Source organism: Bos taurus, chromosome 5 (genome assembly GCF_002263795.3).
Source record: "Bos taurus isolate L1 Dominette 01449 registration number 42190680 breed Hereford chromosome 5, ARS-UCD2.0, whole genome shotgun sequence".
Classification (NCBI taxonomy): Eukaryota; Metazoa; Chordata; class Mammalia; order Artiodactyla; family Bovidae; genus Bos; species Bos taurus.
In genome coordinates, this window is record NC_037332.1 from 102,961,330 (window position 1) to 103,214,428 (window position 253,099).

Consider the following 253,099-nt stretch of genomic DNA (forward strand, 5'->3'; position numbering starts at 1 on the left):
GCAGAACACGTCATGCGAAATGCCGGGATGGATGAAGCACAAGCTGGAGTCAAGATTGCTGGGAGACATATCAATAACCTCAGATATGCAGATGACACCACCCTTATGGCAGAAAGTGAAGAGGAACTAAAGAGCCTCTTGATGAAGGTGAAAGAGGTGAGTGAAAATGTTGGCTTGAAACTCAACGTTCAGAAAAGGAAGATCATGGCATCTGGTCCCATCACTTCATGGCAAATAGATGGGGAAACAATGAAAACAGTGACAGACTTTATTTTCTTGGACTCCAAAATCACTGCAAATTGTGACTGCAGCCATGCAATTAAAAGATACTTGCTCCTTGGAAGAAAAGCTATGACAAACCTAGACAGCATATTAAAAAGCAGAGACGTTACTTTGCCGACAAAGGCCCAACAAAGCTATAGTTTTTCCAGTAGTCATGTATGGATGTGAGAGCTGGACCATCAAGAAAGCTGAGCACTGAAGAATTGATGTTTGTGAACTGTGGTGTTGGAGAAGACTTTTGAGAGTCCCTTGGACTTCAAGGATATTAAACCAGTCAATCCTAAAGGAAATCAGTGCTGAATATTCATTGGAAGGACTGATGCTGAAGATGAAGCTCTAATACTTTGGCCACATGATGGGAAGAACTGACTCAATGGAAAAGACCCTGATGCGGAAAAATTCTGAAGGCAGGAGGAGAAGTAGATGACAGAGGATGACATGATTGGGTGGTATCACCAATTCAATGGATATGAGCTTGAGCAAGCTGTGGGAGATGATGAAGGACAGGGAAGGTTGATGTGCTGCAGTCCATGGGATTGCAAAGAGTCAGACATGACTGAGTGACTGAACTGAACTGACTGACTGAAGGAGCACTAATGTACAGTAAAAAAGGTGAATGAATTAACTTAAGATGAGTAACTTGGCTCATTGAAGTACACCATACCATTAAGAAAATAAAAATATAAAACAGAATTACACACAAAAAAAACATAATAAATATTTATGCCAAAAGTCATTGTCATGGTAATTTGCACCACTGTATTTGTAATAGTCAAAACCTGGCAACAAACTGAAATCTCTGCCACTGGTTGAATGGATCAACGCATGCTCATGTGATCATTCAAAGGAATACTCTATAGTAATAAAATTGAATACAATGTTGCCATAAACAACATCATGAGTGGGAAATTAGACATGAAATAAAATATTCTATATGGTTATACATAAAGTTCAAAAACTGAAAAAATATCCTATGGCAGTACAAGTCGTAGGTAAGCAGTCTTCCCTGGAGAGGAGGACACAGCTCTTGGGAGGCAATAGTGATTCTGTGGTGCTGCGAATGTTCTCTTTGTGGATCTGGGTTGGGAACATGACCTAGGCATACACTTACTGTTTGTACTTTGTTCTCTATTATTATCCTTAAATAATAATGTTTCATAAAAATATTATTCATCTAAGCATTTCTTTCCCTGACATAGCACTTCTTAGCATTTCTTAGCACTTCTTTCCCCTGAAAAAATGAGTGAACAATGAGAAGGTTATGGAGCAGGACCTTACGGAGCCTTCTCAGGACAGACCCCCCTCATGTCCTGCACCTGCTTCTGTCTGTAGAAAAGCCTTAGCCAAAGAATAAATTTAATCACAGAAATGAAAATTTTTCAGAAACAAAGGAAAACAGTCAAATCGGATAAAATAATAATAGTTTAACCCTAAACAAAGTCAAGTATTTTTAGTGCCTCCTCATGGGCTATAGCTAACATTCTGAGCCATATCCTTTGAGCTGTTTTGCAGATGCTGAAATCCCAACCAGGTGGTAGAAGTAAATTACATGATGACCAGACTAGTGGGGTGCCATTTCCTTCTCCAGGGGATCTTCCCAACCCAGGGATCAAACCTGAGTCTCTTGCATTGCAAGCAGATTCTTTACCATCTGAGTCAACAGGGAAGCCCATAATCTTCTTCATCTTGCACAATTCTAAGAATTGGCCTCAAGGAAATGGGAACAGACCAACACTAGAACTGATGATTAACTGTATTTCAAAACAATAAAGGTGACACTGATCAGACCTATTTCAAGATGATTGTCGGGGCTAGCTGTACTCTTCTGCAGGTAACCTGTCCCCTACCTCCACCTGTGCACTCCTGAAATTCCCATTTAAAAAGTCTTGTCCCTGATCAGCAAGGGGGAGCTAGTTCTTTGGTACATTAGTCCTCTGTCTCCCCAGAACTGCTGGTTTCCTCAACAAAGCTATCTTTAATTTTATCCCACGCTTGTGTCTCAGTATTGGATTCTTGAGTAATGAGCAGTTGAAACCTGAGTTCAATAATTTCACTACAGAATATCTTCCTTTTTAAGCCTGTTTTCCCTTACTCTCTGCTTTGGGGAAATTTCACTCCATGAGAATCCTAAGTATAGTAGCCCTTCCCTCTCTTACCTGAGCAGATCACAGAGGCTGTGTTGCCATGGGAACAGTCAGGCCCACCCAAGGCAGTCACAGGACAACTCCACAGGTAGGACTCAGCCCCTGAGCAGTGAAATTGGGCTGTTGAGATCTGATCACCTCCTTCCACCAAGTGTGGTCCTCTGGGGGTGGAGATGGCGACTCCACAGCCGAGCTGACGACAGACAACATTGGCATTGGCCAGACTCCAGTGGGAGGCACAGAGCGCTCTCCATCGTCCAGAAATCTTCATCTCCACCTGCCCCTCACATTGAGAGGTGCCGTTTTTCATAAGCTGGACTTCTGTGTACACTGATAGAAAAAGACAGGATTTCAGTAAAATCTGATTTCTTTTTTAGCTTGAACTGAGTATACACGGAGGTTAAGTCCTGATGTGCATCTCACCTGAACAGACAACCTGAGCAGCTCCACTGTGGAGACACGTGCCTCCTGGACAGGGCACTCTGGGGCAGGACCAGAGCTCAGGCTCCCCCCCATCACACCTGAACTCTTCAGCCCAGACCTGGCCATCGGACTCTCTGAATGGCATGTGTCCCAGGACAGACACAGCCTTGCCACATCCCAGCTCTGCACAGATGACCTGGGCAGTAGGGGGTGTGAAGTTTCCATCAGACACTGGGGTCCAGGCTTCTCCAGAATGCACTTCTACTCGCCCTGAGCAGGGTCCATCTCCTCCAGCCAGACGCACAAATCCTAAGAGAAACAAAGAACAACAAACCCGGTGAGTGTTCATGAACCTGGCTTGACAATTGGAAACAACATTCACAGGCGTGAGATGGTGTGAAAGCTTTTCTTTCCAACAGTGGAATAAGAGGGGATAAGAAAAGATAATTTGACTGTCCTTGTCAAACTGCATTTTCATGAGCAAGTTTCTGAAGAGATATCCAGAAGGATTGAAGGATCAGTTTGGAATGGCTGAATCCCGAGAATATATATTGGTTAGGAATGTTAATTCCTATCTGGGGCATGGAAACTACAGTGCCCAAAGAAACCACACAGTGGTAGACATTCAAACATGTGTGCAGAGCTGAAGTGAGAGTGAAAAAGGTCCATGGGGTTCAAGAGCTTAGAGGCCTAAGAGCCAGAGAAGTTTAGCAGTTTAGAGGACCATCCTGAGATTTCTGGGGCTAAAATTCTGGCCAGTTTTCTCTCAGAGCCAATATTCAAGTCACTGAGGACAGGGAATTTCACACACGCTGGATCTGAGTGCAGGTATTATAATCTAATTTTGAAAGAAGTTGTCCACAGGTAAGTTTAGAAATGACAAAAGCTCAGAGAGTCATAGGAGAGGGAGGGAATTGTCCTAGCCATATTTCTTAAAAACCTAGGATTTATCAAGACACCTGGGAGAAAGTGAGGTCTCAGTGGGATTATGCAAGACAATTGAGTTAGTTGATTACTTCATACTAGACATGAGATTCTCAGCAAATGTGAAAGAGTAATGATAATTTAATGTATTCTAACCTTATCTATATGCTAACTGCATATGCCTTTCCTGTTTGGATTTCTGAGATAAGAAGCCAGCAAGCTATAAAAAAGGAGAATTAGAGGAAGAGAGCAGACAGCAACAAAGCCATATATACTTTCAGTTCAGTTTAGCTCAGTTCAGTCCCTCAGTCATGTCCGACTCTTTGTGACCCCATGAATTGCGCACGCCAGGCCTCCCTGTCCATCACCAACTCCAGGACTTCACCCAAACTCGTGTGCATCGAGTCAGTGATGCCATCCAGCTATCTCATTCTCTGTCGTCCCCTTCTCCTCCTGTCCCCATTCCCTCCCAGAATTAGGGTCTTTTCCAATGAGTCAGCTCTTCGCATGAGGTGGCCAAAGTATTGGAGTTTCAGCCTCAGCATCAGTCCTTCCAATGAACACCCAGGACTGGTCTCCTTTAGAATGGACTGGTTGGATCTCCTTGCAGTCCAAGGGACTCACAAGAGTCTTCTCCAGCACCACAGTTCAAAAGCATCAATTTTTCAGCGCTCAGCTTTCTTCACAATCCAACTCTTACATCCATACATGACCACTGGAAAAACCATAGCCTTGACTAGATGGACTTTTGTTGGCAAAGTAATATCTCTGCTTTTTAATATGCTGTCTAGGTTGGTTACTAGGTTGCTGTCTAGGAAGGTTACTTTCCTTCCAAGGAGTAAGTGTCTTTTAATATATACTTTAGAGATTTCTAAATTGCAAACGCCTCAATAAGAATGAAACATAAAAACATTTTGGGGAAAAAAGACTTGTTCAACAAGATTTTAACACTTTCTATCCCCTGTGCTCCTCCCATTTGCCACATAACCCTGCTACCCTTTCTGATTTCTCCCAATGCAGAAAAGAAAAAACAAGCTTAAGAGCTGCAAATAGATGGAAAGGAGACTCCAAAAGGAAAGAACTTCTGTAGGGAGTGAGGTGGAGTGAGTGGCAGGTTAAATGGGGAGTGGATGGAGTATGAGAGAGAGAGACCAAAAAAAGACTGATGATAATGATTTCATCCTTCAGAGACCATATTTTGGATAGAGAAAAGGTAATCCAATAGGAAAAAAACCTGCACATCATAAAGAACAACTTTTTAAATAATTTTCCTGGTTTCTGAGTGTGCTCATAATTATTTATGTACATGGTGGAATTTGTTCTGGTGAAGGACTCTGATTGCATACATTTGTGAACTTTGAAGTCCCAAAAAGAATGATGTAATAGAATAAAAATCGACTATAGAGAGCAGGTGGAGAAGGCAATGGCAACCCACTCCAGTGTGCTTGCCTGGACAATCCCAGGGACAGCAGAGCCTGGTGGGCTGCTATCTATGGGGTCGCACAGAGTCAGAGATGACTGAAGCGTCTTAGCAGCAGCAGCAGCAGCATAGAGAGCAGGAGAGAACAGAAAATGCACTGCAGAAATTAAAGAATTGTAGGATTAGCTTGGCCACTCATACAAGAATGAATGATGAGACAGAGGATGATCTGCTTGCCCCTTATTGTTAATCCATTTCCATCTCCCCAGAGAGGCCTAAGTTAGGACCCCTAATCTATTCTGGCTGGGAGTTTGGTCACAGGATACACATCCTAGATAAACCATTTTTAATTAACTGTTTGTTGTTGTTGTTGTTGTTGCTCAGCCACTCAGTCGTGTCTGACTCTTTGCTACCCCATGGACTGAAGAATGACAGGCTTCCCTGTCCTTCACTATCTCCCTGACTTTGCTCACACTCATGACCATCGAGTCGGTGATGCCATCTAACTATCTCATCTTCTGTCGTCCCCTTCTCCACCAGCCTCCAATCTTTCCCAGCATCAGGGTCTTTTCCAGTGAATCAGCTCTTCATATCAGGCGGCCAAAGTATTGGAGCTTCAGCTTCAGCATCAGTCCTTTCAGTGAATATTCAGGGTTGATTTCATTTAGGATTGAGTGGTTTGATCTCCTTACAGTGCAAGGGACTCTCAAGAGTCTTGTCCAACACCACAGTTCAAAAGCATTAGTTTTTCAGTGTTCAGCCTTCTTTATGGTCCAACTCTCACATCCATCCGTGACTATTGAAAAAACCATAGCTTTGACTAGTTGGACCTTTGTCTCAAAGTAATGTCTCTGTTTTTTAATATACTGTCTAGGTTTGTCAGCTTTTCTTCTAAGAAGCAAGCATCTTTTAATTTCATGATTGCAGTCATTGTCCACAGTGATTTTGGAGCCCAAGAAAATGAAGTCTGACACAGTTTCCATTTTTTCCCCGTCTGTTTGCCATGAAGTGATGGGACAGGATGCCATGATCTTAGTTTTCTGAATGCTGAGTTTCAAGTCAGCTTTTTCACTCTCCTCTTTCACTTTCATCAAGAGGCTCTTTAGTTCCTTTTCATTTTCTACCATTTGAGGTGATGTCATTTGCATATCTGAGGTTGTTGATATTATATAAATTCCATGAGATTACAAATTTAGAAAGACAAAGAGAGAAGTATTTCTTGTGTTCTGTATTATATACCCTGATAAAAGTTACATTTTCAAATAGGTGCTGGATAATCAGTAAAGTCTTAGAACATATTAAGATAGAGACTTCTGAGATATCTTACTTCTGTTTTATTTTCTACTTGATTTTAAAATTTACATAGAAGAGTAAGTGTGTGAAAATTCCAAGAAAATTATTAAATAGAAGGCTGAATAAGAAAAGGAGTACATCAAGGCTGTATATTGTCACCCTGCTTATTTAACTTATATGCAGAGTACATCACGAGAAATGCTGGGCTGGAAGAAGCACAAGCTGGACTCAAGATTACTGGGAGAAATATCAGTAACCTCAGATATGCAGATGACACCACCCTTATGGCAGAAAGTGAAAAGGAACTAAAAAGCATCTTGATGAAAGTGAAAGAGGAGAGTGAAAAAGTTGGCTTAAAGCTCAACACTCAGAAAACGAAGATCATGGCATCTGGTCCCATCACTTCATGGGAAATAGATGGGGAAACAGTGGAAACAGTGTCAGACTTTATTTTGGGGGGCTCCAAAATCGCTGTAGATGGTGACTGCAGCCATGAAATTAAAAGATGCTTACTCCTTGGAAGGAAAGTTAGAACCAACCTAGATAGCATATTCAAAAGCAGAGACATTACTTTGCCAACAAAGGTCCATCTAGTCAAGGCTATGGTTTTTCCTACGGTCATGTATGGATGTGAGAGAAGGACTATGAAGAAAGCTGAGAGCTGAAGAATTGATGCTTTTGAACTGTGGTGTTGGAGAAGACTCTTGAGAGTCCCTTGGACTGCAAGGAGATCCAACCAGTCCATTCTGAAGGAGATCAGCCCTGGGATTTCTTTGGAAGGAATGAGGCTAAAGCTGAAGCTCCAGTACTTTGGCCACCTCATGCGAAGAGTTGACTCACTGGAAAAGACTCTGATGCTGGGAGGGATTGGGGGCAGGAGGAGAAGGGGACGACAGAGGATGAGATGGCTGGATGGCATCACCGACTCGATGGACGTGAGTCTGAGTGAACTCCGGGAGTTGGTGATGGACAGGGAGGCCTGGCATGCTGCAATTCATGGGGTCACAAAGAGTCTGACACTTCTGAAAGACTGAACTGAACTGAACTGATGTGAATGAGTAAAGATATTAAATATAATAAAGATATATCCTTGTCTGGTCTCTTGCTGTGTAGACATCTTGGGTCCTTAAGCACACATAGCATCTTCCACACCACACCTGGACCTTCAGTGCTGCTCAGAGAAACTCACAGTTGCCTTCATCAGCTCCCATTGCCATTCCCCTTCCTCCCAGCTACTATAAAACCTGTCTCACTGTCTTCAAAAATTACATTTGTCCTCTTGCTCAAATAAGCCCCCAAACACAAGTCTCTTATATCACTGAAATCATCAAATATAAACTATATAATCTCTTATCATAAAACACAGAAATTCATGTTTTATTATCTCCACCTTTGACTTGCCAGTGCATGGCTAAGTGTTCCTCCAAAGTTTGCATTTATACAGATATCTTAAAGGAAAAATTGGGGAGAGAGATTTTTCTAGTAACAATGAAAGAATATATGACTCGGAGCATTTCATTCACAGTTCTCTAGCTCTACCATCAAAGAACTATGAACATTTACATCTAAATTTGCAAAGGAAACTTGAAATCTGCCACAAATCCATAAGAATCTCTGATTTGTTAAATAATATCCCTTTAGGGGTCACCTCTATATATGTAAATGATATCCTCCTATAGTAAGAGTAACCTCCAGTCCTACTAGCCTAGTGCAAAATAATGTCTCACATTGTTTGTACAGAAACAACTCCACCCAGGAAAGTACATCCTCATTCTTGTCCCTCCTTCTCATAGCCTCCCTGTGCAAAGAGAACGTGTATGTGGCAGTTAGCAAATGTTTCACTCTTACAAAAAGTGAATTATGAAAAAAAATTATAAGGATTTATTTTAATTAGGAGAATGAATAAAGCTATTTTAGCGTCAGGTAAGTCCACTGGAGACAAAAAGAATAGCAGAGACTTATAAGAGCAAAGTATATAACGCTCATCACTCATAGCCACAGCACACTCAGGGAGGATGGGTAGGCATCTGAGTCCTCTCTAGCCCACCTATCTCCCATTGCCTTGCTGATCAGGCACCAGCTTTCTTGGAACTTTTCATTTTCTCAGCCTGTGGACAAAGAACTGACCATACCTGAGCAGATGACTCCTGCATCTTCTTGATGATTGCAGTTGTGTTGCCGCCATCCCCAGGAAGGGCACCTCCATACTTGGGACTCCTCTCCTCTGCAGTTCACTTCATCCAGCCAGATGGGCCCTGATCCCGTCCCGAAGAAGGAAGAGACAGTGGCGTCCAGGGCTTCTCCACAGCCCAGCTGCTTGCACACCACGCGGGCATCGTCCAGGTCCCAGCGGTCATCACAGATGGTGCCCCAGGAGCCCTGGTCAAGGATCTCCACTCTCCCAGAGCAGCGACCACCTCCATCCACCAGGCGGATCTGTCTGCTGTCTGAGCAGAGAGAAATGGGATACCAGGGGTTGGGAAGGGTTTTCTGTCCTCTGGGACCCCCACCTGAGCAGTAGGGGGCGCTCTCCTCTGAGGCTGCCAACCCTGCTGGTTCAGACACAGAGTTGTTGCAATGGGGCAGCAGCTGGGTCTGGTTTTTTATACCAGTGGCAAGAGAATAATGAGGTTGAAAAATAGGAAGAAAATAAAACAGGAAGTAAGTAAGTTGAAAACACTCTAGTGAGTAGTCTGAGACAGAAGGTGGTACAAGGTCCTATCAGAGTTAACATTCTGATCTGTAGAGTTCTGCACAGCATCAGAGAAAGATTCACAGGAAATGTTAGTCTCTCTACCCAGAGAAGTTAAATGAGTTCAGAGTCACAGGAATGAGCTGGCAGCTGGATGGATTCCTTTTAAAGCACACACATTTTGATGCCGTTGACCTAAGAGTTAAAGGGGTTGAGTAAAGGGAGTGGAGTCAGGCCTTATCAGATGCCTCAGATAGCAATCATGAATCCTCTACCATTAGAATCCTTCTCCTTGGTACAGTCATTCAGAGCTGAAAAACAAATGGATTCTGTGATATCTTGGTTTACCCCAGAATATTTCATTTGTGGTTCTAAGCTTCAGACTTCAGATCTGGATACTTACTTTCAAAGAATGTGATCTCTTTGAGTTGACTGAACAACTTTGCATGAGAAATGATGTCAGGGAACACTGACACTGGCAAGATGCCATTGGAAATCATAGAGTGTTGCTTCTTCTCCCAAAAAATATAATCCCTCCTTGGACTTTGTGTCAAGAATCTCTGTTATTCAAATTTTGGAGTTATGTGGTCTTTAGGGGGAAACAGTGTGTATGTTTGCTTAGTCACTTCAGTCATGTTCAACTCTTTAAGACCCTATGAACTGTAGCCCACCAGGCTCTTCTGCCCATGGGATTCTCCAGGCAAGAATACTGGAGTGGGTTGCCATGCAGTCCTCCAGGGGATCTTCCTGACCCAGTGATCTAACCAGTGTCTCCTGCATTGCAGGTGGATTCTTTACAGCTGAGCCACTGGCAAAGTTCTTCTAGTTCTATCACTGAGCAGAAATAGGTCACATTCATGCAAGCCCTTGAACAAATAATATTAACAAGCTTACTGTATTATTCTCTCCATTTATACATAAAAGTGATGTAAAGAAGGGTTAAAGAATGTCTATCAATGTTGCACTTTAAGTAAATGATGAAGTAGAGAATTAAACCTAAAATTTTCCACTTCGATGGAGAATGGAGGAATTCACAGCAGGCCAATGTGTTTTGCTGGGTCTTGCTGGATACAACTTAAAAAGCTGAAAAATGTTTTTTAAGAAACAGTAAATGTTACTTTCCCAACAAAGGTCCATCTAGTCAAGGCTATGGTTTTTCCAGTAGTCATGTATGGATGTGAGAGAAGGACTATGAAGAAAGCTGAGCACCAAAGAATTGATGCTTTTGAACTGTGGTGTTGGAGAAGACTCTTGAGAGTCCCTTGGACTGCAAGGAGATCCAAACAGTCCATTCTAAAGGATATCAGCCCTGGGATTTCTTTGGAAGGAATGACGCTAAAGCTGAAACTCCAGTACTTTGGCCACTTCATGCGAAGAGTTGACTCATTGGAAAAGACTCTGATGCTGGGAGGGATTGGGGGCAGGAGGAGAAGGGGACAACAGGGGATGAGATGGCTGGATGGCATCACCGACTCGATGGACGTGAGTTTGAGTGAACTCCGGGAGTTGGTGATGGACAGGAAGGCCTGGCGTGCTGCAATTCATGGGGCCACAAAGAGTCAGACACTACTGAGCGACTGAACTGAACTGAACTGAAATGTATTCAACATTTGTTGATACAACATGGACTAAATATGCTAAAATTCTAAAGAGTGGAGGTTATTTCAATGTTAGCCAAGGATCTATAGCTTCTTTTTCTCTGGGAATTTGCTGATTCATTGCATAATTTAATGATTCTGAATCTGGTCTTGGGCAAGCAGAGGACTATTGTTGTGACAGGAAACCAGCATAATTTGGGAGTTACCTGGTGCTGGAGTGACAAAATTAGAGTCTTGAGAGCCTCTCTCACACAACACATTTTCTCCTCAAATATCTGCCCAGTATATAAGCTGTGAAGGACAGTAGGCTAAAGAACTATATAAAAAGACTTGGAAAGCAGAGTCTTTCTCATTCTCTTGGGTACTGAGCTGCCAAAGAATCCAGGCTCTGAACTGAAATGTCTGAAATCCCCTGTCACAGGGACAGAAAAATCACAGGTGGACCGGGTACTACCAAAACTGCAACCCACACTTATTACAGCTCAGTTTTAGGTTATATTTAGATGTTTGAGTGATGTACACCCCTTCCCCCATCTGCCTAGCAAAACAAAGGGTAGATCCTTTCAGGTATTAGAAAATGTATCAGGAGTATCTTACTTTTTCATATATAATTTATAGCATTCAATAAAAAATGACATGACATTTGACAAGTTAGGATAACACGACAAATGACCAAAGTGAAAAAAAGAGATAAGAGAATTCAGAGACACACATGATAGAAATGCATAAGGATTTTAACTACGATCAGTGTATTTAGGGGAAAGGAGAGAAGGGGAGAATATACAGGTACAAAGATGAAAAAATTAGCAAATAATCATAAACAAATAAAAATAGCAATGGAACCATTGTTGACCTAAAATAAAATATCTAGGGTTAAAAGTGAATGGATAAGTCAAACAAATTTTAGATAGAACTTAGAATACAGTGATTTAGAGGAGTCATAAAGATGAGAGATGAGAAGGAAAAGAAAGAGTAGGAGAGGGAGAAGAGATACAGAGACAGAGAGACAGAACTACAGAAGTCATATTTGAAGGTATAATGATAGAGAATTTTTTAAAAATATAAATGGAAGAGTTTTCATAAACTTCCTAGTAAAGCTGCTGAAAATTAAAAGGAAAAAGGAAAATCTGAAATAATAACAGATTTATTTAATACTAAAGGAAGGGGAAAAAAAGGGAGAGAAAAAGGGACATAAAGCATGTGGATCAATTAAAAGCAAATGGCAGATACCAATACATCAATATCAGTAATTGCATTTACAGTGAATGGATTAAGATAAAACAAAACTGATGCAAATGTTACTTGCAAAATGATAACCTTATATTATGAAAACAAAGAAAGGCTGAAAGTACAATGATGGAAAAAATGTACTAACTATAAGAAAACTGGAGTAGCTTTATCAATGTCCCAGAAAGTAGACTTTAGGAAAAGATACACTAATTGACAGTAGTGCTGAGAGGGCATCAGAGGGCAGACAGACTGAAACCACAATCACAGAAAACTAGCCAACCTGATCATATGGACCACAGCCTTGTCTAACTCAATGAAACTAAACCAGGCTGTATAGGGCCAACCAAGATGGACAGGTCATGGTGGAGAGTTCTGACAAAATGTGGTCCACTGGAGAAGGGAATGGCAAACCACTGAAGTATTCTTGCCTTGAAAAACCCCATGAACAGTATGAAAAGGCAAAAAGATAGGACACTGAAAGATGAACTCCCCAGGGCAGTAGGTGCCCAATATGTTACTGGAGATCAGTGGAGAAATAACTCCAAAAAGAATGAAGGTAGGGAGCCAAGGCAAAAACAATACCCAGTTGTGAATGTGACTGGTGATAGAAGCAAGGTCCAATGGTGTAAAGAGCAATATTGCATAGGAACCTGGAATGTTAGGTCCATGAATGAAGGAAAATTGGAAGTGGTCAAACAGGAGATGGCAACAGTGAATGTCAACATTCTAGGAATCGGTGAACTAAAATGGACTGGAATAGGTGAATTTAACTCATATGACCATTATATCTACTACTGTGGGCAGGAATCACTTAGAAGAAATGGAGTAACCATCATAGTCAACAAAAGAGTCTGAAATGCAGTACTTAGATGCAATCACAAAAACAACAGAATGATCTCTCTGTTCATTTCCAAGGCAAACCATTCAATATCACAGTAATCCAAGTCTATGCCCCAACCAGTAATGCTGAAGAAGCAGAAGTTGAATGGTTCTATGAAGACCTACGCGACTTTTTAGAACTAACACCCAAAAAAGATGTCCTTTTCATTATAGGGGACTGGAATGCAAAAGTATGAAGTCAAGAAACACCTGGAGTAACAGGCAAATTTGACCTCGGAGTACAGAATGAAGCAGGGCAAAGGCTAAGAGAGTTTTGCCAAGAAAACACACTGATCATAGCAAACACCCTCTTCCAACAACACAAGAGAAGACTCTACACAGGGACATCGCCAGATGGCCGACACTGAAATCAGATAGATTACATTCTTCGCAGCCAAAGATGGAGAAGCTCTGTACAGGCAGCAAAAACAAGACCAGGAGTTGACTGTGGCTCAGAGCATGAACTCCTTATTGCCAAATTCAGACTTAAATTGAAGAAAGTGGGGAAAAACACTAGACCATTCAGGTATGACCTAAATCAAATCCCTTATGACTATACAGTGGAAGTGAGAAGTAGATTTAAGGGACTAGATCTGATAGACAGAGTGCCTGATAAACTATGGACAGAGGTTCGTGACACTGTACAGGAGACAGAAATCAAGACCATCCCCAAGAAAAAGAAATACAAAAAAGCAAAATGGCTGTCTGAGGAGGCCTTACAAATAGCTGTGAAAAGAAGGAAAGCAAAAAGCAAAGGAGAAAAGGAAAGATATACCCATGTGAATGCAGAGTTCCAAAAAATAGCAAGGAGAGATAAGAAATCCTTCCTTGGTGATCAGTGCAAAGAAATAGAGGAAAACAAAAGAATGGGAAAGACTAGAAATCTCTTCAAGAAAATTAGAGATACCAAGGGAACATTTCATGCAAAGATGAATAAAAGACAGAAAGGGTATGGACCTAACAGAAGCAGAAGATATTAAGAAGAGGTGGCAAGAATACACAGAAGAACTGTACAAAAAAGATCTTCACAACCCAGATAATCACAATGGTGTGATCACTGACCTAGAGCCAGACATCCTGGAATGTGAAGTCAAGTGGGCCTTAGGAAGCATCACTACTAACAAAGCTAGTGGAGGTGATGGAATTCCAGTTGACCTATTTCAAATCCTGATGATGCTGTGAAGGTGCTGCACTCAATATGCCAGCAAATTTGGAAAACTCAGCAGTGGCCACAGGACTGGAAAAGGGCAGTTTTCATTCCAATCCCAAAGAAAGGCAATGCCAAAGAATGTTCAAACTACCATACAATTGCACTCATCTCACACGCTAGTAAAGTAATGCTCAAAATTCTCCAAGCCAGGCTTAAGCAATACGTGAACTGTGAACTTCCTGATGTTCAAGCTGGTTTTAGAAAAGGCAGAGGGGGAGTTGCTGCAGGTCCTGAAGCGCGGGCTGCAGCAGGTCAGCGGCCACGGTGGCCTCCGCGGCTATCTACAAGTCTTGTTCAGGGCTAATGATGTGAGGGTTGGCACATTAGTGGGAGAAGACAAATATGGAAATAAATACTATGAAGACAACAAGCAGTTTTTTGGCCGACACAGATGGGTTATATATACTACTGAAATGAATGGCAAAAACACATTCTGGGATGTGGATGGAAGCATGGTGCCCCCTGAATGGCATCGTTGACTTCACTGTATGACTGATGATCCTCCAACAGTAAAACCACCTAATGCTCGTAAATTCATTTGGACAAACCATAAATTCAATCTGAGTGGCACTCCACAACAGTACGTACCTTATTCCACCACTAGAAAGAAGATTCAGGAGTGGGTCCCACCTTTGACACCTTACAAGTAAAGACAATGAAAAGCAATTTACGTATAAAATATGGGGCTTTTCCTATAATTGTACTGCTTACTGTTAACTTGATTAAAGTTATTTGATTAAAAAAAAAAAAAGAAAGAAAAGGCAGAGGAACCAGAGATCAAATTGCCAACATCTGTTGGATCATTGAAAAAGCAAGAGAGTTCCAGGAAAACATCTATTTCTGCTTTATTGACTATGCCAAAGCCTTTGACTGTGGATCACAATAAACTGTGGAAAATTCTGAAAGAGATGGGAATACTAGACCACCTTGCCTGCCTCTTAAGAAACCTGTATGCATGTCATAAAGCAACAGTTAGAACTGGACATGGAACAACAGACTAGTTCCAAATAGGAAAAAGAGTACCTCAAGGCTGTATATTGTCATCCTGCTTATTTAACTTAAATACAGAATACCACATGAGAAATGCTGGGCTGGATGAAGCACAAGGTGGAATCAAGATTGCTGGGAGACATATCAATAACCTCAGATATGCAGATGACACCACCCTTATGGCAGAAAGTGAAGAACTAAAGAGCCTCTTGACGAAAGTGAAAGAGGAGAGTGAAAAAGTTGGCTTAAAGCTCAACATTCAGGAAACAAGATCATGGCATCTGGTCCCATCACTTCATGGCAAATAGATATGGAAACAGTGGAAACAGTAGCTGACTTTATTTTGGGGGCTCCAAAATCACTGCAGATGGTGATTGCAGCCATGAAATTAAAAGATGCTTGCTCCTTGGAAGGAAAGTTATAACCAACCTAGACAGCATACTAAAAAGCAGAGACATTACTTTGCCAACAAATGTCCATCTAGTCAGAAGCTATGGTTTTTCTAGTAGTCATGTGTGGATGTGAGAGTTGGACTGTAAAGAAAGCTGAGCAATGGAGAATTGATGCTTTTGAACTGTGGTGTTGGAGAAGACTCTTGAGAGTCCCTTGGACTGCAAGGACATCCAACCAGTCCATCCTAAAGGAGATCAGTCCTGAGTGCTCACTGGAAGGACTGATGTTGAAGCTGAAACTCCAATATTTTGGCCACCTGATGTGAAGAGCTGACTCATTTCAAAAGACCCCGATGCTGAGAAAGATTGGGGGCAGAAGGAGAAGGGGATGACAGAGGATGAGATTGCTGGATGACATCACTGACTCAATGGACATGAGTTTGGGTAAACTCTGGGAGTTGGTGGTGGACAGGGCAGCCTGGGGTGCTGCAGTCCATGGGATCGCAAAGAGTCGGACACAACTTAGCGGCCGAACTGAACTGAACCAAACACTAATTGAATGAAAGAGAGAATTTTCATGATTATAATGAGATGCACCCTTAATAAAGATATAAACATCAAAATTCAAGAAAGGTAACAGAACATAGCTTTGAAATATACTTGACAGAGTGAAAAGAAGAAATAGGCAAAATCACAATCAAAATGGGGGATTTTTACTGTATCTTTTTCAATAGCATACAGACCAGACATACAAAAAACAAAGAATACAGTAGATGTACAACAAAATAATCAGCACATTTAACAAAGTAACACATAGAGCAATGACCCAACAATGCAAGAGTTCACATTATTGTAAATGCACTAGGAACAATTATCAAAATGACCACATAATAGGACAAAATATTTCACTCTTTGAATTCATACAGAGTATTTACTCTGACCACAGTGGAATAAAATTAAGAATTAAAAAGAAAATATTGTTAGCCATCCCTATTTTGTGAAATTCAGCGGCGCCCTTCCAAAAAACACCTGAGTCTGGGAATAAATTTAAAATTTACCAAATATTGTGAAATAATGATAATAAAAATATAATAATAATGATAACAAACACAAAATAATTATATTATCATAAATTCTTCTAATGAAACTCAAGTAGTGCCTAAGGAATATTTATAGCCTAGATTTAGAGAAGAGGAAAGACTGAAAGTGAAAAAAATGTAAGCTTCAATTAAGAAACTAGGAGATGAGAAAGCCTAAAGAATAGAGAATGTTGGAGTTAATTAAAAAAGGAACAATAATGAACAGAAAAGAAGGTAAGCATAAGATGGAAAACATAGGAAAAAACCCTTTAAACATGGCTCATTGAAAATTGATGAACACTGATCAATACCAATGAAGAGCAGAGAGTAAATGAAGTTAACAAAACCAAGAATGAAAAGGGACATCACTACAAATCATACAGATTTTTTGGTCATAGTTTTTGTGTTGTTGTTTGTTTGTTTTTGGCTGTGCTGTGGCTCATGGGATCTTAGTTCCCAGGTCAGGGATTGAACCTGGACCCGTGACAGTGAAAGTCCAGAGATTTAACCCTCGGATTGCATAGCTTTATTAATAAAATTTATACATTTCATGTGGATAAATACACAGAAAGTGTCAATTTCTCCACAGCCTTGCAAACACTTAGGTGTCTTTAAAAAAAAAAAAACAAACAGTCATTCTGACATGTGTGAGATGATATCTTTCTGGTTTTGATTTACATTTCCCTGATGATTGACAATGTCAAGCATTTTTCATACACCCACTAGCCATTTGTATGTCTTCTTTAGAGAAATGTCTGTTCAAGCCCTTGGCCTACTTTTTAATTCAGTTGTTAAGTTTTGGATTTTTTTCCTTGAGTTGCAGGAGTTCCTTATTTGTTTGCAAATTAATACCTTATATAATTTGTGCTAGCTTGCTTTTTCACTCTGTTGATGTTTCCTTTGGCTTGAAGATTTTTAGTTTGACATATTCCCACTTGTCTATTTTTGCTTTGTTGCCTGCACTTTTGACATCATATCCATGAAATCATGAAGCAATGTGTTTTTATTTTGTGATGAAGCTATCATATATCTAAAATATAATTCTTTTTTTTAATTTTATTTTATTTTTAAACTTTACATAATTGTATTAGTTTTGCCAAATATCAAAATGAATCTGCCACAGGTATACATGTGTTCTTATCTGGTGATGATATTACACAATCACACATAGTAAAATAAATTCAGATAAATAAATGAATTCAAAACCTAATTTTGCAGTATATTTCTGCAAATAATTTTACAGTTTTACAGTTTTTACAGTTTTACAGAAATTTCTGCAAATAATTTTACAGTTCCACTAAAGAATATTCAAAACCTAATTTTGAATTCATTTATTTATCTGAATTTATTTTACTATGTGTGATTGTATAATATCATCACCAGATAAGAACACATGAAACATTTCATTAAAGGCAGAAGTCAAAAAAGTAAACCATTATAGATTTGATAACATAACCCCCCCATTCATATATATAACCTTAAACATATATGCAAAAAATGGGGGAAATATTTACAAAAATATTTAAGAAAGAGTAAGTGATGTTTGTTTATAAGACTATAAAGAAAGCTGAGCACCTAAGAATTGATGCTTTTGAACTGTGGTGTTGGACAAGACTCTTGAGAGTCCCTTGAACTGCAAGGAAATCCAACCAGTCCATCTTAAAGGAGATCAGTCCTGAGTGTTCATTGGAAGGACTGATGTTGAAGCTGACACAACTGAGCGACTGAACTGAAGTGATGTTTGTTTATAGAGAGTTCCTATAAATAAATAAAAATTTTAAAACATTCTAGAGAAAAAAATATTGTCATGAAAGATATCTTAACTGTAATAATGAGGTGGATGAAACTGGAGCCTATTATACAGAGTGAACTAAGCCAGAAAGAAAAACACCAATACAGTATATTAACGCATATATATGGAATTTAGAAAGATGGTAACGATAACCGTGTGTGCGAGACAGCAAAAGAGACAGATGTATAGAACAGTCTTTTGGACTCTGTGGGAGAGGGCAAGGGTGGGATGATTTGGGAGAATGGCATTGAAACATGTATAATATCATATATGAAACAAGTCGCCAGTCCAGGTTCGATGCATGATACTGGTTTCTTGGAGCTGGTGCACTGAGATGACCCAGAGGGATGGTATGGGGAGGGAGGAGAGAGGGGGGTTCAGGATGGGGAACACGTGTATACATGTGGTGGATTCATGTTGATGTATGGCAAAACCAATACAATATTGTAAAGCAATTAACCTCCAATTAAAATAAATAAATTTATATTAAAAAAGAAAAAAGAAAAAAAACTGTAATATAGGAAAGAAGATAATATTTTTGTATATAGGGTTTGTGAAAGTTGCTCAGTCATGTCCAACTCTTTACGACCCCATGGAGTATACAATCCATGGAATTCTCTAGGACAAAATACTGGAGTGGGTAGCCTTTCCCTTCTCCAGGGGTCTTCCCAAGCCAGGGATTGCACCTAGGTTTCCCACATTGCAGGCAGATTCTTTACCTGCAGAGTCATCAGGGAAGCCCAAGAATACTGGAGTGAGTAGCCTATCCCTTCTCCAGTGGATCTTCCCGACCCAGGAATCAAACCGGGGTCTCCTGCATTGTAGGCGGATTCTTTACCAGCTTAGCTATCAGGGAAGCCCTAATGTGGATTAAAAAAAAAAAACATGATGCATGTTCTTATGTCGACTATGAAGAGAATAATGCTGTCTTTGAAAATTAATTATTTATTTGGTTGTCCTGGGTCTTAGTTGCAGCATGCAAATTCTTACTTGTGGGATCATAAGAAAAAAAATTGTAACTACATGTGGTGATGGATATTACTGTACATGTGGTGATGATTTACCAATATGTACAAAAACATAAACACTATGTTTTGCACTTAGAACTAATATAATGTTACAAGAATTACATCTCAATTAAAAATTTTAACAAACAAGAGTGGAATATGTGGATAAAATTAATTTCATCCTTACCTCATTTAGGCTTCTCTGGTGACTCAGACGGTAAAGAATCTGACTGCAGTGTGGGAGACTCAATTGTGATACCTAGGTTGGGATGATCCCTTGAAGAAAGGAATGGAAACCCATTCCAGTATTCTTGCCTGGAGAATTCCATGGACAGAGGAGCCTGGCAGGCTATAGTCCACGCAGACACAAAGAGTCAGACACAACTGAGTTGGACACTAACATTTTCACTTAATGTCATTTTGTGGACCCAAATTAAACTCATCACTTAGATTTTAAAATATCAAATCTCACTGCATCCTACAGGGTTGGGACAGACACACAGAAACAGACAGTAAATCACCTGCACACCAGATATAGGCTTCCTCCTTTGGAGAGCATGAGTTGTAATTCCAAGGGTCAGAAGGACACTGCCAGAGAGAGGTGTCAGTTTTCCGACACTGGATTCTATCCACCCACTGTGGCCTAAAACCTTCTCTAAGAGCAACAGAAGAGTTGAGGGTTCCACTGTCCCCACAGCCAAGCTGTCTGCAGATCGTGGACACAGTGATGTCTTCCATGGGGTTACGGCAGACACTGCCCCAGGTCCCATTGTAGAAAACTTCCAGCCACCCAGCACACTGCTGGTCCTCACTCACCATCCTGAGGGCCAGGAACTCTAAGGTTGAAAGAGGAGGAGACAGGACACAGTGAAAATTTTGCTGCATGTTCTAGGTTTTCCTTTCTTCTAGAAATAATAAACATTCATCTCTGACCTTGTTCAAGAGATACCCACTAGATGACAAGACTGACATCACCGCCCTTTTAACTGACTTTGTCCATTTGTATCTGTCTTTCTATTTCTACCACAATGGTGTAGTGGATATGAATTGAGAGGAAGACCAAACTGTGTGGGCGCTAGTCAGGGAGGGGCAGCTGAATTCTGCTTCCTAACAAAATCTTTGAAGAGTATGTTAAGGGATGTGATGTGGATATTAGGGAGATAGGCAGAATAATTAACCCCAAAATGTCTACATCCCAGGCTCTGCAACCTGTGAATATGTTACCATACCTGACAAAAAGGATTTACAGATGTGATTAAGATAAGGACCTTGGGATGGTGAGATTAAGATAGAATATTGTATGAACAATGTGAGCCCAGTCTGAGCACATCCTTGGACCCACTATCCTTAAACATGGAATACATTTCTTAGCTCTGCCTAAAGAGAGAAATGTGACTCTGGCTAATATCTGGAGGCCGGCAGCATTTCTGGCCTGATAATGGATGAAGGAGGCTGTGAATCAAGGGATGTAGACAGTGTCTAGAAGCTTGAGAATTCCATGGACAGAGGGGCAGGGCAGGATGCAGTCCATGGGATCGCAAAGAGTCAGACACGATTGTGCGACTTTCTTTTTTTTTTTTTTTTTTTTAATCTAGAACATTGAAAAGACAAGAAATAGATTCTCCCCCAAAGGAAATAAATATATGTTGTTTTAACCCACTAATTTAAAATTGTTACTGAAGCAAACGGAAACTAGTACCGTGGGTTTAAATTTTTTGTATGTAACTGGAGAGAGAGCCCTGCTTTCAAGAAAAACTGTAAAAATCGGCTCTGCCAGGAAACACTGCTGAGAAGAGACGACCAGATCCGCAGCTGCTGCGGGAGGAAGTGAAAGCACATCGTCTTCACGTCTGCTGGAAAGACAGGCTCCATGGGAGGAAGCCTCCTTCGCTGGTCCTTTCAGCATCTCTCCCTCAGGGCTCAGACCCCGTCCTCCAAGGCCCCACCCCTCCCCTAGCCTGTGGACAGTGTGCAGCTCAGACCTGAGCAGATGACCCCCGCGTCCTGCTTGTGTCTGCAGTTGTGCTGCCCCCAGCCCCGGGAAGGGCACCTCCACACGTGGGACTCCTTTCCTGTGCAGTTCAAGTTGTCCAACCAGATGGGCCCTGATCCTGCCCCGAAGTGAGCAGACCCCGTGGCATTGAGGGCTTCTCCACAGCCCAGCTGCCTGCACACCACGCGGGCATCGTCCAGGTCCCAGCCGTCATCACAGATGGTGCCCCAGGAGCCCTGGTCAAGGATCTCCACTCTCCCGGCGCAGGGACCGCCCCCGTCCACCAGGCGGAGCTGCCTGCTGTCTGAGGAGAGAGAAATGGGACAATGGGGCGTCGACCTGGGGAATGAGAAGGGTCTTCTGTCCTGTGGGACCCTCACCTGAGCAGTAGGGGGCGCTGTCCTCTGAGGCCGCAGAGCCTGTAGGTTGAGACACGGAGTCGTTGCACTGGGGAAGCACCTGGATCTGGTTTCCTGAAGAAACAACAATGATCAGAAGTCTGGAAGGGTTGAAGAACAGGAAACTGAATTAAGGGAAATAATGACTTGGTTAGTTAGTTAGTTAGTTCAGTCACTCAGTCGTGTCCGACTCTTTGAGACCCCATGAATTGCAGCAGGCCAGGCCTCTCTGTCCATCACCATCTCCTGGAGTTCACTCAGACTCACCTCCATTGAGTCGGTGATGCCATCCAGCCATCTCATCCTCTGTCATCCCCTTCTCCTGCCCCCAATCCCTCCTGATGGAGCTTATATGAAAGCTGTATTCAGTTCACTTCAGTTCATTCACTCAGTCATGTCTGACTCTTTGCAACCCCATGAACCACAGCACGCAAGGCCTCCTTGTCCATCACCAACTCCCGGAGTCCACCCAAACCCATGTCCATCCAGTCGATGATACCATCCAACCATCTCATCCTCTATCCTCCCCTTCTCCTCCTGCCATCACTCTTTCCCAGCATCAGGGCCTTTTCACATGATAGAGTTCTTCACATCAGGTAGCCAAAGTACCGGGAGTTTCAGCTTCATCAGTCCTTCCAATGAACACCCAGGACTGATCTCTTCTAAGATGGACTAGTTGGATCTCCTTGCAGTCCAAGGGACTCTCGAGAGTCTTCTCCAACACCACAGTTCAAAGCATCAATTCTTTGGTGCTCAGCTTTCTTTATAGTCCAACTGTCATATCCATACATGACTACTGGAAAAACCATAGCTTCTGACTAGATGGACCTTTGTTGACAAAGTATTGTCTCTGCTTTTTAATATGCTGTCTAGGTTGGTCATAACTTTCCTTCCAAGGAGTAAGCGTCTTTTAAGTTCTTGGCTACAGTCACCATCTGCAGTGATTTTGGAGCCCAAAAAAATAAAGTCAGCCACTTCTTCCACTGTTTCCCCATGTATTTCCCACAAAGTGATGGCGCCAGATGCCATGATCGTCATTTTCTGAATGTTGAGCTTTAAGCCAACTTCTTCACTCTCCTCTTTCACCTTCATCAAGAGGCTTTTCAGTTCTTCTTCACTTTCCTCCATAAGGGTGGTGTCATCTGCATATCTGAGGTTATTGATATTTCTCCCAGCAATCTTGATTCCAGCTTGTGCTTCATCCAACCCAGTGTTTCTCATGATGTACTCTGCATATAAGTTAAATAAACAGGGTGACAATATATGGCCTTGATGTACTCCTTTTCCTATTTGGAAACAGTCTGTTGTTCCATGTCCAGTTCTAACTGTTGCTTTATGACATGCATACAGGTTTCTCAAGAGGCAGATCAGGTGGTCTGGTATTCCCATCTCTTTCAGAATTTTCCACAGTTTATTGTGATCCACACAGTCAAAGGCTTTGGCATAGTCAATAAAGCAAAAATAAATGTTTTTCTGGAACTCTCTTGCTTTTTTGATGATCCAACAGATGTTGGCAATTTGATCTCTGGTTCCTCTGCCTTTTCTAAAGCCAGCTTGAACCTCTGGAAGTTCATGGATCACATATTGCTGAAGCCTGGCTTGGACAATTTTGAGCATTACTTTCCTAGCATGTGAGATGAGTACAATTGTGCGGTAGTTTGAGCATTCTTTGGGATTGGAATGAAAAGTGAGCTTTTCCAGTCCTGTGGCCACTGCTGAGTTTTCCAAATTTGCTGACATATTGCATGCAGCACTTTCACAGCATCATCTTTCAGATTTGAAAGAGCTCAACTGGAATTCCATCACCTCCACCAGCTTTGTTAGTAGTGATGCTTCCTAATGCCCATTTGACTTCACATTCCAGGGTGTCTGGCTCTAGGTGAGTGTGAGTGATCACACCATCATCATTATCCAGGTTGTGAAGATCTTTTTTGTACAGTTCTATGTATTCTTGCCACCTCTTCTTAATATCTTCTGCTTCTGTTAGGTCCATACCATTTCTATCCTTTATTGACCCCATCTTTGCATAAAATGTTCCCTTGGTATCTCTAATTTTCTTGAAGAGATCTCTAGTCTTTCCAATTCTGTTGTTTTCCTCTATTTATTTGCATTGATCACTGAGGAAGGCTTTCTTATCTCCTTGCTATTCTTTGGAACCCTGCATTCAAATGGGTATATATTTCCTTTTCTCCTTTGTTTTCTGCTTCCCTTCTTTTCACACCTATTTGGAAGGCCTCCTCAGACAGCCATTTTCTTTTTTTGCATTTCTTCTTGGGGATGGTCTTGATTCCTGTCCCCTGTGCAATGTCATGAACCTTTGTCCATAGTTCATCAGGCATTCTGTCTATCAGATCTAGTCCCTTAAATCTACTTCTCACTTCCACCGTATAGTCATAAGGGACTTGATTTAGATCATATATGAATGGTCTAGTGCTTTTCCGCACTTTCTTCAATTTAAGTCTGAATTTGGCAATAAGGAGTTCATGATCTGAGCTACAGTCAGCTCCCAGTCTTGTTTTTGCTGCCTGTATAGAGCTTTTCCATCTTTGGCTGCAAAGAATATAATCAATCTGATTTCAGTGTTGACCATCTGGTGATGTTCATGTGTAGAGTCTTCTCTTGTGTTCTTGGAAGAGGATGTTTGCTATGAAAGCCGTGACCCAGCAGTAAAGTTATCATACTCTTATTGTTCACCTTCTCTGTGGAGAGTTCTGCTTCTGACAGTATCACAATTTTTGTTTTAACCCAAGTGTTGCTATAAGAATGAGTTAAATAAGTTGTTGTATCCCTATATCTATCCCTGTGCTGTGCTTAGTTGCTCAGTCATGTCAGATTGTTTGTGACCCCCATGGACTATAGCCCACCAGGCTCCTCTGCCCATAGGATTTTTCAAGCAAGAATACTGGAGTGGTTTGCCATGCCCTCCTCCAGGGGATCTTCCCAATCCAGGGATCAAACCCAGGTCTCCCGCATTGCAGCCAGATTTTTTACCATCTGAGTCACCAAGGAAGGCCAAATCTATCCCGAAGTAAAAGCAAAACAAAATTCTTTCTGAAGGATTTCTATAATTTCTTCAATGTCTAACTTTAAAACAAACACTTAAATAAAATAGATCTCGTGAAAAACAGAAAGGAAAAAGGAGACATTGGAAAGAATTTCCCAGATTTTTCACCTGCTAGATTTACCTGACAGAGAATTTAAATAGCCACGATTAAAGTGTTTATGGAAATAATAGACAAAATGTGTATCTTTGCAGAGAAATGATAACAAAAGTGAAGTACTTCTAGAGCTGAAAAATGTGTTAGCTGAAATTAAGAATTAAAGAATAATAGTAGTCATGCACTAGCTCAGCATAAGGTGGAAACATCACAGTGCAAGATCAGAGGATAGTCTTCAATGCAGAAATTCAGGTCACATAACAAGAGTTCTGGTGACATTGTTGTATAGAAGATTTTCCCCCAAAATTTAGCCCAGTTCAGTTCAGTCACTCAGTCATGTCCAACTCTTTGTGACCCCATTGGCTGCACCTCGCCAGACTTCCCTGTCCATCACCAACTCCTGGAGCTTGCTCAAACTCATGTCCATCAAGTCGGTGATGCCATCCAACCATCTCATCCTCTGTCATCCCTTTCTTCTCCCACCCTCAATCTTACAGCATCAGGGTCTTTTCCAATGAGTCAATTCTTCTCATCAGGTAGCCAAAGTATTGCAGCTTCAGCTTCAGAATCAGTCCTTCCAATAAATATTCAGGACTGATTTCCATTAGGACCCACTGGTTTGATCTCCTTGCAGTCCAGGGGACTCAGAGCAGTCTTCTCCAACACCACAGTTCAAAAGCATCAATTAGTTGGCGCTCAGCCTTCTTTATGGTCCAACTCTTACATCCATAAATGCCTACTGGAAAAGCCACAGATTTGACCAAATGGACAATTGTCAGCAAAGTAATGTCTCTGCTTTTTAATATGCTGTCTAGGTTTGTCGGAGAAGGCAATGGCACCCCACTCCAGTACTCTTGCCTGGAGAATCCCATGGGTGGAGGAACCTGGTAGGCTGCAGTCTATGGGGTCGCTAAAGAGTCGGACACGACTGAGCGACTTCACTTTCACTTTTCACTTTCATGCATTGGAGAAGGAAATGGCAACCCACTACAGTGTTCTTGCCTGGAGAATCCCAGGGAAGGGGGAGCCTGGTGGGCTGCCATCTATGCGGTCGCACAGGGTTGGACACAACTGAAGTGACTTAGCAGCAGCAGGTTTGTCATAGCTTTTCTTCCAAGGAGAAGATGTCTTTTAAAACATGGCTGCAGTCACCATCTACAGTGATTTTGGAGCCCAAGAAAATAAAATCTGTCACTGTTTCCATTGTTTCCCCATCTATTTGCCATGAAGTGATGGGACTGGATGCCTTGATCTTAGTTTTTTGAATGTTGAGTTTTAAGCCAGCTTTTTCACTCTACTCTTTCACTTTCATCAAGAGGCTCTTCAGCTCCTCTTTGCTTTCTGCCATAAAGGTGGTGTCATCAGCATATCTGAGGTTATTGATATTTCTCCTGGCAATCTTGATTCCAGCTTGTGCTTCATCCAGCCCAGCAGTTCACATGATGCACTCTGCATATAAGTTAAATAAACAGGGTGACAACATACAGCCTTGACATACACCTTTCCCAGTTTGGAACCAGTCTCTTTTTCCATGTCCAGTTCTAACTATTGCTTCTTGATCTGCATACAGGAGGCAGGTCAGGGGGTCTGGTATTCCCATCTCTTTCAGAATTTTCCACAATTTGTCATGATCCACACAGTCAAAGGTTTGGCATGGTCAATAAAGCAGAAGTAGATGTTTTTCTGGAACTCTCTTGCTTTTTCTGTGATTCAACAGATGTTAGCAATTTGATGAACATGAAAAGGAAAAACTTTTAGCTGAAGAAAAAGAATATATACTTCATTTTGCTTATGACTTTGGGTCATTAATCAGAAGAAGACTCAGTTTGGCAGTCTTCCAGTGGGGTCTTTCAGTGCTGCAATTAGATGTCACCTGGGGCTGAAGTCATTTAAAGACTTGACTGAACTCTGGTTCTGTAAGGAAATTCCCAGAAGTGTCCTAAGGGTAAAGGAACATCATGGCTTCAACTTAATTCAGAAGGATTTTACATATTCAGGAAGAAATGGGGCAGAAGGGGAATCGAGAAGGAAAGACACTCACACACACACAGAGATTAAAGGGAAATATTGATACTAACATTTAGAAACCCAGGTAAAGGTCATAAAGGAATTTTTATATAACTTTCCCAACATTTTAATGTCTCAAATGACATCAAAATTTTAAAAATTAAAAGATGAAAACAACTCAAAGAGAATTCATTGCCAGGACACTTCCACAAAAATACTCATGACATCAAAAATAAAATACCTAGGAGAAATCCTAGTAGAAGATGGGCAAAATCTCTGAGAAAAATTCAAGATCTAACTGAATGGAAGGATGTATTATGTCAATGATTTGGAAAACTCAACATTGTCAATGTCAATCATCCTCAAATTTCTTTGTCTCCTCTCAAATTTTTAAATGTAATCCCAGTGAAAGTACCCTTAAGCTTTTCTTTTGGCAAAAATGACAAGCTGATTTCTAAACTGATACAAAATACAAGCAACCAAGAATGACCATCACAGTTGGTAAGAAAAGCAACAAATTTAGAGGAGTTAATATAAAGTAACTCTTGTAAATTAAAGTTATTAAGACTAACTACAAAGTTTGAAACTCTGCTCCCGCTGCTGCTAAGTCGCTTCAGTCGTGTCCAACTCTGTGCAACCCCATATATGGCAGCCCACCAGGCTCCCCCGTCCCTGGGATTCCCCAGGCAAGAACACTGGAGTGGGTTGCCATTTCCTTCTCCAATGCATGAAAGTGAAAAGTGAAAGTGAGGTCACTCAGTCGTATCCGACTCTTCGCGATCCCATGGACTGCAGCCTACCAGGCTCCTCCGTCCATAGGATTTTCCAGGCAAGAGTACTGGAGTGGGTTGCCATTGCCTTCTCCGTTGAAACTCTGGGAGATAGTAAAGGACACGGAAGCCTGGTGAGCTGTAGTTCATGGGTCACAAAGAGTCACACATGACTTAGCGATTGAACAACAACAATGACAAAGTTATGATAATTAAGAAAATGCAGTAATGGTGCAAGGATAGACAAATGATAACATGGAACAGAATAGAGAGTCTTAAAAAGGACAGACATACTTGCCCTTCTGCTTATGACAAAGGCGGCACTGAAGTGGGGAAAAGAATCTTTTCAGAAAAAGATTGAGTAATTGGATGTCCATATGAAACCTGACCCTCTTCTTACACCGATATCAATCCCAGAAGGAATGCACAATTATATGCAAGAGAAAGATAATAAAATTTCCATAAGACGCTCATGGAGAATGTTTTTATGATCTTGGAGTAGGCAAAAATTCTCTTTTAAAGGCTATAAGAAGCATTAAATGTACAGGAAAAAGTTGGCAAGTTATGTTTCCATAAGATTAAGAAATGAGTTCGTCAAAGGACACCATTTGATTAAGAAAAAGAAAATAAAAGACCAAGGGTTAAACATGGAAAGTAAGTAACACATATTTGCATCCAAAGACATTGTCATGGTAAGTTGTAATATCATATTTATAATAGTCAAGAACTGGAAACAACTCAGATTTAAACTGTCAGTAGAATTGATCAGTACATGGCCATGTGATCATACAAAGTCATACTCTACAGTAATAAAAAAAAAAAATAAAGTGCTACAATATACAACATCATGAGTGAATCCCAAACATAATTTTGAGTCTAAAGAAATTAGATACAAAAGATGCATCATACTGCATCATTTTATATAAAGTTCAAAAATTGATAAAACTTTCTATGTTAGTAGAAGTTCAGTAAGTGCTTTTCCCTGTAGAGAGGGGACGACAGTGACTGTGGTGCTGGGGACATTCTCTCTGTTGCTCTGGGTTGGGGTTCATACTGAGGTCTATACTTACTGCTCCTACACTGTTTTCTATGATTATAAGTAAGCAACAATGTTGCTTAAAAGTATATTATTCCCCTTCACACTTCTTGCCCTGACCTGAAAAATGAAGGAACAATGAGAAGATCCATATTTCACCAAGAAATATCTGACTTTGAAGTCCATTTTCCCTCACTCTCTGCTCTTGGAAACATTTCACTCCAGGAGCATCCTGAGTACCAGTAGCCCTTTCCTCTCTCTTACCTGAGCAGATCACAGAGGCTGTGTTGCCATGGGAACAGTCAGGACCACCCAGGACAGTCACAGGACAACTCCACAGGAAGGACTCAGCCCCTGAGCAGTGAAATCGGGCTGTTAGGATCTGATCACCTTCTTCCACCAAGTGTGGTCCTCCGGGGGTGGAGATGGCAACTCCACAGCCGAGCTGACGACAGATAACATTGGCATTGGCCAGACTCCAGTGGGAGGCACAGAGCGCTCTCCATTGTCCAGAAATGTTCATCTCCACTTGCCCCTCACACTGAGAGGAGCCGTTTGTCATGAGCCGGACTTCTGAGTATGCTGGTAGAAGAAGACAGAGTTTCAGCAAAATCACATGACTTTCTCACCTGAATAGGGTGTTCACAGAGGTGAAAGGCCTGACCTGCATCTCACCTGAACAAACAACCTGAGCAGATCCACTGTGGTGACACGTGCCCCCTGGACAGGGCACTCTGGGGCAGACCCAGAGCTCAGGCTCCTCCCCCTCACACCTGAACTCTTCAGCCCAGACCTGGGCACTGGACTCTCTGAAGAGCTCATGTCCCAGGACAGACACAGCCTTGCCACAACCCAACTCTGCACAGATGATCTGGGCAGTGGCAAGTGTGAAGTTCCCATCAGACACTGGGATCCAAGCTTCTCCAGAATGCACTTCTACTCGCCCTGAGCAGGGTCCATCCCCTCCAGCCAGACGCACAAATCCTAAGAGGAAACAACAAAACCAGTGTTCATGGTACTGACTTGAAACTGCACATTACAGGCCGTGGTGTGAAAGTTTTTCTTTTTAGAAGTGGAGCATGTAGAGAGTCTTTGATAGTTAGTGTCATAATTGAATTTTCTTGAGCAGGTTTCTAAACAGAAATTCAGGAGGATTTCAAGGTCAGTTTGGAGTGGCTGAATCCTAAGAACATACACTTTGAGACTGGTTAGAAATCTGAATTCCTCGGTCTAGGAGCCTAGAAACTACAGAGCCCAATTCAGATCATTGGAATGGCTGAATACTGGAAACACATCTTTTAGCATTGGTTGGAGAAGTGAATTTCTCATTTAGCAGCCTAATACCTACAGATCCAAGGATAATGTGTAATATGCCAGCACTTGAAAGTAGAGATATGCAGAACGGAACCCACCCAGAGAAACATGGGCTATGATATGAGAGACCTAGCATCCAGACAAGCTTAGAAAGCTTTCCTGGAACTTGTGGGGCTAATATTCTGATCAGTTTTCTCTCCCAGGAGCTAGTTCTCAAGTGACTTAGGTGAGGGAAAGTCTTGAGGCTGGATCCATGAGGGGATGCCAACCTGTAGATGGGTGACGCCTCCAGAGAAGAAATATGGACATTATTACTAATTCGTGTTTATGTCATCACATCTTGTCTTTTCAATGGCAAAAATTCCATTAATTTCTTCAGTGACCTTAGTGGGAAAGAAGATGAGTTAAGAAAACTCAGAGAGTCACAGAGAGAGAGTCCCGGCCATCTCTCTTGAAACCCTAGGATTTGTCAAAGGACCTGGTAGAGTGTGTGTTCTCAGTGGGACCTTACCAGACAGCTGAGTTTCCAGATCATCTCCTATTAAAGGTTTTTCTTCTGAAACAGGACTCATAGAAAATGCTAATTGATTTTAATACTATCATTGTACTAATTCTAACAATAGAACAATATGCATTCTTCTCAAGCACAAATGAAATATTCTCCAGGCTAGGTTACAAATAAGTCTTAACAAATTCAAAAATATTAAAATAATATCTTTCATGACCATAAAGGAATGGAAATAAAACTCAATAGTAATAAGGAAACAGGAAATTCATGAATATATAAAAATTAAACCACACTCTTCTATTTTAAGACTGTTTTCTCTATTTCTATTAAGAATGCCATTGGGATTTAGATAGGAATTGCATTAAATCTGTAGATCACTTTGACAAGTACAGGCATTTTAACAATATTACTTCTTCCAGCCCAGAAGCACAGAATGACTTTCCATTGATTATATTGTCTTTAATTTCTTTCATGCATGTTTTACAATTCTAAAAGAAGATGGCATGTTGAATGGTTTACAATTCTAAAAGGAGGAAGAAGAAGGAGAAGGAGGAGGAAGTGAGCAAACAAGCCATCATTTGGAGAGTTCCAAGTTGAAAAAGCCTCAATACAGACAAAATATGTAAATATTTGTGGGAAACACTTGTTGAATAGGTTGTTAGCATATTACATCACCCTCTGCTCCTCCCATCTACCACTTAAGCTGCTATCCTTTTTCATTTCTCCCACTTCAGACAAGCAAACACAATTTTAAAAGACACAGATGAATGGAAAAGAAAATCAGAAAGGATAGCTACTGCTGTAGAAGTAGGGTGTAGGTGGGGCATACGGCAGGCAAGGTGGGATCAAGGAAGTTTTAAAACTAAAGGAGAGAAAAATAAAAGTTTTTTTTTTTTATTAAAAATAAAAGTTCATCATTTGGTCATTAGAGGAACACATTTTGAACAGAATGAAAATAACCCAATGAAAAAACTTTATTTGATTCATCAAGTACAATTCCCTGATTTTTAGATGTGTTCTGATTATTTATTTCTAAAGTTCTTACTGGTAAAGGACTGCTTAGTGATGCCCAACATCCAACCAGAAAATTATTAGAATTTCCAAAGGGGAAAAATGTAACCCATAACACATTTTAAAAAATAATCATTTAAATCAACTTCAGAAATTACAGAAATGATTGAATTGGCTGAAGATATCTTTAAACCACTAATATCAATATGCTTAATGAACAATCAAAATAAACAGGGAGGAAAACTAGGAAAAATAAACAAATGAGACTTCTAAAACTGAAAAAATATAGTATTGGAATGAACAATTATTTGGATTAATTACACAAGAGACTAGACATTGCAGAATAGAAGAACTGGGAAGTAAAACACAGAAGTAGAGACTATCTAAACTGAACCAAAGAGAGTAAAAAGGCAGAAAAATATGAATGGAAACTCCATGGCATGTAGGATAATATAAAAATATATAAAATATGCGTATCTGGAGATTCAGAATAAGGGCTGTGCTGAAAAATATTAAGAAAAGATAAATGAAATCTTTTCCAAATTTATTGAAAACTATAAATCCACTGATTCAAAAAGCTAAACAAACCCCGAACAAGGTAACGAAATCATTCTCAGAAAACATGACAATGTAAATACTGAAATTCAGTGGTAAACAAACAAACAAACAAAAATATCTTAAGAGCAGCCAGGGAAATTTGACACACTATATACAGCAGAACAAAAGGATAAGTATTATTTACTGACTTTTTGTTGGAGGCAGTGAAAGTCAGATGACAATGTAAAAACATATTTAAAGTATTGGGGTTGGGCATTTGTTACTCTAGAATTGAATCACCTATAAAAATACTTTTCAAAACTGAATGAAAATTAAGATGACTTCAGATAAATGAAAAATGATAGAATTGGAGGCCACCAGACACACACTACACAAAACTGCCTCAGAAAGTTCTTCAAGCTAAAGGGACATGACAGCAGATGAAAACATGGATCCACTCAAAGGTATAGAGTCTGTGCTAGATGTTGATTCTCTATTAGAAGATTTAAAGCAAAAATATTAGCAACAAACTACAAGATTCATAATAAATTTGTAAGTAGAACGTATGACAATGACAGCACCAATGACCAAAGTGGAAGAAAACTATAGTGACTGACATTGCATGTTGCGACATAACATCATTTCAAGGTAGAATGTAATTAAAGATTAGTAATTCAACATGGTCTTCCCCAGTGGTTCAGTGGCGAACAATCCATGTGCCAATGCAAGAGATGCGGTTTTGATCCCAGGTCTAGGAAAATCCCAGATACCACGGAGCAAATAAGCCCATGCACCACAATTAGTGAGCCTGTGCTCTAGAGCCCGGGAGCCACGACTACTGAAGCTTGAGCACCATAGAGCCTTGCTCCACAGCAAGAGAGGCCACCGCAGTGAAGACCTTGTGCACTGCAACTAGAGAGTAGCTTCTGATCTCCACAGCTAGAGAAAAATCTATGCAGCAATGAAGACCCAGCACAGCCAAAAATAAATAAAAATTATTTTAAAATTTAAAAAAAAATCAACATTATCACCTAAAAATCTGATATGATTAATAAGCCAATAGAGTTTTAAGATAAAATAATATACTCAATGATTAAAATAGGAACAAAGATATAACAAATAGCAGGCAAGTACACTTAAACACAATTATATGTATATAATTACATTATATACATAATGTATATAATTACATTAAAGGTAAATAATTTAAGTACTCCAAATAAAAAACAAGATGATCAGACCAGATAAAATAAGACAAAACAATATACTGCCTATAAATACATATGTGTTTGAATATAAACACAGAAACATATTAAAAAGGTAAAAAATTATATACTATGCAAACACAAATCAGAGAAGGCTGTATACAGTATCTATATTAATATCATACAAAGTCAGACTATAAGACAAAGAATACATTCAGAAAAAAAGAAACATTTTATGGTAATAAAATACAAAAGAAATTATATACTAGCAAATCTGGTGGCTTAAAAATAAAATGATGCTTGGAAGAAAATTTAGAACCTTGATGCTTCCTTGATACCTACATTAGAATAAACATAGAAACAGAAGAAAATGATCCAAGACTCAAGAATCTACAAAAGCAACAACAATCATAACTGGAAAGTGAAAGTCACTCAGTCGTGTCTGACTCTATGACCTTGTGGTCTATACAGTCCATGGAACTCTCCAAGCCAGAATACTGGAGTGGGTAGCCTTTCCCTTCTCCAGGGGATCTTCCCAACCCAGGGATTGAACCCAGGTGCCGCGCATTGCAGGCAGATTCTTTACCAGCTGAGCCACAAGCGAAGCCCAAGAAAACTGGAGTGGGTAGCCTATCCCTTCTCCGGGGGATCTTCCTGACCTAGGAATCAAACAGGGGTCTCCTGCATTGCAGGCAGACTGTTTGCCAGCTGAGCTATCACAGAAAATCATAACTGAAAAAGAGGAGTGAAAACTGAGTACAGAAATCAACTAAGTAGAAAGCAAATACAAATCAAAAAAATCAATAGGGTCCATTAGTGATTCTCTTAAAAAGAACATTAACACGGATAATCTTCTAGCAAAATCAATTAAGAAAAAAGAGGGAACACAAATTAACAACACCAGTAACAAAAGGAGGAATATCATTATAGATCTTCCCAACATTTAAAGATAAGAGATATGAACCAGTGTTATTCTAAATTGAAATTTTTTTGTAAAGTGGGCCTAGTCCTTGAAAATGCATTACTTGTGAAACGCAACTCACCAAAATCTGATACAAAAAAAAGAGAAAAATATGAGTAAACTTATATTTGTTAAATAAACAGAATCCGTATTATAAAAACTTTCCTCTAAGAAAACTGCAACCTCCAAATGCTAGCACTTCCACAGAGCTCAGAAATGACTCCCACAACAGGATAAAGGAAGAGAGGGAGGGAAAGAATGAGGGCAGGAAGGAAGTGTAACACAGAGGCTGTGGTGAATGTACGAGTTGACCTGCATCTTTCCAACCCTCCCCTCCTGCAATCCTCGCATCTTCATCCCCTCACCATTTTGCACTTCAGTACTGTAGTACCTGGTGGCTCAGAAGATAATCAAGACTCTGCCTGCAACGCAGGAGACCCAGGTTTGATCCCTGGGTGAAGATGATCCCCTGGAGAAGGAAATGGCAACCCACTCCAGTATTCTTACCTGGAGAATCCCATGGACAGAGGAGCCTGGTGGACTAGGGTCCATGGTATCACAAAGAGTAGGACAGGACTGAAGCAACTTGGAACACTTGCACCACAGTCCTTCTCAATTTGTTTAGCCCCTCATTGAAAGCTCCTCCTTATTTCAAACAAGCTTCCCTACAGCCTTCTCTAGTCATTGTTTCTACTCTAGATTTCTCCTAAACACAGTACTCCACTTCCAACAATCCACTACTGAGGCTGAAATTTCTCTTCCATACCTGACTCCTAAGATTAAGCAGAAGAAACTCCAAGAGTTCGATTTTGATTAAGATAATGAAAAGACAAGCTATTCTAATCTTATCTCTACTAAATCACCACCACTTAACTTCATCATTAAAACATGTCTGAAAATACAGAAAAGACAGACCAAGGGGAGGGAACTAGTGACAAAAAGAGAAACAGAAGGAACCTGGAACCATTCATAAAAATGTGAGAGCCTAAGTTAGAGCAATGGTAGTCAGGGAGTACAAACCACAAGCAGTGTTTAAATATCAGAGCATTCTCCAATTCTTTACTTTTAAGTGTATCTTAACTGGAATTAATATCAAGACATCAATCTTCTTAGGATGATAACATTCGGAGTTCTAATTTCACAGAAAGTTCAAACATCACACACTCCATTTTCGTTCAGATGCTGATTTATCAAAATATGGTAGAGACACCTGTAGTGTTTCCACAAATTTATCTGCAGTTGGAACCATGATTAGGACATTGTCACAATGACAAAGGTTACTTGAGATGCCAGAAAACAGGTTTGCTTAAAGCAAAAGTTTCTAACTAAAATTTAAAAGCACCTTGAAAATAATTATTTTTAATAAGAATAATAAAGAGAATGGAAGAAAACTTTTGAAGAGATGAATAGATTTATGACATAGTGCTGTAATGGTTTCACAAATGCATGCTTATCAAGCAGTTTTGTATGTCAGTCATACCTCAATAAAGTACCTTTTAAAAAGGAAAAGAATTGTTTTCTTAAGGGCTTCAACTAGAATCATCAAAGATCTGCTGAAGGTGAGATTAGAAAAGATCACTTTTCCAATGACCTTCCTCAACATAAACACCCAAGAGCTGATTGGCTGTGGCTGCTAAGGACCTACTGCAGATGTCCTCAGGGCTCCCTTGTCCCACGATCACATCAGATGGGGTGATTGTTGCCTAAGACCAGCTCCCTACTTCAGGAAACTCACTGTGATAACCAACAATATCTTCCTCCAGTCCAGCTGCTCTGATGGGATTAATATCCTGGACATCTAATCCACAATTATGATAACAACTAGAAGCCTCTCTGTCAAATACTGTGAACACCCACCCACACCCTAGTTTCACTGCTGTCTTTACTGCATCCACCTTGGCACAGATCAAACACATAGACAGCACTGAGCACTTCTTAGGAGTCACTTCAGGTCCTCTTAGCTTCACTGCCTCTTATACGTGATGCACTCCAGCTGCTGTGTTGTAAACTTCAAGACTGCATTTTCCTGCTCCCTCAACATCCCTGCAAATGTGATGTGAGCTCCCCACTCGGTTGATCAGGTGCACCAGTGTGATGAGATTGTTTTCTGCCACAATCCCACTTTGGCTTCCTCTGACTGTGACCTAGAGACATTTAGATGCACCAGTGAAATCCCTTCACACCTTTTCCTTGTGTAACTGCACCCTGACCCCTGGTATGGTCACTTGTCCGCAGGTCTTCACATGCCATTTGGGGTCACGATTGCTTGGTTGAGCGTTTTCTATTGTCACATCCTCCACATACCAACATGGAGGAGTGTGACTCTTTTAGACCCTATGAGTATGATAAACCTTGTTGCCCACAACTCTTTTACGACCCCTCCCCTCACCATGTAGCCACACCCTAGTGACCATTACGTCAAAGAAAACAGAACAATTACCATGATGAGACTACATCACAGAAGCCGAACCCAGAAGCTGTATCTGTATGAAACTTTTGACCTCACCTCTCTGTCTCCTGTGACACATCACAAAGATCCTTCACCCAAGTATGCTCTAAAGGCTGTATCCATAATCTCAGTCATTCTGGTAATAAGACAGAGGCTTTTCCTGCTAGAGATCCCCACACAGACCAGACAGGACTTACCTGAGCAGACTACTCCAGCATCCCGACCATGATTATAGCCATCATTACGATAGTCTTTAATATTAGAATGCTCACAGTCACTGACAGTTGACTCTGTCCCTTCACATGAAGTATACAAAAGCCAAATGGGGCCAAGTCCTGGCCCAAAATAAGCCCCTCCAGGAAAACCAATGGCAGCTCCACACCCCAGCTGTCTGCACACTACAGATGCATCCTTCAATGTCCACCTGTAACCATCCACTGTGCCCCATTCTCCTTGGTGCTTCACTTCCACTCTCCCCTCACAGCGATGGACTCCATCCTTCAACCTCAGCTCCAGAGCTGCAAGAGAGACACAGACACAGGACACAGGAGAGATTTTAGGAGACCATATAGTGGTGTATGTTTAAAATGTAAGCTCTCTGAGGAGTAAAAGAGTGCATGGGATATAGTATTTCCTGACCTCTGTGATATAAACATTCCCACCGTGGCTAACTCTAAGCTCCCAATGTGCCATCACTGAACCTGGAGCAGGAAGTGATGCACCAGGTGTTTCTCACGAGCCTGTAGAACCAGCTCCAGGGACACCACCGAGGACAGGCCTTCAGAGACTCTGGATGCTGCCCTCCCTGTAGATGTGCCCATGGCTACTAGGGCCCAGCTTCCCCATCAGTTACAGCTCATGGCCCCGGATCCGGGAAGGAATCGTCCCTCTCCTTCCCTGTCCGTAAGGAGCATCTCATCCAGCTCAGGAACAGAGGCTGGGGTAACAGGCTCTGAAATGTCCTGGCTATTCCTGCCACCTGGTGTTCATGTCCTTGTGTAATCCACACTCCAATGTACCTAGTAACACGCATCTAACAAATGGAATTTGAAAAAAGTGATCAGATGTCACTTTAGCGATTAAGTTTTAAGATGACTCTGGTTTCTGCATTAAAAAGGAGTTCATTTGTAGGAACATTATAGATGGAGACATTACTAGTGTTCAACAACATTTAAAATTCTCTTTTATGAGCATGTGGAAATAGTAATACTTCCTTGCCTATTTGAAGTTAAGCATAACCATGTGATCTGGCTCATTCAACAAAGTGGCAGAACAAATGATGTCACTTCCACATAGAAACATTTAAGAGCCAGTATATTTTTCTACCACAGTGAATATTGCAGCCTTGTATCACAGTGGGATATAATACAATGGTGGAGAATCCAACAACCTGAGTGCTTGAAGAATTACCATAGCAGAAGTCCTGCCAAAGTGAACAGAACATGTTATATAAGGATACATTTTGTATTTTTACTACACCATACCTAGCTTACTTTTACTAAAATGGAAAATAACAGCAGAAAATTGACAGAAAGAAAAATACTAAGATAAAGACTAGGTATATAAAATTGAGAAACATCTATACTAACATCTAAAACCCCAAGAACAAAAAGAGATGTCAGGGTAGAGTAGACTGAAGCCTTAGATTTACTGAAAGAAAAAAATAAAATTGCCAATCTAAAATTCTACACTCAAAACCATTCTCTCAAAGAATAAAGACCTCAAATGTGCCATTACCAAAATGCTGATGTAGGAGACAGCAGCCTCCATCCTATGAAAAAAGACCAAACTTAGACAGCCATCAGTAACAAAAACAGCTCCAGAAGATCTGAGTACCCTAAGAAGTTTGACCATGCCAAGATACTATCATTTTGGAGGCATCATTACATCCTCCAAACCAGAATCACTCAGTGTCAAGGGTGCCAGGAGAGTTCCTCTCACCAGGAGGGTAAGAGCAGGCTGAGTAACCAGTGTCCCTAGCCTTTGGGGGCACCATATGAAAGTCCTGCTTCAGGTTCACTTCACGCAGACCTGCAAAGCTGAGCCAGTCTTATAGAGATGGCTAGGCATAAGAAAGAAGAGCAAAGGACCAATAGCAACCACATGACAGGAGAAATCACAGTTCACAGTGACGTGCTCTGCAGACAGATGCAGCAGATTTTACCCCTGAAAGAATTAATAACAGCACAGATGATGGTTTCCAGTAGTCATGAATGGATGTGAGAGTTGGACAGTAAATAAGGCTGAGCCCTGAAGAATCGATGCTTTCAAACTGTGGTGCTTGAGAAGACTCTTGAGAGTTCTTTGGAGAGCAAGGAGATAGAACCAGTCAATCCTAAAGGAAATCCACCCTGAATATTTATTGAAAAGACTGATGCTGGAGCTGAAGCTCTAATATTTTGGCCACCTGATGCAAAGAGCTGACTCATTGGAAAAGACCCTGATGCTGGGAAAGACTGAAGGACAAGGAGAAGAGCAGCACAGGATCAGATGTTAGATAGCATCACCAACTCAATGGACATGAGTTTGAGCAATGAGCCATTGTTGGTCTTGGCCTTTGCTGTCTTCCTAGGCCTTTCCACAACCTGAGCACCTGCAACCATTAACTCCCCGACAGAGGCACCTGCAACAAGCCCCCAAAGCCAAATGTGCACACACCATTGGCTCTGGCCACTACCACTGCTGGTCATGACCCTAGGCTCTGGAACCAGAGGCACTGCTGAGAACACTAACTACCATTCCAGTGACAGCAGACCCCCTGCAACACTTGCCAAACACCACACAGTTGTCAGTGCTGTGGACATCAGCAGCCTGAGCCAAACAGCCTCATGCCCTCCCGGACCCAGTGCCACCTTATGCCTCTGCACTTGGCACCCTCAGTACATTCCAGTGTGCCACTACCCAGAAGTGAAAGGCTTTCTCTACTGAATCAGGACATAGAGTCTGGCAGAGGTGACAGCTTTTTTAAATGTGCAGACATCTACAAGCGAATGACACCAAAGGAATACAGTAAACCTCTTGTAACCAGCTCAAATTAATGGAGATCCAAGAACTGCCTGACAAAGAATTCAAAATAATACTTCAAAAGATGCTCAGAGAGTTACAAGAAAATTCAAATATTTATGGATAACAGGAAAATAATACAAATAAAATAAGAGCAATAAAGACATATACTTAAAAAAAAAAAAGAACTAGCCAGATATTTTGAAGCTGAATAATAAATGAATGGGTTTTCCAGGTGACGTTAGTGGTAAAGAACCCATCTGCCAGTGCAGGAGATGTAAGAGACTCGAGTTCAATCCCTGGGTCTGGAAGATCCCCTGGAGGAGTACATAGCAACCCACTCCAGTATTCCTGCCTGGTGAATCCCAAGGACAGAGGACCCTGGAGGGCTACAGTCCATGGGGTCACAAAGAATCACACATGACGGAGGTGATTTAGCATGAACACAATACAATGAGTAAACTGAAGAATTCAGTACAGAGATTCAACAACAAACATGACCAAGGAAAAGAAAAAAAAAAAAAAGAACCAAAAAGTTAGAAGAAAGATCAGTTGAATAGAGGAACAAAAAGAGAATGAAAAGAATATAGAAAGCAGTGGGAACTATGCACACCATAAAAAGAAACAATGTATTGAATGGAGTCACAGGAGAAAAGAAATAATGGCTGAGGAATTCCCTGGTGATGAAGTGGATAAGAATACGCCTGCCAGTGCAGGGGACGTGAGTTCAATCCCTGGTCCAGGAAGACTCCACATGCCACAGAGCAACTAAGCTGGTGTGCCACAGCTGCTGAAACCTGTGCACCTAGAGCCTGTGCTCTGCACCAAGAGAAGCCACCACAATGAGAAGTCTGTGCACTGCAGCGAGGAGCAGCCCCTGCTTACCACAGCTAGAGAAAGCCCGCATGCAGCCAGGAGACCTAGCAAAGAAAGAAAGACTGAGAATTTCCAAAACCTGGGGGAAATCTGGACATGTAAGTTCAAGAAGCTAATAAGTAACCCCAAAATTTCAATTCAAAACAACCTTCTCCAAGACGCACAGAGTAAACCATCCAAAAGCAAAGACAAAGAGAGAACTCTAAATGTCTAAAGAGAAGAAAAATATCCTGTCACCCAAGAGGACTCCCGTAAGGAGATTGGCATATTTGTCCAAAGAAACCTTGCAGACCATGAAGAAGGATTGATAACATACTCCACTTTCACTCAGGGGAAAGCAGCTCCCAGGGAGGGACAGGAGAGGGCACGAGAGAAAGTGCTCCCTACAGAGTCACAGCAGATCCTGGGAGGGAAAAGGACCATCCCAGGCTCCCAGCACATCAGAAAATGAGTCACCGGGACTGGGGCAGGGACTTGGGAACTTAGACACCTGAGGCTATGCATCAACTGATCTCTACAGACAAGCGGTCCCCTCTCCTGGATGCGGGCTTCTCTGCTCCCTAATGACACCTGGGGGGAACAGGCGAGGCCAGCAGACAGAACCTCTCACAGAGCCCAGTGCTGGGCAGACACGTCAACAAGCAGAGGGGAGCCTGGGGGATGGGAGCCGGAGAGAGGCAGGCAGGTGCACGATTATCTCTGATCCAGTTACAAGGAGTGGCCGTGACACCCAGCCCTGTGGACACCCTGTGTGCTTCACAGGCCAATGGACTCAGTCCATGCTCAGCAGCCCCGTTCCTGTCATGCAGACAGGCTCCATCCCCCTTACACACACAGCCTCACACACTCCCACATACACACACATATTCTCACACAAATTCACACAATCTCCCACGCTACTCAAACACTCCTCACACACCCTCACTCACCCTCACATACTCCTCACACACCCTCATACACCACTCAGACACTCCTCACATACTCCAAACACACACATACACACTCTTCACACCCTCACACACACAAATACATAAACTTCTCACACACACATACACCCTCACACACTCCTCACACACACACACACATACTTCTCATACCCTCACACACGCACACCCTCACACACTCCTCACCTGCACACATACACACACACACAAAAAAAAAAAAAAAAAACACAAGCACAGAGCCTACAGGAGCACAGACACAGGAAACATGGGGACCCAGGGGCAGTGCTCACATACCAGGCACGTGGAGCAGGTGGGAACAGCCCAGAGTCCCAGCTGGGGTTAGTCGCTGGAACTTGCACACACTGGGAGCCATTGGGACCCTCGAAGCTCCCTGAGGACAAGGGAGACAGCGGAGGAGACTCAGGCTGACCCAGCTCGGTCCAGACCAAACCTCACTGCTCTGTAAAATCTGCCGCTATGACCAGTGGACCCCCCACAGGAGACGGACCAGTATTCTCAGCCACAGTGCTTCCTTTTTGGTGAAAAACACTAAGACTGCAGCTCCACAACTCCACACACCTTTCCCTTCATCAAGGCATCCACTCCCTGCTGTGGACCCAGGACAGGGGCAGCTCTTACCTTGACCACCCACCACGGTGCCGAGGAGGAGGACACAGAGTCCCCGCAGGGAGAGGTGTCTGCCCAGAGCCATCCTGACCCCACGTCCTCAAGGTCACAGTCCCAGCTGCAGGATCAGCCTGTGAGGAGGCGTCAGGGTGCCGACTGGGGTCTATATAGACCACCCCTTACACCCTCCCTCCCGAGAGCCAATAGCGACACCTCTCACCATTTCAGGCACTATCGGAGGCTGCATCTGCCACTTTCTGCAGCTCAGACACCAATGAGCTTCTGAATCTTCAACATCTCCTTATATGAGCAACACGGTCCTTTGACCTCCTTCTTCCGTGGTCCTGAGAGCCAGGCCCCATAATCAGGGCTGGCGTAGAAAACTATGAGTACCTTTCTTTCCTCTGATCACCCTGGCCAATCCCCAAGGACTGAGATTTCACAGAGTCAGGTTGTGGAAACGATTGGCCCTCGGGGAATAACTCTAGTGGAATCAAACACTGATCTTCCCAGTACTGACCTCAGGCTGGAAGCAGAGTACTACAAGAAGGCTTGAAATACAAGAATATTTATTGGGCCAGCAGAAAATGAGGACAAGGATTTCAGGAATTCACAGGTGATCATGGAGAGGGTGAGGTGGAAACCATTAAGTTGAGGGGATGAGTCTGCTGGTCTTTCTTCTCTTCTCAGAATGATCTGGAGACTGGGTCCTGGAGAAGGTGTATTTATGCTCAGTTGTGTCCTACTCTTTGTGACCCCTGGGATGTAACCCGCCAGGCTCCTCCGTCCATAGGCTTTCCCAAACAAGAATACTAGAGTGGGTTGCCATTTCCTTCTCGAGGGGTTCCTCTAGACCCAAGGATCAAATCCATGTCTCCTGTGTCTCCTGCATTGACAGGGGGGTTCTTTATTGCTGAACCACCTGGGAAGCCCTATAAGGGATTTTCACACATGCTAAATCCCTTTCCCTTTATTGCATTTCATTTTATATGAAATACCCCTTTCACCTAGTCAACAAATGATGCTTCAGGAGAGAAAGAGATTGCTGTTACAGGAAACAAAGAGAAAGTAGTAGTCATCATTCAACCCTAACCCTCCAAAATAGGAGTGGGGCTCTATAGAAGAAAATATATAGCTTAGAAAGATTAACATTTTCTAAACTTCACGATTTCTGCCTTTGGAAAGGGAAAGTTTGGTTTGATAGGATTCAGAACCCACCTGTATTATTAGCCATAACTAAAGAAGATGCAAAATATTATTTAAGGGAACTGCCCCCAGAGAGAATGATAAATAGAAAGTATTCTGCTGCACTCTGGCTGCAGGCAAGGGGCAAAGAAGATGCTAACAAAGCAGAAAAGAGAAGTCCATTCATTCTGAGTTCAAGAGGAAAGTTGGCGGCAAGAACGGAATTCCAGGTGGACTGAGGGCACAGAGCCAAGCAGGAGGGACTGATGTCCAGTGTGGCCATTGCTGCCTTGTTGTGTCCCACTGATCAGAGAAGCCCCCAGATGCTCTCCAGAAAGTAGCCCAGGGATGCATATAGAGACAGAGAAGAGCAGTAAGGATGCAAGACAGAGCTCCCCCATCGAAAGTCAAGGTCACTAACAAACTGCCCTCATTCCTCATACTCCCTCAGGCTCAAGATTCCCATGATACACCTTCTGGTCCACACAAACCCACCGTGAGGCCCCCTCACGCTGACTCTCATCATTTCAGCACAAACTTGGGAAGGACCCACCTGTGACACACACGCCCCAGAGTCCCCACCAGAGCTCAGAGATGGCGTCACACCCTTCCCCACCCACACCTGAAGGTCTTAATGAAGCCAACACGGAGGGAAGCTGTGGACCAGTCCACAGACTTGTCACATCCCCCACTGGAAGGACCCCTCATCCCGGTCAGCAGACACAGTTTCTCTGTCCTAACATACCCATCCTTCCTACTTGAGACTCAGGTAAATGAAAAGGGAGAAAAGTCAATTGAACACATGCTTTTCTCCCTCTAAATATGTTAATATTAACCTGTTATTTTATAACACTTGTCCTGTGTTCCTCTGACTTCCAAGCCCCCATCTGTACATGAACCCCATCTCCTTCTGGATGCTTAACACAGTAGTGATAATAACCGATTATAAATGTCAGAACCAGAATATAAACTCAGGTGCTAGGGTAGGAACAGGATCTGCTCAGTCACTAGAGTCGATGCTCTTCTCCCCCTGGGACCCAGAGTCACCATTCCTTACCCAGTTATGGACTCTGCAGCATCACCGGAAACCACCAGACAAACACCTAGAACACAGGACGTGCTTCCTAGAGTCCAGTCATTCCTCCCACAGGATGACACAGGGATGCATTTAGTGAACCAGGTACACGTAGTCTCACCTCAGGATTGAGATCTCGTAGGTAACATACTGTTAGGGACTCCATACCCCATTATAAGGATGGAGTGGGCTGGAAGGAGGGGTTAACCCAGGCCTGGCAGGCTGGGCCCAGGCAGCACCCTCTACCCAGAGCTGGGGATGCAGGGTCAGCATGGACCAACTCACCCTCTGATGAAGATTCGTCTTCTCTGACACATAAGGAAATCTCAGTGTCCCATCTTATCCAAGATTTGAAGGAGGGAAGCTTTAGGGAGGACACTAACCCAGCTGTGTCCATATGAACTTCAGGGGTCAGGAGAACAGGCTCAGGAACCAGTCTGCCTGGCCTGACTCAGAGCTCAGCCACATACCATGTGTGTGACCTTGAACAGGGTCCTTACATTCTCTGTATAGTGGCTTTGTCTGTAAAAGAAGAGTTATACTTGTGTATAGATGACAGAGTTTTGGTTAGAATTAAATGAGTTGGCATTAGTAAGAGATATAACTAGTCAACAGTAGTACATCATCTTGGTGGAGAAACAATATTAGGGCCCCTCTCTCCATCCCATCCCAGGAATCCCAGGACTCTAGAACAGGAATTCAATTCTGTTACCTGGAGCCTTGACTGGAGCTGTCAGAACTCTCCCAGGAACCACATGCTGTGACAGTGATTGGGGCCAGAGTTGTGAGTCTTCCACACATTGCCCTTTCTCTCTGTGCCCCAGACAGAGGTTCTACTGCTCATGAACCTCGACCTTACCAACTGTGAACCTCATGAATTAAGTTGTTTACTTGCTAATTTTACTTTATAAATGGACTTGGTAAATGTTCTGTGTCTAATTCACCTCCTTATCCCCAATGCCTGCTAAGAGACACCTAAATGGTGTCTCTTGTATACCTGAATGAATGGATGTCAGCCAGATATTTTGCACAAATCATTTCAATCAAAATAAATCTTTTGAGATATAATTTAACTTGATGTGAGGACTTAACAGCACAATGCAAGTTGTGTCAATTGTTGTAATGATATTTCAATATGATTAAATGATATAAGCTATGTATGGTTCACTTCTACACTTTTCTGCAATGAATGCAGTCAATTGCAATACCAGAAACAAGGCTGGCCCCATTCCAAGAGCAGTGCTGAGAGAGCCAGTTCTAAACAAAAATGCTGCATCTTTGTATATCCGAAGATAAAGAAGACAGACCTCAGCACACTGACAGGTGAACACCATGAAGCCTCCTGGTCTGGTCTTAATCAGATATGGCCATGTGGTCCAGATGTTTATATACTTATCTTTTGGCATATTTTCAATTCAAACCACACATAACTGTAACAGGAAGAAATTCTGTTATAAAAAAAGTTAGTTTAACAGCTTCTATATTGAATTACAAGTGCAGAAGTAAAGAGCAGGAAGAATCCTGTTCTTTAACTTAGACTGCTTATTTCATCTTATGGATTGTAAAGCAATACAATATGTACCATTATTATACCCAAATCACTATGAAAATATGGAGGTTTCAGAGGTTAAGTAATCTCTTTGCTGGGAAAATTAATAATTAAATATCCTTGGTAGAGGGACATTTTCAGGACCAATCAGAGTGACTAATATACAAAATATTTTTGGATTAAAAAATAATTATACAACTTTAAAAGGGAACAATTAATTGATTTGTTACACCAAAGTTTTGGAGACCCACCTCACCATCTGTGTTCCTTGTATGGATGAGACCAAGGTTGGTAAAGGCTTCTTTACTAAAGACCACTTCATCACAAGGGCATGTGATGAGCTTGGGCATGAGCTGGCTGAGGTCCAGATCATCATCTCTCTTCAGCCCTTTACAGTCTATAACCAGCAACATCTAAGAGAGAGTGTGGCACTGAATTGGCCTCATTCATTCCGCCATAGTGCAGCTTCAGATACCCAGAGCCCAGAGCAATCAAAGCTACTAAATCAAAGACAAGCAGATTCTAAATGGAGAGCATGCAGACCAAGGACCCTTCCCCTCTGCTGTTGGGAAGTAAGAAACCCTCCCATCCCAGACATCATCTAGGGGAAGAGAGAAAAGAAGATGTGAAATGTCATGTATGAAACGAGATGCCAGTCCAGGTTCAATGCACGATGCTGGATGCTTGGGGCTGGTGCACTGGGACGACCCAGAGGGATGGTGTGGTGAGGAGGAGGGAGGAGGGTTCAGGATGGGGAACACATGTATACTAATTAAGAAAAAAAATAAATAAATAAATAAATAAATTTGTTATTTTTAACTTTAAAAAAAAAAAAAGAAGAAGATGTCTCCTTAAATACAGGAAAACCAGTCTCAGCAGGGAGCTTCAATTAGAGTTGACAAGACAGTTATTACCATAAACCCGAGCTAACTAGGGGGACAAATTTTAAATGGGAGAGTCTGTGTTAACTTTGTGGAACATTCAATCCATGCAAACACCACTTGCTACTGCACAAGATGAAATCAGTTATAAAAATAGTGAATATTACATTTATGCATATTTGAATCCTAGAGGACACATTTTCAAGCCCACTACAGAAAGAAAATACGTATATCTTTCCCTGTTTTTAGATGCACAGAGTTGTCACCTCCATGAACTCTTTCTAATTCTTGCAGCTCAAAATTACTGCTGTGTCTCTTCAATCTGTAAAAACTTTCTTATTGTCTCTAAAGCGGGGGCTTCTTGAGAGCAAGTATTGTGTCTTGTTCTTCAATGTGTCTATAAGGTCAAGTAAAGGCACATAGAAGGAGTATAACAAACATTGGATAAGAAATGAACGCATGAAGAAATGTGGAAAATCACTATGCAGTTAGTGATACTGAGTGGGGAAGGGAGGTGGGGGCAAAATCTGACTAATCCCACTCGGCACAGACTGAGGTGGAGTAAGGAGTCAGAGACACACCAGCCAAAGGATCCAAATAGAAAATGCCTTCAAGCCCACTCCAGAGGGTCAGATCATGTTCAATCTCTGCACAAAGCTGTACCTCAGAAGCTTCTCCAAGGTGAGAAAAAACTGACAGGACTGCTGTCAAGAGTTCTACTGAAGGATGTGGATAGACAGTAATACTTGTCAAATAGCTGTATTTCTACTCCCCGGTGACTCATTCTGGCCAATGAAACATGGGTGGTGTCACCTGTGTCACTTCTGAGTGGAGGCATGAAAAGCCCAAATGTGACTCTCTAGTCTGTCTCTTTTTCCTGCCCCAGAAGCTGCATGTTCCAGATGGTGCATGTGCAAGAGCCTCACTGACCACAAACATCTGTAGGTTGTGATGAGTGTGCATGTGTGTGTATATGAGTGTGTGTGTATGTGTGCATTTGTATCTGTGTGTGTGTGTGTGTGTGTGTGAGATTTGGGGGTCACTTTATCCAGCAGCAGAGCAGAGTCTCTTCTGATGGATACAAAGGAGAAAGAAGACTTGAAAAGAAGACAGAATCTGTCACATGAAGCAGGTACTTTCCTGGATCTCCCCATCCTTCTGTGTCTTCATCCCAAGCTGCTCCCTCAGGTCTCACCTTGTTTCCTCTGTTGGGCTTGGTTGTTTCTCAGTCACCATTTCTGATTGACCAACAACTAGATCTAAGTCCAGTTTAAGAGCACCCACCCCTGGTACATCTCCTGTTCCCTTTACATCACTCTGTGCTGACAGTCAGGCTCAGTTTCCCGAATTTGTCTCTTAGCATCTTGACCTTCATCCTTAAACAGCTCCCCTTTCCTCTGAGTTAGTCAGTTCATCATCTTTGATCCTGTTTTTACCTTCCACCAATCCTGTACTAATGAAAAGGCAACATGTACTTTCTAAGCCCCCTAAGTCTTTTCTTGATTTCCTGAACAAATTTGATTCCTGGATTTAGTGCTCCATGCACTTAATAATGGAGAAGGCAATGGCACCCCACTCCAGTACTCTTGCCTGGAAAATCTCATGGACGGAGGAGCCTGGTAGGCTTCAGTCCATGGGGTCACTAAGAGTGGGACACAACTGAGTGACTTCACTTTCACTTCTCACTTTCATGCATTGGAGAAGGAAATGGCAACCAACTCCAGTGCTCTTGCCTGGAGAGTCCCATGGACGGAGGAGCCTGGTAGGCTGCAGTCCATGGGGTCGCTAAGAGTGGGACACGACTGAGTGACTTCACTTTCACTTTTCACTTTCATGCGTTGGAAAAGGAAATGGCAACCCACTTCAGTGTTCTTGCCTGGAGAATCCCAGGGACGGGGGAGCCTGGTGAGCTGCCGTCTATGGGGTCGCACAGAGTCGGACACGACTGAAGCGACTTAGCAGCAGCAGCACTTAATAAACTACTTCACCTTTGGTTAAGAAGTGATCTTGCTGAATATTTTTTTCCTCATCTCAAGAAAATGGCTGTTTCAAAACCTATATCCTTGTGAGCACAGCCCTAGGGCTTCCCTCATGGGACTTGGAAGGGGCTGGTGTAAGGAGAGGCTATGAAAGTGAAGCTTCAATAGCTTCATAATTAATCCACCTCTGCTCAAAGTTGATGTAATGACCAACTCCAGAGCTATTGAGCTCCTGTGGGTGGTCATTCTTAAGCCTCTTAAACCCAAGATTAGTGCCACTGGGATGGCCCTCATAGTTTAAAGCCTGTGTGGTTGCTCAGACTTGAACTCTATGAAACTGATGCTCTATTGCACATGGAGCTTTGGTGCAGCTGAGTCCAAGCTGCAGACCAGGATAAGAATACCGGAAACACAGCAAAACGTGCTTCTCCTTTAACATCTGCAAGTCTGGAACAGATCCTCTTTTCCTTATCATCGAATCTTTCCACATCTGGGCATGCTTTCCAAGGCTCCTACAGGCTGCAGGCATCTGCTGAGGCCCTGCCAAGGCCCAGGATTGGAGTGAAGCCTGTTCCTGTGTATAAGCTCTGTATTTCTACTCTCTATAAGTTAATAGATGCTCAGTTCAGTACAGTTCAGTTCAGTCTCTCAGTAGTGTCCAACTCTTTGCGACCCCATGAATCACAGCACACCAGGCCTCCCTGTCCATCACCCACTCCCAGACTTCACTCAAACTCATGTCCATCGAGTCAGTGATGCCATCCAGCCATCTCATCCTCTGTTGTTCCCTTCTCCTCCTGCCCACCCAATTCGTCCCAGCATTAGGGTCTTTTCCAATGAGTTAGCTCTTTGCATCAGGCGGCCAAATTATTGGAGTTTCAGCTTCAACATCAGTCCTTCCAATGAACACCAAGGACTGATCTCCTTTAGAATGGACTGGTTGGATCTCCTTGCAGGCCAAGGGACTCTCAAGAGTCTTCTCCAACACCACAGTTCAAAAGCATCAATTCTTCGGCACTCAGCTTTCTTCACAGTCCAACTCTCACATCCATACATGACCACTGGAAAAACCATAGCCTTGACTAATAGATGCTCAGCTAATGTTTATTGAATGACTGAATGGTACTATTCTAGACTTTTAAAAGAAAGTGTCTTAAACATAAAGAACTAGTTTTGAGGACATTATTTAGCTAATTGATACTTTTTTTTTTTTAAGTCAAATGCTTTCAGCAATTAACAGGGCAAAATTTGATTTTTTTTTAATTTAATTTAATTTTTTAACTTTACAATATTGTACTGGTTTTGCCATATATCAAAATGAATCCGCCACAGGTATACATGTGTTCCCCATCCTGAACCCTCCTCCCTCCTCCCTCCCTATACCATCCCTCTGGGTCGTCCCAGTGCACCAGCCCCAAGCATCCAGTATCGCGCATCGAACCTGGACTGGCGACTCGTTTCATATATGATATTATACATGTTTCAATACCATTCTCCCAAATCATCCCACCCTTTCCCTCTCCCACAGAGTCCAAAAGACTGTTCTATACATCAGTGTCTCTTTTGCTGTCTCGTATACAGGGTTACTGTTACCATCTTTCTAAATTCCATATATGTTCGTTAGTATACTGTATTGGTGTTTTTCTTTCTGGCTTACTTCACTCTGTATAATAGGCTCCAGTTTCATCCACCTCATTAGAACTGATTCAAATGTATTCTTTTTAATGGCTGAGTAATACTCCATTGTGTATATGTACCACAGCTTTCTTATATATTCATCTGCTGATGGACATCTAGGTTGCTTCCATGTCCTGGCTATTATAAACAGTGCTGCGATGAACATTGAGGTACATGTGTCTCTTTCAATTCTGGTTTCCTCAGTGTGTATGCCCAGCAGTGGGATTGCTGGATCATAAGGCAGTTCTAGTTCCAGTTTTTTAAGGAATCTCCACACTGTTCTCCATAGTGGCTGTACTAGTTTGCATTCCCACCAACAGTGTAAGAGGGTTCCCTTTTCTCCACACCCTCTCCAGCAGTTATTACTTGTAGACTTTTGGACCACAGCCATTCTGACTGGTGAGAAATGATACTGCATTGTGGTTTTGATTTACATTTCTCTGATAATGAGTGATGTTGAGCATCTTTTCATGTGTTTGTTAGCCATCTGTATGTCTTCTTTGGAGAAATGTCTGTTTAGTTCTTTGGCCCATTTTTTGATTGGGTCATTCATTTTTCTGGAATTGAGCTGTAGGAGTTGCTTGTATATTTTTGAGATTAGTTGTTTGTCAGTTGCTTCATTTGCTATTATTTTCTCCCATTCTGAAAGTTGTCTTTTCACCTTGCTTATAATTTCCTTTGTTGTGCAGAAGCTTTTAAGTTTAATTAGGTCCCATTTGTTTATTTTTGCCTTTATTTCCAATATTCTAGGAGGTGGATCATAGAGGATCCTGCTGTGATATATGTCGGAGAATGTTTTGCCTATGTTCTCCTCTAGGAGTTTTATAGTTTCTGGTCTAACGTTTAGATCTTTAATCCATTTTGAGTTTATTTTTGTGTATGGTGTTAGAAAGTGTTCTAGTTTCATTCTTTTACAGGCGGTTGACCAATTTTCCCAGCACCACTTGTTAAAGAGATTGTCTTTAATCCATTGTATATTCTTGCCTCCTTTGTCAAAGATAAGGTGTCCATATGTGCGTAGATTTATCTCTGGGCTTTCTATTTTGTTCCATTGATCTATATTTCTGTCTTTGTGCCAGTACCATACTGTCTTGATAACTGTGGCTTTCTAGTAGAGCTTGAAGTCAGGAACGTTGATTCCTCCAGTTCTATTCTTTCTCAAGATAGTTTTGGCTATTTGAGGTTTTTTGTATTTCCATACAAATTGTGAAATTATTTGCTCTAGCTCTGTGAAGAATGCCATTGGTAGCTTGATAGGGATTGCATTGAATCTATAGATTGCTTTGGGTAGTATACTCATTTTCACTATATTGATTCTTCCAATCTATGAACGTGGTATATTTCTCCATCTATTAGTGTCCTCTTTGATTTCTTTCACCAGTGTTTTATAGTTTTCTACATATAGGTCTTTAGTTTCTTTAGGTAAACATATTCCTAAGTATTTTATTCTTTTCCTTGCAATGGTGAATGGAATTGTTTCCTTAATTTCTCTTTCTGTTTTCTCATTATTAGTGTATAGGAATGCAAGGGATTTCTGTGTGTTGATTTTACATCCTGCAACTTTACTATATTCATTGATTAGCTCTAGTAATTTTCCGGTGGAGTCTATAGAGTTTTCTATGTAGAGGATCATGTCATCTGCAAATAGTGAGAGTTTTACTTCTTCTTTTCCGATTTGGATTCCTTTTATTTCTTTTTCTGCCCTGATTGCTGTGGCCAAAACTTCCAAAACTATGTTGAATAGTAATGGTGAAAGTGGGCACCCTTGTCTTGTTCCTGACTTTAGAGGAAATGCTTTCAATTTTTCACCATTGAGGATAATGTTTGCTGTGGGTTTATCATATATAGCTTTTACTATGTTGAGGTATGTTCCTTCTATTCCTGCTTTCTGGAGAGTTTTTATCACAAATGGATGTTGAATTTTGTCAAAGGCTTTCTCGGCATCTATTGAGATAATCATATGGTTTTTATTTGTCAATTTGTTAATGTGGTGTATTACATTGATTGATTTGTGGATATTGAAGAATCCTTGCATCCCTGGGATAAAGCCCACTTGGTCATGGTGTATGATCTTTTTAATGTGTTGTTTTTCTGATTGCTAGAATTTTGTTAACGATTTTTGCATCTATGTTCATCAGTGATATTGGTCTGTAGTTTTCTTTTTTTGTGGGATCTTTGTCAGGTTTTGGTATTAGGGTGATGGTGGCATCATAGAATGAGTTTGGAAGGTTACCTTCCTCTGCAATTTTCTGGAAGAGCTTGAGCAGGATAGGTGTTCACTCTTCTCTAAATTTTTGGTAGAATTCAGCTGTGAAGCTGCCTGGACCTGGGCTTTTGTTTGCTGGAAGATTTTTGATCACAGTTTCAATTTCCGTGCTTGTGATGGGTCTGTTAAGATTTTCTATTTCTTCCTGGTCGAGTTTTGGAAAGTTGTACTTTTCTAAGAATTTGTCCATTTCTTCCACGTTGTCCATTTTATTGGCATATAATTGTTGATAGTAGTCTCTTATGATCCTTTGTATTTCTGTGTTTTCTGTTGTGATCTCTCCATTTTCATTTTTAATTTTATTGATTTGATTTTTCTCCCTTTGTTTCTTGATGAGTTTGGCTAATGGTTTGTCAATTTTATTTATCCTTTCAAAGAACCAGCTTTTGGCTTTGTTGAGTTTTGCTATGGTCTCTTTTGTTTCTTTTGCATTTATTTCTGCCCTAATTTTTAAGATTTATTTCCTTATACTGACCCTGTGGTTCTCCATTTCTTCCTTTTCTAGTTGCTTTAGGTGTAGGGTTAGGTTATTTATTTGAGTTTTTTCTTGTTTCTTGACGTATGCCTATATTGCTATGAACTTTCCCCTTAGGACTGCTTTTAAAGTGTCCCATAGGTTTTGGGTTGTCGTGTTTTCATTTTCATTCATTTCTACGCAAATTTTGATTTCTTTTTTGATTTCTTCTGTGATTTGTTGGTTATTCAGCAGCGTGTTGTTCAGCCTCCATATGTTGGAATTTTTAATAGTTTTTCTCCTGTAATTGAGATCTAATCTTACTGCATTGTGGTCAGAAAAGATGCTTGGAATGATTTCAATTTTTTTGAATTTACCAAGGCTAGATTTATGGCCCAGGATGTGATCTATCCTGGAGAAAGTTCCATGTGTGCTTGAGAAAAAGGTGAAATTCATTGTTTTGGGATGACATATCCTATAGATATCAATTAGGTCTAACTGGTCTATTGTATCATTTAAAGTTTGTGTTTCCTTGTTAATTTTCTGTTTAGTTGATCTATCCATAGGTGTGAGTGGGGTATTAAAGTCTGCCACTATTATTGTGTTATTGTTAATTTCTCCTTTCATACTTGTTAGCATTTGTCTTACATATTGCGGCGCTCCCGTGTTGGGTGCATATATATTTATAATTGTTATATCTTCTTCTTGGATTGATCCTTTGATCATTATGTAGTGACCATCTTTGTCTCTTTTCACAGCCTTTGTTTTAAAGTCTATTTTATCTGATATAAGTATTGCTACTCCTGCTTTCTTTTGGTCCCTATGTGCATGGAAAATCTTTTTCCAGCCCTTCACTTTCAGTCTGTATGTGTCCCCTGTTTTGAGGTGGGTCTCTTGTAGACAACATATGTAGGGGTCTTGTTTTTTATCAATTCAGCCAGTCTTTGTCTTTTGGTTGGGGCATTCAACCCATTTATGTTTAAGGTAATTACTGATAAGTATGATCCCGTTGCCATTTATTTTATTGTTTTGGGTTCGATTTTATACACCATTTTTGTGTTTCCTGTCTAGAGAATATCCTCTAATATTTGTTGGAGAGCTGGCTTGGTGGTGCTGAATTCTCTCAGCTTTTGCTTGTCTGAAAAGCTTTTGATTTCTCCTTCATATTTGAATGAGATCCTTGCTGGGTACAATAATCTAGGCTGTAGGTTATTTTCTTTCATCACTTTAAGTATGTCTTGCCATTCCCTCCTGGCTTGAAGAGTTTCTATTGAAAGATCAGCTGTTATCCTTATGGGAATTCCCTTGTGTGTTATTTGTTGTTTTTCCCTTGCTGCTTTTAATACTTGTTCTTTGTGTTTGATCTTTGTTAAATTGATTAATATGTGTCTTGGGGTGTTTCGCCTTGGGTTTATCCTGTTTGGGACTCTCTGGGTTTCTTGGACTTGGCTGATTATTTCCTTCCCCATTTTAGGGAAATTTTCAACTATTATCTCTTCAAGTATTTTCTCATGGTCTTTCTTTTTGTCTTCTTCTGGGACCCCTTTAATTCGAATGTTGTAGTGTTTAATATTGTCCTGGAGGTCTCTGAGATTGTCCTCATTTCTTTTAATTCGTTTTTCTTTTATCCTCTCTGATTCATTTATTTCTACCATTCTATCTTTTACCTCACTTAACCTATCTTCTGCCTCTGTTATTCTACTATTTGTTGCCTCCAGAGTGTTTTTAATTTCATTTATTGCATTATTCATTATATATTGACTCTCTTTTATTTCTTCTAGGCCCTTGTTAAACCTTTCTTGCATCTTCTCAATCTTTGTCTCCAGGCTACTTATCTGTGATTCCATTTTGATTTCAAGATTTTGGATCAATTTCACTATCATTATTTGGAATTCTTTATCAGGTAGATTCCCTATCTCTTCCTCTTTTGTTTGGTTTGGTGGGCATTTATCCTGTTCCTTTATCTGCTGGGTATTCCTCTGTCTCTTCATCTTATTTAAATTGCTGAGTTTGGGGTGTCCTTTCTGTATTCTGGCAGTTTGTGGAGTTCTCTTTATTGTGACATTTCCTCACTCTGTGTGGGTTTGTACAGGTGGCTTATCAAGGTTTCTTGGTTAGGGAAGCTTGTGTCGGTGTTCTGGTGGGCGGAGCTGTATTTCTTCTCTCTGGAGTGCAATGAAATGTCCAGTAATGAGTTATGGGATGTCTATGGTTTGGGGGTGACTTTGGGCTGCCTGTATCTTGGAGCTCAGGGCTGTGTTCCTTGTTGCTGGAGAACTTGTTTGGTATGTCTTGCCCTGGAACTTGTTGGCCCTTGTGTGGTGCTTGGTTTCAGTGTAGGTATGGAGGCATTTGATGAGCTCCTGTCAATTAATGTTCCTTGGAGTCAGGAGCTCCCTGGAGTCAGGGTTTGGACTTAAGCCTCCTGCTTCCAGTTATCGGTCTTATTTTTACAGTAGTTTCAGAGCTTCTCCTTCTATACAGCACCATTGATAAAACATCTACGTTAAAGATGAAAAGTTTCTCTACCGTTAGCGTCACCCAGAGAGGTTTGCAGCATTATATGGAGAAGAGAAGAGGGAGGGGGGAGTTAGAGGTGACCTGAATGAGATGAGGTGGAATCAATAGAGGAGAGAGTGGGCTATCCAGTAATCTCTTCCTTATGTGCACTCCACAACTGGACCACTCAGAGTTGTTCATGGAGTTATACAGAGAAGAGAAGAAGGAGGAAGGTGACAGAGGTGGCCAGGCGGATATAAGGGGGGAATGAAAAGGAGGGAGACAGATCCAGCCAGTAATCAGTTTCCTTCGTGTTCTCCACCGTCTGGAACACACAGAAATTCACAGAGTTGGGTAGAGTAGAGAGGGGTTAGGGAGGAGACACAGGCGACCTGGTGGAGAAAAAGGAGAGTCCAAAGGGAGAGAGAGCAGTTAAGCCAGTAATCTCGCTCCCTAGTGAAAAATGGGTACTGAAGATTGGGTTCTTAAAGGTACCAAATTGGTAACAAATACATAAAAGCAAAAATTAAAAATCTAGAGTAGAGTTTGTAATTTCAAAAATACAATGTTAAAGAAAAGAAGAAGGAAAGAAAGAGAGAAAAAACGAACAAACAAAAACAAACAAGGTCGTGAAAATTATAAAGAAAATATAGGTACAAAATTGACAGCTAATACCTAAAAAGCAAAGTTAAAAATCTAGAGTAGAGTTTGGAATTTCAAAAATACAATGTTAAAAAAAGAAGAAGAAAAAGAAAGAGAGAGAGAAAAAAAAATACAAGAACAAAGTCGCATAAATTATAAGGAAAATACAGGTACAAAATTGATAACAAATACCAAAAAGCATAAATTAAAAATCTAGAGTAGAGTTTGGAATTTCAGATATACAATGTTATTTAAAAGAAGAAGAGAAAGAAACAGAGAAAAAGAAAAAGAAAAAAGAAAAAAGGGTCACAGAAATTATAAAAAAAAAAAAACTATAGGTACAAAATTTATAACAAATACCAAACAGCTAAAATTAAAAATCCAGAGTAGAGTTTGGAATTTCAAAAGTACAATGTGAAAGAAAAGAAGGAAAAAAAAAAACAAGGTCAAAAAATTATAAAAATATATATATATGAAGTTTGCTTTAAAAAAAAAATAGGGACTTTTTTTTTGCAAAGTAATCGGTTATAAAAGTGAAAATTAAAGGAATAATAGAGGACTTAAAATTTTTTTAATTAAAAAAATAAAATAAAATAAAAAGAAAGAAAGAATGATCGTAAAAATAGTAAAAATATATCTAGGACTTTCTCCCGTTTTGTTGTGAGTATTGCAGGTTCAGTTCATTTTTGGCTAGTTCCTTGGTCTGACATATTTCTCAAGATCTATAGGCCCCTTCCTATGTAGCTGGCACTAACCACAGGGTTTTAATCTATTGCCTGTAGCTTCCAAGTTGGTTCCCTCTCTTATAGCTTCTTCTGTTTGCTGTTCTCTTCAGTGTCTGGTTTCCGCCCTGACACAAAGGGGACGGTGGAGGACACTTTTTTTTTTAATTTTAGGCTCACTTGTTCAGTCGCGCTGAGGGGAGGTAGGGAGGGATGCTGCAAACAAATAACACTGGCATGTGCTCGCAGTGCCTCAGCCACACTGGGTCTGCCCCCCGTTCACGGTGCGTGTAGCCTCCCTGCCCACGCTGCTCAGGCTCTAGGTTGCTCCACCAGGAACCATACGTGGCCGGCCCTGGGCTGCCTGTACTTCCCAGGTTCAAGCCACTCAGGTTCAGGCACTCGGGTAGTCCTCAGAGGTGCAGACTCTCGGTTGGGCCTGCGTTTTGTGCCCTTCCCAGATCCGAGCAGCTCAGGTGATGAGGTGTTTGGTGCGCGCAATTGTTGCGACTTATCGCCTCCCCGCCACTCGGTTATCTAGGTGTGCACTGGCGCACCTTCTCAGACAGATGTTGACCGTCCAGACCCCCAAGAAGTTTTAGTTAGCAAAGAAGCCTGCTTACAGTTTTATAGATAATGTCTCTCTGGGGCTGCGATTGTCCCCTTCTGGCTCTGGCTGCCTATCACCGGAGGGGGGTGGTCTGCCGCCGGCGGCCTGGTGGTGTCTTAGGTTAGGGCTGGCTTTTCGCGTGGTAGATATCCCGCAGTCTGGTTTGCTAGCCCAAATTATTTCGCTCAGATAGCGCTCGGGGTATTCAGGCCAGATCCTTGCGATGCAGCCCGCGCCACGCCTCCCTGTCCAGCCCCCGCTTGCTAATGGCGGATGCAGGCATCTGCGCTGCTTCTTCGCTGGGGGAGTTACTGTAGGGCTCACAATGTGCGGGTTTTAATTGTTTATTTATTTTTCCTCCCTGTTATGTTGCACTCTGTGCTTCCAAGGCTCGGCACAGATTCAGCAGTGAGAAGGTTTCCTGGTGTTTGGAAACTTCTCTCTTTTTAAGACTCCCTTCCCAGGACGGAACTCTGTCCCTCCCTCTTTTGTCTCTTTTTTTGTCTTTTATATTTTTTCCTACCTCCTTTCGAAGACTTGGGTTGCTTTTCTAGGTGCCTGATGTCCTCTGCCGGCATTCAGAAGTTGTTTTCTGGAATTAACTCGGCGTTTAAATGTTCTTTTGATGAATTTGTGGGGAAGAAAGTGTTCTCCCCGTCCTACTCCTCCGCCATCTTAGCTCCTCCTCTCATTGTAGTCTTAAGCAACTGATCCAACCAGTCCATCCTAAAGGAAATCAGTCCTGAGTATTCATTGGAATGACTGATGCTGAAGCTGAAACTCCAATATTTTGACAACCTGATGTGAAGAACTGATGTGAAGAACTCATTAGTAAAGACCCTAAGGTTGCGAAAGATTCGGGGCAGGAGGAAAGGGGAATGACAGGAGATGAAACTGTTTGATGATGGCATCACTGACTCAATGGACATGAGTTTGGGCAAGCTCTAGGAGTTGGTGATGGACAGGGAAGCCTGGCGTGCTGCGGTCCCTGGGGTCGCAAAGAGTCAGACACGACTGAACCACTGAACTGAACTGAATCGTAAGCAACTGAATCTCTGTTTGGTTCATTTTTCTGTTTTGTTCCTTGTGTTATTCTCTTTGCCTCACTGCAAAGCTTGAGGGACCTCAGTTCCCCTACTGGGATTGAATCCAGACAACAGCAGCAAATGCATCAAATCCTAACCACTAAACCATCAGCAAAACTCCCTGTTTACTTCCTTTTTTATGATTTCTATCTCTGTTAAAAAAAAATCTGAATTTATTATGTGAAGTAACACCCTAGCTCAACAATTACTGAGCCTTAGCTCAATAATTACTGGGCCTGAGCTCTAGGACCCACAAATCACAAATAGGAGGTGATGCTGCAACCCCGGAAGCCTGGGTGCCTAGAACCTGTTCACAATAAGAGAAGCCCATGCATAGAGAAACCTGCTGCCCACAAAGAAGAGTAGTGCCTGCTTGCTGCATTTGGAGAAAGCCCATGTGCAGCAACAAAGACTCATGCAACCAAAAATTAAAAACAATAATAATGATGATGAGAAATTTTTTTAAATCTTATTTTCTTCTTATATTGTCTTCCTGAATTTAATTGTTTATCTGTGTTTTTTGGAGTTCATTGAGCTTCTTTGTGTGTCTGCCTTATTTCATCATATGTCTTCTATTTCATCACTTCCCAAGTGAATAGCCATGTGAGCTGCCCTGGAAGAAGCCCTGGGCATCTTCCCATCCCCAAGCACAGCCTCGAACTATGAAGGCTGCAAGCATGAGTGTAGGTTGGAGTCCTAGAAACCATCCCGAGTCATCAACCAAGTAACTGGGTGGGTCCAGCTCACAACCAGGCCAGCACTCTCAGGTTTTTTATTAGTTCAGCAGCTTCTCCACATGTCCACAATGGAATTGGCTGGGGATGGGGGTGGGGGGGCAGGGAGAGTTGCAGGGGTAGTGCTGTGTAAACGTAATCTTTACTTTGTCACTTCTTCATGCCAGCTCTGTCTACACTGAGGAGTCACAGCAGGATCACAATTACATTTTCAGTTCAGTTCAGTCGCTCAGTTGTGTGCCACTCTTTGTGACCCCATGAATCACAGCATGCCAGGCCTCCCTGTCCATCACCAATTCCCAGAGTTCACCCAAACTCATGTCCATCAAGTCGGTGATTTCATCCAGCCATCTCATCCTCTGTCATCCCCTTCTCCTCCTGCCTCCAATCATTCCCAGCATCAGGGTCTTTTCCAATGAGTCAACTCTTCCCATGAGGTGGCCAAAATATTGGAGATTCAGCTTCAGCATCAGTCCTTCCAATGAACACCCAGGACTGATCTCCTTTAGGAGGGACTGGTTGGATCTCCTTGCAGTCCAAGGGACTCTCAAGAGTCTTCTCCAACACCACAGTTCAAAACCATAGCCTTGACTAGATTGACCTTTGTTGGCAAAGTAATGTCTCTGCTTTTGAATATGCTGTCTAGGTTGGTCATAACTTTCCTTCCAAAGAGTAAGCGTCTTTTAATTTCATGGCTGGAGTCACCATCTTCAGTGATTTTGGAGCCCAAAAAAATAAAGTCTGACACTGTTTAAGCAATCTTGAAACATCTGAAAAATAGATGTTTTCAAAGAAGCCCCTGGTCTGAAATTCTTCCTCTAAGAGATCAGTCATGTCAGATGCTTCCATCCATATCTCTGAAACATAAATAGCCAAATGTTCTTATCTTTCTATCTACATCTATTCTTCTGGATCCCCTCTGCCTAGGTCTCCACTTTCTTGCCTTCTTGTCCCATCTGAATACAGGGTGCGGGTGAGCACCAATTTGCCTTCCATCAACTTGAAGATATATATGAACTGATATAATTCACTTAGAAGGAGAGATCCTTGGAGAGACAAGAAATAGCAGCATCCTAAAGAAATGGTAGGAAGAGATGGAAAAGAAAGAATGGATTTATAAGGATTGGATAATCAAATAGACATGGGAGATGAGCAAAGAGGTGTCTGTATCCACTAAAGGAATAAATGAGAGATGAAAAAGGAAGAGGTAGTTATGTAAAGTTAGAGTTTTAATTGGCCTGTGAATATTGAGGCAGGATAAGGAAAGCTGTATCCATTCTCTCCCACCAGCCAACCTTCCACTTTGAAACTCATACCCAGTCTGGTGTCCAAGGACAAGTTACAAACTGGTGATGTGACATCTCAGAGGTGTTTAGAACTATTTTGTTTTGTTTTGTTTTTCCATGAGTTCATCTTGTTAGGAAGGAGTATGTGAATATAGACCAAGTTTACATCCTTAAGAGTGACCTGGAGCACTTGTGTGCATGCCCTCATTAGCCTCTAGGACAAGTGAGAAAGCAGGTCAGCTCACTCATCTTTCATTTCCTTTGAGAAAGATGGCATTTGAGGACCAATCCTCTAAAAGCGTTTGACATGGAGCTTGCTAAATTAACAGCACAGCAAAAAGTTAATTTATTAAGAATATTTCATTTTCAGCAATTTTCATATGACACAATTATAGGTCAGCACTACTCTACTGAAATACAGGCAATTCGAATATCTGAGGCTTCATCTCATATTTAATACAGCATCACGAGAAAGTCATTGGGGATGTTCCCAGGGCACTGAGTTCAACATCATCATACCCAGCATCCCCTTTCTTCCCCTGGAGCAGCCAGAAGCTCTCTTCTTCTTCCCCAGGATCAGCTGCCTCTCTGGAGAAGTTCAGGCAAGAGCCTGAAGTAGAAAAGAGAAGTTTGATTAGAACTGAGATGAAGATGGGACAGAACCCTCTGGTGGAAGGGAGACAAGCACGTGGTTATAACAAAGCATCCCTGGGACCCAGGTTGGGGGGGTGCGGGGGGAAGCTCAGGCTATTTCACATGAGTTCCAGTGAGGATGGATCCCAGCTGTCCTCTCAGATCCAGTGCATGTGGTCTCCTGGGCCTCAGTGTTGGGGGAATCCTGCATCACAGGAGACCTCTGCTCAGGAGTTCTGGGAGACCTGCTTCCAGGCAACACAATACCAAGGAGATGCACAGCAATGGTAAGAATCATAAAAAGGAATTTAAATGTTCTCCTTTCACAGGTGATAGATGCAAATTCACAATAAGAGGGAGACTGGAGACAGGAAAAATCTGAATTCCTCACTCACAACCCAAGTCTGCTCTTAGTTGACTTGACTCCTGTCCCCAAATGTCCACAAATAGTATCACAGGTACACCCACAGATATCTCCTCTCCAGAAACTACACAGGCCCTCAGATGGAGAAATACTCTTTTCTAGAGAATGAGGGTCTTCTTGCAGCTACTGAAATATTAGTTTATTGTGATACACACAGTCAAAGGCTTTGGCATAGTTAATAAAGCAGAAATAGATGCTTCTCTGGAACTCTCTTGTTTTTTCCATGATCCAGCGAATTTTGGCAATTTGATCTCTGGTTCCTTTGCCTTTTCTAAGTCCAGCTTGAACATTGAGAATTTTATGGTTCATGCCTTGTTGAAGCCTGGCTTAGAGAATTTTGACATTACTTTGCTAGAGTGTGAGAAGAGTGCAACTGTGCAGTAGTTTGAACATTCTTTGGCATCGCCTTTCTTTGGGATTGGAATGAAAACTGACCTTTTCCAGTCCTATGGCCTGGAAAGATATTATTAAAACTGCTAAGTTTTCCAAATTTGCTGGCATATTGAGTGCAGCACTTTCACAGCATCATCTTTTAGGATTTGAAAGAACTCAACTGGTATTCCATCACCTCCACTAGCTTTGTTCAGAGTGATGCTTCCTAATGCCCACTTGACTTCACATTCCAAGATATCTGGCTCTAGGTGAGTGATCACACCATCTGATTATCTGGGTCATGAAGACTTTTTTTGTATAGTTGTTCTGTGTGTTCTTGCCACCTCTTCTTAATATCTTCTGCTTCTGTTAGGTCCATAACATTTCTGTCCTTTATTGTACCCATCTTTGCATGAAATATTCCCTTGGTATCTATAATATTCTTGACCAGATCTCTAGTCTTTCCCATTCCATTGTTTTCCTCTGCTTCTTTGCATTGATCAGTGAGGAAGGCTTTCTTATATCTCCTTGCTATTCTTTGGAACTCTGTATTCAAATGGAGATATCTTTCCTTTTCTCCTTTGGTTTCACTTCTCGTCTTTTCTCAGCTATTTGTAAGGCCTCCTCAGACAACCATTTTGTCTTTTTGCATTTCTTTTTCTTGGGGATGGTCTTGATCCCTGCCTCCTGTACAATGTCACGAACCTCCGACCATAATTCATCAGGCACTCTGCCTATCAGACGTAATCCCCTGAATCTATTTCTCACTTCCACTGTATAATCATAAGGAATTTGATTTAGGTCATACCTGAATGGTCTAGTGGGTTTCTCTACCTTCTTCAATTTAAGTCTGAATTTGACATAAGGAGTTCATGATCTGAGCCATAGTCAGCTCCCAGTCTTGTTTTTGCTGACAGTATAGAGCATCTCCATCTTTGGCTGCAAAGAATATAATTAACCTGATTTCGGTACTGACCATCTGATGATGTCCACGTGTAGAGTGCTCTCTTGTGTTGTTGGAAGAGGGTGTTTTTTATGACCAGTGCGTTCTCTTGGCAAAACTCTATTAGCCTTTGCCTTGCCTCATTTTGTACTCCATGGCCAAATTTGGCTGTTACTCCAGGTATCTCTTGACTTCCTACTTTTGCATTCCAGTCCCTTATAATCAAAAGGACCTCTTTTTTAGGTGATAGTTCTAAAAGGTCATGTAGGTCTTCATAGAATGGCAACTTCAGCTTCTTCAGCATTACTGATTCGGCATAGACCTGGATTACTGTGATACTGAATGGTTTGCCTTCATGTATGTGACCGTGCAAAGATATTATTAAAACACTTGTTCCACCTTTGAATTTGGTTTAGTTCAGTTCAGTCACTCAGTCATGCCTGACTCTCTGTGATCCCATGGACTGCGGCACACCAGGCTTCCCTGTCCATCACCAACACCCAGAGCTTGCTCAAACTCATATCCATCAAGTTGGTGATACCATCCAACCACCTCATCCTCTGTCATCTTCTCCTCCTGCCTTCAATCTTTCCCAGCATCAGGGTCTTTTCTAAGGAGTCAGTTCTTCACATCAGGTGGCCAAGGTATTGGAGCTTCTACTTCAGCTCAGTCCTACCAATGAATATTCAAGATTGATTTCCTTTAATATGACTGGGTTGATCTCCTTGCCATCCAAGGCTCTCTAAAGAGTCTTCTCCAACACTACAGTTCAAAAACATCAATTCTTCAGCGCTTAGCTTTCTTTTAAATATGCTCAATTAATCGATAAGTTTCTCTTTTGGCCATGACATAATGCTTGTCGGATCTTAGTTCCTTGACCAGGGTTGAACCTAGGCCCTAGCAGTGAAAGTGCAGAATCCGAACCCGTGGACCACCAGGAAATTCCATAATCTATAAACCTTTATGCAAGTATATCACATACAAAGTGATAAGTTTATGTCACATTATGGAGACATAAATGCCAAAAGCAGAGTGATTCCTCACTCCGTGCAAGGAGTCTGACAGCATTAAATATGGCATATGGTCAAGATAATGCTACCAAATGTATGAGATTACCTATATTTTGAATCTCTAGTGAGGCTGGGCATTGAGGAGCACAAATTCACTCTTATCAGATAGAAAGATTGCAGGAGATCAACTGACCTCACTCACCTGTCTGAGAGGACCTCACCCCGTCCTCCTTCTCTGGGGGCACTTCCTCCTCATTCCCCTGAGAGGGAGAAGGAGTTCCAGGCACTGGTACTTCTTCAGCATCATCGTAATTTTCATCAGGGACCTCAGTCGTCTGATCTGGGGATTCCAAGAGCAGACAAGGGAGTGGATGAAACCACAGTAAGTGGGTTGGTCTGGGGAATATCTAAGATACCTTCTGACCCAGAGTTTCCGAGTTTCTGAATAGAGGCACCAGTCACTCCTTGTTTCAAAAGACTTTTTTTCTCTAAGACCACGTTTCATTTTGATGTGTCCATAGCCAAAACATGATATTACATATCTCAATATTTTCTGGTGGAAACTACATATCTCAAAGCAACGCTTCCACCATTGAGCATTGCTAAAGTACTTTGACAAACTGTGCTTTACAGATGTTATTTTTTTAAAAACATTGTGTGCCTGTTGTGATTCTGTACACAGAGAGACCAGTCCCAATGTGACACATCACAGAACAGCCAGAGAAGGAGAAGGACGAACCCCATCTGGACACAAGGGATGCCTCTGGTCCATCAAAGGAAAACCATTCCCCTTAAATCTCCTCTCTATGAGGGAAACTCTCCTCCCCAGAGCCCAGCCAAGGCAGGTCCACCTCTATTTCCTGGACTGGATCTGTAGTCACTGTTGTCCTCACCATCTCTGGTGTAATACAGCAGTTTAGTCAGTGAGAAATCTAACGGGAAGCCTCATGTGGAGCCAAACATCACACAGCACACAGCATGACCCTCCCCACACCCACGGGACCTGTGTTAAGGCTGAGAAGGGACAGGCCTGGATTCTGAAGTGTAGACAGAGGCTGGGAGGTCACGGGGCTCTGAGAGGCCATCCTGCCTCTTTGGAGGAGCTGTCTCTGTGAGCCTGGGGCACACATGGGGTCTGCAGATGCTGAGAAGATGTGCACAGCCAGTGGGTGGTGACAACCAGAGATCCCAGGAGGGCAGAGACACTCACCTGGGCTGCCCAGACCTTCCTTCTGTGTCAGAAGGTAATCGAGCTCCTCATACACAGCTTCAGCAAGAGCATCTTCATAGCTGGATAAGGCTGAGAGATCCCCCAGCAGGTCAGAGAAGCTTTCCCAGATACCCCGATCCAGCCAGCCCACCTTCATCTCCCTAGCGCTCACATGGGGCTGCCAGGACCTCAGCATCATCTCCTACCCCATGCACCATGTCAGCACCTTCTCCCTCATCTGACCCTGATTACAGCTCAGTGCCAACTCTTTCTGGTCTCACAGAAGAGGCCATGACTTATGAGAGTTCACACCCCAGTCCTAAGAACCTCTGTCTACTCAGCCCTTAGAGCTCAGCACGGAGCACATGGAGTCTACAACTCTGAACAGTACCTGGCCCAGGTTCCCCTCCTCATACCTGCCCCATCTCCTGCCTCCACACACTCTCCCTGGTCCCCAGTTCCCCCTGCAGCCCACCTCTGCGCTCTGCTCTCCATCTGAGTAGCTGAGTCACCAGGATGACGAGGACCAGGAAGAGAAGCGACCCCAGGATAAGGCAGAGAACCCCAGGCAGGGAGAAGATGCCAGGGAGAGAATTTGAGGTTGTTCTGGTCCCTAAGGAGAACAGGAAAAAGGGCTGAAGATAGTCTTGGGCACAGAGAAATCTCCTGTGTCAGCATTTTCAGGAGCTCCGGACAATGGCGTCTCAGCCTCATACTGTCAGGGCTCCTCCGGGTCTCGTCCTGAGACAAGTCAACTCCACTCTGGCCAGTGTGGCCCCGAGGCAGAGATGGGGATTGTCAGGGAGCTGCCCTGCCGAGACAGCCTCTCAGGACCCAGCTGATCCCTTCTCCTTGGGCTTCAGGAGACAGAGCATCAAACAGTCCAGGGACTTGCACCTCTCTGATGAGGAGAAACACTCAAGGGCAGGTGGGAGATCCTGAGATTCTACAACAAGGAAACCAGACTTCCTTGGACACCGGGCATGAAAACATTTGACCCTGGACATCAAGGCAGGGGATTTCCCCAGTGTAATGCCCTGACTCCTCCCCAACAGCCATGGCTCCTCAGACTCTTTCCTCTTCTGAGTTGTCAGAGGGCCCACAGAATAGGTGCCCAGTATTTGAGTATTCTCTCCTGCCCGTGGATGGATCACAGTACCTGCTGTGGTCGTGGGCAATGTTGTCCTTACACCTAAAGAGAAAAACAGTAGTGTGGGGAAGAAGAATTGGCCAGAATATAGGGCAACCCATTTTTCCCTCCTGAGCCTGAAATCACCCCTCTCAGTCTCCACAGCATCAATGTCCAGGCCTCCCAGCTCCCTCATCCTAGATCAGAGCCCCAGCACCCGGGATGTCTGAAAACACACTCCCCACCACGCCCGGCCCAGCCCGCTGCCCCTGCGCTGCCCCAGGTCACCCAGGGCGGACCCCGAGCCCCTCACTCACCAGAGCACCTCACACCAGCATCCTCCTCGTGCTTGCAGTCGCTCTGCCCCCAGGGCTCCGCAGCACAGTCCCACAGGGAGGACTCCCGGCCCCCGCACTGCACCTCGTCCAGCCAGATGCTCCCATTTCCAGGGCCAAATGCTGCAGACCGCACGGCTTCCAGGGCCTGGCCACAGCCCAGCTGCTGACACACCACCTCAGCCTCTGCCAGGCTCCAGGAGTCATCGCACACGGTGCCCCAGGAGCCGTTGTGCCACACCTCCACCCGCCCTGAGCACTCGCTGTCTCCTCCCCTGAGCCGGAGCTTCTCTCTGTCTGAAAAGGCAGCAGCCCCTCCTGTGACTGCCCTGATGGGAGGAAGGAGCCCCTGGGAGCCACACGGGATGGGGCAGGGCCGACGTACCTGTGCAGGCGGCAGCAGTTGGACAGCTCTTGGGTCTTCTTCCTGCACACAACAGGGAAACAATGGATCAAGAATAGCTAAGGGTGTTCCTGTCCCCACATAAGATTATCTAAGGTCCATGGCTCAGTGCAAATGACATGTGAAAACACAGGCTCATTATCTCCTGGGCTGAAACATTCACTGCATCTGATCACAGCTGAAATTACTTTAAATATTTACTTGTTTATCAGTCTTCACACCCCACAGCAAATATAAACACAGACATCTACGAGTGTACACACACCCCTCTGAATGAAAGTTCCATTAGAACAAGGACCTTGTACATCTTATATGTGCCATGTTTCTGCTATTAGGACAGTGCCTGCTCATTGTATGCACTCATTCAACAAATATCTATGGAAAGCCATTTCGAAATACCTAGAGAGGGGCTTGATAAATATTTATTATATGAATGAATAGACAAATAAAATTCAGTGAAATAAAATTTCTTTTTTTTAAAATCATACTAATCTGTGAAATAGTAAACCAAATATAAATTAATAGTAACAGCCTATGATAATAGTTCATATTAAAAATAATCAGTCCAGAAGCACAGAGTCAATTTATATTCAAAATCTCATATACATAATTTTAATGGAAAATTATTAGATAGATTATAAACTACTCTTACCTATTATTCAATGTGACAAGTGGGCAAGTGAAGACTACTGTTGTAAAAGGAAACTCTCTTTTCTAAATTTATTTTTAATTGGAAGAAATTGCTCCACAATGTAGTGTTGGTTATGTGTGTGTGTGTGTTAGTCACTCAGTCATGTCCAACTCTTTGTGACCCTGTGGACTGCAGCCCACCAGGCTCCTCTGTCCGTAGGATTTTCCAGACAAACACGCTGGAGTGGATTGCTATTCACTTCTCCACTGGATCTTCCCTACCCAGGGATCAAACCCAGGTCTCCTGCACTGCAGGCAGTTTCTTTGCTGTCTGAGCCACCAGAAAAGCCCATAGTGTTGGTTAGGAATCTCTTAAAAAGGAAGTATACAGGAAAGACTTAGTAGAATTCTGAGAAGATATATGGACACATATATGTACACACTGAGTAAGCCAGAAATGCTTGCAATAGTTAAAAAAAGCCTATTGATATATCTGTGGCGGATTCATGTTGATGTATGGCAAAACCAATACAATATTGTAAAGTAATTAACCTCCAATTAAAATAAATAAATTTATATTTAAAAAAAATAAAAATAAAAATCTATTATAATCTTGAAAAAAAAAAACTACAGGGGAAAAGTGATGGTACAGGGGAAAAGTGATGGGGGAATGGAAAAAAAAAAAGCCTACTGAGAAAAATTTGTATTGAGAAGATGCTGAAATAATAAACAAAAGACTGAAAATATATACAAAAGAATTGAAGCTGAGAGAAATAAATATAAATTCAATAAAACAGAAGGGTAAATAATACCTGTCATAAAGTATCAATATTTATATATTCTTTCCAGATCATCCTTTCAAAACTCCTACCCACTCTATGCAGAGAACCTCTGAGAAAACGATGGCAGGACCTCTGTGAGTGGGTTGCTCATTTTCATGGTCAAAGACTTTACCACCTCTCAATTCACAGGGTTTAATTGTAAGAAAAACATCATCAATAAAAGGTCTCACAGTTTAATGCCTCTTTGGCCTTCAAATGAAAAAGACAAAGAGATGAGCAAAGAGAGGCAAGGAAGGGAGTGAGCCTCTGCTTTTAAAGTATCTGATCCCACATTCTCTTAGCTATGGGTTTCAGGCAACATCCAGCATACCCTTCAAGGTGCACCTGAATGGGGTGTGTGTGTTTGTGTATGTGGAGGGGGAGGGAAGGAGAGAGAGAAACAGAGAGAGAAATGTTGAAGGAATAAGGTGCTATGGTTTGACTATTTGTTGCCCTCGCAAACATTTATGTATTTCATTCAAAATGTACTGCTGAAATCTCATCCCCAATGTAACAGTATTTAGTGGTGGAGCCTCCTCAAACTCTTCCAAAAACAGAAGAAAAGAACACTTCCGAATTCATTTTATGAAGCCAACATCAGTCTGATACCAAAAGCCAGATAAGGACACCATGAGAAAAGAAAATTACGGGCTAATACTCTGATAAATACAGGTGAAAAAATCGTCAACAAAACATTAGAAAACTGAATTTGAGAATACACTACAAGAATCATACACCATGATCAAATGATATTTGTTGCAAGGATACAAGGATAGTTCAACATTCACAAATTAATCAATGTGATATACCAAATAAACAAAATGAAGGTAAAAATCATATCCTCAAAGGATACAGAAAAAGTGTTTGACAAATTCAACATCCACTTACAGTAAAAACTCTTTTACTAAGTAGGTATAGAAGGATTGCATCTCAACATAATTAAGGCCATATGAAAAGTACACAGCTAACATCATACTTGACTGTAAAAAACCAAAAGCTTTTCCTCTGAAATTAGACACAAAACAAAAATGTCTACTCTCACCACTTTTATTCAACTTAGTTTTGGTAGTCCTATCCAGATCCATCAGGCAATAAAAAGAAACTCAAGACATCCAAATCTGAAAGGAAGAGGCAAAACTGACACTATTTTCAGATTGAAAAGTGAAAGTGTTAGTCACTCAGTCGTGTCTGACTCTTCACAACCCCAAGGACTGCAGCCTGCCAGGCTCCTCTGTCCATTGGGATTCTCCAGGCAAGAATACTGGAGTGGGTTGCCATTCCCTCCTCCAGGGGATCTTCCTGACCCAGGGACTGAACCCAGGTCTCTTGCATTGCAGACAGATTCTTTACCATCAGAGTCATGAGGAAAGAAATCCCCTTACATGATATTATATGTAGAAAACACTAAAGACTTCAGCAAAAATATGAGAACTAATACACTCAGTAAAGTTGCAGAAGAAAAATCTATATACAAAAATCATATGCATTTCTTTACACTAACAACAAACTGCTATAAGAGAAACTGAGAAAACAATTCTATTTACATTTGCATGAAAATGAATAAAATGTCTAGGAATAAATTTAACCAAAGAGGTGAAAGACCTGTACACTGAAAACTATAAACACATCGATGAAAGATACTGAAGATGACTCAAATAAATGGAAAGATATTCTGTGCTCATGGATTGGAAGATCTAATATTATTAATATGCCCATACTACCCAAAGCAATCTACAGATTCACTGCAATCCTTATCAAAATTCAATGGAAATTTTCACAGATACTGAAGAAACAATCCTAAAATTTGCATGGAACCACAAAAGACGCTCAATACCAAAGCAATCTTGAGAAAGAATAACAAAGCTAGAGGTGTCGTGCTTCCTGATTTTAAACTATATTACAAGGCTATATTAATAAAAACAGTATGTCGATGGTATAAAAATGAACACAGAGATCAATGGAATAGAATAGAGAGTCCATAAATAAACTCACATTTCTATGGTCAATTAATTTTTGACAAAGAAGCCAAGAATACACACTGGGAAAAGGACAGTTTTTTCAGTAAATGGCATTGGGAACACTGGACAGTCACATGCAAAAAATGAAACTGGACCACTATCTTACACCATTCACAAAAATTAACTCAAAATAGATTAAAGACTTGATCACAAGTCCTGAAGCCATAAAATTTCTACAAGAAAAAAACAGAAAATAAAATCCTTGACACCAGTCTTTGTGATGATTTTTTGGATCTGACACCAAAAGCAAAAGGAACAAGAGTAAAAACAAGCAGTTGTGATGACATAAGGCTAAAAAGCTTCTGCCCAATTAAGGAAACCATCAACAAAGTGAAAAAACAACCTGTGGAATTGGAGAAAATATTTGCATATTATATTTCTGGTAAGGATTATTATCCAAAATACACAAGCAGCTCATACAACTCAGTAGCAAAAACAAACAGTCTGATTTTTTTAAATGGGCAGAGAACCTGAATAGACATTTTTTTAAAGAATACATACAACTTGCCAATAGATACATGAAAATGTGCTCAACATTATTAATCATCAGAAAATACAAATCAATTCCACAATGAGATATGACCTCATATCCTCTAGAAAGGCTTTTATCCAAAAGAAGAACTAACAGGAGTTGAGGAGAATGTGAAGAGACAGGAAAGCTTTTGCACAGTTAGAGGGAATGTAAGTTGATGCAGCCCCTATGGAAACAGTACTGAGGTGCATCAAAAATTAAAAATAGAACTGCCATATGATCTAGGAATTTCACTTTGGGGTATTTATCTGAAGGAAACAAAAACACTAACTTGAAAACCCAGTGTTCACTGCAGCAACATATGTTGAGTTGCTAGGTTGTGTCTGACTCTTTGCAACCCCATGGACTGCAGCATGCCAGGCTCCTCTGTCCTTCACTAACTCCCAAAGTTTGCTCAAATTCATGTCCCCTGAACTGGTGATGCTATCTAACTATCTCATCCTCTGTGGCCCCCTTCTTCTTTTGCCTTCAATCTTTTCCAGCATCAGGGTCTATTCCAATGAGTCAGCTCTTCTCATCAGGTGGCCAAAGTATTGGAGCTTCAGCTTCAGCATCAGTCCTTCCAATGAATATTCAGGGTTGATTTCCTTTAGGATTGATTGGTTTGATCTCCTTGCTGCCCAAAGGACTCTCAATTCAATTGTGACATCCAAGCACCACAATTCAAAAGAATCAACTCTTTTTAGCTTCTTCTATAACCCGGATCTCACGTCCAGATTTGACTACTGGAAAAAATATAGCTTTGACCATATGGACCTTTGTCAGCAAAGTGATGTCTCTGCTTTTTAATACTCTGTCTAGGTTTGTCACAGAGCAGCAAGCCTCTTTTAATCCATGGCTGTAGTCACTGTCAGCAGTGATTTGGGAGTCCAAGAAAGAAAATCTGTCACTGTTTCCACTTTCTCCCCTTTTATTTGCCATGAAGTGCTGATGATCTTAGGTTTTAGAATGTTGAGCTGTAAGCCAGCTTTTTCACTCTCCTCTTTCACCCTCAATGAGAGGCTCTTTAGTTCCTCTTCACTTTCTGCCATTAGAGTGGTATCATCTGTGTATCTGAGGTTGTTGATATTTCTCACAGCAATCTTGATTCCAGCTTCTGATTCATCCAGACTGGCATTTCCTTTGATGCCTATGATGTTCTCTGCATATAAGTTAAATAAACAGGGTGACAATATACAGCCTTGACGAACTCTTTTCCCAATTTGGAACCAGTCGGTTGTTTCATGTCCGGTTCCAACTGCTGCTTATTGATCTGCATACAGGTTTCTCAGGAGGCAGGTAAGGTGCCCTGGTATTCTCATCTCTTTAAGAATTTTCCATAGTTCATTGTGATCCACATGGTCAAAGGCTTTATGTAGTCAATGAAGCAGATGTTTTTCTGGAATTCTCTGGCTTACTCTATGATCCAACAAATGTTGGCAGTTTGATCTCTGGTTTCTCTGCCTTTTCTAAACCCAGATTGTACATCTCAGAAGTTCTCAGTTCACTTACTGCTGAAGCCTAGCTTGAAAGATTTTGAGCATAACCTTGCTAGTCTGTGAAATGAGCACAATTGTGAGGTAGTTTGACCATTCATTGGCATTGCCCTTCTTTGAGATTGAAATGAAAACTGACCTTCTCCAGTCCTGTGGCCACTGATGAATCTTCCAAATTTGCTGAAGTATTGACTGCAGCACTTTAACAGTATTACCTTTTAGTATTTTATAGCAATATATATGAGACAAACAATGTAAGTCTTCACTGATGAATGGATAAATAAAATGTAATATAGATTTATATCCACCCATAAAAAAGAAGAAAATCTTTCCAGTTTCAACAACATGGATGGACCTCAAGGGCATTATGCTAAGTGAAACAAATCAGACAGAGAAAGAAAATTACCATATAATCTCATTTATATGTGTCATATTAAAACAAAAACAAGTTCAGAGATGCTGACTAGTTGGTGGCTGCCAGAGGTGGGGGATTTGGTGTGGGCAAAGGTAATAAAAGGTATAAATTTGAATTATAAAATTAATAGGTGAAGAGATATAACATACAGCATGGTGACTATAGGGAATACTGTATTGTCTATTTGAAAGATGGCAAGAAAATACATCTTAAACATTCTCATTATGTAAGAAAAATTTTTAACTGTATATATGGATCTATATATATGGATTCATATATATAGATATAACTAGACTTACTGTAGTGATCATTTATCAATACACACAAACATACAAGCATTATGTTGCACACAGCAAAAAATTTAATGCTGTATCAATTACATCAATTAAAAAATTTTAATAAATCAAGTTTGGAACATGTAGATTAAATAAGCTCCACCCAAACTTCATTTTATAAACTCAACTTAAACCCATCACTTCGATTTTAAAATATCAAATCTCACTAACAACATCCTACAGGGTTGGGAAAGACACAGAAATAGACATAAGTCACCTTCACATGAGATGTAGGCTTCCTCCTTTGGAGAGCATGAACTGTATTTCCATGGGCCAGAAGGACACTGCCAGAGAGAGGTATCCATTTTCCGACACTGAATTAAATCTACCCACCGGGGTCTAGAACCTTCCCTGAGACCAACAGAGGTGTTGAGACTTCCACTGTCCCCACATCCAAGCTGTCTGCAGATCACGGACACAGTGATGTCTTCCATGGGGCTGCGGCAGACACTGCCCCAGGTCCCATTGTAGAAAACTTCCAGCCACCCAGCACACTGCTGGTCCTCGCTCACCATCCTGAGGGCCAGGAACTCTGAGATTGAAAGGGAGGAGACAGGACACAGTGAGAAACCCACTCAGAGCTCTGGGTTTTCCTCTCTCCCCAAACTTGTGAACACTCATCTCTGACCCAGCTGAGGAAGCAAATCCACTAGATAACCAGAGTCAAACCTGTCTCCTTTTTATCTGACTTTGTCCATCTGTGTCTGTCTTTCTAAATATTTCTACCACCATGATGTAGTGAATATAAACTGAGGAAGACCAACCGGGACACCTGCAGGGAGAGGGAGCTGACTCCTGCTTCCTGACAAAACATCTAAAAGAGTGTATGAAAGGGGTGTGATGTGGACAGTGTGGAGGCAGATAGACTAATGGACCTGTGACTGTTTCCTTATCTGGCAAAGGGGACTTTACAGATGTGATTAAGGTAAGGACCTTGAGATTACCCTGAAATATGATGGATTAACCACCTGAGCACAGTCTAATCCCAATCTTAGACTCACTATCCTTTAGAGTGGAATACTTTTCCTCGTTCTGGTTAGAGGGAGATGTGATTATGTATAACAGTTAGAGAGGTGGAGCATTGCTGGTCTGATGATGAACAGAAGGGGGTTATGAACGAAGGCAGGCAGGCAGTTTTTAGAAGCTTGAAAAGACAAGAAACAGATTCTTTCCCAGAGGCTGAGAGGTGATGTGACTCTACTGAAACCTTGATCCCCATCCTGTGAGATTCCTGCTGGACATCTAAGCTACAGAAGTGTAAGGAAGTAAATGTGTTGTTTTAAACCATTAACTATGTGGTAAATTTTTACAAAGCAAAAAAACTAGCACCTTGGCTTTAAGACTTCTCTACCATATGTACCAGAAGAGTGAGCCCTGATTTCAAGGAAAACTGAGAAAAGGCTATGCCAGCAAACACTACTGAGGAGAAAGGACCAGAATCTCAAATGCTGCACGAGGCAGTGAAGGCACCTCGTCTTCACGTCTGCTGGAAAGACAGGCTCCATGGGAGGAAGCCTCCTTCTCTGGTCCTTTCAGCATCTCTCCCTCATGGTACAGACCCCCGTCCTCCTGGGCCCTCCCCTCCCCCTGCCTGTGGACAGTGTGGAGTGCTGACCTGAGCAGATGACCCCGGCGTCCTCCTTGTGTCTGCAGTCGTGCCGCCCCCAGCCCCGGGAAGGGCACCTCCACACGTGGGACTCCTTTCCTGTGCAGTTCAGGTCGTCCAGCCAGATGGGCCCTGATCCTGCCCCGAAGTGAGCAGACCCCGTGGCATTGAGGGCTTCTCCACAGCCCAGCTGCCTGCACACCACGCGGGCATCGTCCAGGTCCCAGCCGTCATCACAGATGGTGCCCCAGGAGCCCTGGTCAAGGATCTCCACTCTCCCGGCGCAGGGACCGCCCCCGTCCACCAGGCGGAGCTGCCTGCTGTCTGAGGAGAGAGAAATGGGACAATGGGACGTCGACCTGGGGAATGAAAAGGGTCTTCTGTCCTGTGGGACCCTCACCTGAGCAGTAGGGGGCGCTCTCTCTGAGGCCGCAGAGCCTGCAGGTTGAGACAGGAAGTCGTTGCACTGGGGCAGCACCTGGGTGTGGTTTCCTGAAAAAAGAGCAATGATTAGAAGGTTGGGAAGGTTGAAGAACAGGAAACTTAGTTAAGCAAAATAATTTTTAGGAGGGGAGGGGACTTTGGGGGGAAATGGATACATTTATGTGTATGGCTGAGTCCCTGCCTGTTCACCTGAAACTGTATCGGCTAAACCCAATACAAAGTAAAAAGTTCAAAATAAAATAATAATAATGACCTAGTGATGGAGCTGAGATGAAAGCTGTAACATACCAGTAAAGTTACCATAATCTTAGTGTTCCCTTTCTTTATGAACAGCCCTGGTCGTGACAATGCCACGATTCCTGTTTTAAGCCAAGCTTTGCCCTAAGAATGAGTTAAATAAGTTGCTCTGTCCTTAATCTACCCCTAAATAGAAGAAGCAAAACAAAATCCTTTCTGAAGGCTTTGTACAATTTTTTATCTACAATGTTTGTGATTTTAAAAACACATATAAAAGAGATCTCATGGAAAACAAGAGGAAAAAGAAACATTTAAAAAATTTCCCAGGGTATTTGGCTCTTAGAGTTACCTGACAGAGAGTTTATTTATTTTTATTAATTTTTATTTGAGCATAATTGCCTTACAACGTTGTGGTAGCTTCTGCTGTACAGCAAATTTAATACATTATATATACATGTAAGGGTTTCCTAGGTGATTCAGTGGTAAAGAAAATCTGCCTGCCAAATAGGAGACTGGGGTTCCATCCCTGGTTGGGAAGATCCTCTGGAGAAAGAAATGGCAACCCACTCCAGTATTCTTGCCTGGGAAATCCTATGGACAAAGAAGTGTCGCAGGCTACAGTCCATGAGGTCACAAAAGAGTCAGACACAACTCAGCGACCAAACAACAATGAAATATATATATATATATACACACACACATATATATATATATATGTATATATATCCCCTCTTTCTTGGATTTACTTCCTATTTACATCACCACAGAGCACTGAGTAGAGTTCGCTGTGCTATAAAATAGGTTATTATTTATCTATTTATGTGTTCAGTTCAGTCGCTCAGTAGTGTCCGACTGTTTGTGACCCCATAAACCGCAGCACGCCAGGCCTCCCTGTCCATCACCAACTCCCAGAGTTCACCCAAACCCATGTCCATCAAGTCGATGATGCCATCCAACCATCTCATCCTCTGTCATCCCCTTCTCCTCCTGCCCTCAATCCTTTCCCAGCATCAGTGTCTTTTCCAATGAGTCAGCTCTTCACACCAGGTGGTCAAAGTATTGGAGCTTCAGCTTCAACATCAGTCCTTCCAATGAACATTCAGGACTGATTTCCTTTAGGATGGACTGGTTGGATCTCTTTGCAGTCCAAGGGACTCTCAAGAGTCTTCTCCAACACCACAGTTCAAAAGCATCAATTCTTTGGTGCTCAGCTTTCTCTATAGTCCAACTCTCACATCCATACATGACCACTGGAAAAACCATAGCCTTGACTAGATAGACCTTTGTTGGCAAAGTTTATGTGTGCGTGCATGCTAAGTCACTTCAGTCATTTCTGACTCTGTGATACTATGGACTAGCCCATCAGGCTCCATGTCTATGGGATTCTCCAGGCAATATCTATTTTATACTTAGTATCAATAGTGTAGGGCTTCTGAGTCTGGTGGCTGAGGCAGTAAAGAATCCGCCTGCAATGCAAGAGACCTGTGTTTGATCCTTGGGTTGGGAAGATCCCCTGAAGGAGGGCATGGCAACCCACTCCACAATTCATTCCTGGAGAATCCCCATGAACAGAGGAGCCTGGCGGGCTACAGTCCATGGGGTTGAAAAGAGTCGGATACGACTAAGCACACAGCACAGCACATCAATAGTGTCTATATGTCATATATGTCAATCTCAATATCCCAATTCACCCCACTCTTCATTTCCCCTCTTAGTATCCATATGATGTTCTCTATGTTGGTGTGTCTCTATTTCTGCTTTGCAGTAAGTTCATCTTTACCATTTTTCTAGATTCCACATATAAGTGATGTTATACAGTATTTGTTTTTCTCTTTATGATTTACTTCATTCTACATAACAATCCTATTTCAAATCCTAAAATATGATGCTGTGCAAGTGCTGCATGCAATATGCCAGAAAATTTGGAAAACTCAGCAGTGGCCACAGGACTGGCAAAAGGTCAGTTTTCATTCCAATCCCAAAGAAAGACAATGCCAAAGAATGCTGAAACTACCACACAATTGCACTCATCTCACTAGCAAAGTAATGCTCAAAATTATCCAAGCCAGGCTTCAACAACACATGAACCGTGAACTTCCAGATGTTCAAGCTGGTTTTAGAAAAGGCAGAGGAACCAGAGATCAAATTGCCAACATCCGCTGGATCATTGAAAAAGCAAGAGAGTTCCAGAAAAACATCTATTTCTGCTTTATTGACTATGCCAAAGCCTTTGACTGTGTGCATTACAATAAACTGTGAAAATTCTAAGAGAGATGGGAATACCAGACCACCTGACCTGCCTCTTGAGAAACCTGTATACAGGTCAGGAAGCAACAGTTAGAACTGGACATGGAACAACAGACTGGTTCCAAACAGGAAAAGGAGTAAGTCAAGGCTGTATATTGTCACCCTGCTTATTTAACTTATATGCAGAGTACATTATGAGAAATGCTGGGCTAGATGAAGCACAACCTGGAATCAAGATTTCTGGGAGAAATATCAATAACCTCAGATATGGAGATGACACCACCCTTATGGCAGAAAGTGAAGAGGAACTAAAGAGCCTCTTGGTGAAAGTGAAAGAGGAGAGTGAAAAAGTTGGCTTAAAGCTCAACATTCAGAAAACAAAGATCATGGCATCCAGTCCCATCACTTCATGGCAAATAGATGGGGAAACAGTGGAAACAGTGGCTGACTTTATTTTTTTGAGCTCCAAAATCGCTGTAGATGGTGACTGCAGCCATGAAATTAAAAGACGCTTATTCCTTGGAAGAAAAGTTATGACCAACCTAGACAACATTTTAAAAAGCAGAGACATAACTTTGCCAACAAAGGTCCTACTAGTCAAGGCTATGGTTTTTCCAGTAATCATGTATGGATATGAGAGTTGGACTATAAAGAAAGCTGAGCACCAAAGAATTGATGCTTTTGAACTGTGGTGTTGGAGAAGACTCTTGAGAATCCCTTGGACTGCAAGGAGATCCAACCAGTCCATCCTAAAGGAAATCAGTCCTGAATGTTCATTGGAAGGACTGATGCTGAAGCTGAAGCTCCAGTACTTTGGCCACCTGATGTGAAGAACTGACTCATTTAAAAAGACCCTGATGCTGGGAAAGATTGAAGGTGAGAGTAGAAAGGGACGACAGAGGATGAGATGGTTGGCATCACCAACATGGCATCAAACAACATGAGTTTGAGTAATCTCCGGGAGTTGGTGATGGACAGGGAGCCCTCTTGTGCTACAGTCAATGGGGTCGCAAACAATCAGACATGACAAGCAACTGAACTGAACTAAACCGAACATAACAATCTCTAGATCTATCCATGTCTCTGCAAATTTCACAACTTTATTCTTTTATGGCTGAGTAATATTCCATTTTATATATGCACAACATCTTCTCTATCCATTCCTCCTGTGAGGGACATTTAGGTTGCTTCTGTGTCCTGGCTGTTGTAAATAGTGCTGCAGTGAACATTAGGATGAATGTGTCTTTTTGAATGATGATTCTCTCCAGGTATGTGCCCAGGAGTGGGATTGCTGAGTCATATGATAATTCTATTTTCAGTTTTTTGAGGAACCTCCATACTGTTCTCCATAGTAGTTGTGCCAATTTACATAGCCATGTGTAGGAGGATTCCCTTTTCTGCACATTCTCTCCAGCATTTATTGTTTGTAGATTTAACGATAGACATTCTGACTGGTGTGAAGTAATACCTGACTGCAGTTTTGCATCTCTCTAGTAATTAGTGATATTGAACATCTTTTCATGTATTTGTTAGCCATCTGTATGTCTGGAGAAACGTCTGTTTAGGTCTTTTTCCCATTTTTCAATTGGGTTGTTTGGTTTGTTGATATTGAGTTGTTTGTGCATTTTGAAGATCGGTCGCTTGTTAGTTGTTTCATTTTAGTTGCAAATATTTTCTCCCATTCTGACAGTTGTCTTTTTGTTCTGTTTATGGTTTCCTTTGCTATGCAAAACCTTTTAAGTTTAATCGGGTCCTATTTGTTTATTTTTGTTTTTATTTTCTTCACTCTAGAAGGTTGGTCAAAAAAGATCTTGTTGCAATTTACGTCAAAGAATCTTCTGCCTATGTTTTCCTCTAAGAGTTTTCTAGTCTGGCAGAGAATTTAAATAGCCATGATTAAAGTGCACAAAAAATTAACAAGATGTGTGTCTTGGCAGAGAAATGATAACAAAAACAAATGAAAATTCGACAGCTGAAAAAGTTAACAGCTGAAATTAAGAACTAGAGAATGAATCTATCAGCACATTAGATCAATATAAAGTAGAAATAGTAAAATGGAAGATGAGAGGATAAATATTCCCCTATATAGAAAAGCTGGTTACATGGTAAGTGCCTGGTTAACAATACTGTATAACAAAGTTTCCCCCCAAACTTAGCAGTTGAGGGAATTTTTTTTTTAATTTTGATCATAATTTCCTGGTCAGTAATTTGGGAAAGACTCAACTTGGCAGTTCTATCTTTGGGGTCTCTCATGTGGTTGCACTTAGATGTTATCTGGGGCTGATATCTCTAAAGATCTGATTGAACTGTGGTTATGTAAGGAAATTCCCTGAAGTTTTTTTTGTTGTTGTTTTTGGGGAGGGGGAGGGATAAAGGAGCATCCTATCTGCAACTTAATCCAGAAAGATTTTACATACTCAGGGGGAAAATGGGACAGGAGAGGAACAAAGCAGGAGAGAGAGGGAAACCTCGAGCAAGACAGAGAAAACTAGAGTGAGAGAGAGGGAGAGAAAAGAAAGAAAGAAAGAAGGATTAAAGCAAAATACTAACCTAACATTTGGGGAATCCAGATAAAGTTCAGAGAGAATTCACTCCTAGAAAACCTTCACTAAAGTAAATACTAGTAACATCAAACCCATAAAATGCCTAGGAGAAAACCTAGGTAAAGATGTGCAAAACATCGGAGAGAAATTCAAGACCGAACTGAATGAAGGGATATATTTTGCCAATGAATTGGGAGACTCAATGTTGTCAAAATAAATCATTCTCAAATTTATATACAGATTAAAGCTAACCTCAATAAAATATCCTGATGCTTTTGTGTGTGTGAAACATGACAAGATGATTCAAAATTTATGTTGTTGTTCAGTCACTCAGTCATGTCTAACTCTTTGCAACCCCATGGACTGCAGCACGCCAGGCTTCCCTGTCCATCACCAACTCCCAGAGTTTACCCAAACTCATGTCCATTGAGTCAGTGATGCCATCCAACTATCTCATCTTCTGTTGTCCCCTTCTCCTCCTGCCTTCAATCTTTCCAAGCATCAGGGTCTTTTCTAATGAGTCAGCTCTTCACATCAGGTGGCAAAGTATTCGAGCTTCAGCTCAAAAATGTATACAAAATACAAAAACCAAGAATGACCAAGGCAGTTAGGAAGAACAGCAACAACTGGTGCACTGAGATGACCCAGAGGGATGGTACGGGGAGGGAGGAGGAAGGGGGGTTCAGGATTGGGAACACGTGTATACCTGTGGTGGATTCATGTTGATGTATGGCAAAACCAATACAATCTTGTAAAGTAATTAACCTCCAATTAAAATAAATAAATTTATATTTTAAAAATAAATAAATAAAATCCAACAATCCTAAAAAATAAATAAATAAAGTTACCCAGACTTACTATGTGTGCTTAGTCACTCAGTCATTTCCAATTCTTTGTGACCCAATGAACTACAGCCCGCCAAGCTCCTCTCTCCATGGGGACTCTCCAGGCAAGAATACTGGAGTGGGTTGCCATGCACTTCTCCAGGGGATCTTCCCAACCCAGAGATCAAACCCAAGTCTCCCGCCTTGCAGATGGACTCTTTACCATCTGAGTCACCAGGGAAGGTTCAAGATTTACTATAAAATTACAATAATTAAGAAAATGTGGTACAGGTGGAAGGATAGACAAATGATACAGTGGAACAGAATAGAAAGTCTAAAAGAAGTGTTCAGACATATGTGCCTTTGGTTTATCACAAAGGTGGCACTGAAGTAGGGAATAGTCTTTCCAGAAAAAGATTCTGAGTCAACTGGATGCCAATGTGAAAACATGACACTTGACCCTTATCCTACACAGTTATCAATCCTAGAAGCTCTGTATAATTACATGCAAAAGAAAAGTAATTACACTTCTGCGAGATACTCTCAGAGAATATTTTTGTGATTTTGGAGTAGACAAAGTTCTTTCTAGGAGGATATAAGGAGCTCTATGGACTGGAACAAGGGACCTGTTCAAAGCTGAGACAGGAGTACATCAAGCCTGTATATTGTCACCCTGATTATTTAACTTCTATGCAGAACACGTCATGCGAAATGCCGGGATGGATGAAGCACAAGCTGGAGTCAAGATTGCTGGGAGACATATGAATAACCTCAGATATGCAGATGACACCACCCTTATGGCAGAAAGTGAAGAGGAACTAAAGAGCCTCTTGATGGAGGCGAAAGAGGTGAGTGAAAATGTTGGCTTAAAACTTAACGTTCAGAAAAGGAAGATCATGGCATCTGGTCCCATCACTTCATGGCAAATAGATGGGAAAACAATGAAAACAGTGACAGACTTTAGTTTCTTGGACTCCAAAATCACTGCAAATTGTGACTGCAGCCATGAAATTAAAAGATGCTTGCTCCTTGGAAGAAAAGCTATGACAAACGTAGATAGCATATTAAACAGCAGAGACGTTACTTTGCCGACAAAGGTCCAACAAAGCTATAGTTTTTCCAGTAGTCATGTATGGATGTGAGAGCTGGACCATAAAGAAAGCTGAGCACTGAAGAATTGATGTTTGTGAACTGTGGTGTTGGAGAAGACTTTTGAGAGTCCCTTGGACTTCAAGGATATTAAACCAGTCAATCCTAAAGGAAATCAGTGCTGAATATTCATTGGAAGGACTGATGCTGAAGATGAAGCTCTAATACTTTGGCCACATGATGGGAAGAACTGACTCAATGGAAAAGACCCTGATGCAGAAAAATTCTGAAGGCAGGAGGAGAAGTAGATGACAGAGGATGACATGATTGGGTGGTATCACCAATTCAATGGATATGAGCTTGAGCAAGCTGTGGGAGATGATGAAGGACAGGGAAGGTTGATGTGCTGCAGTCCATGGGATTGCAAAGAGTCAGACATGACTGAGTGACTGAACTGAACTGACTGACTGAAGGAGCACTAATGTACAGTAAAAAAGGTGAATGAATTAACTTAAGATGAGTAACTTGGCTCATTGAAGTACACCATACCATTAAGAAAATAAAAATATAAAACAGAATTAAACACAAAAAAACATAATAAATATTTATGCCAAAAGTCATTGTCATGGTAATTTGCACCACTGTATTTGTAATAGTCAAAACCTGGCAACAAACTGAAATCTCTGGCACTAGTTGAATGGATCAACACATGGTCATGTGATCATTCAAAGGACTACTCTATAGTAATAAAATTGAATACAATGTTGCCATAAACAACATCATGAGTGGGAAATTAGACACGAAATAAAATATTCTATATGGTTATACATAAAGTTCAAAAACTGAAAAAATATTCTATGGCAGTACAAGTCTTAGGTAAGCAGTCTTCCCTGGAGAGGAGGACACAGCTCTTGGGAGGCAATAGTGATTCTGTGGTGCTGCGAATGTTCTCTTTGTGGATCTGGGTTGGGGAACATGACCTAGGCATACACTTACTGTTTGTACTTTGTTCTCTATTATTATCCTTAAATAATAATGTTTCATAAAAATATTATTCATCTAAGCATTTCTTTCCCTGACATAGCATTTCTTAGCACTTCTTTCCCCTGAAAAAATGAGTGAACAATGAGAAGGTTATGGAGCAGGACCTTACGGAGCCTTCTCAGGACAGACCCCCCTCATGTCCTGCACCTGCTTCTGTCTGTAGAAAAGCCTTAGCCAAAGAATAAATTTAATCACAGAAATGAAAATTTTTCAGAAACAAAGGAAAACAGTCAAATCGGATAAAATAATAATAGTTTAACCCTAAACAAAGTCAAGTATTTTTAGTGCCTCCTCATGGGCTATAGCTAACATTCTGAGCCATATCCTTTGAGCTGTTTTGCAGATGCTGAAATCCCAACCAGGTGGTAGAAGTAAATTACATGATGACCAGACTAGTGGGGTGCCATTTCCTTCTCCAGGGGATCTTCCCAACCCAGGGATCAAACCTGAGTCTCTTGCATTGCAAGCAGATTCTTTACCATCTGAGTCAACAGGGAAGCCCATAATCTTCTTCATCTTGCACAATTCTAAGAATTGGCCTCAAGGAAATGGGAACAGACCAACACTAGAACTGATGATTAACTGTATTTCAAACAATAAAGGTGACACTGATCAGACCTATTTCAAGATGACTGTCGGAGCTAGCTGTGCTATTCTGCAGGTAACCTGTCCCCTACCTCCACCTGTGCACTCCTGAAATTCCCATTTAAAAAGTCTTGTCCCTGATCAGCAAGGGGGAGCTAGTTCTTTGGTACATTAGTCCTCTGTCTCCCCAGAACTGCTGGTTTCCTCAACAAAGCTATCTTTAATTTTATCCCACGCTTGTGTCTCAGTATTGGATTCTTGAGTAATGAGCAGTTGAAACCTGAGTTCAATAATTTCACTACAGAATATCTTCCTTTTTAAGCCTGTTTTCCCTTACTCTCTGCTTTGGGGAAATTTCACTCCATGAGAATCCTAAGTATAGTAGCCCTTCCCTCTCTTACCTGAGCAGATCACAGAGGCTGTGTTGCCATTGGAACAGTCAGGACCACCCAAGGCAGTCACAGGACAACTCCACAGGAAGGACTCAGCCCCTGAGCAGTGAAATCGGGCTGTTGAGATCTGATCACCTCCTTCCACCAAGTGTGGTCCTCTGGGGGTGGAGATGGCAACTCCACAGCCGAGCTGACGACAGACAACATTGGCATTGGCCAGACTCCAGTGGGAGGCACAGAGCGCTCTCCATCGTCCAGAAATCTTCATCTCCACCTGCCCCTCACATTGAGAGGTGCCATTTTTCATAAGCTGGACTTCTGTGTACACTGATAGAAAAAGACAGGATTTCAGTAAAATCTGATTTCGTTTTTAGCTTGAACTGAGTGTACACGGAGGTTAAGTCCTGATGTGCATCTCACCTGAACAGACAACCTGAGCAGCTCCACTGTGGAGACACGTGCCTCCTGGACAGGGCACTCTGGGGCAGGACCAGAGCTCAGGCTCCCCCCCATCACACCTGAACTCTTCAGCCCAGACCTGGCCATCGGACTCTCTGAATGGCATGTGTCCCAGGACAGACACAGCCTTGCCACATCCCAGCTCTGCACAGATGACCTGGGCAGTGGGGAGTGTGAAGTTTCCATCAGACACTGGGGTCCAGGCTTCTCCAGAATGCACTTCTACTCGCCCTGAGCAGGGTCCATCCCCTCCAGCCAGACGCACAAATCCTAAGAGAAACAAAGAACAATAAACCCAGTGAGTGTTCATGAACCTGGCTTGACAATTGGAAACAACATTCACAGGCGTGAGATGGTGTGAAAGCTTTTCTTTCCAACAGTGGAATAAGAGGGGATAAGAAAAGATAATTTGACTGTCCCTTGTCAAACTGCATTTTCATGAGCAAGTTTCTGAAGAGATATCCAGAAGGATTGAAGGATCAGTTCAGAATGGCTGAATCCCGAGAATATATATTGGTTAGGAATGTTAATTCCTATCTGGGGCATGGAAACTACGGTGCCCAAAGAAACCACACAGTGGTAGACATTCAAACATGCGTGCAGAGCTGAAGTGAGAGTGAAAAAGGTCCATGTGGTTCAAGAGCTTAGAGGCCTAAGAGCCAGAGAAGTTGAGAAGTTTAGAGGACCATCCTGAGATTTCTGGGGCTAAAATTCTGGCCAGTTTTCTCTCAGAGCCAATATTCAAGTCACTGAGGACAGGGAATATCACACGGGCTGGATCTGAGTGCAGGTATTATAATCTAATTGTGAAAGAAGTTGTCCACGGGTAAGTTTAGAAATGACAAAAGCTCAGAGAGTCATAGGAGAGGGAGGGAATGGTCCTAGCCATATTTCTTAAAAACCTAGGATTTATCAAGACACCTGGGAGAAAGTGAGGTCTCAGTGGGATTATGCAAGACAATTGAGTTAGTTGATTACTTCATACTAGACATGAGATTCTCAGCAAATGTGAAAGAGTAATGATAATTTAATGTATTCTAACCTTATCTATATGCTAACTGCATATGCCTTTCCTATTTGGATTTCTGAGATAAGAAGCCAGCAAGCTATAAAAAAGGAGAATGAGAGGAAGAGAGCAGACAGCAACAAAGCCATATATACTTTCAGTTCAGTTTAGCTCAGTTCAGTCCCTCAGTCATGTCCGACTCTTTGTGACCCCATGAATTGCGCACGCCAGGCCTCCCTGTCCATCACCAACTCCAGGACTTCACCCAAACTCGTGTGCATCGAGTCAATGATGCCATCCAGCCATCTCATTCTCTGTCGTCCCCTTCTCCTCCTGCCCCCATTCCCTCCCAGAATTAGGGTCTTTTCCAATGAGTCAGCTCTTCGCATGAGGTGGCCAAAGTATTGGAGTTTCAGCCTCAGCATCAGTCCTTCCAATGAACACCCAGGACTGGTCTCCTTTAGAATGGACTGGTTGGATCTCCTTGCAGTCCAAGGGACTCACAAGAGTCTTCTCCAGCACCACAGTTCAAAAGCATCAATTTTTCAGCGCTCAGCTTTCTTCACAATCCAACTCTTACATCCATACATGACCACTGGAAAAACCATAGCCTTGACTAGATGGACTTTTGTTGGCAAAGTAATATCTCTGCTTTTTAATATGCTGTCTAGGTTAGTTACTAGGTTGCTGTCTAGGAAGGTTACTTTCCTTCCAAGGAGTAAGTGTCTTTTAATATATACTTTAGAGATTTCTAAATTGCAAACGCCTCAATAGGAATGAAACATAAAAACATTGGGGGGGAAAAAGACTTGTTCAACAAGATTTTAACACTTTTTATCCCCTGTGCTCCTCCCATTTGCCACATAACCCTGCTACCCTTTCTGATTTCTCCCAATGCAGAAAAGAAAAAACAAGCTTAAGAGCTACAAATAGATGGAAAGGAGACTCCAAAAGGAAAGAACTTCTGTAGGGAGCGAGGTGGAGTGAGTGGCAGGTTAAATGGGGAGTGGATGGAGTATGAGAGAGAGAGACCAAAAAAAGATTGATGATAATGATTTCATCCTTCAGAGACCATATTTTGGATAGAGAAAAGGTAATCCAATAGGAAAAAAACCTGCACATCATAAAGAACAACTTTTTAAATAATTTTCCTGGTTTCTGAGTGTGCTCATGATTATTTATGTACATGGTGGAATTTGTTCTGGTGAAGGACTCTGATTGCATACATTTGTGAACTTTGAAGTCCCAAAAAGAATGATGTAATAGAATAAAAATCGACTATAGAGAGCAGGTGGAGAAGGCAATGGCAACCCACTCCAGTGTGCTTGCCTGGACAATCCCAGGGACAGCAGAGCCTGGTGGGCTGCTGTCTATGGGGTCGCACAGAGTCAGAGATGACTGAAGCGTCTTAGCAGCAGCAGCAGCAGCATAGAGAGCAGGAGAGAACAGAAAATGCACTGCAGAAATTAAAGAATTGAATGATTAGCTTGACCACTCATACAAGAATGAATGATGAGACAGAGGATGATCTGCTTGCCCCTTATTGTTAATCCATTTCCATCTCCCCAGAGAGGCCTAAGTTAGGACCCCTAATCTATTCTGGCTGGGAGTTTGGTCACAGGATACACATCCTAGATAAACCATTTTTAATTAACTGTTTGTTGTTGTTGTTGTTGTTGCTCAGCCACTCAGTCATGTCTGACTCTTTGCTACCCCATGGACTGAAGAATGACAGGCTTCCCTGTCCTTCACTATCTCCCTGACTTTGCTCACACTCATGACCATCGAGTCTGTGATGCCATCTAACTATCTCATCTTCTGTTGTCCCCTTCTCCACCAGCCTCCAATCTTTCCCAGCATCAGGGTCTTTTCCAGTGAATCAGTTCTTCATATCAGGTGGCAAAAGTATTGGAGCTTCACCTTCAGCATCAGTCCTTTCAGTGAATATTCAGGGTTGATTTCATTTAGGATTGAGTGGTTTGATCTCCTTGCAGTGCAAGGGACTCTCAAGAGTCTTCTCCAACACCACAGTTCAAAAGCATCAGTTTTTCAGTGTTCAGCCTTCTTTATGGTCCAACTCTCACATCCATACATGACTACTGAAAAAACCATAGCTTTGACTAGATGGACCTTTGTCTCAAAGTAATGTCTCTGTTTTTTAATATACTGTCTAGGTTTGTCAGCTTTTCTTCCAAGGAGAAAGCATCTTTTAATTTCATGATTGCAGTCACTGTCCACAGTGATTTTGGAGCCCAAGAAAAAAAAGTCTGTCACAGTTTACATTTTTTCCCCGTCTGTTTGCCATGAAGTGCTGGGACAGGATGCCATGATCTTAGTTTTCTGAATGCTGAGTTTCAAATCAGCTTTTTCACTCTCCTCTTTCACTTTCATCAAGAGGCTCTTTAGTTCCTCTTCACTTTCTACCATTTGGGGTGATGTCATCTGCATATCTGAGATTGTTGATATTATATTAATTCCATGAAATTAAAAATTTAGAAAGACCAAGAGAGAAGTATTTCTTGTATTCTGTTTTATATACCCTGATAAAAGTTACATATTCAAATAGGTGCTGGATAATCAGTAAAGTCTTAGGACATATTCAGATAGAGACTTCTGAGATATATTATTTCTTTTTTATTTTCTACTTGATTTTAAAATTTACATAGAAGAGTGAGTGTGTGAAAATTCCAAGAAAATTATTAAATAGAAGGCTGAATAGGAAAAGGAGTACATCAAGGCTGTATATTGTCACCCTGCTTATTTAACTTATATGCAGAGTACATCACGAGAAACTCTGGGCTGGAAGAAGCACAAGCTGGAATCAAGATTGCTGGGAGAAATATCAATAACCTCAGATATGCAGATGACAATACCCTTATGGCAGAAAGTGAAGAGGAATTCAAAAGCCTCTTGATGAAAGTGAAAGTGGAGAGTGAAAAAGTTGGCTTAAAGCTCAACACTCAGAAAACGAAGATCATGGCATCTGGTCCCATCACTTCATGGGAAATAGATGGGGAAACAGTGGAAATAGTGTCAGACTTTATTTTGGGGGGCTCCAAAATCACTGAAGATGGTGACTGCAGCCATGAAATTAAAAGACGCTTACTCCTTGGAAGGAAAGTTAGAACCAACCTAGATAGCATATTCAAAAGCAGAGACATTACTTTGCCAACAAAGATCCGTCTAGTCAAGGCTATGGTTTTTCCAGTAGTCGTGTATGAATGTGAGAGAAGGACTATGAAGAAAGCTGAGCGCCGAAGAATTGATGATTTTGAACTGTGGTGTTGGAGAAGACTTTTGAGAGTCCCTTGGACTGCAAGGATATCCAAACAGTCCATTCTGAAGGAGATCAGCCCTGGGACTTCTTTGGAAGGAATGAAGCTAAAGCTGAAACTCCAGTACTTTGAGCACCTCATGTGAAGAGTTGACTCATTGGAAAAGACTCTGATGCTGGGAGGGATTGGGGGCAGGAGGAGAAGGGGATGACAGAGGATGAGATGGGTGGATGGCATCACTGACTCGATAGACATGAGTTTGAGTGAACTCAGGGAGTTGGTGATGGACAGGGAGGCCTGGCGTGCTGCAATTCATGGGGTCGCTAAGAGTCTGACACTACTGAAAGACTGAACTGAACTGAACTGATGTGAATGAGTAAAGATATTAAATATAATAAAGATATATCCTTGTCTGGTCTCTTGCTGTGTAGACATCTTGGGTCCTTAGGCACACATAGCATCTTCCACACCACACCTGGACCTTTAGTGCTGCTCAGAGAACCTCAGAGTTGCCTTCCTCAGCTCCCATTGCCATTCCCCTTCCTCCCAACTACTATAAAACCTGTTCCACCTTCTTCAAAAATTACATTTGTCCTCTTGCTCAAATAAGCCCCCAAACACAAGTCTCTTATATCACTGAAATCATCAAATATAAACTATATAATCTCTTATCATAAAACACAGAAATTCATGTTTTATTACCTCCACCTTTGACTTGCCAGTGCATGACTAAGTGTTCCTCCAAAGTTTGCATTTATACAGATATCTTAAAGGAAAAATTGGGGAGAGAGATTTTTCTAGTAACAATGAAAGAATATATGACTCGGAGCATTTCATTCACAGTTCTCTAGTTCTACCATCAAAGAACTATGAACATTTACAACTAAATTTCCAAAGGAAACTTGAAATCTGCCACAAATCCATAAGAATCTCTGATTTGTTAAATAATATCCCTTTAGGGATCACCTCTATATATGTAAGTGATATCCTCCTATAGTAAGAGTAACCTCCACTCCTACTAGCTTAGTGTAAAATAATGTCTCACATTGTTTGTACAGAAACAACTCCACCCAGGAAAGTACATCCTCATTCTTGTCCCTGCCTCTCATAGCCTCCCTGTGCAAAGAGAATGTGTATGTGGCAGTTAGCAAATGTTTCACTCTTACAAAAAGTGAATTATGAAAAAAAATTATGAGGATTTATTTTAATTGGGAGAATGAATAAAGCTATTTTAGCATCAGGTAAGTCCACTGGAGACAAAAAGAATAGCAGAGACTTATAAGAGGAAAGTATACGATGCTCATCACTCATAGCCACAGTGCACTCAGGGAGGATGGGTAGGCGTCTGAGTCCTCTCTAGCCCACCTATCTCCCATTGCCCTGCTGATCAGACACCAGCTTTCTTGGAACTTTCCATTTTCTCAGCCTGTGGACAAAGAATTGACCATACCTGAGCAGATGACTCCTGCATCTTCTTGATGATCGCAGTTGTGTTGCTGCCATCCCCAGGTAGGGCACCTCCACACTTGGGACTCCTCTCCTCTGCAGTTCACTTCATCCAGCCAGATGGGCCCTGATCCCCTCCCGAAGGAGGAAGAGATAGTGGCGTCCAGGGCTTCTCCACATCCCAGCTGCCTGCACACCACGCGGGCATCGTCCAGGTCCCAGCGGTCATCACAGATGGTGCCCCAGGAGCCCTGGTCAAGGATCTCCACTCTCCCAGAGCAGCGACCACCTCCGTCCACCAGGCGGATCTGTCTGCTGTCTGAGCAGAGAGAAATGGGACGCCAGGGGTTGGGAAGGGTTTTCTGTCCTCTAGGACCCCCACCTGAGCAGTAGGGGGCGCTCTCCTCTGAGGCTGCAGACCCTGCTGGTTCACACACGGAGTCGTTGCAATGGGGCAGCAGCTGGGTCTGGTTTTTTATACCAGTGGCAAGAGAATAATAAGGTTGAGGAATAGGTAGAAAATAAAACAGGAAGTAAGTAAGTTGAAAACACTCTAGTGAGTAGTCTGAGACAGAAGGTGGTACAAGGTTCTATCAGAGTTAACATTCTGATCTGTTGAGTTCTGCACAGCATCAGAGAAAGATTTACAGGAAATGTTAGTCTCTCTATCTGGAGCAGTTAAATGAGTTCAGAGTCACAGGAATGAGCTGGCAGCTGGATGGATTCCTTTCAAAGCACACACATTTTGATGCCGTTGACCTAAGAGTTAAAGGGGTTGAGTAAAGGGAGTGGAGTCAGGAACTGCCCTTATCAGATGCCTCAGATAGCAATCATGAATCCTCTACCATTAGAATCCTTCTCCTTGGTACAGTCATTCAGAACTGAAAAACAAATGGATTCTGTGATATCTTGGTTTACCCCAGAATATTTCATTTGTGGTTCTAAGCTTCAGACTTCAGATCTGGATACTTACTTTCAAAGAATGTGATCTCTTTGAGTTGACTGAACAACTTTGCACAAGGGATGATGTCAGGGAACATTGACACTGGCCAGATGCCATTGGGAATCACAGAATGTTGCTTCTTCTCCCCAAAAAAATATAATCCCTCCTTGGACTTTGTGTCAAGAATCTCTGTTATTCAAATTTTGGAGTTATGTGATCTTTAGGGGGAAATAGTGTGTATGTTTGCTTAGTCACTTCAGTCATGTTCAACTCTTTAAGACCCTATGAACTGTAGCCCACCAGGCTCCTCTGCCCATGGGATTCTCCAGGCAAGAATACTGGAGTGGGTTGCCATGCCCTTCTCCAGGGGATCTTCCTGACCCAGCGATCTAACCAGCGTCTCCTGCATTGCAGGTGGACTCTTTACAGCTGAGCCACCGGCAAAGTTCTTCTAGTTCTATCACTGAGCAGAAATAGGTCACATTCATGCAAGCCCTTGAACAAATAATATTAACAAGCTCACTGTATTCTCCTCTCCTTTTATACATAAAAGTGATGTAAAGAAAGGTTAAAGAATGTCTATCAATGTTGCACTTTAAGTAAACGATGAAGTAGAGAATTAAACCTAAATTGTTCCACTTCCATGGAGAATGGAGGAATTCACAGCAGGCCAATGTGTTTTGCTGGGTCTTGCTGGATACAACTTAAAAAGCTGAAAAATGTTTTTTAAGAAAGAGTAAATGTTACTTTCCCAACAAAGGTCCGTCTAGTCAAGGCTTTGGTTTTTCCAGTAGTCGTGTATGGATGTGAGAGAAGGACTATGAAGAAAGCTGAGCACCGAAGAATTGATGCTTTTGAACTGTGGTGTTGGAGAAGACTCTTGAGAGTCCCTTGGACTGCAAGGAGATCCAACCAGTCCATTCTAAAGGATATCAGCCCTGGGATTTCTTTGGAAGGAATGATGCTAAAGCTGAAACTCCAGTACGTTGGCCACCTCATGCAAAGAGTTGACTCATTGGAAAAGACTCTGATGCTGGGAGAGACTGGGGGCAGAGGGAGAAGGGGATGACAGAGGATGAGATGGCTGGATGGCATCACCGACTCGATGGACGTGCGTTTGAGTGAACTCCGGGAGTTGGTAATGGACAGGGAGGCCTGGCGTGCTGTAATTCATGGGGTCACAAAGAGTCAGACACTACTGAGTGACTGAACTGAACTGAACTGAAATGTATTCAACATTTGTTGACCCAACATGGACTAAATATGTTAAAATTCTAAAGAGTGGAGGTTATTTCAATGTTAGCTAAGGATCTATAGCTTCTTTTTCTCTGGGAATTTGCTGATTCATTGCATAATTTAATGATTCTGAATCTGGGCTTGGGAAAGCAGAGGACTACTGTTGTGACAGGAAGCAATCATAATTTGGGAGTTACCTGGTGCTGGAGTGACAAAATTAGAGTCTTGAGAGCCTCTCTCACACAGCACGTTTTCTCCTCAAGTATCTGCCCAGTATGTAAACTGTGAAGGACAGGAGGCTAAAGAACTATATAAAAAGACTTGGAAAGCAGAGTCTTTCTCATTCTCTTGGGTACTGAGCTACCAAAGAATCCAGGCTCTGAACTGAAATCTCTGAAATCCCCTGTCACAGGGACAGAAAAATCACAGGTGGACCGGGTGCTACCAAAACTGCAACCCACACTTATTACAGCTCAGTTTTAGGTTATATTTAGATATTTGAGTGATATACACCCCTTCCCCCATCTGCCTAGCAAAACAAAGGGTAGATCCTTTCAGGTATTAGAAAATGTATCAAGAGTATCTTACTTTTTCATATATAATTTATAGCATTCAACAAAAAATGACATGACATTTGACAAGTTAGGATAACATGACAAATGACCAAAGTGAAAAAAAGAGATAAGAGAATTCAGAGACACACATGATAGAAATGCATAAGGATTTTAACTACAATCAGTGTATTTAGGCAAAAAGAGAGAAGGGGAGAATATACAGGTAAAAAGATGAAAAAATTAGCAAATAATCATAAACAAATAAAAATAGCAATGGAACCATTGTTGACCTAAAATAAAATATCTAGGATTAAAAGTGAATGGATAAGTCAAACAAATTTTAGATAGAACTTAGAATACAGTGATTTAGAGGAGTCATAAAGATGAGAGATGAGAAGGAAAAGAAAGAGTAGGAGAGGGAGAAGAGATACAGAGACAGAGAGACAGAACTACAGAAGTCATATTTGAAGGTATAATGATAGAGAATTTTTTAAAAATATAAATGGAAGAGTTTTCATACTCTTCCTAGTAAAGCTGCTGAAAATTAAAAGGAAAATCTGAAATAATAACAGATTTATTTAATACTAAAGGAAGGGGGAAAAGGGGAGAGAAAAGGGAACATAAAGCATGTGGATCAATTAAAAGCAAATGGCAGATACCAACACATCAATATCACTAACTGCATTTACAGTGAATGGATTAAGATAAAACAAAACTGGTGCAAATGTTACTTGCAAAACGATCACCTTATATTATGAAAACAAAGAAAGGTTGAAAGTAAAATGATGGAAAAAATGTACTAACTATAAGAAAACTGGAGTAGCTTTATTGACGTCCCAGAAAGTAGACTTTAAGAAAAGATACACTAATTGACAGTAGTGCTGAGAGAGGGCATCAGAGGGCAGACAGACTGAAACCACAATCACAGAAAACCAGCCAACCTGATCACATGGACCACAGCCTTGTCTAACTCAGTGAAACTAAGCCAGGCTGTATAGGGCCAACCAAGATGGACAGGTCATGGTGGAGAGGTCTGACAAAATGTGGTCCACTGGAGAAGGGAATGGCAAACCACTGCAGCATTCTTGCCTTGAAAAACCCCATGAACAGTATGAAAAGGCAAAAAGATAGGACACTGAAAGATGAACTCCCCAGGTCAGTAGGTGCCCAATATGTTACTGGAGATCAGTGGAGAAATAACTCCAGAAAGAATGAAGGCAGGGAGCCAAGGCAAAAACAATACCCAGTTGTGGATGTGACTGGTGATAGAAGCAAGGTCCAATGGTGTAAAGAGCAATATTGCATAGGAACCTGGAATGTTAGGTCCATGAATGAAGGGAAATTGGAAGTGGTCAAACAGGAGATGGCAACAGTGAACGTCAACATTCTAGGAATCGGTGAACTAAAATGGACTGGAATAGGTGAATTTAACTCATATGACCGTTATATCTACTACTGTGGGCAGGAATCACTTAGAAGAAATGGAGTAACCATCAAAGTCAACAAAAGAGTCTGAAATGCAGTACTTGGATGCAATCTCAAAAACAACAGAATGATCTCTCTGTTTATTTCCAAGGCAAACCATTCAATATCACAGTAATCCAAGTCTATGCCCCAACCAGTATTGCTGAAGAAGCTGAAGTTGAATGGTTCTATGAACACCTACATGACTTTTTAGAACTAACACCCAAAAAAGATATCCTTTTCATTATAGGGGACTGGAATGCAAAAGTAGGAAGTCAAGAAACACCTGGAGTGACAGGCAAATTTGACCTCGGAGTACAGAATGAAGCAGGGCAAAGGCTAAGAGAGTTTTGCTAAGAAAACACACTGATCATAGCAAACACCCTCTTCCAACAACACAAGAGAAGACTCTACACATGGACATCACCAGATGGCTGACACTGAAATCAGATAGATTATATTCTTCACAGCCAAAGATGGAGAAGCTCTATACAGGCAGCAAAAACAAGACCAGGAGCTGACTGTGGCTCAGACCATGAACTCCTTATTGCCAAATTCAGACTCAAATTGAAGAAAGTGGGGAAAAACACTAGACCATTCAGGTATGACCTAAATCAAATCCCTTATGACTATACAGTGGAAGTGAGAAGTAGATTTAAGGGACTAGATCTGATAGACAGAGTGCCTGATAAACTATGGACAGAGGTTCGTGACACTGTACAGGAGACAGAAATCAAGACCATCCCCAAGAAAAAAAGAAATGCAAAAAAGCAAAATGGCTGCCTGAGGAGGCCTTCCAAATAGGTGTGAAAAGAAGGGAAGCAAAAAGCAAAGGAGAAAAGGAAAGATATACCCATGTGAATGCAGAGTGCCAAAAAATAGCAAGGAGAAATAAGAAATCCTTCCTTGGCAATCAGTGCAAAGAAATAGAGGAAAACAAAAGAATGGAAAAGACTAGAGATCTCTTCAAGAAAATTAGAGATACCAAGGGAACATTTCATGCAAAGATGAATAAAAGACAGAAATGGTATGGACCTAACAAAAGCAGAAGATATTAAGAAGAGGTGGCAAGAATACACAGAAGAACTGTACAAAAAAGATCTTCACAACCCAGATAATCACAATGGTGTGATCACTCACCTAGAGCCAGACATCCTGGAATGTGAAGTCAAGTGGGCCTTAGAAAGCATCACTACTAACAAAGCTAGTGGAGGTGATGGAATTCCAGTTGACCTATTTCAAATCCTGATGATGCTGTGAAAGTGCTGCACTCAATATGCCAGCAAATTTGGAAAACTCAGCAGTGGCCACAGGACTGGAAAAGGTCACTTTTCATTCCAATCCCAAAGAAAGGCAATGCCAAAGAATGCTCAAACTACCACACAATTGCACTCATCTCACACGCTAGTAAAGTAATGCTCAAAATTCTCCAAGCCAGGCTTCAGCAATACGTGAACCGTGAACTTCCAGATGTTCAAGCTGGTTTTAGAGAAGGCAGAGGAACCAGAGATCAAATTGCCAACATCTGTTGGATCATTGAAAAAGCAAGAGAGTTCCAGGAAAACATCTATTTCTGCTTTATTGACTATGCCAAAGCCTTTGACTGTGGATCACAATAAACTGTGGAAAATTCTGAAAGAGATGGGAATACTAGACCACCTTACCTGCCTCTTAAGAAACCTGTATGCAGGTCAGGAAGCAACAGTTAGAACTGGACATGGAACAACAGTCTGGTTCCAAATAGGAAAAGGAGTACCTCAAGGCTGTATATTGTCATCCTGCTTATTTAACTTATATACAGAATACCACATGAGAAATGCTGGGCTGGATGAAGCACAAGCTGGAATCAAGACTGCTGGGAGACATATCAATAACCTCAGATATGCAGACGACACCACCCTTATGGCAGAAAGTGAAGAAGAACTAACGAGCCTCTTGATGAAAGTGAAAGAGGAGAGTGAAAAAGTTGGCTTAAGGCTCAACATTCAGGAAACTAAGATCATGGCATCCAGTCCCATCACTTCCTGGCAAATAGACATGGAAACAGTGGAAACAGTAGCTGACTTTATTTTGGGGGCTCCAAAATCACTGCAGATGGTGATTGCAGCCATGAAATTAAAAGACGCTTGCTCCTTGGAAGGAAAGTTATAACCAACCTAGACAGCATACTAAAAAGCGGAGATATAACTTTGCCAACAAAAGGTCCATCTAGTCAGAAGCTATGGTTTTTCTAGTAGTCATGTGTGGATGTGAGAGTTGGACTGTAAAGAAAGCTGAGCAATGGAGAATTGATGCTTTTGAACTGTGGTGTTGGAGAAGACTCTTGAGAGTCCCTTGGACTGCAAGGAGATCCAACCAGTCCATCCTAAAGGAGATCAGTCCTGAGTGCTCACTGGAAGGACTGATGTTGAAGCTGAAACTCCAATATTTTGGCCACCTGATGTGAAGAGGTGACTCATTTCAAAAGACCCTGATGCTGAGAAAGATTGGGGGCAGAAGGAGAAGGGGATGACAGAGGGTGAGATTGCTGGATGGCATCACTGACTCAATGGACATGAGTTTGGGTAAACTCTGGGAGTTGGTGGTGGACAGGGCCGCCTGGGGTGCTACAGTCCATCGGGTCGCAAAGAGTTGGACAAAACTTAGCTGCTGAACTGAACTGAACTGAACACTAATTGAATTAAAGAGAGAATTTTCATGATTATAATGAGATGCACCCTTAATAAAGATATAAACATCAAAATTCAAGAAAGGTAACAGAACATAGCTTTGAAATATACTTGACAGAATGAAAAGAAGAAATAGGCAAAATCACAATCAAAATTGGGGATTTTTACTGTATCTTTTTCAATAGCATACAGACCAGACATACAAAAAAACAAAGAATACAGTAGATGTACAACAAAATAATCAGCACATTTAACTAAGTAACACATAGAGCAATGCACCCAACAATGCAAGAGTTCACATTATTGTAAATGCACTAGGAACAATTATCAAAAATGACCACATAATAGGACAAAATATTTCACTCTTTGAATTCATACAGAGTATTTACTCTGACCACAGTGGAATAAAATTAAGAATTAAAAAGAAAATATTGTTAGCCATCCCTATTTTGGGAAATTCAGCAGCACCCTTCCAAAAAACACCTGAGTCTGGGAATAAATTTAAAATTTACCAAATATTGTGAAATAATGATAATAAAAATACAATAATAATAACAAACACAAAATAATTATATTATCATAAATTCTTCTAATGAAACTCAAGTAGTGCCTAAGGGGCATTTATACCCTAGGTTTAGAGAAGAGGAAAGACTGAAAGTGAAAAAAATGTAAGCTTCAATTAAGAAACTAGGAGATGAGAAAGCCTAAAGAATATAGAATGTTGGAGTTAATTTAAAAAGGAATAATAATGAATGGAAAAGAAGGTAAGCGTAAGATGGAAAACATAGGAAAAAACCCTTTAAACATGGCTCATTGAAAATTGATGAACACTGATCAATACCAATGAAGAGCAGAGAGTAAATGAAGTTGACAATACCAAGAATGAAAAGGGACATCACTACAAATCATAAAGATTTTTTGGTCATAGTTTTTGTGTTGTTGTTTGTTTGTTTTTGGCTGTGCTGTAGCTCGTGGGATCTTAGTTCCCAGGTCAGGAATTGAACCTGGACCCATGACAGTGAAAGTCCAGAGATTTAACCCCCAGATTGCATAGTTTTATTAATAAAATGTATACATTTCATGTGGATAAGTACACAGAAAGTGTCAATTTCTCCACAGCCTTGCAAACATTAGGTGTCTTTAAAAAGAAAAAACAGTCATTCTGACATGTGTGAGATGATATCTTTCTGGTTTTGATTTACACTTCCCTGATGATTGACAATGTCAAGCATTTTTCATATACCCACTGGCCATTTGTATGTCTTCTTTAGAGAAATGTCTATTCAAGCCCTTGGCCTATTTTTTAATTGAGTTATTAGGTTTTAGATTATTTTTTTCTTGAGTTCCAGGAGTTCCTTATTTGTTTGGAAATTAACACCTTATATAATTTGTGCTAGCTTGCTTTTTCACTCTGTTGATGTTTCCTTTGGCTTGAAGATTTTTAGTTTGATATATTCCCACTTGTCTATTTTTGCTTTGTTGCCTGTATTTTTGACATCATATCCATGAAATCATGAAGCAATGTGTTTTTATTTTGTGATGAAGCTATCACGTATCTAAAATATAATTCTTATCTGGTGATGATATTATACAATCACACATAGTAAAATAAATTCAGATAAATAAATGAATTCAAAATTAGGTTTTGAATATTCTTTAGTGGAACTGTAAAATTATTTGCAGAAAATAAAACTTGATTCAATATTATTTTGAGATTAAGAATGGCATATGAAACATTTCATTAAGGGCAGAAGTCAAAAGTAAACCATTATAGATTTGATAACATAACCCCCCCATTCATATATATAACCTTAAACATATATGCAAAAAATGGGGGAAATATTTACAAAAATATTTAAGAAAGAGTAAGTGATGTTTGTTTATAAGACTATAAAGAAAGCTGAGCACCTAAGAATTGATGCTTTTGAACTGTGGTGTTGGAGAAGACTCTTGAGAGTCCCTTGAACTGTAAGGAGATCCAACCAGTCCATCTTAAAGGAGATCAGTCCTGAGTGTTCATTGGAAGGACTGATGTTGAAGCTGACACAACTGAGCGACTGAACTGAAGTGATGTTTGTTTATAGAGAGTTCCTATAAATAAATAAAAATTTTAAAACATTCTAGAGAAAAAAATATTGTCATAAAAGATATCTTAACTGTAATAATGAGGTGGATGAAACTGGAGCCTATTATACAGAGTGAACTAAGCCAGAAAGAAAAACACCAATACAGTATATTAATGCATATATATGGAATTTAGAAAGATGGTAATGATAACCCTGTATGCGAGACAGCAAAAGAGACACAGATGTATAGAACAGTCTTTTGGACTCTGTGGGAGAGGGCGAGGGTGGGATGATTTGGGAGAATGGCATTGAAACATATATAATATCATATATGAAACGAGTCGCCAGTCCAGGTTCAATGCATGATACTGGTTGCTTGGAGATGGTGCACTGAGACGACCCAGAGGGATGGTACGGGGAGGGAGGAGAGAGGGGGGTTCAGGATGGGGAACATGTGTATACCTGTGGTGGATTCATGTTGATGTATGGCAAAACCAATACAATATTGTAAAGTAATTAACCTCCAATTAAAATAAATATATTTATATTAAAAAAAGAAAAAACTGTAATATAGGAAAGAAGATAATATTTTTGTATATAGTGTTTGTGAAAGTCGCTCAGTCATGTCCAATTCTTTACGACCCCATGGAGTATACAATCCATGGAATTCTCCAGGCCAAAATACTGGAGTGGGTAGCCTTTCCCTTCTCCAGGGGTGTTCCCAAGCCAGGGATCGCACCTAGGTTTCCCACATTGCAGGCAGATTCTTTACCCACTGAGTCATCAGGGAAGTCCAAGAATACTGGAATGAGTAGCCCTATCCCTTCTCCAGTGGATCTTCCCGACCCAGGAATCAAACCGGGGTCTCCTGCATTGTAGGTGGATTCTTTACCAGCTTAGCTACCAGGGGAGCCCTAATGTGGATTAAAAAAAAAAAAAAAAAAAAACATGACGCATGTTCTTATGTCAAGACTATGAAGAGAATAATGCTCTCTTTTAAAATTAATTATTTATTTGATTGTCCTGGGTCTTAGTTGCAGCATGCAAATTCTTACTTGTGGGATCATAAGAAAAAAAAATTGTAACTACATGTGGTGATGGATATTACTGTACATGTGGTGATGATTTACCAATATGTACAAAAACATAAACACTATGTTTTATACTTAGAACTAATATAATGTTACAAGAATTACATCTCAATTAAAAATTTTAACAAACAAGAGTGAAATATGTGGATAAAATTAATTTCATCCTTACCTCATTTAGGCTTCTCTGGTGACTCAGACGGTAAAGAATCTGACTGCAGTGTGGGAGACTCAATTGCGATACCTAGGTTGGGATGATCCCCTGGAGAAGGGAATGGAAACCCATTCCAGTATTCTTGCCTGGAAATTCCATGGACAGAGGAGCCTGGCGGGCTATAGTCCATGCAGACACAAAGAGTCGGACACGACTGAGTTGGACACTAACATTTTCACTTAATGTCATTTTGTGGACCCAAATTAAACTCATCACTTAGATTTTAAAATATCAAATCTCACTGCATCCTACAGGGTTGGGACAGACACACAGAAACAGACAGTAAATCACCTGCACACCAGATATAGGCTTCCTCCTTTGGAGAGCATGAAGTGTAATTCCAAGGGTCAGAAGGACACTGCCAGAGAGAGGTGTCAGTTTTCCGACACTGGATTCCATCCACCCACTGTGGCCTAAAACCTTCTCTAAGAGCAACAGAAGAGTTGAGGGTTCCACTGTCCCCACAGCCAAGCTGTCTGCAGATCATGGACACAGTGATGTCTTCCATGGGGCTGCGGCAGACACTGCCCCAGGTCCCATTGTAGAAAACTTCCAGCCACCCAGCACACTGCTGGTCCTCGCTCACCATCCTGAGGGCCAGGAACTCTAAGGTTGAAAGGGGAGGAGACAGGACACAGTGAAAATTTTGCTGCATGTTCTAGGTTTTCCTTTCTTCTAGAAATGGTAAACATTCATCTCTGACCTTGTTCAAGAGATACCCACTAGATGACAAGACTGACATCGCCTCCCTTTTAACTGACTTTGTCCATTTGTATCTGTCTTTCTATTTCTACCACAATGGTGTAGTGGATATGAACTGAGAGGAAGACCAAATTGTGTGGGCACTAGTCAGGGAGGGGCAGCTGAATTCTGCTTCCTAAGAAAATCGTTGAAGAGTATGTTAAGGGATGTGATGTGGATATTAGGGAGATAGGCAGAATAATTAACCCAAAAATGTCTACATCCCAGGCTCTGCAACCTGTGAATATGTTACCATACTTGACAAAGGGGATTTACAGATGTGATTAAGAAAAGGACCTTGGGATGGTGAGATTAAGATAGAATATTGTATGAACAATGTGAGCCCAGTCTGAGCACATCCTTGGACCCACTATCCTTAAACATGGAATACATTTCTTAGCTCTGCCTAAAGAAAGAAATGTGACTCTGGCTCATATCTGGAGGCCTGCAGCATTTCTGGTCTGATAATGGATGAAGGAGGCTGTGAACCAAGGGATGTAGACAGTTTCTAGAAGCTTGAGAATTCCATGGACAGAGGGGCAGGGCAGGATATAGTCCATGGGATCGAAAAGAGTCAGACACGATTATGTGACTTTCTTTTTTTTTTTTTTTTTTTTTTATCTAGAACATTGAAAAGACAAGAAATAGATTCTCCCCCAAAGGAAATAAATATATGTTGTTTTAACCCACTAATTTAAAATTGTTACTGAAGCAAACGGAAACTAGTACCGTGGGTTTAAATTTTTTGTATGTAACTGGAGAGAGAGCCCTGCTTTCAAGAAAAACTGTAAAAATCAGCTCTGCCAGGAAACACTGCTGAGAAGAAACGACCAGATCCGCAGCTGCTGCGGGAGGAAGTGAAAGCACCTCGTCTTCACGTCTGCTGGAAAGACAGGCTCCATGGGAGGAAGCCTCCTTAGCTGGTCCTTTGAGCATCTCTCCCTCAGGGCTCAGACCCCGTCCTCCAGGGCCCCACCCCTCCCCCACCTGCGGACAGTGTGCAGCGCAGACCTGAGCAGATGACCCCCGCGTCCTGCTTGTGTCTGCAGTTGTGCTGCCCCCAGCCCCGGGAAGGGCACCTCCACACGTGGGACTCCTTTCCTGTGCAGTTCAAGTTGTCCAGCCAGATGGGCCCTGATCCTGCCCCGAAGTGAGCAGACCCCGTGGCATTGAGGGCTTCTCCACAGCCCAGCTGCCTGCACACCACGCGGGCATCGTCCAGGTCCCAGCCGTCATCACAGATGGTGCCCCAGGAGCCCTGGTCAAGGATCTCCACTCTCCCGGCGCAGGGACCGCCCCCGTCCACCAGGCGGAGCTGCCTGCTGTCTGAGGAGAGAGAAATGGGACAATGGGGCATCGACCTGGGGAATGAGAAGGGTCTTCTGTCTTGTGGGACCCTCACCTGAGCAGTAGGGGGCGCTCTCCTCGGAGGCCGAAGAGCCTGCAGGTTGAGACAGGGAGTCGTTGCACTGGGGAAGCACCTGGATCTGGTTTCCTGAAGAAACAACAATGATCAGAAGTCTGGAAGGGTTGAAGAACAGGAAACTGAATTAAGGGAAATAATGACCTGGTCAGTTAGTTAGTTAGTTAGTTCAGTCACTCAGTCGTGTCCGACTCTTTGAGACCCCATGAATTGCAGCAGGCCAGGCCTCCCTGTCCATCACCAACTCCTGGAGTTCACTCAGACTCACGTCCGTTGAGTCGGTGATGCCATCCAGCCATCTCATCCTCTGTCATCCCCTTCTCCTCCTGCCCCCAATCCCTCCTAATGGAGCTTATATGAAAGCTGTATTCAGTTCACTTCAGTTCATTCACTCAGTCGTGTCTGACTCTTTGCAACCCCATGAACCACAGCACGCAAGGCCTCTTTGTCCATCACCAACTCCCGGAGTCCACCCAAACCCATGTCCATCCAGTCGATGATACCACCCAACCATCTCATCCTCTATCCTCCCCTTCTCCTCCTGCCATCACTCTTTCCCAGCATCAGGGCCTTTTCACATGATAGAGTTCTTCACATCAGGTAGCCAAAGTACTGGGAGTTTCAGCTTCATCAGTCCTTCCAATGAACACCCAGGACTGATCTCTTCTAAGATGGACTGGTTGGATCTCCTTGCAGTCCAAGGGACTCTCGAGAGTCTTCGCCAACACCACAGTTCAAAGCATCAATTCTTTGGTGCTCAGCTTTCTTTATAGTCCAACTCTCATATCCATACATGACTACTGGAAAAACCATAGCTTCTGACTAGATGGACCTTTGTTGACAAAGTATTGTCTCTGCTTTTTAATATGCTGTCTAGGTTGGTTATAACTTTCCTTCCAAGGAGTAAGCGTCTTTTAAGTTCTTGGCTGCAGTCACCTTCTGCAGTGATTTTGGAGCCCAAAAAAATAAAGTCAGCCACTTCTTCCACTGTTTCCCCATGTATTTCCCACAAAGTGATGGCGCCAGATGCCATGATTTTCATTTTCTGAATGTTGAGCTTTAAGCCAACTTTTTCACTCTCCTCTTTCACCTTCATCAAGAGGCTTTTCAGTTCTTCACTTTCTGCCATAAGGGTGGTGTCATCTGCATATCTGAGGTTATTGATATTTCTCCCAGCAATCTTGATTCCAGCTTGTGCTTCATGCAGCCCAGTGTTTCTCATGATGTACTCTGCATATAAGTTAAATAAGCAGGATGACAATATACAGCCTTGATGTACTCCTTTTCCTATTTGGAACCAGTCTGTTGTTCCATGTCCAGTTCTAACTGTTGCTTTATGACATGCATACAGGTTTCTCAAGAGGCAGGTCAGGTGGTCTGGTATTCCCATCTCTTTCAGAATTTTCCAGAGTTTATTGTGATCCACACAGTCAAAGGCTTTGGCATAGTCAATAAAGCAAAAATAAATGTTTTTCTGGAACTCTCTTGCTTTTTTGATGATCCAACAGATGTTGGCAATTTGATCTCTGGTTCCTCTGCCTTTTCTAAAGCCAGCTTGAACATCTGGAAGTTCATGGATCACATATTGCTGAAGCCTGGCTTGGACAATTTTGAGCATTACTTTCCTAGCATGTGAGATGAGTGCAATTGTGCAGTAGTTTGAGCATTCTTTGGGATTGGAATGAAAAGTGACCTTTTCCAGTCCTGTGGCCACTGCTGAGTTTTCCAAATTTGCTGACATATTGCATGCAGCACTTTCACAGCATCATCTTTCAGATTTGAAAGAGCACAACTGGAATTCCATCACCTCCACTAGCTTTGTTAGTAGTGATGCTTCCTAATGCCCACTTGACTTCACATTCCAGGATGTCTGGCTCTAGGTGAGTGTGAGTGATCACACCATCATCATTATCTGCCGGGAGCTGGTGAGGCATTCCACTCATGACAAAGGTCATGAGGAAGGAGGCTCGGCATACGCAAAGGCGGGATCGAGCCTCAGGAGTCCCCCCGGATATTCTCGAGCATCTACCCACCAAAAACCAGAGTCTGCCTACTTTATTGCTTTGTGCTCTCACCTCTGACTTTACTGGGGGCTGTCCCCCACCACCATCTCGCTCTCTCTGTCAAAGAGTTAACTTACAGCTCCAATTAATAAAGTTCCTGGGCAATTAGGAGTGTTTAAATCCAAACCCCTCAGATGGCTCTCTAACTCGCCTGACAAGTTTACCCGGACTCCTACAGCTATGTATACGATTGTTTACAGTCTCCCAACCTCGAGAGGCACAGGAAGCTTAAGATATTCAAATAGTTTAGAACCTCTCAGAGAGTTAGAAACTGTCAGAATAAACTAGTAAAGGATTTCATTGATGAGCCAATGCTTGTTGCAGAGTTTCCACATCCCCTGAATTGTATCCTTGAATGTGTATTAATTAATACAGTTGGTACGTAGAAAAAATAAGTAATGGCCTTGGTGTTAGTAACTTTAGACCCTTAAGGTAATAAATTCTTTCCTTTGTTGTAAACCCATTACACATCTGCCCTATAGGAATGCAATTTTATCTTCGGAAGATGGCGCCAAACCTTAAAATAATTACTCTTAGAGAAAATAAGTCTTTGTTGATAAGTCCTTGTCAAGAGTCATAAAATGTTAATAGGCCTTCTGGCCAGAAGATGATGTAAATCACCTAAACCATTTGTATATAATAAATTTGCAGGAAAGAAACCTTGGTTTTTGATAAGGATCAAAAACTACTGACTTTGCATCCCCTATTATCCTCTATGTGTAACTTAGGGTATATAAGCCCCTGTTAAAAATAAAGCTACGGGCCTTGCTCACCAACGCTTGGTCTCCCCATGTCATTCTTCCCTTTAACTTCTGGCTGAAGTCTCCGTCTGGAACGTGGATATCCTCTGCGACCATTTATCTGCCTGGGCTTCTAAGACCCACTCGAGAAGGTGTCTAATGTGGGGCACATTCCGCTATTCGAGAGGGTGCCTGCGGCCTCCATGGTCAGAGCTAACCTGGTGTCACAGGTTATACTGATTTTCCACGTAAACCAAGCTACTCAGCCTCTTTTCTCCACTGAATTTTCCTACTGAGCTATCCTCATTCTATTACTCTTATATCTCTAATTAACATTTGAATAGTCGCCTAGGCCATCTCTCCTTCGAATACCCTGGATCAGCCGGGGCTGGACCTCGGCAATTATTCAGGTTGTGAAGATCTTTTTTGTATAGTTCTATGTATTCTTGCCACCTCTTCTTAATATCTTCTGCTTCTGTTAGGTCCATACCATTTCTATCCTTTATTGACCCCATCTTTGCATAAAATGTTCCCTTGGTATCTCTAATTTTCTTGAAGAGATCTCTAGTCTTTCCAATTCTGTTGTTTTCCTCTATTTCTTTGCATTGATCACTGAGAAAGGCTTTCTTATCTCCTTGCTATTCTTTGGAACCCTGCATTCAAATGGGTATCTTTCCTTTTCTCCTTTGCTTTTTGCTTCACTTCTTTTCACACCTATTTGGAAGGCCTCCTCAGACAGCCATTTTCCTTTTTTGCATTTCTTCTTGGGGATGGTCTTGATTTCTGTCTCCTGTGCAATGTCACGAACCTCTGTCCATAGTTCATCAGGCACTCTGTCTATCAGATCTAGTCCCTTAAATCTACTTCTCACTTCCACTGTATAGTCATAAGGGACTTGATTTAGATCATACATGAATGGTCTAGTGGTTTTGCCCACTTTCTTAAATTTAAGTCTGAATTTGGCAATAAGGAGTTCATGATCTGAGCTACAGTCAGCTCTCAGTCTTGTTTTTGCTGCCTGTATAGAGCTTTTCCATCTTTGGCTGCAACAAATATAATCAATATGATTTCGGTGTTGACCATCTGGTGATGTCCATGTGTAGAATCTTCTCTTGTGTTGTTGGAAGAGGATGTTTGCTATGAAAGCGGTGACCCAGCAGTAAAGTTATCATACTCTTATTGTTCACCTTATCCATGCAGACTTTTCCTTCTGACAGTATCACAATTTTTGTTTTAACCCAAGTGTTGCTATAAGAATGAGGTAAGTAAGTTGTTGTATCCCTAAATCTATCCCTGTGCTGTGCTTAGTCACTCAGTCATGTCAGACTGTTTGTGACCCCCATGGACTATAGCCCACCAGGCTCCTCTGCCCATAGGATTTTTCAAGCAAGAATACTGGAGTGGCTTGCCATGCCCTCCTCCAAGGGATCTTCCCAATCCAGGGATCAAACCCAGATCTCCCACACTGCAGGCAGATTTTTTACCATCTGAGTCACCAAGGAAGGCCAAATCTATCCCGAAGTAAAAGCAAAACAAAATTCTTTCTGGAGGATTTCTACAATTTCTTCAATGTCTAACTTTAAAACAAACACTTAAATAAAATAGATCTCGTGAAAAACAGAAAGGAAAAAGGAGGCATTGGAAAGAATTTCCCAGATTTTTCACCTGCTAGATTTACCTGACAGAGAATTTAAATAGCCATGATTAAAGTGTTTATGGAAATAATAAACAAAATGTGTATCTTTGCAGAGGAATAACAAAAGTGAAGTACTTCTAGAGCTGAAAAATGTGTTAGCTGAAATTAAAAACTAAAGAATAATAGTAGTCATGCACTAGCTCAGCATAAGGTGGAAACATCACAGTGCAAGATCAGAGGATAGTCTTCAATGTAGAAATTCAGGTCACATGACAAGAGTTCTGGTGACATTGTTGTATAGAAGATTTTCCCCCAAAATTTAGCCCAGTTCAGTTCAGTCACTCAGTCATGTCCAACTCTTTGTGACCCCATTGGCTGCACCTCGCCAGACTTCCCTGTCCATCACCAACTCCTGGAGCTTGCTCAAACTCATGTCCATCAAGTCGGTGATGCCATCCAACCATCTCATCCTCTGTCATCCCTTTCTTCTCCCACCCTCAATCTTACAGCATCAGGGTCTTTTCCAATGAGTCAATTCTTCTCATCAGGTAGCCAAAGTATTGCAGCTTCAGCTTCAGAATCAGTCCTTCCAATAAATATTCAGGACTGATTTCCATTAGGACCTACTGGTTTGATCTCCTTGCAGTCCAGGGGACTCAGAGCAGTCTTCTCTAACACCACAGTTCAAAAGCATCAATTCGTTGGCGCTCAGCCTTCTTTATGGTCCAACTCTTACATCCATAAATGCCTACTGGAAAAGCCACAGATTTGACCAAATGGACAATTGTCAGCAAAGTAATGTCTCTGCTTTTTAATATGCTATCTAGGTTTGTCGGAGAAGGCAATGGCACCCCACTCCAGTACTCTTGCCTGGAGAATCCCATGGGTGGAGGAGCCTGGTAGGCTGCAGTCCATGGAGTCGCTAAAGAGTCGGACACGACTGAGCGACTTCACTTTCACTTTTCACTTTCATGCATTGGAGAAAGAAACGGCAACCCACTCCAGTGTTCTTGCCTGGAGAATCCCAGGGAAGTGGGAGCCTGGTGGGCTGCCGTCTCTGGGGTCGCAAAGAGTCAGACACGACTGAAGTGACTTAGCAGCAGCAGGTTTGTCATCGCTTTTCTTCCAAGAAGCAGATGTCTTTTAATTTCATGGCTGCAGTCACCATCTACAGTGATTTTGGAGCCCAAGAAAATAAAATCTGTCACTGTTTCCATTGTTTCCCCATCTATTTGCCATGAAGTGATGGGACTGGATGCCTTGATCTTAGTTTTTTGAATGTTGAGTTTTAAGCCAGCTTTTTCACTCTACTCTTTCACTTTCATCAAGAGGCTCTTCAGCTCCTCTTTGCTTTCTGCCATAAAGGTGGTGTCATCAGCATATCTGAGGTTATTGATATTTCTCCTGGCAATCTTGATTCCAGCTTGTGCTTCATCAGCCCAGCAGTTCACATGATACACTCTGCATATAAGTTAAATAAGCAGGGTGACAACATACAGCCTTGACATACACCTTTCCCAGTTTGGAACCAGTCTCTTTTTCCATGTCCAGTTCTAACTATTGCTTCTTGATCTGCATACAGGAGGCAGGTCAGGGGGTCTGGTATTCCCATCTCTTTCAGAATTTTCCACAATTTGTCATGATCCACACAGTCAAAGGTTTGGCATGGTCAATAAAGCAGAAGTAGATGTTTTTCTGGAACTCTCTTGCTTTTTCTGTGATTCAACAGATGTTAGCAATTTGATGAACATGAAAAGGAAAAACTTTTAGCTGAAGAAAAAGAATATATACTTCATTTTGCTTATGACTTTGGGTCATTAATCAGAAAAAGACTCAGTTTGGCAGTCTTCCAGTGGGGTCTTTCAGTGCTGCAATTAGATGTCACCTGGGGCTGAAGTCATTTAAAGACTTGACTGAACTCTGGTTCTGTAAGGAAATTCCCAGAAGTGTCCTAAGGGTAAAGGAACATCATGGCTTCAACTTAATTCAGAAGGATTTTACATATTCAGGAAGAAATGGGGCAAAAGGGGAATCGAGAAGGAAAGACACTCAGACACACACAGAGATTAAGCAAAATATTGATACTAACATTTAGAAACCCAGGTAAAGGTCATAAAGGAATTTTTATATAACTTTCCCAACATTTTACTGTCTCAAATGACATCAAAATTTTAAAAATTAAAAGATGAAAACAACTCAAAGAGAATTCATTGCCAGGACACTTCCACAAAAATACTCATGACATCAAAAATAAAATACCTAGGAGAAATCCTAGTAGAAGATGGGCAAAATCTCTGAGAAAAATTCAAGATCTAACTGAATGGAGGGATGTATTCTGTCAATGATTTGGAAAACTCAACATTGTCAATGTCAATCATCCTCAAATTTCTTTGTCTCCTCTCAAATTTTTAAATGTAATCCCAGTGAAAGTACCCTTAAGCTTTTCTTTTGGCAAAAATGACAAGCTGATTTCTAAATTGATACAAAATACAAGCAACCAAGAATGACCATCACAGTTGCTAAGAAAAGCAACAAAGTTAGAGGAGTTAATATAAAGTAACTCTTGTAAATTAAAGTTATTAAGACTAACTACAAAGTTTGAAACTCTGCTCCTGCTGCTGCTAAGTCACTTTAGTCGTGTCCAACTCTGTGCAACCCCATAGATGGCAGCCCACCAGGCTCCCCCGTCCCTGGGATTCTCCAGGCAAGAACACTGGAGTGGGTTGCCATTTCCTTCTCCAATGCATGAAAGTGAAAAGTGAAAGTGAGGTCACTCAGTCGTATCCGACTCTTCGCGATCCCATGGACTGCAGCCTACCAGGCTCCTCCGTCCATAGGATTTTCCAGGCAAGAGTACTGGAGTGGGTTGCCATTGCCTTCTCCATTGAAACTCTGGGAGATAGTAAAGGACACGGAAGCCTGGTGAGCTGTAGTTCATGGGTCACAAAGAGTCACACATGACTTAGCGATTGAACAACAACAATGACAAAGTTATGATAATTAAGAAAATGCAGTAATGGTGCAAGGATAGACAAATGATCACATGGAACAGAATAGAGAGTCTTAAAAAGGACAGACATACTTGCCCTTCTGCTTATGACAAAGGCGGCACTGAAGTGGGGAAAAGAATCTTTTCAGAAAAAGATTGAGTAATTGGATGTCCATATGAAACCTGACCCTCTTCTTACACCGATATCAATCCCAGAAGGAATGCACAATTATATGCAAGAGAAAAAGAATAAAATTTCCATAAGACGCTCTTGGAGAATGTTTTTATGATCTTGAAGTAGGCAAAAATTCTTTTTTAAAGGCTATAAGAAGCATTAAATATACAGGAAAAAGTTGGCAAGTTATGTTTCCATAAGATTAAGAAATGAGTTCATCAAAGGACACCATTCGATTAAGAAAAAGAAAATAAAAGACCAAGGGTTAAACATGGAAAGTAAGTAACACATATTTGCATCCAAAGACATTGTCATGGTATGTTGTAATATCATATTTGTAATAGTCAAGAACTGGAAACAACTCAGATTTAAACTGTCAGTAGAATTGATCAGTACATGGCCATGTGATCATTCAAAGTCATACTCTACAGTAATTAAAAAAAAATAAAGTGCTACAATATACAACATCATGAGTGAATCCCAAACATAATCTTGAGTCTAAAGAAATTAGATACAAAAGATGCATCATACTGCATCATTTTATATAAAGTTCAAAAATTGATAAAACTTTCTACGTTAGTAGAAGTTCAGTAAGTGCTTTTTCCTGTCGAGAGGAGACGACAGTGACTGTGGTGCTGGGGACATTCTCTCTGTTGCTCTGGGTTGGGGTTCATACTGAGGTCTATACTTACTGCTCCTACACTGTTTTCTATGATTATAAGTAAGCAACAATGTTGCTTAAAAATATATTATTCCCCTTCACACTTCTTGCCCTGGCCTGAAAAATGAAGGAACAATGAGAAGATCCATATTTCACCATGAAATATCTGACTTTGAAGTCCATTTTCCCTCACTCTCTGCTCTTGGAAACATTTCACTCCAGGAGCATCTTGAGTACCAGTAGCCCTTTCTTCTCTCTTACCTGAGCAGATCACAGAGGCTGTGTTGCCATGGGAACAGTCAGGACCACCCAGGGCAGTCACAGGACAACTCCACAGGAAGGACTCAGCCCCTGAGCAGTGAAATCGGGCTGTTAGGATCTGATCATCTTCTTCCACCAAGTGTGGTCCTCCAGGGGTGGAGATGGCAACTCCACAGCCGAGCTGACGACAGATAACATTGGCATTGGCCAGACTCCAGTGGGAGGCACAGAGCGCTCTCCATCGTCCGGAAATCTTCATCTCCACCTGCCCCTCACACTGAGAGGAGCCATTTGTCATGAGCCGGACTTCTGAGTATGCTGGTAGAAGAAGACAGAGTTTCAGCAAAATCACATTACTTTCTCACCTGAATAGGGTGTTCACAGATGTGAAAGGCCTGACCTGCATCTCACCTGAACAAACAACCTGAGCAGCTCCACTGTGGTGACAAGTGCCCCCTGGACAGGGCACTCTGGGGCAGACTGAGAGCTCAGGCTCCTCCCCCTCACACCTGAACTCTTCAGCCCAGACCTGGGCACTGGACTCTCTGAAGAGCTCATGTCCCAGGACAGACACAGCCTTGCCACAACCCAACTCTGCACAGATGATCTGGGCAGTGGCAAGTGTGAAGTTCCCATCAGACACTGGGATCCAAGCTTCTCCAGAATGCACTTCTACTCGCCCTGAGCAGGGTCCATCCCCTCCAGCCAGACGCACAAATCCTAAGAGGAAACAACAAAACCAGTGTTCATGGTACTGACTTGAAACTGCACATTACAGGCCGTGGTGTGAAAGTTTTTCTTTTTAGAAGTGGAACATGTAGAGAGTCTTTGATAGTTAGTGTCCTACTGAATTTTCTTGAGCAGGTTTCTAAACAGAAATTCAGGAGGATTACAAGGTCAGTTTGGAGTGGCTGAATCCTAAGAACATACACTTTGAGACTGGTTAGAAATTTGAATTCCTCGGTCTAGGAGCCTAGAAACTACAGAGCCCAATTCAGATCATTGGAATGGCTGAATACTGGAAACACATCTTTTAGCATTGGTTGGAGAAGTGAATTTCTCATTTAGCAGCCTAATACCTACAGATCCAAGGATAATGTGTAATATGCCAGCACTTGAAAGTAGAGATATGCAGAACGGAACCCACCCAGAGAAACATGGGCTATGATATGAGAGACCTAGCATCCAGACAAGCTTAGAAAGCTTTCCTGGAACTTGTGGGGCTAATATTCTGATCAGTTTTCTCTCCCAGGAGCTAGTTCTCAAGTGACTTAGGTGAGGGAAAGTCTTGAGGCTGGATCCATGAGGGGATGCCAACCTGTAGATGGGTGACGCCTCCAGAGAAGAAATATGGACATTATTACTAATTCGTGTTTATGTCATCACATCTTGTCTTTTCAATGGCAAAAATTCCATTAATTTCTTCAGTGACCTTAGTGGGAAAGAAGATGAGTTAAGAAAACTCAGAGAGTCACAGAGAGAGAGTCCCAGCCATCTCTCTTGAAATCCTAGGATTTGTCAAAGGACCTGGTAGAGTGTGTGTTCTCAGTGGGACCTTACCAGACAGCTGAGTTTCCAGATCATCTCCTATTAAAGGTTTTTCTTCTGAAACAGGACTCATAGAAAATGCTAATTGATTTTAATACTATCATTGTACTAATTCTAACAACAGAACAATATGCATTCTTCTCAAGCACAAATGAAATATTCTCCAGGCTAGGTTACAAATAAGTCTTAACAAATTCAAAAATATTAAAATAATATCTTTCATGACCATAAAGGAATGGAAATAAAACTCAATAGTAATAAGGAAACAGGAAATTCATGAATATATAAAAATTAAACCACACTCTTCTATTTTAAGACTGTTTTCTCTATTTCTATTAAGAATGCCATTGGGATTTAGATAGGAATTGCATTAAATCTGTAGATCACTTTGACAAGTACAGGCATTTTAACAATATTACTTCTTCCAGCCCAGAAGCACAGAATGACTTTCCATTGATTATATTGTCTTTAATTTCTTTCATGCATGTTTTACAATTCTAAAAGAAGATGGCATGTTGAATGGTTTACAATTCTAAAAGGAGGAAGAAGAAGGAGAAGGAGGAGGAAGTGAGCAAACAAGCCATCATTTGGAGAGTTCCAAGTTGAAAAAGCCTCAATACAGACAAAATATGTAAATATTTGTGGGAAACACTTGTTGAATAGGTTGTTAGCATATTACATCACCCTCTGCTCCTCCCATCTACCACTTAAGCTGCTATCCTTTTTCATTTCTCCCACTTCAGACAAGCAAACACAATTTTAAAAGACACAGATGAATGGAAAAGAAAATCAGAAAGGATAGCTACTGCTGTAGAAGTAGGGTGTAGGTGGGGCATACGGCAGGCAAGGTGGGATCAAGGAAGTTTTAAAACTAAAGGAGAGAAAAATAAAAGTTTTTTTTTTTTATTAAAAATAAAAGTTCATCATTTGGTCATTAGAGGAACACATTTTGAACAGAATGAAAATAACCCAATGAAAAAACTTTATTTGATTCATCAAGTACAATTCCCTGATTTTTAGATGTGTTCTGATTATTTATTTCTAAAGTTCTTACTGGTAAAGGACTGCTTAGTGATGCCCAACATCCAACCAGAAAATTATTAGAATTTCCAAAGGGGAAAAATGTAACCCATAACACATTTTAAAAAATAATCATTTAAATCAACTTCAGAAATTACAGAAATGATTGAATTGGCTGAAGATATCTTTAAACCACTAATATCAATATGCTTAATGAACAATCAAAATAAACAGGGAGGAAAACTAGGAAAAATAAACAAATGAGACTTCTAAAACTGAAAAAATATAGTATTGGAATGAACAATTATTTGGATTAATTACACAAGAGACTAGACATTGCAGAATAGAAGAACTGGGAAGTAAAACACAGCAGTAGAGACTATCTAAACTGAACCAAAGAGAGTAAAAAGGCAGAAAAATATGAATGGAAACTCCATGGCATGTAGGATAATATAAAAATATATAAAATATGCATATTTGGAGATTCAGAATAAGGGCTATGCTGAAAAATATTAAGAAAAGATAAATGAAATCTTTTCCAAATTTATTGAAAACTATAAATCCACTGATTCAAAAAGCTAAACAAACCCCGAACAAGGTAACGAAATCATTCTCAGAAAACATGACAATGTAAATACTGAAATTCAGTGGTAAACAAACAAACAAACAAAAATATCTTAAGAGCAGCCAGGGAAATTTGACACACTATATACAGCAGAACAAAAGGATAAGTATTATTTACTGACTTTTTGTTGGAGGCAGTGAAAGTCAGATGACAATGTAAAAACATATTTAAAGTATTGGGGTTGGGCATTTGTTACTCTAGAATTGAATCACCTATAAAAATACTTTTCAAAACTGAATGAAAATTAAGATGACTTCAGATAAATGAAAAATGATAGAATTGGAGGCCACCAGACACACACTACACAAAACTGCCTCAGAAAGTTCTTCAAGCTAAAGGGACATGACAGCAGATGAAACCATGGATCCACTCAAAGGTATAGAGTCTGTGCTAGATGTTGATTCTCTATTAGAAGATTTAAAGCAAAAATATTAGCAACAAACTACAAGATTCATAATAAATTTATAAGTAGAACGTATGACAATGACAGCACCAATGACCAAAGTGGAAGAAAAGTATAGTGACTGACATTGCATGTTGTGACATAACGTCATTTCAAGGTAGAATGTAATTAAAGATTAGTAATTCAACATGGGCTTCCCCAGTGGTTCAGTGGCGAACAATCCATCTGCCAATGCAGGAGATGCGGTTTTGATCCCAGGTCTAGGAAAATCCCACATACCATGGAGCAACTAAGCCCATGCACCACAGTGAACCTGTGCTCTAGAGCCCGGGAGCCACGACTACTGAAGCTTGAGCACCGTAGAGCCTTGCTCACAGCAAGAGAGGTCACAGCAAGAGAGGCCACCGCAGTGAGAACCTCATGCACTGCAACTAGAGAGTAGCCTCTGATCTCCGTAGCTAGAGAAAAATCTATGCAGCAATGAAGACCCAGCACAGCCAAAAATAAATAAAAATTATTTTAAAATTAAAAAAAAAATCAACATTATTATCACCTAAAAATCTGATATGATTAATAAGCCAATAGAGTTTTAAGATAAAATAATACACTCAATGATTAAAATAGGAACAAAGATATAACAAATAGCAGGCAAGTACACTTAAACACAATTATATCAATAATTACATTAAAGGTAAATAATTTAAGTACTCCAAATAAAAAACAAGATGATCAGACCAGATAAAATAAGACAAAACAATATACTGCCTATAAATACATATGTGTTTGAATATAAACACAGAAACATATTAAAAAGGTAAAAAATTATATACTATGCAAACACAAATCAGAGAAGGCTGTATACAGTATCTATATTAATATCATACAAAGTCAGACTATAAGACAAAGAATACATTCAGAAAAAAAGAAACATTTTATGGTAATAAAATACAAAAGAAATTATATACTAGCAAATCTGGTGGCTTAAAAATAAAATGATGCTTGGAAGAAAATTTAGAACCTTGATGCTTCCTTGATACCTACATTAGAATAAACATAGAAACAGAAGAAAATGATCCAAGACTCAAGAATCTACAAAAGCAACAACAATCATAACTGGAAAGTGAAAGTCGCTCAGTCGTGTCTGACTCTATGACCTCGTGGTCTATACAGTCCATGGAACTCTCCAAGCCAGAATACTGGAGTGGGTAGCCTTTCCCTTCTCCAGGGGATCTTCCCAACCCAGGGATTGAACCCAGGTGCCGCGCATTGCAGGCAGATTCTTTACCAGCTGAGCCATAAGGGAAGCCCAAGAAAACTGGAGTGGGTAGCCTATCCCTTCTCCAGGGGATCTTCCTGACCCAGGAATCAAACAGGGGTCTCCTGCATTGCAGGCAGACTGTTTACCAGCTGAGCTATCACAGAAAATCATAACTGAAAAAGAGGAGTGAAAACTGAGTACAGAAATCAATTAAGTAGAAAGCAAATACAAATCAAAAAAATCAATAGGGTCCATTAGTGATTCTCTTAAAAAGAACATTAACACGGATAATCTTCTAGCAAAACCAATTAAGAAAAAAGAGGGAACACAAATTAACAACACCAGTAACAAAAGAAGGAATATCATTATAGATCTTCCCAACATTTAAAGATAAGAGATATGAACCAGTGTTATTCTAAATTGAAATTTTTTTGTAAAGTGGGCCTAGTCCTTGAAAATGCATTACTTGTGGAACGCAACTCACCGAAATCTGATACAAAAAAAGAGAAAAATATGAGTAAACTTATATTTGTTAAATAAACAGAATCCGTATTATAAAAACTTTCCTCTAAGAAAACTGCAACCTCCAAATGCTAGCACTTCCACAGAGCTCAGAAATGACTCCCACAACAGGGTAAAGGAAGAGAGGGAGGGAAAGAATGAGGGCAGGAAGGAAGTGTAACACAGAGGCTGTGGTGAATGTACGAGTTGACCTGCATCTTTCCAACCCTCCCCTCCTGCAATCCTCGAATCTTCATCCCCTCACCATTTTGCACTTCAGTACTGTAGTACCTGGTGGCTCAGAAGATTATCAAGACTCTGCCTGCAACAAAGGAGACCCAGGTTTGATACCTGGGTGAAGATGATCCCCTGGAGAAGGAAATGGCAACCCACTCCAGTATTCTTACCTGGAGAATCCCATGGACAGAGGAGCCTGGTGGACTAGGGTCCATGGTGTCACAAAGAGTAGGACAGGACTGAAGCAACTTGGAACACTTGCACCACAGTCCTTCTCAATTTGTTTAGCCCCTCATTGAAATCTCCTCCTTATTTCAAACAAGCTTCTCTACAGTCTTCTCTAGTCATTGTTTCTACTCTAGATTTCTCCTAAACACAGTACTCCACTTCCAACAATCCACTACTGAGGCTGAAATTTCTCTTCCATACCTGACTCCTAAGATTAAGCAGAAGAAACTCCAAGAGTTCGATTTTGATTAAGATAATGAAAAGACAAGCTATTCTAATCTTATCTCTACTAAATCACCACCACTTAACTTCATCATTAAAACATGTCTGAAAATACAGAAAAGACAGACCAAGGGGAGGGAACTAGTGACAAAAAGAGAAACAGAAGGAACCTGGAACCATTCATAAAAATGTGAGAGCCTAAGTTAGAGCAATGGTAGTCAGGGAGTACAAACCACAAGCAGTGTTTAAATATCAGAGCATTCTCCAATTCTTTACTTTTAAGTGTATCTTAACTGGAATTAATATCAAGACATCAATCTTCTTAGGATGACAACATTCGGAGTTCTAATTTCACAGAAAGTTCAAACATCACACACTCCATTTTCATTCAGATGCTGATTTATCAAAATATGGTAGAGACACCTGTAGTGTTTCCACAAATTTATCTGCAGTTGGAACCATGATTAGGACATTGTGACAATGACAAAGGTTACTTGAGATGCCAGAAAACAGGTTTGCTTAAAGCAAAAGTTTCTAACTAAAATTTAAAAGCACCTTGAAAATAATTATTTTTAATAAGAATAATAAAGAGAATGGAAGAAAACTTTTGAAGAGATGAATAGATTTATGACATAGTGCTGTAATGGTTTCACAAATGCATACTTACCAAGCAGTTTTGTATGTCAGTCATACCTCAATAAAGTACCTTTTAAAAAGGAAAAGAATTGTTTTCTTAAGGGCTTCAACTAGAATCATCAAAGATCTGCTGAAGGTGAGATTAGAAAAGATCACTTTTCCAATGATCTTCCTCAATATAAATACCCAAGAGCTGATTAGCTGTGGCTGCTAAAGAACTACTGCAGATGTCCTCAGGGCTCCCTTGTCCCATGATCACATCAGACGGAGTGATTCTTGCCTAAGACCAGCTCCCTATCTTCCTCCAGTCCAGCTGCTCTGATGGGATTAATATCCTGAACATCTAATCCACAATTATGATAACAACTAGAAGCCTCTCTGTCAAATACTGTGACCACCCACCCACACCCTAGTTTCACTGCTGTCTTTACTGCATCCACCTTGGCACAGGTCAAACACATAGACAACACTGAGCACTTCTTAGGAGTCACTTCAGGTCCTCTTAGCTTCACTGCTTCTTATACGTGATGCACTTCAGCTGCTGTGTTGTAAACTTCAAGCCTGCATTTTTCTGCTCCCTCAACATCCCTGCAAATGTGATGTGAGCTCCCCACTGTTGATCAGGTGCACCAGTGTGATGAGATTGTTTTCTGCCACAAGTCCCACTTTGGCTTCCTCTGACTGTGACCTAGAGACATTTAAATGCACCAGTGAAATCCCTTCACACCTTTTCCTTGTGTAACTGCACCCTGACCCCTAGTATGGTCACTTGTCCGAGGGTCTTCACATGCCATTTGGGGTCAGGATTGCTTGGTTGAGCATTTTCTATTGTCACATCCTCCACATAACAACATGGAGCAGAGTGACTCTTTTAGACCCTATGAGTATGGTAAACCTTGTTGCCCACAACTCTTCTGTGACCCCCCCCCCACCATGTTGCCACACCCTAGTGACCATTACATCAAAGAAAACAGAATAATTACCATGATGAGACTACGTCACAGAAGTCGAACCCAGAAGCTGTATCTGTATGAAACTTTTGACCTCACCTCTCTGTCTCCTGTGACACATCACAAAGATCCTTTATCCAAGTATGCTCTAAAGGCTGTATCCATAATCTCAGTCATTCTGGTAATAAGACAGAGGCTTTTCCTGCTAGAGATCCCCACACAGACCAGACAGGACTTACCTGAGCAGACTACTCCAGCATCATCGTCATGGGAATAGCTATCATTACGATAGTCTTTAATATTAGAATGCTCACAGTCACTGACAGTTGACTCTGTCCCTTCACAGGAAGTATAGAAAAGCCAAATGGGGCCAAGTCCTGGCCCAAAATAAGCCCCTCCAGGAAAACCAATGGCAGCTCCACACCCCAGCTGTCTGCACACGACAGATGCATCCTTCAATCTCCACCCATGAGCATACACTGTGCCCCATTCTCCTTGGTGCTTCACTTCCACTCTCCCCTCACAGCGATGGGCTCCATCCTTCAACCTCAGCTCCAGAGCTGCAAGAGAGACACGGACACAGGACACAGGAGAGATTTTAGGAGACCATGTAGTGGTGTATGTTTAAAATGTAAGCTCTCTGAGGAGTAAAAGAGTGCATGGGATATAGTTTATTGACCTCTGTGGTATAAACATTCCCACCGTGGCTAACTCTAAGCTCCCGATGTGCCATCATTGAATGTGGGGCAGGAAGGGATGCACCAGGTGTTTCTCATGAGCCTGTAGAACCAGCTCCAGGGACACCACCGAGGACAGGCCTTCAGGGACTCTGGATGCTGCCCTCCCTGTAGATGTGCCCAAGGCTACTAGGGCCCAGCTTCCCCATCAGTTACAGCTCGTGGCCCCGGATCCAGGGAGGAATTGTCCCTCTCCTTCCCTGTCCATAGGGAGCATCTCATCCAGCTCAGGAACTGAGGGCTGAGGTAACAGGCTCTGAAATGTCCTGGCTATTCCTGCCACCTGGTGTTCATGTTCTTGTGTAATCCTCACTCGAATGTACCTAGTAACACACTTCTAACAAGTGGAATTTGACAAAAGTGATCAAATGTCACTTTAGCGATTAAGTTTTAAGATGACTCTGGTTTCTGCATTAAAAAGGAGTTCATTTGTAGGAACATTATAGATGGAGACATTACTAGTGTTCAACAACATTTAAAATTCTCTTTTTATGAGCATGTGGAAATAGTAATACTTCCTTGCCTATTTGAAGTTAAGCATAACCATGTGATCTGGCTCATTCAACAAAGTGGCAGAACAAATGATGTCACTTCCACATAGAAACATTTAAGAGCCAGTATATTTTTCTACCACAGTGAATACTGCAGCCTTGTATCATAGTGGGATATAATACAATGGTGGAGAATCCAACAACTTGAGCGCTTGAAGAATTACGATAGCAGAAGTCCTGCCAAAGTGAACAGAACATGTTATATTAGGATAAATTTTGTTTTTTGTTTTTTTTACTGCACCATACCTAGCTTACTTTTACTAAAATGGAAAATAACAGCAGAAAATTGACAGAAAGAAAAATACTAAGATAAAGACTAGGTATATAAAATTGAGAAACACCTGTACTAACATCTAAAACCCCAAGAACAAAAAGAGATGTCAGGGTAGAGTAGACTGAAGCCTTAGATTTACTGAAAGAGAAAAATAAAATCACCAATCTAAAATTCCATACTCAAAACCATTCTCTCAAAGAATAAAGACCTCAAATGTGCCATTACCAAAATGCTGATGTAGGAGACAGCAGCCTCCATCCTATGAAAAAAAGACCAAACTTAGACAGCAATCAGTAACAAAAACAGCTCCAGAAGATCTGAGTACCCTAAGAAGTTTGACCATGCCAAGATACTATCATTTTGGAGGCATCATTACATCCTCCAAACCAGAATTACTCAGTGTCAAGGGTGCCAGGAAAGTTCCTCTCACCAGGAGGGTAAGAGCAGGCTGAGTAACCAGTGTCCCTAGCCTTTGGGGGCACCATATGAAAGTCCTGCTTCAGGTTCACTTCACGCAGACCTGCAAAGCTGAGCCAGTCTTATAGAGATGGCTAGGCATAAGAAAGAAGAGCAAAGGACCAATAGCAACCACATGGCAGGAGAAATCACAGTTCACAGTGACGTGCTCTGCAGACAGATGCAGCAGATTTTACCCCTGAAAGAATTAATAACAGCACAGATGATGGTTCCTGGTAGTCAGTCATGTATGGATGTGAGAGCTGGACGGTAAATAAGGCTGAGCCCTGAAGAATCGATGCTTTCAAACTGTGGTGCTAGAGAAGACTCGAGAGTTCTTCGGACAGGGAGGAGATAGAACCAGTCAATCCTAAAGGAAATCCACCCTGAATATTTATTTAAAAGACTGATGCTGGAGCTGAAGCTCCAATCTTTGGCCACCTGGTGCAAAGAACTAACTCTTTGGAAAAGACCCTGATGCTGGGAAAGACTGAAGGACAAGGAGAAGAGCAGCACAGGATCAGATGTTAGATAGCATCACCAACTCAATGGACATGAGTTTGAGCAATGAGCCATTGTTGGTCTTGGCCTTGGCTGCCTTCCTAGGCCTTCCCACAACCTGTGCACCTGCAACCATAAACTCCCCAACAGAGGCACCTGCAACAGGCCCCCAAAGCCAAATGTGTGCACACCATTGGCTCTGGCCACCACCATCGCTGGTCATGACCCTAGGCTCTGGAACCAGAGGCACTGCTGAGAACACTAACTACCATTCCAGTGACAGCAGACCCCTTGCAACACTTGCCAAACACCACACAGTTGTCAATGCTGTGGACATCAGCAGCCTGAGCCAAACAGCCTCATGCCCTCCCAGACCCAGTGCCACCTTATGCCTCTGCACTTGGCACCCTGCAGTACATTCCAGTGTGCCACTACCCAGAAGTGAAAGGCTTTCTCTACTGAATCAGGACATAGAGTCTGGCAGAGGTGACAGCTTTTTTAAATGTGCAGACATCTACAAGAAAATAAGACATCAAGAAGAATCTGGGGGAAAAAAATCCCACCAAAGGAATACAGTAAACCTCTTGTAACCAGCTCAAATTAATGGAGATCCAAGAATTGCCTGATAAAGAATTCAAAATAATACTTCAAAAGATGCTCAGAGAGTTACAAGAGAATTCAAATATTTATTGATAACAGGAAAATAATACAAATAAAATAAGAGCAATAAAGACATATACTATTTTTTAAAAAAGGAACTAACCAGATATTTTGAAGCTGAATAATAAATGAATGTGTTTTCCAGGTGACGCTAGTGGTAAAGAACCCGTCTGCCAGTGCAGGAGATGTAAGAGACTCAGGTTCGATCCCTGGGTCTGGAAGATCCCCTGGAGGAGTACATAGCAACCCACTCCAGTATTCTTGCCTGGTGAATCCCATGGACAAAAGACCCTGGTGGGCTACAGTCCATGGGCTTACAAAGAGTCACACATGATGGAGTTGATTTAGCATGAACACAATACAATGAGTAAACTGAAGAATTCACTTCAGAGATTCAACAACAAACTTGACCAAGGAAAAGAAAAAAAAAAAAAGAACCAAAAAGTTAGAAGAAAGATCAGTTGAAAGTATCCAATTAGAGGAACAAAAAGAGAATGAAAAGAATATAGAAAGCAGTGGGAACTATGCACACCATAAAGAGAAACAATGTATTGAATGGAGTCACAGGAGAAGTGAAGGAGAAAAGAAATAATGGCTGAGGACTTGGTGAAGTGGATAAGAATACGCCTGCCAATGCAGGGGACATGAGTTCAATCCCTGGTCCAGGAAAACTCCACATGCCGCAGAGCAACTAAGCTGGTTGCCACAGCTGCTGAAACCTGTGCACCTAGAGCCTGTGCTCTGCACCAAGAGAAGCCACCATGATGAGAAGTCTGTGCACTGCAGCGAGGAGCTGCCCCTGCTTACCGCAGCTAGAGAAAGCCCACATGCAGCAAGGAGACCTAGCAAAGAAAGAAAGAAAGAAAGACAGAATTTCCCAAACCTGGAGGAAAATCTGGACATGTAAGTTCAAGAAGCTAATAAGTAACCCCAAAATTTCAATTCAAAACAACCTTCTCCAAGACGCACAGAGTAAACCATCCAAAAGCAAAGACAAAGAGAGAATTCCAAGTCTAAAGAGAAGAAAAAAATTCTGTCACCCAAGAGGACTCCCATAAGGAGGTCGGCATATTTGTCCAAAGAAACCTTGCAGACCATGAAGAAGGATTGATAACGTACTCCACTCTCACTCAGGGGAAAGCAGCTCCCAGTGGGGGACAGGAGAGGGCACGAGAGAAAGTGCTCCCTACAGAGTCACAGCAGATCCTGGGAGGGGAAAGGACCATCCCAGGCTCCCAGCACATCAGGAAATGAGTCACAGGGACTGGGGCAGGGACTTGGGAACTTAGACACCTGAGGCTATGCATCAACTGATCTCTACAGACAAGCGGTCCCCTCTCCTGGATGCGGGCTTCTCTGCTCCCTAATGACACCTGGGGGGAACAGGCGAGGCCAGCAGACAGAGCGTCTCACAGAGCCCAGTGCTGGGCAAACACGTCAACAAGCAGAGGGGAGCCTGGGGGATGGGAGCCGGAGAGAGGCAGGCAGGTGCACGATTATCTCTGATCCAGTTACAAGGAGTGGCCGTGACACCCAGCCCTGTGGACACCCTGTGTGCTTCACAGGCCAATGGACTCAGTCCATGCTCAGCAGCCCCATTCCTCTCATGCAGACAGGCTCCATCCCCCTTACACACACAGCCTCACACACTCCCACATACACACACATATTCTCACACAAATACACACAATCTCCCATGCTACTCAAACACTCCTCACACACCCTCACTCACCCTCACATACTCCTCACACACACTCACTCACCCTCACATACTCCTCACACACCCTCATACACCACTCACACACCCCTCACATACTCCACACACACACATACACACTCTTCACACCCTGACACACACAAATACATAAACTCCTCACACACATACACCCTCACACACTCCTCACACATTCACACACATACACTCCTCATACCCTCACACACACACACCCTCACACACTCCTCACCTGCACACATACACACACACACACAAACACAAGCACAGAGCCTACAGGAGCACAGACACAGGAAACACGGGGACCCAGGGGCAGTGCTCACACACCAGGCACGTGGAGCGTGTAGGAACAGCCCAGAGTCCCAGCTGGGTCAGTCGCTGAAACTTGCACACACTGGGAGCCGCTGGGACCCTAGAAGCTCCCAGAGGACAAGGGAGACAGCAGAGGGGACTCAGGCTGACCCAGCTCAGTCCAGACCAAAACTCACTGCTCTGTAAAATCTGCTGCTATGACCAGTGGACCCCCATCAGGAGACGGACCAGTATTCACAGCCGGAGTGCTTCCTTTTTGGTGAAAAACACTAAAACTGCAGCTCCACAACTCCAGACACCTTTCCCTTCATCAAGGCATCTACTCCCTGCTGTGGATCCAGGACAGAGGGGCAGCTCTTACCTTGACCACCCACCAGGGTGCCGAGGAGGAGGACACAGAGTCCCCGCAGGGAGAGGTGTCTGCCCAGAGCCATCCTGACCCCACGTCCTCAAGGTCACAGTCCCAACTGCAGGATCAGCCTGTGAGGAGGCGTCAGGGTGCCGACCGGGGTTTATATAGACCACCCCTTACACCCTCCCTCCTGAGAGCCAATAGCAACACCTTTCACCATTTCAGGCATTATCGGAGGCTGCATCTGCCACTTTCTTCAGCTCAGACACCAATGAGCTTCTGCATCTTCAACATCTCCTTATATGAGCAACACGGTCCTTTGACCTCCTGCTTCCGTGGTCCTGAGAGCCGGGCCCCATAATCAGGGCTGGCGTAGAAAACTATGAGTACCTTTCCTTCCTCTGATCACCCTGGCCAATCCCCAAGGACTGTGAGATTTTGCAGAGTCAGGTTGTGGAATCGATTGGCCCACGGGGAATAACTCTAGTGGAATCAAGCACTGATCTTCCAAGTACTGAGCTCAGGGTGGAAGCCAAGTACTAGAAGAAGGTTTGAAATACAAGAATATTTGTCAGGCCAGAAGAAAATGAGGACAAGGATTGCAGGAATTCACAGGTGACCATGTAGAGGGTGAGGTGGAAACCATTAAGTTGAGGGGATGACTCTGAAGGTCTTTCTTCTCTTCTCAGACTGATCTGGAGACTGGATCCTGGAGAAGGTGTATTTATGCTCAGTTGTGTCCTACTCTTTGTGACCCCTGGGATGTAACCCGCCAGGCTCCTCTGTCCATAGGCTTTCCCAAGCAAGAATACTAGAGTGGGTTGCCATTTCCTTCTCGAGGGGTTCCTCTAGACCCAAGGATCAAATCCATGTCTCCTGTGTCTCCTGCATTGACAGGGAGGTTCTTTATTGCTGAACCACCTGGGAAGCCCTATAAGGGATTTTCACACATGCTAAATCCCTTTCCCTTTATTGCATTTCATTTTATGTGAAATACCCCTTTCACCTAGTCAACAAATGATGCTTCAGGAGAGAAAGAGATTGCTGTTACAGGAAACAAAGAGAAAGTAGTAGTCATCATTCAACCCTAGCCCTCCAAAATAGGAGTGGGGATCTCTAGAAGAAAATATATAGCTTAGAAAGATTAACATTTTCTAAACTTCACGATTTCCCCCTTTGGAAAGGGAGAGTTTGGTTTGATAGGATTCAGAACCCACCTGTATTATTAGCTATAACTAAAGAAGATGAAAAATATTATTTAAGGGAACTGCCCCCAGAGAGAAGGATAAATAGAAAGTATTCTGCTGCACTGTGGCTGCAGGCAAGGGGCAAAGAAGAGGCAAATGAAGCAAAAAAGAGAAGAGGGTTCATTCATTCTGAGTTCAAGAGGAAAGTTGGCGGCAGGAATGGAATTCCAGGTGGACTGAGGGCACAGAGCCAAGCAGGAGGGACTGATGTCCAGTGTGGCCATTGCTGCCTTGTTGTGTCCAACTGATCAGAGAAGCCCCCAGATGCTCTCCAGAGAGTAGCCCAGGGATGTGTATAGAGACAGAGAAGGGCAGTAAGGATGCAAGACAGAGCTCCCCCATCGAAAGTCAAGGTCACTAACATACTGCCCTCATTCCTCACACTCGCTCAGGCTCAAGATTCCCATGATACACCTTCTGGTCCACACAAACCCACCGTGAGGCCCCCTCACCCTGACTCATCATTTCAGCACAAACTTGGGAAGAACCCACCTGTGACACAAACGCCCCAGAGTCCCCACCAGAGCTCAGAGATGGCGTCACACCCTTCCCCACCCACACCTGAAGGTCTTAATGAAGCCAACACGGAGGGAAGCTGTGGACCAGTCCACAGGCCTGTCACATGCCCCACTGGAAGGACCCCTCATCCGGTCAGCAGACACAGCTTCTCTGTCCTAACATACCCATCCTTCCTACTTGAGACTCAGGTAAATGAAAAGGGAAAAAAGTCAATTGAACACATGCTTTTCTCCCTCTAAATATGTTAATATTAACCTGTTATTTTATAACACTTACTTGTCCTGTGTTCCTCTGACTTCCAAGCCCCCATCTGTACATGAACCCCATCTCCTTCTGGATGCTTAGCACAGTAGTGATAATAACCAATTATAAATGTCAGAACCAGAATATAAACTCAGGTGCTAGGGTAGGAACAGGATCTGCTCAGTCACTAGAGTCGATGCTCTACTCCCCCTGGGACCCAGAGTCACCATTCCTTACCCAGTTATGGACTCTGCAGCATCACCGGAAACCAACAGACAAACACCTAGAACACAGGACGTGCTTCCTGGAGTCCAGTCATTCCTCCCACAGGATGACACAGAGATGAGTTTAGTGAACCAGGTACACGTAGTCTCACCTCAGGATTGAGACCTCGTAGGTAACATACTGTTAGGGACTCCATACCCCGTTACAAGGATGGAGTGGGCTGGAAAGAGGGGTTAACCCAGGACTGGCAGGCTGTGCCCAGGCAGCACCCTCTACCCCAGAGCTGGGGATACAGGGTCAGCATGGACCAACTCACCCTCTGATGAAGGTTCGTCTTCTCTGACACATAAGGAAATCTCAGTGTCCCATCTCATCCAAGATTTGAAGGAGGGAAGCTTTAGGGAGGACACTAACCCAGCTGTGTCCATATGAACTTTAGGGGTCAGGAGAACAGGCTCAGGAACCAGTCTTCCCTGGCCTGACTCAGAGCTCAGCCACATACCATGTGTGTGACCTTGAACAGGGTCCTTACACTCTCTCTATAGTGGCTTTGTCTGTAAAAGAAGAGTTATACTTGTGTATAGATGACAGAGTTTTGGTTAGAATTAAATGAGTTGGCATTAGTAAGAGATATAACTAGTCAACAATAGTACATCATCTTGGCGGAGAAACAATATTAGGGCCCCTCTGTCCATCCCATCCCAGGAATCCCAGGACTCTAGAACAGGAATTCAATTCTGTTACCTGGAGCCTTGACTGGAGCTGTCAGAACTCTCCCAGGAACCACATGCTGTGACGGTGATTGGGGCCAGAGTTGCGAGTCTTCCACATATCGCCCCTTCTCTCTGTGCCCCAGAGAGAGGTTCTACTGCTCATGAACCTCGACCTTACCAACTGTGAACCTCATGAATTAAGTTGTTTACTTGCTAATTTTACTTTATAAATGGACCTGGTAAAGTTCTGTGTCTAATTAACCTCCTTATCCCCAGTGCCTGCTAATTAAAAATCCTAAAAGATGTCTCTTGTATACCTGAATGAATGGATGTCAGCCAGGTATTTCACACAAATCATTTCAATCAAAAGAAATTTTTTGAGATATAATTTAACTTGATATGAAGACTTAACAGAACAATGCAAGTTGTGTCAATTGTTGTAATATTTCAATATGATTAAATGGTATAAGCTATGTATGGTTCATGTCTACACTTTTCTGCAATGAATGCAGTCAATTGCAATACCAGAAATAAGGCTAGCCCCATTCCAAGAGCAGTGCTGAGAGAGCCAGTTCTAAACAAAAATGCTGCATCTTTGTATATCCGAAGATAAAGAAGACAGACCTCAGCACACTGACAGGTGAACACCATGAAGCCTCCTGGTCTGGTTTTAATCAGATATGGCCATGTGGTCCAGATGTTTATATACTTATCTTTTGGCATATTTTCAATTCAAACCACACATAACTGTAACAGGAAGAAATTCTGTTATAAAAAAATTTAGTTTAACAGCTTCTGTATCGAATTAGAAGTACAGAAGTAAAGAGCAGGAAGAATCCTGTTCTTTAACTTAGACTGCTTATTTCATCTTATGGATTGTAAAGCAATACAATATGTACAGTTATTATGCCCATATCACCATGAAAATATGGAGGTTTCAGAGGTTAAGTAATCTCTTTGCTGGGAAAATTAATAATTAAATATCCTTGGTAGAGGGACATTTTCAGGACCAATCAGAGTGACTAATATACAAAATATTTTTGGATTAAAAAATAACTGTACAACTTTAAAAGGAAACAATTAATTGATTTGTTACACCAAAGTTTTGGAGGCCCACCTCACCATCTGTGTTCCTTGTATGGATGAGACCAAGGTTGGTAAAGGCTTCTTTACTAAAGACCACTTCATCACAAGGGCATGTGATGAGCTTGGGCATGAGCTGGCTGAGGTCCAGCCCATCCTCTCTCTTCAGCCCTTTACAGTCTATAACCAGCAACATCTAACAGAGAGCGTAGCACTGAATTGACCTCATTCATTCCTCCATAGTGCAGCTTCAGATATCTAGAGACCAGAGCAATCAAAGCTACTAAATCAAAGACAAGCAGATTCTAAATGGAAAGTGTGCAGACCAAAGACACTTCCCCACTGCTGTTGGGAAGTAAGAAACCCTCCCACCCCAGACACCATCTGGGGGAGGAGAGACAAGAAGATGTCTCCTTAAATACAGGAAAACCAGTCTCAGCAGGGAGCTTCAACTAGAGTTGACAAGATAATTATTACCATAAACCCGAGCTAACTTGGGGGACAAATTTTAAATGGGAGAGTCTGTGTTAATTTTGTGGAACTTTCAATCCATGCAAACACCACTTGCTACTGCACAGGATGAAATCAGTTATAAAAATAGTGAATATTACATTTATGCATATTTGAATTCTAGAGGACACATTTTCAAGCCCACTACAGAAAGAAAATATGTGTATCTTTCCCTGTTTTTAGATGCACAGAGTTGTCACCTCCATGAACTCTTTCTAATTCTTGCAGCTCAAAATTACTGCTGTGTCTCTTCAATCTGTAAAAACTTTCTTATTGTCTCTAAAATGGAGGTTTCTTGAGAGCAAGTATTGTGTCTTGTTCTTCAATGTCTCTATAAGGTCAAGTAAAGACATAGAGAAGGAGTATAACAAACATTGGATAAGAAATGAATGCATGAACAAATGCTGAAAATCACTATGCAGTTGGTGATACTGAGTGGGGAAGGGAGGTGGGGGCAAAATCTGACTAATCCCCCTCGGCACAGACTGAGGTGGAGTGAGGAGTCAGAGACACACCAGCCAAAGGATCCAAATAGAAAATGCCTTCAAGCCCACTCCGGGAGGGTCAGATTACATTCAATCTCTGCACAAAGCTGTACCTCAGAAGCTCCTCCAAGGTGAGAAAAAACTGACAGCACTGCTCTCAGGAGTTCTACTGAAGGATGTGGATAGACAGTAATACTTCTCAAATAGCTGTATTTCTACTCCCCGGTGACTCATTCTGGCCAATGAAACATGGGTGGTGTCACCTGTGTCACTTCTGAGTGGAGGCATGAAATGCCCAAATGTGACTCTCTAGTCTCTCTCTTTTTCCTGCCCCAGAGGCTGCATGTTCCAGATGGTGCATGTGCAAGAGCCTCACTGACCACAAACATCTGTACGTTGTGATGAGTGTGCGTGTGTCTGTATATGAGTGTGTGTGTATGTGTGCATTTGTGTCTGTGTGTGTGTATTTATATATGTGTGTATTTGTGAGATTTGGGGGTCACTTTATCCAGCAGCAGAGCAGAGTCTCTTCTGAAGGATATAAAGGAGAAAGAAGACTTGAAAAGAAGATAGAATCTGTCACATGAAGCAGGTACTTTCCTGGATCTCCCCTTCCTTCCGTGTCTTCATCCCAAGCTGTTCCGTCTCACCTTGTTTCCTCTATTGGGCTTGGTTGTTTCTCAGTCACCATTTCTGATTGACCAACAACTAGATCTAAGTCCAGTTTAAGAGCACCCACCCCTGGTACATCTCCTGTTCCCTTTACATCACTCTGTGCTGACAGTCAGGCTCAGTTTCCCGAATTTGTCTCTTAGCATCTTGACTTTCATCCTTAAACAGCTCTTCTTTCCTCTGAGTTAGTCAGTTCATCATCTTTGATCCTGTTTTTACCTTCCACCAATCCTGTACTAATGAAAAGGCAACATGTACTTTCTAAGCCCCCTAAGTCTTTTCTTGATTTTCTGAACAAATTTGATTCCTGGATTTAGTGTTCCATGCACTTAACAACGGAGAAGGCAATGGCACCCCACTCCTGTACTCTTGCCTGGAAAATCCCATGGACGCAGGAGCCTGGTAGGCTGCAGTCCATGGGGTCGCTAAGAGTGGGACACGACTGAACAACTTCCCTTTCACTTTTCACTTTCATGCGTTGGAGAAGGAAATGGCAACCCACTCCAGTGTTCTTGCCTGGAGAATCCCAGGGACGGGGGAGCCTGGTGAGCTGCCGTCTATGGGGTCGCACAGAGTCGGACACAACTGAAGCGACTTAGCAGCAGCAGCAGCAGCCCTTAATAAACTACTTCACCTTTGGTTAAGAAATGATTTTGCTCAATATTTTTTTACTCATCTCAAGAAAATGGCTGTTTCAAAACCTATATCCCTGTGAGCACAGCCCTAGGGCTTCCCTCATGGGACTTGGAAAGGGCTGGTGTAAGGAGAGGCTGGAAAGTGAAGCTTCATTAGCTTCATGATTAATCCACCTCTGCTCAGAGTTGATGTAATGACCAACTCCAGAGCTATTGACCTCCTGTGGGTGGTCATTCTTAAGCCTCTTAAACCCAAGATTAGTGCCACTGGGATGGCCCTCATAGTTCAAAGGCTGAGTGGTTGCTCAGACTTGAACTCTATGAACTGATGCTCTATTGTACATGGAGCTTTGGTGCAGCTGAGTCCAGGCTGCAGATCAGGATAAGAACACTGGAAACACAGCAAAATGTGCTCCTCCTTTAACATCTAAAAGTCTGTGAACAGATTCTCTTTTCCTTATCATCGAATCCTTCTGCACCTGGGCATGCTCTCCAAGGCTCCTACAGGCTGCAGGCATCTGCTGAGGCCCTGCCAAGGCCCAGGATTGGAGTGAGGCCTGTTCCTGTGTATAAGCTCTGTATTTCTACTCTCTATAAGTTAATAGATGCTCAGTTCAGTTCAGTTCAGTCTCCCAGTCGTGTCCAACTCTTTGCGACCCCATGCATCGCAGCACGCCAGGCCTCCCTGTCCATCACCAACTCCCAGAGTTCACTCAAACTCATGTCCATCGAGTCGGTGATGCCATCCAGCCATCTCATCCTCTGTCGTCCCCTTCTCCTCCTGCCCTCAATCCCTCCCAGCATTAGGGTCTTTTCCAATGAGTCAGCTCTTTGCATCAGGCGGCCAAAGTATTGGAGTTTCAGCTTCAACATCAGTCCTTCCAATGAACACCCAGGACTGATCTCCTTTAGAATGGACTGGTTGGATCTCCTTGCAGTCCAAAGGACTCTCAAGAGTCTTCTCCAACACCACAGTTCAAAAGCATCAATTCTTCGGCGCTCAGCTTTCTTCACAGTCCAACTCTCACATCCATACATGACCACTGGAAAAGCCATAGCCTTGACTAATAGATGCTCAGCTAATGTTTATTGAATGACTGAATGGTACTATTCTAGACTTTTAAAAGAAAGTATCTTAAATATAAAGAAATAGTTCTGAGAACATCATTTAGCTAATTGATACCTTTTTTTTTTTTTAAGTCAAATGCTTTCAGCAATTAACAGGGCAAAATTTGATTTTCTTTTTTTTTTTTTTAATTTTATTTTATTTTTTAAATTTACAGTATTGTATTGGTTTTGCCATATATCAAAATTAATCCACCACAGATATACATGTGTTCCCCATCCTGAACCCGCCTCCCTCCTCCCTCCACAAACCATCCCTCTGGGTCGTCCCAGTGCACCAGCCCCAAGCATCCAGTATCATGCATCGAACCTGGACTGGCATCTCGTTTCATACATGATATTGTACATGTTTCAATGCCATTCTCCCAGATCTTCCCACCCTCTCCCTCTCCCACAGAGTCCAAAGACTATTCTATACATCAGTGTCTCTTTTGCTGTCTCGTATACAGGGTTATTGTTACCATCTTTCTAAATTCCATATATATGCGTTAGTATACTGTATTGGTGTTTTTCTTTCTGGCTTGCTTCACTCTGTATAATAGGTTCCAGTTTCATCCACCTCATTAGAACTGATTCAAATGTACTCTTTTTAATGGCTGAGTAATACTCCATTGTGTATATGTACCACTGCTTTCTTATCCATTCATCTGCTGATGGACATCTAGGTTGCTTCCATGTCCTGGCTATTATAAACAGTGCTGCGATGAACATTGAGGTCCATGTGTCTCTTTCAATTCTGGTTTCCTCGGTGTGTATGCCCAGCAGTGGGATTGCTGGATCATAAGGCAGTTCTATTTCCAGTTTTTTAAGGAATCTCCACACTGTTCTCCATAGTGGCTGTACTAGTTTGCATTCCCACCAACAGTGTAAGAGGGTTCCCTTTTCTCCACACCCTCTCCAGCATTTATTGCTTGTAGACTTTTGGATCGCAGCCATTCTGACTGGCATGAAATGGTACCTCATATTGGTTTTGATTTGCATTTCTCTGATAATGAGTGATGTTGAGCATCTTTTCATGTGTTTGTTAGCCATCTGTATGTCTTCTTTGGAGAAATGTCTATTTAGTTCTTTGGCCCATTTTTTGATTGGGTCATTTATTTTTCTGGAACTGAGCTGTAGGAGTTGCTTTTATATTTTTGAGATTAGTTGTCAGTTGCTTCATTTCCTATTATTTTCTCCCATTCTGAAGGCTGTCTTTTCACCTTGCTTAAAATTTCCTTTGTTGTGCAGAAGCTTTTAAGTTTAATTAGGTCCCATTTGTTTATTTTTGCTTTTATTTCCAATATTCTGGGAGGTGGGTCATAGAGGATCCTGCTGTTATGTGTGTCGGAGAGTGTTTTGCCTATGTTCTCCTCTAAGAGTTTTATAATTTCTGGTCTGACATTTAGATCTTTAGTCCATTTTGAATTTATTTTTGTGTATGGTGTTAGAAAGTGTTCTAGTTTCATTCTTTTACAGGTGGTTGACCAATTTTCCCAGCACCACTTGTTAAAGAGATTGTGTTTAATCCACTGTATATTCTTGCCTCCTTTGTCAAAGATAAGGTGTCCATATGTGCATGGATTTATCTCTGGGCTTTCTATTTTGTTCCATTGATCTATATTTCTGTCTTTTGTGCCAGTACCATACTGTCTTGATAAATGTGGCTTTGTAGTAGAGCTTGAAGTCAGGCAGGTTGATTCCTCCAGTTCCATTCTTCTTTCTCAAGATAGCTTTGGCTATTCAAGGCTTTTTGTATTTCCATACAAATTATGAAATTATTTGTTCTAATTCTGTGAAGAATACCCTTGGTAGCTTGATAGGGGTTGCACTGAATCTATAAATTGCTTTGGGTAGTATGCTCATTTTCATTATATTGATTCTTCCAATCCATGAACATGGTATATTTCTCCATCTATTAGTGTCCTCTTTGATTTCTTTCACCAGTGTTTTATAGTTTTCTATATATAGGTCTTTAGTTTCTTTAGGTAGACATATTCCTAAGTATTTTATTCTTTTCATTGCAATGATGAATGGAATTGTTTCCTTAATTTCTCTTTCTGTTTTCTCATTATTAGTGTATAGGAATGCAAGGGATTTCTGTGTGTTGATTTTATATCCTGCAACTTTACTATATTCATTGATTAGCTCTAGTAATTTTCTGGTGGAGTCTTTAGGGTTTTCTATGTAGAGGATCATGTCATCTGCAAACAGTGAGAGTTTCACTTCTTCTTTTCCAATTTGGATTCCTTTTATTTCTTTTTCTGCTCTGATTGCTGTGGCCTAAACTTCCAAAACTATGTTGAATAGTAATGGTGAAAGTGGGCACCCTTCTCTTGTTCCTGACTTTAGAGGAAATGCTTTCAATACCATTGAGGATAATGTTTGCTGTGGGTTTATCATATATAGCTTTTACTATGTTGAGGTATGTTCCTTCTATTCCTGCTTTCTGGAGAGTTCCTATCATAAATGGATGTTGAATTTTGTCAAAGGCTTTCTCTGCATCTATTGAGATAATCATATGGTTTTTATTTGTCAATTTGTCAATGTGGTGTATTACATTGATTGATTTGCGGATATTGAAGAATCGTTGCATCCCTGGGATAAAGCCCACTTGGTCATGGTGTATGACCTTTTTAATGTGTTGTTGGATTCTGATTGCTAGAATTTTGTTAAGGATTTTTGCATCTATGTTCATTTGTGATATTGGCTTGTAGTTTTCTTTTTTTGTGGCATCTTTGTCAGGTTTTGGTATAAGGGTGATGGTGGCCTCATAGAATGAGTTTGAAAGTTTACCTTCCTCTGCAATTTTCTGGAAGAGTTTGAGCAGGATCGGTGTTAGCTCTTCTCTAAATTTTTGGTAGAATTCAGCTGTGAAGCTGTCTGGACCTGGGCTTCTGTTTGCTGGAAGATTTCTGATTACAGTTTCAATTTCCATGCTTGTGATGGGTCTGTTAAGATTTTCTATTTCTTCCTGGTTCAGCTTTGGAAAGTTGTACTTTTCTAAGAATTTGTCCATTTCTTCGACGTTGTCCATTTTATTGGCATATAATTGTTGATAGTAGTCTCTTATGATCCTTTGTATTTCTGTGTTGTCTGTTGTGATCTCTCCATTTTCGTTTCTAATTTTATTGATTTGATTTTTCTCCCTTTGTTTCTTGATGAGTCTGGCTAATGGTTTGTCAGTTTTATTTATCCTTTCAAAGAACCAGCTTTTGGCTATGTTGATTTTTGCTATGGTCTCTTTTGTTTCTTTTGCATTTGTTTCTGCCCTAATTTTTAAGATTTCTTTCCTTCTACTAACCCTGGGATTCTTCATTTCTTCCTTTTCTAGTTGCTTTAGGTGTAGAGTTAGGTTATTTATTTGACTTTTTTCTTGTTTCTTGAGGTATGCCTGTATTGCTATGAACTTTCCCCTTAGCACTGCTTTTACAGTGTCCCACAGGTTTGGGGTTGTTGTGTTTTCATTTTCATTCGTTTCTATGCAAATTTTGATTTCTTTTTTGATTTCTTCTGTGATTTGTTGGTTATTCAGCAGCGTGTTGTTCAGCCTCCATATGTTGGAATTTTTAATAGTTTTTCTCCTGTAATTGAGATCTAATCTTACTGCATTGTGGTCAGTAAAGATGCTTGGAATGATTTCTATTTTTTTGAATTTACCAAGGCTAGCTTTATGGCCCAGGATGTGATCTATCCTGGAGAAGGTTCCGTGTGCGCTTGAGAAAAAGGCGAAATTCATTGTTTTGGGATGAAATGTCCTATAGATATCAATTAGGTCTAACTGGTCTATTGTATCATTTAAAGTTTGTGTTTCCTTGTTAATTTTCTGTTTAGTTGATCTATCCATAGGTGTGAGTGGGGTATTAAAGTCTCCCACTATTATTGTGTTATTGTTAATTTCTCCTTTCATACTTGTTAGCATTTGTCTTACATATTGCTGTGCTCCTATGTTGGGTGCATATATATTTATAATTGTTATATCTTCTTCTTGGATTGATCATTTGATCATTATGTAGTGACCTTCTTTGTCTCTTTTCACAGCCTTTGTTTTAAAGTCTATTTTATCTGATATGAGTATTGCTACTCCTGCTTTCTTTTGGTCCCTATTTGCATGGAAAATCTTTTTCCAGCCCTTCACTTTCAGTCTGTATGTGTCCCATGTTTTGAGGTGGGTCTCTTGTAGACAACATATGTAGGGGTCTTGTTTTTGTATGCATTCAGCCAGTCTTTGTCTTTTCGTTGGGGCATTCAACCCATTTATGTTTAAGGTAATTATTGATAAGTATGATCCCGTTGCCATTTACTTTATTGTTTTGGGTTCGAATTTATACACCGTTTTTGTGTTTCCTGTCTAGAGAATATCCTTTAGTATTTGTTGGAGAGCTGGCTTGGTGGTGCTGAATTCTCTCGGCTTTTGCTTATCTGTAAAGTTTTTGATTTCCCCTTCATATTTAAATGAGATCCTTGCTGGGTACAGTAATCTGGGCTGTAGGTTATTTTCTTTCATCATTTTAAGTATGTCTTGCCATTCCCTCTTGGCTTGAAGAGTTTCTATTGAAAGATTAGCTGTTATCCTTATGGGAATTCCCTTGTGTGTTATTTGTTGTTTTTCCCTGGCTGCTTTTAATATTTGTTCTTTGTGTTTGATCTTTGTTGATTTGATTAGTATGTGTCTTGGGGTGTTTCGCCTTGGGTTTATCCTGTTTGGGACTCTCTGGGTTTCTTGGACTTGAGTGATTATTTCCTTCCCCATTTTAGGGAAGTTTTCAACTATTATTTCCTCAAGTATTTTCTCATGGTCTTTCTTTTTGTCTTCTTCTTCTGGGACCCCTATGATTCGAATGTTGTAGCGTTTAATATTGTCCTGGAGGTCTCTGAGATTGTCCTCATTTCTTTTAATTCGTTTTTCTTTTTTCCTCTCTGATTCATTTATTTCTACCATTCTATCTTCTAATTCACTAATCCTATCTTCTGCCTCTGTTATTCTACTATTTGTTGCCTCCAGAGTGTTTTTCATCTCATTTATTGCATTATTCATCATATATTGACTCTTTTTTATTTCTTCTAGGTCCTTGTTAAACCTTTCTTGCATCTTCTCAATCCTTGTCTCCAGGCTATTTATCTGTGATTCCATTTTGATTTCAAGATTTTGGATCAATTTCACTATCATTATTTGGAATTCTTTATCAGGTAGATTCCCTAGCTCTTCCTCTTTTGTTTGGTTTGGTGGGCATTTATCCTGTTCCTTTATCTGCTCGGTATTCCTCTGTCTCTTCATCTTGTTTAAATTGCTGAGTTTGGGGTATCCTTTCTGTATTCTGGCAGTTTGTGGAATTCTCTTTATTGTGGCGTTTCCTCGCTGTGTGTGGGTTTGTACAGGTGGCTTGTCAAGGTTTCTTGATTAGGGAAGCTTGTGTCGGTGTTCTGGTGGGTGGACCTGGATTTCTTCTCTCTGGAGTGCAATGCAGTGTCCAGTAATGAGTTATGAGATGTCTATGGTTTTGGAGTGACTTTGGTCAGCCTGTATCTTGGAGCTCAGGGCTGTGCTCCTGTGTTGCTGGAGAATTTGCTTGGTATGTCTCACCCTGGAACTTGTTGGCCCTTGTGTGGTGCTTGGTTTCAGTGTAGGTATGGAGGCGTTTGATGAGCTCCTGTCAATTAATGTTCCCTGGAGTCAGGAGTTCCCTGGAGTCAGGGTTTGGACTTAAGCCTCCTACTTCCAGTTATTGGTCTTATTTTTACAGTAGTCTCAAAACTTCTCCTTCTATACAGCACTATTGATAAAACATCTAGTTGAAGCCCAATGCCACAGAAGTAGCTGCAGGTTCTTTGGAGTCAAAAAGGTACAGTCACTGGCTAAGGAAACTTTTTAGTCCTCTGGTTATATGTGAAAGCAACTGAAGACCCCATAGGTTTAAGTTTCATTTGCTGCAAGAAGTATTTTCCTCCTGACTGCAGAGTTCTCAAAATTTGATTTTCAAAAAGAAGGTGCATATCACCACCAGATACATCACAACAAACTCTGAAAATCTCTATCTCTAAGGATACACAAGACAAACCACAACACACACACATGTCTTCTTATTAAGTCTTAATCAGAACCAACAGAGGAAACAGGGTATTGGGATGATTTATCATTTGGCAGTTTTTCAATTAAAACCACACAGGAATGTCACAGGATGAAAATTTGCAATTAAAAAAGTACAGCTGCACCATCTATATGATATAAGGAAGGAGATGAGGTGCAGAAAGAGTTCTTTGGCTTATAATAACAGACAGACTAATTAGTTTTTCACTTTGTGAAAGGAGAGTCCTCTGGGGTTGATCTTGAAGGATGCTGTAGGGACCAGGACAACTTGACTGTTCTGTACAACAGTTAGAACTGTGAACTGATGATTTTGGATAATGATGTGCTTTGATTTTTTTTTCTCTTTACGTTTTGTGAATCTACTGTAGGTTTTTACATTTTTATTGCCACATGGTTCACATAAAATATCTTGTAGACACAGTAGCCTCTATTACACTGATAACAAATTAATTTCAATCACATACAAAAGCTCTACCTTTTGATCCTCTCCCTACACTTTCTGTTTTTGATGTCAGAATTTACCTTTCTTTATATTGTATATCACTAACAAAATATTTTTCTCTACAGTTATTTTAATACTTCCCCCTAGACTAGAGCTAACTGGTTAACACACTACTATATTCAGTGTTAGAGTATTCTGTATTGGATTACACATTTACATTTACAAGTCTGTTGTAAAATTTCACTTCTTTCATGTAATAATTAACATCCTTCATTTAGCTTGAAGAACTCCCCTCAGCAATCTTGTAAGACAAACCTGTGTTGGTGAACTCCCTCAACTGTTGTTTGTTTGGGAACGTCTTTATCTCGTCTTCATTTCTGAAAGACAACCTTCCTGAGAAAAGTATTCTTGGCTGGCAGGTTTACTTTCTTCAGTTTGAATATATCATCCCTTTCTCTCCTGGCTTGACAGGTTTCTTCTCAGAAGTCCACTGATATTCTTAAGGGAATTCCTTTTTTGTGAGCATTTGCTTTTCTCTCGATGCTTCTAAAATTCTCTTTGTCTTGATTATAAACAATGTGTCTTGGAGACGATCATTTTGAGTGAACTCTGAGAGGTGACCTATTAGCTACATGAACTTGGAGGCCTAAGTCTCATCAGATGTGTAACTTATCTGGTATTATTTCTTTAAGTACAATCTCTGTCCCTTTCCCCTCCTCTCCTCCTTCTGGGACTCCAATAATGTGCAGGTTGTTACTGTGAATGTTATCCCAAAGTTCGCACAGGTTCTTTCACACTTTTTCATTCTTTTTGCTTCTTTGTCCTCTGGCTGGCTAATTTCAATTTTCTTGTCTTGTGCCTCAAAGATTTTTATGCTGTTGCTGGTGCTTTCTGTAGCATTTTTTTATTTTGTGCATTTCATTCATTGTAATCTTAAGCAACAGAATTTCTGTTTGGTTCCTTCTCTTTTTGTGCCTCATTGCACAGCTTGAGGGATCTCTTTTTTTGCCTCTTGCACAGTTGCCTGACCAGGATAGAATACAGGCACAGCAGTGAAAGCATCAAATCCTAACCACTAAACCAACAGCAAACTCCCTGGTTGCTTCCGTTTTTATGATTTCAGTCTCTATACAGAAAAAACAAAAAATGGAATTTATTCTGCAGAGCAACTCAGAGCCTATGCACAACCACTCTGTGCTCTAGGACCCGCAAACTGCTAATAGGAGCCGGCATGCTACAAGTACTGAAGCCTGTGCACCTAGAGCCTGTGCTCCACAACAGGAGAAGCCCCCACACAGTGAGGCCTGCTGTCCACAAAGAAGAGTAGTGCCTGCTTGCCACAACTAGAGAAAGCCCATGTGTGTCAACAAAGACCCAGTGAGACCAAAAATTGAAAACAATAATAATAATAAATAACTTTTTAATCTTATTTTGTTCACATATTCTTTCCCTGGATTTGATTGTTTATCTGCATTTTTTGGAGCTCCCTGAGCTTCTTGGTGGATATACTTTATTTCTTTCATCATATGTCATTTATTTCATCACTTTCCAGTGGTGAACAGCCATGTGAGCTGCCCTGGGAGAAGTCCTGGGCATCTTCCCATCTCCAAGCACAGCCTAGAACTATGAAGACTGCAAACATGACTGTAGGTCGGAGCCCTGGACACCATGCAGAGCCATCAGCCAGGAACTGGGTGGGTTCAACTCACAACCAGGCCATCACTCTCAGGTCTTAGATTAGTTCAGCAGCCTCTCCACATGTTCATAACGGAATTGAGGGGGAAGGGGGTGTTGTGAAATGTAATCTTTACTTGGCCACTCCTACGTGACAGCTCTCTCTACCCTGAAGAATCACAGCAGGATCACGTTTACTTTTTCAGTAGTAACCAGATTAAAGGAATCTTGAAACAATTTGTTTTCAGAGGAGCCCATTAGTCTGAAATTCTTCCTTTAAGAATTCAGTCATATCAGACCCCTCCATCCACATCTTTGAAACGTAAATAGACAACGTACCTGATTTTCACATCTATCTCTTCTTCTGGATCCCCTCTGTCTAGGTCTCACTTTCTTGCCCTCTTGCCCCACATGGATGCAGGGTGTGGGTGAGCACCAATTTGCCATCCATCAACTTAGAGAATGAACTGATATAATTTGCTCAAAGGGATAGATAATTGGACAGACAAGAAATGGCAATGTTCTGAAGAAACAGTAGGCAGGGATGGAAAGAATGGATTCATAAGGATTTGGACTAGACATGGGAGAAGAGCAAGGAGGAATCTATATCTGCTTGAGGAATAAACAGATAAAGTAACCTAGGGAATGAGAGATGAAAAGGCAGACGTAGTTACCTAGAGTTAGAGTTTTAATTGACCCATGAACACTTGAGCAGAATAAGGAAAGCTGTATCCATTCTCTCCCACCAGCAAATTCCCACTTTGAAACCCACACAGAAGTCTGGTGACCAAGAACAGGTTAAAAACAGGTGATGTGACATCTCAGGGAAGAACATACAGGAATGTTCAGGATTGGGTTTTTTCCATGAGTTTGTGAAATGAAAATATCTCCTGCCATATCAATAAACAAGAAATGTCACAGCCATCAATGATTTCTGGTCTCCAAATGTGAATGAGGGCTCCCAAAACTGATCCAGGGGATGCTGCCACCCCCCATGGTGATTGCTGAGGAGCTGGGGGAAAGCAAGAAGCAACCACCTGCCACTCCTTAAGGTGAGCCGGGAAACAGGGTTGGCCCCAGATAGCTGAGCTGCATATGGAAAAATTGAATCCAGTGAGACCAGAGGCTTGCATCTTCCCATACATACATAGAACGCTACATTCCTTAACTTGGTACCTGGTCTTTGATCTTCAGACTGCCTGCTCCCTTTGTTGCAAAATTGCATACAGCCTGACTTCCCCTGCTGCCTCTTTGGAGCAGTTTTCTCAGAGCTACTGAGATTCTATATCTCCAGGGCTTGAAGTCTTAAGCATTCCCACCAAATAAAATAATTCTACAGGTTCTGACTATACTTTTTGGTCAACAAAGTCATCTTGCTAGGACGGAGGGTATGAATGTGGACCAAGTTTAGATACTTTTTCTAAGTAAGAGTGACCCAGAGCATCTGTGTTCCTGGGCTAAGTCATGGCCTCATTAGCCTTTGAAGAAGGTGAGAAAACAGGGCAGTGCACTCATTGTGTATTTCCTTTGAGGAAAATGGTGTCTGCGGACCAATCCTCTAAAATCATTTGACATGGAACGTGGTAATTATTAACAAAGCAAAAAAAGCCACTTTATTCAGAATATTTCATTTTGAGCAATTTCCATATAACACAATCACAAGTCACCACTACTCTATTGAATACAGACAATTAGAATATCTGAGGCATTATCTTGTATTTAATACAAATCACAGGAAAGTCACTCTGCAAGTTTCAGGGGCACTGAGTTTAACATCATCGTATCCAGGGTCCCTTTTCTCCCCCTGGAGCAGCCGGGGCTCTCTTCTCCTTCCCCAGGATCAGCTTCCTCTCTAAAGACATTCAGAGAAGAGCCTGAAATAGTAAAGAAAACTATGATTAGAACTGAGACAAGGGGACCAAACAGTGCGGTGGAAGCTAGTTAAGCAAGTTGTGATAACAAACCATCCCTGGGACCCAGGTGTGGGCAGGGAAACTCAGACTATTTCATGTCAGTTACAATGAGGATGGATCCCAGCTGTCCTCTCAGACCCAGTCCATGTGGTCTCTGGGACTTCAGCTCCTGTGGAAACCCTGCATCACAGGAGACCTGTGCTCACACAGGAGGTATGTGAAGATCTGCCTTCAGGCTACACAATCAGCAATGAAATGCCCAGGAATTGTAAGAGCATAACAATGAATTTAAATGTTCTCCTTTCACAACTGACAAACGTGAAATCACAATTAGATGGAGAGTGGAGACAGGAGAATTCTGAGTTCCTCAATCACAAACCAACTCTGCTCTTAGTAGCCTTGATGCATGTTCCTAAATGTCCACAAAGAGTATCACGGGTGCAGCCACAGATGGCCCCTCCCAGGGACCACACAGGCCCTCAGATGGAGAAATGCTCCTTTCCAGAGAAAGAATGTTTTCTCTTGACCACTAAAATATCTGGAGGAAATTAGACCTTAGCTGATCACAAACTCTGAATCAATTGTTAGGTAGTTAGAATGGGAAAAAGGAGTCCAGAATAGCGGTGGCTAAAAGACAAAGAAGAGAAAAACCCACGAAAATAGAACAAAAGAAGGTCCAAGGACTGGAATGAGAACCTCAGGTGAAACAAAGAGCCCTCCTGGCTAGCCCAGTTTACATAGAGTAGGCTCAGGGGAGGAGACAAAACATATAAAAAGAAGAGCCAAAACTGAGCCTCTATCATCACCTCTCTTTGCTTCTTTTGGGTCAACCTGCCCTCACACCTCAAGGATGTATTTTCCTTTGCTTGCCAAATAAAACTGAGCTATAACTGAGCTGTAACTCTGGTCCATCTGCCACTTTAAATTTTTGCTGTAGTGAGACAGAACCAAGGAAATCACACACTCCCCCGACACAATGATCCACCCACATGGCTTAATGTTAAGGCCACCATATACCATAGACTCTGTACATGTCATTGCAACCTTATAAACAGAGCTAATCTTAAATTACCAGAATGCCTCACAAATTTCAATACTGCGATAGTTTTTAAATCTCTATCTTTCATATACAGGACAGCACTGAGATGTTATAAAAAACACTTGTCTATTTTTGGATTTCATAAATATGCTCAATTAATCTATAAGCGATCTATTTCTTTTGGCCACTACACAATGCTTGTGGGATCTTAGTTCCTTCACCAGGGATTGAACCCAGGCCATAGCAGTGAAAGTGCAGAGTCCTAACCACTGGATTACCAGAAAAGTCCCTAATCTATACATTTTAATGCAAGCATATCACATATAAAGTGAAAATTTATGTTGCATTATAGAGCTGCGGCTGCTGCTAAGTCACATCAGCTATGTCCGATTCTGTGTGACCCCGTGGATGGCAACCCACCAGGCTGCTCTGTCCCTGGGATTCTCCAGGCAAGAATACTGGAGTGGGTTGCCGTTTCCTTCTCCAATGCATGAAAGTGAAAAGTGAAAGTGAAGTTGCTCAGTCGGGTGCAACTCTTCACGACCCCATGGACTGTAGCCTACCAGGCTCCTCCATCCATGGGATTTTCCAGGCAAAAGTACAGGAGTGGGTCGCCATTCCCTTCTCCATGCATTGCTGCTGCTGCTGCTAAGTCACTTCAGTCGTGTCTGACTCTGTGCGACCCCATAGATGGCAGCCCACCAGGCTCCTCTGTCCCTGGGATTCTCCAGGCAAGAATACTGGAGTGGGTTGCCATTGCATTCTCCATCTCCATACATTATGGAGACATAAATGCTAAAAATACAGTGATTCCTCATCCCCAAGGAGTCTGACATCGTTAAAGATAGCATATGGTTGTGAAGTGAAGTGCTAGTTATTCAGCTGTGTCTGACTCTTTGCAACGCTATGAACTGTAACCTATCAGGCCCTTCTGTCCATGGGATTCTCCAGGCAAGAATACTGGAGAGGGTAGCCATTCCCTTCTCCAGGGGATCTTCCTGATCCAGGGATCAAACCCCAGTCTCCTGCATTGCAGGCAGATTCTTTACCACCTGAGCCACCAGGGAAGCCCATCAAAAGCATGAGATTGCCCATGTTTTGAAACTGTAGAGAGGCTTGGCCTTGAGGAGCTCAAATTCACACTTTCCTGGACAGAGACCAAAGATTACAGGGGATCAGCTAATCCCACTCACCTGTCTGAGACCTCATCCCATCTTCCTTCTTTGGGAGCACTTCTTCCTCACTCCCCTGAGAGGCAGGAGGAGCCCCAGGCACTGGTACCTCTTCAGCATCATTGTAATCCTCACCAGGGGCATCAGTCCTCTGATCTGGGGCTTCTGAGGGCAGAGCAAGGGTCAGATGAAACCACAGTAAGGGGGTTGGTCTGGGAAATACCTAAGATCCCTCCTGACCCAGAATTTCTGAGCTGCTAAATAGAGGCACCAGTCACTCCTTGTTTCAAAAGATTTTTTTCTCTGAGACCATGTTTCATTTTGATGTGTCCATAAACCAAAACATGATTTTGCATATCTTAATATTTCCTGATTGAAAATATATATCTCAAAGCAACTCTCCCACCATTGAACATTACTAAAATATTTTGACAAACTGTGCTTTACAGATGTTATTTTTAAAACCAGTGTGTGTCACTTGTGATTCTGAACACAGACAGCCCAGCCCCAAATGTGAGACATCACAGAACAGCCAGAGAAGGAGAAGGACAGACCCAATCTGGACACAAGGGATCCCTCTGGTCCATCAAAGGAAGACTGTTCCCGTTACATATCCTCTCTATGAGGAGGGACTCTCCTCCCAACACTCAGCTGAAGCAGGTCCACCTCTATTACCTGGAGCAGATCTGGAGTCATGGCTGTCCTCACCATCTGACAGGAAGCCTAAAGTGGAGAAAAACATCACACAGCACACAGAATGACCCTCCCACACCCACAGGGCCTGAGTTACAGCTGAGAAGGGACAGGTCTGGCTCCTGCAGTGTAGATGAAGGCTGGGGGCTCAGAGGGCTGTGAGAGGCCATCCTGCCACTTTGAAGGAGCCACCTCTGTGAGCCTGGGGCATGAGTGGAGTCTGCTGATGCTGAGAAGACATGCACAGCCAGTGAGTGGTGACAACCAGAAGTCCAAGGAGGGAAGGCAGAGACACCCACCTGGGCTGCCCAGAAGACACTCCTTCCGTGTTGCAAGGTCATCAAGCTCCTCATACATGGCTTCAGCAAGAGCATCTTCATAGCTAGATAAGGCTGAGAGATGCTCAGCAGGTCAGAGATGCTGCCCCAAACACCCCGATCCAACAGGCCCACCCTTCATCTCCCCTGTGCTCACACAGGGCTGCCTGAACCTCGGCATTGTCTCCCACTCCATGTACTGTTTTGGCACCTTCTCCCCTGTCACCTGAATCCACAGTTCAGCCCCAACTCTTTTTGGTCTCATAAGAGAGGCCATGACTTATGAGAGTTCACGCCCCAGTCCTAAGAACCTCTGTCTATTCAACCCTTAGAGCTCAGCATGGAGCATATTGAGTTCTGCAGACTCAGAACAGAGACCTGGCCCAGGTTCCCCTGCTCACACCTGCCCCATCTCCTGCCTCCACATACTCTCCCTGGTCCCCAGTTCCCCCTGCAGCCCACCTCTGCACTCTGCTCTCCATCTGAGCAGCTGAGTCACCAGGATGACGAAGACCAGGAAGAGAAGGGCCCCCAGGATGAGGCAGAGGACCCCAGGCAGGGAGAAGATGCCAGGGAGAGGATTTGAGGTTGTTCTGGTCCCTAAGGAGAACAGGCAAGAGGGCTGGAGAAGGTCCTGGGCACAGAGAAACCCCCTGTGCCAGCATTTCCAGGGAGCTCCGGACAATGATATCCCAGCCTCAGACCCAAGTGCACTGACAGTGACTGGGGTTCTCCAGGTCTCATCCTGAGACAAGTCAACTCCACTCCAGCTGAGGCAGAGCTGGGGATTATCAGGGAGATGCCCTGTCGAGATAGCTTCTGAAGACCCACCTCTTCCCTTCTCCTTGGGCTTCAGGAGACAGAGTGTCAAACAGTCCTGGGACCTGCACCTCACAGATGAGGAGCAACACTCAAGGACAGGTGGGACAACCTTAGAATCTGCACCATGGGAACCAGACTCACTTGGATTCTGGGTATGACAACCTTCTGACCCTGGGAACCAAAGCAGGGGATTTCCCCAAAGTAATGCCCCGACTCCTCCCCACCAGCCAGGGCTCCTCAGGCTCTTTCCTCTCCTGAGCTGTCGGAGAGCCCACAGAACAGGTCCCCAGTATTTGAGTATTCTCCCCTGCTTGTGGATGGACCACAGTACCTGCTGTACTCAGGGGCAATGTTGTCCTTGCACCTAAAGAGAAAAACAGGAGTCTGGAGCAGGGTGATTGGCCAGAATGCGGGGCAGTTCATTTTTCCCTCCTGAGCCTGAAATCACCCCTCAGTCTCCACAACATCAATGTCCAGTCCTCCTGGCTCCCCCATCCTAGATCAGGGCTCCAGGACCAGGACACTGTCTGAACACAAACTCCCCACCACCCCCAGCCCAGCCCACTGCCCCTGCACTGCCCCAGCTCACCCAGGGTGGACCCCGAGTCCCTCACTCACCAGAGCACCTCACACCAGCATCCTCATGCTTGCAGGCGCTCTGCCCCCAGGGCTCCGCAGCACAGTCTCACAAGGACTCCCAGCCCCCGCACTGCACCTCGTCCAGCTAGATGCTTCCATTTCCAGGGCCAAACCCTGCAGCCCGCACAGCTTCCAGGGCCGGGCCACAGCCCAGCTGCTGACACACCACCTCGGCCTCTGCCAGGCTCCAGGAGTCATCACACACGGTGCCCCAGGAACCGCTGTGCCACACCTCCACCCGCCCTGAGCACTCGCTGTCTCCTTCCGAGTCTCAGCTTCTCTCTGTCTGAAAAGGCAGCAGCCCCTCCTGTGACTCCCCTGGTGGGAGGAAGGAGCCCCTGGGAGCCACAGGGGAGGAGGCGGGGCTGACACACCTGTGCAGGGGGCAGCAGTTGGACAGCTCTTGGGTCTTCTTCCTGCACACAACAGGGAAACAGTGGATCAGGAACAGCTGAGGGTGGTCCTGTCCCCAAATAATATTATCTAAGGTCCTTGGCTCAATCCAAATAACAGGTGTAAACAGAGGCTCATTATCTACTGGGCTGAGACATTCACTGCATCTTAGCACCAGTTCAAAAAACTTTCTCTATTTACTTGTTTACCAGTCTCCACATCGCACAACAAAAGCAAACAAACAGACACAGAGATACACAAACACACACATGCACATTTTGTAGAGTCAATTTCAACTCATCCCTTAGATTGGAAAATATAAAATCACTCTAACAACACCCTACAGGGTTGGGACAGACACAAAAACAGACAGTAAGTCACCTGCACACGAGATATAGGCTTCCTCCTTTGGAGAGCAAGAACTGTATTTCCAAGGGTCAGAAGGACACTGCCAGAGAGAGGTATCAGTTTTCTGACACCGGATTCCATCTACCCACCGGGGTCTAGAACCTTTCCTAAGAGCAACAGAAGAGTTGAGGGTTCCACTGTCCCCACAGCCAGGCTCTCTGCAGATCATGGACAAGGTGATGTCTTCCACTGGGCTGCAGCAGACGCTGCCCCAGGTCCCATTGTAGAAAACTTCCAGCCTCCCAGCACACTGCTGGTCCTCATTCACCATCCTGAGGGCCAGGAACTCTGATTGAAATAGGAGGAGACAGGACACAGTTAGCACTCTGCTCAGTGCTCTGGGTTTTCCTCTCCTCAAGAAACTGTGACCATAAATTCCTGACCCTGCTGAGGAGGAGATACCCACTAGGTGACAACACTGAAGACAAGATTTGTCTCCAGTTCAACTGACTTTGTCCTTTAACGTCTGTCTTTCTACTTCTACTACAATGATGTAGTGGATACGAACAGAGAGGAAGACCAACCTGGACTTCTATAGGGAGAGGAGATGAATCATTCTTCCTGACAAAACCTCTAAAAAAGTATGTGAAAGGGAAGTGATATGGATATTGGGGAAGTGGGCAGAATATTGAACCACAATTGTCTAAGTCTTAATCCCTGGAAGCTGTCAATGTTACCTTTCAAGAGAGACTTTCCAGATATTTTTAAGACTAGAAACTTAGGACCTTGGGATGGTGATATTAACCTGCAACATTATGCATTAACCAAGTAAACCCAATGTAATCATATTCTTGGGCTTCCCTGGTAGTTCAGATGGTAAATAATCTGCTACAATGCAGTAGCCCCAGGTTCGATCCCTGGGTCAGAAAGATCCCCTGGAGAAGGGAATGGTAACCCACCCCAGTATTCTTTCCTGGAGAATTCCATGGACAAGAGAACCTGGTGGGCTACAGTCCGTGGGGTCACAAAGGGACAGACATGACTGAAAAATTCAACATGCATACACACAATAACATCCTTAGACCTACCATCTGCAAAACTGGAGTTCTCTTTTTGACTGTGTTTAGAGACCTTTTAGAACTAACACTCAAAAAAGATGTCCTTTTCATTATAGGGGACTGGAATGCAAAAGTAGGAAATCAAGAAACACCTGGAGTAACAGGCAAATTTGGCTTTGGAATATGGAAGGAAGCAGGGCAAAGACTAAGAGAGTTTTGCAAAGAAAATGCACTGGTCATAACAAACACCCTCTTCCAACAACACAAGAGAAGACTCTACACATGGACATCTCCAGATGGTCAACACCGAAATGAGATTGATTATATTCTTTGCAGCCAAAGATGGAGAAGCTCTATACAGTCAACAAAAACAAGAGCAGGAGCTGACTGTGGCTCAGATCATGAACTCCTTATTACCAAATTCTTAAATTGAAGAAAGTAGGGAAAACCACTCGACCATTCAGGTATGACCTAAATCCAATCCCTTATGATTATACAGTGGAAGTGAGAAATAGATTTAAGGGCCTCGATCGGATAGATAGAGTGCCTGATGAACTGTGGAATGAGGTTCGTGACATTGTACAGGAGACAGAGATCAAGACCATCCCCATGGAAAAGAAATGCAAAAAGCAAACTGGCTGTCTGGGGAGGCCTTACAAATAGCTGTGAAAAGAAGAGAAGCGAAAAGCAAAGGAGAAAAGGAAAGATATAAGCATCTGAATGCAGAGATCCAAAGACTAGCAAGAAGAGATAAGAAAGCCTTCCTCAGTGATCAATGCAAAGAAATAGAGGAAAACAACAGAATGGGAAAGACTAGAGATCTCTTCAAGAAAATCAAAGATACCAAAGGAACATTTCATGCAAAGATGGGCTCGATAAAGGACAGAAATGGTATGGACCTAACAGAAGCAGAAGATACTAAGAAGAGATGGCAAGAATACACAGAACTGTACAAAAAAGATCTTCATGACCCAGATAATCATGATGGTGTGATCACTGACCTAGAGCCAGACATCCTGGAATGTGAAGTCAAGTGGGCCTTAGAAAGCATCACTACGAACAAAGCTAGTGGAGGTGATGGAATTCCAGTTGAGCTATTTCAAACCCTGAAAGATGATGCGGTGAAAGTGCTGCACTCAATATGCCAGCAAATTTGGAAAACTCAGCAGTGGCCACAGGACTGGAAAAGGTCACTTTTCATTCCAATCCCAAAGAAAGGCAATGCCAAAGAATGCTCAAACTACCACACAATTGCACTCATCTCACATGCTAGAAAAATAATGCTCAAAATTCTCCAAGCCAGGCTTCAGCAATACGTGAACCATGAACTTCCAGATGTTCAAGCTGGTTTTAGAAAAGGCAGAGGAACCAGACATCAAATTGCCAACATCCGCTGGATCATGGAAAAAGCAAGAGAGTTCCAGAAAAACGTCTATTTCTGCTTTATTGACTATGCCAAAGCCTTTGGCTGTGTGGGTCACGATAAACTCTGGAAAGTTCTGAAAGAGATGGGAATACCAGACCACCTGACCTGCCTCTTGAGAAACCCGTATGCAGGTCAGGAAGCAACAGTTAGAACTGGACATGGAACAGCATACTGGTTCCAAATAGGAAAAGGAGTATGTCAAGGCTGTATATTGTCACCCTGCTTATTTAGCTTCTATGCAGAGTACATCATGAGAAACGCTGGACTGGAAGAAACACAAGCTGGAATCAAGATTGCCAGGAGAAATATCAATAACCTCAGTTATGCAGATGAAACCACCCTTATGGCAGACAGTGAAGAGGAACTAAAAAGCCTTTGATGAAAGTGAAAGAGGAGAGTGAAAAAGTTGGCTTAAAGCTCAACATTCAGAAAACAAAGATCATGGCATCTGGTCCCATCATTTCATGGGAAATAGATGGGGAAACATTGGAAACAGTGTCAGACTTTATTTTTCTGGGCTCCAAAATCACTGCAGATGGTGACTGCAGCCATGAAATTAAAAGACGCTTACTCCTTGGAAGGAAAGTTATGACCAACCTAGATAGCATATTCAAAAGCAGAGACATTACTTTGCCAACAAAGGTTCGTCTAGTCAAGGCTATGGTTTTTCCTGTGGTCATGTATGGATGTGAGAGTTGGACTGTGAAGAAGGCTAAGCACTGAAGAATTGATGCTTTTGAACAGTGGTGTTGGAGAAGATTCTTGAGAGTCCCTTGGACTGCAAGGAGATCCAACCAGTCCATTCTGAAGGAGATCAGTCCTGGGATTTCTTTGGAGGGAATGATGCTAAAGCTGAAACTCCAGTACTTTGGCCACCTCATGTGAAGAGTTGACTCATTGGAAAAGACTCTGATGCTGGGAGGGATTGGGGGCAGGAGGAGAAGGGGACGACAGAGGATGAGATGGCTGGATGGCATCACTGACTCGATGGACATGAGTCTCAGTGAACTCCGAGAGTTGGTGATGGACAGGGAGGCCTGGCGTGCTGTGATTCATGGGGTCACAAAGAGTCGGACATGACTGAGCAACTGAACTGAACTGAACAGAGGAAGTTGAGACATGGAGGAAAGGTCAGAGGAGAGAATGTTGTCTGAAGAAGAAGAAAGAGGGCTCTGAGACAAGAAATGAGGCCACACTGAAGCCAGGAAAGGCTGGGAAAGGAGTCCTCCCCAGACCCTTCAGGAAGAACGCAGCCCTGTGGACACTGGGATGTTGGCCCACGGAGAGCCTCATCAGACTCCTAGCATACAGAACTGAACAGAGTAAGATTGTGCTTTCATTACAACATCTACAGGATCTCCAGACTGTACTACCACAGGGAACAGAGGAAAGAGCCCTACTTTCACATGGAAACTGTGAGAAACGGCTCTGCCACGAAACACTGGTGAGAAGAAAGGACCAGAATCTCAGCTGATGCAGGAGGAAGTGAAAGCACCTCCTCTTCAGGTCTGCTGAAAAGTCAGGCTCAATGGGAGGAAGCCGCCATCTCTGGTCCTTTCAGCATCTCTCCCTCAGGGCTTAGACCCCGGTACTCCAGGGTTCTACCCATCCCCCAGACTGTGGACAGTGTGCAGCACAGACCTGAGCAGATGACCCCCACATCCTCCTGTGTCTGCAGTAGTGCTGCCCCCAGCCCCGAGAAGGGCACCTCCACACGTGGGACTCCTTTCTTGTGCAATTCAGGTCGTCCAGCCAGATGAGCCCTGAGTCCGCTCCGAAGTGAGCAGACCCCATGGCATTGAGGGCTTCTCCACAGCCCTCAATAAGGCTGCACACCACGTGGGTATCGCCCAGGTCCCAGCCGTCATCACAGATGGTGTCCCAGGAGCCCTGGTCAAGGATTTCCGCTCTCCCGGCGCAGTGACTGCCCCCGTCCACCAGGCGGAACTGTCTGCTGCCTGAGGAGAGAGAATTGGGACAGTGGGGTGGTGACCCCAGGGGTTGAGAAGGGTCTTCTGTCCTGTGGGACCCTCACCTGAGCAGTAGGGGGCGCTCTCCTCTGAGGCCGCAGAGCCTGCTGGTTCCGAGCGGGAATCGTTGGACTGGGGCAGCACCTGGGCCTGGTTTCCTGCAGAAACAGCAATGATCAGAGGGCTGGGAGGGTTGGAAGTTCTTAAACATATCTGCAAAATCTTTACTGTCATATCCACTGAGAATTCAGATCTATGACTCCTCTTGAAGCTTTGCTGACCTTCGTGAATTCCTAGTAACCAATAGAAGTGAGTGAAAGTAATGTTCAGTTCAGTTCAGTCGCTCAGTCGTGTCCGACTCTTTGCGACCCCATGAATCGCAGCACGCCAGGCCTCCCTGTCCCTCACCAACTCCTGGAGTTCACTCAAACTCACGTCCATCGAGTGGGTGATGCCATCCAGCCATCTCATCCTCTGTCGTCCCCTTCTCCTCCTGCCCTCAATCCCTCCCAGCATCAGTCTTTTCCAATGAGTCAACTCTTCTCATGAGGTGGCGAAAGTAATGTTAGGTAGGTAGAATAGGAAGAAAGAGTCCAAAATGGCGGTGGCTAAAAGACAGGGAAGGGAAAAGCCTGCGAAAATAGAACAAAAGAAGGTCCGAGGACTGGAGTGAGGACCTCAGGTAAAACAAACAACACTCTTGGCTGGCCCAATTTACCTAAGACAGGCCCAGGGAGAAAAAAAAAAAAACATATAAAAAGAGGAGCCAAAGCTAGCTCGCTTGCTCTCTCTCCCACTCACTGGGGCGCTCTTCTCTTTGCGTCTTTGGATCAACGTGCCCTCATGCCTCGAAGATGGATTTTCCTGCTATCTTCTAAATAAAATAGAGCTGTAACACTGATTTGTCTAAGAGCTATAACATGGTCCATTCGAGACCTGAGAGCTATAACACGGTCTATCCAAGACCCGAGAGCTGTGACATGCCAAGGGGGCTTTAATATCCGTCACTCCAAATCTTTGTTGTGATGAGACAAAAACCGAGGAACATACACTCGCCTGACAGTAACATTGCTTGGCTCTCAGCAGTAGGTCTGAAAACTCAGGCAGCTTCCTATGCAATCACTTAAGACTTTGCTTTAAGGCAAGTCTTTACCCTGTTGAGACTCTGTCCTGCAGAGATTGTCATGTGCAGGTCTCTGGTCACTCAGTTCAATCCATCTGCCAGGCCTGTTCATGAACCATCTTGGATTCCCAACCCAGTTGTGTCTTCAGATGATGTCAGCCCCAGCTGATATTGGGCTACAACCTGATAAGACTCCAAGACAAATACAAATCTGAGCACATCCCTAATTCTTTATGCAGGAAACCATGAGAAAAGATTAAAAGGAGTTTTAAGCTGGTAAGTTTTGAGGGAAATTTTGTTATGCAGCAATAGTAACTAAACACTTAAACTTACTATATCACTAAGAATTTATGAAGACAAATGAAGTGTGTGTATTGTATTCAAAAGGACTTGTATATGCATATGCATAGCATCTTTATCCATAATGATCAAATTTGGGATGCCACCTAACACTGGTGACATTGCTTTTGGAACAAAGCAACAGGCAGAAGCTAGATGGGGTGGAGGAGATTATTAGCAGAAACCTGATGGGCTTGGGCAATGCTGTCGATGAGGACTGAAAGGAAGTGAGGAAATACCACTGGGGCTGAAGGAAAAATGCACGGTGATCTGTGTTATGCAGAATAAAATGGTCACTTTAAATGACTATATTTTAAAGTCATTTTGTTTCGTGGGAACAGTAACTAGAAAACACTCTCAGCTTCAGTAACTCAGTAGTGAAGCAGCAAAACCAATCACTAAATATTTAGAAGATCCAAATGGTGTGATTACAAAATGGAGTATGTCCTGCCGCATCAGTAAACAAGAATGTCACAATCATCAGCAATTGGGGGCCTCCAAATGTGAATCTCTGAGCCTGGGGGGCACCACAAAGGAAGCCCCAAAGGAAGAACAATGCCTGTGATCCAGCAGCTATCAGCTGCCTCAACTCCCTACAGTGAGCAGTGAGCAGAGAACTAAGGATGTAATAAAATCAAGAAGCTGGATCCTGGCCCCAGATAGCTGAGATGTATATAAAAAGAATGAATTCAGTGAGCCTGGCTGCTTGCATCTTCCCATGTATAGAAGAGTGCTAAGTTATCTGGTTTTCCTTAATGAACAATAATCTTTGATGTTCAGACTACCCACCTCCTTTGTTGCAACTTTGATATAACCTGACTCCTTCCCCACCTCCTTGGAGCAGTTTCTCAAGGCTGCTTGACATGTTGTCCCCCAGGCTCAAAGTCTTGAGAATTCCCACCAAACGGAACAGAATTCTTAACTTCTAGGTTGTGACTATTTTTTTTTTTAGGTTGTGACTATTTTTTAAGTTAACAGATTTAACAAACATACATCTCAAAATTACAGAATACACCTTATTCCAAGCACTTACAGGCCATTTACTAGGGCTTATCATATACAAGAAGTCAGATCCAAAAAAAATTTTAAGGGCTAAAATCATTTTTTTTAATATTTTTTTTTACTAAAGTAGAATTAAGCTAAAAGCAGAAGACAGATAGTAAAACCTTCTTTCCTGAGGTATAATATTCATGCAACAAAATATATTGAGCATATTTTCATAAGTTTTGACAATCACATGTGCCAGTGTACCACAATTAAAATTCAACATATATAGGATTACCCCAAAAGTTCCTACATGCCTTTTGCAACCAATAAAAGCCCAACAAACGCAGACCCAGGCAAATACTGATCCACCTTCTATCACAGTGTTACCGAATCCAAGCTCACTCTGCTCACCGCACAGCAGAACAATGAATCCAAGTGACGAGTGGTTGAGACAAGGAAGAGACTTTAATGGGGAAGACAGTTGTGGGTGGATGTAAGGCTAGCACCTCACAATAACCATCTTATCACGGCCTGGTTGTCAGGTTCCTTTATGGATCAGAGATGAGTGAGAGGTGAGGAAACAAAGTAAAAAGACTATTCAACCTTTGCAAATGTCCCCTAGAATGGCTGTCCTCAGGCAGGGGGATGTATTAGTTTCATTTCCTTACAGTCCTTCAGTTCAATTCAGTTTAGTCGATCAGTCCTGTCCAACTCTTTGTGACCCCATGGACTGCAGCACGCTGGGCCTCCCTGTTCATTACCAACTCCTGGAGTTTATTCAAACTCATGTCCGTTGAGTCGGTGATGCCATCCAACCATCTCATCTTCTGTCATCCCCTTCTCCTCCTGCCTTCAATCTTTCTCAGCATCAGGGTCTTTTCCAATGAGTCAGTTCTTTGCATCAGGTGGTCAAAGTATTGGAGCTTCAGCTTTAGCATCAGTCCTTCCAATGAATGCTCAGGACTGATTTCCTTTAGGATGAACTGGTTGGATCTTCTTGCAGTCCAAGGGACTCTCAAGAGTCTTCTCCAACACTAGAGTTCAAAAGCATCAATTCTTCAGTGCTCAGCTTTCTTTATAGTCCAACTCTCACAACCATACATGACTACTGGGAAAACCATAGCTTCGACTAGACAGACCTTTGTTGGCAAAGTAATGTCTCTGTTTTTTTATATACTGTCTAGATTGTTCATAACTTTTCTTCCAAGGAGCAAGCAGCTTCTAATTTCATGGCTGCAATCACCATCTGCAGTGATTTTGGAGCCCCCAAAAATAAAGTCTGTCACTGTTTCCATTGTTTCCCCATCTATTTGCCATGAAGTGATGGGACCAGATGCCATTATCTTAGTTTTCTGATTGTTGAGTTTTAAGCCAACTTTTTCCCTCTCCTCTTTCACTTTCATCAAGAGGCTCTTTAGTTCTTCACTTTCTGCCGTAAGGGTGGTTTCATCTCCATATCTGAGGTTATTGATATTTCTCCCAGCCATCTTGATTCCAGTTTGTGCTTCATCCAGCCCAGCGTTTCTTCACAGGTGGGCAACTCAGGTTATCTCCCTGAGGCAGGCCGTCATATAGGTTTACAATAACAAAAAAGAGTTAAAGTCACAGAAGAAGATTCAATGTAAATTTAAAACTAACCCTTCCAGGTTACAACAGTAGATTAGTTGTGTTTTCTAGGATTTAATAAAATCATACAATAGGTAATCCCTTTCACATGGCTTCTTTCAGTTAGCACACACTGAGATTTTCTGTGTAGTTGGATTTATGAGTAGTTTATTCTTTGTATTGTTTAAACCCTTACATAGTTGAATATGCCATAATTTGTTTTCCATTCTTTCTCTAAAGAAAATTAGAGTGGTATATCATTCTTTTAAATAAAAATATTCTGGCTTTTCTAGCTTAAATTTTTTACGGACATATCTTTTCATTTCTCTTGGGTAATAGAAATTTTGAGTAACATAAAGTTGTCTAAGAGCCATTTTCTTATACATTATCATCATCAGTATATGAAGGTTCTAGTGGATCAGTATCCTTCTCCAAACTTGGAATTGTCAGTCTCCTTAACTCAAGCCATTCTAGTTTGTGAATTTATATCTCATGCTTTAATTTGAATTGCCTTAGTAACTAGTGATATTGAGTATCTTTTCATTTATTTATTGGCCATTTGTATATCATCTTTGGAGAATTGTCTTTCTTAATCTTTTGCCCACATTTAAACTGGGTATTTCTTATTTTTCTGTTATAAATTTTTCACTTACTTGGGATACAAGTCCTTTGTTAGATATATTCATTGCAATTAATTTCTTCCTATCAGTGGAATGCCTTTTCATTTTCTTAATGTTTTCTTTCAAAAAGAAAAATATTTTAATTTTGATGAAAATCACTTCTCATTTTTTAACGATTAATGCCTTCTCCAGGATCATGATAGTTGTTCTTATATTTTCTACTACAAGTTTTATAATTGAATTTTTATGGGAATAACCATTTATTGGAGCTACTTTGATGGATTGGGGGCTTTCTGCAGAGTGAAGATGGAGGGAATGGGACTTAACAATGTGAAATAAGGATAGCAGTTTATTTTCTCCCATGCAGATATTCAGTTAGCAGATTATTTTTTGAAGATATTATATTTTCCCCTTTGAAATATCTCTGTGTCTTTTATGTTCTGTTGATCTATTTATCTATCCTTATTCAATGACCACATTGCTCTGGATACATTGCACAAAACTTGAAGTTAGCTTGCTTCTATTTTCACCCTTCTTTTTCAAAATCATTTTGTCCATTCTAGTTCCTTCACATTTAAATATATAATTTAGAATTGAGTTATAAAGTTCTACAAAATATTGCTTGGATTTTGATTAGAATTAGATTGATCATATAGATCAGCTGAAGAGGATTGACAACCCTCTTATGTTTTCAAATCCATGAACCTGGTATACATCTTTCTTTTTTTAGATGCTCTGTGACTTTCAATGTAAAGTCCTTTAGATATTTTGTTAAGCTTCTTCCTACAAATTTAACAGTCTTCATACTATGATAAAGGGAGTCGGATGACTGAGATGGTAAAGAGTCTGCCTGCAATGCGGGAGACCTGGTTCAATCCCTGGGTTAGGAAGACGCCCTGGAGAAGGAAATGGCAACCCACTCCAGTACTCTTGCCTGGAAAATCCCATGGACAGAGGATCCTGGTAGGCTACAGTAGATGGGGTCACAAAGAGTCAGACATGACTGAGTGACTTCACTTTTTTATACTATGATAAGTAGAGTTTTTCCAAATTTTCCCTATATTTTGCTACTATTAAAAAAAATACCACTTATGTTTGCTTTATGCTTCATTGATCATTCGTGAAGACAGTTTGTGTATGTGGATAAACTGTATATAAGTCATCAATCTGAGGCCATAAGAAATGTGAACAAGCTAGTCCTGCATGTGACCAGTGGAGTTTCAAATTTTAAACAGCACATTATATTCATTTAGTTATTCCACTTTATTCAATAATTTTTCTGCTACTTTTATGATTCTTCATCTTTGATTTTTTTACAGTTTAATTATAGTGTTTCTGAGAGAAGGTCTTTTGCATTTGGATTGTAGGGTGACCTATTAGCTTTATCAACTTGAATTTTCAAGCCTCTCCCCAAGTTAGAAAAGTTCACAGCTATTATTCATTTAAATACACTTTCTCCCACCCTCTCTCTTCTTCTAGACCCCCAATTACTTCAATAATATTTGTATGTCAGATGGAGACCCATGAATCACATAGGATATCTTTGTTCTTTTTCACTCATTCCATTGGTTCTCCGTTGACTGATTATTTCAAAGGTTATATCCTGTAGCCAATGATTATATCTTGAATTTGATCTGCTTTGTTGTAGATGCTCTCTATTACATTTTTTTCCATTTCATTTATTAAATTCTTCAGCACCAGATTTTTTATTTCGTTCTTTTTATAACTTCTCTTTATTAAATTTCTCATTTTGTTCATCTATTATTTCCCTGACTTAATTAAATTGTCTTTCTGTCTTTTCTTGTAGTTCATTCAGTTTCCTCAAAACAGCTGTGTTGGATTCTTTATGAGCTAGATCACAAAGTTCCATGTCATTGACATGTGTATCTTTGTCAGTTTTGCAAAGTTACTGTTACTCTTTGGTGATGAAATCTTTCCTTGATTCTTCAAGTTCCTTGTAATTTTGCCCTGCTGCTTTTGTTTTAGATGTAGAAGCTGCTGCTGCTGCTGCTAAGTCGCTTCAGTCATGTCTGACTCTGTGCGACCCCATAGACGGCAGTCCACCAGGCTCCCCCATCCCTGGGATTCTCCAGGCAAGAAGACACCCCATCAAATCTTTACTAATTACCCTAAGGGAGAGTGTACTCTTCTCTGACCTTATATAGACTCACTTGCTCTACATTTCTTGTTCCTTCTTGTAACAGAAACAAGCTTTTAAGCCTCTCTGGTGCTTACAACTCACCAGGAAACCTCTCTTCTGTTTTGCAGAATGTAGTGCTACATCTCAAGTCTGTGATTACCTGCTTGCCCACAGACCCTAGTCTATTTTTTTTGAGATCACTCCATTTACTGGAGTTTGCTCTCATTTCCACACTTGAGAACATACAAAAGCAGCTGTCAGAACAGTGACAGTAAGTATGAGTTTAGTATTCAGGGAATTGTAGTATCCACAGGCCTAAAGAGGGAGACTTTTCTTGACATTTTCCTAGAGGCTTATGGATGGGCTTCCTGCTTAAGCCCTGAGCATAGTCAGTATGAGTTGCATCCCTTTTACTCCATTTGACATTTTTGATGACCTTTCATGTTTCCTGTCTCCCCACAGTCAAGGAGCTTCAACCCCGGAACTCTGGGTTTTGCTGGAGAAAAAGTGGTTTCCCCGGCAGTATTGAGTGGCCACTAGCTCACTGTTCTCCTTTTCCCCCATTGGAGAGGCCCCACTTTATAGTTCAAATTTATGCTGTGTCACCTTGGAGTGAGGGGCAGCACTGGCAAAATTCATTGATCTCTCCAATCATTCAAACTTTTATTTTGGCTTCAACAGAGTACTGAAATCTCCCCTCAGGAATCCTGGACTTCTAACAAATTTTCTAGGTGTCTAACCAAGTCAGCACTCACCAGGTTTTTCCAGATTTTGCATGACCATAGCCCAGGGGGTTGGGACAGGTTCACTAGCTTCTGGCTGAGTCCAATCTGTACCAACATCTATCTGCCTATTACTGGATTCCCAGGTGGGTGATCATCCTCATATTGGATCCCACAACTTTCACAGAAGCTCTTTTAATCATGGATGTATGGTTAATTACTTGTTATAAAGAGAAGCAAATAGGAGGGATATCTTATACCACTATGATACTGACATCATTTCCTCTTTACCAAGACTTGAACATTTAGCTAAAGTGAAAATTCTTTGAATAGTACCAATTTAAATGACACAAGAACCAGCAGAAAATCTGAATCATTCTAATTTATTAAAAAATACAGAATTTGTATTTAAATTTTCCTACTATGAAACCAAAAGAAAACAACTTCAGGTTCAGGTGTATTTCACAAAAAAAACAGTTAATAATAACTTGTGAAATCAGAATTTCCTGAATTTGAAAAATGTATTTGTACTTAAGAAACACACGCTGAGATATCTGGTAAAGGAATCTGATGGGTATGGTAATTCTCACATGGTTCAGCAGGAAAAAAAAAAAAACCTGACTGAGGCATATACTTATTTCTTATACATCGCTCTCCATGACTATACTTAAATAGCCATGTTTACTTAACAAATGTATTTCCCTTAATGCTTCTTGCCCCTGATCTGAAAAATGAATGAATAACAATGGAACCTGTATTTCATTGTGAAACTTCTAACTTCTGAAGCCAGTTTTCCCTCACTCTCTGCTCTTGAGACCATTTCACTCCATGAGCATCCTGGGTACCAGTAGCCCTTCTCTCTCTTACCTGAGCAGATCACAGAGGCCATGTTTCCATGGGAACAGTCAGGACCACCCAGGGCAGTTACAGCGTACTCCCACAGGAAGGACTCATTCCCCAAGCAGTGATATTGGGCTTTCCAGAGCTGATCATTTCCTTCTGCTCCTTTTGGGGTGGAGATGGCAACTCCACAGCTGAGCTGATGGCAGACAACATTGGCATTAGCCAGAGTCCAGTGGGAGGCACAGATCACTCTCCATCGTCCAGAAATATTCATCTCCACCTGCCCCTCACACTAAGAGGAGCCATTTGTCATGAGCCGGACTTCTGTGTATGATGGTTGGAAAAGATAAAACTTCAACTAAATCTCATGTTTTCTCACCTTAACAGAGTGTGCAGGGAAGTTAAAGTCCTGATCTGCATCTCACCTGAACAGACAACCTGAACAGCTGCACTGTGGTGACAGTGTTTAATAGAAAGAAACTGTAAAGTAAAAAAATACAAAGAGAAAAATAAAAATCATTTGTCCTCCTACTCCCAGACATAAATACTGATAATATTTTGAAGTATTTTCCTTCAGTCTGACTTCTTTTCTTCTTTGTATCTTTTTAACTTAATTTTAATTATTCTGTTTTGGTTCTCTCTAAGTTTATTTTCAATCAAATAGAACAAGTCCCAGTATTTAAAAACCAAGAGACACTGTCTTGTTATTTCTCCAAATTACCAAATGACAACACAGAGCCTTCAATCTCCTTGTTCTGCCTCTTCTCTAAATCAGCCTGTCTCTTTTCTGATCTCCCTGAAATCACAAACCTCTGAATTATTCTGATATAATTTAAAGAAAAATGTGATTAAAGAATAATAATTTCAACATTATGGTAAACTCTGAAAAAAAAAAGCATAGCTAATACACCAATAAAGTACATAAAATAAAATATTAAAAACTTCCAATAAAAGATTAAAATAGGAACAAAGAAAACATAAAACAAACAGCAAGTTAGTAAACTTAAACCCAACTATATAAATGATTGTATTAAATTTAAATAATTTAAACATTCCAAATAAAAGCAAGATAATCAAACTAGACAAAAGTAAGACAAAATCATACACTGTATACAAAAACAAACATAATATAAACATGGAAACATATTATAGAGGTCAAAAAAGATAAACCATGCAAACACTGATCAGAGAAAGCTATACTATCTATGTTAATATTGTACAAAGTAAGACTATAGAACAAAGAATATATTCAGAGAGAAAAAAGGAACATTTCATGATGATAAAATGCAAAAGAAATTATGTAGCTTCAGAATCAGTGTGAAGCAACTGATATGGTGTTTAAAAGAAAATTTATAGCTTTGATGCTTCCTTGATACCTGAAGGAGATCAGCTCTGGGATTTCTTTGGAAAGAATGAGGCTAAAGCTGAAACTCCAGTACTTTGGCCACCTCATGTGAAGAGTTGACTCATTGGAAAAGACTCTGATGCTGGGAGGAATTGGGGGCAGGAGGAGAAGGGGACGACAGAGGATGAGATGGCTGGATGGAATCACCGACTAGATGGACATGAGTCTGAGTGAACTCCGGGAGTTGGTGATGGACAGGGAGGCCTGGCATGCTGTGATTCATGGGGTCGCAAAGAGTCAGACATGACTGAGCGACTGAACTGAACTGAACTGAACTGATACCTACACTGTAATAGAAAATAAAACTGAGAGCAAATGATCTAAGATTCCATCTCAAGAACCTATAAAAATACAGGAAATCAAAAGAGAAGAATAAAAAACTAACAAAAATCAATGAAATAGGAAGCATACACAAAAAATAAAATCAATAAAGTCAGTTGGTAATTCTTTTTGAAAGGATAATAAAACTGATAATCCTCTAGCTAAAAAAAAATCAATCAAGAAAAAAAAGAGAGAATACAGAAATTTAATACCACCATAAATGAAAGGGGGGTTAACATTATAGACCTTTGAATTTGAAGTGTTAGTCACTCAGTCGTGTCCAACTCTTTGTGACCCCATGGACTGTAGCCTGCCAGACTCCTCTGTCCATAAGATTCCCCAGGCAAGAATACCGAAGTGGATTGCCATTCCCTTCTCCAGGGAATCTTCCCAAACCAGGGATCAAAGTCAGGTCTCTGGCATGGCAGGCAGATTCTTTATTGGCTACCCTTATAGATCTTACCAATATTTAAAAGATATGAGGTATAAAAAAAACTTTATCACAATTTGAAAACTGGTCTGAGTCCTTAAAAACTACTTGAAAATACAACTACCAAAATTTGATAGCACAAAAATTGGAAAATCTGAGCAGTCCTGTATTTGTTAAAGAAATAGAATCCTTACTACAAAAACTTCCCACAAGGAAAATTGCCGCCTTGAAATGCCAGCTCTTCCATGGAGCTCAGAAACAACTCCCACATTAAAATAAAGGCAGAGAGGGCAGGAAGGAATGAGAGCAGGAGGGAAGTGTAACGCAGAGGCTGTGGTGAATGTGGGAGTTGCCCTGGATGTTGATTCCCAACCTCCCTTCCTGCAATCCTTGCATCTTCATCTCCTCACCATTTTGCACTTCAGCACCACAGTCCTCAGTTTGTGAAGCCCCTCCCAAATCTTCCTCCTGAACCTCTTGAAGTCATCTCTGTATTTCATGCAAGCTCCTCTACATTCTTCTCAGGTCCTTGTTTCTACTCTGGATTTCTCCTAAACATAGTACTTCACTTCCAACAATCCAGTAAAGGAGATGAAACTCTCACATTCACTTTCCTAAAATTGAGAAGAAGAAGGAACTCCAAGACTTCAATTTCAGTTAGAGAATTGAACAGACATGCTATTCTCTTCTTACCGCTTCTTCATCACCACTTTGGCCTACCTCCACTCAAACATCACTAAAACATGTTTCTGAAAATATAGAAGGGATAGACCAGAGAGATAAAACTGACGAAGAGATTAGCAGGAAAAAAAAACAAAACAGTTGATAAATATGTGAAAGCCTAAAGTAAAGCAGTGCTAGGAATTAAAAACTGTTATCAAGGTTTAAATGCCAGAGCATCCTTTTAATTTTCAAGTGTATCTTAACCAGAAATTAATATCTAGACATTACATGCCTGCATGCTAAGTCACTTCAGTCGTGTCCAATTCTTTGAGACCCCATGGACTGTAGCCCACCAGGCTCCTCTGTCCATGGGATTTTCCATGCAAGAATACTGGAGTGGGTTGCCATTTCCTGTTCCAGGGGATCTTCCTGACCCAGGAATCGAACTCACATCTCTTATGTCTCCTGCATTGGCAGGCAGATTCTTTCCACTAGCGCCACCTGGGAAGCCCATCAAGACATCATTTTTCTTAAAATAATAGTATTAGAGGCTTCAATATCTCAAAGTTCAAACATTGCACACTCCATTTTCATTTACAAGTTGATTAATCAAAATAAAGCAAGAGACTGCTGTAGTGTTTCCACCAGTTTACCTGCAGTTGGAATCATGATTAGGGCATAGTGACAATAAAGAATGTTACTTGAAACGCTGGAAAAAAGGTTTTCTTAAAAGAAAAATTTCTTTCTGAAATTCAAATGCCCCTTGAAAATAATTATTTTTAATAATAATAACAGAAGAAAATATTTGCAATGTTTAATAGGTTTATGCACACACCATAGTAATGATTTCACAGATGTATACTTACCTCCCTAAGTTTCAAGTTGTATACATTAAATATATACAGCTTTTTGTATGTCATCCATACTTCAAAGTAACTTAAAAATGAAAGTAATTCTTTGCTTAGGGGGTCTCAACAAGTATCATCAAAGATTTGCTGAGGGTGAGACTGGAAAAATCACTTTTGCAGAGACCATCCCCAAAAGAGCTGATTGGCTACGAGCTGCTAGAAACCTATTGCAGATGTTCTCAGGGCTCCCCCTGTCCCACCCACCAGATGGCTGACCATTTTCAAAGACTCAACCACCTACATTAGGAATTCACTGTGATACCTGATTTTCCTCTAGTCTACCTGGTCTATTGGGAATAATGTCTATGGTGTCTCTTCCACCATTGTGGTAACAACTGGAAACATCTCTGGAAGATACTGTGATAATTCCTCAAGCCCTAGTTTCACTGCTGTCTTCACTGCCTCCACCCTGACACAGGTCAAACACACTCAGCACTGAACACATCTCATAAGTCATTCAGGTCCTCTTAGCCTCACTGCCCTTAGTACATGTTTTGCTAGTCATGTTTCCCTGTTGTGTCAACATCCCCACTAATGGGATGTGAGCTCCCCACCCAGGTGACCAGGTGCACCTGTAAGATGACTCTAGCTGCTGCTACAAATCCTCCTTCTGGCCCTAAATGTGATCTAGTGACATTCAAATGAACCAGTGAAATACCCTCGTGCCTTTTCCTTTCGTAACTGCACCCTGACCCCAGTGCTGTCACTTGTCACTTGTCTGTGTGCCTTTTTCTTTTGGCTCCCCATGCTTTCTTGAGCCAGCTCCCTTGCAGCCTCCCTGATACTGTCCCCTCATGCCTTTGGTGACTCTGTTTCTCTGAGACCAGAGAAGCATAATAAACTATGTGTGCCTGCCCCTCTCTTATGTCCTCTCTTGTGGCCAAACCTGACTGGCCATCCCAAAAGAATAAAAAGCAGCTACCAAAATGAAGCTGATTCAGCATACTTTTAAATAAAAGTACAATTCAGTAGTTGTACTTCTTTGTAACATTTGACCTCACCTCCCTGCCTCTTATGACACATCATAGAGATGTGAAGAGTCCAACTGTCCACAGGTCTGAAGTCTATACTGTCCAGGGCCAAGCAAGCCCTTACACTCTCTTGAGAACCTAATCATCCAGGAACCACTGATCCACTGTGGTTCCAACCACTGTGACCAGAGTCTTCCCCCAAGGACACTCTAAAGTCTGTGATCTGGTTTTCCCATGATCATTCTGGGAATGAGACTGAGGTCTTTCCTGCTGGATATCCCCTCCCAGACCAGACAGGACTTACCTGAGCAGACTACTCCAATATCCTGGTCATGAGACAAGATATGAGTATAGTTTTTAAAATCAGGTTGAACAAAGTTATTGATACTCAAAGTTGATTCAGGCTCTGTCCTGTTGCAGGAAAGATAGAAATACCAAATAATGCCAAGTCTTGGTCCAAAATAAGACCCTCTGGGAGCATCAGTGGCAAGTCCACATTCCAAGTGTCTGCACAACGCATTTGCATCCTCCAGAAACCAGTACTGAACATACACTGTGCCCCATTCTCCTTGGTGCTTCACTTCCACTCTCCCCTCACACCTGTGGGCTCCATCCTTTAGCCTCAGCTCCAGAGTTTCTACAGAGACACAGACACAGGACTCAGGAGAGATTTTAGGAGACCATGTAGTGGTGTGCTGATACGTATTTAAAAGTCAGTTGTCCGAGAGGAAAAAATCCCTGTGAATAGCATTTCTTGACTTCTGTGGTACAAATATTCCAACCATGGCCAACTCAAAGCCCCCAACGTGCCATCACTGAACCTGGAGCAGGAAGGGAGGCAACAGGTGTTTCTCACAAGCCTGTAGAACCAGCTCCAGGGACACCACCGAGGACAGGCCTTCAGAGACTCTGGATGCTGCCCTCCCTGTAAATGTGCCCAAGGCTACTAGGGCCCAGCTTCCCCGTCTCAGTTACAGCTCATGGCCCAGGATCCAGGAAGGAATCTTCCCTCTCCTTCCCTGTCCATAAGGAGCATCTCATCCAGCCTAGGAACAGAGGGCTGGGGTAAGAGGCTCTAAAGTGTCCCAGTTATTTCTGCCGCCTGTGTTCACATCCTTGTGTAATTGCCACACTCGAATGTACCTAGTAACATGCACCTAACAAATGAAATTTGACAAAAGCTATGTTACTTAAGGGGCTTGCCTGGTGGCTTAATGTCTAAAAAAAAAATCTGTGTACCAATCAATGTAGGAGATAGGGTTTTGATCCCTGATCTGGGACGATCCCCTGGAGAAGGAATTGGCAACTCACTCCAGTATTCTTGCCTGGAGAACTCCATGGACAGAAGAGCCTGATGGGCTGCACTCCATGGGATCCCAAAGAGTTGGACATGACTTAGTGACTGAACAACAAAAACACTGTCACTTGAGAGATTAGGGTTCAAGATGACTCTGGTTTCCCCCTGTCTTGCTCTCTGTCTTACTCTGTTGAAGCCAGTTGCCATGGTATGACCTAATTATGGAGAAACCTGCATGACAAGGGCCTGAGGCAGGCCTCTAACCAACAGCCAGCAAGGGACTGAGGCTCTCAGTTAAATAGTCCAGCAATGTCTGAATATTGCTAACATCCAGGTGAGTTGGTTTGAGTGGTTGAAACTTCAGATGATTGCACCTTGTGAGACATCATGTGGCAGAGACCCAGGTAAGTCATGTCAATTCCTGCCCCCAGAAATCATGTGATGCTAGATGTTTTCTGCTTTCAGCTGCCAAGTTTTGCAATAATCTGAAGCAACATATAACTAATGTAGGAGGGCAGGATGCTAAATGAAGTAAGTAAAACAAAGGAACACATTCTTTGATCTCATTTATATGTGGAATCTAAAAAAAACTAAATTCATAGAAACAGAGGGTAAATTGGTATTTGCCTAGGCAGGAATGGGGGTGGGAGGAAGGAGTGATGATCATCAAGTGGCACAAACTTCCTATGACATTAATAAGCTTTGGGGATGGAATGTACGTGTGACTAGTTGTTAATATTGGACTGTATTCTTGATCATTACTAATAAAGTCAACCTTAAAAGTACTCATAACACACACACAGAAAAAATAATTATATGATGTGATAGATGTGTTAGTAAACTTAATTGTGGTAATCATTCTATAATATATATATTCTTTTTTAATATTTTAATTTTACTGGAGTATAATTGATTTACAATGATGTGTTAGTTTCAGGTATACAGCAAAGTGATTTGTTTATATATATATATATATATATATATATATATATATATATATATACATACACATATATATTCATTCTTTTTTAGATTCTTTTCTTGTATAGATCATCATGGAACACTGATTAGAGTTCCCTGTGCTATACAGTAGGTTCATGCTGGTTATCTATCTTACATATAGTAGGGTGTGTGTGTGTTAATCCCAGACTCCTGATTTATGTCTCTCCCCTACTCCCAGTGTTTCCCCTTTGGTAACCATAAGTTTGTTTTTGGTATCTGTAGGTCTGTTTCTATTTTGTAAATAAGTTTATTTGTATGTTTTTAAAATTAATTTTAATCAGAGTGTAGTTGCTTTACAATGTTGTGTTTCTGCAGTACAGCAAAGGAATCAGCCATATGTATACATATATCCCTTCTTTTTTGGATTTCCTTCCTATTTAGATCACCACAGAGGACTGAGTAGAGTTCCCTGAGTAGGTTCTCATTAGTTATCGATTTTATACAGAGTAGCAGTAGTGTATATATGTCAATCCCAATCTCCCAATTCATCCCAGCCCCTTCTCCCCTCACCCCAGTGTCCACACTATGTCTGTGTCTCTGTTTCTGTTTTGCAAATAAAACCATCTGTTCCATTTTTCTAGATTCCACGTATATGCTTTAATACATGATATTCATTTTTCTTTTTGACTGACTTCACCTGTATGACAGTCTCTGGATCCATCTACATCTCTACAAATGACCCAATTTCATTCCTGTTTGTGGCTGAATAATGTACCACCGTACATATGTGATATTCGTCTTTCTCTGTCTGATTTACTTCACTTAGTAAGATAATGTCCTACACCCATGTTGCAGCAAATGGCATTACTTCAATCTTTTTTATAGTGAGTAATATTCCATTGGATAGGATCACATCTTCTTTATCCATTTCTCTGTTGATTGACATTTAGCTTGCTTCCATGTCTTGCCTTTGTAAATAGTGCTGCAATAAACACCAAGGTGCATGTGTACTTTCAGATTATGGTTTTCTCTGGATACATGACCAGGAGTGGGACTGCCAGACCAGTTAGTGGTCCTAGTCTTAGTTTTTAAAGGCATCTCCATATTGTTCTTCATAGTGGTTGCACCGATTTACATTGCCAACAACAGTGTAGGAGAGTTCCCTTTTCTCCACACTCTTTCCAGCATTTATTGTTTGTAGATTTTTGATGATGGCGGTTCTGACCAGTGTGAGGTGATACCTCATTGTAGTTTTGATTTGCATTTCTCCGATAATCAGGGATGTTGAGCATATTTTCACCTGTTTTTTGGCCACCTGTATATCTTCCTTGAAGAATGTATATATGTATTTCAAACCATCACACCATACACCATACATATATGGTGTGATATTATACCTTATTACATGGTGATTATATCCCAATAAAGCTGAGATATAGACTAAAACTTTTTTGAATGTAAGGGGAAATTGACAGAGGAATAATGGTTATGGAGCTTGGAATATATTTCTCAGCCTTTAATACTTGAAATAAGCAATTTAGATAAATTATAGTATATACAATTGACATATACTAAACATGAGTGCATATGAGTTTATATATAAGGTTTTACTGTCATTACTATAAATTCTAAATGAATAACTTCATTTCCAGAATGCATAGTCTCAGTTTAAATTTTGTCTCTTTAGGGACACCTTCTCTGCTTCTCCCAGCTAGATTAAGTAACCCTGCTGATGTCCCAACTGATGGTAGTTATCAAAGTTTATTATAAATTCTTGTTTTGGTGCCCAACTGCACTAGACTATAAGTTTTATGAGCCAGGGAGCTTCATTCATCACCACGGGGGCCTCAGCATCTGGGGAACTGCAAAGGGTATGGATTTCATACCACACGAGTGATCCTCTTGCCAATGCAGGAGATGTAAGAGATGCAGGTTCTATCTCTGGGCCGGGAAGATACCCTGAAGTAGGAAGTGGCACCCAACCCCAGTATTCTTCCCTGGGAAATGCCATGAACAGAGGAGCCGGGAAGGCTACAGTCCATGGGGTCACAGAGTCAGACACAACTGAGCATCTGAGCACACAAGCCCATTTTTAAATCAATAAACATTTGTGGATGAAAGTCTAAATAAATTCCAAAAAGGACATGTGGAAATGATGTGATTTAGTGCATTTCTCTGTGGCATTAAAATCAGTGAGAAAAGAATAAGAAACAATTCAAGTATGATATTGAAAAAATAAAATTAGATAGAACTTGACATCATATATAAAATAATTTACACAGTTATTTAGTACTGACATATATTTAAATATATTCACAAAATCATAAGAGTAAGGATAAAATAATTTTCTTAAACTTGATAGGGAAAAGAACACTTATAAGAAGGCTCTGAAAGTAGAAACAAATACAGGAAATTTTTATTATTATTCAGTTGCTCAGTCATGTCTGACTCTTGAGACCCCATGGACTGCAGCACACCAGGCTTCCTTGTCCTTCATCATCTCCTGGAGCTTGCTCAAACTCATGTCTACTAGGTCAGTGATGCCAACCAACAGGAAATTTTAATAGGCAATTAATATTATTAGAAACTTCCCTGAGGGACTTACCTGGTATCCAGTGCTTAGGACTCTGTACTTCTACTGCAGAGGGTGCAGGTTTAATCCCTGCTGCAGGAACTAAGATTCCACGTGCCACGTAGTACAAGCCAAAAGGAAAAGGAAAAGAAAATCCCATGAAACTGAAAACAAGGGAAAGATAAAATGAAACAATAGACTGAAAGAAACATCTTCAGCCTAGAAATGGAATAATTCAATAAGGACAAGGACATGCACCCAAACTATTTGGGTTCAAGTCTTGCCTCTACTTCTTATAACTGACTCATCTTGGGCAAGTGACTTTGCTTTGCCTCAGTGATCTATTTCTGGGGATAAAAAGTATATTCTGCCTTGTAGGATTGTTGTACACTCAAATGAGTTCCTATAAGTGAGTGCAGTATAGGTGGTAGTGTAGTTGTAGTAGATAATAGTAGTAGTATAAAGAGCTTCCATATAAGTCATGAAAATATGATAAACATCGCAAGTTAAAAAGAACAAATGTCATGAGAAAATAATTCACAAATAAAGGATTAAATTAGTTAATACACACGAGTTTTTGCTATAAAGACAGGCTAAGATTTTAAAATTTCGTAAGAAGACAAAGTTGGTGAGGTTATGTGAAAACTAACATTTTCATGGATATGAGAGTTGGACTATAAAGAAAGCTGAGCACCAAAGAACTGATGCTTTTGAACTGTGGTGTTGGAGAAGACACTTGAGAGTCCCTTGAACTTCAAGGAGATCCAACCAGTCCATCCTAAAGGAAATCAGTCCTGAGCGTTCATTGGAAGGACTGATGCTGAAGCTGAAACTCCAATACTTTGACCACCTGATGTGAAGAGCCGACTCACTGGAAAAGACTTTGATGATGGAAAAGATTGAAGACAGGAAGAAAGAGAAGGGGACGACAGAGGATGAGATGGTTGGCTGGCATCACCAACTCAATGGACATGAGTTTGAGCAAGCTCTGGGAGTTAGTGAAGGACAGAGAAGCCTGGCATACTGCAGTCCATGGAATTGCAAAGAATCAGACAGGACTGAGCAACTGAACAATCACAATATTGTAATGGCTTCTGCCATACATCAACATGAATCAGCCATAAGTATACATGTATCCCTTCCCTCTTAAACCTTCCTCCCACCTCCCTCCCCATCCCACCCCTCTAGGTTGTCACAGTGCACCAGCTTTGGGTTCCCTGTGTCATATAGCAAATTCCCACTGACTACCTACTTTACATATGGTAATGTATATGGTTCAATGTTATTCTCTCAAATCATCCCAGCTTCTCTCTCCACCACTGTGACCATAAATCTGTTCTCTATATCTGCATCTCCACTGCTGCCCTGTAGATAAATTCATCAACACCATCTTTCTAGATTCCATATATATGTGCATTAATATATAATATTTTTCTTTTTCTTTCTCACTTACTTCACTTTGTATACAAAGCTCTATGTTCTTCTACCTCATTAGAACTGACTTAAGTGCATACTTTTTATAGCTGTGGAATATTCCATTGTGTATATGTATCACAACTTCTTTATCCATTTATCTGTTGATGGACATCTAGGTTGCTTCCATGTCCTAGCTATTTTAAATAGTGTTGCAATGAACATTGGGGTACATGTGTCTTTTTCAATTATGGTTTTCTCAGAGTATTTTCCCAGTAGTGGGATTGCTGGGTCACATAGTAGTTTTATTCCTGGCATCTTATGGCGTCTCCACACTGTTCTCCACAGTGGCTGTATCCATTTGCATCACCACCAACAGTCCAAGAGGGCTCCCTTTTCTCCACACCCTCTCCAGCATTTATTATTTGTGGACTTTTTGAAGACTGCCATTCTGACCGATATGAGATGATACCTCATTGTAGACCAATGGAACAAGATAGAAAGCCTGGAGATAAATCCGCGCATCTATGGGCACCTTAACTTTGAAAAAGAAGGCAAAAATACACAATGGAGAAAGACAGTCCCTTTAATAAGTGGTGCTGGGAAATCTGAAATTAGAATACTTCTTAACACCATACACAAAATAAACACAAAATGGATTAAAGACCTAAATGTAAGGACAGAAACTATAAAACTCTTAGAGGAAAACTCTTAGGCAGAGCACCCTTTGACATAAACCACAGAAAGATCCTCTATGACACACCTCCTAGAGTAATGGAAATAAAAATAAGCAAATGGGGCATAATTAAACTTAAAAGCTTTTGCACAATAAAGGAAACTATTAATATAAGCAAGATGAAAAGACAACCCTCAGAATGGGAGAAAATAATAGCAAATGAAACAACTGACAAAGAACTAATCTCCAAAATATACAAGCAGCTCATGAAGTACAATACCAGAAAAAGAACAGAATCAAATAGTGGGCAGACCAGAAAATTACCAGAACTAATCAATGATTATAGTAAAGTTGCAGGATATAAAATCAACACACAGAAATCCCTTGCATTCCCATACACTAATAATGAGAAAACAGAAAGAGAAAGTAAGGAAACAATTCCATTCACCATTGCAATGGAAAGAATAAAATACTTAGGAATATATCTACCTAAAGAAACTAAAGACCTATATATAGAAAACTATAAAACACTGGTGAAAGAAATCAAAGAGGACACTAATAGATGGAGAAATATACCATGTTCATGGATTGGAAGAATCAATATAGTGAAAATGAGTATACTACCCAAAGCAATTTATAGATTCAATGCAATCCCTATCAAGCTACCAACGGTATTCTTCACAGAGCTAGAACAAATAATTTCACAATTTGTATGGAAATACAAAAAACCTCAAATAGCCAAAGCTATCTTGAGAAAGAAGAATGGAACTGGAGGAATCAACCTACCTGACTTCAGGCTCTATTACAAAGCCACAGTTATCAAGACAGTATGGTACTGGCACAAAGACAGAAATATAGATCAATGAAACAAAATAGAAAGCCCAGAGATAAATCCACGCACCTATTGTCACCTTATCTTTGACAAAGGAGGCAAGAATATACAATGGATTAAAGACAATCTCTTTAACAAGTGGTGCTGGGAAAACTGGTCAACCACTTGTAAAAGAATGAAACTAGAACACTTTCTAACACCATACACAAAAATAAACTCAAAATGGATTAAAGATCTCAACGTAAGACCAGAAACTATAAAACTCCTAGAGGAGAACATAGGCAAAACACTCTCCGACATACATCACAGCAGGATCCTCTATGACCCACCTCCCAGAATATTGGAAATAAAAGCAAAAATAAACAAATGGGATCTAATTAAACTTAAAAGCTTCTGCACAACCAAGAAAACTATAAGCAAGGTGAAAAGACAGCCTTCAGAATGGGAGAAAATAATAGCAAATGAAGCAACTGACAAACAACTAATCTCAAAAATGTACAAGCAACTCCTACAGCTCAACTCCAGAAAAATAAATGACCCAATCAAAAAATGGGCCAAAGAACTAAATAGACATTTCTCCAAAGAAGACATACAGATGGCTAACAAACACATGAAAAGATGCTCAACATCACTCATTATCAGAGAAACGCAAATCAAAACCACTATGAGGTACCATTTCACGCCAGTCAGAATGGCTGCGATCCAAAAGTCTACAAGCAATAAATGCTGGAGAGGGTGTGGAGAAAAGGAAACCCTCTTACACTGTTGGTGGGAATGCAAACTAGTACAGCCACTATGGAGAACAGTGTGGAGACTCCTTAAAAAACTGGAAATAGAACTGCCTTATGACCCAGCAATTCCACTGCTGGGCATACACACTGAGGAAACCAGAAGGGAAAGAGACACGTGTACCCCAATGTTCATCGCAGCAATATTTATAACAGCCAGGACATGAAAGCAACCTAGATGTCCATCAGCAGATGAATGGATAAGAAAGCTATGGTACGTATACACAATGGAGTATTACTCAGCCATTAAAAAGAATACATTTGAATCAGTTCTAATGAGATGGATGAAACTGGAGCCTATTATACAGAGTGAAGTAAGCCAGAAAGAAAAACACCAATACAGTACACTAACGCATATATATGGAATTTAGAAAGATGGTAACAATAACCTTGTATATGAGACAGCAAAAGAGACACTGATGTATTGAACAGTCTTATGGACTCTGTGGGAGAGGGGGAGGGTGGGATGATTTGGGAGAATGGCATTGAAACATGTATAATATCATGTATGAAACGAGTCACCAGTCCAGGTTCGATGCACGATACCGGATGCTTGGGGCTAGTGCACTGGGACGACCCAGAGGGATGGTATGGGGAGGGAGGAGGGAGGAGGGTTCAGGATGGGGAACACATGTATACCTGTGGCAGATTCATTTCGATATTTGGCAAAACCAATACAATATTGTAAAGTTTAAAAATAAAAAAAAAAATAGTGGGCAGAAGACTTAAAGAGACATTTCTCCAAAGAAGATGTATAGATGGCTAATAAACATGTGAAAAGATGCTCAACATCGCTCATTATTAGAGAAATGCAAATCAAAACTCCACTTTTAGTATATGATTAAGAGAAACAATTATGGATGGTCCTTACTTAAATGTAAAGAAGTACAGAGCAACTTTTTTCATAATGGCAAAAACATTGAAAACAACTAAATTTCCAATAGAAATGGTTAGGTAAGTATATTGCCTTTCAGTCATATAATGAATTAACTGGAGGCAATTAAAAATTTCAATAGTATTTCTATGATATCCTGTATTTTTTAATTCTGCAATAAAATATTTTAGTGTGTAAAAGAATAGGTAATGATATAGAAAAATGTCCAAAATATATTACTAATTATAGAAACACGTTACAAAATAATATATATTAATACTAAATTATTTAATACTGAGGGTCTAAGCTTTTGTGTCTAATGACATAAATTGCATCTGCAGGATAATTTTATGCCTACGTCCAACATGAATTTCAAGGCTGAAGACACCTATAATGTGTGCCCAGCTCAGAAATCATCAGATGCTCAGAAAAGCCAAGACTATCATATTAAAAGGAGAAAGTCCAATGTTGTATGAAACAGAAGTCTAAAATTTTAGTAGGATAACTCTAAATGGTATTGTTGCAAAGAAAATGAAAAGAGTGCTTGCTTTGGTGAAACACTCTTGCTTCTTAAAAAGCTACTGAGGAAATGGTCTACAGTTTGCCTAGTAAGAGCAGGGAGCTTGTGTCAGAACATCCATTATCTTCCTCCTCATGAAACCAAACCCACCTCTGCCCACCAGAGGCCCTCAGAAGAAGACTGTTGAGCATCTGCTCAGCACTCAAGGAGCAGATACAAGAAGAGAGGGGGCTTCCTGAGGACAGCTGTGGACTGGAGGCTGAGGTCTAGGGGACAACAGCGAGCTCTGAGACAAGACAGGGTGGCACTGAGTCTCAGCAGACCAGCACCCACATCTGAGAGAGCCACCTTCTCCAGGCTGGAGACCAGATTCTCCACAGCCTCATCCCTGACCCCCGCCATCCTCTCACTCAGGGAAACCAGCTCCAGGGAGGGACAGGAGAGGGCATGAGAGAGAAAGAGCTCCCTATAGAGTCTCAGCAGATCCTGGGAGAGGTAAGGACCATCCCAGGCCCCCAGCACATCAGGAAATGTCAGAGGGACTAGGGCAGGGACTCAGGAATTTATACACCTGGGGCTGCACATTAACTGATCTCTACAGACAAGAGGTCCCCTCTCCTGGCTGTGGGCTTCTCTGCTCCATAATGGACACCTGGTGGAGACAGGCGAGGCCAGCAGGCAGAGTCTGTCACAGAGCCCAGTGCTGGACAGACATGTCAACAAGCAGAAGGGAGCCCGGGGGGTAGGGGAGAGGAGCCAGAGAGAGGCAGACAGGTGCAAAGTATCTCTGATCTGGTTACATGTAGCAGCCATGACCCCCAGCCCTGTGGGACCCTGTGTGCTTCACAGACCAATGGACACAGTCCCTGCTCAGCAGCCCAGTTCCTCTCACACAGTCTCCACCCCCCTTACACACACACACACACACACACACACACTCACCCTCACACATTCCTCACTCACCCTCACACATTCCTCACTCACATACTCTCTCTCTCTCTCTCTCTCTCTCTCACACACACACACACACGCGCACACACACACACACACATGCATGCACACAAGCACAGAGCCTACAGGAGCACAGACACAGGAAACATGGGGATCTAGAGTCAATGCTCACACACCAGGCATGTGGAGCGTGTGGGAACAGCCCAGAGTCCCAGCTGGGTCAGTCGCTGGAACTTCCGCACACTGGAAGCCAATGGGACCCTAGAAGCTCCCTGAGAACAAGGGAGACAGTGGAGAGACTCAGGCTGACCCAGCTCGGTCCAGATAAAACCTCACTGCTCTGTAAAATCTGCTGCTATGACCAGTGGACCCCGCACAGGAGAGGAACCAGTATTCACAGTCACCATGGCTCCTTTTTGGTCAAAAACAGTGAGGCTGGGCTCCAGAACTCCAGACACCTTTCTCTTCACCAAGGCATCTACTCCCTGCTGCGAAACAGGACAGAGGGGCAGCTCTTACCTTGACCACCCACCACGGTGCCAAGGAGGAGGACACAGAGTCCCCACAGGGAGAGGTGTCTGCCCAGAGCCATCCTGACCCCACGTCCTCAAGGTCACAGTCCCAGCTGCAGGATCAGCCTGTGAGGAGGTGTCAGGGTGCCGACTGGGGTCTATATAGACCACCCCTTACACCCTCCCTCCCAAGAGCCAATAGCGACACCTCTCACCATTTCAGGCACTATCGGAGGCTGCATCTGCCACTTTCTGCAGCTCAGACACCAATGAGCTTCTGCATCTTCAACATCTCCTTATATGAGCAACATGGTCCTTTGACCTCCTGCTTCCGTGGTCCCTGAGAACCAGATGCCATGACCGGGGTGGTGTAGAAAAGTTGCATTAAAAAGCATGAGTGATTCTCTCTCCCCTGATCATCCTGGCTGATCCCCACAAACTATGAGATCTGGTAGGGTCAGGGTGTGGGATTGGTTGACCTGTGTAGACTATGTCTGGTGGAATCAGGCACTGATATTCCCTGGGACTGAGCTCTGGGTGGAAGCAGAGAACTCCAAGAAGGCTTGAAACTCAAGAATAATTATCAGGCCAGCAGAAAAAAAATGTGTGGGAATTCACAGGTGAGTGCGGAGAGGGTGAGATGGAAACCATCAAGTTGAGGGGATGAAATTGTTGGTCTTTCCCTCCTTCTCAAAACGATCTGGAGACTGGGTCCTGGATCACGTACATGTGTGCTCAGTCATATCCAACTCTTTAAAGACTGCATGGACTTTAACCCTCCAGGCTCCTTGGTCCATGGGATTCTCCAGGCAAGAATACTGAAGTGGGTCCCATTTCCTCCTTCAGGTGATCTTCCTGACGCAGAGATGGTAACTTCGTCTCATGTGTCTCCTGGATTGTCAGGCAGACTCTTTACAATTAATCACCAGGGAAGCCTATACTCTACACAGGTACAATAAAGGACACAAAAGCACAACCCCTTGTCAAGGATGCAGGCGCCTGACAATGTACAACACACAGGTGAACAACCTTACGTGTTCGGACATGGGGATGCATGTCCATATCTTTAAAGTTCACAATCTGAAGGTTCATATGTAAGGATTTACTTTGTTAATAGTTAGCTTCATTAATAGTAATAATTTATCAATCATTATCAGAGAGAAAAAGGAAGAAATGAATAAGGATATGAAGGAAGATGGAAAGGAAAATTCCATATCTTCATTTTTATGTAATTAATCTAATGGTAAACAACTCACCAACCAATACAGGAGACTCAAGAGACACGGGTTCAATCCCTGGGTCAGGAAGATCCCCTGGAGGAGGACGTGGAAATACACTCCAGTATTCTTGCCTGGAGAATCCCATGGACAGAAGCCTGGTGGGCTATGGTCCACACGGTCACATAGAATCGGACACAACTGAAGTGACTTAACATGCATGCCCTGTTACCATAAAAATTGTTTAACATAACTTTTGTTCACATTTCAGACTATTTACTTGTAACTGATACTAAGAACAGGAATTACAATATTTGCAGAATAGGAATTAATTATTTTTCAGAAATATTACATTTTTTACCATATTGCCATATAGCACCCGGAAGTCTATCTGTTCTCTTATGAATCATTCAACCTTCTTGAAAAAGGAAAAGGAAAAAATAAACCTCTCTCTTTCACTCCACTCCAGGTCCAGGTTACTGTCTCTCCCAGGAGTGGCGGGGTTGGAGTATTCCAGGCAGAGGAGACGTCTGTGTTGATGGCTCCTTTCAATCTGTACCCCTGACATTTTCCAGGGCTCACTGCTGGCCCTCCACTCAAGTAGACATTCTGTATAGTCTATACATAGTTCTCTACATAGTCCTTGGTGGGCGCTAGCCTTCTGAGTTCCGAATACTTAAAAATTAACTTTTACAACAGAAGTCCAAGGTCAAATCATAGTCCACTCACTATATCAGTGCACTTGCCCAGCACATGAAGGTTTCAGCTTCTTACATGGATATTGATCAGTAGCTAGGTCATGTCCAACTCTTTGCAACCCCATGGACTGCAGCATGCCAGGTTTCCCTGTCCTTCACTATCTCCCAGAGTTTGCTCAAATTCATGTCCATTGAATCAGTGATGCTATCCAACTATCTCATCCTCTACCACCCTCTTCTCCTTCTGCCCTCAGTCTTTCCCAGCATTAGGGTCTTTTTCAATGTGTCAGCTCTTCACATCAGGTGCCAAAGCATTGGAGCTTCAGCTTCAGCATCAGTCCTTCCAATGAATATTCAGGATTGATCTCCTTTTGGATTGACTGATTTGATCACCTTACTGTCCAAGGGACTCTTAAGAGTCTTCTCCAGCACAATTCAAAAGCATCAGTTCTTCAAAGCTCAGCCTTCTTTATGGTCCAACTCTCATATCTATACATGACTATTGGAAAAACTATAGCTTTGACTATACAGATCTTTGTCAGCAAAATGATGTCTCTGCTTTTTAGCACACTGTCTAGGTTTGTCATAGCTTTTCTTCAAAGAAGCAAGCATCTTTAAATTTTGTGGCTGCAGTCACCATCCACAATGATTTTGGAGCCCAAGAAAATAAAATCTGTCACTGTTTCCACTTTTTCCCCATATATTTACCATGAAGTTATGACACCAGATGCCATGATCTTAGCTTTTTGAATGTTGAGTTTTAAGCCAGCTTTTTCACTCTCCTCTTTCACTTTCATAAGAAGCTCTTTAGTTCCTCTTTGCTTTCTGCCTTTAGAGTGGTATCATCTGCATATCTGAGGTTGTTGATATTTCTCCCAGCAATCTTGATTCCAGCTTGTGATTCATCCAGCCTGGCATTTCTCATAATGTACTCTGTTTATACATTAAATAAGCAGGGTGACAATATATAGCCTTGATGTACTCCTATCCCAATTTGGAACCGGTCCATTGTTCCGTGTCCAATTCTAACTGTTGCTTCTTGTCCTGCATACAGGTTTCTCAGGAGACAAGTAAGGTGGTCTGGTATTCCTATCTCTTTTTAAAAATTTTCCACAGTTTGTTGTGATTCACACAAAGGTTTTAGCATTGTCAATGAAGCAGAAGTAGATTTTTTTTTATTCCTTTGCTTTTTCTATGATCCAATGGATGTTGGCAATTTTATCTCTGGTTCCTCTGCCTTTTCTAAATCCAGCTTGTACATTTAGAAGTTCTCAGTTCACGTACTGTTGAATCCTAGCTTGAAGGATTTTGAGCATTACCTTGCTCAGCTAATATCAATCGCTATCAGGTTCCACTTTGTAAGCGTGCAGTTTACAGGAATACCACAAGGCGGCAGAGCTGGGAATGACAAATTCCTAGAAGGTAGGGTCAAGTAAAATCTAAGTCCATGGTATTTTTTAAACGATCACAATATTATTTTCATATTTAAACATATTAGAATGGTCTGTTGATGAAGACATTGGATTTTCATTGTTTGAACTATAAAGAAATAAATTACAATAGAAATATAGATACTAAATAAATTGATTAGGTAGATTCAAGGATGGATTGATGGTGATAGATGAATATATTCATACATAGATACAGAGACACAATATGTGTATATAAGGGGCTTTTTATACATGCTAAATCCCCTTCCTTTTATTACATTTCAGATTGTCACCAAATGAGGTTTCAGGGAGAGAAAGAGATTGTTACAGGAAATAAAGAGAAAGTAGGAGTCATCATTCAACTCTAGCCCTCCAATATACGATTTTGAAGTCCCAAGAAGAAAATACATAATTTAGAAAGATGAGGCATTTCTAAACTTCACATTTTCCCCCTTTGTATATTGAGGGTTTGATTTGGTAGGATTCTGAACACAACTGTACTATAAAGCATACCTAAAGAAGATACAAAATATAAGTTAAAGGAACTGCCCCAGACAGAAAAGTGAAAGTGAAAGCATTAGTCACTCAGTCACTTTGCAACCCCATGGACTGTAGCCCACCAGGCTCCTCTGTCCATGGAATTCTCCAGGCAAGAATACTGGAGTGGGTCGCCATTTCCTCCTCCAGGGGATCTTCCAGATCCAGGGATCAAACCCATGTTTCCCAGTATTACAGGTGGATTCTTTACCACTGAGCCACCCTGGAAGCCCGTGCCACCATTGTACTGCTCATGAAACTATCTTGCCATCTGTGCACTGTCATGAATTAAGTTGTGTACTTGCTCATTTTGCTTTATAAGCTGGAATATACTTGGTAAAAGTTCTATGTCTAATTCAACCCCATATCCCCAGTGCCTGGATAATTTAAAATGCGAAACGATGTCTGTTGAATAAATGAATGAATGGTACTGAGAAGTGTTTTACACAAATCATCCCTATCAAAAAGAATTGTTTTGAAAACATAATTCAACTTGTTGTGAGGGCTTAATAGCACAATGCGATTTACATCATTTGTTGTAATGACATTTCAATACTATTAAATGGTACAAGCGATGTACAGTTCACTACAACTTTGACATTTTGCAATGAATGCAGTAAATTCCAATAGCCAGAAACAAAGGTAACTCCATTCTCAGAGCAGTGCTAAGACAGCCAGTTCTAAAACCATATAGATGCAGCACATATCTGTGTATCCAAATACACAGTTGACAAACCAGAGCTCACTGACAGGTGAAGACTGTGAAGTCTCATGTTCTGGTCTTAATCAGATATGGCCAAGAGGGCAGGATGTTGATATATTTACCATTTGTCACATTTTCAATCCAAACCACACATGACTGTAACAGGAAGAAAATTTTGTTATAAAAAACATTTCGCTCAATAGTTTCTGTATTGAGAAGTGCAGAAATAAAGAGCAGAGAGAATTCTGTTCTTTGACTTAGGACAACTTTAACTGGCCTGATGGATTGTAAGGCAGTACAATATGTTACAACAACATTGTAATGTAGCAGTATTATTCCCAGTTTGCACATTAGAAAATGGAAGTTTAAGATGCTAAGTTAATCTCTTTCCTTTGGAAGTTAATAATTAAGCATGCTTGCATGAGCAACATTCCCTTAGGACCAATCAGTGACTAAATTACAAAATAGTTTTGATTTCAAAATGATTTATGTAACTTTAAAAGGAAATAATTAATTGAGATATTATACCAAACTATTGGAGACCCACCTCACCATCTGTGTTCCTTGCATGATGTACCAGGATTAGTAAAGGCTCCTTTACCAAAGACCACTTTATCACAAAGGCAGGAAGGAAAGAGCAAGGTCACAAGCTGACTGAGGTCCAGCCCATCATCCTTGTTCAGCCCTTTGCAGTCTATGATCAGCAACATCTAACAAAGAGCTTGGCCCTGAATTGACCTCATTCATTTCTCCACAGGTCCAGCAATCAGATGCCCAGAGACCAGACCAGATCAAAGCTACTAAATCAAAAACAAGCAGATTCTAAGCAGAGAGCACGCAGACCAAGGACACTTGCCCACTGCCACTGGAGAGTAAGAAACCCCCTTGTCCCAGACACCATCTTGGAAGGATAAACAGTGAAGATGTCTGCTGAAAAATTGATTTCAGCAGGGAGTGTGAACCTAGAATCGGCAAGATAATTATTACCAAAGGAGTCAGAGACACACCAGCCAAAGGAATCACATAGAAAATGCTTTCAAATCCTACTCAGGGAGGGTCAGATCACGTTCAATTTCTGCACAAAGCTGTATCTCAGAAGCTTCTCCAAGGCAAGAAAAAACTGACAGCACTGCTATCAAGAGTTGTACTGAAGGATGTGGCATAGACAGTAATACTCATCAAATAGTTATTTTTCTAGTCCTCGGTGATTCATTCTGGCCAATGAAACGTGGGTGGTGTCACCTGTGTCACTTGTAAATGGAAGCATGAAAAGTCTGAGTATGACTCTCTAGTGTCTCTTTCCTTCCCCAGAAATTTTTAGCTCATTTTGTTATGTGCCACTTAATCTCCCAAACCAGATTTCGAGGAGACTGGCTCTGTGTTGCCACTCTCTATAATTTAATAGATGCTCAACTAATGTCAGGGGGGCTTCCCTCATAGCTCAGTTAGTAAATCATCTGCCTGCAATGCAGGAGACCTGGGTTCAATTCCTGGGTCAGGAAGATCCCCTGGAGAAGGAAATGGCAACCCACTCCAGTATTCTTGCCTGGAGAATCCCACGGACAGAGGAGCCTGACAGGCTACAGTCTACAGGATCGCAAGAGTTGGACACAACTTAGCGACTAAACCACCACCACCACAATTAATGTCTATTGAAAGACTAAACGGCACTGTGCTAGACATTTAAAAGGAATTACCTCAAATAAGAAGGAATATTTTTATGACATTACTTAGGTTATTGCTATTTTCACTTTAAAAATACAAGATTTCAGGGGCTTCCCTGGTGGCTCAGTGGTAAAGAATCCACCTGCCAATGCAGGAAACATAGGCTCTACCCCTGATCCCACATGCCTTGGAGCAGCTAAGCCCGTGTACCACAACTACTGAGCCTGTGCTCTAGAGCCTGTGAGCAGTAACCACTGAGCCCATGAGCTGCAACTACTGAAGCCCACAAGCCACACAGCCCGAGCTCTGCAACAAGAGGAGCCACTGCAATAAGAAGCCTGAGAGAGAGTAGCCCTGCTCGCTGCAACTAGAGAAAAGCCTGTGCAACAACAAAGACCCAGCACAGTCCAAAATAAAAACAAGTAAATAACTATTTTTTAAAAAACATAGGATTTCAGCAATTAATAAGGCAAATTTAATGTTCAAAAACAAGCAGTTTGTTGCTAACATAACCAATTCTGCAAATCTCAGGCTTGAAAGATATACAAGACAAACCACAATATACCAGAAGGTGGAGGCAATGTGGCTTCTTATTAAGTCTTATCAGATCTGATAGAGGAGACAGGATATTTATATGTGATTTATCATTTGGCTGCTTTTCAAGTAAAAACCACGCAGGAACATCACAGGAAGAAAAACTGCAATTAAAAAAGTACTGCAGCCTCGTCTATATGACATCAGGAAGAAGATGAGCAGGAAGAGTTCTTTTGCATAAAAATGAAAACAGCTTAATTAGTCTTTCACTTTACGAGAGGAGAGCCCTCTGGATCTGATCTCAAAGGATGCTGTAGAACTCAGACAGCTCAACTGCTCTGCACAACCTGTCAGAGGAGGAGCAGGAGGGTCAGGCTACAGAGACAGGACGTATTAGTCCTGACAAATTGCTAGGATTTTCCCAGGAGACTCAGTGGCCCAAGAAGTCTGGACCTCCCTGATCTGTAACTTATTGCTGCTTTCCCAAAGCAGAAAGAAATTAGTCATTAAAGATGAAATTAAATGTTCATACACACACATGTCACTACATTAACTCAGGGTATGTAGCAGGATGTAGCCTTAACTGTGAGAAGGGAAGGAAAGAAATCAAAGTATGAGAGAGGGCCAGGAAACAGGGGCTTTGAGGCATCCATCCAAGTAAAGACTGCAGAGACAGGCAACCTTATAGGGAAGTTAATAATAAGTTAATTAATTGACTGATTGGCTCTATTGTCTGGATTTCACAGATGTTCATGATCAAACACAGGAAGTTTGGGTTCTTTTTTTTAAAAAATGATACTTGTTTTGAAGTCTCATATCCCCTTTTTTATAATTTATTTATTTGGGGTTGTGCTGGGTCATTGTTGCTATGTGATCACTTTCTCTAGTTGAAGTGAGAACTCTTCATTCTGGTACACAGGTTTCTCATTACAGTGGCTTCACTTTGAAGAGCAGAGGCCCTAGATCACCAGGCTTCAGCAGTTGTGGCACTCAGGCTCAGTTATCCACGGCATGTGGAATCTCCCCAGACCAGGGATAAAACCTGTGCACCTGCATTGGCAGGCAAATTCTAATCCTCTGTACCACCAGGAAAGTCCAGTTTGAGTTCTTTTTGGCTATGAATTTGCATAACTTTCCAAGTTTTAGGAAATAGAGTGGCTGGTAAGGCTTTTCTATATGGACTTTTCCAAAATTGATAAACTGTAATATTTGTATATAGTAACAAGAAACCAACTTAGCTTACCAAAACATTCAGTAAAAATACCAAGAATACGCCACCATGCCACCCACACTCTTAGCAGAAAGGTACTTGTGGGGTTTGGTGGAAACAGCCAGGGAGGTTTAGCACAAAGAATTATGAGTGCTAAATATCACTTTTCAGAGGCAAAGAGCTACAAGGACAAAGAAAGAATCAAGATATTGAAACCCAGAAGACAGTGAATTATAGAATCCAACTAGAAATCCAAAATCATCTTTTATATGAATTTACCAGAATGATTCCTGTAGGAATTTTTATATGAATTTACCAGAATGATTACTGCAGGAATTTTTCCCATAAGAGACAGTAGAAGAGAAAGCCCATGGAAATCCTCGCATCACACAAAATACATGTTTTAAAGAAAGTGGTATTCCTCACGTAGAAGGAAGGCAGATGCCTGAATGGTATGGTCAATATGGGCAGACTGCAGCTAAAACTGAATCTGCCTCCTCCCACCATAGGACGATGGGCTGAAGGCTGGGTAAACAATACAACCAATGAAGCATCTGTACGAAACCTCACCAATACCAAAAGCGCGAGATTATTTAGAGGATGGTAGAAAAAGTGTCAAGTGAGAAGTAAGAAGAATATAAACTGTGTGTTACAGAAATGGAGTGCTTTAGTCCCTGGAACACAGGTTAATAGTGAAGAACTTCTCTCTGTCCTAAGAGTCCTTCACTGGAAGAAAGTGAGGCAGTTTGGAGGAGGCTAGGGTGAAGACTCCAACCTGTAGCTTTCTGGAACCGGCATGGCTTAGGACTAAATCCATTTCCTGATGCCCTGAGGATTTCTGAATTATTTTCTGGTGAGATTCTCCAGATGTAATCCACTCTGGTCCCCATACTAAGGAGATTTACCATCGTAACACTTTAAGGAGGAGGCCAACACTTCATCTTCCAGTACTTCAATGACTTCTGTCTCACCCATGAAGAGAGGGTCTCTGACCATAGATGCCCCTCCAGCCGTTGTCTCTATTCCCTAATCCTTTTATTTTAATTGAGCTACAATTAACATATAATAGTATGTTCATTTCATGTGTACAACATAATCATTTGATATACAGCAGTCTCCCCTTATTCTCAGAAGATACATTCCAAGACCCCAGAGAATACCTGCCACCATGGACAGTATCAAATCCTATTACAAACTGCTTTTTCCTATACATACCTATGTGTGCTGCTGCTACTGCTGCTAAGTCACTTCAGTCGTGTCCAACTCTGTGCGACCCCATAGACGGCAGCCCACCAGGCTCCCCATTTCCCTGGGATTCTCCAGGCAAGAACACTGGAGTGGGTTGCCATTTCCTTCTCCAATGCATGAAAGTGAAAAGTGAAAGTGAAGTCGCTCAATTGTGTCCGACTCTTTGCAACCCCATGGACTGCAGCCTACCAGGCTCCTCCATCCATGGCATTTTCCAGGCAAGAGTACTGGAGTGGGGTGCCATTGCCTTCTCCAATACCTATGTGTGATGAAGTTTAATTTACAAATTAGGCACAGTAAGAGAATATCTGAATTGCAAGCATCATTATTCTTGTGCTGCGGGGCCATTATAAGTACCATAAAATGAAAGTCACTCAGTCATATGCGACTCTTTGCGACCCCATCAACTTATACAGCCCATGAGATTCTCCAGGCCAGAATACTGGAATGGGTAGCCTTTCCCTTTTCCAGGGGATCTTCCCAACCCAGGTATCAAACCAGGTCTCCCTCATTGCAGGCATATTCTTTTCCAGCTGAGCCACAAGGGAAGCCCAAGAACACTGGAGTGGGTGACTTATCCCTTCTCCAGTGGATGTTCCCAACCCAGGAATCAAACCAGAATCTCCTGCAGTGCAAGTGGATTCTTTACCAACTGAGCTATCACGGAAGCCCTTAAGTAACATAAGGGTTATTTAAACACAAGCACGGCAATGTCCAGACAGTCAGTTTGGTAACTGAGGACGGTTGTTAAGCAATGAATGGTGAGTAGCACCTACAACTGCATACACTGAACAAAGGGTTGATCCATACACCAGGTTGGAGGAAGGAAGAAGGTGCAAGATCTCATCACCCTACTCAGGACAGTGAACAGTTTGCAACATATTAATTTATTTATTTATGGGATTTTCCATTTGCTATTTTCAGGTGATAACTGAACCACCAGAAAGGGAAACTACAGGTAAGTGGAGATTACTGAATGCATATGTTACAAAATGTTTAGCACCAGTGTGGTTAACATCCATCACACTACCAGATCAGATCAGATCAGATCGCTCAGTCGTGTCCAACTCTTTGCGACCCCATGAATCGCAGCACACCAGGCCTCCCTGTCCATCACCAACTCCCAGAGTTCACTCAGACTCATGTCCATCGAGCCAGTGATGCCATCCAGCCATCTCATCCTCTGTCATCCCCTTCTCCTCTTGCCCCCAATCCCTCCCAGCATCAGAGTCTTTTCCAATGAGTCAACTCTTCGCATGAGGTGGCCAAAGTACTGGAGTTTCAGCTTTAGCATCACTCCTTCCAAAGAAATCCCAGGGCTGATCTCCTTTAGAATGGACTGGTTGGATCTCCTTGCAGTCCAAGGGACTCTCAAGAGTGTTCTCCAACACCACAGTTCAAAAGCATCAATTCTTTGGCACTCAGCTTTCTTCACAGTCCAACTCTCACATCCATACATGACTATTGGAAAAACCATAGCCTTGACTAGATAGACCTTTGTTGGCCAAGTAATGTCTCTGCTTTTGAATATGCTATCTAGGTTGGTCATAACTTTCCTTCCAAGGAGTAAATGTCTTTTAATTTCATGGCTGCAGTCACCATCTGCAGTGATTTTGGAGCCCAAAACAATAAAGTCTGACACTGTTTCCACTGTTTCCCCATCTATTTCCCACGAAGTGATGAGACCAGATGCTATGATCTTAGTATTCTGAATGTTGAGCTTTAAGCCAACTTTTTCACTCTCCTCTTTCACTTTCATCAAGAGGCTTTTGAGTTCCTCTTCACTTTCTGCCATAAGGGTGGTGTCATCTGCATAACTGAGGTTATTGATATTTCTCCTTGCAATCTTGATTCCAGCTTGTGCTTCTTCCAGCCCAACGTTTCTCATGATTTACTCTGCATATAAGTTAAATAAACAGGTGACAATATACAGCCTTGACGAACTCCTTTTCCTATTTGGAACCAGTCTGTTGTTCCATGTCCAGTTCTAACTGTTGCTTCCTGACCTGCGTATAGGTTTCTCAAGAGGCAGATCAGGTGGTCTGGTATTCCCATCTCTTGAAGAATTTTCCACAGTTTATTGTGATCCACACAGCCAAAGGCTTTGGCATAGTCAATAAAGCAGAAATAGATGTTTTTCTGGAACTCTCTTGCTTTTTCCATGATCCAGCGGATGCTGGCAATTTGAACTCTGGTTCCTCTGCCTTTTCTAAAACCAGCTTGAACATCTGGAAGTTCATGGTTCACATATTGCTGAGCTAATATCGTTAACTATATGTTAATAGTCACCATCCGAATCTATGGGGTCCTCAGCCCTCTTAAACAGCATGACTAGCCCAGTACAACCTCCATACCCAGGCTCTCAATACCCAGAAGCTTCTGCTCCTTGCAATATAACATTTCCCCATCGTAAAACAAAATAGGAACTCTTTTTTTCCCAGTTCTTTAGACATATAATTAACATATTTGTAAATTTAAGATACATAGAATGATCATTTGATACATGTAAATATTGCAAAATGTCCCTGGTGGCTCAGACAGTAAAGAATCTGCCTGCAATGTGGGAGCCCAGGTTCGATGCCTGGGTCAGGAAGATCCCCTGGAGGAGGAAATGGCAACCCATGCACTATTCTTGCCTAGAGAATCCCATGGGCAGAGGAGCCTGGCGGGCTACAGTCCATGGGTTGCAGAGAGTTGGACATGACCAAGCGATTTTCACATACATACAATACAATAATTACCATTTTTTAATTTTACAGTGATAACTTTTAAGATCTACTCTCTCAGCAGCTTTCAAGTATATAATACCATATTGTTACCTATAGTCACCATGCAGTCCATTAGATTCCCAGAACTTATTCATCTTATAACTGGAAATTGGTACCCATTTGTCAACATCTCCACATTTCGCCCAACCCCAGCTCCTGTCAGCTAATATCCAGTCTCTGTTTCTATGAGTTTGGCTTTTTTAGATCCCACATATAAGTGAGAGAAATTAAATAAATAGTCTTGTTTAGGCTTCAGAGGCAAAGCAGAGCAGGCCTCAGACCTTGCTTCTAACCTGCTTGACCCTGCCCTAACTACTCCTGTGTCAGCCATGCCTGCTGTCATTGCTGGCTGAGAGGCACCATAGACAGAGGGTGGATCTCGGAGTTTGTTGAGCCCCTGGAGAGGATCTAGCCAACTGGGGACTTAACTACATTCCAAGATTTGCAGACCAAAGCAAACAGCATTGTAAAAAAATAATAATAATAATTAACATGATAGCAGAGCTGCAGTTTTGCTCACAGGCTCATGATACCATTTGCAGCCTGGAGATTGTAAGCAGGAACCCACAGACAGCAGTCCAAAGCCTCACCCATGGAATGGACAGATGGGCTGCCTAGGACCTTTTCCCAGTGAGGATCCCAGATGTGCTGTGTCAGAGGACTTCCCAGCGCTGTTTAAGCCTGGATGTTGGTCAAAACCCAATTTAGTGATGTGTCTTCTTCTATTTCTCTTTTCTTTTAATGTTAGTATGTTGAAAGTAAGCTAGATAATTCTCTAAGAAATATTATTTATTTGTATAGAATGAGTGACTTATTTTGCTAAAAAATCCTTTGAACCTGAGACAAAAGTGAAAACTTTCTGCAAAACAATCATACTGCATTTTTATTTCTTATATCAGATCAGATCAGTCGCTCAGTCATGTCTGACTCCTTGCGACCCCATGAATCGCAGCACGCCAGGCCTCCCTGTCCATCACCAACTCCCAGAGTTCACTCAGACTCACGTCCATTGAGCCAGTGATGCCATCCAGCCATCTCATCCTCTGTCGTCCCCTTCTCCTCCTGCCCCCAACTCCTCCAGCATCAGAGTCTTTTCCAATGATTCAACTCTTCACATGAGGTGGCCAAAGTACTGGATTTTCAGCTTTAGCATCATTCCTTCCAAAGAAATCCCAGGGCTGATCTCCTTTAGAATGGACTGGTTGGATCTCCTTGCAGTCCAAGGGACTCTCAAGAGTCCTCTCCAACACCACACTTCAAAAGCATCAATTCTTGGGTGCTCAGCCTTCTTCACAGTCAAACTCTCACATTCATACATGACCACAGGAAAAACCATAGCCTTGACTAGACGGACCTTTGTTGGCAAAGTAATGTCTCTGCTTTTCAATATGCTATCTAGGTTGGTCATAACTTTCCTTCCAAGGAGTAAGCGTCTTTTAATTTCATGGCTGCAGTCACCATCTGCAGTGATTTTGGAGCCCAGAAAATAAAGTCTGACACTGTTTCCTCATCTATTTCCCATGAAGTGATGGGACTGGATGCCATGATCTTCGTTTTCTGAATGATGAGCTTTAAGCCAACATTTTCACTCTCCACTTTCACCTTCATCAAGAGGCTTTTGAGTTCCTCTTCACTTTCTGCCATAAGGGTGGTGTCATCTGCGTATCTGAGGTTATTGATATTTCTCCTGGCAATCTTGATTCCAGCTTGTGTTTCTTCCAGTCCAGCGTTTCTCATGATGTACTCTGCATATAAGTTAAATGGTTAAATAAATAAAAAGTTAAATAAGTTAAATAAATATATATATATAAATTTGTTTAATTTTTGAAAACAATAGTCATAGGGTCTGCTTTGTCCTATTTAACAAAAAAATGTTACACATTTACAAACTGAAGCAAAAATGGATAGTATAGAGATTTAAAGGAAACCTTTAAAAGAATAAAATTGCTTTTCAGTCCACTGTGTTTTCAAAGTTGATTATCATCAAACCAGGAATAAAGCTGTGAACCCCAGACCATCTGCTTCTTTAATAAAAAGAATGTTTAGATTATTAGCAAAGTAATATTTTTAAATGTATCTTCACACAGTTGGAATTTTAGTGTAAACTTGCATATCAAGTCCCTTCCCATTATTTATTCTACTTTAAAAATATATACAGCTAATGATGTTTAAATAAGTATTCTCAGCCAAGTGTCCAAATATAAACATTTGAGAAATTCAAACTGTTGCAACAAGTTATAAAAGGATTAAAGAAAAAAGATGAGCTACAAATTATATAGGAGAAGGAAAAGTTTACGTAGTAATCATATGCAGGTAGACATGTATTTTCTAATTTTTATATACATACCTATTAAGTATAGACAAGCCATCAAACTTTAACAAGTTACAGACTAGATTAAGTCAGTATTATTTTCTACAACAAGTAACAGTGGTGATTTAAAACTTTTTAATATACTTCAATAGTTTCATCACAGGTTATTTGTGGTAATAGTCTTTAAATATCATGAAGTTTTGATAGGCACAGATTAAATAAATGCATTATCTATTCCAAACTCAGCACTTTGATGATACCCAACTCGGCTTAATTGTGGTGTAACTATCTGAACACAACAGAGTAGGCAGACAACCAGAAAAGGACATTTACCATACTCTCAGGTTAATAACTTTAACATTACTGTTTAAAATTTGCCGATCTAAATATAGAGGGACACTTAAAAAGCTGTAGGACAACTCCAATATAAGAACCCCAACAGAGAAATCTGCAAAATCTTAAACTTCAGTGCTTAATCCATTGATAAATATTGTTGAAGGAGTAGCTATTTGGTCTTCAAACATTTTAGAATTAAAGGGTTGAAAATATGTTCATCCTTTGCTACACTGTAGCATTTTAAATTAGAAAGCAGGACAACCTGAATTCATCTTGCTCTTACATGCAGAAGTGTATGTGCATTTTAAGACAACTAAGAATTAAGAGCTAACTTCTAGTCCCTGGTGGTAAGTGACTAAAATTGCTGTCCAATCAGTATTCTGTGGTACCACATACCAAAGTCCTAACAATATGCCATTCATATTGCCAGCACTCATCACTTTTAGGTGGGGAAGAGAAACATGGAAAAAGCAGTAGTAATTTTTTTTTAACAGCATAAGAGCTTTAAACACAATTTTTCATCATCTTGTATTCTATCCTAGAATACTTGGAGCAAAATCTTATTTCAGTCAGCTCAATCTATACAAGTTATAAAATATAAACACAGACTAAACCCTATGGTGTATAGAAAATGCATCGTTTAATACTCATTGAATGCAGTACAACCCAATGAACCCAATGAAGATTATCAAATAAGAAAAACACACACAACATTCTAAATTTTTAAATCATCTTCAGTTCAGTCGCTCAGTCATGTCTGACTCTGTGACCACATGAGCCGCAGCACGCCAGGGCCTCCCTGTCCATCACGAACTCCTGGAGCCCACTCAAATCCATTTCCATTGTGTCGGTGATGCCATCCAACCATCTCATCCTCTGTCATCCCCTTCTCCTCCTGCCGTCAATCTTTCCCAGAATCAGGGTCTTTGCAAATGAGTCAGCTCTCTGCATCAGGTGGCCAAAGTATTGGAGTTTCAGCTTCAACATCAGTCCCTCCAATGAACACCCAGGACTGATCTCCTTTAGGATGGACTGGTTGGATCTCCTTGCAGTCCAAGGAGTCTTCTCAGGAGTATTCTCCAACACCACAGTTCAAAAGCATCAATTCTTCGGAGCTCAGCTTTCTTTATAGTCCAACTCTCACATCCATACATGACCACTGGAAAAACCATAGCCTTGACTAGACGGACCTTTGTTGGCAAAGAAATGTCTCTGCTTTTGAATATGCTGTCTAGGTTGGTCATAACTTTCCTTCCGAGGAGCAAGCGTCTTTTAATTTCATGGCTGCAATCACCATCCGCAGTGATTTTGGAACCCAGAAAAATAAAGTCTGACACTGTTTCCACTGTTTCCCCATCTATTTGCCATGAAGTGATGGGACTGGATGCCATGATTTTAGTTTTCTAATGTTGAGCTTAAGCCAACATTTTTAACTCTTCTCTTTCACTTTCATCAAGAGGCTCTTCAGTTCTTCTTCACTTTCTGCCATAGGGCTGCTAAATCAGAAATTGTATGAATTACATGTGCAAGACAAAAAAACAATAACAACAAAAAGAAAAAGAAAGAAAAAACCACAGAAACTAACTACTCAGTGCATCACACCCACTAGAATAAAATGTATGGCACTTTTACACTTTTACTTTCATATTACTACTACTACTAAGTCACTTCAGTCGTGTCCCACTCTGTGTGACCCCATAGACGGCAGCCCACCAGGCCCCGCTGTCCCTGGGATTCTCCAGGCAAGAACACTGGAGTGGGTTGCCATTTCCTCCTCCAATGCATGAAAGTGAAAAGTGAAAGTGAAGTCGCTCAGTCATATCCAACTCTTAGCGACCCCATGGACTGCAGCCTACCAGGCTCCTCCATCCATGGGATTTTCCAGGCAAGAGTACTGGAGTGGGGTGCCATTGCCTTCTCCACTACTTTCATAACTTTCATATTAACAACTGTCAATTTAAGCTGGGAATGACTCCAGACCTTAAAGCCACATTAGAGCAAGAACTAGTCAATTCAAATGTTTACAATGAAACAGATCACCTTTTTTCTTTGTAAAAGCACTGAAAATGTAACATGTGCTAATAACTCACTAAAAGTTTTCTCATGTCATTTTGCTCCCCATTGTAGTGTCTTAAATTATTCTGTAATTATTCTACCTGTTAACAATAGTCTGATTTTTTTAAGGTTTGTGTAAACTCTATTATGTTACTGAAACATACTTGCTCCTGTGAGGTCAGAATATCTTTATGAAAGAAAAAAAATAACATAACTGGTTATATAGATCATAAAATAAACCCAAAGAACAAAAATGACATTTTCCAAGCTACTGAGAAAAAAATTAAACCGTGATGTGTCAATTTAAAATTTTATCAATATTAACTAACATTTCTATGGTAGATTTGTGTCCTCATAAAATTAAACAGTGCAGATTAGGGCTTTGGCTACAGTTAATCACATTTGGTTTTCTTAAAAACAAAACTTTATTTACTATAAACAACTAAAAGGTAACTTTCTTCCTCCACAACACATGTTGACATTAAACTAAAGGCTTTTAAAATATCCACAACTTACCAGAAAAGTACTTTTAAATAGTTAAAAGGTATCAAAATGACTAAAGTTTAGTGTGCAAAGAGTAGATAGTAACAACCCATAAAAATGTAGATCATTGTGATGAATATTTTTGAATAGCCCAAAATAAGCCCCAAAGTTTTTCTACCTTTACAAATAAAAAAAAGGTGTCCTTTCCACAGCTTGGGGATATGCATTGTACACCCCTCCCCCCACCCCCACAGGTGTATGAGTAAGATTCTAAAAATGTTGCCAATATTAAGTTCTTCTGTACCTAAAGTTAATTAGAGGACAGCAATATTACAGTGGCAATGTAATCAATTCTCAAAATGTAGTTAAGATTCAACACAAGTTGTCCTGGTTCTTTTATCTGAGAAAAAGCTTTTCAAAAGAAATACCTGCCCTATGCTAACCACCAGAAGAATGAGGGCTTCTCTTACTAACCAGTAGGTCACTCATGTATTTAGATCCTCAGCGCTGCTTCGGCCTTGAGCTTCTCTCAATCGGAAGTGAGTCTGATAGTCAATGACAGATTTCAGAGCTTCATGAATTGAAACACAGACAGATTGCATCTGGGTAAGAGCCCTGACTCTATTCTCACCAGGAAACAAAGGTGGATCTTCTCCAACTTGAAAATCAAAATATACATTTTTATGTGTGAAAGTAGAAAATTCTTTGCTGAAGCAAAATTTGTATGTCCCATTTTTGGAGGCTGTGAAGGTATAATTATCATACTGTTTCTTCATCTCCTTGTACAACAGGATCTTCTAGTCGACAATCTACATCACAGTGACCACCAGTAATTACCTGGAACTGGAGGGTGCACTTGGTGCCCTGTGTGATGTCCTCGTGGAAACACTGCTTGGCATTGTCAGGCAGCTCGAAGGTGCTCTCTCAGGCGCTGCCAGAGCCTGGCACCAGGAACAGCAGCATCAGGAGCAGCCTGCAGTACCAACGGCCCACGGCGGCCACCCAGCACTGTGTAGGGCAACCCGAGACAGTGGCCCCAACGGAGCTGCGGGGACTCGGGGTTGGGTCTGCACTGACTCACTGCACACTGCAGGCCTCGGCTGAGGTGGCATCATGAAGACGCCCTGCCGAGATGCTCCGAGCCTCGGAGAGATTCAAGATGTGGAGCGAGTTGCTGGGTATGGTGGAAGGTACTGAGTGACCAGGGCCCAGATGCCAGAACAACCTGGGGAGCAGAAGTATAGCCAGCAGAGAACAGGTGAAAAAAAAAAAGCTATTTTTATTTCTTGATCTGACTTATTACATTAGCATAATGCCCTCAAGGTCCCACCACGTTGTCTCAAATGGCAAGATTTCCTTTTCTATGGCTGCATAATATTCCACTCTGTGTGTATGTACACACACATGTATATATGTACACACACATGTATATATGTACATGTATATATTGTCCTTAAAATTCTTCCAGTGATGTACATACAAGTTGTTTCCCTGTCTTGCCTATTATGAACTATGCTGCAATGAACATGGAGTTGCAAATACCTCTGCAAAATAATAATTTCATTTCCTTTGAATATATATCCAGAAGTGAGATTGCTGAATTATATGATAATTCTGCTTTTATTTTTTGAGGAACCTCCAAACCATTTTCCATAGTGGCTGCAACAGTTTACTTTTTCACCAAAAGTGCCTAAGGGGTGGGTCCCTTGTCTCCAAATTCTCACCAACACTTACCTCCTAATTTTTTGATGACAGGTATTCTGACAATGTGAGATGATATCTCACTGTGATTTAATGTATATTTCCCTGATGATTAGTGATGTTGAGCATCCTTTTGTGTATCTCTTGGCTATTTGTATGTCTTTTTCTGGGGGAAAAAAATGTCTATTCAGATCTTTTAATCGGGTTATTTACTATTTTGCCATGCAATCATATTAGCTCCTCATGTATTTTGGATAATAACCTGTTGTCAAATATATAGTCTGAAAATATATTCCTCCTTTCCACAGGCTGCCTTTTCGTTTTCATTTAAAAGCAGAAGCTTTTTAGCTGGAAGTAGTTCCACTTGATTTTTGCTTTTGGTGTCATTTCCAGAAAATCATTGTTAAAACCAACGTTATGGTGTTTTCCTCTATGTTTTCTTTTAGGGTTTTATAGATTCAGATCTTACATTTCAGTCTTTAATACTAATACATTTCAAGTCGGTGTGCATGTGTTGAGTAAGATAGGGATGCAATTTTATTCTTTTGCACATGGTTATCCATTTTCCCAATACTTTCTGTTGAAAAGACTATCCTTTCCCCACTGACTATTCTTAGCCTCCTGACTGTAGTGTAATCTATTTCTCCTTTTAGAGATGTTAGTACTTGCTTTTATATTTAAATGTTCTGATGTTGGATGTATATATATAATGATGATTGCTTATCCTTGATAAATTGAATCCTTTATTCTAATATAATAGCCATCTTTGTCTCTTTTTACAGCTTTTGAATTAAGGTCTATTTTGTCTGATATAAGTATAGGACCTCGGCTCTCTTTTCATTTCTATTTTCATGGAATATAATTTTCCATCTATTTAATGAGCCTATATGTATCCTTTTTTTTATTTTATTTTTAAACTTTACATAATTGTATTAGTTTTGCCAAATATCAAAATGAATCCACCACAGGTATACATGTGTTCCCCATCCTGAACCCTCCTCCCTCCTCCCTCCCCACACCATCCCTCTGGGTCGTCCCAGTGCACTAGCCCCAAGCATCCAGTATCGTGCATCGAACCTGGACTGGCATCTCGTTTCAGTATCCTTAAAAGTGAAGTGACTCTCTTGTAGCAACATATAGCTGGGCTTTGTTGTTTTATTCATTCAGCCACTCTATTTTGATTGGAGGATTGAATCCATTTACATTTAAAATAATTACTGATAGATAAGGAATTACTAATGCCATCCTATTGTTTTCTTGCCCCCACATTTTAGTTCCTTGCTTCTTCCTTACTTGTGATCTTCCTTTGTGAACTGATAATTTTGGATGATGGTGTGCTTTGATGTCCTTCTCTCTACCTTTTGTGTGTCTACTGTAGGTTTTTACTTTTTGGTTTTCAAGAAGCTTACAAAAGACACTTTACAGAGAGAACTGACAGTTAATTTTATTCAGATAGCAACTTAATTTCAATCCTCCACAAAATTTACCCTTTTTCTCACCCTCCTAAATATTATGCTTTTGCTCTCACAACAGAACTTCTTTTTATATTGTGTGTCCACTAACAAATAACACTTTGAAAGATTATTGTGTACAAGAAGCCATTGCCTGTGATTATATGTAAGAATTCACATAATCTTCACAGCAATCCTGCAAGATAGAGCTTTTAACATCCCTATTCTACAACGAGGAAAATCAAGTTCAAGACTCGTCCGAGGTCACCCAGCGAGCAAATGCGATATTGTGAAGCCAGGCAGTCTGACTCCAGAATCTATGGTCTGAACCATGACTCCTTCCCTAGAAATCCTGGGTAAATGGTGTGGGAAATAAAAGGTAATCTTGGAGGTAGCAAAGCGATTGGCTCCTACTAAGGTCCTCTGGCGCCATCTGCTGTTGATTCGGGGTTGGCACTAGCAAACGGTCTGGATTCCCTCTAATGGTTTTGTCTTCCTCTTACTGAATCATATACATGTGATGTTTTCTTCTTATGTTTGGATCATTTATTCAAATAAAGAGACTGAGATTAACTGGTTCTCATTTAACTTATGATGCCTTGAACTGGTTGATTAAACTGGGAAGGATTGAAAAGCAGAAGATGATGATTCCAAAATGAGTTTTCCTCTGTGAGTTTTGGAGCTGGTCTGACTTGCGCTTACCTTAACCTGGTCCAAAGAACTTGAAATTACTTTGGCTTTCAGAACCATCGGCACGTAAGAGGACTTCAGATATATAACAGTGGTGGCAATCATAGTTTTTTCTGCACAGTGGTGGTTCCCAGATGTTGTTAGTGGCATCAGCACATAAATATTTTGAACCGATGAAGCCTGTGGAGTCAAGTTTAGAGGAAAAGTGATCTAAGCTCTGTCCTCTTGAATTTTTTCAAAATTATTTGAAGATGCTATCAAGTTAGATACACATTTATTCAACTTGAGACAAATAATTTCTTTCTTTGTTACATTTGCATTTAAGTTGCCCAGCAGGAAGGAGGTGTGAGTGTTCCCAAACTGCTAGGAAACTTTTACTGGAATATTAATAGAATTTGTTGCTGTTGTTCTTTAGTCACTAAGTTGTGTCCAACTCTTTTGTAACCCCATGGACTGTAGCCCACCAGACTCCTTTGTCCATGGGATTCTCTAGGCAAGAATACTGGTGTGGATCACCATTTCCTCCTCCAGGGGATCTCCCAACCCAGGGATCGAACACATCTTCTACACTGGTAGGCAGATTCTTTACCACTGAGCCATCTGGGAAGCCCAAAATAGAACTTAAAGGAGAACAAAAGATACAGATTTAGGTGACAGCCTTTTCTCAAGACAAAGGCCCCACTGCCTTAAAGTGTGGGATAAATGTGTGATTTACTAGAAATCCTAGGACACTCTGTTTAAGTATTTTTTCCTGAGATTAGGGGCAAGGATTTTCCCCCTGATTGGACTATTTCTTTTTTCTTTGAAACACAAGACTCCCTGTAATGGCCAATGTGACCAAACTTTAATAATTTTCATCTAATGTTTGAACAACTGGGAGTTGGTTTCCCTATATGAGTGCCTGGGAACATTGAAAGACAGTGAGCAGAAAACCGCAATTTCAGGACTGCAAGGGAACCCCAGACTTTGGACTCAAAAGCAGCATCTGCAGCAGTGATATATTTCCGGAGAAAAGAAATGGGTAAATTGAAAACAGAAACTGAATCACAGATATAGGAAATTAAGATAGGGGTAAGGCAGAGGAACCAGAGATCAAATTGCCAACATCTGCTGGATCATCGAAAAAGCAAGAGAGTTCCAGAAAAACATCTATTTCTGCTTTATTGACTATGCCAAAGCCTTTGGCTGTGTGGATCACAATAAACTGTGGAAAATTCTGGAAGAGATGGGAATACCAGACCACCTGACCTCCCTCTTGAGAAATCTGTATGCAGGTCAGGAAGCAACAGTTAGAACTGGACATGGAACAGCAGACTGGTTCCAAATAGGAAAAGGAGTATGTCAAGGCTGTATATTGTCACCCTGCTTATTTAACTTATATGCAGAGTACATCATGAGAAACGCTGGACTGGAAGAAACACAAGCTGGAATCAAGATTGCCGGGAGAAATATCAATAACCTCAGATATGCAGATGACAACACCCTTATGGCAGAAAGTGAAGAGGAACTAAAAAGCCTCTTGATGAAAGTGAAAGAGGAGAGTGAAAAGTTTGGCTTAAAGCTCAACATTCAGAAAACGAAGATCATGGCATCCGGTCTCATCACTTCATGGGAAATAGATGGGAAAACAGTGGAAACAGTGTCAGACTTTATTTTTCTGGGCTCCAAAATCACTGCAGATGGTGACTGCAGCCATGAAATTAAAAGACGCTTACTCCTTGGAAGGAAAGTTATGACCAACCTAGACAGCATATTCAAAAGCAGAGACATTACTTTGCCAACAAAGGTCCGTCTAGTCAAGGCTATGGTTTTTCCTGTGGTCATGTATGGATGTGAGAGTTGGACTGTGAAGGCTGAGCGTCGAAGAATTGATGCTTTTGAACTGTGGTGTTGGGGAAGACTCTTGAGAGTCCCTTGGACTGCAAGGAGATCCAACCAGTCCAATTTAAAGGAGATCAACCCTGGGATTTCTTTGGAAGGAATGATGCTAAAGCTGAAACTCCAGTACTTTGACCACCTCATGCAAAGAGTTGACTCATTGGAAAAGACTCTGATGCTGGGAGGGAATGGGGGCAGGAGAAGGGGACGACAGAGGATGAGATGGCTGGATGGCATCACTGACTTGATGGACGTGAGTCTGAGTGAACTCCGGGAGTTGGTGATGGACAGGGAGGCCTGGTGTGCTGCGATTCATGGGATCGCAAAGAGTCGGACACGACTGAGTGACTGAACTGAACTGAATGGATTAAGAGATAAAACTACACTGTATGAAATAGATAAGCAGCAAGGATATTTTGTACAACACAGGGAAATATAGCTATTATTTTGTGGTAACTTTTAATAGAGTATAATCTGCAAAAAGATTGAATCACTCTGTTGTACACTATACCTGAAACTAATAAAAGATTGGAGAAGGCAATGGCAACTCACTCCAGTACTCAACTACCACTTCAATTTAATTTTTTTTTCTGGTGGCATCATGAGCTCAATGGACATGAGTTTGAGCAAATTCCAGGAGATAGTGAAGGACATGGAGACCTGGCATGCTGTAGTCCATGGAGTCACAAAGAGTTGGACACGACTTAATAATTGAACAGCAACAATTTTAAAAAAGAAGAAATGATAAATTGAAAAAAAAAAAAAAAACCCATTTGTATATTCTCCACTAAAGGAAAATTTGATTGAGATTCATTTGCCTGTCTCTAGAAGAAGGAAATGGCAACCCACTCCAGTGTTCTTGCCTGGAGAATCCCAGGGACAGGGGAGCCTGGTGGGCTGCCATCTATGGGGTTGCACAGTGTCAGACACAACTGAAGCAACTTAGCAGCAGCAGAATATTTTTAAATTTAAAGGCCAGCAAATGCCTCAATTGCTATGGATGATATAAGAAAGCCCATTAAGCATTCTACATATATCCTGGAAGAAATCTCAAAGGCTACTGTGGTAGATCATTGTAACACAGTCAAAGAAATCACACTTCCTGAGGATTCACATGTGATAGTAATTGCAATTACTATCTTAAATCTGTATTTATATTTCATCCTTTGTAAAAAACTTAGAATACAAACTTGAAACTTAATTGTCTTAAATGTTTTCATAGCTAAAATGTCATTCTTCTGATTAGTTTGGATTTTTTTAATCTAGCAATGGGTGAATAATATTTTTTCTGGAGTTTCTTCTCTGGCAATTATAAAAGACATGTTTGATTTATAATAAATGTTAATTTTACTCATATTTTTTCCAAACTGTCTGACTATATATTTGAGGACAAAAAAATGTCATGCTTACTCAAGAACTATTTTTTTCTGAATAGCATCTGTTAAACTATTGTGGAATAAATGAAGCAGCTTGTGGGGATTTTTCCCTGTGACTTGGAAACGGCCAACCTGAAAGAACAACACTTGGACAGTCTCTGCAAGTACTGACAAGTTTATTTCTATAGTCAAGCCTTTTTATAGGAGCAAGGAACAAAGAGCTTAGAGCATACGGCCAGCAGAACACGTACAAGACTAAGATATAATCAGTAAGAGATACTTCAAAGAACAACGCATTCTTAATGACCCATGTATTTATCTATGACCCATTTTCTCAAGCAACGTCTTTTATGTTTAATTGTTAAATCTTGGCGCCGAGCATAGCCAAAGGCAGGAAATGTTCTTCAGCAATCAGTACACAATGCCTGGGTACTTCTGGCCCTTCACCATTTCCCCAAGGACCTTCTCCTTCAAGGCTATTTTGCACTGTGCCTCCCAACATATCCTCCTTTTGTTTTTAGTTTAAGCACGGCAGCTGCTAGTTGGACTCCATCATAGGAGGCACGGAGTCTTGAGTAGAGACATCTGTATAGAATTATGTAGTGCCATACCAGATAGGGTTCCTACTGTAACAATAGATATTAGACTAAGAATGCCAGCAATAATCCATCCTATTCTGCGCTTTGACCTCCTTAAGCCATATTTGAGCAAAACAGAGAAATACAGAGTCGGTCCATGGTTCTGTGAGATTAACAGGAAGCCACAATTCAGATCTTTGCTTGACTATTGCAATGTTGACATAATGATATGAAATAGTATGGTTTAAACACGTATACAAGGCATGTGTTATACAGTTAACCACCTTAGCAGAAAGATCTATGTCAAAGTTACCTACAATAAACATGTACGGGAGGTGCACACAAGATTGGATATAGCCTGCACTATCGTATAAAAAGGTATAGTTTTGAGGTTTTAAGGCTTTTGCAGTCCCATACACACTGGCAAAGCACTCCAATGCAGCAGCAATCTTCCACACATGCCATTGCTCAGGTCCTACGGTAGGGGTTCAGACGTTGACGTTTTCTCTTCGGCTTCTCTATGGTCATTGACGTGACCTTTCGCGTCAGCTGTGTCACCTGTCGGGGGAGTCTGGTCTTGGGGTCCTTCTCAGTAATGGACATGGTGAAGTGGAACCCAGATTTCTTCTCCATCTGCAATGACGAGACCGTAAGCTCTGCCTAGGAGTCGTAAGATTCCTGGCAACCATTGATTAAACTGCTTATACCATATTGGCGTGTTGGCTTCTAACGGTTTCTTACTGTTTTCCTCTGCAAAATGTCTGTCTGCACGAGTATCAGAACTATCTTTTAGTAAATTTTAAAAATTTAAGGAATAAAGAGTTAAAGGTAATAACAATTGAGGGTTCATAGGATAAGAAGTGTATCTCCTCTTCCATATTCCCCCTTTCTGTTTTAATAAATGAGTTTTAAGAGTACAATGGGCTCTTTCGATAATTTTTTGATCCTGGGGGTTATAGGGTATCTCTGTGATGTGTGTTATATTCCATTCCATTAGAAATGAACGAAACAAGTGAGAGGTAAATGCAGGCCCATTATCTGTTTTTAAGACCGAAGGTAGTCCCATAACAGGGAAGGTGAGTAAAAGTGTGGAAATGGCGTGTTTGCTGGATTCTGAAGAGACAGGCACTGCCCATATAAAACCTGAAAATGTATCAACTGAGACAAAAAGCAAAGAGAACTTTCCCAAGGAGCAATGAGTGAAGTCAGATTGCCAAAGGGAGTTAGGCTGTTGCCCACAAGGATTAACTCCTGAAACTGTGGTACGTAAGTGCAGAGGAGCGCAGACATCACAGAACTTAATGATATGTCTCGCTTCAGTGAGGGGAATATGGTATTTAGAGTGCAATCTTTTAGCATTGGTATGAAGATTAGCGTGTTCATCCATAGCAGACGTAAAGACAGGAGCTATGAACCTATCAACAGCATCATTTCCTGCTGCCAGGGGGCCAGGTAAACCTGAATGAGCACGTATATGTGCAATGAAGAAAGGTTCCGTACATGATTGAATTAAGGCTTGAGTCTTTGAAAAGAGAATATATAATTCTTCATCTAGGTTGTACAAAAAAGCGGTAACAAAATCGGGGAAAAGGGAAGCAAGGTATTTGGAATCAGTATAGACATTGAAGGATAATGGTTGAAGAGACAAAAGAGCATATAAAGCATATAATTCAGTTCTTTGTACTGAAGAATAGGTAGTAGGTAATTTCTCTTTGATATCAGGGCCGACAGTCCCAGCTATGCCTTTCTTGTTGCCATCAATGAAATAGGTAGGTGCATTTGAAATAGGCTGGGAGGCAATGATATTAGTTACTATAAATTTAGTAAATTGTAAAAAGTCCCGTAATTTTCTTTTCGGCAAATGGAATGAGATAACATTCTGAAAATCACTTAATGCTATTTGCATGGTCGTGTTATACTGTAAGGCAATTTGTAATTCCTTTTTTGTCAAGGGGACATGTATTGCATATGGATCAAATCCAGTTAAGGTTTGTACACGGCTCCTTCCTGATACAATTAGCTGTCCTATTTTCTCAATGTATGATACGATTTTCTTTGACTGTTTAGTATGTAGATATACTCATTCTATTGGGCTGTTTTGAGCTATGATTGCAGTAGGTGAATGTTTGGTGGGAAATATATATAAATAGACTGGTTGGGTATGGTCCAGCCGAGTTGAGAAAGATTGTTGAATGTATTTTTCAACAAATGTTAATTCTTCTTTCGCTTTTTTTGTTAGCTGTCTAGGACTAGTAGGGTCAGGAGGTCCCTCTAAAATCTTAAATAAATTTTGTAATGCATAGGTGGGAATGCCAATAGATGACCGAAGCCAATTAATATCTCCTATTAATTTTGAAAATCGTTTAACATGCATAGAGAATGCACAGAGATTTGAGTTTTTTGAGGTTTTATCTTAGATTCTTCCATAACATGTCCCAAGTAATTAAAGGGTGCTTTCAATTGAATTTTATCTGGCGCAACAAGTAGGCCATGATTTTGAAGAGTGGTGGTGACTTTGTCACATAGCTGTTGTAAACAGAGTTCAGATTCCATGGAAAGGAGTATGTCATCCATATAATGAATTATGAAGGCAGTAGGATATTTATCTCTGATGGGTTGTAATAAAACAGATATGAGATATTGGCAAATGGTAGGAGAGTTCATCATTCCCTGAGGTTAAACCTTCAATTGAAATCTTTTAACAGGAGCCATGCGATTCATAGAAGTAACTGAAAAAGCAAAACGTTTTCTATCTTTAGGATGCAAAGGTATAGTAAAAAATCAGTCTTGTAAATCAATAATAATTACAGATTAGCCTTTTGGTACCATGGAAGGGGAGGGCAATCCAGGTTGTAATGGCCCCATAGGAATCATAGTATTATTAGCATTTCTTAAACCTATCAACATTTGCCATTTTCCTGATTTCTTTTTTATTACAAAAACAGGAGAATTCCATGGGGAAAATGAAGGCTCTATATGATTTTTCTGTAATTGCTCATTTACTAATTGTGTGAGAGCTGCCAACTTTTCTTTAGTCAGGGGCCATTGAGGTGTCCATACTGGGGCATTAGATTCCCATTCAAGAGGCAGTGGTGTTAACTCGGTGGCCCCCACCAAAAAGGCTCATTTAGAGAAATTGTGGCTTTTGTTTGAGAAAATCCCTTCCCCATAAATTAATAGGGATATTGGTAATATATAGTTTGATATAAACTACAATTTGATTAGGACCATAAGCTTATAAATAGGATGTAGTGACGAAAGTTTGTGTAGCATCAGCCTTATTTATCCCCAATAGTCTGGAAGGAGCCATAGTCTTACCCCATTCAAGGGGCCATTCTTCAGTTCTAATAATGGAAATGTCGGCTCCTGTATCCAACATACCTGTGAAATTTTTTCCCCATATCTTTAGAGTAAGCATAGGCTTTTGATGTTCCTTTAATAAGGTAGATAGTGCAGCAGTAAGATTGGTGCTACCAAAACCTTCCTGCCTAATTTTATCAGATGCCCTCATTGGTTTGACATATGGCAAAAGTAATAATTGTGCAAAGCGTTCCCCTTTTTGTAGATATACATTTCCTAATTTTATGACATTCACCATGACATGTATCTCTCCTTCATAATCTTCATCCACAACTCCAGTCAATACTACTAAACCTTTCATTGTACAACTGCTACATCCCAAAATTAGTCCAACTGTTCCAGGTGGGATCAGACCATAATATCCAGTGGGGATTTTATGAGGATTGTATAATTCTATTAATTCCATATCATAAGGACTAGGTATATCAATGCAAGCACTCTTAGATGTAGCTGCTTGCTGTGTCATAATGTTGGGTCCTCCTTTTGTAGTGGGGCTAGAGGATAGCCCCTTTATTAGTTTCCCTGTTGTTTTTGTTGTGCCTCTGGTGTCAATGCATTTCCATCCTTATTGAATTTGGATGACATTTATTCAACCAATGGAATCCCCTTTTACATTTTGGGCAAACTCCCGGGGGTCTTTTTTTTATTAGAAGTATTATCATTTTTAGCTGTCTGCATTGGCATGTGGCATTGTTTTTTCATATGGCCGGCCTTCCCGCAGTTAAAACATTTAGCATTAGCAGCCTTTTGCACATTAAAAGTTTCTAGTGCAGTTAATTTTGCTCTATAGGACATAGATCCAATATCTCTACAAGCTTTCAAATACTCCATAAGAGAATCGGTTTCTTGAATTGGTCTGAGCACAGATCGACATTCCTCATTAGCATTTTCAAAGGCAATTTATTTTAAAATAATATTTTGTAAGGTTTCATCTCTGATAGATTTTTTGATGGCATCTTTTAATTTTTCTATAAATTGGATATATTCCTCTTTTGACAAATGAACCATCAGAGTTAACACTATTAACCTTTGCCCATGCTCTGCAAGAAATTTCTTTAATGAAATGCAACATCTGAGGGGTAAGATTAGCTAATTGTGCAGTCACATCAGCTATGGCTCCCGTTCCAGTAAGTATTTATAGGTCAAATTGGCAGGGTTACCATGAGATTGCTGGTCAATCATCATTTGTTGGGCCTCATCATTAACCCACATTTGCCATTGAAGTAATTGTTGAGGATTTAGAACCATCTTTGCTACTTGAAAAAAATCATATGGCATCCAATGATCAGCCCATCCTCTGAGGAGTTCTACACAGTAAGGAGAAGCAGGTCCATACAGAGTGCATGCTTTCTTAAAGCTGGACAACATACCAAAATCTAGACCAGCCCAAGCATTCTGGCCTTGGGCAAGCTGATCAAACTGTATTGGGAAAGCGAAAGCGCAAGCAGGCATCTCCCGAGGAGGAGTGAAATGATTAGTACGAGCAAAGTTAGCAATTGCTGTTACAGGCGGAGCAGAAAGAAAAACCTCAGGTTTGGGCTGTTCGCTGAATGAAATGACCTTTGCTCTAAGTGGTTTCAGTTTTGACATATCCTGTATACATACATCTCCAAGCTGTTTTTCCAGGGATTGTGTCTGATTGAGCATAACATTCTTATATTTCAAAGCACCTTGCATATCTTGTTCCTTAAGCTCATATTCATGTAAAGACCGAATAGTCTCTACTTCCAAATCAACTTTATGCCCTTCAATTTGTTCTATGACAGCCCGTATGAATGACCATGTAACCTTGCCGATATGCTCACAAAACATTATTCTTAACCCTTTTCCATATGTCTAGATAGAGCATCCCCTCCTCTGGGAACCACAGATTATGTTCCAGTAAAATATGATAGCAGTCATTCAACTGATCTCTTAAAACATTAACACCATTTTGTTTCAAAAAGTGATGCATTATAGAAATGAAAGGAATCTTACTGCTATGTTGTCCCATCCTGCTTACCTCTTTCTGCAGGGCTCGCCACTTTGTTCAGTCTTCCTTCAAGTCCCTGTTCGTGGCGCTACTTGTGGGGATTTTTCCCCGGGACTTGGAAACGGCGAACCTGAAAGAACAACACTTGGACAGTCTCTGCAAGGACTGACAAGTTTATTTCTGCAGTCAAGCCTTTTTATAGGAGCAAGGAACAAAGAGCTTAGAGCATACGGCCAGCAGAACACGTACAAGACTAAGATATAATCAGTAAAAGATACTTCAAGGAACAGTGCATTCTTAACCACTCATGTATTTATCTATGACCCATTTTCTCAAGCAACGTCTTTTATATTTAATTGTTAAATCTTGGCGCCGAGCATAGCCAAAGGCAGGAAATGTTCTTCAACAATCAGTACACAATGCCTGGGTACTTCTGGCCCTTCGTCATTTCCCCGAGGACTTTCTCCTTCAAGGCTATTTTGCACCGCGCCTCCCAACACAGCTAAGGTATAATGAAAGTTTACTCATGAGTTTGCTGCTGCTACTGCTAAGTCTCTTGAGTCGTGTCCAACTCCATGCGACCCCATAGACGGCAGACCACCAGGCTCCCCCGTCCCTGGGATTCTCCAGGCAAGAACACTGGAGTGGGTTGCCATTTCCTTCTCCAAGGCATGAAAGTGAAAAGTGAAAGTGAAGTCGGTCAGTCAGGTCCGACTCTTAGTGACCCCATGGACTGCAGCCTACCAGACTCCTCCATCATTGGATTTTCCAGGCAAGAGTACTGGAGTGCGGTGCCATTGCCTTCTCCATTCATGAGTTTGGCTCATAATAAAATGAGTTATATTGAAAAACAGAAAAGAACTCACACTTGCTGTATCTACATCTCTGTGATGTGTCACCTCTTCTCATCAAGAGACAAAGTCTATTTCTTCACACCCTTGAATTGACATTTCACGTATAATTTTGTAAAATAAGTGATTTGCCTTGACCAGTAAAAAGTGACAGAAGTCAGACTGTGTAAGCCCCAGAGACTTGGTCATAAAAGATCTTGTAATTCCTATTGGCTCCCTTTTGACACCCTAAACAATCATGGGCCCTGCATGAACCATCAGATGACTGTGGGCAGCCCCATAAAGGGACCCAAGTAAGTACAGCAGAACTACCTGGGCTGCCAACCCTCAGATCATGAGAAATAATCAAGCACAGAGCACCTGATTTTAGAGGGGTGGGGTGGGGTGGGAGGTGGGAGGTAGGTTCAAGAGGGAGGAGACATATGTTAAAAAGAAAAAAAAGAAGAAGAAATCAAGCATTGTTGTTATTTTAAGCCACTAAGTTTTGGGGTGATTTTTGGTTTTTGGTTTTTTTGCAGCAAGAGAAAATTAATACATCTTTTCCAGAGTTTGTTGTGGTCCACATAGTCAAAGGCTTTGGCATAGTCAATAAAACAGAAATAGATATTTTTCTGGAACTCTCTTCCTTTTTCAATGATCCAACGGATGTTGGCAATTTGATCTCTGGTTCCTCTGCCTTTTCTAATTCCAGCTTGAACATCTGGAAGTTCACGGTTCATGTACTGTTGAAGCCTGGCTTGGAGAACTTTGAGCATTACTTTACTAGCGTGTGAGATGAGTGCAATTGTGCGGTAGTTTGAGCATTCTTTGGCATTGCCTTTCTTTGGGATTGGAGTCTGACACAACTGAGCAACTGAACTGAACTGAACTGACCTGAACAAAATCTAAATATCCAGCCAAACTTTAAGTACACTGGCTTGTTGAGAAGTTTCCTAGTTTAAAGGGCTTCCTTGATAGCTCAGCTGGTAAAAAAAAAATCCGCCTGCAATGCAGGAGACCCCGGTTCGATTCCTGGGTTAGGAACATGCCCTGGAGAAGGGATAGGCTACCCACTCCAGTATTCTTGGGCTTCGCTTGTGGCTCATCTGGTAAAGAATCTGCCTGCAATGCTAGAAGACATGGATTTGATCCCTGGGTTGGGAAGATCCCCTGGAAAAGGGAAAGGCTACCCATTCCAATATTCTGGCCTAGAGAATCACAGTCGGACATGACTGAGCAACTTTCACTTTCACTCACTTTCTAGTTGGAAAATGAAAGTACAGTCTACACAGCTACACTCCAGTTTGCCCAAATATATTAAATATATTAGTGTCTCCTATGAACTAATAGTCCATAAGACTAACTCTTTTTTTAAATCTTAAGTTCCCCAACCAGGGATAGAACCCAGACCAGACCCTGGTAGTGAAAGCATCAAGTTCTAACCACTGGACTTCCAGGGAATTCCCATAGAACTAAATCTTAAAATGATGAGATTTTCTACTTGGAAAAGAATTTTTCAAATGAAACATTGAAATGCTTTGAATTTTAAATCCTTTGATTAGAAGTAAATACTACATTGACAAGAAGGAAAAGACTAGACACATATGGACGAGTGTATATAAACTAACAAATTCTTAATAATTTTCTAAGGAAAAAAAAATATCCTTTAAAGGGCTTTTGAATGAAAATAAAGAAATGTTACTTTGGTTTTATGATCTCAGGGTTCCCGCACTGTTCCCAAAAAAAAGTTCAAAAGAAATACAAATGGACAATAAGCTAATGGGCAATCAGCCCATAAAAGGCTGAAGAGAAAATAAAAATGAATACAGAAGATTTCAGGTCTAAATTCCCTTCAAATGTATTGTTGCAAATTGAAAGATATTTTAAAATCTTCTTGTCCTAAGATCTTAAAATCAAAAAATAGAAGTTACAATAGCAAAAATAAATAAGAATTAAATTTTAATCCAAATTAACTCAAATTGAAGTAAATTGGTATATGAACTTTGGACATACAAGATTTCTGTATATTTTTGTTCTGATTTTTCCCACATTATAAAATAAAAATGCAAATATGGCATTAACCCTTATGTAAGACTTTGAATTTTTCTTTCTAGAAGCCTAGATTAAATGAAACATCCTAAATTACTTATACTTGCTGTAGAGATAAAGTAAGTTATTACCTTTGTCATTATTAAGAGCATATAAAAGTATGTAGGTGGGCACATGGATGTTTAAATAAGTTTATTCTATTAATGTTTAAATTTAATAATTCAAATAATGTCTTTTAAAATGATTTTCTTAATCTTAGTCATTAGTATAAATTCCATAGACTACTAACTTAGCCCATTTGCACAACCTGAGCAAAACTTTAAGATGCTGCATTTGGAGTCACAAAGAGTTGGACACCATTTAACAACTGAACAACAAGGGTTAATACCAAGTTAGAGAACAAGTTGGAATCCAGCAACACTAAGTATGCAGGTGATACAAATCAGTGGGAATTCTTACACACTGCTGGTGGTAATGGAAGTTGGCATACTTAATTTTGAAACAATTAAGCATTGTCTTATAGATTAAACATTCATAATTCTACTCCTTGGGATATACTCAAAAATCTCTTGCCCATGTGCACCAGGAGGCAGCAACAAGAATATTTTATAGCAATAATTCATTCATTATAGCCCAAAGTGGAAACAACCAAAATATTAATCAACAGAAGGATGAACAAAGAACTTGAGTAATATTTGTGAACTGCAGCTCTGCACCAAAATAAGAATGGTTGCAAAATACAATGTTGAATAAAGGTAAGCTAATCTCAGAAAACTACAACAGAATATCATTTTTAGAAAACTAAAATAAACACATTACTGTTTAGAGAAGCATAAATGTGTGATAAAAGTATTTTGTAAAAAGTAGGATAGTGGTTACTTCAGAGGAAAAGGCAGGGAGATAAAACAAAGGGAGGCACAGAGTTTCAATGTTATTGATAGCATTCTTGTGAAGTTAAAAGGAATTTTTTGATTGTGTTCATAAATTATATGTTAAATTGAATGAAGTCTTTGTAGCAAGAGTTACATAACTGATCATTTTAAACAATGAATAAGGAAGGCTCAGTTACAATTTAGTAACTGATGGGATGTGGGAGAGAGGGAGAGTTGGGAAGAAAGGTTTCCAATCTGGGAAACCAGAGGGGAGGATGGTTTTAGTTATTACCTAATTGCATTAGTCAGGAAAAGCTAGATGCTGAAAGAAACACATTAGACCCACTAGGAGAAAGATTTGGGTCCCAGCTGTATTTACTCCCAGCTTCCATTCACTCCTCAGTTTACCAGGCAAGGTCACTGACGGCATTGTAGGTCCCTTGAAAATCTGGCTGTTCTCCTTTGTCTAGTATATGAGTACTCTGATATACAGCCATAGGTCTCTTCAGAGAGGATTTGGATAATATTTATTGAATATATTTGTGGTAGCATTGCAGGATTCCTTTCAAAAGAAAGTAGCTTTCCTTTCAATCAATAACTAAGACCTTGAACCTGGTCACAGGATCATGCTTTTCCATCGCAGCAACTGACGTCAGCACGTTGCAATTCTCTCTTGGACTATCCACCACTCACTCCATGGAACGCTACAGTCTGTTAGTCATTGCCCTAGTTTCCTATGGGTCAGGGTCATCTGATTTCCACTCCAACCTTGCCATCTATTACAGTGATTATGGCTGCCTTGCTCTTATGATTAACTGTTTCCAAACAGCCTCTGCTATTCAGAATCCTACCATCATCCCAACTGACGCTAGGAAACACAGTTTTCAATTAATCTTATATGGGGCTCAGTAGAGCTTTTAAGATTAATTAAAAATTGTGCTTCCTGGTCTCAGTTGGGTTGGTAGGATGCTGTAAGAGCTTTTTAATTGAGCCATGAGCCCCAGGACAATTTTCATTATTCATTTAATTTACTTATTTATTTATTCTTCTTTTGCAGTTTCTAAGTTTTACACATTAGATTTCCTAGATCTGTCATCCCAATCCCTTGTCTTTCCCCTCATTATTATGTCTGCTTTTCTATAACTTTCTACCGTTTTTGCTTGCTTTTCAGACCATTAGTTTGGTTCTCAGTAGTGATCGTCCTCCTTTGTTTCTCTATTGCATTTTCACTTAGAAAATCGTGTTATTAATCTTATGGTTACCAGGGGCAAAGGGGGAGGATAAATGGGGAGATTGGGATAGACATGTCAGATCAGATCAGATCAGTCGCTCAGTCGTGTCCAACTCTTTGCGACCCCATGAATCGCAGCACGCCAGGCCTCCCTGTCCATCACCAACTCCCAGAGTTCACCCAGACTAACGGCCATCGAGTCAGTGATGCCATCCAGCCATCTCATCTTCTGTCATCCCCTTCTCTTGCTCCCAATCCCTCCCAGCATCAGAGTCTTTTCCAATGACTTTTCCAGAGTCAACTCTTCGCATGAGGTGGCCAAAGTACTGGAGTTTCAGCTTTAGCATCACTCCTTCCAAAGAAATCCCAGGGCTTATCTCCTTCAGAATGGACTGGTGGGATCTCTTTGCAGTCCAAGGGACTCTCAAGAGTCTTCTCCAATAACACAGTTCAAAAGCACCAATTCTTCGGCGCTCAGCTTTCTTCACAGTCCAACTCTCACACCCATACATGACTACTGGAAAAACCATAGCCTTGACTAGACGAACCTTTGTTGGCAAAGTAATGTCTCTGCTTTTGAATATGCTATCTAGGTTGGTCATAACTTTCTTCCAAGGAGTAAGAGTCTTTTAATTTCATGGCTGCAGTCACCATCTGCGGTGATTTTGGAGCCCAGAAAAATAAAGTCTGACACTGTTTCCACTGTTTCCCCATCTATTTCCCATGAAGTGATGGGACCAGATGCCATGATCTTCATGTACACACTACCATATACAAAATAGTTAAGTAATAAGCACCTACTGTATTTGGGGTTCCCTGGTGGCTCAGTGGTTAATGATCTGCCTACCAATGTAGGAAACATGAGTGCAAGCCCTAGGTCAGGAAGATCCCCTGGAGAAGGAAATGGCAACCCACTCCAGTATTCTTGCCTGGAGAATCCCATGGACAGAGGAGCCTGGCAGGATACAGTCCATGGGGTTGCAAAAGAGTCAGACATGACTGAGCAACTAAACAACTGTATAGCACAGGGAACTCTACTCAATAATCTGTAATGACCTGCACGGGAAAAGAAAAGAATGCATATACATATATGTATAAATGATTCCCTTTGCTGTACAGCAGAAACTAAGGCAACGTTGTAAATCAACTATACCTCAATAATTTAAAAAAAAATAAAAATGTTTTTTAGTCCAAAGAAGTCCTTTTGTGCTCTATTGACATTTTCTTGAGAATCCTGTGTGTGGTTTGTGAAGTTCTCTTCTGAGTCTCTTATCAGTTGGCCATGGACAAGCTCTGTTCCAATACTCTCCCCCTTCCTCCTAGCCCATGTAAATGAAAGCAGGGCCAACAAGCATGCAACACCCCCAGTCACCAGGGAGCGACTCGTCATCTGTCAGTGTCCTCTGCAACACCTTTGATGGTCAAGGCAAACCCTGCTCCATCAGATTCAGCATGGATCCTGAAGGAGCTTGGCTTCTTGAGATAGGGGCCAGGCTAGGGGTGGGGGTATTCATGGCTGAGAAAAGATTATTTTGTTTGGCTGATTGATCCGGGGATCGGTTCGACTTCTGTCCCATTTAGCATGAGAAATAATTGTGCATGCTTATTTAATGAAATGAAAGAGCCAGTTGTTGTTCAGTTGCTCAGTCGTGTCTGATTCTTTTGCAACCCCATGGACTTTAGCCCTCAAGGCTTCTCTGTCCATGGGATTTCCCAGGTAAGAATACTGGAGTGGGTCACCACTTCCTTCTCCAGAGGGTCTTCCTGGACTAGGGATTGAACCCACATCTCCTGCATTGGCAGGTGATTCTTTACCACTGAGCCACCAGGAAAGCCTAAAAGAGCCAGTAGGGAGGGAGAAATTAGATGAATTTTTAGGCAAATATATCCAGTCTTGGGGCTTTAAACACCATCTATATAAATAAGACTCAAATTTATATACCAAGCCCTGACTTTTCCCGAGACTTACATATACAATTCATCTATCGATACTTGATGTCTATACTTGGAGAGATCTCTGCCTCCCATCTCACGTGTTTCGTATAGAACCTACTATTTTCCTTCCCAAACCTGCTCCACCCAGTTTCCCCTTTCTCTGTTGAGGGCAACACCATTCCTGCAGTTGTTGAGGCCAAAAACCGAGGAGTCAGCCTTCACTTCCTGCCCTCACCCTCTAATCCAATCCAGCAGCAAGTTCTAACAGCTGTACCTACAAAATCCGTCCCATTTCCTGTATCTCTCTGCCACCCATCCCTATCCTCACACCATCTCCAGCCTAGACCCTGCAACCAGAGCTGTCTTTTTTATTTATTTACTATTTTTGGTTGTGTTGGGTCTTCCTTGCGGCACGGGGTTTCTCTAGTTGTGGTGAGCAGGAGCTACTTTCTAACTGTTGCTCGGGCTTCTCATTGCAGGGGCTTCTCTTATTGGGGAGCATGGGCTCTAGGGCACGCAGCCTTCAGTAGTTGCTGCACGTGGACTCAGTAATTGCCACTCCTGGGCTCTAGAGCACCGGCTCAACAGATGTGGTGCAAGGACTTAATTGCTCTGCAGCATGTGGCATCTTCTCAGATTAGGGACCAAACCTGTGTCCCCTGCATTGGCAAGCAGGTTCTTTACCACTGAGCCACCATGGAAGCTCCCAGATTTTAAAACTAAATCATACCATGTCACTTTTCTGCTTAAAACTCTCTAGTGTTTTCTTGTGGAATTTAGAATAAAATTGAAATTCTCCACCATAATTAAAAAGAGCCCAGCTATCATGCTCCTGACCACCTCCACCCTGTCTGCTACTCCTCCTCTCCCTGCACTCCAGCTCCTTCCCCTTGGACTGCATGGGCTCTTCTAGCCTCAGATCAGAGACTTTGTCATTCCCCCTGAGACCTCGACCAGGCTCCCACCAGAACCCCTCATATCACTGGCTCCTCCCGCACCCACCACTGCTGGCTCCTCCCACTCAGACCACCTCACGACAAAGGCCTTTTCTGACCACACTATCTAACATTGCCCCCACAAACCCTCCACTGTACTCTCTAGTGCAATGTGCGATTTTATTTCTTCAAAACACATTGACTGAGGTTTTCTTTTTATTTGCACATTGTATTAGGCTGCCCTGGGTCTTAGCTGCAGCATGAGAAATCTTTAGTTGCAGCCTGTGGGATCTAGTTCATTGACCAAGGACCAAACCCAAGACCCCTGCACTGGAAGCATAGAGTCAGCCACTGAACCACCAGAGAGGTCCCTGAGGTTTTATTTACTTGTTTATTCTGTTGCTCCTTCAACTAGTACATTAGCCATGAGAGCAGGGGCCTTGTCTGCCTTGTGAATTGCATCCCTGGTACCCAAAAGCATCTGGTTCATGATGGGGGCTCAATAAATACTGGCTGAATTTGACATGGCCTCAGGCATCTGGCCCTGATGATAAAAGCATCCACTTGGACATCTTCATGCTGCCAAACACAAGGCAGAGCAGATCAACCTGGAGATTTTACTTAAACCAGAAGTCAACTCAACTCCTAGGCTATTTACTCTGCCAGACATTTCTCCTTATCTCCACACCACAAACTTCTGCATCAGCCTGCCCAGCCCACTCCCAGGACTGTGGGCCCTGCACCACTGCCCTTCAGAGACCCAGGTGCCAGCAACAGATGCTCTCCTCCCCATAATGTTCTTTTTCTTTTTTTCTATAACAGTATTACACACGCACTAAAGAAATTTGTAAATTACAGAGAAGTATGACAAAGCAGGGCAAAAGTTGCTCACAATCTTGACACATTTAACATACTGGGAATTTCTTCTTTTCAATGCATTTTCTTCTTGAGATAACTTGTAAAATGTTTGCTAACCTTTTCTCATTATATTGTTAGCTTTGTCATTGGATATTGTTCCCTAAATATAACTAAATGGCTAAATAATATTTCGCTGTCTGGATTACTGAACCAGTTCTCTTTTAGACATTTCAAATTCTAACATGGCTGTAGACATTTACCTCCAAATATAAATATGCATATTTTAAAATTTTTCCCTAGGATAGAGACCCATCTTGATATGTCTCTAGTTTCTGATAAAACCCAGCAGAGCCAGCATTGAAATGCTGGCATCTCAATGCCCTAAGTATTGAAAAAGACTACTGAAGTCTTTCCATGTGATAATTTGTAATAAAAAATACCAAGCAATTATATTGTACCCCATATTTTTCTGTATTGAAGTAACACAAGTAAAAAATTGCTAAACACCTGACTCTCCTGCTAAACCATCAGCACCACGAACACAGGGACCCTGACCATCTCATTCGTGTACCTCCTGTGTACTAGGTGCTGAATAATTACTGGGTAGATGCTGGGTAATCGATGTTCCACTGAGAATTTGAAAGATAAAGAGAGAAAAACTGTTGAACACCAACTTCCAAACAGCAACTCCCTTCCCAGCACACCAAATGCACACCCAAAAGCAGGACTCAAAGCCATGTCAGTTTCATTTATTCTTCATACAAATATTTTACAGCTTTATTTTTTAAATCATTTACACATATTCATACAAAGAAAAATAAATTTCAGGATGGAACCTTGGGAGCATGGTAGTTTAAAAACAAAATCTCTCTGGTCATTAGCTACTGAAGACAAGGCAAGCGGCTTCATGGCCACCTCAGGCATTTTGGGGGTGAGTGTGTCTCTTGGCAGAACCCATGCTCACCCTCCCCCTGTGGAGGTGGTGAGGGGGAAGAAGGAAGGCAGAGGCTCAAGGTAAAGCTGAACCCCCTCTTTGTTGGGGATCTGGCATGGTGGCAATTTCTGAACCGGCTTTCCAGAAGAACTCGCAGGTCGTTCTAAGCGGAGGGGGATGGCCGCACTAGGGACAGTCCTCGTCCCTGCTCTGTACTCCCTCCACAGGCCCCAGACCAGAGCCCTGGACCTGAGCCCATCTTGTTCCTTCAAGGCTCAGTCCACAACAAGCCTTCCTCCCAACTCCCCCCACCCAAACACTCTGCAGCAACTGACCCCGGTAGCCCCTGAAGACCCCTCCCGCAATGATGCCCATCACTGTGTGCAGCAGCAACCAGGAAACCCAAGCTGCAGCCAGGGGAGGTCCAAGGATGACAGAACCACAAGTACCCCTAAAAACCCGGCTCCACTGAGCCAAATCAACACTTCAATCTCACATGCCACCCTAGACACGGTCATCACAGAGGTGCTCGGTAGGACCTGCCCCACACCACTGCCTGAGGAGGCTGCGTGATTATCAATTCCTGGGAAAGGTCGGGGAAGGACAGATGTTACAAATGTGGCAGACCCATCAGAAACGGCAGCTGATGACAACAGTTACCCTCTATCTTTGGGTCCTAACCAAAAAGCAGCACCAAGAAAGGGCATGATGAGCAGATAGGGAGCTGGACGGACAGCCCTTGAATTACCAAGGGCTCCGATGACACGGCTCCTTTTCCTACAATTATGCAGGAACTAGAATGCAGACTACCCACCCCTACGCGGAGGTGGCCCCTGAGAGGCGGTACCGCTTGTGGTCATCAGCCCACCCCCTTGGTAGGCCCATTTGGGGAGAGGGAATCATGTCCAGCACAGGGACCCCTCCAGCAGACACTCGCAGGGCAGCTCATCCCACTGTCACTGGGGCAGGCCGAACATCGCCAGGAGGGTGGGCAGGTCCCGGGCATCGGCTGCCCCGTAGGCATCACTCTGGCCTAACATGGACAAGGCCAGACGCAGGGTGCTCCAGATATTCTCTGACATGGCGCCCCCTTCACCCCGAGGGCCCCGACTCTTCCTCTGCATGTTCAGGGCCTCCAGAAAGTGCTCCACAGCCTCCCTGCAGGGCAGAAGCATGAGAGCTGGTGAGAGGACACCCAGGGAAGGAGGCAAGTCAGTGGGCGAGGGGAGAAAGCAGCTGGGCCTGGTGGTCAAGTAACAGATCAGAGTAGCCAGGGCCCATGGCAGGGAGGAGTTCATTCATTCATTCATTCACTTGTTCACTCATTCATTCATTTACTCAGTCACTCATTCATTCATTCATTCATTTGTTCGTTCACTCGTTCATTCATTCCCTCCTCAGCAGACACTCTTACCGGTGGGCCCCAAGGTTGATACAGCTTATGCCCAGGTTGTAGCGAGACCGGATATAGCCAGGCTGGAGCTCAAGGGCCCGGCGGTACGCAGCTACTGCTTCTTCACTCTGGTTTCCATTAGCCAGGGTGGCCCCTAGCTTATTCCACAGCAAATAGTCCTAAGACAGGGATGGCCAAGGGTTAGAAACACCAGCCAGGCTCACATCCAACTCTGCCCCATCTCCCCACTCTATTTCTCTAGCATGTTACGATCCCATTCCTGTCTCCACAAGTCACGACATTACCACTCACCCTTGCAGACTCCCCTAAGCCCAGATGAGCTTGGACTCCCGCCCTTCCCCTCCCAATTCTCCCAAGGAAACCAGGACGCAGAACTGGAAGGAAACACCCCGTGACACTGAAGGTCCCATCAAATGACTTCTCCCTGGGACACGGAGTCAGGGCCTCTCTCCCCTCCTCCCCAGATGCTCACGTCGGGGCGGACGCTGAGTGCAGCGGTGAAGCAGTCCACCGCCTTGTCATACTCCCCACTCAGGTTGAAGAGCACCCCCAGGCCACACTGCACGTCAGGGTCGATGGATGTCGGGTCCAGGCGCACAGCCGCCAGGAAGAGCTCTTTTACTTCAAGAAATAGGGAGCTGGGTGAGGAAGACAAAGATGCAGAAAGGCAGGTGGATGGATACATCTATATTCCCAGTACTCCCTTCACTAACCCACGATGCATCTGTCCACCTGCACCCTTCCTTCCTTCCAACCCTGAGTCTCCCAACCCTCCAGAACTGAGCGGCAATCTACCCCAACTTCCACTGTTCAGGTCCTCCCTCTCCCTGGTCACCACCTGCCACCCCAGGAGCCCCTGACTCACTCAGACAATAGGGACCCCAGGATGCGCTTGCTGGAGCCCAGGCCCACCCCACCGGCCCCCTCTTCCCCGGGTGCCACCAGGTGGGCATAGGCCGGCGTGTAGCGTAGCCAGTCTCGCAGGGTCTCACAGGCCTGCCGCTGCAGGGACTCATTGGTGAAGCTCACAGCCAGTGCCATCAGGGCCGTCCGGTTGTCTGGCTTTAGCTCCAGGCACCTGTTTGGACCAAGAGGGACAGGGCTGGTCTCAGCAGCAGCACCCTGCAATCCAAGCCGAGTTACCTGCCAACTCCCTCCATCCAGATACAGAGGAATCCCCTACTGGTGGGTCATTAATAAAGTCACAGATCTGAGAAAGGGGACATTTCAGCAGCTGAGGAATCAGCCAGGGTATGGAGACAGTTATTCCCAAGTTCACTCCAAACCTTAGTGTTTCATCATGAGAAAACACTTGTTAGTGGCCAGAGAGAAGACCAGGACATGTCGTTCTAAACGCTGTTTGCAGAGCTCCAAGACCACCTCACCCCTCCCCGACCCGTGCCCCCTCTTCAGAGTACTCACTTTCGCAGCGCACTGATGGCTAAAAGTTCTTGCTCGTTCTCTGCCTGGGTGGTCCCCAGATACTGCCAAGCCTAGAGAGAAGGTGCCAGATTTCATCACCCGTGTAGTCATCATCCCTTCCTCTGGCTCCCCAAAGACTCACCATCTCACTCCCAGGCCCCCACCCAGACCCTAACCCTTGTGCACTACCCACTTCAGGGCCTCCCTCAAGACTGGCGGAGCCCTCTCTAATCAGGTCAGAAGGAGGAGCCACTCACTTCCATGTGCTTGGGGTCCTGCTGCACAGCTGCCTCGAAGAGCAGCACGGCGTTGGGCAGGTCCCCCTCCTGGAGCCGCCGCAGCCCCTCCTCAAAAGGCTGGGGGTGGTCCCGCAGGGGGTTCTCTTCCTCAAAGTGGTACCCCTACAAGGAAGAGGAGCCAGGTGAGACCCGGTCTCAGAAGGTGGAATCCCAGAGGGAGCTGCTATGGAGCAGTGGGAATGAGAGATGACAACCAAGACAGGCAAGAGGTGGAGAGGAAGTGGAGGGCCTCCACAAAGGGATCGGAGAAATGCTGGCAAACACTTCATGTCATGAAGGAGACTGTCCGCAACCACAGTGAAGTCAGCCCACGCTGCTACCCTGCTCCCAGCAGCTGGAAAGCCTGGCAAACTCTGATCCACACTGCAATTAAACTTTATTTTTAGGAAGTCTTTATCGGCTGATATTTCCACATCCTTGACTCCTCAGCACTGGACAGAGCACATTTCTTAACAGGATCTGCTTAGGGTATGAGATAAGCTCTCTTTAGCTATTCAAAGGGCATTTCTTGTTATCTTGCAATAGTGAGATAATATATAAAGGAAATGTGATTTGAGGCTCTGCTATTCAATTGCAACTCTCACCCAGCTCGCAGAGTCCTGTGCGTACTGACAGGATAGTATTCAAGCACTTTGAAAAACTTAATTTATTCTCCAGTTTCATTCTTAAAAGTTATTAGTATTAATCTGTATCTGATAATAAATGAAAGCTAAATTCCAAAATCCTGCGGGCAGAAAAGGCTTCAGAGTCACGTCCTGTTCTAGTGGAGGTGTTCTCATTTGAGGGGTTAGGATGCTATTGTGCTGAGTTCTGTCCCGGGGCTGTCCACGCAGCAGAGAGGTGTTAGGTAAACTGGATTCCTAGTAAGCATGTGACTGTGACTAGGGAACAAAACGCTCCTTTGAGGAGAGCAGGGGTCACCACCACAAAACAACACACCAGAATGAAAACAAGATACAAGACACAGGGCAAGGCCCTTTCTAAGTACAGTTAAGGACAAACCAGAATAAAACTACGAAATAAGAACATAGATGAGGCCATTCTTCATTATAATTGTGAAAGAGATCAAGAACCAGAAATCCTTAAATCCTGCCAGCAAAGTTCTAAACCACTATAAGCCATCAGATGCAAATTATTTGTGACAGATAAAAATTAAATAATTACAATGGAGATTTAAGAAACACGACATACGGGAGATGGACTTGGGATGTTGTTGTTTCTCAGTCACTAAGTTATGTCCGACTCTGTGTGACCCCATGGACTGTAGCCCGCCAGGCTCCTCTGTCCATGAGATTCTCCCAGGGACAAGAATATTGGAGTGGGCAGCCATTCCCTTCTCCAGGGATCTTTCCTACTCAGGGATCGAGCCTGGTTCTGCATTCCAGGCAGATTCTTTACTGTCTGAGCCACCAGGGAAGCCCATAACAACCTACAGATGCAGGGTAAGCTTGGGATCACTGTTGCAGCCTAAAAAGTCTAATCATTAGGCCTGATCCACTGTCTGGTCTGCTCAAACTTTCATAGGATCATACTGCAAAAACAGGATCACTACTAAGTACAGTATATCCCATCACAGAATTTTCTCCTTCATTTTAACAGTCTACAATAGCTGCTCAAGGTATGGCTGCAGTCTTGCAATTTAAGGACCATAAATAAAAAAATTTACATTCACAGACCCATGAATTTACTTGACAGAGTCAGAGCCACATCTGAAAAAAAAAAAAAAAAACGCTACTACTGACATATAATTCAACAGCAAAAGGCAGATAAAATCCGGATTGTTCATATGTGATAACAAAGTTTAGCATATTTTTGTGGAACATTAATTCAAATGCTTCTAATCCTAATTTTGCAATATCCCACCCGAGGTATCAATGATGTCAAAACAGGGTTCAAGAATCTAAAAACAGGGACTTCCCTGGCAGTCCAGAGGTTGAGAGTCCGCCTTCCAGTGCAGGGGACCACCTGGTCAGGGAATAAGATCCCACATGCCCTGCAGCATGGCCAAAAGAATAAATTAATTTTTAAAACAATAAGTAAATAGATACTACGTTAGAGGGCAGAGATGGCCTACTTCCTAACATTTTCTACCAAAGGAGCTATCAATGTTCTTAAAATGCTTTCAACCAACCTCCAAAGCAGAGCTCCTTCTTCTGTGCTCTTAACGCATCATGTACAAACCCCTATTTCAGGTACTATGTCACTTATTACTGTTATTAACTTTTATATCCCAAGAATAAAGAATACTTTCAATGATTGGAGAACACGGAGTGACCCTAATGGTAAAGAATCCACCTGCCAATGCAGGAGATTTAAAAGACACAGGTTCGATCCCTGAGTCGGGAAGATCCCCTGGAGAAGGGAATGGCTACCCACTCCAGTATTCTTGCCTGGAGAATCCCATGGACAGAGGTGCCTGGCGGGCTATAGTCCATGGGGCCACAAAGAGTTGGACACCACTGAAGTGACTTAGCACACTGGGAGTAATCCAAGCTTCCTTTTCATGGAAGGGGGCTCAAGAAAATGATTATTTAAATGTGGGTACCCTTCAAATTCAGGAGTAAAGGAGAGACAATAAAAGAAGGAAACCCTGCAACGTGAAAACAGCCACTTCTCACCTTGTCATAGGAAGCGGATGTGAGGTCGTCATGGTCAGAGAGCCAGGGGTGGGCCTCAGCGTCACGCTTTGCCATCTCCTCCAACTCTGCCTGCAACTTGTCCCAGAAATCGACATCAGACTGTAAGGGAGGGAGGGCAGATAGGGAAGAAGGTCCATTGTGACGGCCCCGGCCCGCTCTCAGTGCAGTAGCTCTTCCTTTCCCACGTGTCTCAGATCACCGGAAAGCTTTCCTTTGCTGCTCTTCCTAGATGCTGTTCCCAGATCCTGACTCAGTGGGCTGGGAGGCCCAGGAAGTGCTGTTTTCGACAGGCACCCACACCATCCCATGGCGAAGGAAATGGCAACCCACTCCAATATTCCTGCCTGGAGAACTCCATGGACAAAGAAGCATGGCAGGCTACATTCCATGTAGTCGAAAAGAGTCAGACACGACTGAGTGACTATCACTCACACTCACACCCCATCCCAAGTAATTCTGACACAGATGATCCAGAATGTTACGAAATACTGCTACTGCTGCTGCTGCTAAGTCACTTCAGTCGTGTCCAACTCTGTGCGACCCCATAGACGGCAGCCTACCAGGCTCCTCCGTCCATGGGATTTTCCAGGCAAAAGTACTGGAGTGGGGTGCCATTGCCTTCTCCATCATCTCTGATGCTGGGACACCCACTCTCTCCAGAGGAGCATTTCCTCCTGGCTTGGTCACACTTCGCCAGCTGTTCTCACCTCTATGGCCGACTTGGCTCGTTCAAACTCCATATCGAGGGCAGACGTGTTTACTGGTCTTGTGAACTGGTCAACCCAGGCCTCTGACGTACCCTGTAACAAAGCAGGCTGGTCATAGCACCACCACCGATTTTCTACCCACTAAATGCCCAGTGAACACCCATTAGATACCACCAACCTGGGCACTTCTGAGAAGAACATTCTCAGAATCTCTTTCCCGCCCACTCAGGACCTGGATGCTACCAAACAAGCTGGCAATAGGTTCCCTTCACCCTCTGGGACCCCTGAGCCCACGGCCGGGGGCACCAGCAGCTCTGGGGTGGGGCTGGGAGGTGACAGGAGCCTACCTGCTGCTGAATAAACTCTGCCGCCCACTGCTCTGCCTGAGCTCGGCCTGACCCTGCGCCGGACTCCAGGGACACCTGCCCCTCGCCAATCTGCCGCACGAATTTCAGGAACTGGGGCACAGAGACATACACGGGCCACTTGGGAGAGGACTTGCAGGTGTGCCCTCTCGACCATGCCCAGAGGAGCCTGCACTGACCCCTCCCCCTGAGGACCACCTCTAGCTTCAGACAAGGTATGCTAAGGACCCTGGAAAAAGCGGAGAGCAAAGAGAGGGGGATCTCTGGCTCTAAAGATAGGAGAAGACACAGAAAAGACAGAGGGTTAGCAGGCAAGGAAGTGCGGGCAACAAGACTGGGGGAAGAGGCAGGGCCCTAAGTCTCTGTGCCCCAGAGAGGAAGGAGTGGACCCCGGGTCCCAGCTCTTTCTCTTTAAACTAAACGGGGGTAAGGGAAGGGTTCCCCTGACTTCTCAGATGAAGCAGCAGTGGTGAGATGCAGCTCACCTCAGAGTTAGCCAGCTTGGGGTCATCCACCTTGGCCACAAAGTCACTGGCTGTGTGCTGCAGGTCCTCCTCAGGCTGGTATTCATCATACCTGGAACAGGCGAGGATGTGCTAACTGTACACGCGGGTCTGCCACTACCTTGCCCTCACTGTTCCCCACTCCTCGCCTGCAGTAGAGTTCTCATCGGGGAAGAGAGAGGGTGTCCACACTCCCACAAATTCCACTTTACATTAAAGAAGGACCTCTGGGCAGGAGGGGCAGAGCACTAGCTACGTGCTTCTACCTCTCTCTTCCCCAAACCATCTTTGGGACAGAGAGAAGGAACAGACAGTAGCAGGCTCCAAATTAAAGGGAAACAGGTGCGTCAGATAAAGCTACGAATTCTTGGTACAATAGTTAGGGTTCTTGATTCAGTTACATTTGAAACATAAATAAACTGGGGTAATTGTACAAGTGGAAGCCTTAGAGTAGGTAATGAAGGGGCTGCAAGTAGGTTTGAGGATGTAGATGGAGGAGCTTGGGGGGCACAGGAGCAGACAGGGGGTTGAGGGAGGGGACTGTCCAGTGCTCGTTCCACGGGGCCCATCCAGAGAGAAGAGGCTGGACTCACCAGCGATCAGCGGCAGCCGTTCCCTCCGGCTCTCCCAGCCACAGCTTCTCCTCTGACTGCTCCAGGTACTCCTCAGCCCAGCGGGCCGGAGACACAGACAAAGGGTCTGCAAGGAGAAGAGAGGTGGGCAGTCAGCAAGGGAGTAGGGAGGGGAGAACATGAACCAAGTCAAGGCAGAATCCCACAGACACCCCTGGTCAAAAGAAAACACTACCAAGTTTTCAATATCCAACCTACTCCCCAGGGGCCTGGGGGACAAGTGTACTGAGCTGGGGACAGGAGACCAAATGAGGTGGCTCAGGAGAGGGGTATGGACCAAACACTTTTTGTTTGAATACAAGAGTGCTCACTAAGACAGCAGGCACCGGGCCTCCAGCTTCCTCAAAGGTGATGCGGGGACCTCAGGGACCAGGGAGACATGAGCGCTCCCACTCCTTAATCAAGCCTCTGTCTGTCCTGTCTATACAGTTCACGCCCTCCAGGGCACAGGAGGCTCGTATTTCATCCTAACATAATGTACCACCAAGAGAATCTGAGGAGCAGAATGCTGAGCCAGACCTAGAGATGTATGGGCCCACTCTGCCCACTGGGTCTTTTTTTTTTTGAGATGTAACATACAAACACGAAAGTACGTAGAGTGGGCCAGACTTAGGTGTGCTGCTTCATTAATTTCTACCTATGAACACACTCCAGATGTGTGTTCATGGACGGCATGGACTGTCTCCTGTTCCCTCGCGGGTTCTCGCAGGCCCCCACTACCACCCCACCCCGGGATAAACACTATTCTGACTTCTGTCACGTCTGACTGGTTTTGAGAGCTATGTTTTTCAGTCTAATTCCAGAAATTGTCTTAGAAGCTCTCGTGACAAAGGTTGCACCAAGGCAATCTCAGAATAAACATAACAAATGAGGCTGCTGAACTTTTCTCAACCTGCAGGACTTTGCTCTTTTCTATTCTGAGGCCAGAAATAAAAAGAGGGACAAATTAAAGGATTTAAAGGGGCCCTAAGGAATTAGTACACGAAGTGAAGGATGGGCTTGTGGTCTTCTTTCCTTCCTGCTCAGCCCTCTTGCCCTTACACATGGTCATCCTGTCTTTTGAAGCTCTGTCACCACTTTTAACACCAAGGAGGCAAGTTGACCTTCTCAGTATTGATTTATAACAGAACTTTCTATTCCATTGAACTGACACTCTGTCTGAATAATTTCAACAAGCTAATCTCAACATCTGAGAAAACAATGCCAAAATCTGAAAAAGAAAAAAAAAAATCAAGACACAGGTATCACCTAATCATAAATAATGAGTGACTTATTAGCAATAAAATGAAAGATACAGTTGACAACTTTTTTGATCATGGACTTGGTCTCTTAATTTCAAGAGCTCCTAACATTTATATCCTGATTTCCCTCACTGGCTTTTACAGGCAACCTTTCTCTTTCCTTTGCCCCAGCTAGACTGTTGGCTCAAGTCTGGAGACCTAATAAGGAAATGCCTAATACCCCAATCCTGTTCTGTTGAAAAATAACCAGTCCCTTCTCCTTACCCTCCAGTCATGCCTTCAGCTGGAATGTTTCGCAAAAGCATATTCTGGCCACAAATACCCCTCGAATTACAGAGAACACCAGTTCTGTGCAATCCTCCTTTACAGGACAAGAAGCGACAGAAAAAGTACGAAATGACCCAGACTCTACAATGGACAAGAAGTAGTTTAGGAAAAAAAAAAAAAAAATCCCAGAGATGCATCACCATCAAAGAGCCATAATTTGGTATTTAACCATACTGGCCATGAGATTCAGGATTTTCTGGCATTGGGAATCTACTCCAACAAAGGATGTAAAATAAAATAATCAAAAAAATACTACCTGGCCTTCAATGCTTTTTGAGAAAATCTTATAGAAATCCAGATCCATGTGCTTGCCTGTGAGATTGAAGGAACTAAGGCCTGCTGAGTGGGAGGGACTATCCAAAGTCAGGAGATCCTAGAGTGATACCCAGCAACCTAACCTAGATACCAGACATCTGACTCAGAGCCTCCACCTCACTTCAATTCTCAGTGTGTGTTCATCTCATCTAGAAACATGAACACCAACTCAACAGTCAAAAACTCAGAATTTCCTACCTCTATCTGTGGAAGTTTCCACATCTGCTAAATAACACAGTGGTCTAGAGGCAGGTTCTAGGGCCTTCCCTGGTGGTCCATTAAGAATCCGCCTTCCAACGCGGGAGACACAGGTTTGATCCCTGATTCGGGAAACAAAGATCCCACACGCTGCGCAGTAACTAAGCCCACGTGCCACAACTACAGACCCCGCACTCTGGAGCCCTCTTGACATGACCAGAGAGAAGCCTGTGTGCCGCAACTAAGACCTGACACAGCCAAATTAATTCATTACATTTAAAAAATAAAAAAAAAAGAAAGAAGGCAGGTTCTAGGGTCAGCCTACCTGCACGCGGATCCCAACTCTATCACTGACTCACTGTGCGTCTCCTGCCCCAAGTCTCCCTCCCCACGAATCAGTCAACCCCCTAAGTTTCTAAGTCCTTATCTGTGAAATGGAGATAATAATAGCTACCTCACCAGGATTCTTGTGAAGACCAGATGGGATAATGCCAGTGTAAAGCACAGAGTAACAAGTATTAGCTACTATAATCATTCCTGTCGGCTCAAGGCAAAGCCATACAAAAGTGGAAACATCACAATGAGATTGTTATTTCTTTTATTCCACAGCCTTTCTGCTGCCATCAAGGGGAGATCTATCGCCAATCACCATCTGCTAATTCTGGCCACTGGTCTTCCTATGAAGAGCAGGTTTATCTCTCATGACTGTCATGTAAACCCCACACACCATGTTACCTGAGGCAATCTAAACTCAAAACCCCTTAAAGATGTTTCTCTTCTCTAGAGCTGAGCAATCACAAGATGGATAGTTATTTGGCCCACAAGATTGCTAAATAAGGGGGGAGGGTTGGAGTTCCGTCAGGAAATACATCAGACTCAAAAATGAGCTTCACGTGGTAATGGAATAATTCTGAATCTTGATTGCAGTGATAGTTACACAAATCTGCATGTGATAAAACTACATGAAACTATAAACACACAAATAAAAGTACGTAAAACTGGTGAAATCTAATAAGATACATCAGATCAGATCAGTTGCTCAGTCGTGTCCGACTCTTTGCGACCCCATGAATCGCAGCACGCCAGGCCTCCCTGTCCATCACCAACTCCCGGAGTTCACTCAGACTCACGTCCATCGAGTCAGTGATGCCATCCAGCCATCTCATCCTCTGTCGTCCCCTTCTCCTCTTGCCCCCAATCCCTCCCAGCACCAGAGTCTTTTCCAATGAGTCAACTCTTCTCATGAGGTGGCCAAAGTACTGGAGTTTCAGCTTTAGCATCATTCCTTCCAAAGAAATCCCAGGGCTGAGTTCCTTCAGAATGGACTGGCTGGATCTCCTTGCAGTCCAAGGGACTCTCAAGAGTCTTCTCCGACACCACAGTTCAAAACATGGATCATGGCAATTTTCTGATTTTGATATTGTACATAACGAACAAATGCAAAATATGACCAATGGTGAAAACAGAGGTAAAGACACACAGAAACTTTCTGTACATGTTTTTTGCAACTTCCATAGGCACTATATTTCCAAATACAACATTAAAACAAGAAAAAATGGTTTCTTACTAAATTCTGGAATCCTTATAATGGAGACTTAAAAATATTAAAGATTTAAAGAATATAACCTTCTCTCAACTTGAAGTCTACTTATCCACAAAGAAACAGGCTATGTCACTACTCTGAAAATATCAGCCATAAATGCTATGAGGTTAGTGTCCAGGGATTCCACATCCACGGATTCAACCAATTACAGATGGAAAATATTCAGAGGGGGTGGGGCAGGGGAATTCCAAAAAGTTCCAAAAAGCAAAACATGAGTTTGTCCCATGCTGGCGACTATTTACAAAGCACTGGCACTGTATTAGATATTAATAATTAATCCAGAGATTTAAAGCATATGGGAGGTTAGGTTCTATGCAAATATGATGCAATTTTATATAAAGGACTTGAGCATCCACAGGGGTCCTGAAACCAAATCTCTGCAGATACCACAAAGGACTGTACTAAGAAGTCAGTTCCCTCTAGTTCTTTCTGCCAGATCTCAACTTTTTCATTCAATAAATCCTGAAGGGCCATTACATACAAAGCAATATATTACTGCAACAGAGCATTTATACGAAGATAGATCCCACACAGCTCAACTTTCCTTTCCAGTTTTCCACATCCTTGCCTCCAGGAAACAAGAGGAGGAAGAGAGAGATCTCCCAAAGAGAATTTAACACGTAAGACAGGTCCAATACATTTTTCTAAAGTAGCTCTTCATTTACAGGATAAGGAAGATTTCAATGGCTCCAAGCACTTGAGTAATTGTAATAACAAAAATCTCATCAATAATAACTAAAAACTCATCCTGAGTTATCAAAAATGACTGATGCTCGTGAGTTATAACAGAAGTATCTCTGAAATAAGAGCACTTAAAGCTAAAATTTGTACAAAAAGGTGAGTACTAGTCTGGTGGAGGGAACTTTGTAGTTAAAGCTCAGATTTTCCAGTTGAGGCAATTCCAAAGAAGATTCTCAATGATAGTGTAATGGTTCTAAGTACGGAGCTTGGAGTCAGACATAAGTTTGAATATCATCTCTGTTACTGAATGATAATCAGACAAAATATTAACCCTTTCAAAACTCAATTTCCGTGTCTATAAAATGCGGGCAGAATATCTACCTTTTGTCACTGTGAAGCTCAACTGGCTTTGAGAATATGAAGTGCCCAGAAACCAAGAACACTCACTGTTCTTCCTTAAACTCCAATTTAAAAGAGGGAAAGGGAGTCATGATAAAAGAGACCAGCAGCTTTATTTTATTTTAGTTGCTAGATTTTGGGGGTTTTCTCCTGTGTGTAGAGGAAGGCCTATCTTTAGGACAATAAAAAATGACTGGGGGCGGGAGGTACCCATGAGGTCATTAATCGTGTCATGAAAATTCAGTAACTATGATGACAGGAGGACCCTGAGAGGCCAGGATCTTTGTGACTTTCTCCCTTTATCTCTCTTGTTATTCTTGATTTCTTAAGTGGAAATAGCCTAACAGTGCTCACTTTGAGAGCAATCAGGAAAAGCAAAGCTGAAGAGAAGGCCCTTGCTCAGGCCTGTCCTCAGACAGGCTGAGGGGAGAAGAAGCAGTCCCACGGGGTATGATGACCTTGGACAACTCAAAAATGGAATGTTAGGCTGGGACCCTGAAGAGCTTAAGATGCAGGCCTGGCAGTACAGCATAATGGCTAAGCCCACCAACTCTGGAATCATTCAAACCCAGAGTCAAATTCCAACTCCACCACTTACAAATCCATGATTCCCTGGGCAAACTACTTAATCCCTCAGCCTCAGTTTTCTTATCTATGTACTAAGAATAAAAACAGTAACAACCTCAAGGGTTTTCGGGGAGATTAAATGGACAATGCATTTAAAGCACTGAAACAAAGCCTAGCTCATGGCGAAGTAAACATTAGCTCATATTATTAATTTTTATTATCATCACCAAGACCGTACACTTCAAGCCTTTGAACTCCACAATTCCACTTTCCAAGGCTCCAACCCTGCTCAGGACAACTTAATGCCAGAATCCCCAGTGATGCCGTGAACAGCTCTTTCTTCCTAGGCAACACTGCCACCCATCCAATCTGTGGATCTCTCCACCAAACTACAATAATAAAGTTCCAGGTAACAAAGAAGAAAACCTAACTCCTCATGTTCTCTCTCTCCTCCCAGTCTCTTAACCAGTTCAAACCTACTCCTCTGCATAATATAAGTTTCAATTCCCTTTTACCATCTAAGAGAAACCTGGTTCAGTGCCCTATAGAAGAGAGTCGAGTTCAGAAAGGTCATAAGCAGCTGAAATCACTCTATATAGATGAGGGTTTAAAAAAAAAAAACAAAAAAAAAACATGAATGAGGATAACAGTGTAGAACTCTGCCCCATAGGAACCATTTTAGATTTTCCCATGACAAGCCTCACCTGTAACCTCAGAGATGAACTCTTGGGACCAGTCAGTCTCATTATACTCCTGAGTGACATCCACAGCATCTCCAGCTGCGAGAAACTCCTGAGCCCAGTTCTCGGACAAGGCCAAGTCTGCCACACCAGGGGCTTCAGAGAGAGAGAGAGAGAGAGAGAGAACTGAGGAAAATACACATCATTCCATCAGGCCTCAGGAACCCTGTTGTTGCTCTTGTTTAGTCTCTAAGTCGTGTCCGACTCTTTGCAACCCCGTGGACTGTAGCCCGCCAGGCTCCTCTGTCCATGGGATTCTCCAAGCAAGAATATTGGAGTGGGTTGCCATTTCCTCCTCCAGGGGATCTTCCAGATCCAGGAATCAAACCCGCATCTCCTGCATTGGCAGGCACATTCTTAACTGTCTGAGCCACCAGGGAAGCCCTGAGTACATGTGAAAACACTCTACTCTATTTGTCTCCTTCTATAACTCAGCTCCCCAATATCAGCGGCTTCCAAATACAAAATCCCCTTGTCTCCATCTGCCCAGAAAACAGTGATTCCCCTCCCTAACACCAGACCCTGGACCCACCTCTCTGGGGTGCCTGGCGGAAGTTTGACTGTTCAATCTCCTGCATCTCGGCCAGGAGGTCATCCATCTTGAAGGTCTGAGGGGCACGGGACACGAGAGGTGCATTCTGGTCCTGGAGGAACTCAGCCACCAACTGTCAGAAGAGAGATGGTAAAGCGAACCCAGCAAGAAACAGGGGCCCATTCCATGAGGGACACAAACGTCAAACACAAGGAAAGGGAAACCCAGAACCCATAGATTTGGAAACGCTCAAAGAATACTTAAAGCGACAAAATTCTGTAAAGCAATTATCCTTCAATTAAAAAATACATAAGTTAAAAAAAAACAAACAAGAAAGCTGAGGCAACTCTCATTGGATCAGGGAAGCCTGCAGACTGAAAAAAGAGTGAGCCAAGTTTAAAGTATGAGCAAACAAAAAATGAGACAGGAGAGACTGGTATATTTACCTCATCTTCAGAAGCTACCCCCAAAGGCTTAGAGACCTAAGACAAAAGAGAGATGATATGGTAAAGTAGTGAAGACCACAGACCCTAACTCAGCCCTGGGTAAAAATTCCAGCTCTTCCATTCATATGACCTTGGGCAAGTGACAAAACTTCTCTGAGCCTCAGTTTCTTCATCCACAAAATGGTTGCCTTCCTCTATACAAAGTCGTTCAATGCCTAATACAGTAAAGCTGACTCATCAGTAACTGCTATTATTTGAAACACAATAAAGCAAGCAGTTATCCCAAAGCGTGCATCTGGACCCTCCATCCCAGGTTTCCACCTCAAAAGCACTCACCGCTTCCGAGGCTGGGGCTCCTGGCGGCCAGGGGCCGGGCCTCAAGCCTTCCTGTCGAAGGGCCTTGTCCTGGGTGAAGTGCCCGGCCAGCTTCATGAGTGGGTTAGCACCCCCACATTCCGCCTCCACCAGCTCCCGCATTGCCATGGTGACCGCCGGCTCTCTGATGGGCAGAGGTTTGGAACTGAGGTCCAAGAGCCAAACCCCTCCCCAACCCACAACTCTGCCCGTATCTGGGGAAGGCAGGCAGACGTCCGTCCCAGGTGATTGGCCGCGGGCCACTGCGCCTTCTCGGCTTGCCCCCACCTCTGCCAGGAGTCGGGGGGCCGGTGCCCTCCTGCCGCCCCCCTCAAAGGCTACCGCGCTCCGCCGGGGCCTCTCCAGCGGCCTCCACGACTGCGGTCTCAGGCAGCGGGACAGACGGCGACCGCCCCCCCACAGACGGGCCTGGACCCCAAGGAACCAAGGGGGACCATTCCGCAGCTGAGCTGTACGCGGACACTGGCCGGGCAAGGAAGAGGGGGCACGCCGCGGGGCAGTCAGTCCAGGCCCCCACACCCCTGTCGCCCGGCGAGCACCGCATGGGGGCCATTCCCCCCCCCTAAGTCACCTGGGCCCCACCCCCTGTTCGGCCGGTCGTGGCCCACCCCTCCAGCGCTCCTAGCACCCCATCTCTCCCGCCCCGGTAGCAGCTCAAGCCCCGCCCCCGCTCCCTGCGAGGACACCGCAAGGGCGGGGGGAAGACCAGGAAGGTGTCCTCGCGCCCCTCGGGGCCCAGAGCTCACCGCCGCGCGCGGAGCCGCCGATCAGGCCCGGCACCTGGTGCTGGCCGGAGAGCACTGGAGCGGAGGGGGCGGGGAGCCAGGGGCGGGGCTAGGGCTTAAAGGGGCAGTGTCCGTCGCGCGGCCGCCGCTGCCCTGCGGAAGCTGTTGAAGTGGGCGGGGCTTTAAGTATGCGGCGCAGCGTAATGGGCGGAGTCATGGGTCTTAAAGGGGAAGTCTTGGAACGTCGACTAGGCGAGTGTTCGAAAAGATCGTGGACGCTAGGACATATTTGATGTAAATCTTAAAGAAGAATGGAGCTAGGCGGGCTTCCTGGTCTTTGTGGGGAAGCCGAGCACGCGGATCGTGGACTCAGATCGTTCTGCCTCTTCCCGGGGGGCGCACTGTGACTCCGGCATGTTCCCTCCCTTTCTAGGTCTCGGTTTTAGAGAAAGGCCCTAACGCAGGAATAGTGGAGGTCAAATCCGCGGCCTTCCCCAGCTTTCCAGGCCTTCCCCAGCCTTCCAGGCCTCCCCGCTTCCAAACTGCCCCTAGCAGGACAGCGTCACAGTTTCCATGGTGACAGAGGCCTGCCCCCGAATCCCTCAGCCACATCTGCGTATTGGGGAAAATAGCACAAAATGACAAATTCCGGTGACTAAAATAGGGTCCAACACATCCTGAGACTTCAAGCTGGTAACCTACAGGGAAGGTGCACAGTGAGTCACTTCTCTCCCCTCCTTCCTCCGTCGCCACCTGTCAAGGTCACCGTGGTGACCCTATTCCCACGGTGCCAGACTGGGAAAGCACAACTATCAATGCAAGAAACGATTTTTAATCACAGAATAACCCTCAGGTCCCACCATCTGCCACAAAATTGACCCTGGTGTCAAAACCTCAAGGACACTGGAAGACAAACCCTGAAATCTCACCGGCTTCCAAGTCCCAGGGTGTCCTGACGTCATGAAGAAGGGCAGGAGGTGCTCAGGGCTGTGGACAGTTGAGCAAGGACAAGTTAGTGCCAAAAGGAAAAAAAAGAGTACCATCCCAGCTTAGGGTGCAGGAGAGGAAGGTTATCAGCAGGTGGCGCCCTGAGCCAGGCTTGCTTCCTGGCTGTGCTGCTGCTGCTGCTGCCAAGTCGCTTCATTCGTGTCTGACTCTGTGCGACCCCATAGACGGCAGCCCACCAGGCTCCCCTGTCCCCGGGATTCTCCAGGCAAGAACACTGGAGTGGGTTGCCATTGCTTTCTCCAATGCATGAAAGTGAAAAGTGAAAGTGAAGTCACTCAGTCGTGTCCGACTTCTAGCGACCCCAGGGACTGCAGCCCACCAGGCTCCTCCGTCCATGGGGCTCTCCAGGCAAGAGTACTGGAGTGGGGTGCCATTGCCTTCTCCGTAGATTTCAAAGGTGGAAGCCCCAAGGGACCGTAAGGGCAAGGCTGTGTAAACATGTCCCTGATGGTAGAGAAGCTGCTCTGACACCTCAGGGAAACAGAATGGCAGGGAAAATCTGAGACTGAAAAATTTCTCCTTTTCCTTACCTGTTTGAGATCCCAACCCTTGCCTGGACTCTGTTCTCAGGCTGCCACTGTAAAGAAAATACCTGTACCTAAATAAACTAAACCATGCCAAGGAGGAAGGGATGCCCCTTTGAAAAGTGCATACTTTAAAAAGAGGATCACTCAGGAATTAACAGCATTGTAAATCAACTATACTTCAATCTTGCTGTTGTTGTTTAGTCACTAAGTCGTGTCTGACTCTTTGTGACCACATGGACTGCAGCCCGCCAGGCTCCTCTGTCCACAGGATTTCCCAGGCAAGAATACTGGAATGGGTTGCCATTTCCTTCTCCAGGGGATCTTCTCGACCCAGGGATCAAACCCATGTCTCCTGCATTGGCAGGTGGATTCTTTACCACTGAGCCACCAGGAAAGGCCATCATACTTCAATAAAAATAAATAAGAAAAAAAAAAAAGAGGATCCCTGGACAGAGCAATGTTTAACTGAAAGCACACTGATACAGTAGAATGTCAGAAAATCAAGGCAACCAGACCCCAGTACCATTCAAAGCATAGCACACACATAACCTTGAGCTCTGCTAGGCATTTAGTAACCGATTAGCAATAACTCACTGTGTATGCCACTTGGAGGAGAATGGTAACAATGATAATTACTGATGTTTACTGAATGTCTACTAAAATCCAGGCATCCCACTAAACATTTTATGTGCATTAACACTTCTAATCTGCATAATACCCCTATGAAGTAAGAACTGTGATCTCACTTCACAAATAAGACTTGGCCAAAAACACACAGCTAAATTTTATCCAATTTTTAAACACTTACATTGTATTTACTATGCACCAGGCATTATTCTGAAGCATTTTTCAAATACTGATTGATTTAATTCTCACGATAATGACTATTATCATCCCCATTTTACAGATGAGGAAACTGAGGCACAGAGAAGTTAGGTGACATGCCAAGCTTGTACTAGTAAGCAGCAAAGCTGTGCTTTGAACCTACACCAGGGTCATCTAAGTTTATCTGTAAAGGGCCAAGCAGAAAATACGTTCGTCTTGGCAGGTGTATGTCTCTGTCACAGCTATTCAGCTATTCAGTTCTTCAGTTGTAGCATGAAAGCAGCCATTGACACTACATAAAGGAACGGCTATGGATGGTGACAACCATGAAATTAAAAGACCATTGTTTCTTGGCAGGAAAGCTATGACAAACCCAGACAGTGTATTAAAAAGCCAAGACATCACTTTGCTGACAAAGGTCCATCTAGTCTTTCCAGTAGTCATGTACAGGTGTGAGAGCTGGACCATCACAAAGGCAGAGAACTGAAGAATTGATTTTGAACTGTGATGTTGGAGAAGACTCTTGAGAGTCCCTTGGACTGCAAGAAGATCAAACCAGTCAATCTTAAAGGAAATCAACCCTGAATACTCTGGTAGGACTGATGCTGAAGCTAAAGCTCCAATACTTCGGCCACCTGACGCAAACACCCAACTCATTGGAAAAGACCCTGATGCTCGGAAAGATTGAGAGCAGAAGGAGAACAGGGCAACAGAGGATGAGATGGTTGGATGACATCACCGATTCAATGGACGTGAACTTGGGCAAACTCTGGGAGATGGTGAGGGACAGGGAGGCTGGAGTGCTGTAGTTCATGGGGTGGCAAAGAGTTGGACATGACTTAGCAACTGAACAACAAGTGGCTATAATCCCATAAAATTTGTTATGGACACTGAAGTTTGAGTTTTATACTATTTTTTAATGTCACAAGATATTAGTCTTCTTTTGATTTTTCTCAACCATTTAAAAATGTCAAAACCATTCTTAGCCTACAGACTGTACAGAAACAGACAATAGGACATAGTTTGATGATCCCTGACCTACAAACCTGCTCCCAGAATCCCTGCTATTAAGCATTGTACTAGACTTACCCTTTGGGAAAAAAAATTCAATTGTTTCCTTAAATATTTTAAATTACATGGCATTTAATATACATATTTTAAAGCACTTTTTTAAAATTTGTATTTAATTTTGGCTGTTCTGGGTCTTTGTTGCTGCTCACAGGCTTTCTCCAATTTCAGCAAGTGGGAGTTACTCTCCAGTTGCGTTGCATGGGCTTCTCACTGCAGTGGCTTCTCTTGTTGCGGAGTACAGGCTCTAGGGTGTGGAGGCTTCAGTAGTTGTGCCACATAGGCCAAGTTGCCCCGAGGCATGAGAAATCTTCCTGGACCAGGTATCAAAACAATGTCCCTTGCATTAGCAGGCAGAGTCTTAACCACCAAGCAAGTCCCTTTTAAGCACTTTAAATGCCTGACAGCTCACACAACCCTGTAGGCAAAATTTCCAAACCCATAGTCAACCTTGTAAGTCTAATAGATCACATATAAACATTTTTCAAATTATCTTAGTCATCTGAAAATCTCAAGTCTAAAACTTTACTTCCCACATTGAAGGTTAATACATTAGATTCTCTTATACATCAAACACTTAAATTCATAATGTCACATATATCTGTAAAGCAAATTTACTAGTTCAGGTAGGTCAAAATTACTGGGTTAAATTTTAACCACTGTACAGGTACTTAAAGGTCAGATGTGAGACCAAGACAAAACTTCAGTTCCATTCAGTCAGTTCAGTTCAGTCACTCAGTCGTGTTCGACTCTTTGCAACCCCATGGACTACAGCACACCAGGCCTCCCTGTTCATCACCAACTCTGGAGTTTACTTAAACTCATGGCCATTGAGTCAGTGATACCATCCAACGATTTCATCCTCTGCCATGTAGGGCCACCCAAGATGGACAAATCATGGTGGAGAGGTCTGACAGAATGTGGTCCACTGGAGAAAGGAATGGCAAACCACTTGATTACTCTTGCCTTGACAAACCAATGAACAGTATGAAAAGTCAAAAAGATAGGACACTGAAAGAGGAACTCCCCAGGTCAGTAGGTGCCCAATATGCTACTGGAGATCAGTGGAGAAACAACTCCAGAAAGAATGAAGGGATGGAGCCAAAGGAAAAACAATACCCAGTTGTGGATGTGACTGGTGATGGAAGCAAGGTCCAATCCTGTAAACAGCAATATTGCATAGGAACCTAGAATATTAGGTCCATGATTCAAGGCAAATTGGAAGTGGTCAAACAGGAGATGGCAAGAATGAATGTTGACATTTTAGGAATCAGCAAATTAAAATTGACTGGAATGAGTGAATTTAACTCAGATGGCATTATACCTACTACTGTGGGCAAGAATCCCTTAGAAGAAATGGAGTAGCCATCACAGTCAACAAAAAGTCCAAAATGCAATACTTGGATGCAGTCTCAAAAATGACAGAATGATCTCTGTTCGTTTCCAAGGCAAACCATTCAATAGCATGGTAATCCAAGTCTATGCCCCAACCAGTAATGCTGAAGAAGCTGAAGTTGAATGTTTCTATGAAGACCTACAAGACCTTCTAGAACTAACACCCAAAAAAGATATCCTTTTCATTATAGGGGACTGGGATGCAAAAGTAGGAAGTCAAGAAACACCTGCAGTAACAGGTAAATTTGGCCTTGGAGTACAGAATGAAGCAGGGCAAAGGCTAATAGAGTTCTGCCAAGAGAACACACTGATACATAGCAAACACCCTCTTCCAACAACACAAGAGAAGACCCTACACATGGACATCACCAGATGGCCAACACCAAAATCAGATTGATTATATTCTTTGCAGCCAAAGATGGAGAAGCTCTATACAGTCAGCAAAAACAAGACTGGGAGCTGACTGTGGCTCAGATCATGAACTCCTTATTGCCAAATTCAGACTTAAATTGAAGAAAGTAGGGAAAATCACTAGATCATTCAGGTATGACCTAAATCACATCGCTAACGATTATACAGTGGAAATGAAAAATAGATTTAAGAGACTAGATCTGAAAGACAGAGTGCCTGATGAACTATGGATGGAGGTTCATGATATTGTACAAGAGACAGGGAGCAAGACCATCCCCCCCAAAAAAAAGAAATGCAAAAAAGCAAAATGGATGTCTGAGGAGGCCTTACAAATAGCTGTGAAAAGAAGACAAGTGAAAAGCGAAGGAGAAAAGGAAAGATATACCCATTTGAATGCAGAGTTCCAAAGAATAGCTAGGAGAGATAAGAAAGGCTTCCTCAGTGATCAGTGCAAAGAAATAGAGGAAAACAATAGAATGGGAAAGACTAGAGATCTCTTCAAGAAAATCAGAAGATACCAAGGGAACATTTCATGCAAAGATGGGGTCAATAAAGGACAGAAATAGTATGGGCCTAACAGAAGCAGAAGATATTAAGAAGAGGTGGCAAGAATACACAGAAGAACTGTACAAAAAAGATCTTCACGACCCAGATAATCACAATGGTGTGATCACTGACCTAGAGCCAGACATCCTGGAATGTGAAGTCAAGTGGGCCTTAGAAAGTGTCACTATGAACAAAGCTAGTGAAGGTGATGGAATTCCAGTGGAGCTATTTCAAATCCTAAAAGATGATGCTGTGAAAGTGCTGCACTCAGTATGTCAGCAAATTTGGAAAACTCAGCAGTGGCCACAGGACTGGAAAAGGTCTGTTTTCATTGCAATCCCAAAGAAAGGCAATGGCAAAGAATGTTCAAACTACTGCACAGTTGCACTCATTTCACACGCTAGTAAAGTAATGCTCAAAATTTTCCAAGCCAGGCTTCAGCAATACATGAATCGTGAACTTCCAGATGTACAAGCTGGTTTTAGAAAAGGCAGAGGAACCAGAGTTCAAATTGCCAACATCTGTTGGATCATCAATAAAGCAAGAGAGTTCCAAAAAAAAATCTATTTCTGCTTTATTGACTATGCCAAAGCCTTTGACTGTGTGGATCACAATAAACTCTAGAAAATTCTTCAAGAGATGGGAATACCAGACCACCTGACCTGCCTCTTGAGAAACCTGTATGGAGGTCAGGAAGTAACAGTTAGAACTGGACATGGAACCACAGACTGGTTCCAAATAGGAAAAGGAGTACGTCAAGGCTGTATATTGTCACTGTGCTCATTTAACTTATATGCAGAGGACATCATGAGAAACGCTGGGCTGGTTGAAGCACAAGCTGAAATCAAGATTGCTGGGAGAAATATCAATAACCTCAGATATGGAGATGACACCACCCTTATGGCAGAAAGTGAAGAAGTGCTAACGAGCCTCTTGATGAAAGTGAAAGAGGAGAGTGAAAAAGTTGGCTTAAAGCTCAACATGCAGAAAACAAAGGTCATGGCATCCAGTCCCACACTTCATGGCAAATAGATGGAGAAACAGTGGAAACAGTGTCAGACTTTGGGGGGGGGGGGTGGGCTCCAAAATCACTGCAGATGGTGATTGCAGCCATGAATTAAAAGATGCTTACTCCTTGGTAGAAAAGTTATGACCAACCTAGACAGCATATTGAAAAGCAGAAACATTACTTTGCCAACAAAGGTCTGTCTAGTTAAGGCTATGGTTTTTCCAGTAGTCATGTATGGATGTGAGGGCTGGACTATAAAGAAAGCTGAGTGCCAAAGAATTGATGCTTGGGTATATGAATGTCCTTACTTTGTAGGTGTTGAGTTACTTTGTAGCTTTTTGTTAAGAGAAAAGTTGGAAAAGAGGAATTTCCTTATCTGGTTTGATTCTTTGTTTTTTTGATGACATAGTTCACTTCAGTTCAGTTGCTCAGTCGTGTCCAACTCTTTGCGACCCCATGAATTGCAGCACGCCAGGCCTTCCTGTCCATCATCAACTCCCAGAGTCCACCCAAACCCATTTCCGAGTCGGTGATGCCATCCAACTATCTCATCCTCTGTCATCCCCTTCTCCTCCTGCCCTCAATCTTTCCCAGCATCTGAGTCTTTTCAAATGACCCTCAAATGATGCTTTCACATCAGGTGGCCAAAGTATTGGAGTTTCAGCTTCAACATCAGTCCTTCCAATGAACACCCAGGACTGATTTCCTTTAAGATGGACTGGTTGGATCTCCTTGAAGTCCAAGGGACTCTCAAGAGTCTTCTCTAGCACCACAGTTCAAAAGAATCAATTCTTCGGCGTTCAGTTTTCTTTTTAGTCCAACTCTCACACCCATACATGATACTGGAAAAGCCATAGCCTTGACTAGACGGATCTTTGTTGGCAAAGTAATGTCTCAGCTTTTTAATATGCTGTCTAGGTTGGTCATAACTTTCCTTCCAAGGAGAAGCAAGTGTCTTTTAATTTCATGACTGCAATCACCATTTGCAGTGATTTTGGAGCCCAGAAAAATAAAGTCTGACACTGTTTCCCCATCATTTCCCATGAAGTGATGGGACCGGATGCTATGATCTTAGTTTTCTGAATGTTGAGCTTTAAGCCAACTTTTTCACTCTCCTCTTTCACTTTCATCAGGAGGTTCTTTAGTTCTTCTTCACTTTCTGCCATAAGGGTAGTCATCTGCATATCTTAGGTTATTGATATTTCTCCCAGCAATCTTGATTCCAGCTTGTGCTTCAACCAGCCCAGCGTTTCTCATGATGTCCTCTGCATATAAGTTAAATAAGCACAGTGACAATATACAGCCTTGACGTACTCCTTTTCCTATTTGGAACCAGTCTGTGGTTCCATGTCCAGTTCTAACTGTTGCTTCCTGACCTCCATACAGGTTTCTCAAGAGGCAGGTCAGGTGGTCTGGTATTCCCATCTCTTTCAGAATTTTCCAGAGTTTATTGTGATCCTCACAGTCAAAGGCTTTGGCATAGTCAATAAAGCAGAAATAGATGTTTTTCTGGAACTCTCTTGCTTTTTCGATGATCCAGTGGATGTTGGCAATTTGAACTCTGGTTCCTCTGCCTTTTTTAAAACCAGCTTGATGACATAAGATGCTGTGTAATGGAAATGTCCATGCTCTGGAAGTTGCAAATCAAGGTACAGCCTTCACATATGTACAATTGGAAGGGCCTATTGAGTGTGTTTACCCATGATCCTTTCTCCTTCAGTTGACATCACTAGTGGAGACAACTGGGCAAGGGAAGAAAGCTGTTTGTGTAGATGGAGCCAATCAAAAACCTGGATTCATCTAAGCTTTATCTGTCTCCATCTAATATACCTGGACAAAGCTCACTTTGCTTTAAAAGTGTTCCAAGTAATGAAATCTAGATATAGCCAGCACTACCAATTTAAGTTTGGGTATAAACCCAATGTACATTTGGATACCTAACTCCATCGCCTGGACAGGGAATTCCTCTCAGACAGCAATAAGGACTGTGCATATTCCCTTTATCTCTCCTTGGAGCGGAATCTTATGATTTTTAGCAACACAGGGAGGACTCAATCTGTCACCCGTGTGTGTGTGTGTGTGTGTGTGTGTGTGTTAGTTGCTCAGTCATGTCCAACTCTTGTGACCTCATGAACTGTAGCCCACCAGGTTTCTTTGTCCATGGAATTTCCCAAGCAAGAATACTGGAGTGGGTTTCCATTCCCTTCTCCAGAGGATCTTCCCAACCCAGAGATTGAACCCAGGTCTCCCGCATTGCAGGCAGATTCTTTATAATCTGAGCCACCAGGCAAGAGGTCTGTCACCTTTGCCAAAATCCAATTAGAAAATCTTTGATCCTTTTTCCCCCAAAGAATGGAAGGAAGGAAAAAACAGTTCAAGGTTTTTTGACTTAGGAGTATTTCCCCAAATTAGTGGTTTTGCTCCCTTTTCAGAATTTTTCCTAAACATCTATAGCATACACAGATACATAATATGTTTGTATGTTGACTTGTTTGTTTGGAGGAAGACTTCTGTTTGGGAGAAGATGACATAGACATACTTTTCTCTATTTCTCCCATTAAATACAACTGAAAACCCTGGATATTATATGTAGAACAAACATAAGAAGAATTCTGAAAGGTGGAAAAAAGAAAGCAGACTGGCTAGGACCCACTAAACAAGATGGTAGTGAATTCCATGGGTTTTTTTTACCTTGTGCATCCCAGACTCGATGCTAGGGAGGTCAGCAACCTGGAAGCACTAGCATGGCTAGACCAAAAAATAAGCTCTGATAAAGTCTGCCATCTAGCCAAAAAACCAGAAAAGGGGTAGTCTACACACACACACACACACACACACACACACACAAACAGAAAATAAACACTCTGTTCCAGCCAAATGCCCACTGAAAAACTGTGGAGCCACTCACATCCACACCAGCAAAAGCCAAGAGGGAAGCCTAGACTTCCAACCTCATGAGACTGTAACAAGACACCCCACGCTGGGGTATGTCAGAGAGGCCAGGTAGGGAGCCCATTCCCACAGACCAGTCATTAGGCTCTTCCCCATTCCCTGTAGTGTCAGTGGGGACCCGTGGGATGGTCTGCCCAGCAGTAGGAGAAGCCCCAGCCCTTCAGGTGTCAACAAAAGCCAAATGGGGACTCTGGACTTCAATCTCCAAGTAGTAATGATAAGGCAGTGCCCCTCCTCTCCCTGCAAAAGTGGTGTAAAAATAACCCATTCAAACCCAGTCAAACAGAAGACACAGGGTTTACCTGGTGTACTAAAGGTTGGGGATTCGCCTGCCAATGTAGGGGACACAAGTTCAACCCCTGGTCCAGGAAGACCCCACATGCCACAGAGCAAGTAAGCCCTTGCACCACAACTACTGAGCTGATGTGCCACAACTACTGAAGCTCACCACCCAGAGCCTGTGCTCCACAACAGGCTCTGTTGAGAAACCACTGCAGTGAAAAGACAGCACATCGCAAGGAAGAGTAGCACAGCTAGAACCAGTGCGCAGCAATGAAGACCCATCGCAGCTAAAAATGAATAAATCAGTCTTTAAAAAGTGAAGATCCAGAGTCTATAACAAAAGGCAAAATTATCCAGGTTTCAGTAAGAAATCACTCATCATATCCAGAACCAGGCAGATCTCAAACTGAATGAAAAATGTCAACCAATAGATGCCAACACTGAGATGATAGAGATATTACAGTTATTTTCAGGCAGCCATGATAAATATGCTCAAACAAGCAAATACATACAAATTACAAATGAAAACTTTTATACCTTAAAAATACAGTAACCAAATTAAAAGCTGAGCAAATGAACTCAGTGGTAGAATGGATAGGACAGAGGGGGAAAAAAATAAGTTAACTGGAAGATAAAACATAGAAATTACAACAGAAAAAAATTAGACCAAAAAGAAAATAAAAGAAAGAAAAAAAAAAAAAAAAAAACAGCTTCAGGGATCTTTGGGCCTATAACAAAAGATTTAACGTTTGTATATTTGTATCATCACAGTCCCAGAAGATAAAGAGGGCAGGGCTGAAAAAAATAGTCAATGTAATAATGGCTGAAAACTCAAATTTGCCAAGAAACATAATCCTACAGATTATGAAACGAAGCAAAGCCCTGACAGGATTAACCCACAGGAATATACCAAGATAGATCAAAATTAACCTTCAGAAAACCAAAGACAAAGAAAAATTATTCAAAAACTACCAGAGGAAAATGACATCTTGCCTATAGGAGAAATTAATTATGTTACCATCCTAGAGGTCAAAAGCCTGAAACGGGTCTCTCCAGGATCAAATTAAGGTAATCTGAATGTTTGTGCGTGCATCCTCAGTCATGTCCGACTCTTTGAGACTCTATGGGCTGCAGCCTGCCAGGCTGCTCTGTCCATGGAATTTTCCAAACAAGAATCCTGGAGTGGGTTGCCATTTCCTGTTCCAGAGGATCTTCCAGACCCAGGGATAGAACCCACATCTTCTGTGTATTTCCTGCCTTGGAGGTGTTTTCTTTACCACTAAGCCAAAAGCAACAGAGCTCTAGTCCTTCTTGGGAAAGCCTGTTTCCTGTCTCTCAAGACACTAGAGGCTACCCATATGATTTGTTTCATGGCCTCCTCCCTCCATCCTCCATTCAGCCAGCAAGCCCATGCCAAGTTCTTCTCACACTACCACCCCTCTTTCTCTCCTTTCTGCCTCCTTCTTCTAATTATAAAGACCTCTGTGAATGCCATGGGCTCATTTGGATAATCCAGGATAATCTCCCCATATTAGGATCAGCTGATTATCAACCTTAATGATTCTGCAAATTTAATTCCCCTTTTGCCTAAAATATCCATAGGTTCCAGGGATTATGACATAGACATCTTTCAGGGGACATGATTCTGCACCACACTATTGAAAATATCCTTCAGAAATGAAGGGAAAATCAGGACTTCCCTGGTGATCCAGAGGTTAAGAATCCACCTTGCAGTGCAGGGAACGTGGATTTGATCCCTTGGTCGGGAAACTAACATCCCACATGCCATGGAGTAGTTGAGCCCAACGTGCTGCAACTCCTGAGCCAAGGCACCACAACTAGAGAGTCCATGCAGCACAGTGAAGGGCCCCACATGGCCACAACCGAGGCACAGAGCAGCTAAATAAATACATATATTCTTTTTTTAAAGAAGGGAAAATCAAGACAACCTCAATAAAGGAAAACTACAGAGAATATGTCACCACAGATCTGCCTTAAATGAAGGGCTAAAAGGAGTTCTCTAAGAAAAACTCTTGGAACATCATAAAAGAAGAAAGAATACACTAAGCAAAAATATGGATCAATACAATAGGCTTGGGTTTTCTAAAATGTGCTTGACAGTTGAAACAAAATTATAGCACTGCTGTTTGGAATAAGCACTAGCTAAAAGCATGAAACCTGTATTTGAATCACAATTCTCCTGCTGGTTGGTCATATTCACTGTCTATGAGTTGCAATAACTTTGACCTGACCCCTCATTTTCTCGTTTACAACCTGGGGGAGATAGAACTCGTTAGATATCTAAAAGGCCTCCATCTAGAAAATCTGTGATGTTAGGCTGTGACTGTCATTCAGTGCCCTATCTAAAAACCAGTGTGATAGTCCATTTTAATTCAGTAGTTCAGTAAATATGCATCAAACACAAGCCCCTATGCTAATTCCCTAATTCCTTATTATTTACACTGGTAAAAGGCCTTGACCAGATACTTACATCACCTTTAAATCCTGCTTCCGGGCATTAACCTTTCCTATCCCACCACCAGCACCACACACAACACTTCCTGCCCTTAGAAGCATTCTAAAACAGGCTGCTCCCACCCAGCTTCCCAACCTGACTTCCATCGAGGCCCCTAAGGCATTCACTGATTGTAAAAAGTATCACTTCAAGAAAATGAGAAGATGAGCCACAGACTAGAACAAAAGATTTGCAAAACACATGTCTGATAAAGGAGTGGCATCCAGTGGTAAAGAACCCTCCTGTCAATGCAGGAGATTTGAGTTCGATCCCTGGGTCAGGAAGATCCCCTGGAGAAGGAAATGGCAACCCACTCCAGTATTCCTGCCTGGGAAATCCTACAGACAGGGAAGCCTGGTGGGCTACAGTCCATGGGGTCTCAAAGAGTCAGACAGGACTAAGCGGCAGAACAGAAGCATCTAAGATATGAGAACACTCAAAACTCAATAGGAAGATGACAACCCAATTTTAAAATGAGCAAAAGATCTGAAGAGACACCTTACCAAAGACGATATACAGATGGAATATAAGCATGTGAAAAGATGCTCAACATCAAATGTCATTAGGGAAAGCAAATTGAAACAATAATACACTACTACACAGTTATGAAACTCCAGTATTTTGGCCACCTCATACAAAGAGTTGACTCATTGGAAAAGACTCTGATGCTGGGAGGGATTGGGGGCAGGAGGAGAAGGGGACGACAGAGGATGAGATGGCTAGATGGCATCACTGACTCTATGGACTTGAGTTTGGGTAAACTCTGGGAGTTGGTGATGGACAGGGAGGCCTGGCGTGCTGCAATTCATGGGGTCGCAAAGAGTCAGGACACGACTGAGGGACTGAACTGAACTGAACTGGCACACTTATTAGAATGGCCAACGTCTAATATTCTGAGAACGCCAAATGCTGCTGAGGTAGTGGAGCAAAAAGAACTCTCATTCATAGCTGGTGGAAATGCAAAATGGTATAGTCACTTTGGAAGACAAAATTAAGCATACTCTAACCCTGTGAACCAGTAATAAAGATACATACAAGGAAGAACAAGGTGAGAGAATTTGCTTCACCAGATATCAAGAGTTATAAACAATATGGTATTTGATACAAGAACAGATAAATTAATGTACTAACAAACAGATAAATTGATTTACTGAGCAGAAATCAGTTTGTCATGGGACTTCTCTGGCGGTCCAGTTGTTAAAACTCCACTCTTTCACTGCAAGGGGCACAGGTTCAATCCCTGGTCAGGGAACTAAGATCCTGTATACTACATGGTGTGGCCAAAAAACAAACAAACAAAAAAAGTCAGTTTATCTTTACACAGTAAGGCATACATGACCAAACTTCTATCATGCTTACCTAGGAACACTCTTACACATATATGTCTGGTGGTACACAGGTATAAAAATGTACACAATGGCATTGCCTATAGTATTCCCAAGTAGTGCTCAATCCCTCAGTCATGTCTGGCTTTTTGTGGTCACATAGACTGTAACCCGCCAGGCTCCTCTGTCCATGGAATTTTCCAGGTAAGAATATTGGAGGGGGTTGCCATTTCCTCCTCCAAGGGATCTTCCTGACCCAGGGATCATACCCAAGGCTCTTGCATCTCCTCCCTTGGCAGGTGCATTCTTTACCACTAGCACCACCTGGGAAGGCCATAATATTCCCAAATTGGAAACAAACAAACAAAAAATTTGAACTCCAGTGCAGTCGTGGCAAAGGTTGTGGGGAGGAGATAGTGTTCAGATCACTTGTGTCTTCAGCTCATAAGTCACCAGGCAACGAAGAGTCATATGGAGAAGACTATACACGATCCAGAAATCCTGGATGGGACTCGAATGAGTCTTTTGGGAAGGAGGGGTGTGTATTCCTCCACGTGGGAAGAAGGGTGAAATGGATATTGCGCCCAAAACACCAGGAGGATGGACTGCTGCAGAGACTGCCAGCTGATTACTGAAACACTCCACCTCGTCCTGGCCACACAGCTGAACTACATTTCCCAGCCTCCCCAGCTGTGTAGGTGGCCAAATGACTGGATAGTCGCTAATGGAAACTGAGCAGAATGATAATCACCCCTTCCAGGCCTGGTCTGTGAAATCCCCCAACGTGCCATCCTCTGATACTTGCTCTTTCCAGCTTGGTACAGCCAACTGTACACGGTGACCTTGGAAATCCTGTGTTGGAAACGGCTGAGGCACAGATGGATACAGCCTGGGTCTCTAATTCAAAATGATTGGACCAAGCAAAGCAGTATTCCAGAATTTGGAACAATACATAATACAATCCAGATACGTATATTTGCTCAGGTCCACATTCCTTCATCTTAAACTCTTGGGACCAGTTATGTTTCAGTAGGGCTTCCCTGGTGGCTCAGATGGTAAAGAATCTGCCTGCAATTCGGGAGACCTCGGTTCGATTCCTGGGTTGGAAAGATCCCCTGGAGGAGGGAATGGCAATCCACTCCAATATTTTTGCCTGGAGAATCCCATGGACAGAGGAGCCTGGCAGGCTACAGTCCATGAGGTCGCAAAGAGTCAGCCATGACTGAGCGACTAAGCACAGCACAGCACATGTTTCAGTATCCCGATCTCTGGAGATTTTATTGAGGTAAACGTAGGCTATGTATTATACACCAGTCTATGTGAATTACATACCTTCCCTGACCAGCTCTGGGACAGCCTCTCAGAATCAAGCACATTAATATTTCTTCTGGGGACTTCCCTGGTGGTCCAGGGGCTAAGACTTCTCGTTCTCAATGCAGGGGGCCCAGGTTTGATCCCTTCAGGGAACTAGATCCCACATGTAGCAACTAAGAGTTTCCATGCCTCAAGTGAAGAAAAAAAAAAAAACAGATCCCACATGCCAAAACTAAAGATCACATTTGCCACAACTAAGACCTGGCGCAGTCAAATTAATTCAGCCGCTCAGTTGTGTCCTCTTTGCGACCCCATGGACTGCAGCACGCCAGGCCTCCCTGTCCTTCACCATCTCCCAGAGTTTGCTCAAATTCATGTCCATCGAGTCAGTGATGCCATCCAACCATCTCATCCTCTGTCATCCCCTTCTCTTCCTGGCTTCAATCTTTCCCAGCATCAGGGTCTTTTTCCAATGAGTCAATTCTTTGCATCAGGTGGCCAAAGTATTGGAGTTTCAGCTTCAGCATCAGTCCTTCCAATAAACACCCAGGACTCTCCTTTAGGATGGACTGGTTGGATCTCCTTGCAGTCCAAGGGACTCTCAAGAGTCTTCTTCAATACCACAGTTCAAAAGCATCAAATTAATTAATTAAAATACTTCTTCGGAAAAATATGAATATTTACTTTGAAATGAAGTCTATGAATAGTTTCACCTGTTCAGGACAGGATGAATTTTGGCATTAGACTACCTAAAAACACTTTTGGTTTTCAAAATTTTGTGGATTTCAGGATTGCAGGTGAGAGACTCTGTGGCTATGCAGCCAAATCCCATAGTAAAATAAAGGTTTAGAAGTAATAAGAGAAAATAAATAATGGGGGAAATATTGGTTTCAGGGTCAGGCTATGCCAGTGACAATGAAATTAAACTTTGTTGAAGGGATTCTCCAATCAGGAGGCTGATGTGATGTCAAGCCCACACTCCATTGGCTCAGCCTTTTGGCCACCTTAGTAGCAGAGGAGGCTGGGAAATATAATTTAGCTGATGCCTACAGTGGGCTGGACTAAGGTTTGTTGAGAAGCTGACGATCTCTACAACAGTCCACGCTTCTGGTTACCATTGTGAGGCTGTACCAAAGATGATGAAATTAAACTCCATTGAAAGGATTTTCCAACCAAGAGGTTGGTAGGGCTGTTTTGATCATCTAGTTTTCAGTTGTTCCCTTGTGAACTGTACTGCAGATCTGAGGGACCCTCTCCTGGATGGGGAAGATCCCCTGGACAAGGGCATGGCAACCCACTCCAGTATTCTTGCCTGGAGAGTGCCATGGACAGAGGAGCCTGGTAGGCTACAGTCCATAAAGTTGCAGTCAGACACGACTAAAGCGACTTAGCACAGCACAGCACAGCACTCGGCTGTGTCCTGGCTGGGAGCGCCCTTCTGGCACACCCTGTCTTGTCTGGGCCATGCCTTCTCCATCTCCACAGATTTCTTTGGGTCCATCAGTTTCTGCTGCTGCTGCATTGCTTCAGTCGTGTCCGACTCTGTGTGACCCCATAGACGGCAGCCAACCAGGCTTCCCCTCCCTGGGATTCTCCAGGCAAGAACAGTGGAGTGGGTTGCCATTTCCTTCTCCAACGCAGGAAAGTGAAAGGTGAAAATGAAGTCGATTAGTCGTGTCCAACTCTAGCGACCCCATGAACTGCAGCCCACCAGGCTCCTCCGTCCATGGGATTTTCTAGGCAAAAGTACTAGAGTGGGGTGCCATTGCCTTCTCCAATCAGTTTCTGACCCAATCACTAATACCAGCTCCACAAATACCCCATAATTGTGAATATTTGTGATGTCTGATGTGCATAGAAAAGTCTATTACCAGTTACCTGGGGTTTAAATTAATGTTTAATTTATTAAAATTGTGAGTATAAAACACAGTTTTGCTCAAACCTTGACATTCAACTTACAAATCTTGAAATTCTATTTCTAAATGTACTAATTTTTTTTAAATTGCTTCCACTTGTTCTTTGATTGATGTTTAAATCAACTTGAACAGATTTACATTTCTTTAGCAATTAGTTTCATCTACAAAGTTAGTAAAATTTCCATAACTGTTTTACACCATATTCATATGCTTGATATATCGGATTTTTTTTCTCCTTGTGCACTTCAATTGCCTGACAAGGTAGACTTAAAAATACTCACAAAATCATTCTTATAACATATGCAGCTCTTGTAAATCTAATTACTTAATTCACTATGTTCTGCTGTTTGATTTCTCTTAAATGTTCTAATTATTTATTTTTTTGTTTGTTTAAATTTGTTTATTTATTTATTTGTTTATAAACTTGAGCAGTGTCTTACACCTTTCAACTAAAAATCATAATTCTGAAATTAACAGATATTTCAAGTTGGAAACACAAAGCTTACCTTAACATCAAGATATTACAATTACTTCACAGTCTCTATACTAAATTCTACACCTCCTCAGGAGACCAGTTTGACCTTGTTGGAAAGGCTGAGGTTAGTAGGTCAAAAAATTAGTGCCGTAAACAATTGGCTGTCAGATTGAAGAGCAGAGCAGGAGAGCTAGGGGGCTATAGGCAGTCACAGTAACCCCCTACCTCCACCCCTGTGAACTTAGACTTCTCCAGGTGGAGTTACCTCCGCTGACCGCAGGGTGAGCTTTCAGCTGGACTAGCTCACAGTTCACAGCAGCTGCTGCTGCTGCTACTGCTAAGTCGCTTCAGTCGTGTCCGACTCTATGCGACCCCATAGATGGCAGCCCACCAGGCTCCCCCATCCCTGGGATTCTCCAGGCAAGAATACTGGAGTGGGTTGCCATTTCCTTCTCCAATGCATGAAAGGAAAAAGTGAAAGTGAAGTCGCTCAGTCGTGTCCGACTCTTTGTGACCCCATGGACTGCAGCCTACCAGGCTCCTCCATCCATGGGATTTTCCAGGCAAGCGTACTGGAGTGGGGTGCCATTGCCTTCTCCATTCACAGCAGCAGGGCATCTTTATCCCACCTTGGGTAGATGGACTGCTACCACACTCCCACCTAGAGGTCAGCTAATTTCCTTCACTTATTAAATCCACTGTATTTTTCTCTGGGGGGCTTTCCCAGTCACTCAGCAATAAAGAATCTGCCTGCAATGCAGGAGACATGAGTTCGATCCCTGGGTGGGGAAGATTCTTGCCTGGAAAATTCCATAGACAGAGGAGCCTGGAAGGCTGAGGTCCATGGAGTTGCAAAGTCAGATGCAACTGAGCACCCTTTTTTTAACCTGATCCTGTCAATGGCCTCTTTTCTCTAAGCCTCTAATTAAGGGTCATCAGACCCACCCGCATAAACCTCCTATTCCTTTTCAAACCTGCCTGACCTCTAAGACCTCACACTCCTCCCATATGTGCCTAGCCTGTCTTTAAAGACCACAGACCTTTCTTCCAAAGAAATCGACATCTTCCTCCAGCTCAATCAGCCTTGCATTGCATTGGCCAAAGAGTTCATTCGAATTTTTTCTGTAACATTATACAAAAACTCTGAATAAACTTTTTGGCCAACCCAATATTTTTCCTTCAAAAGTTTCACCTTTCTTATTCCAGGAGAAAGGTCAAATCCTATATTGTTATTTTGTTGTTGCTGTTTTTAAGCAGTTCTTTCTTGACTCCTTGAGCAAGCATGTTTCTTAGACTCAGAATATTCCAGACACTGCCCTCTTGAATTGCCTTCACAAGCCCTTGTATATAAGGGTAATAAGTTCAATTATTTTTCTATGTCCACATGAAAATGGCATGAGTGAGTGAGTGAAGTTGCTCAGTCGGGTCCGACTCTTTGCGATCTCGTGGACTGTAGCCTACCAGGCTCCTCTGTCCATGGGATTTTCCAGGCACTAGTCCTGGAGTGGATTGCCATTTCCTTCTCCAGGGGATCTTCCCAACCCAGGGATCGAACCCAGGTCTCCCGCATTGTAGACAGACACTTTATCATCTGAGCCACATTCTCCATGAAAATGGCATATCCTCTGTTAAATAAGCGATCTTCACTCCTTTTGATATCTTCATTGGAAAAAAATATACCACCCTTGGTAGCTAAAACCACAGTCCAAAATTCAAATTCTTGGCCAAGGACTATATACTTGACCAAAGGATGATAAAGGCTACAGTTCCAGAGCTACCTGGAGATAGTTGTGGGTATCTCTTGAGAGCTTGTGGATAAGCCTAATGACCTGAGATATTGAACTCTCCACATTTCACTCCCTTGTCCTTCACTGACACAGTTCACAAGGACAGGTACGGCCTACCTGGGCCTGCACAAGGCTCACGGACACAGTCAGGAGTGAACATGAAACTCAGCTCCTTTTGAGGTCTGAGCTCAACCTAAATTCTGACTGAAAACCACTACAGAACAAAAAGCTATTCCATCCACCAGAGTCTTACCTGGAAAGCATTTATAGCTAAGATCCTGCTCATTTTGAGCAAAGACCGTCTATTGGTGAACTAACCTCTATTTTTGCCTTACTATAGTACCAGGTCACCTCTGACCATGAAGTCAGCACCTGAAAGCCAGTGAGCTCTTGCTTATAGAGATCTTAGCCACTCCTGTGGCTAAGATCCGCCACCTATTAAAAAAAAAACTCTGTGCTTATTTAAATCAGCCTGAAAACTATGAAAATAGCCACTCTCCCATGGGCATTGGCCACAATAACCTTCTGTAAGCTGCCAAGTGAAGAAAAACCCAGGCATGTCTAGCTCCAAAGCACGTGTTCAAAACCACAAGCCCGGGGACTTCCCTGGCAGTCCAGTGGTTAGGACTCTGAGCTTCCAATGCAGGGGTTGCGAGTTCCATCCATAGTCGGGGGAACTAAGATCTCACATGCTGCGTAGCACAGTCAAAAAAATAAATAAATACACATTAGAAATAAATACAATCACCATTTGTTTTTTTTCTACAAGCCATGCTGCCAGAGTCTGGGGGCGGTGGCAGAGGGGCAAGGAACTTCAGCGATCCTGCCATCCCCTAGAGGCCATGTTTCAAAGACCCCTTCATCGTCTGCCCATCTTCCAATAATTAATGATAATGATAGCTCATGTATATTATGCTGATTCTGAGTTGCGTCAGAAAAAGTGATTTTTTTTAAACTAAATATTACAATTTATTCCATTTTCATGATTACAGGAATTACAGGGCAGGGTGAATAAACAAGGCAAACAAAGCAACCTCTTTTCCATCCCGCCCCACCCCCATTTAATCATAGGCAGCATTTT

At 42.1% G+C, this 253,099-nt stretch overlaps 3 protein-coding genes and 3 pseudogenes across 8 annotated transcripts; 1 reads left to right on the forward strand and 5 right to left on the reverse strand.

The window, feature by feature from the left end:
• Positions 1-1,210: 1,210 nt before the first annotated feature.
• On the reverse strand, positions 1,211-42,336 carry LOC132345380 (antigen WC1.1-like). The gene is made up of 10 exons (XM_059887263.1): positions 42,165-42,336; positions 36,900-37,220; positions 29,393-29,701; positions 28,982-29,299; positions 21,729-21,821; positions 21,338-21,652; positions 19,877-20,191; positions 8,619-8,933; positions 2,850-3,158; positions 1,211-2,756 (listed from the first exon to the last, which is right to left on the reverse strand). The coding sequence occupies exons 1-10, from the start codon at positions 42,235-42,237 to the stop codon at positions 2,410-2,412; spliced, it is 2,715 nt and encodes a 904-aa protein (XP_059743246.1). The 5' UTR covers positions 42,238-42,336; the 3' UTR covers positions 1,211-2,409.
• LOC100337495 (NADH dehydrogenase [ubiquinone] 1 alpha subcomplex subunit 12-like) lies at positions 9,064-14,840 on the forward strand (annotated as a pseudogene).
• Positions 42,337-61,137: 18,801 nt separating the features above from the next.
• On the reverse strand, positions 61,138-124,907 carry CD163L1 (CD163 molecule-like 1). The gene is given in 21 exon segments (NM_176651.2): positions 61,138-61,406; positions 64,381-64,518; positions 65,389-65,478; positions 65,864-66,001; positions 66,548-66,580; positions 66,835-67,149; positions 67,238-67,279; positions 73,699-74,013; positions 75,097-75,411; positions 75,488-75,508; positions 75,511-75,579; positions 84,502-84,819; positions 84,913-85,221; positions 90,683-90,997; positions 101,204-101,518; positions 102,665-102,979; positions 103,056-103,148; positions 111,602-111,919; positions 112,013-112,321; positions 119,469-119,789; positions 124,814-124,907. Coding segments are annotated over 21 exon segments (4,308 nt in total). The 5' UTR covers positions 124,887-124,907; the 3' UTR covers positions 61,138-61,260.
• A 19,612-nt stretch (positions 124,908-144,519) lies between these two features.
• Positions 144,520-176,768, reverse strand: LOC112446831 (antigen WC1.1-like; annotated as a pseudogene).
• A 17,600-nt stretch (positions 176,769-194,368) lies between these two features.
• LOC100139350 (transmembrane emp24 domain-containing protein 7-like) lies at positions 194,369-197,785 on the reverse strand (annotated as a pseudogene).
• An 18,542-nt stretch (positions 197,786-216,327) lies between these two features.
• PEX5 (peroxisomal biogenesis factor 5) lies at positions 216,328-233,711 on the reverse strand. 6 transcript variants are annotated; one of them, XM_015471305.3, is made up of 16 exons: positions 232,685-232,740; positions 231,900-232,062; positions 231,564-231,599; positions 231,118-231,250; positions 230,550-230,681; positions 224,476-224,581; positions 223,865-223,955; positions 223,362-223,472; positions 223,015-223,107; positions 222,287-222,382; positions 219,627-219,770; positions 219,370-219,440; positions 218,813-219,025; positions 218,420-218,585; positions 217,948-218,105; positions 216,328-217,691 (listed from the first exon to the last, which is right to left on the reverse strand). In XM_015471305.3, exons 2-16 carry the CDS (start codon positions 232,044-232,046, stop codon positions 217,490-217,492), a joined length of 1,899 nt encoding a protein of 632 aa, XP_015326791.1. In that variant the 5' UTR covers positions 232,047-232,062; positions 232,685-232,740; the 3' UTR covers positions 216,328-217,489.
• Between the last annotated feature and the right edge of the window lie 19,388 nt (positions 233,712-253,099).

Coding starts and splice junctions, on each gene's coding strand:
- LOC132345380 (XM_059887263.1), bottom strand. CDS start 42,237: ATGGCTCTGGGCAGACACCTCTCCCTGCGGGGACTCTGTGTCCTCCTC. Junction 37,221..42,164: donor CACCGTGGTGGGTGGTCAAG/GTAAGAGCTGCC, acceptor TCTCTCTTGCAG/CTCTGGAGCTGAGGTTGAAG. Junction 20,192..21,337: donor CGCGGGGGTCATCTGCTCAG/GTCTGAGCTGCA, acceptor TTTCAACCTTAG/AGTTCCTGGCCCTCAGGATG.
- PEX5 (XM_005207137.5), bottom strand. CDS start 232,046: ATGGCAATGCGGGAGCTGGTGGAGGCGGAATGTGGGGGTGCTAACCCA. Junction 224,582..230,549: donor GTTCATCTCTGAGGTTACAG/GTGAGGCTTGTC, acceptor TTCTCCTTGCAG/ACCCTTTGTCTGTGTCTCCG. Junction 219,441..219,626: donor AGGACCCCAAGCACATGGAA/GTGAGTGGCTCC, acceptor CCTTCTCTCTAG/GCTTGGCAGTATCTGGGGAC.